Below are 288,358 nucleotides of genomic sequence, written 5' to 3' on the forward strand. Positions count from 1 at the left end.
ACCAGGCTGCTTGTTGTTTGCTGCAAGGAGGCAAATTGCTGGGAGGCAGAAGCAGATTTTTTTTCTTGTTTTCCTCCCCAAAATCTAGGTGCATCTTGTAATCCGGAGCATCTTATAGTCCGAAAAATACCTTATATAGGGACAGGGTAGAAATGCCTTATGTGAGGTTTTCAGATCTTTTGTCTGTGCAGCTATTTTCTGTTTTAAGCCCTTAAGCAACATTCCACAGTTCTCAGCCCCTGCTTAAAACATCAATGGAAGCTGTTTTATTAGATAGTGAATAAGGTATCAACTCAATTTTGGGGAACAACAATAAGATTTTTTCTTGTGTGTGTGTGGGAGACTGCTTGGGTCTTGTGTATTCTTGTAGAAGATACAATAGGCAGTACTATAATTACCTTTTAGAAAATTGCATAGCATTACTTTTCCCCTCCAACTATAAAATTGATGCAAAGCTGGAGAATAAACAATTTTGAATAGAGCTTTTGCACTTATTTGCAAAGTATAGATGGGAGAAAAACTAAGGTGTTTTCATTTTTCTCTCAGAGATCGGGTTCACTTTCGTTTCTTGAGCACCATTATCTTAATTTTAAGGTAGTTCAATAAATCCTGTAGCACGTGCTTAACCTAATAAAATATGCTGCTTAGAGTGTTCAATTTTTTTTAATATAAATTACTAGAGACTATTATGAAGATAGTCATTGTATCTAAACTTGTCCTTCAAGCTAAATATGGTCATGACATATTCTGATTTTCCTAATCTCGTTAAGTTTATTTTTAGCTATTCAGAGGTTATTGAAAGCTTTCATATATCTCCCCATCATTAAATGTCTGAACTTCAATATGCAAAGTTTGTAATTTGGGGAAACAGCAAGCACATTTGTTATACAGTCTTGATTTCATGACATTTAATGGCTCAAGCTTCTTTACCATATTCAATTCTGTTCAGTTATAAATACTACTGAGTATATATTATAGTAAATGCTGCACCATTATGGAAAATAATGAGTGTTTTTAGAATTAGTTATGGTTTGCCATACTCATTTACAGTAAGCTTAGCTGAATGGATTAAGAAAAAAGCCCAGTAGTCAGCAGAATAGAAGAATTTTAATTGTATAAACTAGCCTGAAAGACCAAGTTAAGAACAGATATACATGGAGAAAATCTATATCGTCACTAAGAGTGGACATCGACTTGATGGCACATAATTGTTTGGCACATAATCTTAATTAAGCAGTGTCTGCATGGCTCATTTGGTTGTCTCGGCATCACCACGGAATGAGACTTCCATTGTAGGGGATTTCATAAAATTTATTTGGCTGTAGAGTTCTTGGTGCTCTCTGAACTTGGTTGTTTGCTTACAGATGTTTAGGTAACATCTTTGTGAAGGTGTACATGGTGTACACGGAACAATACAATTGGAATAGAACTTAAATGCTGATAAATCTAGAATCTGCACTTTCCAATCAGAATCACAACTATTCAATATAATACTTTATGTCTGAAAGCCTTTGACTACTTCCTTTCCTCGGTCTTATTCAAAAATTCTGTTTGAGCAGTATGTAAAATTTATTTGGTTATATTTAAAAGAAATTAAAATGCACATTACTCGGGATATATGGGGTGTAAAAAGATTTAACTCACTAATTTTCTCCTTTATAGATTGCATCTTGAACTAATCACTTCTACATTTTAATGAGAAGTATATGCAATAAAATGGGATTTAATAAATGTTACGTTTTATTCCAAATCAAAATAGGAGAAAACGTTGTCACAATTAGTATGCAAAAATTCTACCATCTTCTTAAATTCAGAATCATTAAAAATACATTCAAAGACCATTTAAAATTATGTGTAAATTATTCTAATTTGTATATAAATTGTAAAAATTGAGATTATTAACTTCACAAGAGCTAGAAGAATAATAGCTATTCTGGAATAGTTGTAGTATTGCATCCTTAATTTATATATCAGACAATGGAAGTATCAGGAAAAATTGAAATACTATTTTTATATGTGGAAAAAATCCCAGTAATCTTGAGAAAGTTTTAATAAAATGCTATTTGCAGTCTTCTAGATGTTGAGACTTGAAAGAGTGCAGAGCAACAAAGATGATTAGGGGACTGGAGGCTAAAACATAAAGAACAGTTGCTGGAATTGGCTATGTCTAGTTTAATGAAAAGAAGGACTGGGATGACATGATAGCACTGTTCTGATGCTCGGGCTGCCACAAAGAAGGGGAAGTCTATTCTCCAAAGCACCTGAAGTCAGTATAAGGAAGCAATGGATGGAAACTATTCGAGAGAAGTAACCTAGAACTAAAGAAAAAATTCCTGACAGAATGGTTAATCAGTGGAATAATGTGCCTCTAGAAGTTGTGAATGCTCCAACACTGGAAGTTTTAAAGAAGAGATTAGATAACCATTTGTCTGAAATAGTATAACCATAAGCAGAGGGTTGGACTAGAAGACCTCCAAGGTCTCTTCCAACTCTGTTATTCTATTTATCTGGAAGATTAATTGTATGCATACGTTCCAGAAAATACTTGGAATATTAGATGGCAGTATGGGTTGACAATGTGAAGAAAGGGTATGATTTAGACTAAGGGTGAAATCCAACAGGTTCTGGAGTAGTGGAGATTTTGTAATATCCTCCCCCCCAGGAGTGGGGAGGGAATGGGGATTTTGCAGTATCTTTCCCCTGCCACGCCCACCAAGCCCACAGATTTGGATTTCACCACTGATTTAGACCTAATTCTTGATCCACTGATGTACTATACAAATTTGGCAAAAATGCATATAGTGGTACAAAGTCTATAGTTGAATATTTGTAAATGCAATTTAAAATTGCAGAGGTGGCAAAATTACACAGAAGAACTATACAAGAATGAGCTTAACATCCCTGATAACCACGATGGGGTGGTCACTGACCTTGAGCCAGACATCCTAGAATGTGAAGTCAAATGGGCCTTAGGAAATCTGAGCAACAACAAAGCTAGTGGAGGAGACAGTATTCCAGCTGAGCTATTCAAAATCTTAAAAGTGCTACACCCAATTTGCCAGCAAATTTGGAAAACTCAACAATGGCCACAGGATTGGAAAAGGTTTACATTCCAATTCCAAAGAAAGGCAATGCCAAAGACTGTTCAAACTATTGCACCATTGCACTCATTTCACATGCTAGTAAGGTTATGCTTAAAATCCTACAAGCTAGGCTCCAGCGGTATGTGGATCGAGAACTACCAGAAGTAGAGGCAGAGGAACTAGAGATCAAATTGCCAACAAACGCTGGATCATGGAGAAAGCTAGGGAGTTCCAGAAAAACATCTACTTCTGCTTCATTGACTATGCTAAAGCCTTTGTGTGGATCACAACAAATTGTGGCAAGTTCTTAAAGAGATGGGAGTACCAGACCATCTTATTTGTCTCTTGAGAAACCTGTATGCAGGTCAAGAAGCAACAGTGAGAACTGGACACCGAACCACTGTTTGGTTCAAAATTGGGAAAGGAGTCCGGCAAGGCTGTATATTATCACCCTGCCTATTTAACTTATATGCAGAGCACATCATGAGAAAGGCAGGGCTAGATGAATCAAAAATTGGAATTAAGATTGCCAGAAGAAATATCAACAACCTCAGATATGCAGGTGATACCACTCTAATGGCAGAAAGCGAAGAGGAACTAAAGAGCCTCTTGATGCGGGTGAAGGAGAAGAGTGCAAAAGTTGGCTTGAAACTCAACATTAAGAAAACTAAAATCATGGCATCTGGCCCTCTCAATTCCTGGCAGATAGATGGAGAAGAAATGGAGGTAGTGACAGATTTTATTTTCCTGTGCTGCAAGATCACCGCAGATGGGGACTGCAGCCAAGAAATTAAAAGACGCCTGCTCCTGGGGAGGAAAGCTATGGCAAATCTAGGCAGCGTACTAAAAAGCAGAGGCATCACCCTGCCAACAAAAGTGTGTATAGTCAAAGCTATGGTTTTCCCAGTTGCAATGTATGGCTGTGAAGTTTGGACCATAAGAAAGGCTGAGCACCAAAGAATTGAGGCCTTTGAACTATGGTGCTGGAGAAGACTCTTGCGAGTCCCTTGGACTGCAAGGCAAACAAACAAGTCAGTCCTAGAGGAGATCAACCCTGACTGCTCTTTAGAAGGCCAGATCCTGAAGATGAAACTGAAATACTTTGGCCACCTAATGAGAAGGAAGGAGTCACTGGAGAAGAGCCTAATGCTGGGAAAGATTGAGGCAAAAGAACAACGGGACGACACAGAACGAGGTGGCTAGATGGAGTCACTGAAGCAGTAGGCATGAGTTTAAATGGACTCCAGGGGATGGTAGAGGACAGGAAGGCCTGGAGGAATGTTGTCCATGGGGTCGCGATGGGTTGGACACGACTTCACAACTAACAATAACAACAAAATGCAATAGCATTAATCATTGATCTAATATAAAAATATTTCTTTAAAAGTAATTTAATTGGCTATTTTTACCCCTCAGCTTGAAAATGCTACCGGTAATTAAAATTTTAGTGTATTTGTGCATTCAAATTACTATCTGCAAATGTCTCCTCCATCCAAGCTGTTCACAACCACAGATTATTCTTCAGCTGAGCATGTATCTCCTTTAATATTTCATATCACAAAAGAAACTGGCATTAAAACAAAGAAACAACAGAAAAAGACTTGGTATATTCAACTTGAGTATACATTTATCCCACCACAAACGTATACTTCCAACAAAAAAAATGAAATAAAAAATAACATAATATTGCCTTTTTACTGTAATAGGGCTAGCTATCCGGTAAAATGCTTAGTATTATGGAGTCACCCTTTGGGTCAAACTTCATGATGATACATGGCTGACCAGGTCCTATCAGAATGCATGCAGTGGTACCTGCTACTGTTTCCACGGGCAATTGATTTCGTCATTAGGAAAAAAGCTGCTATGGAATTTAATTCTTGAACATTATTTTATGTCATGGCCCTCTTGTGTGGGATAATTCTTTAGACGTTTAAAGAATGGATTCATATCCTCCCTCTGTCTTCCCAAAATTAAACATACCCAATTCCTAAATATCTCTTCCTAAGGATGACCCTTTGACCTCCAAGTCTATACCACAGCAATATTTTTATTGGCCAGTTCAAATATTTCCTAAGGGATCCAGTCTTGAGTTTTGCAGAACATCCTTTTCAGCAGGTAAGATGTTTTAACATATTAAAATTAAACACAATAAGCTACGCTGCTACAACAGAATAAATGGAAAAGCTTTCATTGCTAACTACAGTTGTTAAAATACTACTGTATTCTGAGAAAGAGCCTCTGGGGCTAATTAATTTTAAGTAATTACACACATACTGTGTGGATAGTGCTCAGAAATATCAGCAGAGGTCCCTGTGCTTCCAGCAGTCTTCTGTTTGGATGCTGGCCTGGAGCATTTTAGAATGCAAATTGCTCAGACTTTTTCTTTCTTTTTTGCAGCCAATTCTTTTTCATGCTGCCAAGAAGTATATTGAAAAAGCAGAAGGTGTTTTTTTTTTTTTAAAGCCAGATCAAAGTCCTTGTACTTGTTCTAAATGGCAAAATCCTGGAATTCATTGGCAAAACTGAACTGGCTTCCTTTTGCTGCTGTACCTAGACTGCTGATTTTATTTTAAAACCACATTTATCCTCATTGAAAAAAGGTTGCTGGGCAAAGCTGTGGCATTTCTTTCATTTGCATTATTACAGTCCCAGGTTAGAAGTATTATTGGCTGAAATAGGTCTATCTTTTTGTGAAACTGGGAGAAAGGAATTCCACAGAGGGTGCTCATTTTAGTATTTTGAATACAAAATACTTAACTAGGCCCACTTAAATGCCATGGAAATCAACAGCACTTGGCTATTAAAAATTGAAATTCATTATATGTCAATTGGTTGTATTGTATTTCAATTGGTTGGCAAAAGGTTGGCAAAGTTTCATTGCAATCCTTAACTGGAGGTTTGATGAGAAATTCGGTGAAGGATGAAGCCCAATTCCTACCGTTTTTTCCTACAACAGAAATTAGCGAGATAGAGCTTCCTTTTCACATTTTTCCTGTTTTTCTTTCTACTGATCCCAGTGAGAGAATTGTAACTTCCCCAGGTCCGGCATGTGACAACTTTTAAGGGTTTCATCCAGGGGTGAAATGCTTCCGGTTCGGACTGGATTGCCCGATCTGGTAGCAATCTTGGCTGGTAGTTCGGAGAACCAGTAGCAATCGCGGGGCGAGGCTCTGCCCACCCGCCTGGCTGTCATTACTTCCTGGTTTTAACCGGGAAATATTGTGTTTTGTACCTCTGTGCATGCACAGAAAGGTTTTGCGCATGCGCAGGTGTACGCATGCATGTGATGTGAGCATGTGAGCGAAGTGAGCATGTGCACGCGGCACGGGCACTTCGAACCGGTTAGGAAGGTAAGTAGATTTCACCCCCGGTTTCATCCATGTAAAAGATTTGATGACTCTGGCGAGCCTCTTGATACAGTGCACTGTAATGGGGCTTTCTAAATCCTATTATTAGAGACATGTCATTCTGCATATGTTACATCATGCCCATGACTCCCTCCATAAAAGTCTAGGAAACAATAATTTCTGCCATATCATTCTTCTTAGTAAACTTTAGGAAACTTGTTAATCTTGATTGCGCTCAAATGAATTTATTCCTTATTTTAAAACTGAGCTGACTGACTTTCCCGTTTTATGTTTTACATTTTAATACTACCCAAATTGTAAGTCTAGGTGGCCACATCCTTAAAAATTAACAGCAGATTTCAATTTTTTTCCCATTGGGGTTTTTTAAAGAGTACTCTTTAGATCTGCTAAAATATGCACTTCAGACTAATTGCACTGAAGAGCCTGCCATACATAACTTCCTTCACAATTAAAAAAAAAACTAGGCAGGACAATGTATTTACAAGATATTCCTTCTTGATCCTGATTAAAATGTAAGAGCTGGTGCTTTACTGACATTAATCCGGTAATTTGTTTAATTTCTTCCAAGAGTTTAGCAAGATGCTTCTGAAAAATGGCAAGAATGCCAGGGTGGAGATTTGGTAAGCAAGAATGGAGCCATATGCAAAATAGCACTAAGTCTCTCAACGTTGATTTCAGGGATGCTTTGCGAGTTGACAACTAACTAACTAATTGCTAAACAACTCTGACAGGACACATTTTTCTAAAGGAGCCAGTCAAACTGGGCCTCTGGTGGCGCAACAGGCTAATGCAGCCTATTATTAACAGCAACTGCTTGCAATATTGCAGGTTCAAGTCCCACTAGGCCCAAGGTTGACTCAGCCTTCCATCCTTTATAAGGTAGGTAAAATGAGGACCCAGATTGTTGGGGGGCAATAACTTGACTTTGTATGTATATAGTATACAAATGGATGAAGACTATTGTTTGACATAGTGTAAGCCGCCCTGAGTCTTCGGAGAAGGGCGGGATATAAATGCAAAAAAAAACCAAAAACCAACATACCTGAGGGGCTGCATCTACAGTAACATCATTCAAACAGTCTGCTGTTTATCTGAAAGTTGCTCTTCCTGTCTTCCTCACATGCATGCAACAGACAAAGAATTTCTATCACACTTCATTGCATTTGGTACGATGTATTCCATAGCTTTATCTCTCTCCCCCCCCCCGCCATTTAAGTATGTGTGTGTGTAAAGATGATGATTATAGACAGCCAGCCAGCCAAATGATAGATAGATGATTTTTCAATGTAGTAAAATATAGAAAAAACCACAAAAATGAAAATAAGAAAAATGAAATGAAAGAAAATTTATAGTTATGCCTTCCACTCTTCTTTTTATCTTACTCTTTTCCCCATCCTCTTAATCCTCCAGTCCAGAAATAGAATAGAATAGAATAGAATTTTATTGGCCAAGTGTGATTGGACACACAAGGAATTTGTCTTGGTGCATATGCTCTCAGTGTTACATAAAAGAAAAGATACGTTCATCAAGGTACAACATTTACAACACAATTGATCATCAACATAACAAAAAGTCCATATCAGGTTTCCAATCTTTCAAAAAAGTCTAATTTTTTCCCTGACCAAACTGATCAACTTCGCCAATTCCACAAATTCAGTTAATTTTATAATCAAGTCCTCTGTAGATATTACATTGCTTTTCCATCTTTTTGTACACAATAAACCTGCCACAGTTATTATAAGCAATATTAATTTCCCACATCTACATATCCATAAAACCCAGTAGGAATCATTCTGGTTTCATGGTAATGTTTGCAGTATCCTTTGCCTCATTGACTACTATATACAGAGAGTACTTTTACGACCCTAATAGAGCCCCAAATTACAGTTACAAGTCATGGCAATTATTAAATTGGTCACTACAAATTTAATTTGCCTGATTTTTACAACTTTTTGTGTCAGTTTTGAAGCAACACCTCAGTCATTAAAAAAATCCTATTATACCCAGTTGGGTGGTTTTGGATTTTTTTTACCAGAAACCAGAAGTAAACATTGGAAACTGGCAAAAAAACATTGAAAATTGCGGTCATGTGACAATGGGAAGCAGCCCTAAACCCAAAAGCCAGTTGCCAAGCACTCAAGATGTGATCACATGTCCATGGGGTGGGGGCAGGTGTGGCCATAGGAACTTCAAAATTGGGTTGTAGGTGTCTTGGGAGATCCATTGTCACTTCAAATGGTCTTTAAAGAAAATGGCCATTAAGTTATATTTCACTTTTGCTGCCACCACTTCCTTTTGTAAGTCTACCAGGAACCCCATGCCCCCTGCATTCCCTGCTGCTCTTATCAGCAGTGTTATGTATCTTTAAATATTCTGGCGGGAAACAAGCACGTTGCTGATTGGTTGAAGCCGCCGGTTAAACAGTATATAAAGGGTTGTTTTTCCCCAGCCAGGTTGCTGGGTTCACCATATATTAAAGAGCTGTTGTCACTACCCTGGTCTCCAGCCTCGTTACTTCCCGAACTTAACACTGGCGACGAAGGTGGGATCTCGAGGCTAAGGAGCACCAGAACCGAGCTGAAGCACGGAAGAACCGAACCCAGCAAACACAGGGCAGAAAAGCGGAGATGGCCAGTTACACTCCGCCCGCACCGTTTGACCCAGCTAGAGAGAAATGGGGAACGTACATGACCCGTTTCGAAAGCTTTCTAGAAGCCAACGAACTGCAAGGAGTTCCAGACAACCGCAAAAGGGCATACTTCTTGAGCCACTGCGGTCCCGAGGTCATCGACATCGCGGAAGCCCTGGCAGAGCCAACGCCGATACAATCGGTATCGTGGCAAACTCTGCAAACCCTGCTAAAAAACCATTTCGCGCCAACGCCGTCCAAATACGTGCGGCGTTTGAATTTGGAGAGCGCCGGCAGCTGAGGCGAATCCATCGGCGACCATATGGCCGCCTCGGAAAGCCTCCAAAGACTGTGGGTACCGAGACCTGGACGAGGTGCTGCTGGAGCAACTCATCAGGGGGGTCCGAGACATGCGATTGCGGAGGCGGCTGCTATCGAAAAGCAATCTGATGCTGGCAAACGCCCTGGACGAAGCCAGAGCGCATGAAATGTCCACCCAAGCGGCGGAGACACTGCAAAAGCCTCTCACACCAAAGGCGAGCACAAAGTCAACCCCGGTGCACCAAGAAGAGATCCAGACCGAATCCGACGGTGAGGATGAGGAAGGGGTCTGCCGAACCGAAACGCGGAAAGAGGACCGGACGAATGCGGAAGTTGCGGAGGTCAACACCAGCGCCAACGCTGCAAGTTTAAGGACGCAACATGTCGGCGGTGCGAGAAGAAAGGGCACCTAGCTCAAGTCTGTCGAGCTCCCCAACCTTCCCGCCGAAAATTCAAATCGGCCAATCAGAGCGCGGGATCGGCAAGGCGACCCGCGATTGGCTCAAACAAAAAAGGCGCGGATTCGAACCAAACGACTGTGGTCATCAGGTCATACCAACCCGAGTGGAGAAGAAGATCTTCACCAAACCCAAAATAGAAGGAGTACGTGCCGACTGAAGTGGACACCGGGTCAGCGATCACCATCATGTCCTGGGACACTTTGGCGAAGTCACTGCCATCAGTCGCAAGCGCCACCTGCAACCACAACGGCTACGAGTCCACGACTACCAGGGGAATCGAATCCCTGTTCGAGGGACCACCTCTGTCCGAGTCGAGTACGGACCACACAAGAAGACCCTGCCCATCACGATCGTCGAAGGGACCCTGCCTAGTTTGTTGGGACTAGACTGGTTTCGTGCACTGGGCATGGGAGTGACTGGCATCTACAGAAGTGACTGTAACCTGAAAGACATACTCATGAACGAGTTCAAAGATGTCTTCAAGGACTGCCTGGGCAAGTACAAGGGGACCCCTATTTCCTTCAACCTAGACCCCCAGGTAGCCCCATTTAGGTTAAAGGCAAGGAGAGCCCCTTTTGCCCTTAAACCTAAAATTGACAAGGAGCTAGATAAGCTCATAAATCAGGGGATTTTGGTGCCAGTCGATCACGCAAAGTGGGAGACGCCAATCGTCACCCCAGTAAAACCAGATGGGTCAATTAGAATCTGCGCTGACTACAAGGCGACGCTAAACAAAGCCTTACAGAAAAGCGCTTACCGGTTCCGTGGTGCAACACTTGCTGCACTCTTTGGGGCAAGGGCAAGTCTTTGCAAAGTTAGACTTGGCCCAAGCCTACCAACAACTGCCCGTGAGACGCCAACACAGCCAAGCCCAAACGATTGTAACTCACAGGGTGCATTCAAGTGTACCCGATTACAATTTGGGGTGAGTGTGGCACCGGGCTGTTCCAAAACTTAATGGAACGACTTCTGCAAGGGCTCCCAGGGTAGTTCCTACTGATGATGTATTGATATCAGGGAAACATAGAGGAATTGGGGGAGCGTCTGAGAAAGGTTCTGGGCATTTTCCGGTCAGCCGGACTAAAGGTTAAAGTGAACAAATGCCAGATAGGGGTAGAATCCGTCGAATTCTTGGGCTACCGAATAGACAAGAAAGGAATTCACCCCACTGAGAGCAAGGTCAAGGCAATCAGAAAGGCTCCAGCGCCCAAAAACAAAACAGAGCTACAGGCATTCCTGGGGCTAGTGAATTTTTACGCGGTTTTTTTAAAAAACAAAGCGACCGTTGCTGAACCGCTGCATAAGCTTCTAGGGAAAAATACTGTTTGGTCTTGGGGAAAGTCGGAAAGTAGGGCTTTCGAAGCAGTAAAAAACCTGCTCTCGAGCGATAGCCTGCTCATCCAGTATCATAGCTCATTGCCCTTAGTGCTGGTTTGCGATGCCTCCCTTACGGGGTGGGGGCTGTGCTCAGCCACAGACTTCCAAACGGCACAGAAGCCCCTATAGCCTTCTACTCCAGAACGATGTCCTCCACAGAGAGGAACTATAGCCAGTTAGATAAGGAAGCGCTAGCAATTGTGTCAGGGGTAAAAAAATTTCACGAATATGTTTTTGGGCGAGACTTTGAAATTGTGACTGACCACAGACCGCTGTTAGGAATACTGGCTGGCGACCCAACGCCTGTGGCACTTTCGCCACGATTGACCCGATGGACTATTTTCTTAGCCGCTTATCTACAAGCTGCAGCATCGACCAGGAAAAGAAGTGGGGCATGCGGACGCGTTAAGCAGATGCCCACTACCAGGGGCGATCAAGACCCCACCGGGACGCCCATCCTGCTGATTGACTCTTGACTCTGGCCCAGTCACATCTAAGGAAGTGGCTCGGCATCATACCGACATTATGTTAAGGACTGTACTCGGTTGGGTACAAGAGGGTGGCCCGCTGCGCGGGCGAGCGTTTAAGGAATTTGTAAAAACGTGATGAGCTCTCGGCTCAAGGGGTGCCTGCTATGGGGTGATCGAGTGGTAATCCCGGAGAAATTGAGGGAAGGTATTGGACCTCCTCCACGAGGGTCACCCAGGGATCGTAAGGATGAAGGGCTAGCAAGAAGCTATGTGTGGTGGCCACTCATGGACTCAGAGATTGCTGAGAGGGTAGGAAATGCCAGGCTTGCCAAGAGTCCAGACCTCTACCCCAACGGCCCCAGTCAGGAATGGGAAAACCCCAAGGGCCCTGGTCAAGAATCCACATTGATTTTGCTGGCCCTTTCCACGGCCAAACCTTCCTAGTGGTTGTCGACGCTTCTCTAAATGGTTGGAGATCATACTCATGAAATCCACGACAGCCGAGGCAGTAATCGCAGCCCTGCGCCACCTATTCGCAACCCACGGGTTGCCTGACACTCTGGTGTCCGACAGGCCCGCAATTCACGGCAGCCCAGTTTGAGGAATACTTGGCAGAGGAGGGCATCCGACATGCCCTCTCTGCGCCTTTCCACCCTGCGTCGAATGGCCTTGCAGGCGTTCCGTCCGGGCGCTAAGGAGGCATTGTCCAGGCTCAAGCCAGGTGACTGGCAAACAAAGATAGATTTCTTTCTGGCCGTTCAGCACAGAACCCCAAGCACTGCTACAGGCAGAAGCCCAGCCGAACTATTGATGGGACGGAAGCTCCGGTGCCGACTTGACCGTATGGATACCCATTACACACCAGAGGGTTACAAGGGGGAACTAGGGAAAACGAGAGAAATGGGCATAGGCGATCGAGTGTGGGCCCGCAACTATGGGGACGGCCCAAATTGGCTAGCAGGGCAAATCATAAAAGCAACCGGTCCAAAATCATACTTGGTTGAGTTACAAGACAACCGAGTATGGAGGCGCCACATAGATCAGATAAGGAAACGAATAGCTGAACAACCCAAGCTAAATGAGACAGATAATGACCACTCATTATTTGATCCCACAGCTGACCATGACCCGGGGGAGGCGCAAGACTTAGCTGAGGTCCCGGAGGTCCAGCAACGCCATCAGGTTCCCGAGGGAAACGACAGGGAAAATTACAAAAGTAATCCAAGGCCGGATGGCCAAGAAAAGAGTCTGCAGTAATCCAGGGCCCGATGGCCTAGAGAAAGAGCTGGGAGGAGAAACAGCCCTCCGACCAGCTCAAAACACCACCCAGGACTGAACCGCAGCTCAGAAAGATTTAGTAGACGCCCAGGTTATTTGCGTGACTACGTCGAAAAATAACATGTAAATAATATGTAAATAGTGGTAAAGTGTTTTCTGGGAGGGGAGGAGTGTTATGTATCTTTAAATATTTTGGCGGGAAACAAGCACGTTGCTGATTGGTTGAAGCCGCCGGTTAAACAGTATATAAAGGGTTGTTTTTCCCCAGCTTAGTCGCTGGGTTCACCATATATTAAAGAGCTGTTGTCACTACCCTGGTCTCCAGCCTCGTTACTTCCCGAACTTAACAAGCAGGTTACCTCTCCATTGCTCTGCTGCTAAAAGATGAACAAATATGTGTGGGGGTATCTCTCAGGCGGCCTCATAAAGGGTCACATGTTCTGAATTTCAAACTTGCAGGATTAATAAAGGCTGCCTTCTTATGACATGTTTAACCATAGTTTAAAAAGCTATTTTTTTCCAACTCAGTCCCTGGTTTGCAGAACATGCTAGTTAAAAACAAACAGCTGACTAGTTTATGGTTCAGAAAAAAGAATGGTGAGGGAATAAGGAGAAAAAACACAGGTATCAGATCGAAATAAGAAGTTAAGAAGTACTTTCTTCTAGTCCACATCTAATCCCTGCTCTCCCTGTCAGAGCCTGGATCCTGGAGGGTGAGGAAAAAAACAACAGCCAGCTTCCAAACATGACCTCCACTCAGGCAGAAAGCTGCCTGGCAAATGAATAGTACTGTTCAATAGTACTTTTTAAAGGGATAGTACCTCAGCCTAAGGGGGCAAATGCAATTCTTTCCAAATAGCTCCCGTTCTATTGCCTCTTTCATGTATTTTCTGTAGTGAGAACAAAAGGTGGGGAAGAGGATAGAAAAACGTAGGATGATTAACCCTGGAAGACTTTATTGCTTGAACCCCACATTACGTGGTTTTTGAGGCGAAGTCAGGTGATTATCTACTAAAATTAAGTTTTATAGACACATTACAAGTGATAACACATAATGAGTTTGCACGTGAACTATAACTCTATTGGAGAAACTTATTATATACATAATAGAAGAAATGTAAGTAAAACTAATGGAAAAAGCTCCTGTCAGAGGTCATCTACAAATGCAATTAATACTACTTCAGTCCTGTACTCAGTTTGAAATTCAACTGGAAAGAGTCCAGATAATCCTCTTCCCTCAGAGTTCATTGAAACTGCAGTACAACCACCATTTTAACAAACTTCCCTAAAGGGAACAATTGGAGATAGGATGAAAATTATCCAGCATGGTTGGGTCCAGCAATGGCTTCTTGAGGAGAGAGCAAACCACTTCCTCCTTACCTCCTTAAGTGTCAGTGGGGCCACACCCAGTGGTGCTGCAGGTTCAGATCGGTTCAGGCGAACCGGTAGTTCCTATGATCAGCTGGTCCTGCCCCTGCCCTACCCTTTCCTATATTTCCTTCTTTCTGCCTCAGCTGATTCACACAGCACAGCCATTTCCACACCTCCGCTGTTCTACCTACTGGGGCTGCCTTAGAAAGTAAGCAGCTGAACTTCAAATTGCTGTATTTTGAATGCTGTGCGCTAGTGTGTTAGGCGAGCATGTGCACAAAGCGCGCACCCCCTGAACCGATTGCAGCCCAGCACTGGCCACACCTTCTCTCAAGGAAACATTCACTACTGTCAGACACCAGTAGTGTTGGTGTCTACACTACTGGTGTCCCACTACTAACCAGAAGCCACCTCCTAGGAAGCCTTAGCTAACCATGACAGGAATTTAACAAGTATATAGTCAACCTTAAAATTTCAAGAACCTGCCAACTTTGTTCATTCAAGATAATCAAGCCAGCCTCAGCTTCAGTCATTTCTATAGGACCTGCCTCAGGGCCTGAATCCTAAAATGGACTGAATTTGGGTAACTTTATCCAGCAGTTACCTAGCATTTTTCATAGGAACCTTACAAGTAACCACCAACTGCACCTTCTCCAGAAGTGCTGCTAATGGCTACCTATGGATGCAATAAAGGTGCAGAAATATTGCTTTCACCAACCTTACCACGATAAAGTATGTCGTAAGAGCAGCTCTGGTTGATTGCATTTATACTTTGTTGTCCCCCAGCTGTGCTCTATGTACTCTCTTCTTCCATTTCATCTCCATCACTTCCTCTGTAAACCAGAGAGAACCCCGGGTCCATATAGACCCAATCTGATATGATAACCCAGCCACTCTCTCTTTTCAAGGATTCAATCGGGCCACATATCAGACTTTCAGGAACACCCCAAGCTTTCTCTGGAAGTCAAATTTATTCCTTCAGTGAAATTATAAGTAACGGGAAACCTCAGACTATTGATCCATTTAGCACAGTGTTGTTTAAGACAGTGTTCTTTCTCACACTTGAAGGTATCCAGAAATAAACTACAGATTACTTGCATATACAATGCATGGTCTTTGAACATTGAGTTCAAATAAAGAATATAAAATATCTGCATGTCATTCAGGCTGGGACATGAGGTTCACTTATTTTATATGATTTAGTTATAGCATGCTCCAACTTTGAAATTTCTGCTGTTCTGTGCCTCAACAGTGAACTTTTTGTGACTGGCAGCTTTATATATTCACAGAATTGCCTTCAAAACACAGTCACTGGGTGCAATAATTGGACTGAGAATGGCTAGATCCAGGTTCTTCAGCCATGGAGCTCATGAAGAAATTTGGCTCTTTCAGGCCTAAACATAATGTTATTATGAAGATAATGATTAAATGAAAGGAATATCTTAAGTCCTGGAGAAAAAGTGGAATTTAAAATCTATCAAACAAAATCCAAAAATCAAAAAGGGCTTGCTGACATGTAAATATGGTTATAATATGATATACAATATAATATATTATAATAAAATATAATATATAAATATGAGAGTTAGTTTGGTGTAATGGTCAAGATGCAGGCTTAGAAACCAGGAGACCGTGAGTTCTAGTCCTGCCTCAGGCATGAAAGCTGACTGGGTGACTTTGGGCTAGTCACTTTCTCACAGCCCAGCCCGCCTCACAGAGTTGTTGTGGGAGGGAAATGGGAGACAGAACAAATATTAGGCATGTTTGCCACCTTTAGTTACTTATAAAGTAATAAACAGATAAAAAGAAATCTAACAATTTATAAATGATAAAATCTGAAAAAGGCAGGTGTAAGGGGAAAATAGGCCTCCAATGCCGGCTCTGGCCTGCCGAACTTTGAGCTGAGGCCTTGACAGGCAGTTGGAGTGTAATAAATGTGCTAGAGGTGGACAGGGCTGCACAGGGGTAATCCAAGAAGACACACTCCCTGGTGGGCAAACTCCTCCAAGCAGGTTTAAGGCTGCTGCCACTTTGTAAGGAAAACAGGAGGCGTCTACAGCTCCTGTTGCTTTCAGTGAGATTTGTGGTTGCCCTAAAAGTCAGGCAAACCGGGGATGAGGGAGTAGATTGTGCTTAAGACTTTCTAGGCGGCTAGATTAATGACTCCTGAAAAGAGCTTTTCAAAGCGTGCAAATTAAACTTGAACCAAAAGAAACCATGGGAGCAAGACAAAGCCAGGCCTTTGCAAACACAGCAATAGCCACCTCCCCCAGATTTCCTGAGGCAACATGTTCTGAGCACACTGAATGCTTCAGAGTTGGAGGAACCAATTTCCCTCCACTCTTGGGGCAAATCATAGGCCTGTTGATGCCCCAGAGTTTCTCTCTAAGTGTGCCTTTGATGGCTAGAGCACAAGGGGATGGCTCTGTGCATGTACCATTTTATTTGTCTGCATCCAGGGGACCGAGTTGTTATTAATCATGGAAATAAAATGAAGTAAAAACAGATTCTAAGGATTCTACAATGTATTACAAGAAGCAAGGCATTTATTCCAAGTAGGTAGGATTTTAAAAAAAACAAAAGGCGCTGTATGAATTTATCTAAATGTGGTAAAAACAAGGAATGTTTGCAAGAGAAAGATGGAAATGTATAATCAAACTAGATGAAGCTAAGTTTCCTTTTCTTTACACTTATTTGCAGCCTTTAATTTCTTTTGCCCACTATTTCTCACTCTCTTTGCTCTTTGTGTTATACAGCTTATTCCAAAAAGGAATATCTGGATGGGTCTGCATTAATGCACCTTTGTTCTAGTTTAACAAACATTCATGAACTTTGTTTTATTTAGAGTAGGTTTGCATTTATATGTATTTGTGACCTAGGGACAACAGAGTGGAAAATACAATTCTCTTATCCCTGGATACTACAATTATATTGTTTAATACAAACACAAGAGAAAAGATTCAGTTGAAGTTTAAGTGGCACCACTTCCTATGGAAACAAAACAAGTTTGTTTGCTTAAACCTGTTACAAATATATTGTCTTGTTCTTAATCAAGGAGAAAAAATACATTCTTCCTGTCAAGCTGTTCCTTGGAAGCAATTGAGATTTCTTTTCTGTACTGTATAGGAATAATTTTGCGTTTTCAACCTGAGGAAATGTTTCTTAATAGTTAATAATAACAATAATAAAACCTTGCTGAAGATGTTCCTATCTTGGTAATGAAACATCCGGAGCCAAGCAGGAAGCTCGGAAGACAAAACTCTATCTAAAGTTTAATAATATCTACAGTAATCCAGGAAATTTTCCTGTCCATTTGTTCAAATAGACTTCTGGTACAATTGAATGATTACCATGCTGTATCTCAGACTTGGCTGTGTCTGCTTATGTATTATGCCATAAACCGTGATTAAAAATCTTCATGGCAGATTTCATGCCAAATGCAACGTGCAGATTCATAGACTGCAGTTTGGTTAAATACGTTGTATGAAAACGTATTGTGAGATGTGATGAAACACATTAAAAATGGAGGGAGAGAGACAATACGTCCATTCCATCCCCCTCAATTTGCTTTGTTGGGGGGACGCAAACAAAATCTGAGGCGGAGAGCTGTTTTAGACAAATGGTGGGCATCTTCCGTATGGGTTACTTAAGTTTGCCAATTTCAAAACCATTATTTACAAAACACTATCGTTGTCATGGCCCAGAATTCAGACTCTGAATCTGAGTCTGAAGAAGCTGTTGGAGTGTGTAATTGAAACCTGAAGCAGGACAATTGTTCCATTATATCTTAATTAAAAACAACCACCGTTTGGGCTTTAGATGCTACATTGTGCCTGACTGAACATGAAAAGGAGTATTTCTCTCCCAGAGGCCAAACTAGTGGAGGAAGGGAACATTACCAAATATATGAGAATTAATTTCACCAAGCTCCCTCAGTCTACACTCCTGGTGAGTAGATCCAACATGTAGTTTTCTTGGCAATGTTAAGGAGTTGGTTTGCCATTTCCTTCTTCCGTCTTCTCTGTGTAGCTTATTGTTAGGTCTGAATGTAGCTATTATATGGCCTTCGACTATAGGAGTTAACAATTCAATATATGCTGCCAAGGAAATCTTTCTGATATGACAATATGGTTCTTGCGAATCAATATAGAATTAAGAGCAATTTAGTCCTTTGAAAACAATAAGCTTAAACCTGCTTAACTCTGTGGGATTTTCAGGAATAGCTTCTGAATTATATTGGCAGGCACAGTAGTGAGGGAGAAAAAAAAGAGAACGGCAGGTTTCCCCCCCCCATTCTTCAAAAAGTATCAGAGCTTAAGGGCTTTATTTATAATAATTTCAACAGAGTACATGTATACAGTAAGAATTTGAGGAGACAGGAATCTTGCTTAAAATAGCTGTGAGAAAGAAAATATAAGGATTTGTTATGAAGCTGATTTTTTTACACCATTGTAGCTTCAAACTGTTGTTAAAGAAGGCAGCAAGAACCTACCTGTCTTTATAACAATTCTATAGAAAACCTCAATGTTAAAAACTAACATTTTAGAATTTATTTGATCAAACCAACAATTTCCACACTAGAAAAAAAATTGAAGTATTTGCTGATATGATATGTTTATCCTATATAGAAAAGCTGTAGGTTGGAGAAATTAAATCACCTTTAGAATAAAATTATGTAGGATTTCCTATGACTCTGTCATGGTTGTTAAGCCATTTAGCTTCCAAGCTGTAGTCCAGGGATAAGTAATATTTTTTTGTCAAATGTTGGCCTGAAATTCTCCAACCCTGAATTTGCTCCCTGCTATGCCGGCTAATGGAATCCAGAGTCCAAAATACTGGAGGATAATAGAGAGTTTGTTTCTTGCATGATCCTTTGCACCATTCCCTCCCACCCGCCCCTTGACACTGGAATGGGTTTTCAAATATTCTTAGCACTCTATTAAAAAACAAAAGAAGTGAGAACTTCAATTTTATGCTGATCAGCACAACTATGTGATAATCAATAATTTTATTCTTAGATAGTGTCAGCAAAATACGAATAAAGGAGATATATTCAACAGTGTAACATGCTTCTATATTAGTGGAAGGTTTCTAGGGCTCATAAAAACATTTCAACTTTGTGCATTTGTCAAACAAATAAATAAAAATGTTGACAGATGCATTTTGTACAAGTCTTTGCATTTTAGGGACATTTGACAATTTTTTCCATTAGTTATTCTGATAGCATAATTACTGGTGAAATACCACCATTGTACTACTATTCCACTCAGGTTACATGGAATACAATCCAAAGAGTACAATCCAAATGAAAAGGGGAGGGGATATAAATTGAAATAATATGTAGGAGTAAGCAAGAACATTGACAAAAAGTGATGTGTCTCATCTTGGTCTCTATAAAGAGAGATTATTTTCTTGTGGAGGGCCTTTTCCAAGTCATCTAGAACTTACACAGTTCTTGGAAGGAACCAGTCCTTTCTCTGCATCACAACTACTGATGAATATCCTTAGTTTGTTTTCAACCTCCACAGCAATGGCACCTCCATTCTCTGACTTTGTAATTGTTCCAGCATATTTTTTCTTTCCTTTGTTTGATTTATTTTACATTATTTTTAATTTGCTTTATTCTAGTCTGTTTTATATATTCGTTTCTTCGCTGCTTCAAAAAGTTTGAGCAAGATATATAGCCCCTGTTCTTTGCTAGCTTCATGAACTTGAAAGCTCCCTGCTACAAATAGTAGCATTGTAGAAGCTAACTTCCCTTCTTGGATGTACACAGTTTTCACCTATTCTGCTGTGGGGAACAGTGTGCTCTAGAGCCGTGATGATGAACTTATGGCATGCATGCCACAGGTGGCACGCAGAGCCCTCTCTGCAGGCACATGAGCGGTCGCCCCAGTTCAGCTCTATTGCACATATGCGCATGCCTCCTGCTGGCCAACTGATTTTTAGGTCTCTGCCGTGCATGTTTGGGGGGTGGGGCGCATGCAAAAGATGTGCACACATGCATGGGGGTGGGGGGTTGCATGCGCATGCGTAGGGAGAATGCAGGGGGTGCGGCGTGCTCCCCGGTGGCCCATTTTTGGTCCCAGGAGGCTGCAGGGTGGCCTGCTAGGCCCTAAACGGCATTGGGGGTTCGCACACCCATGCATAGGGGGAGCATGGGGGGGCGCACATGCACAGGGGGCAGGGGAGCATGGGGGTGTTGCGTGCACATGCACGGGGATGGGGCACAGGGGCGGGAGGTCACACACGCATTGTATTATGGGTGCCGGCACACATGCAGGTGTGCCGTTGCGCGCGGGGGTGCTTTTGGCACACGATGACAAAAAGGTTACAATTGCAGCAATTTCAACTGCTGTTATTAAAAGAATCCTGTATCTTTGTCAGGAGTGTTTCCCGTTAGCTTCCCTATTGACTTTGTGTGTTGAAAACAGACAGTGAAGATCACAAATGGCAATGATATGACTGTGCGACACTGTGACCCTCATAATTGTGAGTTTTTTTTATTTTTTTTATTTACATTTATATCCCGCCCTTCTCCGAAGACTCAGGGCGGCTTACAGTGTATAAGGCAATAGTCTCATTCTATTTGTATATTTTACAAAGTCAACTTATTGCCCCCCCAACAATCTGGGTCCTCATTTTACCTACCTTATAAAGGATGGAAGGCTGAGTCAACCTCGGGCCGGGCTTGAACCTGCAGTAATTGCAGGCTGCTGTGTTCTAATAACAGGCTTCTAACAGCCTGAGCTATTACGGCCCCTTGCCAAATGCCCAAATCAGGATTATAAATAACTATTTGGGAGAATAGATTTCAGCTAAATATCAGGAAATCTACTAAGGGTTAGAGAAATTTAATAACAGAACAATTTAATGATAAAAATGGGGGCCCAGTTTTGTGGGGAAGCAAGTCATTTGTCAGGATGCTCCAGCTTTGCATTTTTTGTATCAAGCAGAATGTTTGCGTTAGTGGTTATTAAAAACCCCTTCAAGTATTACATCCAATTATTCTTTCTGACATTGTCATTCTCTTTGAAAGACGCAGATTTATTTTTTTACTGTGTGATTTTTCTCCTTTCAGTTTTTAGCATCCATATCACTCTGAAAAGTTTGCTTTTCTTTAACCACTGAAAGTATAATAGAGTCAGCTTCTCCTCCAAGGAAGAATGGTCTTTTTAAAAATAATACTGCCTTCTAAAGACATGAGTACAATTTTTGGTACTGCTGAGAAATGTTTATTGGTCCGGAACATATTTTTTGAGTTTCATATCTATCAAAGAGACCCGTAATTATTCATGAGGCTGAATCAGCAGATTCCATCTATGCTGTACTGATGCCAGGGCAATAACATTATCAAATGATTAAATGTCAGTCATTAGTTTGTATTGCTTCTAGTAAATCTTATTGCATTTAAATATAAAGGCTGAGATCCTCTGTATGTTTAACAACATGCCCCAATGCTTTCAATGGGCTTATTTCTAAACAGAGTTGTATAGAAGGGATTATCTTCATACAGGTCAGTTGATATGTTTTAATGATCTATTTTGGGTTAATATATTTTCCAGATTAAATGCAAGCCTTTATGTACTTTATTTGCTGAATATGAGAATAAGGGAAGTTTAATTGGAAAAAGATGAGCTTAGTTTTAAAACTGAAGGAAGAAATATGCTTGATAACACTGCCCTAATTTCTGAAAATGCAAAGGATATGTACGCCCTCATATTAAAAGTAAAAAAACAACAGTGAAAAATGTGGAACTAAACTAAAATTTAAAAAAAACCCAAATTAATAAACACAGGCAGAACCAGCAGTATTGGAACTGGCAATGAAGACATCAAGACTTCTGCCTTTTAGGATCAACTCTCAACAATAAAAGAACACATACTCAAGAAATATGCCAAAGTAGCACTTGATAGAGCAGGTCTCATTTTGTCCTTTACTAGATTAACTCCCAGAGTCCCTCAGCCAGCAAAGCTGGCTGAGGAACTCTGGGAGTTGAAGTCTACAAGTCTTAAAGGGACCAAAATTGGAGACCCCTGTGATAGAGCAATCATGAAGACCTTGGAAAAGATACTGAAATGCCATGAAAAGCCTACAAAGATCGAAATTGTGCAGGAGATGGTTTTTCCTGTGACACTCTATGGATATGAAAGTTGAAGAAGAAGCCAGATAAAAAGACTATTGAGGCCGTTGAACTTTGGTATTGGAGAAGACTCCTGACAACAATGTGGCCAACAAAACAAATCAATGAATCATTGAAAGAATCAATCCAGAGCTCTCACTCAAAACACGGATAACCAGGATCAAATTATCCTGCTTTGGACACATTATGCAAAGACCTGGCTCTCTGGAAAAGGTTCTAATGCTGGGAAAGATGGAAGGAAAGAGGAGAATAGGATGACTAGCAGCAAGATGGACAGAGTCAGTTGTGCACCTGAAAGACTGGTTGGAAGTCCTGAAAGACCAGTTTAAGGATAAATCATCATGGAGAAAATCTATTTAATTTGTTTAGCTATTTATAAACATTTATGTGGCTGTCCCAACTCAGTTGAAGTGACTCTGGGCAGCATACAATCAAACTAAGAACTGTGTAAACTCCTTAAAACAATAAACATAGATAAAACAACACTACAAGAAGGAAGATATTTACATACAGTATAAGCAGCATACAGGCTTCCTATTGCCTGGGGCTCCAATGTGGTCTCTAGGAATCAAAAACAACTTGATGGCATATAATCATCAGTTTATGCATTCAAAGATTAAAACACTCATGGCATATTTAGTGTTTTTAGGAGAGAGAGAAATGAAATGGCTAAGCATAGGATGAAGGAGACCTGGCTTGACAGTCGCATATTGAAAAGGATCTGAGTTCTAGTAGAGCATAAATTGAATTAGGCTATAGAACAAGGGTGTCAAACATTGTCGTCATGTGATGTATTGTGACTCCCTCCCTTTGCTAAATTGGGGGTGGGAGTGGCCAGCATGTGACGAATCTGGCCTGGGGGACGCAAGTTTGACACCCCTAGTATAGAAGGTAGGAGTGCTATTTGGCCTCCAGTTCACTCCATTTGCAAGTAATTATCTTTGAAAAGATATGTGCTTATAAAGCCTTATCAAATAGTAGAAAGTTAGAGGTTCACAGAGACAACTGAAAGATAACAAGAGGGAAGTTCATTTTCATGGCATGTTAGTTGCAATGTTGTTCATAAAGCTCCTGGTGAGCCTCATTGCTTGATTGTCTTTGAAGTATAGATTGGATATTTCCAGACCAGGAGTTCAGTAATGTGTCTAAGGTCTCTACTTGGCTGACTCTCTGCCCCAACTCCTGGTGTCATCTCTGCCAAACTTATTACACTGTTGAAAAAAAGATAAAGCAGCTGGTAGGTAACCCGATCTTACTGGAAGTGCTAAAAGCAAATGTGGATTGATGGACCTCAGTTTTGGCATCCCTGATTTGATCTAGACTGCAAAAATCCGGATGACTCCCGGACACTCTTGTTTTCTGTATCAATTTGTGGCTCAGAAACAATAATCCTAGCTGACACTCTGCATAGTAACTCCATGTTGAAGCCTAGCTGTAATGCAACTTTACTTAGTACAATATCCGATCAAATTAATAAATAAATTGGATAATGATGCTATGATTCAAAAGCTGTGGGCAACTGTTTTCCTATTTAACAGACATTATTTAATAATAAACACTCCTCTCCCCCCCCCCTTTATTTTGTCACTGTATTAGCAAAAATGGAGGAGCAATTATTATTTGCTTATTTCTTCTGTGCAAGCTATGGGGAAAAGTCTTTATAGTAGCTTGATAGCATCTCTTCATCCGAGAACAACCTCTGTTTATCTCTAGATTTCTGCCATCATTTGTGCAACCGCCTTTCTGCACAATAAGCACATTTTTTAAAACTCTCACCTTTTCCTACCCATCTCTACCTCCTGCATATCCCAGCTGAACCAGTCAGCCCTGTCCGATTCAGACAGGAAATACTACAGTGCACTACCAGGGTGGTCAAATCGAGAGTCCATCTCCAACAGCTTCCTAGCAAAGGTTGCTTGGAGGATATGATTCCCTGGCACAGGAAAACTTCTCAAGTAAACTGAGAAGGATCAGTAAAGTGAAATTGACCTTCTCATTTTGGCCCTATGTTTTGACAGCCACTTTCCTGGTAGTTGTACCAGGGACGAGGTGGCTCAGGGGCTAGGACATTGAGCTTGTCGATCGAAAGGTCGGCAGCTCAGCGGTTCAAATCCCTAGTGCTGCCGTGTAACGGTGTGAGCTCTCGTTATTTGTCCCAGCTTCTGCCAACCTAGCAGTTTCGAAAGCATGTAAAAATGCAAGTAGAAAAAATAGGGACCACCTTTGGTGGGAAGGTAACAGCATTCCGTGCGCCTTTGGCGTTGAGTCATGCCGGCCACATGACCACGGAGACGTCTTCGGACAGCGCTGGCTCTTCGGTTTGAAACGGAGATGAGCACCCCCCCCTAGAGTCGGCAATGACTAACACATATGTGCCAGGGGAACCTTTACCTTTACCTTTCCTGGTAGCTGTAGGATATGTGTGTGTGTGTGTAAAAAGTAAAACAAAAGAGCAAGAGTATTTTCAGGAAAGTGACAGAAAAAGGTGCTTGTATTTAGCACATGTCAAATTTTTCAACTTTCAATTTCCAAACAGCGCTACTTAAAAGTTGTGACATGCCTTGGGGATTGTAAAGTTATTTTGGTTACTTTAATATAATTTAGACGTGCTTGGTATGTAACTATATAAATATCATAACTTTTTAACACTTTGTGTATGTAAAAAGGGGTGGGGCTTTGAGTAGATGGTTATGGCTGCCATCTTGTCTTTTTTGCCCCTCTCCTATGGACAGAGTATTTAAAGCAATTTGGATCAGGGCTGAAATCCAGCAGGTTCTGGAGAACTGGTAGTGGAAATTTTGAGCAATTTGGAGAACCAGTAGAGAAAATTTTGAGTAGTTTGGAGAACCGGCAAATTCCACCTCTGGCTGGCCCCAGAGTGGGATGGGAATGAAGATTTGCAATATCCTTCCCCCAGGAGTGGGGAGGGAATGGGGATTTTGCAGTATCCTTTCCCTGAAGTGGGGTGGGAATAGAGATTTTTTAGTATCCTTCCCCTGCCACGCCCACCAAGCCACAGTTCGCTCACCAAGCCATGCCCACAGAACCAGTAGTAAAAAAATTTGGATTTCACCACTGATTTAGATGTTGCTAGGCTAATCTAGGACTTCATTTCTTTTCTTCTTCTTTTTTTGGGAATTTTTTTTTATTTTTTAAAACAAACCACATACAATATATTTTTGAACAAAATATCAGCCAGGTACATAATCAGATCCAATTCCATTTTCCCCCCACCTTCTTGTATATTTTATCAATATATTTCCCTTCCCCCCTTTTAATTTCACTATTTGCATATCTCTAAAAAAAAAATTCTAGTCTAACTCTCCGTCCTGAATTTAAATCTTTAATCAAATCTATCCCCTTTTTTTGCCCCCTTTTTTATCTCTTCCATCTATATTAGAACCCTATATTCCCATTTACTAATTTTTCTTTTCAATCTTGTAAAGAGAAAAAAAAAGAAAATAATACAAGCTAGCATTCGTTATTTCAAAAAATCTCTTACTCATTAACTCTCATCTCTTTAATATTTCAATCTTAATCTATATTGATTCCCTTTTTGTTTTTCTTTAAAATTCCTTGCTTTCTTTGCTTATCTTATATTTCTATCAATTCTCCAATCTCCATAACATCAATATCAATAATTTCTTTGCTTGTCAATGAAGGTTTTGAGGTTATTATTCTTAATCTTATAAAAGAAAGTAAAAAAGAGCAAACATTTATCTTATTTCAAAAAGTTTCATGCTTATATATTCTCATCTCTTTAAAGTTTTAACCTTAATCTATTTCAATTCTATTTTTATTTTCCCTTAAAATTCCATACTTTCTTTGCTTATCCTATATTTCTGTTGATTCTCCTTTTTCCCTCTTCCCCCCTTCTTTATTTCTGTCTAGTAACCTCTGTGTAATCCTTTAAATTTATATTTTAACATTATAAATTCTTTATTCGCTGTCAGTTCTAAAACAGCTCTTGTTTTTTCTGAGTCTTATTTTCCATCCAATCTTGTGGTTATTCCTTGCTTAAAAATCATATGCATGTTTCTCTTATTTTCAGTTATTCTCCCCATCATTCTTTTAAGTTGTAACTCTTATTCTTGTCAAGGTCGACCAGCTTGTTGACAGAGACCTCCCTTAAAATTCTCACCAGTCTTATCACAGCCATAAAAGGTTTTCAACAATGACCAGACTCCTTGTAGTTCCTCTTCTGCTTTTAGATGTCACTTTGCAGTCCACAGTTCCAATCCACAATTAGCAAAAGTATCTATTTTGTTTCCTTTACTTAGAGCCATGCCTTATTTTGTTTCAACTTATTTTTGCTTTTTCTAATTAGTCCCATTTAAGATCCATAGATTTAAATTTAAAGTTTACTTAATTCCAATCCATAGATGAAAAAGGAAGTTGGAGATATACCATCAAAGTCAAATTTTAAGTCCTTGTTCCCCCCCCTTTTTTTCCTTTTTATAATCTTTAATCAGTTACTAAAAGCTTCCAAATTATCCAAATTCCAGCTTTAGTTATGGGGTCCATTTTTCCCTTTTTATTTGAAGGATCTGAGCTTCAGTTTCAAAAGTCAAATTTTTGTCAGGTCTTTGGGTACTGCTTCCATTTCTTTTATTCTACTGTGTTAACAGCCCTTGTCAATTTAGTCGATATTCCAGGGTTTTAAAAATTCATTGTAAATATCAATTTTAAAATGCCTCTCCATGAGTTGGTGTTCACTCACCTGGCTTCAATATTTTTTTTTATTTTTTTTTGTCACAACAGTATACATAAACAATTGTCATAGATAAAACAACATATCTTGAAGAATATATATATATATATATATATATGTGTGTGTGTGTGTGTGTGTGTGTGTGTGTGTGTGTGTGTGTGTGTGTAGGTCTTTGGTTATTCGGGTTTTCTCCCGCGTAAAATTGGAAGTGTCTTGGCGACGTTTCGACAAAGTCTCATTCGTCATCTTCAGGCTTCAGCTTCGTGCTTCTGGGAGCAATGTGTGATTGCAGCTGTTTCTTCCTTTTAACTGCTAGTGGGGGTTTGAACTGATTGGGTGGGAGCTTGGCTGTGCTCTGATTGGATGAGGGGTTTTTTGTGCTCTGATTGGCTGGGGGTGTGTCCCGTTTGGGTGGGGCTTTGTATGTGCACAGATGAATCAGAGTTGCAGGGGGATTTGAGCTGGTGAGTTGCATTGCTGTTGTTTGGCTTCGTGTTTGTGGTCGTGCTACATCTTCATAGTGGATGTCTGTCTGCTGCATGTATGGATTGGAGGGGTTTGAAATGGCTAATGTTGCAGCTGCGGTCTGGCTTCTGGTCCTTGGTCATGCTTCCTGATCAGTGTCGGTTTGGGTCTGCTTTCTGGGTGGATGTGTGGTGGTGACATCCTGTGTGGACCTCGTGAGTGTGGGTCTGGTGTCATTCCTCGTGTTAGGGACTCGTTTGTCAATAAGGGCAGGTTTCCAAATGGCTGGTAGGTGGGAGGTATCATCTCGTTTGTTCATGCTGTGTGGGCGTTTTTCTATCTCGATGGCTTCTCTGATTATTCTGTTGTTAAAGTGTTCAGTTTTGGCGATAGTTCTGGTCTTTTTAAAGTCAATATCGTGTCCTGTGGCTTTAAGGTGTTGGACCAGGGAAGAAGTTGGTTCCTCTTTTTTGACTGAGTTCTTGTGTTCTTCAATGCGTGCACTTATTCTTCTGTTGGTTTGTCCAATGTATGTGGTGGGGCAGGCGGTGCATGGGATTTCATATACTCCTTGATTTTCTAACTCAATTTTGTCTTTGGGGTTTCTTAGGATGGTGGATATTTTTTGGTTTGTGCAGAATGCTGTCTTGATGTTATGTTTGTGGAGGATCTTGCTAATTCTGTCTGTGGTGCCTTTTATATATGGGAGGAGGGCTGTGCCGTTTTCTTGTTCTCTGTCTTGGATTTTAGTGGGGGGTTCTTTTTGGATTAGTTTGGTAATCTTATTTCTCTGGAATCCATTGGATGTTAGTACATTTGTGAGAGTGTGTAGTTCGGTTTTAGGTGTTGTTCGTCAGCTAAGCATTTTGTTCTAGAGATGAGTGTCTTGGCTACGGAGTTGATCTGTGCTGGGTGGTGGTGTGAGAGTGCGTGCAGATAGCGGTTTGTGTGTGTTTTCTTCTGGTAGATGGTGTGTCCTAGGGAGCCATTGGGTTTCTTGTAGACTAAGACATCTAGGAAGGGAAGTTGGTTGTTAACTTCTGTTTCCATGGTGAACTGTATTTTGGGGTGTAGGCTATTGAGGTGTGTGAGGAAGTTGTCAAGTTTTTCTTTCCCGTGTGGCCAGATTATGAAGGTGTCGTCTACGTATCTGAGCCAGAGTTTGGGTTTGTGATCAGATTTTTCTAGTGCTTGGGTTTCAAAGTGTTCCATGTAGAGGTTGGCAATGACAGGTGAGAGGGGTGATCCCATGGGTGCTCCTTCTATTTGTTTGTATTTTTGTCCGTTATAAATGAAATATGTGTTGGATAGGCAGTGGTTGGTCAGATCTAGGATGTGCTTTGGGGGGTTATATTTGTTTTGGATAGCTGTCAAGGCTTCTTTGATTGGCACTTGGGTGAAGAGGGATATGACATCAAAGCTCACGAGTAGGTCGCTGGGCTGTAAGTTTTGTTTCTTTATGATATCTATGAACTGAAATGAGTTTTTCACGTGTGAGGTGATGGATTCTGCATAGGGCTGTAGTTGTTTGGCGAGAAATTTGGCTAGGTTTTGTAGAGGTGAGCCTATGGAGCTGACTATGGGTCTGAGTGGGGTTCCTTCTTTGTGTATCTTGGGGAGGCCGTAAAGCTTAGGGCATCTGGATGATTTCTCTCTGGGAATGATTCTTTGTTGGATTTCTTCGCTGATGGGGGAGCACTGCCTATCCAACACATATTTCATTTATAACGGACAAAAATACAAAATAGCTTGAATCTATTTTTTGCTCTTGTAATATTGCGATTGAAGCTGAAGTAGTCTTTCACAGGAAGGACATTGCAATAGATGATTTTGTGTGTTAAACACAGGTCATGTCGAAGTCGACGGAGTTGTAAATTTTCTAATCCCAGGATTTCAAGTCTGTTGGTATAAGGTATTTTGTTGTTTCTGAAGGAGTGAAGAACTCTTCTAGTAAAATATTTCTGGACTCGTTCTATTGTATTTATGTCAGAGATGTGGTATGGGTTCCAGATGGATGAGCTGTATTCAAGAATAGGTCTGGCAAATGTTTTGTATGCTCTAGTTAGTAGTGTAGAGTTTTTAGAAAAGAAGCTGCGTAAAATTAGGTTTACAACTCTTAGAGCCTTTTTTGCTATGTAGTTGCAGTGGGCTTTGCCCAATTCACCACTTCAACTCTCCAGCACGATCTTATGTGGCTGTCCCGACTTTGGCAGCTTGTAATGGCTGTGGTCCTCATCATTGGGTCGAAGGCTAAAAGGCCGGTGCTGCAGAGAATTTGCAAATTCCCTATTCACTCCCGCGGTTCCTTCTTTCTTCACTGTCCCTGCGGAACAGCTATGGTCCATTGTGGACCCCCATAACGATGGGGATATCAGCACGCCCCCTGGAGCTCTCAGGGTTCATGACCATTTTGTCGCGACACTGGTCACGCCTCATCTAGGACTTCATTTCTATGCTAGCAATTGAATGAGAAGGTTAACTCTCTACTCACTCTCTGCTTTGTATTTGCAGGACAAAGGTGACTGAGACAAGTTAGCCCCTCTCTTTAACCTCATGTTGAGTGCATTTTTCAGGTCATATAACATGCCTTCATCCCTCTTCACATACTTCACATGTTGTACATGCAAACAGAATATTTATTTTTTCCAAGATGAGGGCTTCATCTTCCATCTCCTTCTCAATCATTTTGATTCAATTTGGCTCTTCCTTACAATCTATTGGAACCTATGTCAATCACAGGTTTGAAAGCTAATCAGCGTTAACTGCACATACCAAAGCATTTAGTATTTTTGTTCAGTTTTGGTATATGAAATACAATGTCATGAGAGCCAATTTGGTGCAGTGATTAAGTGATCCGCTGTTAGACCCCTTGCAATTTGCATACCGAGCAAATAGATTAACAGATGATGCTGTTAATATGGCTCTGCACTACATCCTACAACATCTTGAGTCTCCAAAGACCTATGCAAGGGTCCTTTTTGTAGACTTTAGTTCAGCATTCAATACCATCATTCCAGACATTCTTCTAACTAAGCTAAACCAGCTACAGGTACCGGAACAGGCTTGTAAGTGGATCATAAGCTTCCTAACAAACAGGAAGCAGCAGGTGAAGCTAAGCAAGATCACATCAAATACCTGTACAATTAGCACAGGGGCCCCCCAAGGCTGTGTGCTCTCCCCACTTCTCTTCTCTCTGTATACCAATGACTGCATCTCCAATGATCCATCTGTTAAGCTACTGAAGTTCGCAGATGACACAACAGTGATTGGTCTCATTCGAGACAATGACGAATCCGCATATAGACGAGAGGTCGAACGACTAGCCTTGTGGTGCAACCAAAACAATCTGGAACTGAACACACTCAAAACCGTAGAAATGGTGGTGGACTTTAGGAGAAACCCTCCCATACTTCCACCTCTCACAATACTTGACAACACAGTATCAACAGTAGAAACCTTCAAATTTCTGGGTTCTATCATATCGCAAGATCTCAAATGGACAGCTAACATCAAAAACATCATTAAAAAAGGACAACAAAGAATGTTCTTTCTGCGCCAACTCAGTAAGCTCAAACTGCCCAAGGAGCTGCTGATCCAATTCTACAGAGGAATTATTGAGTCTGTCATTTGCACCTCTATAACTGTCTGGTTCGGTTCTGCAACCCAACAAGAAAAACACAGACTTCAGAGGATAGAACTGCAGAAAAAATAATTGCTACCAACCTGCCTTCCATTGAGGACCTGTATACTGCACGAATCAAGAAGAGGGCTGTGAAAATATTTGCAGATCCCTAGCATCCTGGACATAAACTGTTTCAACTCCTACCCTCAAAACGACGCTATAGAGCACTGCACACCAGAACAACTAGACACAAGAACAGTTTTTTCCCGAAGGCCATCACTCTGCTAAACAAATAATTCCCTCAACACTGTCAGACTATTTACTGAATCTGCACTACTATTAATCGTTTCATAGTTCCCATCACCAATCTCTTTCCACTTATGACTGTATGACTATAACTTGTTGCTGGCAATCCTTATGATTTATATTGATATATTGATCATCAATTGTGTTGTAAATGTTGTACCTTGATGAACGTATCTTTTCTTTTATGTACACTGAGAGCATATGCACCAAGACAAATTCCTTGTGTGTCCAATCACACTTGGCCAATAAAAAAAAATTCTATTCTAAAGGCACCAAGCTAGAAATCAAGATACTATGAGTTCTAGAACTACCTCATGCACAAAACCAACTGGGTAATCTTGAGCCAGTTACTCTTCCCACCCCACCCCCCAAAAAAACACAACACACACACAGGCAAGCCACTTCCAAAATCTTACCAAAAAAATAACTTTAAAAAAACCTCAAAAGCAAAAGGAAGTTACGAGTGTATTTATCAACCTGCAGTAGTGAATAGAGAAGTATCAGACACAGACAGATTTGTATGAATGACTCCAGATTCCAGTTTAAGAAATCCCTGTAGCTAAAAACCCTGGAGCTGTTTATCCTCAACAGATGAAGTAAGCATGTCTCCTTTAGATAATTATCCACATATTATTTATTGCTGCAAACACTGAATGTATATTGATCCATTTTTACTTGCACTTGAATGGTTTTCAAAAGATATGTTCTCTCTTTCTTCAGTTATTGAAATCCATCATTCTGAAGAAGTTCATAGAAAATGCAGCTTGGGAGCATTGAAGAATTAGTACCTTTTTATTATTAGTTTCATGACTCAAAGCAGTCTTGCCAATTTTAAAATTTAAGATTCTGTCAGGTTTTTGCCATTACAATGGCTGAACTTTAAAATTGGCAAATCTGCTTCCTGTGTCCCCTCACTTATTAGGTGACTTTCTGCTATGATTTATTTGTGAATCACCTTGCAGACTATGAGCTGTTCTGTCATTAAGCTATATGCAGGAGGCACTTTATTATTTCAAGATTTTTGCCATTAGAGAGCATTATTGTTGGGGTACCTGCATAGCATAATTTCTTCACAGCTTTTTTTGTTATTGTAAGTGCACTTTTTAAAATGGATGTAATATTTAGTATTCTGGACAAACAATGAAAATAAATTTGAAAAGTTGGGCAATTTTGGGAGTGGGTGTCAGCCCTCTAAAGTAGACCCAACTAGGAAATACTATTAATGCTAATACTACTTTTATTATAAGATTACATTAACAGAATGTTACAAGTCTGAGCATGCTTCCCCACTTCCTCCTGCCTTCATGAGGACAATGGAGAGTCATGTTTGAGATGCTTTCTCAGATTACAGTTCTGCCCCAGGCTCAAATTTCTTTTATCCGACCATTACTTTGATTGTGGCTTCCTTGTGTCATCTTTTCTGCTCATTACAGTGGCTTAAACCAGTCTATTAAGCTCTTAGCTGGTTATTAGTCTCATTGCTTACACTTCCAGCATAAAAAATAAACACACAATCACCAGGACTAATTGCAGCAGCATGCAAATTTGATGAAGAGATACAGTGATGTGTCAAATAAACAGACCACTGACATAAACATACTCTAATGATTTGAATTTATAATTACTGTAAATATTGGATCACCATAAATGGTGCTAATATTGATCTTCAATAATGTAATTTTAAAGCTGTGGAATGAAAGAAATAAAGATTACCAATTGTCCTATTTTCTTCATGACAAGGAGAAAAGAGGATTGCATAAGCAATATTGACAGCTTAATAAAACCCATTATTGTGACTACAAAGAGCTACTAGATCTTTAATTTACTTGGCAATTCAGCCACAGGGATAATAGCCATCAGATGTGCCAATTCCAGTACGAAAGACACCTAGAGTATTTATATTCTTTAGCCCTCTTCAGGTTTTACAGAAAAAATGTGCAGGAAGAGCTATATTGCCTAAAATTGTCTTCTATACAACATCTCTGTTAAAGATGTCTAGAGTAAGATATGTCAGGAAATTAATGAATTGGAATGTATCTTGAAGATCATTTGGTCCAATGAAGGTATACTCTATTATAGCATATTTGGTAGATAGCCACCTATCCTTTTTTTAATGACCTTTGATCAAGGAGATTCCATTCCATTCCATATCACCTCCAAGGTTCCCTATGCTCTGTAATGAAGTTACTGGAAGATAAAATAAGGGATTTGGGATAAGAGACTGGGAATCTGCTAACAACAGTTTTATTTCTCAAGTAGAATTGTGCAAGAACTGAATCAATATGCAGCATTTAAGAAGATGAGTGCTAATACAATATAATTAGCCCAAGTGAGTCCTGGTGGCACAGTGGTTAGAATGCAGTATTGCAGGCTAATTCTGCTGACTGCCAGGAGTTTGATCCGGACCAGATCAAGGTTGACTCAACCTTCCATCCTTCCAAGATCAGTAAATGAGGAGCCAGATTGTTGGGGGCAATAAGCTGATTCTGTAAACTGCTTAGAGAGGGCTATAAAGCACAATGAAGTGTTTGTTTTCTGAGGTTTTCGCGGGTGTTTGTATGTAGGTCTTTGGTTATTCGGGTTTTCTCCCGCGTAAAATTGGCAGATTCAGTTGCTAGCTGATGCAACTGATGTAAAGCATGGCTTTGCCAGCCCGAAAGAAGTTGTAATGAGGTAAGTGAGGAGGGGGGGTTGGGTGGGCCAGAGGAAAAAAAGATTTTAAAAGGCTCCTCTGAGGATCCCAGCTGAAGTTGCCTAATCACAGCCCAGAACCTCTTAACTCAACTGGGATCACCAGAGGAGCCTTTTAAAACTTTTTTTTTACAACCTCTTCGGCCAAAGAGGTTGTTAAAAAAAAAACTTTTACAGGGTTCTGACAATCTCAGCTGAGCTGCGGGATCCTCAAAGGCTTTTTTTTTTTTACTTTTAAAGGCATGTTTTCGGCTGAAGAAAAACTGCTTTTAAAAGTAAAAAAAACCAAAACCTCTGATGATGGCACGGTTCAGCAGGGCCAGCGCGGTGGGGCCAGGGAATTTTGCTCGTGGTTCTCTGAACCACCCACCGCCATCGCTGCCGGATCGGGCGAGCCAGTCCGAACCAGGAGCATTTCACCCCTGAGTCTAAGTGTGCTTTTGCTATTGCTATTGCTATAATTCCCGCTTTCCATTTGTTCTAAATAGTTGTGAAACCAGGTATTAAAATTGAGAGAATAGTTAGGGAAGACTGTTCCCTAACTGAGCTGAATAATGCCCTTTACCTACCTTATTAACAAGAGAGCACAAAAGTATAATTTATTTTATTTATTTATTTATTATTTACATTTGTATACCGCCCTTCTCCCGAAGGACTCAGGGCGGTTCACAGCCAAATAAAAATACAATACTATAAATACAGATTAAAAATACAATTAAAAAACTTATTAAAATTGGCCAGAATTAAAATTTGGAACTAAAAACCCATTAAAACCCATTAAAACACTAACCCAGTCCAGCGCAGATGAATAAATAGGTTTTAAGCTCATGAAAGGTTGGAGGTCCGGAGGTTGACAAAGTCCTGGGGGGAGTTCGTTCCAGAGGGCGGGAGCCCCCACAGAGAAGGCCCTTCCCCTGGGTGTCGCCAGACGACACTGTCGCGCCGATGGCACCCTGAGGAGCCCCTCTCTGTGAGAGCGCACGGGTCGGTGAGAGGTATTCGGTAGCAGCAGGCGGTCCCGTAAGTATCGGCCCTATGCCATGGGCGCTTTAAAGACATTCACCAACACCTTGAAGCGCACCGAAGGCCACAGGTAGCCAGTGCAGCCGGCGCAGGATAGGTGTCACTGAGCCACGAGGCTCCCTCAATCACCCGCCGCTGCATTCTGGACTAACTGTAGCCTCGGATGCCCCTCAAGGGGAGCCCCATGTAGAGAGCATTGCAGTAGTCCAGACGAGGCGTCACAAGGGCGTGGTGACTGTGCACAAGGCATCCCGGTCTAGAAAGGGGCGCAATTGGCGCACCAGGCGAACCTGGTGGAAAGCTCTCCTGGAGACGGCCGTCAAATGGTCTTCAAAAGACAGCCGTTCATCCAGGAGAACGCCCAAATTGCGCACCCTCTCCATCGGGGCCAATGACTCGCTCCCGACAGTCAGCCGCGGACTCAGCTGGCTGTACCGGGATGCCGGCATCCACAGCCACTCCGTCTTGGAGGGATTGAGCTTGAGCCTGTTCCTCCCCATCCAGACCCGTACGGCCTCCAGACACCGGGACAGCACTTCGACGGCTTCATTGGGGTGGCCCGGTGTGGAAAAGTACAGCTGGGTGTCATCAGCGTACAGCTGGTACCTCACACCGAAGCCACTGATGATCTCACCCAGCGGCTTCATGTAGATGTTGAACAGAAGGGGCGAGAGAATCGACCCCTGCGGCACCCCACAAGTGAGGCGCCGCGGGGTCGACCTCTGCCCCCCCGTCAACACCGTCTGCGACCGGTCGGAGAGATAGGAGGAGAACCACCGATAAACGGTGCCTCCCACTCCCAATCCCCCCAACCGGCGCAGCAGGATACCATGGTCATTTAGTGTTTTACCACAAATTACTTCAGGCCCTGGAAATAAAATTTTCCCCATCTATATTTTACATGTTGGGTTAGACCAGTGCTTCTCAAATAGTGGGGCTCGCCCCCCAGGGGGGGCACGAAGCTCCGTAAAGGGGGGCCGCGTTTGACCTCGTTTTTTTTAATAATGATACTATTTACAGTCGCACGGGGGGCGCGAAAAATGTTTTCTTCTTCCTAGGGGGGCATGACAGAAAATAATTGAGAAGCACTGGGTTAGACTGTCTTATTCTTTGCAAAATAAGCAAGCAAGCTGTCATCTCCTACACAAGCAAGCTTTAAGTATTTGTAAGTGCTGGCTAACAGACTACCATTCCTGTTTTAGAGAAAATGTCTTTAACAGCCACATGACATGAATTTTGCAAGCATGTAATTTTCCAAAAGCTTCTAATGTTGGTTGCAGGCGAAACCAGCTAGTGACCTGGGGAAATAGGAGATGATAAATTCTGAACAACACTGCACAGAAACACCAGGAGCACATGTTAAAGCTTGCTTGGATATAAACAAAGAGAGAGATGTAACAACCAAAATTCTCTCATCCTGCTTCCTCCCTTTTTGCCCTTAAGGGAAAAAGAATTGCCCACCTATGAAGCAGTTGCTTAAAACTCTCCAACCAAGCAGTCTGATGAATTGCATATTTTCAATTTTTAAAAAAGGCTGAAAAAGGGCAAAAGAAAAAGAAAACCCTAAAGCAAATCTTGCTTTGTGATTAAAAAACAACAACCCAGACATATATAGTTATGTTGCATCCCATGCTTAAATTATTTACTGAAGTTATTCGTCTAAATAATAGAAAAATGGGAAATTACACACATCTGCTAGTATATGCTCTCATAATTTTAAAACAGCCTCCAGAATGGGACTCCTGGAGGTAAAATGTTTGTTCAACAATAGAAAATGATTTCTTGAGATCTAGTAGGATAGTAGGTTTTTATTTTTATAATAAAAATTGTGATTTTAAATGCATGGAATATCTATTTCCATTATCCACTTGTTACGTTACAAATTGATAGTATAAAATTCAAAATAACATGAATATCAACATAAGCCAAAGCATCTCCTAAAATGATTAATACAGAAATAATTTTGGCCCAAAAGGGAGTCACTATAGCATGTCCTTACACCATAAAAGAGTGCAGCTGTTTAAGTATCATCTTGTCAGTTAGTAGCTGAATCTACCATACTTCCTGCAAAGATGCACAGTTGTTCAATAGATGCAATATAACAATCTTTGAGAATGAATCACCAATTTGAAATGTAGTTGATAAAGGGCCAATGTTGTTTTCCATTCCATGCCGCCCACTTGAACTAATTTGGAGTAATAGCAACTATTTTTTATTCAAAAAAGGAAAAAAGGGCATGTTGAATTCTCCAATACCAGAGAGAGTTCAGAAACACTTAGAATATACTGTATGTGTGTGTGTATGTATGTATTTGTAGGTGTGTGTGTGTAATGATAAAGGTAAAGGTTCCCCTCGCACATACATGCTAGTTATTGCCGACTCTAGGTGGTGGTGCTCATCTCCGTTTCAAAGCCGAAGAGCCAGCGCTGTCCGAAGACGTCTCCGTGGTCATGTGGCCGGAATGACGAAACACCAAAGGCTCATGGAACGCTGTTACCTTCCCACCAAAGGTGGTCCCTATTTTTCTACTTGCATTTTTTATGTGTTTTCGAACTGCTATATTGGCAGAAGTGGGGACAAGTAACGGGAGCTCACCCTGTTACGCGGCACTAGGGATTTGAACCACTGAACTGCCGACCTTTCGATCGACAAGCTCAGCATCTTAGCCACTTAGTCACCGTGTCCCACCAGTGTGTTTGTGTGCTGTATTATAATTGCAATGCCTCATATAACAAAAGCAAAAGTAATTAATAGTTAACTCCATCTAGTCAAAATTATGTGATCTTGTTAAATTAGTACACTTGATACTGACACGAAAATAGACTTTCACATCTGTCCAAAATATTTTTCTTATCTATAACATGGAATATATATATAATCAAGGCCTTCAGTTTCCCTCTTGGTGCTGTGCAATGTAACACCATACATCGTACAATAAATATGGAAGGCATTTCAGGTTCAACTTTCTTTAATACTGATAATTTTTTGTTATAATCTTTTGTTAAATCATTAGTTTATCCATGTATACACTCTATAGAGATGTAGAAGAGATAGATGGAGAAAATAAAAACAAAAACCAATCTCCATAAAATGTAGTGTTCTGGAAGGCTAACCTCAGAATGAGCTGTCACTGGCAAAAGATACTAAAAATACTAATAAAACAAAACAAAACAAAAACAAAAAATGTTTCTTTGGGTAGGTTAGAATTAAAGGGAAAGTCAAAGAGGGCTTAGGTCCATTGTGAAGCCAACATGGTGAATTGGTAATGAGTGATGGTAAAAAGGCAGAACCTCCTCACTGTATTTTGTACATGTCTTCTTTCAAAAGAGAAACAAAGCTCTTCCTGATTATCCTCATGCTGCTGAGAGAGGAACTATTTACTTACGATAAACAAGAGGAAAAGAGAACTCAACTAACTGAATTTGAGTCTCCAGGGCCAGATGAATTACCTTCTAAAGCCCTGAAGAAAAAGCACAGGGGGATTGCTAGTACCCTTTGAGAAATCCTAGAGGTCTACTAAGGCTAGAAAACCAGAGGAGAGCAAATCTCTTCAAGAGGGGAAAGAAAGAGGACTGGGGGAACAACATACCTGTCAGCTTGATAACTACACCAAGCTGATTACCAAACAACATATTTGTCAGCATTTGGATAGACCTGCTGCGGTTAACAGGATCCAGCACAGGCTTGTTGCAAATAAATCATGCCAGATTATATTTATCTCCTTCGTTTATAGAGCAACTAGCTTAGTTGCAAAGGATATAGCTATGGACATAATGTACCTTGTCCTCAGCAAACCCTTCTATGGAGTGCCTACGATAGGCTCTTTATTAAAGTATTAAAATATGAGCTAGATAATACTATTCTTGGATGGATTCACAGTTCGCTGAATGACCTTGCATATAGGGTGCTCGTTAATGGTTCCTCTTCAGCTTGGCAGAAAAAGCTTGAGTGGAGTGACACATAGTTCTGTCATAGGCCCTTTGCTGTTGAGCTTTTTATCAGTGGCTTGGATGAGGGAGTTGAGGGGACACTTAAAATGTTTGCAGATGAAACAACGCTGGGAGGGGTGCCTAATATTTTAAATAAAAGAGAGGATTCTTAAAAATCTTAACAGACTTGAGCAGGGATGTCAAACTTGCGATCTGTGGGCTGGATGCATCACACGCTGGCCATGCCCATCTCGGTTTTAGCAAAGGGGAAAACATCACATGATGAAAAGGTGACGCTGCGAGTTTGACATGCCTGGACTTGAGCAATTTAATGAAAATAAAAACAGTGGAATTTAATAGGGACAAATGTGAATTTCTTCATCTTAGGAGGAAAATTAAGAAGCACAAATCCAGAATAAAAGAGGCCTGGCTTTGCAGCATTTTATGTTAAAGGGATTTGCATGTTTTGCTGAACACGGGTTAAACAAGATGCAGTGGAGTGATGTATATTGCAGAATTTGATCCATCAGGCTTTTTTTTTTTAAATTTTAGAATTGTTTGAACTTTATGGTATAGAATTATTGGCACATATTTATAAAATAGAACATAGAAAAGTACAAATAGCTGAATTGACCTGAACCTTAGATTTCCATAAACAAGATGCTACCAATCTAGTATTCTCATAAATATTTTATATTCACTTCTAATTTTTAGTCATTTTTTGTTCTCTCTGCATTCCCTTATATCTTATTCCCTATCCCAGTCAGTTTAATGGGGTTGGCAAAGGGCTTCATGGGCAAGAGAATTGCCTCCTCAGTAATTCTGCAAGAAGCTTTGTCCTGTTTATGTTTTCTTTTTATTTCCACATTAATTCATCAGATAAATGTGCAAATGTTATGACAGGTGTAGTTAAAAAATTAACCCACAAAATTTATATCTGTTTATCTAGCTATCAAAATGACTAACTAAAGAGGGTTATTTTTAATTTTGGCCATAACCAAGAATTAAAGACATTTTTTACCACATCCAGAGTACCCACCAATATTACTATTTAATTTCACCAGCATAATCATGATATGTTTTCTCACCATTTTATAGCCCTCAAATGAAAAAAAAAAGGAAAATCCCATCCCCATTAATATGCACCTCTTCCCACTTCTGATCACTGCATCATTCTCTGTGTACTTCAGATCACCCCAAACATTAAATGTGACTCCAAACTATAAAGCGTTTGCTGTGCCTGATCATTTGTCCATTCTGCATTCATTCTGTCAAAAGGTTAATCCATACTTTCTTCCTACAGAATTTTACTTTGTTTCCTGGAGTCATTCTAATTTCACTCTCACTTCTTTCTTTTTCTTCTATGTTCATTTCTCCCCAGGCACATTCTTGAAATTACCTCCCACCCATATGTAGCCTACATTTAGAATCCATGTAATATCAATCAGTAATCCACTCAATCTTTCATCATAAAAAAATCAAATGAGTTATATTTCAAGATGTGTATTCCTTCTCATTTATGTTAATATTTCCCATCACTGTCAGACAAAAATTTTTTCATTACATGCAATGTAATGCATATAGAATCTGACACAAGATAATAACTGAGTCACCTTCCTGAATTTGATTATTGACTGATCAGAGTTTAATTTTTATTTTCTCTGTTCTTGGAGTGGGTTAAAATTGAAGATATAACTGTGTGTAGCCTGTGTGTGTACAACTTGATTATGTAAGTATATTCTCTAATACAGGTTTACATGTTTTTATATTATTGCTTTGTGTTGTTAAGCCTTCTTTCTGGCTGGCTTTTGGCTGTAAATAACCTCCTTTTCTTACTTTCATATGCAGCTACAAAAGCCTAGAGGAAGATGATACCAATTCATATTTCCTGACATACCTTTTGGCACTTTCATTCATATAGTAATTAAAATTGTATCTTCATCAATCTTATAAGATTCAGGCCACCTTAATTCAGGCCTATTGCATTCTTCCCTGTTTTCTTGGTTTCAGATATAGAAATTTTCTCTTTATTTTTACTTAATAATTTGTGCTATTTTTATCTATCCCTCATATGTTCCAAATTACCATCTGCCATCTGCCATGGTCATCACCAGATGGACCTATAAATATTGACTGATGTTGCCCATCATGGTGAAGCTCAGTACAGGCTTTCACATTTTTAAAAACCAATTAAAGATCAGCCTAAATCATACTAGCATTCCCTGCTCAGAATAAAGAATAGTTATTATTCAATAGGTACATTTTACTTCACAGTATCTTCAAACAATTCTACCTCAGCTAGGCTTATTAATTTAGAGGCTAAATTGCAAGTCGACGTGATGTGGTTCAGTTCCCAACAGCTAAGAGATACATGTAGTATATTGACTTACATTAAGACTATGCCTTGTAGTAGCAATAAACACATGATAGAGAAGGTTGCAATTGAAAACATCTGAAGCTACCAAATTAGAGAAAGCTTTATTACCGGCATACTGTTTCTTACTCCGTTTCTGTATCCTGCATAGAGTTGCTTGGCTGATTGCCAATATCATGATAGGTATGTATAAAATTTTAGAATAATACCAAGACGATTAAGTCCAGAAGTATAGTCTCTCTTTCCTTGTGTTGAAAATCTTTTTGTTCCAACAAAGTAAAACAGCGAGAACAATTGATCAGTAATTCATACTGAACACAATTCTCTTTTTCAATTTCTGAGATCTAAATTATGATCTTAAAATTTCTGATGTACATACTCCAGCAGTCTGATTAAAAAGCTGACAGTGGAGTCATGTAATAATAACAAGGTAGAATGGAATTTTAACAGAATGCCAAATAGTTATCATGACCAACTAGCCTCTGGAGCAGGGGTGGGTTCTACTTACCTTTACTACTGGTTCACAACGGGAGCACATGAGCGCTCACACAGAAGCTTCTGTGCATGCGCAGATCTTCTATTATGACGTCTGGTCGGGTGGCTGGAGCCTCATGCCACTTTTACTACCAGTTCGCAAGAACCGGACAGAACCGGGAGCAACCCACCACTGCTCTGGACATACATTCCTTTGGGAAAAGTTCCACTGAATATGTACTATTAACCTGCAGAGCAGTGATATAGCCTTTTATTTTTTTCTTTAGGTAAGCAAATGGCATTTCTTATAAAAATGACGAGGCAGGAAGACAAGTAGAAAATTGGTTGATAAAGATAATAAATGTGCTGCTATCGAGTTCATTCTCTCTTCAACTTTTCTCAGAGTTAGGCCCAGGAGAACCATGTTTCATAAGAGCCGTTTTGAGTCTGTTATCAGAAATAATCATAATCCACTATTCAGACATCTGTGCTTATATGCACTTGTAGAATAATGGTTGGGAAACCAACATCTGCTAAGATTACTTTGGGAAATGATGTCTGCCTGACATATCTTGAAATGAGATATTTGGCCTGGTGTACCTGCAGGCAGATCACATTTGAACTGCAGAAATCCAAACTTATATAACAATCTAGATGGCAGCAAAGAGATACCAAAACCCTATGTCTGGTGCCATCTAGTGGTCATTTGGTTGTTTGCAGACCTGAAATGGTATATCTAGGTTTTTCTTTTTACCTCTTGTAATCTCAATTCTTGCTAGTCTTGAACTGTAAAATTTGAAAATGGGGGAAAGTGATCCTCTTTACAAGTCTGAAGCTGGAATAAACATCTTGAAAAAAGGAAGTAGAAACATATGGAAGTGTGAGAAATGGTGGAGGTATAAATAATTTGAAACCCTGAATGTATAGACACGTTTATTTTGACATTCATCCTTTGAAAAGCATGATGTCCTCTCCCACAGTGAACCCCCCCCCCCCGTTTAGTAATTCTAATGAAGAAAATAAAAGTTTTGATCTTCTGTGTTTAAATAGGATTGAGATGTGTGTTTTGGGAGATGGATGAATGGATATATCAGTATAATCCTAATCACTCATATGACAACCAATACTATAGTGCTTATCCTGGAATAACTAAATAATATTACAGTTGAGTGAGTGAGTTATATCTACCTAAGTGGGTGTTGGGTGGCAATCATCACCTTATGAAACCAGTTTACATATAAATATCAACTATGTGGTCAGAGACTTTTCTAGGCTTGCAACCAGTTTTTTTTTCTTTTTTGATGCTTGTCTTTTTCAAGTCTGTGACTAACATTCTTTAAAAAGGGTTGAATCTAACACTATCTAATTATTTTTTAAGGTGTATCATGAAAGGTGGTCAACCAGCTGACAAATTTTGTAATTGGTACAGAAGACAAACATTAGAGTCCTTGGCGCTCTCTGAATTTGGTTATTTACTTGAAGATGTTGGTGGAGGTTTTCTCTTCAGTAATTTCTTGAATATGATATTGTTTTCTGCTTGCTTGCTTGTTTGCCTGGCTATTGTCTGATTTTCTGAAACCAGCAACACTGTATATAAGCAGAGAGCAAACCTCACATTCACCAGCATAATGATGCTACCTAGATGAATAATGAAATGTCTTTAAGGCAACAACTAAGCTCAGAGAGAATCAAGGACTCCACGGATCAACCCTTAGATATTTTCTTCTATTAGAATTAGAATTCTGTTTCACAGTAAATGAAAGTCTTCACCTTGAATAAATAATCATTGGGAAGCACCCAGCTTGGTAGCGAAGAGGGATCAAGCATGGAGCTAGCCTACAGCCACTGCACAATCTCTAAGAGCTATGGCTCGTCTCCCTAAGTTCCTTGGAACCTTATCTAATTGTGCCCAGGAGTAGGCTGCCAAACTGGGGAGATATCAAAGGTAGAACATAACAATTATCTCAAATTCTGCACATGTGGGTCTGGTTGTTTGTGCCTGATAATAATGGATTTAATTAGCCAGCCGGGAAAGATACCCCTCTCTGAGGAAAAAACACCACAGACTAAAGATAAAATTGAATTGCCTTGTCCTCTTTTTCAGGCCTAGTTGAGAGGGGAATATTTCTATTGCTGATTGGTTCTTCCGAATTTCATTTCCATACATTCTGATAATCTCTGCCCACCATTTAGACTGAGTCTTAAATCACAGATCAGATTTAAGTTTTCCTTTAATTTTTTCATGTTGGGGCTTTAAAATTCCTCCCCATGTTAATGTAATAAAATATTGTTATTTAATCAACTGCTTTAGTGTGGAGTTTTATAACCATATAACCATTGAACCATGTAACCATTTATTTAAGAATGGAGGTTTTTAAAATAATTTCTTTAAATCTGTAGAAATCTTGCTTAATGCCACACCAAATGGGATAGATAGTGTTTATACTCTTTGCACTCTGTTTTTATAGTCGTAAGGACTTTGAACAAACAAGCAAACCAATATTGATTTTTCCAGAGTAATTTTCTGAGCCAAATATGTTATTTTTTTCATATTAAAAAGAGATTATGTGAATTTGTGTTTCCACCCAGGATGGTGCAATCATTAGGAGAAAAATCCTACTTCCCAAATCCCTGCTCAGCATAATGGTGGCCTCATTAATGTATACTTTCTCTGGGGAATTACATTCAGAAACTATTAAAACATGGAAGTTTTCTCAAAATTATTTTGATTATTTTATTTTATAGATAAAAATGATAAGATAGGAACAAAATGATAGGAGCAAATCAGTTGATTTAAATAAAATGCTTAATATGAAATGAACTTACCTTTTATTGATATAATCTATATATGTCTACATTTGTAATGATCACACACACATACATATATTAGTTTACAATTGTTATGATCATTTGTCAGATGGCGACGTTGCTGTTGGTAGTAGGAAGAAATCTAGTTCTACCCACCTCTTATATGGAGTATCTCAAGGCTTGATTCTCTTGCCACTTCTCTTTAACATGTACATGAAGTCACATGTAGTAGCAGGGGTTTAGAATTATCTGAATGTTGATAACACTCAGTTGTACGTCTTTACCCCAAGCAGGAAAAGTGTGGTATAATGTCTAGTTAGAGACTGTGAGGATTAGGATGGGGAGGAATCAGATATGAATCAACCCTAGTAAGACAAAGTGGCTGTGGGGTTGAGGTGAACTGGAAAGAATTGCCATCTTTAACTCTTGATGGTGAAGCACTCCCTCAAACAGTCACCAACCATTCAGTTTCATCAGATGATCTGAATTTCTAATGTTAGTGAAATATAAAAAATCTTTATCAATTCACTGTGCTTATCTATCATACACCTTTAGTCATGATAGCCTGAAAAACAATTCTCCCTAGATCTTTGGTGTATCACTGTGTCAACATGTAATTCTAATAGAAACAACCAAGTTTTCCTTTGAACACATAAGCTATACTGCAAACATCAACATTATTATAATATCCACTATTCTGATGTGAAGGTTGAAACTGACAAGGTGAAAATTATTAAGACACCACCTCTCAAGGTGGGTGTAAGAACAGCAAAAAGTCACTGACTTGAAAAGATCTTCTCCTATTTGACTTCTTTCTTTTTTTGCAATTGTTTGATTATGTAACATCAAGAAGTTGAATACATAGATAAAAGAACCTTATGTAGCCAAGTCATTTCTGTGAATTTTCTGCTATAAGGAAATTCTTGAGTCTGGGGCTGGGTATTTGAAATGTTGACATTTATTGATGGGCTTGGTATGACTCAGTCTAAGAAAACGACAGAATTTGAAAAGCTCATAAAGAATCAAGTTTACCTATTAGGGTGTATGTATACATTTTTACTTAGATATGACACAGAGGCTTATAAAAGAATGGACAATAAAATGGATTCAAATAAATTATCAAAACACAACAATGGGAAGAACAATGGAACAAAGCTATAAAATTTACCCCAAATTATAACCTAAGGGAACAATGGTATAAAAGGCTTACAGATAGGATACAAGTCCATTAACCAAGATAGAAAAATCCTATAGTAAATTCCATGACATGAAACAGAATGACATGAAACAGAAGAGATATTTTACCATATGTATACAAATCTCAAAAATACTGGAAAAAATGTAAAGCACTATTCAGAGAATTTAAGAAATCAAATTTGAAATGAAACCACTTTTTAAACTAAGCATAATTTCAAGATATATCAACAAAAATATACAGTCAAGTTTTCTTTTAGTCACAATTCTCCTTTGGTCAAGTTTTCCTTTAGTCACAAGATTGGAATTGCGTCTCAGCACCTTTCTGAGGTAAAACTAATGGCATAGTTCTTCTGAGACACTGTAACTCTACAATGGCATTAGAGTTATAAAAATACTATCAATAGTACTATCAATAGCAAATATTGTGTTCTTTTTCTTGCTAATTATAATCATCATTATTGGTAATACTTTAACTATAATCTGTGCCTTATGGTTTTTTTCCAGTAATGTAGACAATACAGCTAATAACTGATAAGAAAATATGGATAACTCTAGACAATATAACCCATTATACTTTCCATCTTTTATATTTCTTTAGTCATCAAATAGGATTATGCTTAAGTTTCTTGGCAACTTTTCTTGGGGGAGATGGTGATGATAATAATGTGCTGATGTCTTTGCATGTAATTATTATGTCTGCTGTCACTCAGAAACTGTATATAAGTCATTTCAAACAGTTTTGCTAATAAATGTTTATTCTAAATGGCATTCATTTCCTTCTGAAATTTCAAAATGATTTATCTGAATGATTCCCTTACTGTACCCTTTCATGTTAATTTCATGCAGCAGTCATTTGGCAGCAAAATGTTATTTATTTTGGTAGGACAATTTTATTAGATGAAAATGTCACCAGATGCAAATGCAAATATGTTATAGAACTACTTTAATAATGTAGCAACTAGCTTGATAAATAACTGTACATGGGAATGACCTTGGGAGATGAAGGTAAGAGATGCTGCCTAGGGCAGCGGTCACCAACTGGTGGTCCGCGAGAAAATTTTGGTGGTCCACAGAAAAATTATTTGCATTTTTTATATTGCACTAAATCAAGGGTCCTCAAACTATGGCCCTTGGGCCGAATGTGTGCAATAAACGATTGTGTTGCTGCAGAGAGTCTCCCCCTTCAGGATCCTTTTGTGTGCATCAGAGGGGGGCAAAAATTCTGACTTGGGGTCTGCTTCAGCCTCCTGGTACTTTGGTGAAGGCTGGAAGGAAGCATCGCTGGTGGCGAAGAGCCGGGGGGCCTTGTCCCAGTGGGTCTGCCTCATGGCCTGGAACTGGCTGACCATCTCAACCCACTGAGCCTCCAGGCACTGGTATCTGGCCTTACACTCCCACAGGTCTTCCCTCTGCTTGGAAAGCCTATGCCCATAGTTCTCAGTGAGGTGCCTCTGCTGAGCCTCCTTCTCGGCCAGATCCAATTTGAATTGAGACAACTCTTTCTTGTGGTGGCTGCTTAGCTCCAACAACTGCTTTCCGTTGGGGCCCTAAAGAGCCCGAGCAGGCAGGCAAGGAGTGGCTGGGAGGTAAGGCACCCCTCGATATGAGTGCCATCGAGTTGGCCATGCCCACCCAGTCACATGACCACCTAGCCATGCCCACACAGCCAGTCATTAGGCAGATCATATTAGTGGTCCGCGGGAATTAAAATTATGAATTTAGTGGTCCCTGAGGTCCAAAAAGTTGGTGACCCCTGTCCTAGGCAACTATCAAATAAGAGACAGCCTAGCCCACGGCTGCATAATGGACAGAGAAAGAAACTTCCCTCTCTTCTCAGGCTGCAAAGGAGATGGTGGGAGATCTGTACTATCAGATTCCATTAATATAGTCTTACAATAAATTAAAATTAGCTCATCTGGTCATACTTCCTGTCCTATCTTGGAAGGTTGACAATAATCCAGATTTTTTGCACTTGTGTTGCTGATATTTTGTTTCTATCTACCCAAGAAAATTGCACCTAATCCTTGTTTAGCAACCACAGTGATTATTAACAAATTGGTCATTAAGCAAAGTGGTTGCTAAATGAAAATCATGCAACTGCAACTGTGCTCATGATTTATTTTTCCTTGGCTTCTTGTTATTTTCATCAGCAGATTTGGACTCTTTCTTTTTCTCTTTGAGGACTTCTTGATGTGAGGTAAATAAGCAAGTGAAAATGAGCAGAGACCGGTTGCTAAGTTGTTTTTTAGCACTGTTGCAACTTCAAAGATCACTAAACCAGTTGCTTAGAAAGGACTACCTGTATTATCTTGTTCAATTGCTAAAAGGTAGGTGGTCTGCTCTCCCATTTACTAAAAGTTGCATTTAATCTTTTATGAAAAACCTTCCTCTGCTGGAATACATAAGCAATTTTATTATATGTCTCTCTTATCTGTTTCCATTTTTTATTATCCAGGATTAAAATGACGAAGTAACGATAAACATTGGGATGTTACATTTCAGACCTGCTACATCACAGATATTCTGGGCTTCTTGAAGATAGTTGTATGATTTCATCAATGTTCATCACCCATTAATCATAGAAATGCCTAAATAAAGCATTACATGTATTGTAGTTATTCATTCAATTATGAATAAAGCATTGCATATACAAAAAAGGTTCTTAAGATCTTGTGCAAAAGTACAGAAAAGTACAGATACTGTAGTCATAATTGTAGCTACTTTGGGGATAAATGTTATTTTGCATGCTAATTTTATTTTGGATGACTTAATAGTAGATGCTTATGTTCCCCTGAACATAACAAGATGCTTATGTTCCCCTGAATGAACAAGCTGTATGTTATATCTTTTATGGAGGAGGAGGAGGAGAGGGAGGGGACAGGGGGAGAGGAGGAGGAGGAGGAGACGGAAAAAAAAGAAAGATCTTTCAGAACTTGAAAGACACTATTTCTACCAATATATAAAATTATAAATTTTAGTTAAATGTAAGTGAAATCAAATTAAATTTAGTTTTAGTCATAGTCATAGCATACATACTTTAGAATCCATGTTATATAATTGAAAACAAAATGCAGCCTTCAATCTAAGAAAAGTGGCACACGTTTGCATTTTGTGCTTATTTTTCTTGTGCAGCAGAATCCTCATAATTTGCCCATGATGGGATACAGGCGATTTAATCTACCTACAGCTTAAATAATTGATTTGCTTTTCTTTAATATGAGGGAACAGAAAAACCCTTTTAGCAGACTGCCAAGAATATTTAATGATTCCTAATATATTGATTTAGTCTTTCATTTATATCTAATTTTTCGATATAAGGATGAGATATAAATGAGAGACACGGAATGATGAAAACAGATAGATATTCTGCAACATGTAACATATGAAATGTTTTTTGCCAACTCTAAAAACAAATGAAAGCATGAAACCAGCACAAAGCAAATTATACCTATTTTCATCACCTATTTCCTCTTCCAGGTTGCTTAGTGACAAATAGACCCCCTTCAGTTAGACTAGTATTAATTTAGTACATTTCATGCCCACTTACACTATACATCAATCCACTATAAATTTTTAACTATTGTAGCTACACATCTGCGTTCTAAAGTTATTTATATGAAGTAGTTTTCTTTGACTCCATAGCAATGCATAGAGGGAGGTGGATGGCTTGCCTATAGACTCTCTATCCCCAAGATAGTCTGTTTTATTTACCTTCATAGTATAATGTAGTGAAACTGGCTTGGAAAATGAGAAATATTTCAGTTTCAAAAAGGGCTGCCAAATGTTGCAGGTGAATTGTGTATATAAAGGAATTGCAATTCTGGATTTTAAGCCACATTTCCAATAAATTGCTTTGTAATGCTAGTCTTTAACTGTTGTCTGCTTTTGGGATATTCCCTGTATTAATATTATAAAGCATTATCACATAAGGCATAATAGTGTATTCCACATAATAATGGTTAATGGTGCAAATAAGTGTGCATACATTTTACTGGAGAAACAAATAATGTAAAACTCTTCAGCTGAGAGGACAGAGGAGTAATTATTGCTGCATAAATGGAATTAGCTTTATTAAGTTTTCACTTGATTATTATTACTGTAATTGAATGAGTCAATTGTTGTAGTTCATTCGCTAGGTCATGTCTGACTCTTTGTGACCCAGGAACCACAGCGTGTCAGCCCCCTTCCTTCAATATCTCCCAGAGTTTGCCCAAATTCATGTTCAATTGACTCAATAGGCCAAATATAATGAAAACTGGTGAAGTCACTGAAAGAAATATAATATTGTACAATATTTCTAAAAAAAATGCATAAAGTGTTGGGCAATTTGCCAAGTTTTAATGCCACCACAGAAGAAAAGTAAATATGTTGTAATTCACTTTTTTTAACCAGTAGTCCTTGACTTATGACCTATTGCTTTGTAACCGCATTTTGGAAGCTTGGAAACTGGCCTGCATTTATGGCCGTTTGCAGTGTCCCACAGTTATGTGACTGCAATTTACAATTTTTTTCCTGAAAGTTGACATTTACTTCCGTTTTTTAGTAAAAATGTTCCACAGTGAACAATGGATTTGCTTAACCACAATGGCAATCATTTAATGACTTTGGATTCACTTAATGTCCATGGTGATTTGCTTAATGACCACCACTAAAAAGATAGTAAAATGTGATTACCCATTTCTTGACCATCACAATTTACAACTTGGGCAATTCTGTTACAGTCATAATTTGAGGAGTACTGGTACTTACACATTTAAAATAAATGTCATTTTAGTTTTTTTTTTTTTTTTATTCAAAACGTTTTACAAAAATAAATCCCCCCCTTCCCCCCCCAACCCGCCTCCCTTCACTAAACCCTCCCCCTTCCCCCCTGACTTCCCGGATGAAGCACAAGGTATAGTTAAAAATAAAACAAACATATGCTAAGAAAATTTTCCCCCAAAACTATTATACCAATTTTCCCTTTCTAACTCTGACTTCCTCCTAACACAACCAAAATCCTTCAAGAAGAAAAAAATATATATAAAAAATAAGAAAATTAAGAATTAAGAATAACAAAATATATAAATCAATAAAACAAATTAATCCTAAAGTATTTAAAATCAACTAAAACATAAAAATCCAATCCAATTCATAAAATATCTCCCTTATAGCTTCTATAACCATATAATTTCCCCCCCCAGGTCTTCCTTACATAAACTCTTTCAAAAATATTCTATTCAAGATACAATACAACACATTATAAAATTTCAATACCAAGAGTTACAGTAGCTATTCAAATTTAATCCATCCTCGTCAAAATCCAGTATAAATCCAAATACCTAGTCTTTTATACTAGATATAAAACATATAATCAACCCATTTCTTCCAGGTCTTCGTCATTGTCTTTCAGGGACAATAATATTTTTGTCTATTAATAATTCAAAGAATAGTACTTTTGTCTCTTGCCATTTTTTTTGATGCATTAATCTCTGTCTTTGAAAAGTCAGTCACAATATTGCCTAGTAAATCCTTACGTTCAAAAATCCACAAAATACTACCATATATTCCATCAGTCCAAAGAGGGAATTCTTGATAAACATTAAGCCTATAAGTTTTTTCAGTTCGGGAGACAGCCTCCTGTAGCACTAATTCTGACATTTCATCCAAACTATTTAAAGGAAACTTCTTTACATCAACTTGTTTATTCACGATCATATCTTCATCCATTGCATTTAAGTCCTGTTTCAGTTCGTATTTTTGAGTAATTAAATACATTCTTTCTGTGTAATCCTGTATAAAGTCACGAATCCATTCTTCTGAAAGAACCTTCATAACAAAGTTCTTGCTGAAAATCCCCTTATGAAATACTTAAACAACGTAATATGATCCAACAAACCAGAATCCAACACAATAAGATGATGTCTCCATTCAGTTTCGATTTCGCAGCAAGCTATTTGCAGTTAGTCTAAAACACCATTTTAAGAGAAGGAAAAAAAAGAATAATTTTTCTCTTTAAAAAGAGGAGGAAGTCAGAAAATCAACAATACTTGCAAACCAATAATTATTCACTCATGCTTCTTCCGCCTGCTTATAAATCCACAAAAAGAAATCAATTGTTAGCAGAACTTGGACACCTTCCTCTTTTCCTGCTGTTGCAAGAGACACGCTGGATAATGGAGGTAGGAGGGATTCAAAGGGACTCACCCTCCAGGACTTTGCATAACAAAAACAAAGCCCCTAAGGGAACCTACCTCTCTCCCCCCTGCTCATTCCCCTGCTCTCTCAACCAGAGAGGGAAAATTAAGTCGGGAACAGCTGTTCGAAAGCTATTTACACCGGCTTTTACAGTTATCTAGCGCGGAGTGCCATAAATTAGCACCCAGCGAGAAAGGTGGAGCCAAGCGGAAGTAAATGTCATTTTAGTTTTTGATTTGATTTTTATCCCACCTTTGTTATTTTTATAAATAATTCAAAATGGAGAATATATCTGATATTCTTTCCTCCTCCTATTTTCCTCACAATAATCCGATAAGGTGAGTTGGGCTGAGAGAATGACTGACCCAAGCTCACCCAGCCAGCTTAGGATATCACAAGATAACTTTAGCAGTCAACTATCTAACCTGTAAGCAAACCACTGACAAGCTGAGTCGTAGATCCAAGATATTATGTTATGTATACCCCCGTTATTTGAAAAAGTATAAGTAGCAAAAGACTTCAGACATTTTGAATCTTGTCATAAAGGCAAAGACAGCAACCAGCAGCAGCAGCCAGCCAAATTAGTATCACTGGGGTGGGGGTGGGGGCAGGGATGGGTTCCAATTTTTTTACTACGGTTCTGTGGGAGTGGCTTATTTGGTGGGTGTGGCTTGGTGGTCATGTGACTGAGTGGGCGTGGCCAACTTGAAGTCACTCAGGGCAAGGTGCAGCGGCACCTTGCTGTGAGTGACATCAAGTTGGCCACGCCCACTCAGTCACATGACCAATGCTGCAGAAACAGGGCAATTTCTCCTGGGGGACAGCCAGAACTTCACCGCCTCCTCTTTTCCTCAGAGGAGCTGCCTCCAAGTCCTTGCGAAGGGACACACACACACACAACACAACACAACAGACTCACACACAATGTAAAAGCAGCTGCGCTTCACCCAAAATGGCCCCTGCAACAAGCAGGAACCTCACACAGCCACAAAAAGCTCAAAAACCAACTTTCACACTTTACACACACAATACAACACAAAACAACACAACATAACTGACTCACACACACACACAAATGCTACATACAGCTCTGTGAGATTTTGTGTGTTTGTGTAGTGAAACACTACAGAAACACACCAAATCTCAGAAAGCTGCACAAATATTTTATTTTATTATTTTATTTTATTTATATTTTTTAGATCAGGGGTCTCCAACCTTAGTAACTTTCAGGTTTGTGGACTTCAATTCCCAGAGTTCCTCAGCCAGTAAAGCATTTGCTGACTGAGGAGATGGATTCCAGGCAGGCAGATTCAGTTGCTAGCTGATGCAAAGCATGGCTTTGCCAGCCCGAAAGAAGCTGTAATGAGGTAAGTGAGGAGGGGGTGTTGGGTGGGCCAGAGGAAAAAAAGATTTTAAAAGGCTCCTCTGAGGATCCCAGCTGAAGTTGCCTAATCACAGCCCAGAACCTCTTAACTCAGCTGGGATTGCCAGAGGAGCCTTTTAAAACCTTTTGTTTTAACAACCTCTTCGACCGAAGAGGTTGTTAAAAAAAAAACTTTTAAAGGGTTCTGATGATCCCCGCTCAGTTGCGCGATCATTAGAGGTTTTTTTTTTTTTTCTTTTAAAAGCCTTTTTTTGGTTGAAGAAAAGAGGCTTTTAAAAGTAAAAAAAAAACAACACCTCTGATGATTGGGGAACCGGTTCAGGGGCGTGAACAGCCAGTCGGGGGCGTGAACAGCCAGCCATTACTGTACTGAGTCAATACTGGTTCTCCGAACGCCCGCAGATTTTTACTACCGGCTCTTCAGAACCGGAGCAAACCGGGAGCAACCCACCACTGGGTGGGGGGATTCTTGACAACATAGCCTGTCATAATTTTTTTGTTTCTGTAACTCTTCATATTCAATACATTGGCATTCACCCTGGATTGTGCCTATTGTCTCTGCATTCTAGAATCTATACGCTGATGACTGGCCACCAATGCTAACAGACAGATATTTCTTTTTTCATCCACCTCAGAATAATTATTAATGAACTTTAACTATGTTGCTAAGACAAGTTATTGTTTTTATATATGTATATGACTACAGTATATTAATAATCAAAAGAATTTGCTACAACTAGTTTTGAAACAATGCAAATGCACACATATAAAATAGGTGGTACCTGGTTCAACAGCAGTGACCATAAGAGGGATCTAGATGTCTTAGTGCAAGGGGTCTCCAACCTTGGCAAAGCTGGTTGAGGAATTCTGGGAGTTGAAGTCCACAAGTCTTAAAGTTGCCAAGGTTGGAGACCCTGTCCTAGTGGACCACACTTAAGTATGAACCAGCAGTATGCTGCAGCTGCCAAAAAGATTCGAGCTGCCATTACTGCAGGCTCGAATCCCACCAGGCCCAAAGTTGACTCAGCCTTCCATCCTTTATAAGGTAGGTAAAATGAGGACCCAGATTGTTGGGGGGGCAATAAGTTGACTTTGTAAATATACAAATAGAATGAGACTATTGCCTTACATACTGTAAGCCGCCCTGAGTCTTCGGAGAAGGGCGGGATATAAACGTAAAAAAAAAAAGCCAATGCAGTCCTAGTAACATCAACAGAGGGATTGCATCAAGATCACAAGAACGTGATAGTACTGCTTTATAGTGCACTAATGAGACCACACTTGCAATACTGAATCCAGTTCTGGTCAACATGCTACAAAAAAGATGCCATAAGTGTGCAGAGAAGAGCAACTAAGATGATAAAGAGGCTTGGGGGTAAACCATACGATGAACAGTTAAGGGAACTGGATATGTCTAACCTATAAAAGAGAATTGGGATGACATGATATCTATCTTCCAATACTTGAGAGATGGTCACAGAAAAAAGTGGGTTGACTTATTCTCTGAAGCACCCAAGGGCAAGACAAGAAACAATGATTCATTGATTCAATCAATCAATCAATCAATCAATCAATCAGAATAGAGCTAGAAGGGACCTTGGAGGTTTTCTAGTCCAACCCCCTGCTCAGTCAGGAGACCCTAAACCATTTCAGACAATTGATTGTCCAGTCTCTTCTTAAAAACTTCCAGTGATGAAGCACCCACAACACCTGAAGGCAAGCTGTTCCATTGGTTAATTGTCCTCACAGTTAAGAAGTTTCTCAATTCCAAGTTGCTTCTCTCCTTGATTAGTTTCCATCCATTGTTTCTGGTGCTTTGGAAAATAAATTGACCCCCTCTTCTTTGTAGCAACCCTTCAAATACTGGAATACTGCAATCATGTCACACCTTGGCCTTCTTTTTTCTAGTCTGGCCATACCCAATTCCTGCAACCGTTCTTCATACGTTTGTTTCCAGGCCCTTAATCATCTTAGTTGATTTCCCCCCCCAAAGTCTCAGCATTTTTTTTGTAATGTGGTGACCAAAACTGAATACAGTATTCCAGATGTGACCTTACTAAGGCTTTATAAAGCAGTACTAATACTTCATGTGATTTTGATTCTGTGCCTCTATTTAAACAACCATTACTATTGGCTTTTTTGGCTGCTGCCACACACTATCCCTTTCACAGTTTCTGTTTTTGAGCCAGGTTTTGCCTAATCTGTACTTGTACCTTTGGTTTTTCCTGCTAGGAAAATATTCACCTCTGGAAGGGCGAAAATGGCCTCCCCTGGGCTCTGGAGGCCAGAAATGGGCCCATTTCGGGACTTCCGGTAGGCCTGTTTTTCACCCTCCCCAGGCTCCGGAGGGTCTTCGGAGTCTGGAAATGGGCCCATTTCCAGACTTCTGGAAGGCCCGTTTTTCGCCCTCCCAGAGCCTCTGCGTGGGCCCTACACTTACCTGGCATCCAAAATGGGCCACATAGAGACTCCTGGGGAGGGAGGGGCAGGGTGGGCGGGGCCAGCCAGTCCTTGCAACTATTGGTTTGGCAAACCAGGTATAAAATTAGCATCTGGTTTGCCTGAACCAGTCTGAAGCGGCTGAATCCCACCCCCGGATAGGAACCCATTGTTCAAGTATGTCAAGATCTTTTTGGCTTGTCTTTCTTCTGGTGTGTTGGCTATTCCTGCCAGCTTAGTGTCTTCTGCAAATTTGATGAGTTTCCCTTCTATTCCTTATCTAAGTCATTTATGAAGATATTGAAAAGTACTGAGTGGAAGCTTGTTAAAGACAGGTCCAACTTAGAACTAAGGAGAAATTTTCTGATATGAGAACAATTAATCAATGGAGTAACTTGCTTCCTGGAGTTGTAGGTATTCCATCACTGGAGATTTTCAGGAAATGATTGGACAACCGTTTATCCGGGATGATGTAAGATTTCCTGCTTTGATCGAGGGGTTGGAGTAGAAGATCTCCAAAGTCCCTTCAAGCTCGATGGTTATATGACAAATATACAGGTAAGAAATACAGGTAGTTCTTGACTTAAATAGTTTTATTTAGTGACTGTTCAAAGTTAGATCACTGAAAAAATTGACTTATGACCATTTTTCACACTTATGACCATTGCAGCATCCTCATGGTCACATATTTATGATGGTTGCAGTATCCCAGGGTTGTGCGATCCACTTTTGTAACCTTCTATCAATAGGGAAACCACATTCACTTTACAACCATCCTACTAACTTAACAACTACAGTGTTTCTCTTAATAAACAAAAAAGCTCATAAAGTGGGACAAAATTCACTTAACAAATGTCTCACTTAGCAACATAAATTTTAGGCTCAATTATGGTTGTAAGTCAAGGACTACCTGTATATAAAATTTCTATGTCTCAATTCACTGTACATTTTCCTTACAAATAAAATGTATTTTGTCCTTTTGAATAGATGGAACATCCCATGCATACAATCATTCAAACTTGTGTTAAGAATCTATTAATATAAGGCCCTTAGAATTAATTGCTAGGCAGAACGCAACACAAACTACAGCTATTCTAATGAATTTATACCCATAGATGGTAGTCTTTGTATGTGTGTATGTCTGTGTGTACATGTGTGTGTGTGTATATATATATAGCATGTGTATTATGTTCCGCATAGTCAACAAACTGATAGCATTCCTTTAAAAGGTACAGTTACTCATATAAATAAATACTGGTTAATTGAATATATGATATTCATGTCATCTATAGCATATAAATAAGTAAGGGTATATTTTAATAAAGCAGTTCAATTTAAGCAGAGAAATATTTTAATTAAAATAATCCAAATCCATTTGAGTACTTAGTGTCAGTATTAATAAACACATTTATTATTATGTAGGTAACAGTTACTTTTTTAAATACATTTTATTAAAAGTTTTAAAGAGAAATGTAGTCTATACTTTCAATCAGTTTGACATACCTATTTTTACAATCTACTTGTAATTGACAGGTGAAATATGTACGCAAGTGTTCTAAAATACAGAATTTTGCACCATGCTGATTTATTTCATTATACAGAAGGCTCATGCACAGAATTTACTTTTGACCTTTTACATGGAAAAAAAATTCAAAGGGAAAATTCTTATAGCTAAACTTTTATTATAACTGATTCTGTAGTATAAAAAAAAACATAAAGATAACTTGACTTACAATCGCAGTTGAGCTCAAAATTTCATTGCTAAGCAAGTCAGTTGTTATGTGTGTTTTGCTCACACATAATTTTTTTTGGCCACAGTTGTTAAGTGAATCATATGATTTTTAAGCAAATCCACCTTCCCCCAGACTTTGCTTGTTGAAAGCTGGCTGGAAGGTTAAAAACAGTGATCACATGACCCCAGGGCAGTGCAACTGTCATAAATACATGCCAGTTGCCAAGCAACCCAATTTTGATCACATGACCATGGGATGCTTCAACAGTCATAAGCAACTGATCATAAGTTACTTTTTCAGTGCTGTTGTAACTTTGAATGGTCACTAAATGAATGGTTGCATTTTGAGGACTACCAGTATAATTAGTAAATCAAACATGTGTTTCATTGTCTACTTTAACTCGTGTTGATTTCACAGCAAAAAAAAACCTTATATGAACAGCCATTGCAAATAGTCAAAACATTAGTGGAAGTAGTATTAAACTATATATTCAATCATCTTCAACATTCTTTCCGCCCCACCCTCCTTTTTAAAGGTACATTCACAGCTGTTCCTCATAAAATAAATGCTGTTTGTTTATCTGTGATCTTGAAAAGTTGAAGAAACAATGAGGTAGTTGACAGGTCATAAAACACAAACTGATTTGCAAGTGTATAAACATGGCCTATTTCTCAGGCAGGTTTCAGCACCTAGCTGACCTTGGAAATCTGAGAAATCTAAGCAGGGCTGGCCTTCTTAGGAGAGTGCCTGGAATTACAGGTATGCAAAACAAGCAAGGAAGTTTTTTTTAAAGCCTGCTAAAGGGGGCTATTGAGAAACTTCTTCCCATGGGTGTGGTCACCAGTCATTGAGCACAACCTGAGTACATATTTATCTTTTAATTCATCAGATATGGGATCTCTGGAAAGCATGACTACTGCTATTATAAAATTAACTTAATATTAAATACCCATTGAAAAATCACTAATGCTCTGTCCAATTAAAATATAGCTTTTAACTTAAAAAAAAAGCTGCTGCAAAGCACTGGCACAGATTTTCTTCTGGTTTTGGAAAGAAATTTAGTATTCTAGAGAATAGCTTTCTAAACACATTCTCTCTTTTTCATTCTCCCAGAGTTTGTGTCTTTTTAAAATCCTCCATCCTAATCTGCTGAAATTCTTGTTTCTTTTTTCCAAATGTTTATGCTCCTACTTAATATCCAACTTGTATACCAATATTTTCCCTTCTCATGCGAAAACAGAAATACTACTTTTGTTTTGTTTAAAATGTAACTGTGGTTTGGTATATCACTTCAATAAAATCTTTGGACATTTTTTACTTTTTTTCCATTGCTGGGTATTCTGTAAGGAATTCCTTTACACACTTTTAGCCATCAGTTATTTACATGTACTTTTTTTTTGCTCTTGAGTCAACTATTGACTCTTGGTGACTACTTGGGCTACTTCCTGTATTCTAGCTTTCTTGGCAAGTTTTTGGGAAGTGGCTTGCCACTGCCTTCTTCCTACAACACAGAGAATGAGTGCCAAAGGCCATCCAAATAGCTTTGTGCCAAAGGCAGGATTAAAATCCCCAGTGCTTTAACCACTACACCAAAATGGCTCTTGGATACACTTGGTCAATATGTATTTTGACTGGATAGAGCTAGTGTTATATGAAAAAAGTTTCCTTATTTGAGGAAAACTTGAACCAAACTTCCACAAGCATTCAGGCTTCTGAAAGGTTTATTTTTTTGTTTTGAAGTGTCATTTACAGACATATTTAACCGTATCCCATATTAATGTGGTTATATAAAAATATGATCTTGCTGTTACATGTCTTTTTGTCCAGTGATTATCCTGTTTTTCCCCCTCTGTGTTACCATTACTTTGTTTTAAAATAGCTAATTTTCTGCATCTCTTCCCATCCGTCGACTTTATTCAGTTGTTTAAAGTATATCCCAGAGAATTTGACAGGGCTTATTCCTTAATACCAAGACTGAGAGTGCTTGAAATTTCAGGGCTGCAAACCAAACAAGGTTCATACATAGTGTTATAATTACATAGTATTACATAGTACATACAAAGTACATACATAGAATTATTTTCTACTTATATTTAAATATCTTATTAATAGTAGCTTCATCTGGTCCTTTTTAAACTGTGGTTCATAATTGAAAGAAACAGGCAAAGGAAAACTGCACAAAGGTGAGGAAAATAAGAGATTTAAAAGAAGAATTGTAAAAAAAAAGTTTTGAAGACACAATTGAGATCAAGTGGGATATGAGCAACATATAAATTTGATGAATAAATTCGATGAATATAAATAAATGAATATGGGTACACTAAAGTATTTTGAGAATTGATCAGATTCATAAGGCCAAAAAAATAGCAATCATTTCATATAATTTTATCTTTAGTTAAGTGAGTAATGAAACTAAGCAAGGAAAGTTCATAAGAAGTGGAAAAAAATAGAAGAACTGACAGGTAAAGTTTATGGAAGTTAAGATGATGGATTGTTTTAAAGGGAAAGACAAAAATCTACAGGAGTGGAAGGCATTCTGTACTATACAGGACTTTAAAATATTGTCTGAATTTTAAAGTTCAAACATAGTTTACATATTCCAGGAATATGTAATTCAAAATGAAAAAATAAAAATGTGTTCATTTGAATAGAAAAAGTAAGATATCTTTATTCAAGACTTCAATATTTGAAGGATTATCTATAATAGTAAAATTATATCCACAAAAATATTGAGATCCAATTAATGTAACCTAGCCACCAGTTTAGAAACTGGGAGACCATGAGTTCTAGTCCTGCCTTAGGTATGAAAGCCGGTTGGTGTGACTTTGGGGCATTCTCTCTCAGATGCAACAATAACTAGGCTGTGGAAAAAATAGGAGGAAGGAATATTAGGCATGTTTGCGTCCTTGAGATATTTATTAAAATAAAATAAAGGCGGGATATAAAAATAAATAAATGATCCTATACGTGGTGGATAAAGAGCTTATCTTCTAAATAAATATATTTGTTGCAAAAATTACTGAATTGCCAATCATAAGAAATCTATGGGATGTTGCATGTTGCTTGAACTCTGATTTTATCAATCAACAAAATGCATTTTTCTTTTCTTTTTAAACATTAAGCAATTTAAATTTTAAATGGGCTTTTTGGAACAAAGATAAAACAGGAAGTGAAGAGTCTTCTTGAGTCATATTCTAAAGCAATAAAAAATTTCAACAAAACTAAACAACTAGAAACATGCTTAATTACTAATGAATGTATGCTAAGCATATCTTAAATGCTATGATATACATCAAAATTATATCTGATAAAACGTGTTCGTCTCATGTTTCTGGTAATTTGTAATGTATAGTACTCCAAGTCTGCAGGCAAGATGATAATTCAACTTTCCTATATTTTAAGAAAGAAAGAAACAAAGTTACATTCACTCCCCATTTCTCTAACTCTAATTTTGGTGTTTTCCCCTTTTATTTATGACATTTTTATCAAGAACAGAAGCAGCAAAAGAAAAATAATTTATAGTGAGCAAGAACAAGTCACTGTCCAGAGAGAAGCTTGTGCAGATCTGGATCAACTCATATTAAGCAAACAAGTGTGTATCATCTTGTCTCTATGTTAGGAATTCATGCTTGACAGGTTGGAACAGAAGTCCACCGAAATATCTGAAGGGCCAGAAAAAACTTACTTCATAACTTTTACCACTTGGTCCATACTACAGGCAATGAAGCATAACATTATTCTGAGTCTGAACTTCAAATTTTAAAATTTTGCATGCTCAGCAGGTTTACAGTATAAAATTCAGGGCCATATTTTCCCTCTTGGAAAGCTCAGGTGAATTTTAGTTAAAACAGAGAGTAATCTTGTATGCAAGATACACTCACGTTTTGTTCAAATAAACTGACGCTTATGCGTAAGTGTTCTACAGTAGAGAAAGAAGCGACTCAAGAAATGGAATATAGGCTTTCTTCTCTCAAAATCTGTTAAAGCACGATTATCCAATTTAGTCAATTTTCTGGCTTTTCCTGATATAAAGTCTAAACCCCATGTAAGGTAGGGTTTCAGCAAAACGAGAGAGCCCTGGGGCTGGCTTTCTTATTTCGAAGCACGGCAAGTATGAAATCCCTCCTTTCTCTTTAAATTACGCGACCTGTGTGGAATTTCGACCCAGCATACTTTCGCACCCAACTTAGTGTTTGCTGTCCGACGGTAGGTAGAAGGTAAAAAGGCAGCTGGATACTAGAGACTCCCAAGCCGAAAAGGACGATAACCGCGAAACCTCGGGGCTTTAAGCGTTTGGTTTCTTAGAAAAGTTCTCCGGTGTTCAGAGAGGAAGCTTTCCCTCCGCTCAGTCATAAGGAGCAACCCCCCCGCCCCGGACTTCATACACGGGAGCCTCAAAACTTTGAAGATGAAAGAACACAACAAAGGGGGAGGGGCGGTAGAACCTGTTGCCCGGATCGCCATGGGCGACCGAACGCCCTGCGCCTCCAGCAGCTGCCTGCCTGGCTTGCAACACGGGCAATGAACCGTCCGTCCGGGGAAAGCTGCGTGTCCTCTTCCCCTCCTCGCCCAAGGGCAGCGGGCGGCCAGACACGTCGCGCGGATTTCGGGGCGTGTGTGTGTGTGTTGCTTGCGCCTTCCGCTAACCGCTGCCCGGTGGCGCTGCTGAGCGGCACAGGGGCAGCGGGTAGCCCGCCTGGCCTGGCCTGCCCTCCCGTTCCCCCGCAGCCGTCCGTCCCCCCCCACCCCTCCCTCTCCGGCGGGCAGTCGGGCAGGGCGCGCGGCGAACATGGCGGCGGCCAAGGCGGTGGGGCGGGACACTCTACCTGAGCACTGGTCCTATGGCGTCTGCAGGGACGGCCGGGTCTTCTTCATCGAGTAAGACACCGGGCGGGAAAAGAAAAAGAAAAGAGAGAGAGAGGGGAAAAAAATCCAGGCAGGCAGGCAGGCGGGAGGGAGGGAGGGAGGGGGGGGCGGGGTTGCCGCTTCAGCGCGTCCCTTTCTCTCTCCCCCCCCCTCCGCTTCCCTTTCCTTCCCCGCCGACTTCTCTTTCCACGGGCTGGACTAACAGGTGCATGTTTGCCGCTTCTCCCTCTTTAGCGACCTGACCCGCGCAACTACTTGGCTGCATCCTCGCACCGGGGAGCCCGTCAACTCAGGCCACATGATCCGCTCAGGTGGGTGCCCTAAGCCCGGGCTCCTCGCGGAGAAAGAGCCGGCGGGGAGACGCTTCGGGGCGGGAGGTGGGGTGGAGAGGGTGGAGGGGGTGGGAGAGACCCCCCCTCCCCACGCGCGTTTCTTCCCCCTGGCGCGCCCCACGCGGGGTGTTTGTGTTTGCCTTTCTTTTTCTCCCTCTCCCTGGGGAAGGGGTGCGGGGGAGGATAACGACCTTTGTGTGGCTGGGAATTATGCTCGCCTGTCTCCAGGGCACAAACATCTCACTTCCCTCCTCTTGGCCACTTTCTTTCCCGGCTCTCTTTCTCTCCCCACCTCCCTCTCCGGCGGGCAGTCGGGCAGGGCGCGGGGCGAACATGGCGGCGGCGGCGGCGGCGGCCAAGGCGGTGGGGCGGGACACTCTACCTGAGCACTGGTCCTATGGCGTCTGCAGGGACGGCCGGGTCTTCTTCATCGAGTAAGACACCGGGCGGGAAAAGAAAAAGAAAAGAGAGAGAGGGGGAAAAAAAATCCAGGCAGGCAGGCAGGCGGGAGGGAGGGGGGGGCGGGGTTGCCGCTTCAGCGCGTCCCTTTCTCTCTCCCCCCCCCCCTCCGCTTCCCTTTCCTTCCCCGCCGACTTCTCTTTCCACGGGCTGGACTAACAGGTGCATGTTTGCCGCTTCTCCCTCTTTAGCGACCTGACCCGCGCAACTACTTGGCTGCATCCTCGCACCGGGGAGCCCGTCAACTCAGGCCACATGATCCGCTCAGGTGGGTGCCCTAAGCCCGGGCTCCTCGCCGAGAAAGAGCCGGCGGGGAGACGCTTCGGGGCGGGAGGTGGGGTGGAGAGGGTGGAGGGGGTGGGAGAGACCCCCCCCTCCCCACGCGCGTTTCTTCCCCCTGGCGCGCCCCACGCGGGGTGTTTGTGTTTGCCTTTCTTTCTCTCCCTCTCCCTGGGGAAGGGGTGCGGGGGAGGATAACGACCTTTGTGTGGCTGGGAATTATGCTCGCCTGTCTCCAGGGCACAAACATCTCACTTCCCTCCTCTTGGCCACTTTCTTTCCCGGCTCTCTTTCTCTCTCCCCCACCTCCCCCCCCATCCCGTCTTTCTCCTTTCTTTTTTCTTGTAGATCTGCCCCGTGGCTGGGAGGAGGGATTCTCGGAAGAGGGAGCCAGCTATTTCATTGAGTGAGTATTTCTCACTTTCCAGGCATTTCGTTTTCACCCGGGACTAAAGCCGACAGTCGTAGGAATTTAAAAAAGAAAGAAAGAAAAAAGGACGATTTGTTCGGTTTGCAGACATCTGACTTTCGTTCAATTGTCTCCACGTCACGGGTGGGGAGGAGGGGAGGGAAGGGCCCTGTGTGACCGAAGTGAAAGAAATACTGCTTTTGTTAATGTATACGAGAGCGTGGGATACCTTTTGTTTTGTTTTGTTTTTAATCTTAGCACCTCAGGTGTGCGTGTCCGTTCATTCGAAACTTCCTTTTGTGTTCTCCCACACACGCAACAGGTTTCACCTGTGTGGTTGTTTCTATTGCTTGGAGGTTTCAGGCTGTTGAAGTGACTTGTAGACAAAACGTCAGCTATACTTGGCCAAATAACTTCGTAATAGAACCTGTTGCCTATGGTTGAGTTGAATGAAGTGTTACAGGGACCTTGGCAGAAGGCAGGGTTTTCCAACATGTGGATTGTCCCTTTTTTAAGAGGCTTAGAGCAATTAAAGATAGAAGCTATTAAATAATAAAAGGCCATTCTGATATAGTGCAAGATGCTTGCTGAAGATTTGAGAGGGGATTACAAAACTCAGTGACAGCAGAACAATAAAAACATTGAGGAAAAAACATAATGAAATCCAAGCAGTAGCTTGTTTAGGAAAAAAACAAAGAGATTTAACAATTTTGTAGCTTCTCTACTGCAGAAAGGGAAGCAGTTGTTTTCTTGGAGAATAACAATTTACAAGGCATGTTGTCTTTGTATTTATATCCGTTCAGGCATTTCAATTTCTGAATAAAGCAAAAATATTGCTGTTTCCTGTACTTATTCTGCTGATAGATAGAGTTGAAGCTCTGAAACGGTTTTTCTTTGTGATTTCCTCGTGGCACTCCAACTAGCTTCCTTGGTGTGCTGCAATTAAAATTTTTCGTTTTTCCTAGTGATGGAGACAAGGCTTGGTTTCTATATGGTACTAGTCTAAAAAAAGTTGAGTGAGTAACACATTGTCTCCGTCATGTCACTCTCTTTGTCATAAAAGAAGTATTCTTCCCATGATTCTTTTTTAGATGGAATGTCATTTTGCAAAAGCTTGCATTCATCTTGGCAGGTATATGTGCAGGATTATATTTTGCATCTATTCAGTACATGATACTGTTTTAAAATTATTGAATTGCCATGAGCTGTACTGGGCTACCTTATGAATAAACTGATGCCTATGAAGGCTGTCTCAGTTGAAAAACAATAGGGGTTGGAGGTGCTTGGCATTGATTTTAGAAATTGTATTATGTGGGTTTAAAAAAAAGGATTTGAAATGTATTTGTCATGATGGCTTGCTGTTATTCATAAATTAGCTTGCTAGTTTATACAGCATAAATGGAAACTTGGGGGTTGAAAATGATTGGCATACTTGACTTTAGAAGCTGTATTTGTCGCTTTGTCTTGCTGCTATTCATAAATTAGCAGGACCTTTCCATTTAGCAAGTATTGTAGGTTCACCTATTGCAACTGTTTTTGTATTAAGGTTACATTTATAGTTATTTTGAGTATTGATTTTGTCCCTTCATTGTCCCTTTGTCTCAAACTAGAATGTTATATTTCATACCTAAGGAGATATACAGTAAAATTCTATAATATTTAAGTGGTTTAGAAAATGTTATGAGTTGAAGAATCTGTTAAGACATGTATTGGAGTTGCAAACTTTTATTAATTGAGGAAGACCAGTCTGAGATGTACATCTCTGTATCTAAATGTATACAAGGATATATACATAAATTTGTCAAATTTTATATAAATGTCAATGTACAATGATTCAAGGGTGGACTCTTCAGAAATTTCATCCTTTTTCATGTTTACTTTTCTTTCACATTGTGTATAGAATTTGAACAATTTTTTTCTTTTTTTTTAGCTAGCTAATTAGAGATAGAGTTTCTAGCCAGTATAATTTGTTTTAAGGGAAGTTTAGCCAAGATTTGCCTGGCAGAATAGTGAGAAGTTACAGGGATGTAAGCAAAGGAAAGTGGAGAGGGTTTTAGATAAAATTGTTGAAAGTGTATTGGAGGAACTGAAGGGATCTTTAGGATGGACAAAGTGTATCAAAAGAATTATAAATGAGAGAAGAGGCATCAAGTAAGATTTGGACTCAGTCTTAGAAATACACAGTACTCTCAGAATCCTAAGATTGTGGTGGGGTTAAAAGGTTAATGAAGTATTTATACATTTCAAGGGATGGATTTGTAATACGAAAAGATTTATTTGATTGGAAGATTGTGTTTCTCACTTTTCTTGGATTGCTGTGAGCTGGGTATGAGAACTAGGCTTGGTCTACAGAGGTCCCTGATGCAGAGCAACTATGTGAACTGTCGGAGCCATAAAGGAATTGGATGAATAGTCAATGTCAGATGCTAAAGTTGTTACAGTGGGATCTCATATTGGGATTCTGTTGGGAGAGAAAAATATGGTGAGTTACTGAATAGGCTGTTGAACAGAATGGGGATAATAGAGCACATTTCTTGCTCTAAACCAGTTCCCTCTACCCTGAATCTAGATGTCTGAATTGTCAGGGATCTGTGGTCTCTGGCTGCAGTTGGTAATTAGACAAACCTGGTGGATGGATGTGATGTGCTTTGCAAAATGTGGTGGCTTAGCCCTCTCTTGAAGAAGCCATCTCTCAATCCAACTGTATTTATATAACCTTTTGTTTGGGGAAAGATTGTTGAGAAGGTGATGGGTTATATCAGCTACAGCCCAGAATAAATAGGTTGTCTTGATTCTTTCAGTCAGGGTTCAGGCATGCTGATAAATCTCACTGGGACCTGGAATGAATGAATGTGACTTTCCTGGTCCTATTAAACTGTCTGTGCCATTGATACTATTAACTGCCTGTTAGAATGGAAAGGGAGGCAGTTTTATGGTGGTTCCTTTCCTGCCTGAGTGAGTAGTGTCAGATAGGAGAGGAAGCACAGCTGTAGTTTTGGGTGATGAGTACTCAAACATTTGTTGCCACACAAAGTGGGGTGTGGCAAAGCTTGGTCTTCCCTCCTATGCTGTTCAGCATCTTTGTGAAACTACTGTGAAATGTCATCCATCTGTTTGGAATATGTCTCATCAATACGTTGAGTGATGACACTCAACTTTACATCAATACCTTGACCTAAGCTGGAGATGCTGTGGAAAACTAGAATCGGTGTCTGGAGGCTGAAAGACATTGGATGGGGAGAAGTAAGTTTGGGTTAACCTTGCTAAGGTTGTACATTAATAAGCATCCAAGAATGTTAGTCACAGCCAGATGGGCTTTTGCCTAGCTGCATCTAATGCACCAAATAACTCTACCTGGACTAGGAAGCTTCAAAACAATGACTCTTGCACTGACCACCAGCTAACTGGACTACTGCAATGCATTCTTCATGTTGATGTTGTTTGGGATGAGTTTGATTCTGTGGCTCCCGAGGACGTGGACAGGCTGCTGAGGAGGTTACATGCCACTACATGTTTACTGGACCGGTGTCCCTCCTGGCTGGTGCTGGCCACTCAGGAGGTGACATGAGGCTGGCTCCAGGGAATTATAAATGCTTCTTTGTTGGAAGGGATTTTCCCCGCTGCCTTGAAAGAGGCGGTGGTGAGACCCCTCCTCAAGAAGCCTTCCCTGGACCCAGCTATTTTGGGTAATTACCGTCCAGTCTCCAACCTTCGCTTTGTGGCAAAGGTTGTAGAGAGTGTAGTGGCATGGCAGCTTCCCCAGTACCTGGATGAAGCCGTCTATCTAGACCCGTTCCAGTCCGGCTTCCGGTCCGGGTACAGCACGGAGACAGCTTTGGTCGCGTTGGTGGATGACCTCTGGAGGGCCAGGGATAGGGGTTGTTCCTCTGCCCTGGTCCTGTTGGATCTTTCATCGGCTTTTGATACCATCGACCATGGTATCCTGCTGCGCCGGTTGGAGGGGTTGGGAGTGGGAGGCACCGTTTATCGGTGGTTCTCCTCCTATCTCTCTGACCGGTCGCAGACGGTGTTGACAGGGGGGCAGAGATCGACCGCGAGGCGCCTTACTTGTGGGGTGCCGCAGGGGTCGATTCTCTCGCCTCTCCTGTTCAACATCTACATGAAGCCGTTGTGCGAGGTCATCAGTGGCTTCGGGGTGAGTTATCAGCTGTACGCTGATGACACTCAGCTGTACTTTTCCACCCCGGGCCACCCCAACGAAGCTGTCGAACTGCTGTCTCGTTGCCTGGAGGCCGTACGGGTCTGGATGGGGAGAAACAGACTCAGACTCAATCCATCCAAGACGGAGTGGCTGTGGATGCCGGCACCCCGGTACAGTCAGCTGCAACCGCGGCTGTCTATTGGGGGCAAGTCACTGGCCCCAACAGAGAGGGTACGCAACTTAGGCGTTCTCCTGGATGGACGGCTGTCGTTTAAAGATCATTTGGCGGCCGTCTCCAGGAGAGCCTTTTACCAGGTTCGCCTGGTCCGTCAGTTGCGTCCCTTTCTGGACCGGGATGCCTTATGCACGGTCACTCATGCTCTCGTCACTTCCCGTCTGGATTATTGCAATGCTCTCTACATGGGGCTACCCCTGAAGTGCACCCGGGGACTCTAGTTAGTCCAGAATGCAGCTGCGCGGGTGATCGAGGGAGCTCCTCGTTGCTCCCGGGTAATACCGCTCCTGCGCAGTGTGCACTGGCTACCTGTGGTCTTTCGGGTGCGCTTCAAGGTTTTGGTTACCACCTTTAAAGCGCTCCATGGCTTAGGGCCTGGGTACTTACGGGACCGCCTGCTGTTACCGTATGCCTCCCATCAACCCGTACGCTCTCACAGAGAGGGTCTCCTCAGGGTGCCGTCCGTCAAGAATGCCGGCTGGCGGCCCCCAGGGGTAGGGCCTTCTCTGTTGGAGCACCTACTCTCTGGAACGACCTTCCCCCCGGTTTGCGTTTAATATCTGACCTTCGGACCTTCCGCCGGGAATTAAAAACTCATTTATTTGTTCAAGCGGGACTGGACTGATTTTTAAATTTTTAAATTTTAAATTTTAAATTTTAAATTTTTTAATCTTTTGTAATTTTATATGGGGTATTTTAGGTTGGTCAATCTGACGGTTTTAATTCGGCCACTATTGAATAGGTATTTTAAATTGATATTTTTAACTTTGTATATTTACTGTTTTTTATCCTGGCTGTACACCGCCCTGAGTCCTTCGGGAGAAGGGCGGTATAAAAATTTAAATAATAAATAATAAATAAAATGGGACTGCCTTTGAATACAACTTTGGAGCTGCAGCTGGTGTAAAATGAAATGGTTAGGCTTTTTGCTGGATAAACCCATGACAGCAGAAGTGCATGCATTTTAAAGCCATTGTACTAACTGCCAGTAAGTTTCAAGGGTGAAAGGGAAGTGCTGCTTATTATGAGGCCCTGTAAAATATATATGACAAGGAACAATTTTCTAAATATGGTTTTGCCCCAACTAACCAAAATGATAATTAAAAGAAGGCCTCTCCTCCGCAGGAGGTACAACAGAATGTCCCCAATTGGGGAATTTTTGCCAAAAAAAAACAAGTAAATGACAGTTTTCAGCAAAAGCGTAATAAATTGCAGTCACATGACTGTGGGATGCTGCAAATGACTGCAAATGAGTGCTCAAAATACAGTCATGTGACTGCAGGGTGTGTGTGCAGCAGTCAGAACTTTGGAACTGGGTCATAAGTACCTTTGGAAGGGGTTGTAAGTTTGAATGGTCACCAAGCAACTAGTCATAAGTTGAGTACTACTTGTACTGCCCCTGGACGTAGAATAAGATTGCCCAGATTCTTTTCAACATTGAGAAATGCCCTGAAGATTGTTTAATTTCAGCTGACTTTTGGCCTATAATGAGGCTATGAGGGCATATCATTAATTAGTCACCATTTATTAGTTATTAGTCACTTAATTTGTTATGTGTTTTATTGGATTTTTTTTAATATATTTTTTTCATTTTGCCACAGAATACCCAGAATTGTAAGCTTAGTGACATGAAAAATTGTGAAACACAGAAAAAAATAATTTTCAGTCATTGTAAAGTCATACTGAGTCATAGTTAGTATACACTTATTTTACATCATAAATTTTGATTCCAGTTTATGATTTATTGGAAACAGTGAACTATTAGTCATCTGGACAAATCATATTTTAATAATGACTTAACATAGTGATGGAACTCAGCTTACAGCTCAACTGTCTTTTACATTTCCACAAACATTCATTGCAGGTAACAGTAATTTACAGTCATGCAGTTACACTATACTGTATTTATGTCTTTGTCTAAATGTTTAGACATGAAAGCTGAAATTCTAGAAGTTGGGACTATTTTATTTCTATATTTTATTAAAATAATCATTTGGCTGTTGAAGCAACCAGGAATTGTCAATATTGCTAGTGATGAAAGGCTGTTTGGTTTTGCTTCTTTTGTTTGTTTCATAAGATAAAAGAATAACATTAAATTTTATGAATTTATTTTAGAAGATATAAGTAATTCCAATCAAAATAGTGCTAAATGATATATAATTTCCATATTCATAATTCAGATTATTATTAATAGATAATAACAGTCCAAAGAACCAGTTTGGTGTAGTGGTTAGAGAGTCAGGCTAGGAACTGGGAGTCTGGGAGTTCTAGTCCGGCTTGAGGCACAAAGCCAGCTGAGTGATCATGGACTAGTCACTTTCTCTCAGCCCTAGTAAGGAGGCAATGGCAACCCACTTTTGAAAGCAGGCCAAGAAAACTGCAGGGATTTGTTCAGGCAGTAACCAGGCGTCAACATGGCCCAAAGTACCTAAATAAATAATGAAGTAGCAATCCAAATAATCCATAGAAGAAATAAGATGTAAAAAATAGGATATACAACATTCCACAGCCAATGTGAAAAAAACCATCTGAGGAAACAGTTATAACATTCTGCCAAGTCCTGAAAAAAAATATCTGGATTTTCTAAAAACCAGGAGAAAAGAGGCCATTCAGTTATCTTTGTTGTTCCACAGGAGAAATGCTATGACTAAAAAGCTGTTTTTCCACAATCCCTATGTAGATGGCAATCTCTAAAAGAAGGGAGATGAATATGCACATTCAATTTTAGTGGACAGACAAAAGGGACTCTGAGATGGCCATCCCGCAGATCCTGAACCATACCAGGCTTCAAAGCACTTGCACAATATTTTGAACTCTACTGGATATCCAGTGCAGCTCCTGAAGTGTTACCTGGGTGTCATGAGGATGTCCATTACTACTAGATCTGTTGCAGAAAAGTGAACATAATTGATTAAACATAGCAGCAGGGTTCACCTCCCACCATTCAGTTCTCTCCTGAAAATTAACAGAGAAGAAGTTGTCATTTCATTGACAGGCAGACTGGGTAGGTTATGATGCTATATAGGTATTTCATGCCTATTTTCCACTGCAGAGTACATTCACCTGTTTCTCTGTCAATATAAATTAAAAATCTTGCACACCCTCCCCCAAGGCAAGTGAATCCTAACTTTTATACATATTACTCTCTGCGTGTATAGATTGCAATTAACAACATTGCTGTATACTGTGTATATTGAGATTTTTTTTTTGTCTAGGTGATGAAAATATTTATAATCATTCTTGGATATTGCATCATACATAGCTTTAAATGAAAAAAAATTCAGCCCTTCACAATGGAACATGGGAAAGTGAAGGAAGAAGGAGTGCCTGGAGGATTTTTTTTCTAAATCAGAAACCTCTTTGTCCCCCAGAGGAAGTCTGACTGTGAGAGATTTACATTACGGCCACACCCAAAGTCTTAATAAGAAGGACAAACTCTTTGGGGTTTGCTAGGGCAAAATATAACATAATGCTTTAAGAGCTTTCTGCATCTTTCCAAGCACATCAAATATTGATAAAACATATTTTGATTGTTTAAAAAAAGGTAAAGATTTCCCCTGTCCAGCCATGACTGACTTGGAGGAGTGGGGTGGGAGTGGTTGCTCATCTCCATTTCTGAGCCAACGGAAAATAGAATAGAATAGAATAGAATTTTTTTATTGGCCAAGTGTGATTGGACACACAAGGAATTTGTCTTGGTGCATATGCTCTCAGTGTACATAAAAGAAAAGATACGTTCATCAAGGTACAACATTTACAACACAATTGATGGTCAATATATCAATATAAATCATAAGGATTGCCAGCAACAAGTTATAGTCATACAGTCATAAATGGAAAGAGATTGGTGATGGGAACTATGAGAAGATTAATAGTAGTGCAGATTCAGTAAATAGTTTGACAGTGTTGATGGAATTATTTGTTTAGCAGAGTGATGGCCTTCAGGAAAAAACTGTTCTTGTGTCTAGTTGTTCTGATGTGCAGTGCTCTATAGCGTCGTTTTGAGGGCAGGAGTTGAAACAGTTTATGTCCAGGATGCGAGGGGTCTGTAAATATTTTCACGGCCCTCTTCTTGATTCGTGCAGTATACAGGTCCTCAATGGGAGGCAGGTTGGTAGCAATTATTTTTTCTGCAGTTCTAATAATCCTCTGAAGTCTGTGTTTTTCTTATTGGGTTGCAGAACTGAACCAGACAGTTATAGAGGTGCAAATGACAGACTCAATAATTCCTCTGTAGAACTGAATCAGCAGCTCCTTGGGCAGTTTGAGCTTACTGAGTTGGTGCAGAAAGAACATTCTTTGCTGTCCTTTTTTAATGATGTTTTTGATGTTAGCTGTCCATTTTAGATCTTGCGATATGATAGAACCTAGAAATTTGAAGGTTTCTACTGTTGATACTGTGTTGTCTAGTATTGTGAGAGGTGGAAGTATGGAAGGGTTTCTCCTAAAGTCTACCACCATTTCTACGGTTTTGAGTGTGTTCAGTTCCAGACTGTTTTGGTTGCACCACAAGGCTAGTCGTTCGACCTCTCGTCTATATAATTAGAACTGCAGAAAAAATAATTGCTACCAACTTGCCTTCCATTGAGGACCTGTATACTGCACGAATCAAGAAGAGGGCCATGAAAATATTTGCAGATCCCTCGCATCCTGGACATAAACTGTTTCAACTCCTACCCTCAAAACGACGCTATAGAGCACTGCACACCAGAACAACTAGACACAAGAACAGTTTTTTCCCAAAGGCCATCACTCTGCTAAACAAATAATTCCCTCAACACTGTCAGACTATTTACTGAATCTGCACTACTATTAATCGTTTCATAGTTCCCATCACCAATCTCTTTCCACTTATGACTGTATGACTATAACTTGTTGCTGGCAATCCTTATGATTTACATTGATATATTGATCATCAATTGTGTTGTAAATGTTGTACCTTGATGAACGTATCTTTTCTTTTCTGTACACTGAGAGCATATGCACCAAGACAAATTCCTTGTGTGTCCAATCACACTTGGCCAATAAAAATTCTATTCTATTCTATTCTATATGCGGATTCGTCATTGTCTCGAATGAGACCGATCACTGTTGTGTCATCTGCGAACTTCAGTAGTTTAACAGATGGATCATTGGAGATGCAGTCATTGGTATACAGAGAGAAGAGAAGTGGGGAGAGCACACAGCCTTGAGGGGCCCCTGTGCTAATTGTACAGGTATTTGATGTGATCTTGCTTAGCTTCACCTCTGCAGTCACATGGCTGGCATCACTATATGTTGAGGTGCATGAACACTGTTACCTCCCCCGCAAACACTGTTACCTTCCTCCTCTGTTATCTACCTGCTTTTGCATATTTTTGAATTGCTAAGTTGGCAGGAGCTGGGGCAGGAACGGGAGCTCATCCTGTCTTGCAGTAATTGGGTCTCGAACTGCCAACCTTTTGTTCGACAAGCCCAGCATCTTAACCACTAGGCCACTGTGTTCCATTTTGATTGTTTACCATCTATTTGTAGCTTTTCAAATGTTTTAGAAACTTGCAGCTGCAAATTAATTAAAATACCCAGGCTCTGGAGATATAAAGCTTGAGTATGTGCTGCCATAACACAAAACAAACAAACAAAAATTCAGCTTTTTCCACATGATAAAAGTAAATAGATCCTAGTAAACAGATCTGAAATTCTGTGATTTATGGCTGAAGGCATTATCACCAATGTTTTTAAAGTGTTTTTAAACGTGTATTTAAAAAATAAGAATTATTATGTATCATTTTTTCTCTATTCAAGAAGATAAGAAAGGATTCTGTGGTTAATAATAATGAAATCCAGGAAACCAAACAGTTGAACTTGATTCTCTTCATCTTAAGAAAGGCCTCAAAGGGAAATGGCTTTTCATATTTAGTTCACACCATAGATAATCTTCCAGGATAATCAAAACCAGGCTTGTAAACACTTCCTAAGAATCAGCATGTTAGCGATCAAGGGATAGCCAGTCAAATCTCCATAGTATAGCAGAGATGTTTGAACAGAAGCCACAACTTTCTACTCTGGTGCAATTTTGTATGCTGAGTCATTAATGGTTTTGGTTAATGAATATCTCTAAACCTCCTTCGTCTGCTTTCACCAGTTAGAAAGAACAAGAGATTAGCACACAAATTGGACTTTTCTCTTCCAGTGACTCTGTTTATGTCCCCAGGCTACACAAACTGAAAAGTAGCCATCAGTAAAAAATTGCCCCATGGTATCATCCTTACCTTTATACAGGAATTTATTTGAATCTATTTATTTGTTTGTTTAAACAACTATATGTGTATCACTCAAATTCAAAACCTTTATGAATGATTTCAAAATGGAGGGAGGGGGTAGTATTAAATCAGGGGTGTCAAACTCACAGCCCGCGGGCTGGATGGTTTAGCGAAGAGGAACAAAGTCCCGATACGTCATGTGACGCCGCTGTGACAATGCAAGTTTGACACCCCTGTACTAAATGGTCTCTGTTACCCTACCTTCTTTTTTTTTATCATACACACCCTGAAATGTGAAACTGTTTTTGTCCAACATAGTTTTTGATTTATTATAGTTCAGAAGGTCTCCTACATTCTGCAATGTTATTCTGGTTGCCAGACTCTACCTAAGCTGTTCTTCTTTTCTATACTTATATATGGTTCCATAGTTTGCAAACCTATCACTCCTCCATAGCATGATAATGATCAGTGGATACTAATAATTATGTAATTTTGCCAGTACAGAATGCAATCTGGCTTTTCCAAGCTGGTTAATTGGTACAGCAAGAAGTAAATAAATATTAATCCTTTTAAAATGGAATGTACTGCCATGTTTCCCTGAAAAATAAGACCGAGTATTATATTTCTTTTGGCTCCAAAAGACACATTAGGGCTTATTTTCGAGGAAACACGGTATCAGGGTTATGGTTAGGGACTGGCCTTCGCCACCCTGGAGCCCGACCACTGACATATGCACAAGAAGCGGTGAGTGTGTGGGGGCCGACGGTGTCAGGCAGCAGCCACAGCCCATCAGCCCCTTAGCTGGAGCACTTGGGCTGAACAGCCCACACAGCGCAGGTGAGTCTGTTGCTGTGACTGCTGGACCAGCCCTCCAAGCAGCAAGCAGAGACAGAGGCATGGGAGGAGGAATGCGATTTGGTCTGCCAGACATCCCGCATGGCTGCATGCCCCATCATGGTTGCGGGCAAGCAAAGACAGAGGCATGGAGTAGGCGGGTGGCTGTGTGGTGCATCCAGCAGGCTGGATCGTGTGCTTCCCCCCCATGCCTCTGCTTCCACCTGCTGATGGCCTGGTGTTTGCAGTGCTCGGACATTGCACGGGCTACACAGCCCCAGAGTGCACCGGCTGTGTGGCCACCTGCCTTCTCCTTCCCACTGTTTGTCTTTGCTTGCCTATGGCTGCACTGGGGCAGGTGGCCATGCAGCGGATCTGGTGGGCCAGATTGTGTGCCTCCCTTCAGCGCCTCTGCCTCCTTGGAGGGCCAGCCCAGCAGTTGCAGCGCTCTGACCCATTTCCACTACACGGGCTACACAACCCCAGAGTGTGCTGGTCAAGACGCTGGTGGGTTGCTAGACGCTGGTGGGTCAGGACGCTGGTCTGTTGCTAGACACTGTTGGCTTCCACATGCTCACCGCCTCCTTTGCTGGCCATGCTCTCTTCCCCCTCGAGAGCTGATGATAATGGGGTCTTATTTTGGAGGTAGGACTTATATCATGAGCCTCCTGAAAAATAATGCTAGGGCTTATTTTCTGGTTGGGTCTTATTTTCGGGGAAAAACGGTGTATTTCTCATTGGTCAAATGTCTTATTGACTTTCCTTTGTTTAGGAAATGTATTTCCCCTTTCAGTTGGATTTGTAGAGTAGGAAAATATTAAATATGGCAAAAAAGTTTAATTTTACTAATTAAACTTTTTTAATAGTAAACTTAAAGTGAGTCACTTCACTTTTGTTCATTTTATCTGTTTATGTTTTGCATTTTTGGAACTTTGTTTTTATATTTGCTCATTTATGTAAACGTTATAATACATTCAGATTTGACTTTTTGCTTATGATGCAATGCTAATTATTATTCTGCAGAGATTTTGGGTTTTTACACCTCAGTAAATTTTAAATATTAAAACTATTCAAAATATTGTATTATAAATTGTAATTTAATTACTGTAAGCATGTTATAGAATTGGTAATACCCCATAGAATCAAACGGTAGTTTACTGAAGATTACTTTAGAGTGTTATTAGGTGTAGGGTATTTTTGATACAAGTGCTAATTTGGCAAAGTAATTGGTGGACATGGTTAATCAACAAAAAAGTATGATTTGTTCCATATAAATTCATTAACTAATACTTTAAAGATTTGTAATAGATAAAGATTGATATGATGAAAAATAAAAATATATATAGTTTCAATTTATGAGGAAATTATTCTTCATTACTCAGATATTCCAAATCTGCTATTCAGATTCTGCTATATATTACTGAGTTACCAAATATTAAGCTACATTATCATAATATTGGCAAATATCATGGTATTTGCATTCACATGCCATTTAGAAATACCAAATTGTTGTCTATATTGTTTCCTATTTTTACAATTTTTTTCAAATTTCCTATTTTTACTAGCCTAGCTAGTGTAGTGTTTTTTAAAAAGAGATAGCTTGGCAGATAGATTTAAAGAGATTTTGATATCAGTAGAAATGCAGGAGCATGTTTTCTCACTGAATAATGCATTATTTTAAGAGGATATTCATGTTTACGTTTCCTAGATGTTACTTTATTTGCTAAATAGAAAATAAATAGTTTAGTGTGCTTGCTGCTCAGGAATTATAAACCTGGATTTAGCAAAAATATTTAAAATTCCTGGCTTCCTTAAGGATTCCTAAAGGAGTGTGATAAGCTGCTTGAGCAACCAAAACAAAAACAATCAGCCTCTACTAAGAACTTTCAGTCCATTGAGGTCATCATTATATTTAACCTTCTGTACGTCTTGTTTTTTTTTTAGAGCTCCATTGAAACCATAAATGTTACCAGTAATGTTACAACTAGTTCAGAGGTGGGCTTCAGCAGGTTCTGACTAGTTCTAGAGAACCGGTAGCGAAAATTTTGAGTAGTTCGGAAAACCGGCAGTAAAAATTATGACTGCCCCCACCCCCATCTATTCTCTGCCTCCCAAGTCCCAGCTGATTGGGAGGAAACGAAAATTTTGAAGTAACCTTCCCCTGGATTGGGGTGGGAATGACATTTTACGGTATCCTTTCCCTGCTATGCCCACCAAGCCACACCCACCAAGCCATGCCATGCCCACCAAGCCATACCCACAGAACCGGTAGTAAAAATTTTTGAAACCCACCACTGAATTAGTGTATTAAGAAGTGAATGATTGAAAGGACTTGGAAATGTTTACGTTCCAGTTCATAATTCTTTTCTCTTTCTCATTTTTGGTCTCCGATGGTATTTTTTTTAGCATTAATTATATTAGATATTCCTAATTATGTTTACAAATTTTGTTCATAATGCATCTGCAAATGCTATTATTATCTGAATTGTTTTAATATTACAAAAATCTTCCTGTATTGTACATCATTATAACTAGGCCACCCATTGAGAGCTGTTATCTTTACAATGCTTCTTGTACTTTGTGAGGTAGCATCTTCTCCATTCCCTAAATTGCCCATCAGCTGCACAGAATCTTAAAATGATATTCTTTAAAAATAGCTTTGTTGTGTTTTCCTTGGTCAGCTGTTTTATGAATTTCATATATGATGGAGAACCCAAAATTGAAGTTGTAAGTCTTCATGTGCAGCACAAAGGTTATTGTATCAAACTAATACGACAGCCCACAGCTTCAGAAATTATAGTTCATTTTTCATCTCTCTTTTAATGGCATTGTTGATTTTTTCAGTGATGGTTTGATCCATCATTTGATAATATGACAACATATGGCCATATAAGCAAGCATATTTGTCATCAAAATATAACAGAGCAAGGCATTATTTCTTAAATGATTTTTATTTATAGATAAGATATTTGTTCTATTGATTCCTTGTGTGTGTATGTGTTTGTTGATACAAAACTTTGCTAAAATTCTTGGTTGAGTGCCTTTTTAGAGCCATTGTTCCAATCCCAGAAGAGTTTTTTTAGTTTCAGGATCTCATCTCGTCTTTATTGACGAAGAATAGAAAAGAGCTATTTTTATGGGCAGACGAATAAATACAGTTCATGTACCAAGCTATATCCAATAGCCTATTCCAGTGATGGCTAACCTTTTTGCCGTCGCGTGCCAAAAGCAGGGGTTGCGCGAGGGAATCGCACATATGTGTGCCCATACCCATAATTCAATGCCCCCCTGCACCCTACCCTCTGTGCTCCCCCACGCATATGTGCACAACCCCCCCGTGCCCCATTTTGGGCCTAGCAGGCCGACCTGAAGCCTCCAGAGGGTGAAAACTGCCTCCCACACCCATCTGCAGGCCCTCTGGAGGCCAAAAATGGCCCATTTCCTGACTTCCGGTGGGCCCAGTAGGCCCGTTTTTCACCCTCCCGAGGCTCCAGAGGTTTTCCTGGAGGCTGGGGAGGGTGAAAATGGCCTTCCCCACCCTCCCGGAGACACTCTGGAGGCTGAAAATACCCTCCCAGAGCCTCCACGCAAGCCCTGTACTTACCTGGTATCCAAAACGGGATGTGTGGAGACTTCTGGGAGGGGAGGGGTGGTGTGAGCGAGGCCAGCTGAAAATCAGCTGGCCAGTGCATGCATGCGAGCTGGAGCTGAGCTAGGGCAACAGCGCATATGCCCGCAGATATTGCTCCGTGTGCCACCTGTGGCACATGTGCCATAGGTTCACCATCACAGGCCTATGCCCTACCATTTAGCTTTAAATTACATAAAAACTAAATATAGCAGGTGTATGTTTTCTGTATCTGCTGGATTCATATAATCAAGGAAAATTTTACTGTAATAGATTTACAGTATCAATTACTTGTCTTAGTTATGTAGATCAGCTGAGATCTAAACAGTATTTTGACCCACATTGTTGTGGCTTTGTATAAGGCTAAGGTAATAGGAGAAAAACTCAAAGTATACAAAGGTCCTTATTTTTCTGTTTTATAATCTGAAGTGTTTGCCAAATGTTTTGTGTCTCAACTGAAATAAAGACTCCAGATTCCTCAAATTAAGTGATCCCAACAGGTTTGGCTACTTCAGCTGAATAATTTGGATGCCTACTTTTAAGAACATTCTTGTCAGTTTTGGCATGACTCAGTGTGAAAATATGTTTTCCTCCCTGAAGACATATGCTTTTTGCTTTGTTATGTTATGTGAACCTGATACATTTTTGTCCCACAATCAATTAATTTTTATGATTTGCAGATTATGTCCAGGTAACCTATTGCTTGTATGATTCTTGTAAACATCAAATTAAGTTTTTAAATATGCAAATAAATGTAATGAAATTCAAAGATTTAACATAAAATAAGGAAAATGTTAAAATAAAATGAACTTTTAAAAATATTATTTTTAATATGTGTGTGTGTGTGTGTGTGTGTGTTTAAATGAATATTTTGAATGTTCAAATAATTTTGAAACATAATGAATTTGCTTTCAATGGTATTTCAATTCATTATTACTAAATAAAATAACTGAAAATAAATGGAAGGCTTTTATTTCTCACAGGAAAAATGACTGAAATATCTGATGTTTTAGTATTACATTCAGTAAACAGTAAATTCACAGTGCAGTTTCTGTGAGTAGTCTCTCTTTTGCCTTATTTTCCTCCATCTCTCTGCATAGCACAGAGGGATTGGAGAGGGATTTCAAGAGAGTAAGTTATTTGCTCTTCTACACATTGAGAGCACTGCAGTCACCCCAGCAGTGGAAAGACAATCCCTTTCTCTCCAATTAATCTACTCAGGAAGGGGGACAGAGAGTAAAAATTAAAAAGAGCATGCATAGGACAATATGTACTGATTATAATGTCAATCATGGTCATAAATGGGCTGTAAAGCTATTTTTTTCAGCACCTCAGTAACTTTAAATGGTTGCTGAACAAAATGTCGGTATGTGTTATTAAAATTTACAAATAAACTTTTGTCTCACTCAATGAGCATGCCTTAGATTGGGGGTGTCAAATTGCGGCCTGTGGGCCACATGCGTCATGCGCAGGCCATGCCCATCCCCATTTTAGTGAAGAGGGAAAAAGTCACGATATGTCAAGTGACAACAACATGACACCGCAAGTTTGACACCCCTACCTTTGATGAAACTTGAAGAATATACAGCTCAGAGTAACCCATTTAAAATTGTGTCATCCCCGCATTACATCCAGATAAAATGTAGCTGAATCCCAAACTACTGTACGTAGCTTCCATTATATTTTTCACCTAGTGAAGCAGGATCCCTATGATTCCATATTGGTGGCATTTGTGAGCTATTAAATGTCTTAAACTGCAATAGAAAAACAAAAGCTCTGTCTGTAACAACAACTATCAGTTTTTAACTATGCAGCTTGGGAAAAGTTGGAAAGAAGTTGGGAAGAAAAGGGTTGAGGAATAGGTCTACCTTCTAAATCCAGAGAACGATTCATCAGAAGCTGTCTAATCACTTTGATTAGACTTTGCTTTGATTGTTGAAAGTTTGGCTTGCAAATGCTGCATGCTGTGTTCAAAAAGAAAGGTGGTAGGTATCTCTGTTGTTTTTAAAACATCAGAATGTAAAGTTATTTAGTTCCCAAACTCCGGAACCACTCCTTTTGTAATTTGCCAGATATCTTTCCTAACAGTATATCTCTACACAATTTGTAGTTTTCATGGGCATTTCCCATTAAGCAATAGGTTGAGAAAAGTTTAGAAAAGCTAGACTGTTTTTCTTCCAATTAAGGAGCCTGTAAATGTCATGATTCAGACCAAATTATTTTTTTAAAAAAATGTATATATCATTTTTTAAAAATTCAACTTTTAAAAGTTTTTGCTGCTAAACTCACTGCAATTGTTTTTGCATGCAAATTTCATCTTATTCTGAAGATAAAAACAGCTCAGTTATTCATTCATTAATAAGACATAATTTTATATTGACATCTATGACCCATGAATGACAAATTGAAGGAGGGTTACGAACCCTTTTTAATATACAGTTAAGAACCATCAAAGATGTAAAATTAGAAATTATAAACAACGGTAAATCATTGAATTTTACAGGCTGTTGGAATAAGAACATTTTCCTTTCAATATTTTTAGAAGTAAAATTGCAGCTTAAATAGTTCATCTATGCCAGTGAAAGACTGAAATTTTGAGATTTTGGGATGGTAGTAGTACTGGTAACTCCCCAGGGGGCAGTTGAAAGCCGTTTTCCATTCATCCCCCTGCTTCATTCTGACCCGTAGTAGGCCTCCCTCCAGTGTAGTTTTGTAAAGATCCTACCCTTCGTTAAATGGGACAACATGTCCTTCATCAGCGGAAGGGGGTACATATTTTCCACGCAAACCCCTTTAATGCAGCAGAAATCCACACATATTCCTGCCGCCGCGCTCTCCAATTCCTCCCTCCCTCCAGGTATGGCAAGCCAGTCAGAGCTTGATGTATCCAATGCACATTGGATAACTCAAGCACTTACTATTTTTGGCATGATCTGTTTCACTCTCTCTACTCTAACTCCTCTTGAACTATTCCCCATCATCATATTCTTTTTTGTTAGCAATCATATTATGAACCATTATTATAAAGCTTCATCTTTTGAACCAAATTAATGTTATGAAGTAATGAAGTAATTTAAGTATGATTTGTTAACTCAAATTTATACCCAAACTTGACAGAGCAAAACTGAAATCAATGTACAGATAATCCTCAATTTACCATTTTATCGGAGTCTGTCTATTACAGTTGTAAATTATGATTGTAATTAAGTGAGTTATTACATGACCAACCAGATTTTTTGACCTTTGGTCATAAATGATTATTAAATGAATCACCATGGTCATTAAGTGAACCCTCAGTTGTTAAGTGATGCTCCATTGTTCGCTATGGGGTGTCTTTGCCAAAAATCAGAAGTAAATGCTAGTTGTTGGCAATGCTGTAAATGATGGTTTATGACCTCATAAGTCATGGTTATATGACCATAAGTTGCTGCAAATGGCCGAAAGTACGGTCCAGCTGCTGACTGCACAAAATGCTGTCACATGACTGCAACAGGGCATCTGTTGGAACTTTGGAACCAGGTTGTAAGTATCTTTCAGATGGTTTGTTGTAACTTTGAATGGGTGATTTATGTAACTGGTTGTAAGTTGAGGTCTACCTGACTTAAAAGGCTATAAAAACTTGGTTTTGTGATTTACCACTGCAGAGGACTAGAACAGGGCTCTCCAACCTTGGCAACTTTAAGAGTTGTGGACTTCAGCTCCCAGAGTTCCTCAGCCAGCTTTGCTGGACTTCAACTCCCAGCAATCCTGGGAGTTAAAGTCCACAAGTCTTAAAGTTGCAAAGGTCAGAGACCCCAAAATACACTATATGGCCTTTGGGTAGGAAAGACAATGTTCCTGAAGTTAAGGTTGTTGTTTTTGTAAAAGTGAGGCAATGCCAGGGTTGCAGTATTCTGATTTATCTAAAGCACTTGTTTTGACAATATAGTTAATAGTCTACCAACAAGCTAGCAAGTTTTCTTTAAACCACAAGTGCTTCTTAGTCTTTAAAACAAAACCTTTTTTGTTAATTTAGAGGCTACCATAGTTTTAAAAATATGGTTATATTACTGTACAATAAAACAGAGTGATAAAGAAGAAGTGTATAGCTAATAAAGATTTTATTGCCAAGTATATTAAAAGAGATGGTAAAAATTACATTTCTTTGGGCAGAAAAAATATTTACATCTTTCAAATATTTACATCTTTCATTTCACTCGAAGAAGAATCTCTGGGGGTTTTTTAATAGGTTTTTTAATAAGGGGCTTTTAAAGGGGGGGAGGGGATTGACGGGTAGGGGGAGTGACCCGTCGGGGTGGGTATGTCCAGTCCCAACGCGGGCTCACGACACTATTTCAGTTGGTCCAAGACAGGGGAGGGATTGTACAGAGCGGAGAACATTATCCCATCTGTACGGTGAGTGGGAGGGGCAGATATGGCGGAGGCAGGGGGCCGTATCGCTCTTTGGGAGCACGTGTTCGATGTTTAAAAGCGATCACGTACTCCGGCCCCCCAGTCCTCACTCATTCCCCGGATGGTCAAGACCCTCAGAGCTTGGGTCTTCGGCTGATGCTTTGCAATGCCCGGTCCGTGGTTAACAAGGCTCCCCTGATTTGTGACCTTATTCAGAGGGAGTCCGCGGACCTTATGGGCATTACGGAGACCTGGTTGGGCACAGAAGGGGGTGTACCCCTGGTCGAACTGTGCCCGCCGGGTTTCCGTGCATTCCATCAGCCGAGGACCCAAGGTAGGGGTGGGGGGGTGGCGGTTGTGATTAAAGAAAGTCTGGAACCGAGGGAGTCCACTGTTCCTCAGATAGCTGGCTGTGAATCCCTCCTTGTGAAGTGGGGCCACCGGAATCAGCTGGGGCTGTTGATCACGTACCTGGCTCCTTGCTGCGTGACTACAGCCCTGCCTGAACTGCTAGAGGTGCTTGCTGGCGTGGCGGTTGAGATCCCCAGACTATTGGTCTTGGGGGATTTCAACCTGCCATCTGCCGGCTTGTCGTCGACGGTGGTTCAGGAGTTCCAGGCCTCCATGACGGCCTTGGACCTGATTCAAGTAACTGATGGCCCTACACACATTGGGAGAGGTGCACTAGACTTGATTTTTATCTCTGGTCAGTGGGTAAATGATCTGGATTTAGGAGATTTAGTGAAAGAACCAGTGTCATGGTCAGATCATTTTCTTCTTCGCCTAGACTTTCAGACCGCCGCTCCCCACCGCAGGGAGACGGAGCCAATGCGTTGGTTCCGTCCCAGGCGCCTGATGGACCCGGAGAGGTTCCTGACGGAGCTTGGGCCGCTTCCTGAGGATCTTACCCACGGCACGACTGAAGAACTGGTTGCGGCCTGGGAACGGGCCGCGGCTGGGGCTTTGGACCGTGTCGCGCCTTTGCGGCCTCTGACCCGGTGTAGATCTCAATTGGCTCCCTGGTTTTCCGAGGAGCTGAGAGAGATGAAACGCCGGAGAAGACGCCTGGAGAGTGTTTGGAGGTCTAGCCGTTCCGAGGCTGATCGGACACTAGTGAGGTCCTTTACTAGGACCTACCTAGTGGCAATGAGGGAGGCGAAGCGTTCCTACGTTTCCACCCTCATTGCATCGGCAGATAACCGCCCGGCCGCCCTGTTTTGGGTGACCCGTTCCCTCCTCCATCAAGAGGGACGGGATGACCCCTTACAGGGACGAGCTGAGGAGTTTAACGGTTATCTATACGATAAAATCGTTCAGCTTCGGGATAGTTTGGACCAAGATTGCGATGATCCAGCCGAGATGACAGAGACACGTCTTGTTGAGGTTATCTGGGATGAGTTTGATTCTGTGGCTCCCGAGGACATGGACAGGTTGCTGGGGAGATTACATGCAACTACATGTTTACTGGACCCGTGCCCTTCCTGGTTAGTGCTGGCTGCTCAGGAAGTGACACGAGGCTGGCTCCAGGGGATTATAAATGCTTCTTTGATGGAAGGGGTTTTCCCCGCCGCCTTGAAGGAGGCGGTGGTGAGACCTCTCCTCAAGAAGCCTTCCCTGGACCCAGCTATTTTGGGTAATTATCGTCCAGTCTCCAACCTTCGCTTTGTGGCGAAGGTTGTAGAGAGTGTAGTTGCATGGCAGCTCCCCCGGCACCTGGAGGAAACTGTCTATCTGGACCCGTTCCAGTCCGGCTTCCGACCCGGTTATAGCACGGAGACGGCTTTGGTCGCGTTGGTGGATGACCTCTGGAGGGCCAGGGACAGGGGTTGCTCCTCTGCCTTGGTCCTATTAGATCTCTCAGATACCATCGACCATGGTATCCTGCTGCGCCGGTTGGAGGGATTGGGAGTGGGGGGCACCGTTTATCGGTGGTTCTCCTCCTATCTCTCTGACCGGTCGCAGACGGTGTTGACAGGGGGGCAGAGATCGTCCTCGAGGCGCCTCACTTGTGGGGTGCCTCAGGGGTCGATTCTCTCGCCTACCCTGTTCAACATCTATATGAAGCCGCTGGGTGAGGTCATCAGTGGTTTCGGGGTGAGTTTTCATCTGTATGCTGATGATACTCAGCTGTACTTCTCCACCCCGGACCACCCCAACAAAGCGGTCGAAGTGCTGTCCCGGTGCCTGGAAGCTGTACGGGTCTGGATGGGGAGAAACAGACTCAAGCTCAATCCCTCCAAGACGGAGTGGCTGTGGATGCCGGCATCCCGGTACAGTCAGCTGAGTCCGCGGCTGACTGTCGGGAGCGAGTCATTGGCCCCAAAGGAGGTGGTTCGCAACTTGGGCGTCCTCCTGGATGGACGGCTGTCTTTTGATGAACACCTGGCGGCCGTCGCCAGGAGGGCCTTTTACCAGGTTCGCCTGGTTCGCCAGTTGCGTCCCTTCCTTGATCGGGATGCCTTATGCACGGTCACTCACGCTCTGGTTACGTCTAGGCTGGATTATTGCAATGCTCTCTACATGGGGCTGCCCTTGAGGTGCACCCGGAGGCTGCAGTTAGTCCAGAATGCGGCTGCGCGAGTAGTAACGGGAGCCGCTCGTGGCTCCCACGTGACATCGCTGCGTAGCTTCCATTATATTTTCACCTAGTGAAGCAGGATCCCTATGATTCCATATTGGTGGCATTTGTGAGCTATTAAATGTCTTAAACTGCAATAGAAAACAAAAGCTCTGTCTGTAACAACAACTATCAGTTTTTAACTATGCAGCTTGGGAAAAGTTGGAAAGAAGTTGGGAAGAAAAGGGTTGAGGAATAGGTCTACCTTCTAAATCCAGAGAACGATTCATCAGAAGCTGTCTAATCACTTTGATTAGACTTTGCTTTGATTGTTGAAAGTTTGGCTTGCAAATGCTGCATGCTGTGTTCAAAAAGAAAGGTGGTAGGTATCTCTGTTGTTTTTAGTTAGCTCCTGTTTTACCTTACTTGATCTCAGTGTGTTGAATTACTACTTTACACTTCATGGATGCTGTAAATGATGGTTTATGACCTCATAAGTCATGGTTATATGACCATAAGTTGCTGCAAATGGCCGAAAGTACGGTCCAGCTGCTGACTGCACAAAATGCTGTCACATGACTGCAACAGGGCATCTGTTGGAACTTTGGAACCAGGTTGTAAGTATCTTTCAGATGGTTTGTTGTAACTTTGAATGGGTGATTTATGTAACTGGTTGTAAGTTGAGGTCTACCTGACTTAAAAGGCTATAAAAACTTGGTTTTGTGATTTACCACTGCAGAGGACTAGAACAGGGCTCTCCAACCTTGGCAACTTTAAGAGTTGTGGACTTCAGCTCCCAGAGTTCCTCAGCCAGCTTTGCTGGACTTCAACTCCCAGCAATCCTGGGAGTTAAAGTCCACAAGTCTTAAAGTTGCAAAGGTCAGAGACCCCAAAATACACTATATGGCCTTTGGGTAGGAAAGACACTGTAGAGAGAATATTTCCTCGAGATATGAATTTATGTAGAAACTAAACACTATATGTGGGCCAGATAAGAACTATCTAATAAGAAAAATCCCAGTAGTGAATTTATAAAACATTAGATCAGTTATATTGCAGACTGAAGTTAGAAGGGATGGAAAGATCTACTTCTGGAAGACTGAAAAAGAAATGAAATGCTTTAAAGACAAACCATTCATTCATTAATAAGACATAATTTTATATTGACATCTATGACCCATGAATGACAAATTGAAGGAGGTTACGAACCCTTTTAATATACAGTTAAGAACCATCAAAGATGTAAAATTAGAAATTATAAACAACGGTAAATCATTGAATTTTACAGGCTGTTGGAATAAGAACATTTTCCTTTCAATATTTTTAGAAGTAAAATTGCAGCTTAAATAGTTCATCTATGCCAGTGAAAGACTGAAATTTTGAGATTTTGGGATGGTAGTAGTACTGGTAACTCCCAGGGGCAGTTGAAAGCCGTTTTCCATTCATCCCCTGCTTCATTCTGACCCGTAGTAGGCCTCCCTCCAGGTATGGCAAGCCAGTCAGAGCTTGATGTATCCAATGCACATTGGATAACTCAAGCACTTACTATTTTTGGCATGATCTGTTTCACTCTCTCTACTCTAACTCCTCTTGAACTATTCCCCATCATCATATTCTTTTTTGTTAGCAATCATATTATGAACCATTATTATAAAGCTTCATCTTTTGAACCAAATTAATGTTATGAAGTAATGAAGTAATTTAAGTATGATTTGTTAACTCAAATTTATACCCAAACTTGACAGAGCAAAACTGAAATCAATGTACAGATAATCCTCAATTTACCATTTTATCGGAGTCTGTCTATTACAGTTGTAAATTATGATTGTAATTAAGTGAGTTATTACATGACCAACCAGATTTTTTGACCTTTGGTCATAAATGATTATTAAATGAATCACCATGGTCATTAAGTGAACCCTCAGTTGTTAAGTGATGCTCCATTGTTCGCTATGGGGTGTCTTTGCCAAAAATCAGAAGTAAATGCTAGTTGTTGGCAATGCTGTAAATGATGGTTTATGACCTCATAAGTCATGGTTATATGACCATAAGTTGCTGCAAATGGCCGAAAGTACGGTCCAGCTGCTGACTGCACAAAATGCTGTCACATGACTGCAACAGGGCATCTGTTGGAACTTTGGAACCAGGTTGTAAGTATCTTTCAGATGGTTTGTTGTAACTTTGAATGGGTGATTTATGTAACTGGTTGTAAGTTGAGGTCTACCTGACTTAAAAGGCTATAAAAACTTGGTTTTGTGATTTACCACTGCAGAGGACTAGAACAGGGCTCTCCAACCTTGGCAACTTTAAGAGTTGTGGACTTCAGCTCCCAGAGTTCCTCAGCCAGCTTTGCTGGACTTCAACTCCCAGCAATCCTGGGAGTTAAAGTCCACAAGTCTTAAAGTTGCAAAGGTCAGAGACCCCAAAATACACTATATGGCCTTTGGGTAGGAAAGACAATGTTCCTGAAGTTAAGGTTGTTTTTTTTTTGTAAAAGTGAGGCAATGCCAGGGTTGCAGTATTCTGATTTATCTAAAGCACTTGTTTTGACAATATAGTTAATAGTCTACCAACAAGCTAGCAAGTTTTCTTTAAACCACAAGTGCTTCTTAGTCTTTAAAACAAAACCTTTTTTGTTAATTTAGAGGCTACCATAGTTTTTAAAAATATGGTTATATTACTGTACAATAAAACAGAGTGATAAAGAAGAAGTGTATAGCTAATAAAGATTTTATTGCCAAGTATATTAAAAAGAGATGGTAAAAAATTACATTTCTTTGGGCAGAAAAAATATTTACATCTTTCAAATATTTACATCTTTCATTTCACTCGAAGAAGAATCTCTGGGGGTTTTTTAATAGGTTTTTTAATAAGGGGCTTTTAAAGGGGGGGAGGGGATTGACGGGTAGGGGGAGTGACCCGTCGGGGAGGGTATGTCCAGTCCCAACGCGGGCTCACGACACTATTTCAGTTGGTCCGAAGACAGGGGGGGAGGGGATTGTACAGAGCGGAGAACATTATCCCATCTGTACGGTGAGTGGGAGGGGCAGATATGGCGGAGGCAGGGGTCAGATCGCTCTTTGGGAGCACGTGTTCGATGTTTAAAAGCGATCACGCATCCGCCCCCAGTCCTCACTCATTCCCCGGATGGTCAAGACCCTCAGAGCTTGGGTCTTCGGCTGATGCTTTGCAATGCCCGGTCCGTGGTTAACAAGGCTCCCCTGATTTGTGACCTTATTCAGAGGGAGTCCGCGGACCTTATGGGCATTACGGAGACCTGGTTGGGCACAGAAGGGGGTGTACCCCTGGTCGAACTGTGCCCGCCGGGTTTCCGTGCATTCCATCAGCCGAGGACCCAAGGTAGGGGTGGGGGGGTGGCGGTTGTGATTAAAGAAAGTCTGGAACCGAGGGAGTCCACTGTTCCTCAGATAGCTGGCTGTGAATCCCTCCTTGTGAAGTGGGGCCACCGGAATCAGCTGGGGCTGTTGATCACGTACCTGGCTCCTTGCTGCGTGACTACAGCCCTACCTGAACTGCTAGAGGTGCTTGCTGGCGTGGCGGTTGAGATCCCCAGACTACTGGTCTTGGGGGATTTCAACCTGCCATCTGCCGGCTTGTCGTCGACGGTGGTTCAGGAGTTCCAGGCCTCCATGACGGCCTTGGACCTGATTCAAGTAACTGATGGCCCTACACACATTGGGGGAGGCGCGCTAGACTTGATTTTTATCTCTGGTCAGTGGGTAAATGATCTGGATTTAGGAGATTTAGTGAAAGAACCGGTGTCATGGTCAGATCATTTTCTTCTTCGCCTAGACTTTCAGACCGCCGCTCACCACCGCAGGGAGACGGAGCCAATGCGTTGGTTCCGCCCCAGGCGCCTGATGGACCCGGAGAGGTTCCTGACGGAGCTTGGGCCGCTTCCTGAGGATCTTACCCACGGCACGACTGAAGAACTGGTTGCGGCCTGGGAACGGGCCGCGGCTGGGGCTTTGGACCGTGTCGCGCCTTTATGCGGCCTCTGACCCGGTGTAGATCTCAATTGGCTCCTGGTTTTCCGAGGAGCTGAGAGAGATGAAACGCCGGAGAAGACGCCTGAGAGTGTTTGGAGGTCTAGCTGTTCCGAGGCTGATCGGACACTAGTGAGGTCCTTTACTAGGACCTACCTAGTGGCAATGAGGGAGGCGGTTGCCCCACGCTTCCACCCTCATTGCATCGGCAGATAACCGCCCGCCGCCCTGTTTGGGTGACCCGCCTCCTCCATCAAGAGGACGGGATGACCTACAGGGACGAGCTGAGGAGTTTAACGGTTATCTATACGATAAAATCGCTCAGCTTCGGGATAGTTTGGACCAAGATTGCGATGATCCAGCCGAGATGACAGAGACACGCCTTGTTGAGGTTATTTGGGATGAGTTTGATTCTGTGGCTCCGAGGACATGGACAGGTTGCTGGGAGGTTACATGCAACTACATGTTTACTGGACCCGTGCCCTTCCTGGTTAGTGCTGGCTGCTCAGGAAGTGACACGAGGCTGGCTCCAGGGATTATAAATGCTTCTTTGATGGAAGGGTTTTCCTCACGCCTTGAAGGAGGCGGTGGTGAGACCTCTCCTCAAGAAGCCTTCCCTGGACCCAGCTATTTTGGGTAACTATCGTCCAGTCTCCAACCTTCGCCAGGCGAAGGTTGTAGAGAGTGTGGTTGCATGGCAGCTCCCCGGCACCTGGAGGAAACTGTCTATCTGGACCTGCTCCAGTCCGGCTTCCGACCCGGTTATAGCACGGAGACGGCTTTGGTCGCGTTGGTGGATGACCTCTGAGGGCCAGGGACAGGTTGCTCCTCTGCCTTGGTCCTATTAGATCTCTCAGCGGCTTTCGATACCATCGACCATGGTATCCTGCTGCGCCGGTTGGAGGGATTGGGAGTGGGGGGCACCGTTTATCGGTGGTTCTCCTCCTATCTCTCTGACCGGTCGCAGACGGTGTTGACAGGGGGGCAGAGGGCGGCCCCCAGGCGCCTCTCTTGTGGGGTGCCTCAGGGTCGATTCTCTCGCCTACCCTGTTCAACATCTATATGAAGCCGCTGGGTGAGGTCATCAGTGGTTTCGGGGTGAGTTTCCATCTGTACGCTGATGATACTCAGCTGTACTTTTCCACCCCGGACCACCCCAACGAAGCGGTCGAAGTGCTGTCCCGGTGCCTGGAAGCTGTACGGGTCTGGATGGGGAGAAACAGACTCAAGCTCAATCCCTCCAAGACGGAGTGGCTGTGGATGCCGGCATCCCGGTACAGTCAGCTGAGTCCGCGGCTGACTGTCGGGGGCGAGGCATTGGCCCCAAAGGAGGTGGTTCGCAACTTGGGCGTCCTCCTGGGTGGACGGCCGTCTTTTGATGGACACCTGGCGGCCGCCGCCAGGAGGGCCTTTTACCAGGTTCGCCTGGTTCGCCAGTTGCGCCCCTTCCTTGATCGGGATGCCTTATGCACGGTCACTCACGCCTGGTTACGTCTAGGCTGGATTATTGCAATGCTCTCTACATGGGCTGCCCTTGAGGTGCACCCGGAGGCTGCAGTTAGTCCAGAATGCGGCTGCGCGAGTAATAACGGGAGCCACCCGTGGCTCCCACGTGACATCGCTGCCCCGTAGCTTGCACTGGCTTCCTGTGGTCTTCGGTGCGCTTCAAGATTTTGGTAACTATCTTTAAAGCGCTCCATGGCTTAGGACCCGGTACTTACGAGACCGCCTGCTGTTACCTTTGCCTCCCACCGACCCCACGCTCGCACAGAGAGGGTCTCCCCAGGGTGCCGTCCCCCAAACAGTGTCGGCTGGCGGCCCCAGGAGTAGGGCCTTCTCTGTGGGGGCAGTGACGCCTGGAACGAACTTCCCCCCGGCCTGCGTCAAGTGCCTGATCTTCGGACCTTTCGTCGTGAGCTCAAAACATATTTATTCATTAAAGCGGGACTGGCATAATTAGTGATGTATTTTAATTGGGTTTTTTAATATTTTTTAACTTCTTAATTTAAATTTTAATAATCAGCCTTTAAAATTTGCTCTTTTTAATTGTTGTTTTAAATTGTATACATTTTTGTTTTATTTTGGCTGTACACCGCCCTGAGTCCTTCGGGAGAAGGGCGGTATAAAAATTTAATAAATAAATAAATAAATAAATAAATAAATTTGGACCATGTAATAATTGATTCTCAGGATTTAACAATGTTGTCTTTATGGATCAAGATGTGGGTTGGAGTAGACTGCTGTGGGTGTTGAGCACTAAAAACTTGAATGCAGACTGTTGTTTTTAGTTAGCTCCCTGTTTTACCTTACTTGATCTCAGTGTGTTGAATTACTACTTTACACTTCATGGATGCTGTAAATTCTGAACCTATTGCAATTAACATAGTTTGTGCATAAATTGAAGAACAGATCTTGTATGAGACAAATTAAGATCATTATGTGTGCTTCACAGACTCTATTCATGCAGCTGCATTATAATAATAAGGGCAGGGGGGACAGATAGGAAAGACACTGTAGAGAGAATATTTCCTCGAGATATGAATTTATGTAGAAACTAAACACTATATGTGGGCCAGATAAGAACTATCTAATAAGAAAAATCCCAGTAGTGAATTTATAAAACATTAGATCAGTTATATTGCAGACTGAAGTTAGAAGGGATGGAAAGATCTACTTCTGGAAGACTGAAAAAGAAATGAAATGCTTTAAAGACAAACCATTCATTCATTCAGTAGGATCTGGTAGGACTTTAATTGGAAATCTTCTGAATCACATCTGTAGATCCAGACATAGATACCAAAAATCACATAGGGTTCCTTAAAATTAACTTACGCTCACACGATTTTCTTTCTTTTTTGCCTTTGAGTCAGATTTGATTCCTGGTAAGTACATGGACCAGTCCCTGTGGGCAATTTGCCAGTGTTTCCTTCCTAGGACTATGGGTGAGTAACTAGCCCAAAGTCAGTCATTTGGCTTCCTTGCCTAAGGCCAGTCTAGAACTCAGGTTTTCCGTTGTAAATCTCTTGAAGAACACAAAACATTTGTCACAAAACAATAAAATGAATCCCCATCCCATTCTGAAAAGGAGTATTAATTGCAATATTTGCTGCTTTGTTACTAAATTGAGTATTTGTGTTTTAATAATTCAATACATTTAAGAGGCTTTAACAGGGTAATACATTTAGGCATTGCTTGTTTTGAGCCTGCACCTCATCAATGGCATCTTGAATACTACGGATTTATCTTTTCAGTAATATACAGTCATGGCCAAAATTGTTGGCACCCCAGAAATTTTTCCAGAAAATCAAGTATTTCTCACAGAAAAGTATTGCATTAACACATGTTTTGCTATACACATGTTTATTCCCTTTGTGTGTATTGGAACAAAACAAAAGGAGGAAAAGAAGCAAATTGGACATAATGTCACACAAAACTCCAAAAATGGGCTGGACAAAATTATTGGCACCCTTTCAAAATTGTGAATAAATAAGATTGTTTCAAGCATGTGATGCTCCTTTAAACTCACCTGGGGCAAGTAACAGGTGTGGGCAATATAAAAATCACACCTGAAAGCAGATAAAAAGGAGAGAGGTTCACTTAGTCTTTGCATTGTGTGTCTGTGTGTGTCACACTAAGCACGGACAACAGAAAAAGGAGAAGAGAACTGTCTGAGGACTTGAGAACCAAAATTGTGGAAAAATATCAACAATCTCAAGGTTACAAGTCCATTTCCAGAGATCTAAATTTGCCTTTGTCCACAGTGTGCAACATTATCAAGAAGTTTGCAACCCATGGCACTTTAGCTAATCTCCCGGGCTGTGGACGGAAGAGAAAAATTGATGCAACGCAGGATAGTCCGGATGGTGGATAAGCAGCCCCAAACAAGTTCCAAAGAAATTCAAGCTGTCCTGCAGGCTCAGGGAGCATCAGTGTCAGCGCGACCTATCCGTTGACATGTAAATGAAATAAAACGCTATGGCAGGAGACTCAGGAGGACCCCACTGCTGACACAGAGACATAAAAAAGCAAGACTACAGTTTGTCAAAATGTACTTGAGTAAGCCAAAATCCTCCTAGGAAAACATCTTGTGGACAGATGAGACCAAGATAGAACTTTTTGGTAAAGCACATCATTCTACTGTTTACCGAAAACGGAATGAGGCCTACAAAGAAAAGAACACAGTAGCTACAGTGAAATATGGTGGAGGTTCAATGATGTTTTGGGGTTGTTTTGCTGCCTCTGGCACTGGGTGCCTTGACTGTGTGCAAGGCATCATGAAATCTGAGGATTACCAAAGGATTTTGGGTCGCACTGTAGAGCCCAGTGTCAGAAAGCTGGATTTGCATCCGAGATCTTGGGTCTTCCAGCAGGACAATGACCCCAAACATACGTCAAAAAGCACCCAGAAATAGATGGCAACAAAGTGCTGGAGAGTTCTGAAGTGGCCAGCAATGAGTCCAGATTCCTATTAAACACCTGTGGAGAGATCTTAAAATTGCTGTTGGGAAAAGGCACCTTTCCAATAAGAGAGACCTGGAGCAGTTTGCAAAGGAAGAGTGGTCCAAAATTCCAGGTGAGAGGTGTAAGAAGCTTATTGATGGTTATAAGAAGCGACTGATTTCAGTCATTTTTTCCAAAGGGTGTGCAACCAAATATTAAGTTAAGGGTGCCAATAATTTTGTCCAGTCCATTTTTGGAGTTTTGTGTGACATTATGTCTAATTTGGGACGCGGTGGCTCAGGGGCTAGGACGTTGAGCTTGTCGATCGAAAGGTCGGCAGCTCAGCAGTTCGAATCCCTAGTGCTGCCATGTAACGGGGTGAGCTCCCGTTACTTGTCCCAGCTTCTGCCAACCTAGCAGTTCGAAGCACGAAAATGCAAGTAGAAAAAATAGGGACCGCCTTTGGTGGGAAGGTAACAGCGTTCCGTGCGCCTTTGGCGTTGAGTCATGCCGGCCACATGACCACGGAGACGTCTTCGGACAGCGCTGGCTCTTCGGCTTTGAAACGGAGATGAGCACCGCCCCCTAGAGTCGGCAATGACTAGCATGTATGTGCGAGGGGAACCTTTACCTTTACCTTTATGTCCAATTTGCTTTTTTACCTCCCTTTTTTTGTTTTGCTCTAATACACACAAAGGGAATAAACTAGTGTATAGCAAAACATGTGTTACTGCAATATTTTTCTGTGAGAAATACTTGATTTTCTGGAAAAAATTCTGGGGTGCCAACAATTTCGGCACGACTGTAGCTACGGTTCTAATCCAGCTGGGTTTGTTCAGTGTAGATCAAGGAATATCACCTTTAATCTCTGCTAGAATGAACTAGATCCAGGTTTGGGGACCTTGTTGGTATACTCTTGTCTGATAAGCTGCTTTCTACATTAGAACTCCCATTATCTGCTCTGACTGATTTGGGTAGCAGCAGGTGTAATACGATCAATATCTGTAACCACTATTGGAATTAGATTGAATCAGATCTAAGAAGATCTAAATTCAGATCTTCACTGAATGATGATGAAGGAGATCACTGTGTGACATTGTACCAGTCATTGTCTCTCAGCCCAATCTGTCCAAAAGAGTTTTTGGGACATAAAGTGAAGGGCAATCTTCTTGTATACTACATTAAGCTCTGAGATAAAACTTGGAATATAAATGCAACAAACAAATACATTACACCTCAATCCTGGATCATAATGTTTTGATTACTGTATGATGTGGCACAAAGAATCTGCACTAACTCTGTGCTGTCTTGTTAAACTCTGTCTAGAATGACAGGGATTAGACCCAGGTTTTATATTTGCAAAGCAGAAGCTCTACCCTTTAGCTCCAGCATTTCTCTTCATCTTGAGAACTTTAGGAAGCATTCTGTGGACAGGAAACATAATCTTCAGAACCTGTTTTTTTCCACCACAGGTAGGGAGAAATAGATATCCTAGGTGAGGGCTCTCATATTTTTACAATGTCGGTCAGCATTTTTCTTCAATTCTGTCATTACAGTTTTATACTGTGCACTTTTGGAACTACATGTTTATCACTTTTATGCATGATTGCCAGAGGTGGGTTTCAGCAGGTTCTGACTAGTTCTGGATAACTGGTAGCGGAAATTTTGAATAGTTTGGAGAACCAGTAGTAAAAATTCTGCCTGGCCCTGCCCCCAGCTGATTGGGACGAAATGGGAATTTTGCAATAACCTTCCCTGGATTGGAGAGGGAATGGAGATTTTACAATATCCTTCCCCTCCCATGCCTAGTAAGTCACACCCACCAAGCCATGCCATGCCACGAAGCTACACCCACAGAACCGGTAGTAAAAAAATTTGAAACCCACCACTGATGATTGCCCTTTTAATAAAGAAAAATACTGAGAGAATAGATATACAGTTTTGGGTAGTTTTGATACTGAGCACTCTAAGCAGCAGGTCTACTAAAATAAGTAAGCTCGAGTTACAAAAAAATGGTATTCTACCCTGGTTTTTTGGTACACAATCCTGACTTACTGAATATTGTTTTTCATGTAACATGTTTTCTGGCAGCATTTTTTAAAACTACATCGCTTTCCAGTAACATTCTTTTGTTGGTAGGTAGCTTTCCACAGTGATGGAGTGTCCTTACAGAGAAAAGATAACATTAGAAAAAATATGTTTGTAGAAGGAATCCTGCAGACTCAGTGTTTGAATGAAAGAAAATAGTAGCAAGATAACCTTTATGTAGGAAGTGGCATTATGATAGTAGAGTTCAAATTGCTTGGCCTATCAGTATCTTAGTAGGAGGGTGATGTTTCTAAATTAATGGAAAGAAAGGGAGCAGAGAATGTTGAAGACAGAGGGAAGTGATGACAGCCTTGAGAATGTCAGTCTGACCAATAAGATAAATGGAGACAAGAGAAGAATTTTTGTGCAGGGAAAGGACGTAACATGTCAACTTCTTCTGCTACCTGTTATTTCATCTGCTGCCCCCAAAGGTCACTAGGTTTATAATCTGCAGAATTCTGTGGCATTCATGGTTGAATCTTTGAATACCTTATTCAGAAAGTGTCTCTGTCATTTGAAGAACACTGAAAAGCAGGAACAAACTGTTCTTACAGTGCAAACGTGTCAGAAAAGGTAATTATGTGTTTATCACTTTCCTTGACTTTATAGAAGGGACAGCGATTAGAAAGGCATTGAGAAGAACAGCTGCCCTGTCTTCTCATGGAAGTGAAAGTTCTGTGTTTGTAATAATGATAGTTAGTTGTAAAAAAAATTGATGGTGCTTCTTCTATGCCGTAAGTTCCAAATTCACTTACAATAGCATTACACTTGCAGAAATGTGGATTGCTAAAATAGTGACAGCTCCAAACTGCGCAAGATCCAAAGCTCACATCAGAATTAAACCTGCCAGCTTTCTATATCAACTCAAAAATGTCAAGTACTGATGATGACTCTCACTTCATATTAGAACTGAAATAAGTAATTACCATATTACACTGTGTTTTTCTGGAGCAACACTAATGAGCTGGGTGACTAACAGGAGAGATTATCTCAAAGTTGTTAAGTTGGTCATCATTGACATATTCAAACATTTTTATTCAGGCCAGACTGTTTTTGTATTGAATTCAATATCCATTTTCAATTAGCTATTATAAACCAGAGTGTTATATCAGTCTTGCATGTATTAGTACGTAGCATAATTTTCAGCAGTGTGCTATATAACCAAAGAAGATTCTTCCAGAATGTTTATTTGACCTTTTGTTGTAATTAGAGCCCTACAATTCAAAAAGTCTCCCATTCTAGTATTAAATCCAACCAACCAGCTTAGCTTCTGAGCCCAGAGTCTTTGAAATCAGTGGCAATTACTGATTTTTGCTTGCATTTTGAAAGTATTAAAAATTCTATTACATTTTTATAGCAAAGAGAACGTTTCCAAACAAACAGTGTTACATAAATAGTATACTATCATTCAAAAAGAAGTTAAGTGAAACTTCTGGGAAAGCAATTATAGATTGAAGATGGCACCACAAGAGCAGAGGCGATACCTGTAGTAGATAAAGGAGTTGGCAAATGAAACTCCTCTCCAGAGGAAGGAGAGGACTAGAATCACCCACAGTTTATTCCATGCAAAGTCTCCCTATGAAGAGGTCATAGATTAATGATGTCCAGCAGGTTTGGAAGTCTGGGAACTTAAGGTGGGAGGGGGGGAAGTAACTTGCTGAAACTGTGGTTCGGTGCTTTCAATTGGACACTGGGTTCACCCACTTTCTTTCTTAACCACCTTAGAAAATCTCTTGGAATTTATTGTTCTGAGGTTAATAGCCTTTAGAAGAACAAGAAGAACAAGTTGACTATGCTGGGAATTTCCTTTTATCTTTGATGAATGAAGCTTCTTGTAAATTTCAAGGATTTAAAAGAAAAAAAATACTCTTGGAAAACAGCAAAAGAGAATCTAGATGTGGATTTTAGAACGTTAAGGAGCCAGGTGGATATGAAACAATATTTCTTGTAGGTTGTTTAAACTTTTATTAATATATAACAAAGAACTTGAAATTAATTATCAAAAATCCATTGGAAAGGTTTTGTTTGGAAAATAAACATATGATTAGAGCAATGGTGGGATTCAACCAGTTCACACCACTTCGGGAGAACTGGTTGTTAACTTTCTGAGCAGTTTGGTGAACTGGTTGTTGGAAGAAGTCATTAGGGCAGAGAACCGGTTGTTAAATTATTTGAATCCCACCACTGGATTAGAGGGGACTTTGAAGGTTGACTAGAAGGAACCAGAGAGAAGTACAGATTACAATTAATGGAGAAGTGGCCCATTAATGCAATTAAGCAATATTACCTTACTATAGAAGAAATCAAGAATATTTGGGAACGGAACCCAGAAACTACTCTTGAGATAGTCTGCCACAATAGAAATGGATTTAACAGATGCTACATAAAAGGAGCAGATTTTATTGGACGAAATAGACATTGAGGTTTATCAGAATGTGGATTTGAAAATGGATTTGAAAATGTCAGACTGCAAGAGTGATATGGAAAAAGATGCCATAATGGATTTACAAATGTCTTAATAATTAAATGGGACATACACAGCGGTGGGATTCAAATTTTTTTACTACTGGTTTTGTGGGCGTGGCTTGATGGGCATGGTGTGGCTTGATGGGCATGGCTTAGTGGGCATGGCAGGGAAAGAATACTGTAAAACCTCCATTTCCACCCCACTCTAGGGGAAGGATACTGTAAAAACTCCATTCCCCTGCCCCCCACTCCAGAGTAAGGTTACTTGGGAGGCAGAGAATAGATGGGGGCAGGGCCAGTCAGAGGTGGTATTTACCGGTTCTCCGAACTACTCAAAATTTCCACTACTGGTCCTCCAGAACTGGTCAGAACCTGCTGTATACCACCTCTGGACATAGAAATAATAAATTAGATGAGTGACTTGGAAAGATCTTCAATATGTACATATAGACATACTGAAATAAACACATTTTACAGTACTATGAATCATAAAAGTGTCTATGAGTCATAACTTAGTCATACTGATGGCCACTGTAATTTATTCAGCAATTTCAAATTTAATTTACATATATAAAGAAAAAGTAGAAATCTTTATTGCAGTTAATGAGCATTACATAATTAAAATTGATAATCAAGTGATAGAGAGAGAGAGAAATACTAATTGTAAAACTAAACATTTCAATACATTTCATATCTGACTAAGCAAAATCTGACTACCCTTAAAATAAGGAATACATGCATCAGGGAAAAAAGTTGTAAATAAAACTGGTGATGAGATCAGAGAATTTATTTAAAATTATGTACTAACGCTACATAAAACAAGCAATATATTAAAAATTGTAGGGTCCTTGGTGTTCCCTGAGCTTGGTTGTTTTCTTACAGACATTTTATCACTGAGTTAGGTAACATCATCAGTGCTAGAAGATAGCGGGCTTTCCTCTGTGTTTATATAGTACCGTAGTAGCTTTCCCTGTCAGTGTTAATGAAAGGGATTTCGGTAGCTTCTTGATTAGGCTGTTGTTTACTGTTAGCGTATGTGTCTAAGTTCGTAGTTCTCTGATTGGGGTATTGTTTACTGCTTGATTGTTGGTCAAGTATTAATCTTGATGTTAAGGAGGGTAAAGGTCAGGAAATTTCCTTAGGAAGAGGTATCAAATGTAGTTTAATATCATTATGCTTAATCCATTGCTTCAGAGCTACAATTATACATAATAATACATAGCCATTCTGCCTAATTTCTTTTCATTCATATTTTAAATTTACTTTCCCTTTAAAGTCAAATCATTTGTAGTTCTTGAATCTCCCCAAATGGAAAGTATAAAATGTTTTAACCTTGAAAACTATTCCTTCATTTGAATTGCTATCTTATCTCTGTATGGTTTTTTTTTTTAGATTTCCTGTCTAAATCTATAAATTGAGCAATGAAAAGAGCCGATCAGTTTACATAAATTGATCTATGCTTACTTTACAAATGCGGCATGTTCTTAAAAAATAATTTCACTAGAAGCTCTTTTAGTTTTTATTAGCTTCTATGAGATATCTAAAAATTGTTCTTGGAAATGAACTATACCAGTTCAACAGAAATGACATGAACCCAAACAAGCACATCCAGGAAAGGCATCTGTAATATCTAAACAGCCTAAATGCTTGTCCTGCCCTAATTAGAAGAAAACTATACGTAGATAATCCAAGTCCAATGACTATGCTTACTAATATAATATAATATAATATAATATAATATAATATAATATAATATAATATAATATAATATAATATAATATAATATAATATAATATAATATAATATAATATAATATAATATAATATAATATAATATAATTAATATAATATAATATAATATAATATAATATAATATAATATAATATAATATAATATAATAATATAATATAATATAATATAATATAATATAACAACAGAGTTGGAAGGGATCTTGGAGGCCTTCTAGTCCAACCCCCTGCCCAGGCAGGAAACCCTACACCATCTCAGTCAGATGGTTATCCAACATTTTCTTAAAAATTTCCAGTGTTGGAGCATTCACAACTTCTGAAGGCAAGTCGTTCCACTTATTTAATTGTTCTAATTGTCAGGAAATTTCTCCTTAGTTCTAAGTTGCTTCTTTCCTTGATCAGTTTCCACCCATTGCTTCTTGTTCTACCCTCAGGTGCTTTGGAGAACAGCCCGACTCCCTCTTCTTTGTGGCAACCCCACAATTTGAGTAGATTCAATTTGAGTAGATTCAATTAGCGTCAGTTACCATCTATTTTAGCAATAGCAGTAAGACTCATATACTGCTCCATAATGCTTTACAGCACTCTCTGAGTGGTTTAAAGTGTCAGCATGTTGCCCCCAACAATCTGGGCTCTTGCTTTACCAACCTTGGAAGGATGGAAAGCTGAGTCAACCTTCAGTCAGTCAGAATCGAACTCCTGGCAAAGTTTACCTGAAATACCGCACTTTAACCACTGTGCCACCACAGCTCCTGTAAATGAGAATTCCCCAACCTTTCCTACTTCGCAGACCAATGAGAGGGGACAGGGGTTCATTCTGTGCGAGCAACCAGTAAGCGTGCGTTCAGCTCCATTTGTGCTAGTGGTGTGCACATGGGCCCGCTGCTCACTCAAATGGAGCACATGTGCATGCGCTTGCTTGCTGATCATGCATGTGGGGATGTGCGCACATGCTTGCCCACCATTTCTGCAACCCAGTTGCAAACAGCTCACTGCCCAGAGGTTGTGGACCCCTGCTGTAGACAACATAATGAAAGGTACTGTCCTAAATATAGGATAAGCAAAGCTTATTCTTCAGAATTTACATTAACATAGGGTTGTGGTGGCGCAGTGGTTAGAATGCAGTATTGCAGGCTACTTCTGCTGATTGCCGGCTGCCTGCAATTTGGCAGTTCGAATCTCACCAGGCTCAAGGTTGACTCAGCCTTCTATCCTTCCGAGGTCAGTAAAATGAGGACCCAGATTGTTGGGGGCAATATGCTGACTCTGTAAACTGCTTAGAGAGGGCTGTAAAAGCACTGTGAAGTGGTATATAAGTTGCTATTTGTCACTGATAATAAATATAGTAAGGAATATAATTACATATATGTATATCTATAGTATTATCTTACTGGATCTATAATTCTAGAATACCGGCATTTGATCACCATCTTTTATGTGACAATGTTCTGTACATCTGACAACATATTAATATTTTCAGCCATTAACAGAAACTTCTGTAAGTCTCTAAACCTAAGACTTAACTGAGCAGTTTTCACATACTCAGACAGAGAGTTATGCAGGTTACTTTGAAAGAGTGTGAAGAGGACTTGTATTTATCAGTTGAGAGACTTTGGATTAAACCCTCTTCTGTAGTCACAGAGAACTGCAAGCAAAACCAAAAGTCATGTCAGCAGAGTGATTTAAAAAAGGATGTAAAGTGAACAGGATATGAGAAGGGAAGACCAGTTGCTCCATAGCCAAATGCAGCCAGATAGAATCTCCTATAGTCAAATCTGTGAATTCAGACTCACATATGTAATCCTCATATAGCTGCAGATGCACATTTAACTATCCCTACACTTTTTGCTGTTCTTCATGATAATTCAGCTTTGCAGCGGGGTGAGAAGCTCATCAAACAGTACAGTAACAGATTGGAAAGGAACAGCACTGTAAAGAGAATATCATTTACTCTCTCCTATCTTGAGATTTCTTTTCTGCATGTGAATTACATTTGAAAAAAAAAAGTAAAATAATGTAATTTCACTATTTTGAGTATGTGTTGGCCTGCTGCGTGAAAAAAAATGTATTTTTCAGTTTTGCGCTAAAAAAATTTTTTTTTATATTCATAGTAGTTCAGATCTGAAAAATGTTACATATTCCTATTCAAATCTATTCATAATCTTAGCCACATAAAGTTGCCAATATTAAAACTGTAGAATTTGTAGTCTCTCTATAATTTATTCTAGTTTATTGTCTATTTCAGATAAAATATAGCTTCAATGTAATATGCAGGAAAGCTTTTCAATTCAAGATATTTTTCATATTCCTACTATCCTAATTCTTCAATAAACCATTCTATAGTGAACTGGTAAACCAACTATAATTAAAGAATTTAAAAGTCATCAAAATAATTCTGTATATAAAATAATTTTAGTTCCCCGCTATGGTATGTAAATTATTTGGCTTAGAGTTCTGTAATTAAATATGCTGATTGTTAATGACTAAGAAATAGAGAAAATATCTATTGCTTATAGCTTTTTTAGATTTTTGTGTACGCTGAGGCTGTGCAAAGCTTTAAATGGTGTTTTGCCCTCCCTCTAGTCAGATCACATTGCTTTGCTTCATATTAATTCTGTGGTTTCCTTGGGTACGTCTAAGAACCAGAAGAGATTTGCACAAGCTTACTGGACAGTAAAAGAGGCATTTCAGATATCAAATTATTCTATAGAATAAAAATCTACCTGGACTCATTGTTACCACAGATACGTCAACTTTGATTTTTCCAATTTATCCAGCAATATTGCTGATGATTGGATATGTTGACTTTTTGAAACAATTTGAGACTTAGAAAACAAAGACTCCTTCATCTGCATTAAATATCAAATATAAGATTCTATGTACTATTTGCAAAATTAAGAATACATATAATATATAAATATCATTGTATTGAAATAAGATATTTCAAGACAGATCAATAGATGGTCTAAATGGCTAGAATTAAGACCTGTAGTAAGTTAAAGGACTGAGCTAATTCTTTATTAACATATTGTGGATATATATTTAGTTTCTACAAATGTTACTTATTTAATCACTATTCTGTATGAATTTTTATTTTATTAACACTGTTATAATTTTGGTTATACTTCAGCATACCTTCTGGTTTTTATATTTACCAATTTATGTATATAAAACCAATCCTAGTTCTTCAAAGAGAGTTTGATGGTTGTATGTTCAGTTTCTCTACAAATAGCTACTCTTAAGTGTAGGCTCTTCTACAAAAAATGGTGCTTGAAGCATAAATTGAAATCTAGAATAAAATAAGGATGGAAGGGGCAGAAAGCATGGCAACTAGGAAAGGAAACAATTTCCAGGCACATTTCCACTAATTTGGGGACAGTAGGTAGTATGGTATTCATATTTGTTTTCATAATACAGCATAGTGCAAAATATTATGTAAAATGAAATGTTCTACATACTCTACCACCTCTCACAATATTGGATGACATAACATCAACAATAGAAACCTACACTTTTCTGGGTTCTATTATCTCCCAGGACTTGAAATAGACACTTAACATTAGAGCCATCACTAAAAAGGCACAAAAAATGCTCTTCCTGTATCAACTCAGAAAGCTCAGATTGTCCAAGGATCTGCTGACACAGTTTTACAAAAAAAAGATTGAGCCTTCATTTGTACCTCAATAACTGGTTTGGCACAGCATCCAAACAGCACAGGTACAGACTTCAACAGATAGTTAGGACTGCAGAAAAAAAATAATTGCAACTAGCCTGCCTTCTATTGAGGATCTGTATACTGCCTGAACCAGAAACAGGGCTGAGAAAATATCTACAGACCCCTCACATCCTGAACACAAACTGTTTCAACTTCTCCCCTCAGGACAATGCTATAGGGCATTGTATACCAAAACAGCAAGGTACAAAGATAGTTTTCCCCGCCATACCATCACTCTTCTAAACACCTAATTCCCACAGCACTGTCTTAGGCCTAAAGGTATTTGCCCATATTGTAGGCTTTATTGCTATTATCTTTCTCATCTTTTCTCATCTTCTCATCTTTCCTACTACTTTCTCCTATTGTTATCTTACAATTTACCACTTCCTGTTTGTATCTTATGATTAATGATTGTAACTATGGTTTATGATCTGTGATGTAACTATGGTTTATGATCTGTGACCTTGTTGTTTGAATGAACACTGAGACTTATGCACCAGAGACAAATCCTTGTGTGTCCACTTGACCAATAAATAATTCTATTCTATTCTATTCTATTCTATTCTATTCTATTCTATTCTATTCTATTCTATTCTATTCTATTCCATATTTTAAAGATATTATTGTAAAAAAATGCCTTTAGTTACTTTCTGATAAACAGATAGTCCTCACTTAAGAACCATTCATTTAGCAACTGTTCAAAGTTGCAACAGTGCTGAAAAAATGGATTTTCAGCCAGCCATGTGATTACAATTTGGAGACTTGGCAGACATTGTCTGTTTACAATGATTGCAGCATCCCTCAGTCATGTGATAGCCAGGTGTGATCTTCCAGGTTGGTCGCGACAAACAAAATCAATGAGGTGGCAGGAGGTGACAAGTCACGGTCATGTGATGTCTCAATATTTGTAGGTGATTTGTTTAACAACTTGCAACCGGGACTGCAGAAACTGCTATTGTAAGTCGGTATGGCTATGTGATGTTTTCTTAACAATCATTTCATTTAAAAATGGAGTTATTGATCCAAATTAGGGTCAATAAATGAGGACTGCCTACCTCCACGATATTTTATTTTCCTGTGGACTAAAATGACCTTCAATATGCTTTTGAAGGTTGAAGCCAAGAAGTATAAGTATTTCAAATATTTTATCAGGAGTATTTTGGATTGTTTGTGGAACTGATGGTAGTTGAATGTCAGCCAATAGTTTCCTAAGCCTTAATAAGGAACACTAATTTTGGAAGCTCTTGTGTTATCGGGCTATTATGTCCAGGAGTTTTTCAGAGTTGTATCAGTTCTTGTCAACACTTTGGTGAGGTTTTAAACTCAGTTTTAAATTGTAAACACTTGTTGACATCTGTGAATTTAACTTACAAAATGTTTAAAAAAATTCCATTAAAGATACATGATTTGAAAATTGGAAGTATGCATGTGGTTTTGTAAGGATTAATATTAATATCTGACTTGAGCTTTTTTGATCTTTTGTTTTTAATTCTTAAACTAACTTAAGGATTTGGCATTTTAATATCTTCATTTCATTTGCTGCTATGCAGAATCCATAATTGCCTGTCTGGCTAACTGTTTGCTTAATTTGTAATTAAATAAATAAAAGCACTTTAAACACATGACCAGAAAGAAATATAACAAACAGAAAGCTTTGCAAATTTTACTGGCAGCAGACATAAGGATCCACAAATGAGTAGGGTTTCTGACCTTTTTGGAATAGAGGACTTTCTGTCTAACACAAAACAAATTCCTTGAATTTAGTTCAAGCTCCATTTCACGTTAAGCTTAGTTTCTACAGTAGTATCATCATCTGAGTCTTCAAAATGTTCACAATCTTTTTCAGCATGTAAGTTATAGCAGTATAGCTATATACAATTTATGACATAATAATAGATTCAGACATCGGAGCATTTATTTGTTCCCTAAAATCAATGTGATAAAACATTCTTTTGGCTGAGTTAGGACAAAAGGAGAAAGAAAAGAAAATTTTTCATACTGCATTAAAGAGGAATGCATTTCTGAATACTTCTATGCAGTATATTGTCTTATGTGATTGTATTGCTAACAACTAGGTATCTTTTTAATCCCTTAGTCAGAGTGACAGCTATTTTGATTTCTTGTAGAACTGTCATCTGTGAGTGTCTAGATGCAAGTCAGTGGAGCAAATAAGATTAAATGCACTGTTTGCATCTGCATCTTAATGAAAGAATTTGATGTTTCCTTTGAAATAAATGGCAGATTTCTCTTTAAAGTCACTACTTGTCATGCAAAACTAGTTTTATATCACCAGAGTTGAACTGGGCCCTTTTTTCAGGGTAATTTTTTAGAGAAGAAAATAATCATATATTCACAGGGTTGGGAAGAGCCTTTGAGTCAATCGAATCTAATCTTTTTAATGCCTCATCAGCAAATTCTTTTGTTGTTTTCCAAGCTTTGCATGAACACATTCATCTCACTAATTAATTAATTCAACTGGCAAATTGCCTTTACCATTATAAAATTGTTCCTATCTTACAATTGGAATCTGGCTTACTATAACTGAAAATCAACATTCCTTGTCCTCTATTTTGGAATAGACAAGAAGAAATTGTTGCCTTTAGTGTCTGAGGTCTTCAAATTCTTTCAGTCTGAGGAACCTATTAGTTAAAAATATTTCAGATCCATGACTCAAGAGCCAAAGTTCTAGTAACAGAAATTTGGCTGTATTTGAATGAATTGTTTTTTTGGGGGGGCTTTTAAAGTTCTCATGGAATCTCATCAAGTTCTCATGAAATCTAGGAAGCCACGTATTGTGAAAAAATCCATTTTCTTTGGGACACCATCTCATGTACTGAGAGAACAGTAAAAGTTATCTTTTCTTAATGCTAACCATAACTAGGTCTATTCATTCTCCTCGTGGGACCATTTCTCATCACGTTATTATCCTTTCTATTGTACCAGTTTCAACTTGCTTGAATCCTTCTTAAAGGACACATTATTCAACACGTGTTTGCATCCAAATACATCCTAAACCATTGTGGTTTTTTACAGCAATTTTACACTGCTGATTTATATTCAGTATGTGATTGACTACTGTTCCAATAAAATGCTAAAGGGTCATTTTTACACAGATTATTATAATACCCCAGCATATTAACACAGTAAAATGAAATGTATGCAGTGGTGGGATTCAAATAATTTAATAACCGGTTCTCTGTCCTAATGATTTCTTCCAACAACAAGTTCAGCAAACTGCTCAGAAAGTTAACAACCGGTTCTCCTGAAGTGGTGCGAACTGGCTGAATCCCACCCCTGAATGTATGTTAAAATCACAAATAACTTGGGTTTCATACTGCTATATTTTTGATGATGTTAGACCAGGGGTGGGCAATTAATTTTTATCAGGGGCCGCATGAGAAGCCTGAATTGTGTCAGAGGGCCACCAACTTTCTTTCATTGTAAAATACTTAAATTAAATATTTTGAATAGCTGGTACTGATAATCAGAAGAATAAAGCACTCTGTAAATATGTATATTAGGTTATGTGAAACTGTGGTCTATTGGTTAAATAAGAAAAACAATTATTGAACCAGTGCAATTTATTTTTTAATTTGTTAATCTCCACAAACAATAACTTGTAATGCTTTCCACCTCATGTTACCTCTTCAGCGAGAATAATCCAGTCTGTTCTGGGCTTGAACAAGGGCATTGAAATCTGGCGGAATGTCTGAAGTGGCTATGCGAAGGACAGCTGAGAGGTGGTCATCAGTCATAGAGGATCTGTGTTTGGATTTGTTGAACTTCATAACTGAGAATGTCTGTTCACATTGATAGGTAGATCCAAAGAGGACTAGGATCCTCTGAGCATGCCTCCTCAGGTGTGGAAAGTTCTCCTCTTTGAGGGCGGAGTAAAAGTCCAGCAGTGAGACTGACTTGAAGTGATCTGCCAGATGTGTGTCAGACTGCAGATCAATGAGTTCCATCTGAACTTCACTTGGTGCATCATCCACACTGCAGTTGAAGGGAGAAGAAACCATGTGCATTTCACTCTCAAGAGTTTTGAAATCTTGAAATCGCCTTGAAAACTCTGCATGCAATGCTTCTAACATGGTTGAGTACTTTTGAGGTGATCACCTGATCTTTTGGCTTCCTTAAGTGTTGGCAAGTGGGTCAGAATGTTGTCCTTCACTTGGCTTGAGAGAAGCTGTAGTTTTCTCATGAAAGCCTTCACTGCACTGTACATCTCATGCACAAAAAGGCCCTTGCTCTGCATTTTGACATTTAGTTCGTTCATTAGTGCAGTCACATCCACAGCGAATCCGAGGTCTGCCAACCAGTTGTTATCTGAAAGTTCTGGGATGTCATGACCTTTCTGAATACAGAACTCCTGAATCTGGTCTCTCAGGTCCCAGACACTTTTCAGAACCTTGCCAAGGCTGAGCCACCTAACAGTGCAGTGATAGCTTATGTCACCATGTTCAGCCTCAGTTTCCTCCAACAAAGCAACAAACTGTCTGTGATTTAAAGCTCTTGCTCTGATGAAATTAACTATTTTAGTGACAGCATCAACGACATGTTTCATTTTTAACACTGTCTTACACAACACTTCCTGATGTATGATACAATGCAAAAATGTCAATTTCTGATCAGGGTTAATTTCTGTCACTTTATCCTGCATTCTCTTTAAAAGTCCAACATTTTTCCCTGTCAGATTTGGACAACCATCTGTTGTCACACCTGCAAGCTTGTCCCATTTCAGTCCTAAAATGTCCATACATGCATTTACCTCTCTGAACAAGTCATTACCGGTGGTTGTCCCTTTAATTGACTGCATGGCTGCCAACTCCTCCGTGATTTGAAAGTCTGCGGTTATCCCACGTAAGAAGATGAGCAGCTGGGCAGTGTCACGTACATCGCAGCTCTCATCCAAAGCCAGAGAAAAAAAGTCAAAGTCGGCCGCTCTGTTCTTCAGCTGAAGTTCTAAGTTCCCCGCGATGTCCTCAATCCGCCTCGTTACAGTGCGTCGGGAGAGTGAAACGTTCTCAAATGCGCCTTTTTTCTCTGGGCACATCAGCGCAGCAGAGTCCAATAAACACTCCTTAATAAACTCTCCGTCGGAAAACGCCTTACTTTTTCTGGCGATTTTGTGAGAAATGACATAACTTGTCCTGACGGCTGCATCTCTGGGAGTGTGAAGTTTAGTGAAAAATCCTTGTTGGGTTTGTAGTTTTGCAAGCAATGCATCAGACTCCCTTGCACGCTCTTCACCAGACAGATTTCTGTATTTATCTTCATGCTTGGTGGTGTAGTGGCGATTCAAATTATATTCTTTAAACACAGCAACCTGTGTACCACAGACTAAGCACACTGCTTTGCCTTTAATTTCTGTAAAGAAATATTTGGAAGTCCATGTTTTGTTGAAAATACGGCATTCGTTATCAACTTTTCTTTTCTTGGGGTGTGCCGACATCTTGGGGATAACCTGGCGAACAGCATCACCTTCACTCACACACGTGTATACGCGAGTGAAGGTGCTACGTCTACGACATGCATACGTAGCGACGTAACGCTTTTCAAAATAAAATTTCAAAATAAAAGTTAAAAAAAAAGTTTAATTTATGGTGTTTATGATTGGCCTCACGCGGGCCGGACAGGGACGTACAAAGGGCCGGATGTGGCCCGCGGGCCTTAATTTGCCCAGGTCTGTGTTAGACCTTGTTCAGAACATTATAGAATCATAAAGTTAGAAGGACCATTTAGATGTTATCTAACCTCTTCTATTTGATAACCTTCCAGATATTTTAAGACTGCTACTAATTCTGCTTTGGCATGAAGCCAGCTGGGTGACCTTAGCCCATCCACTTTCTCTCAGCCCTGAGAAGGAGACAATGGCAAACCACTTCTGAAAAACCTTGCCAAGAAAACTGGAGGGACTTGCTTGGGTGGTGTCAGAGAATGACCTAAACCTGATTCTCCCCTAGTTACTCTTCTTGCTTAAGCCATTAGTTCTTAGAGCGTTCTCTTTGGATGAAGACTAACTTGAACTGAAGGAAGAATGAAAAAAAAAAAGGAAAGGGCAAATAAAAGCTGATAAAAGGGCAAATAAAAGTCGAACTGCAGCTTCTCTTTAGTAGTTCTGTATCCTGCAGAATTGGAGGAGCAGGTCATCAAGAGCAGCATCCCCAATCAGACACCATGGTCAATCATTCAGGAAACTCTAAGCAGCAGTTAGCAGTCAAACAGAAAGCTCCAGCAAACAATTTGCAATCTGTTCTCTCTCTCTTTTGTCTTGCAACTCATTGTCCAACTCCTGTTTGCACTCCCTGTTCACTCACTCATAGAACAGTTATTTACATAGGAATAAGGCAATGTTTACTCATTTGTTTTATAAACTTCTGTATGCTTGTGTCCTTCGATTGGAGGTTGAGGCAAAGGCACAAATGTTTTATGTGTGGTTCCAAGAACAACATTTGGGCTGAATAATCTCCCTAATGTCACTGTCGGTTAAACCTAGCTTTCATTCCTTATAGAGGTAGAAAAATATTATTTTAAAAATTAGAGATGAAATAGAGTGGGTTTCATATATGCTATTCTGGGTACATGAAATTACAAGATACGTCACTGAGGTAATTGCATACTATCTTGCTCTCTGCTTCCCCTTTCATATATTAGAATATATAACTAGATTAAATAGTAGAAAATATTGGTGAAAATGAATTCCCTTTGTACAATCGCACTTAGCAGCAAAGAATGCAATATTCTTTACTAGACGTGGATTATTTACGGAAACAATTACGTTGCCTTTTCATTCTCAAAACTGATGAGAAAGATTTAAAATAAACCAGGAAACTAAAGGCCTTATATACCTTTTAGACAACATTCCTAAATCTAATATGAAATTAGAAAGAACATAGGAATCATAAAATTGGATCAGATCCAATGTATATTTCTAGAGTTTTATATTCATTTTTTATTAATTTTATTAGAGGTTACAATGAGAAAAAATAAAATTAATACAAACTCCAAAAATTATAAGACTAAAATGAAAACATAGAACATGTGGAAAAGAAAAAATATAATATAGAATAGAATAGAATAGAATAGAATTATTTATTGGCCAAGTGTGATTGGACACACAAGGAATTTGTCTTAATGCATATGCTCTCAGTGTACATAAAAGAAAAGATACATTTGTCAAGAATCATAAGGTACAACACTTAATGATAGTCACAGGGAAAAAATAAACAAACGGGAACAAACAAACAAATATATTTCAAATTATTCTGTCTCTGCTTTTAAATTGGAGTGCTTGCCAGAATAAAAGTTTTAATAGGTAGGTGGGTAGGTAGGTAGGTAGATAGATGTGTGTGTGTATGTTCTGGCATTTTCTTAAGAGACTAACTTTCAATACAGAAATAGAAGGGAAAGATACTATTTAACCCCTTTTCATTGATTTTCTTGCTGACCTTTGGAACAGATACTAAATACATGCGGGCAGCACAATGTCTCTTCTATTGCTGTTTGCCAAGTTAAATTTTAAACTTTTGACTATGAACAAGAAAATCTAGGATAGGAAATACTCATGACTGAACTATCCAGTTTTGGTTCTTCAAACCCATAAAAGGAGATTTCAGGAAATTTCTGTATGTAGAGTTTACAATGAAGAAGACATTTCTATAGAAATTTCTCATTATAGCTAACGAGAAGCATCTGAGAAGAATAATGTTCTGAATATCCTAAATTCTGAATGAATTTAGCATGCAGTGGTATTGGTTTTATATAGCAAAAATAAAATAGTAAAGCCATTGTAGGTGAGATAGGTTGGAATCAGACTACATGATTTACAGTTCCTGAGTCTGTCTGTTGTGTGATTTCCATGGCAGCAATTGACAACGGAAGGCTTTCTATGTGTTTTCCAGGCTCTCGACACTTGTCCTTCCATTTCCTTTCTTCTACTTATTCTTCAAATAACAAGCAATCAGTGAGATATGGGCAATTATTCTCTGCTCATTGCATTGTTTAACATGTTTAAAATATACAAAAAAGAAAGCAAAGGAAGAAGATTCTTTTTAAAAAAAACAAAGAACAAAACACCTTATAATTTATTGTTATAGTAATCATTAAATCTTGACCATACAAAATAATACTAATCCTTCCATTATTTTGTTAAAAGATCCATCTCATAAATGGAAAGACTAAATCTGAGACAGCTCGTGTCACACTGATGGATTCACATCTTCCTACAACTGCCTAGTTACCAATGGAAAAAAAAATCCACAGTTCTCGTTTTTTACTTCTTTGGCAGCTTCATAAGGAAGTCTTATCTATGGTTTGATCTGTGATTCTTATTCATATTACCAGAACTTCGCACTCAAGGTCACCAAAATCAATTGCTGCAATCTGGAAGCAAGCATGAAGCACACAGCAAGCCACAGTGTTTCAGCGGACACCTTACTAAGGACTTAACGGTAGCTCCAAGTGCAGGGGTGGGATTCAGCCAGTTCGCACCACTTCGGGAGAACCGGTTGTTAACTTTCTGAGCAGTTTGCTGAACTTGTTGTTGGAAGAAATCATTAGGGCAGAGAACCGGTTGTTAAATTATTTGAATCCCACACTGTCCAAGTGACTTGTTGATCCAACTTCCTCCAGGTTTCTTAGAAAGACCACTTTATTTAAATCTGATTCATTTCCTGTTTCAAGAACAAATGCCATTACCAAAGCCACACTGAAGTCCTTTATCTCTCTGAACTTGAGGAGCCACTTTCACTAGTGGGCATAAGGTTAAATATTATGAAGAATATACACACACACATTCACAGCGATTCATCCTATCTCTGTCGTAATCTCATTTTGGATACCCTTGTTCCCTTTTCCACATCCTTGAAAATAACAGAAAGGTACATTATTTCCATCATGCAAGAAATTGATTCCATAGGATTCAGCCCCCTTTCTCCCTTCCTCTCCCCCCCCCCCCGCTCCCAACATTGGAGCACAGGTGTCCAACTGCATCACTTTTCTATTTCACAGTTGCAAAGAGGACAGAAATGCTTTCTGCTTTAGCCTGGTTACCTAAGTTTTACCCCTCCTTCGTTTTGAAGACTGATTTGCTTCATGTTCTTTAAAATTCGCAACTTTAACATTTTCATGTGGAAAAGCTCTGATGTGTCTTTGTATTCCGATTTGGAAACTGCTTCCTGTTGCATCATTATGATTGCCTTTAATGAGATATTTATCCCATCTGTTGAGATTTTCTTCTTGAATCCCTGAGTTTTTTTTGTGAATCAGAAAAAATTACCATTCCATCTGTAACAAGTACAGCTACAGAGGTATTTGGGGAATGTCTTAGATCGCACAGTTAGAAGAACCTTTCTCCTAATTGATCAGATTCAGACTGTAATCAATGTCTTTTCATTACCTTATTTGGGACTGCATTGGTGGACACTTTCTTTCACTGGTAGATGTAATGTACATTGTGACCGCTATTGTGCCTTGCTTGATTTACTGATCCTAAACCTGGCTAAGGAGTGCTTCATCTAGATTACAGCTGGATTTGCTATTGCAGGGGTGTCAAACTCAAGGGCCTGGGGCCTGGGTCCAGCCCACAGGGTGCTTAGATCCGGCTTGCAGGGCCACCCTGGAAACAGCAAAGGACTGGCCTGCAGTGCTTCTGCCAGCAAAAACAGAACTCAGGGAGGCCGTGCAAGACCTGCCCGGGCTCCGTTTTTGGCTGCAATGACCTCCTGCAGCCCTCTGCCAGCGAAAATGGTGGCCCGGGAGGCTGCACACACTGTTTTCGCTAGCAGAGAGCTGCAGGATGCCTTCGCGGTAAAAAAGGGAGCTTCAACAAATGGCATTGAGCTGGTCATGTGCCCCCTGAGATCAAATACAACCCTGATGCGACCCTCAATGAAATCAGGTTTGACATCCTTTTGTGCTATTGTAATGAGCTGTGAAAAATAAGCTTGAGGGAGAGGAGGAAGAGCCATAGTCAAGGCAAGTCAGATAAATATCAACCCCAAAAAGAAACAGAATTTGATAAAGCATCTCAGACTTGACCTCTCTAGTTCTTCTTATGATAAAGGCAAGGGAGATGGGGGAGACATATCAAGAGCTAAAAATTGATGTCAGCGCTTTCAGGTAGACCAGACCCTCTAAAAAAAATAGGTTTAGCATTCATGACTCTGGTATTTGAGTCACGAATACTAAAACTACTTTTATTATTACAGCAATAGAATCTGCTAAGCAAGGCAATAGTTGTGCCCAGTTTTACAACCTTTTTTGCCATGATTGTTAAGTAAATCACTGCAGTTGCTAAGTGAATCACATAGTTGATAAGCAAACCCAGCTTCCCTCATTGATTTTGCTTGTCAGAAGCCAGCTAGGAAGGTCACAAATGGTAGGACCAGAGGTGAAATCCAGCAGGTTCTGACAGGTTTTGGAGAACCAGTAGCGGAAATTTTGAGTAGTTTGGAGAACTGGCAAATACCACCTCTGGCTGGCCCCAGAGTGGGGTGGGAATGGAGAGTTTGCAGTATTCTTCCCCTGGAGTGGGGTGGGAATGGAGAGTTTGCAGTAGCCTTACCCTGCTACGCCCACCAAGCCACACCCACAGAACCATTAGTAAAAAAAAATTTCACCACGGCCTTGGACCCTGCAACTATTGTAAATAAATTCCTGTTGCCAAGGGTCTGAATTTTAATCAGGTGACCATGGGTTGTTGTGGAAGGTCATAAGTGCGTAAACTAGTTATAAGTCACTTTTTCAGTGGTTGTAATTTGAACAGTTGCTAAACAAATGGTTGTAAGTTGAAAACTACCTATATTTGCTTTTTTTGTAAAAGAAATACACTTAATAGAAATCTATTTGTAGACAAATTGTCATACATTTCTTAATTATATAATTGTTCAGAAAGAATATTGTCCTTGATTACAGCAATTACAAGACTGGCTGACTAGCTCTAAAGATAATGTTTTTGCAGTAATGTAAATGGAGAGAAGGGAATCCATAAAGAAAATTATAGTCTTATAGTTCTATCTTTCTTCTTTAGTCATGCCTTCTGAATAACTGTCTTCCCATTAGCACAGTATGCCTTCGTGTTAGGAAAGTGATTATTAGGTAGTTTTGGATCACCAAATAATACCTTCAAAAGAATGTCAACATATTGCAACGAATTGAGTTAAATTAATTTATTTCTGTGGCTGGATGCATTTTCAAGAGGAAACACAGAACACAAACATACATTATATATTATGAGCCAGACCAATTGCAGATTAATTTCAATATAAATATCTCTGCATAAATCTTGAAATATTTCCAATTATAGCTGCAACATATGCATCATTTTAAGACTCTGATCAAAATTGAAATCTATAGTTCCAGTATAGGTAGTCCTTGACTTACAACCACAGTGGAGCCCAAAATTTCTGTTTCTGAATGAGACATAAATTCTGTCCATTTTACAACCTTTCTTGCCATAGGTGTTAAGTGAAGACTGCAGTTGTTAAGATAGATAGATAGATAAATGTTAGGTAAGTGAATCTGGCTTCCCCATTGACTTTGCTTGTCAGAAGGTTGCAAAAGGTGTTCACATGACATCAGGACACTGCGACCATCATAAATATGAGCCGCAGCCAAGTGTCTGAATTTTGATCCTGTGACCATGGGGATGCTGCAACAGTCATGAGTGTGAAAAAAGGTCATAAGTCACTTTTTTCAGTGCCATTATAACTTTGAATGGTCACTAAATGAACTGTTGTAAGTTGAGGACTACCTGTATGAGTTTTGCCTTCCTTCACTTCTTGGTCAGTTACCTAAAACAGTAGCTGCATTTTCCTCTCTATGAACAGTCATCATATTCATAAGTCAGTAATATTAATAAATATTATTATATGAATACTTTTTTCTTCTTGATAACCAGATATCTTTATTAAGGTTTTCTAAGTGTGCCTGTTCTGTAACCATTACGTTTTCTTGTTCCTTTATTGCATCAATTTGTTGGGGTGGGGAGGAACAAACTTAAGCACCATTAGCAATAGCATTTAGACTTATATACCGCTGCCCAGTGCTTTACAGCCCTCTTTAAGCAGTTTACAGAGTCAGCATATTGCCCCCAATAATCTGGGTCCTCATTTTACCGACCTAGGAAGGATGGAAGGGTGAGTCAACCTTGATCCTGGTGAGATTCAATCTGCCAAATTGCAGACAGCCGGCAGTCAGCAGAAGTAGCTTGCAGTACTGCATTCTAACCACTGCGCCACCATGGCTCCCGAGCAAGATTAAATGTCTGTGATTATATGGACCACCAGGGACCAGGGAATTTCCATTTTACATTTTGAATGGGATTGCACACCCTCGGATGGAATTGATGTGCAGTTTGGGGTTCTTCCTGGAGTCCTGCTCAAAGAGCCAGAAATACGTTTGCATAGATTTGTCTTGGGTACCAATTATGTCCATTCCTGGACTCAGTTGCCCTTTTCTCCATCACTCCTGATTCAATTAGCTCACATGTGGAGTACTGCAGTACGGTGCATTTGGAGCTGCCCTTGAAGACCACTTAGAACTTCACTTGTTTTGAAGGTGGAGATATGATTCTGTTGGAGCATGCTATAGTACATTCATATGACATCTTTGCTCTGTGAGCTGCACTGGTTACCTGGTGCTTCTGAATACTCTTCAGAGTGCTGTTTGCCACCTACAAAGTCCTACATGGCATAGGATGGATTTATTTGAGGGCCCATGTGTCTCTTATTGTTTCCGCCCAAAATGTAGCAATAGCAATAGCACTTAGACTTATATACCCCTTAACAGTGCTTTACAGCCCTCTCTAAGCAGTTTACAGAGTCAGTCTATTGCCCCCAACAGTCTCGGTCCTCATTTTACCAACCTCAGAAGGATGGAAGACTGAGTCTATCTTGAGCTGTTCAGAATCGAACACCTGCGCAGTGAGTTAGCCTGCAATACTCCATTCTAACACTGCACCACCACAGTTCATGTAATCAGGCAGATTGGCACGCTCTAAGTCCCTTCCATTAAGCAATGTTATTTGATGGGACCTAGGAGTGTATTTTTGCCTATCTTCCAGAACAGCATCCCCCAAAGAGGACAAAATGTGGTCTCCTTTAAACATGCTCTGAAGATCTGGATTTCCCCAAAACTCTGGATTGGACTGGGATGTGGGCTTCCTCTGTGAGAGGTTTTGCAGCCCTTTAGTGGATGCTTGTTCCACTGGGATGACCATCATTCTTTTCTTGTCTAGTTTGATGTTTTATACCTTTGCTATTGATTTTTTATGCTCTTGAATGGTAGATCAATTGAGTAGATTTAGAATTTTAAAAAATCGCTTGCCCTAAATTTTCTTCCTTTTCTATCTTGGATAATTTTAAATAATATGACCCTCTCAGAGAAGTTGTTGTTGAAGTTGTGAAGTTGTGTCCGACCCATTGTGACCCCATGGACAAGGTTCCTCCAGGCCTTCCTGTCTCTACCATCTTCTGGAGTCCATTTAAGCTCACACCTACTGCTTCAGTGACTCCATCCAGCCACCTCATTCTCTGTTGTCCCATTCTTTTGCCCTCAACCTTTCCCAGCTTTAGGCTCTTCTCCAGTGAGTCCTTCCTTCTCATTAGATGGCCGAAGTATTTGATCAGAGAAGTTATTGCTTGTCAAAAGACCATATGAAAATTGTGTAAGAACAGAGAGACAGACCATATAGTGAAATCTCAAGAGAGAAAGAAAACTAAGGCCAGATCCTTAATGATATTAGGCCTCTTCGATATTTTCAGAAAACTGAAATGTTGTGAGCACAATAGGTCACAATATAGTTGTAACTACAAATACTGTATTGAGAGTAGCTTCTCCTTATCTATTTCTCTGTGGAAACTATGCGTATTTGTCGCTTTTTCCCTGACACAAACATTTTCAAACAGATCATAGACGGAGAGTAGGCAAACAACAAAAGCAAATTTCCATTACAGACATTTTTTTCTTATGGAAGTTTCTATTCACTGGCATGGGAAGGATCTTATACTTCTGAAAAATAATGTGAAGGTGAAGTCATTCCTGCCAAAGGGATTACTCTTGGATATGCCAAATATTTTTCAGCAATGCAGTCCCCTCCTCCCCTCTCTGCAAATAAATGGACACCACAATATGACCTTGTTGGCTCAGTGGCATATATTGGGTACAGGGAATATGTGAAGGCCATGCATGCCAGTTTCTACCAAATTCTTTCTTTGTGACAACTCAGTGCTGTACTTCATAGTCTTCATTGTACCATTGCTCTTCTGAGTTGCAGGTATATGCTATTATACAAATCATTATACATGGCACCTACTGTCATCTCAATTGATAGAATGTGCTGTTTTCAAGCCACAGACCACCTCGCAATAAATCTTCCTGCTTGTATTCTGTATAATTTTATAAGGAATGTTTTGATAATGTTTTTCTACTTAGCATATTAAATTCGGCCACTTTTTATAGAATGCAATCATGTGCAATGTAACCCACCATTTCCATGATGCCAAAGTTTTACTGGCAGTGGATAATGCAGAAAAGATTGAGGGAGAGGGATAAGTGGTTATTGTTCAGACTTTCTGTTGATTGTTCAATTTATTTTTATTTTTCTCTGAAGAGATACAAAACAGAGACATTTCAAAGAAGGCAAACCTTAATTTTGCACTTAATTTTACTTTCATTACAAAACAAAAAAATAGATGAAACAAATAACACGAATTTGACACAAATAAATAACACAAATTTGACACAGATTTACATAAAAACTGTAAAAAATTCATGCATTGATTTATATGACCAAAGACCTGATGTTTTAAACATACTTGGCTTAGCCGAAGGAATCCTTGTATTATGAGTATGTAGAAACAATAGATCGGCAACAACAGCATACATAGTACCATTAGGTGCTATTTATTTATTTTGTTTACAAACTATTTCCTTTCCAAAATTCAAGGTCATATGTCTTTCTATTGCCAAGGGAATTCTTGTCCTGGAGATAAAATCATATTTCACCTGCAGTCTTGATCTTCATTAGCTGATAGGGGGGATTTGCAGCATTGACAATAAGTTATGCTGGTGGTTGGCTGACTGCCAAATCAGGCTGCTGTTTAAGATACTGGGTCTCTCTCGCTCTTTTTCTCTCGCCCTTGTTCTCTCCCGACAGCATTCTGTGTCCCGTCTTTGTAAAAAGAATACCATATAAGGTTTTTTGTTTTTTGTTTATCCTCTTGGAAATGAGATGCTGCTTGTTTCTGCTTGAGAAATTAGACATATCTGATTTTGTGATGGGTGCTATTTAGGAGGGATTTGGTTGTGGGAAATTTTGCTGCTCAGGAAGAAGCAATCAGAAATGCAGCAGAATCCTAAGACCAGCTCAGAATGCACTTGGGTTTTCTTTGGCTGGTTGCTGAGTGATTTCTCTACCGATGGATGCCCATGTTAATACCTCACCTCTAATATTTGGATTATGAAAGAAATGTGACTCCAATGTAAGTGGAAATGGGAAGTAAGTCTGGATTTTCAAATTCTGTTTCTCAGCCAGAACATCCTTTCTTCCAGTTTTCCTGCAGGTATGTACATGTTTAGGTTTTTGTTTTTTTGATAAATTTAACCTCATAAAATTGTGCTGGGTGCCTAGTTTTGCCTGGAGCCATATGGATACTTGCCAGAAAACTCTCTGAATGAAGAACAAAGGCAGCATTTAACAGTAAATTTCTGATATCCTTTTTTGCACTAATTTTTAGTTGTTGTTTTTATAAAAAAACAATGATACATATTAAACGGGAAGCTGATCATGACTAGTTCTTCTAACCCATTGTTTTCTTTTGTTACAAATAGTATTGCTTCAAAATAAATCCTTTTAGTGCAGCATTTTCTAAATGGTATTTATTGCGTGTGTGATAGTTGTTTTGTTGTTTATTGCACTGAACCCTATTGCAAAAAAATATAATTATTTCATTATTCCACTAAAAACACTCCTCAGCCAAATTGTGTCCCCAGTAAATCAGCTCTGCAGTGACTAACTTAATTATACTTTCAAAGGTTAGAGCAAGATGGGGTTTGAATATTTTATGTGGAAAAATAATGAAGGTTGATATAAACAATCATTGTTAAGTCCCTTTGTATAAAGAAAGAAAGAAATACTATATTTAAAATAGTTTCAGATCTACCTTTTATAGACGTGTTGTGACAAGGCTAATAGGTTTCAAGACTTAAAGAAATTACTTTTTCTTGTATTGATATCTAAAGAGTAATGAAGAACAAAAAAGGAGCTAAGCAAGTCATATTCTCAGCTTTCACCAGCTATCTTGGGTTTCTGGCACACCTTTCTGAAGGAATGCAGTCTTTGTTTACTATCTATTTCATGCCTGTGTCTCCTTCTAGTGCAAGAGTGAAGAGTGAAATAAGAAGTAAGAGTTGGAGTTTAGCTGGAGTTTCTGTATAATTACTCATGCATTCAAAATGTGTTTGAGGAAGAAGAAGAAAAAAATCAAGTTAATCATTAATGCATCCAAGGCACAAAAACATATCTGGCAATAGAATTGAGAATGTTTGCAGTTATGCTGGTTTCTATTAAGTGTTATAAAGCAATCATTAAAAAGTATCATGAGTGGAGTGCTTTATTATCTATAGGCCAGTTGTACAGTTTGAAAAACATTGACCATTCCTCCCCAATGTGAGCTTCTACCAGTTTAGAAGACTCCAAAACTAAGATAATGGTAAATAATTGGTGTATCCTCATTTCATGGCTTGCATAGATTTATAAAAAAAGAAATAATTTTTGAAGAAATCCCAGAAGTCTATATCCTTCCAGATATATAAAATGTGACCACACTGTCAGAGACTAATCTTCCTACTTCACATTGGATGGCAGGAACAGGAATACCTGACTATTCTGCTACATTTGCTTTGGGATGTTGAAGGACTTAATTAGCAGTTACATCTATGTTGAAGTCACTTGGACAATGAAAAGATTTACATTGTGTCTCATTCATTTTTTGAGGTAGATGATGGTAGTAGCTGTCATAGGTCTTTTCCAGGCTGGTTTGGATATGGCTTGCAAATCACTTCAGCAAGATGCCTATTCAATATTGATTATGGAGGCAGAGCATAGCTGATAAATGGTCCCTTATAATAATCAGTGAATATGTGGCTACTTAAATCTTTAAAAATTTATTTCTTATTCATTTTTATCTGCATAATTTCAAATAATAAGCAATTTGAGACTTTAGTGCCATGTATTGCTTCTATTTGGGTGGAAGTTTGTGTGTGTGTGTGTGTATTTAATTACAATTGCCAAAAATTAATGGTACAGTTTGGCATCATGCTGAAGTGGGAAAAAGTCACTATTGCTATGAAAGCCTTAAATGTGTTTTACATAATAACACATTTTTAAAATAAAATTCCAGACTCTTCCTCCCAAGCTCAAGAAAATAGGAACAATCTTGGACACAAAACCTCCATGACACAATCCCATCTACTTTCCATTATTGCACAGTCCATTGTTGCCATTGTCTTCCCAAAATGTTGCATCGTTCTTGGCCACCAAAACTCATCCAGAGCTTTCCTCTTACTCATCCTTGCAGATTCAGGCTACCTGCTGGTATTCTGTTTTAGTTATGTGTGTCTCTTTCCATTTTTCATATTTATTGTTTTTCCCACTTAGTTTATCAGAGAACTTTTTATGGAACTATGCTGGTTTCGTCAGGGGTGTGTTATTATTTCTTTTTCAGTGGTATTGTGCTAGACGGGCTTTTATAATCTCTCTTTTCAGAGTTTCCAAACATCTTGAGTTGTTTTCTCTTTTAAGATTCCATCCATGAAAATACTCCCTAAGCCCTCTCTAGAGAACTATTGAATCAGTTCTGTTACAGTCTAAGATGCTAGTGTGACTTTTTTCAATTACTTGTGCATGTATTATGTTGAATTCCCATATGACATGGTCACATAGTTCCCACAACTTCAACCATTTCTATCATTTCATTCCTGTTAGTAAGAATTAAGTCCAGTATAGTTGACCCTCTCATCTTCCTTTCGGATGACAAAGTTGTCTGCTAGGTTAGTCATGAACCTATTTGATCTCCCACTTGGTGCATAGTTTGTCTCCCACCTGATGACAGGATAGTTAAAGTTTCCCCCCTCTCTCTTTTTTAAATTAATGTTTAAATAGTTAAACATTAGTTAAACATTGTTGGATATGACTCTAGTGCAGGGGTGGGTTCTACTTACCTTTACTACCAGTTTGCAAAGGGAGCGCGTGCTCTTCTGCGCATGTGCAGATCATAAATTATGATGTCCGGGCAGGTGGGCAGATCCTCCCGCCACTTTAACTACCGGTTCTAAAGAACCAGACAGAACCGGAACCAATCCACCACTGTTCTAGTGATCTAATGTCATAATTGTTGTAGACTAGGGGGTCAAACATGATTTCATTGAGGACCGCATCAGGGTTGTGTTTGACCTTGGGGAGTCGGGGTGGGCATGGCCAGAGTGGGCGTGGCCAGCATGATGTCACTTGTGTCGGGGAGTGCCTCTGGTGGCCCGAGTACTCTGCCAGTGAAAACAGGCTCCCAAGCTCCATTTTTGGCTGGGACGCCCTCCTGCAGTCCTCTGCCAGTGAAAATAGGGCTTGGGAGGGCCGCATGCAGCCCTTGTGAGCTGTTTTCGCTGGCAGAGGCACCTCAGGCTGGTCCTTTGCTGTTTCCAAGGCAGCCCTGTGGGCCTGATTTAAGCACTCCGTGGGCCAGATCTGGCCCCTGGGCCTTCAGTTTGATATCCCTGTTTTAGACTTTAATTGGGGAAATATTCTGTGATTCTTTTTACTGTAAGGCTCAGTATGCCTCCTCTTAAATATTCTAGTTTAGAAAAACAAGTAAAACAGACTTTTAAACAGCAACTTTACAATTCATTAAGAGTAGGAAATATTCATTTTGAAAGAAAAAGTCTGAAATCAATTTTCAAGTACCAGTATGCAACAGGACTCTATCCAAATGTATATCCATATCTGCTTTAGGATGGGTTAAGCAGCCCTGAAGGCAAGGTATAACTTAATAACTTTAAAATTGCAAAGCAGTTCATGGTGGTTTTTCTCTATAAGGCATTAAACAAGATTATATATTATATCAAAAGCTATTGAATTTGGCAACTACTGCATTTCTATCTGGATACCTGGTTGAGAATGGCGGAACATTTCTTTGCAGTTTTCTGCTGTTTCTTTGTAGCTTACACGGGTTGTTTGTAGATCTGGCATTTCACTATTATATTTGTCAGATTTTTTTCATCAAATTCAAGCATCAGTGCCTGAGCATAAAAATGTACTAGAGAAACAAGGTAATAATCTAAAGCTCAGCCTAGACAAGACAGATGAAATATTAAGTGTTATCTATTTGGGGCTATACTGGAAAGTGCTATATTCAACTAAAGTATGAGAAAATCTGCTAAAATTTGGAAATCTTGCTGATCCAGCAATGCCATTGAAGTTGGCTTTGTTGGCTAGGGAATTCTGAGTGCTTTTATATGCCACATATGGCCATATCAAATTCATGCACAGTTTCAATCTTTAATAGCTTAGTGGTTGGAGCCCTGCATATCAGAACGATTACATTTCTCCATGTATATTTAACTAAGTCTGTGTGATCTGTACCAGAAATTATTTTCCTGTGTATCTATTAATGTAATAAAATAGATGCTGCCAAACTTTCTTGACAGTGACATTCTAGTTGCATAATTTCATCTACCAGAGACATTTGTCTACATTCATGTAACTTCTAATGTTGCAAAACACTACTTACCCATTGCATATTTTTAGTAGTTCATTTATATTTGTCTCTTTTGTTTTTACTTTGGAAATTTTTGCATTTTAATCATATAATTGTATTTTATTACATATTATACATTTGATAACAAGGTGGTTTCATGTAGTAAGTAGGGCTTTTGTCTAATCCATGCTTTAATAGCAAAAACAATAATTATGTGATGGGTACCATCCCTACATAAAAATGTTTTTGGATCTAGCTAGGGTTATTTAAGGGATGAAATGGGTGCCTTAAATTAAAAACTGGTTGCATAATAGAAAACCAATCAAGACATACTGGAAGAGAGCATAATTACTCTCATGATAACTGGTTGAAACCCTACATAAGACATATTGAACAACATTTTTTGTTTTGGAACCATTTATGTTGATTGCTTGGACTCTCACACAGCGCCTCTAGAAAGAACGTTCAGGTAAGTCCAACGTTCCTTCTAATCAACCCAAAAAGAGATAAGCAGAGTGTACATGGTTGAAATTTCAGCAGTATTTTAGCTAGGTAATTAGTAGGTGGAAACATTTTCGATTGGAGCAGTGAGGAAAGAATTCATACTAAAAGGGTAACAATGTGAACAACAATATTAATTATTAAATATTAAATCACCAGAGAAAATTATGTATTAATTAATAGATTAGGGGGAGTTCAGATTTAAATTAGTTAGAGCATGATTTCTACTGCTGTTAACCAACTGGTAATGCTAATTCCATTTCTTAATAATTGGCATAGTAGATGGCATGGTAGATGGCATAATTGGCATGGTAGATTTTTTTTAAAAAAATGAAATGTAACATTTGTTACAACACAAGAGACTATAAAATATAATCTCTCATATACTCTCTATAAACTAGTCTCTTGTGTCCCAACAGAAGCAAAAATATTTCTTCATGGGCTGAAATGTTAGGCTGAGAGGATTTGGATATCTTAATTATAAACCAATATTAAAATAATGGTGTGATAATTAAAATCTAATATAATTCTGGAAGATGTGTGACCATATAAACTATTAAAATAAATGATATTAGATTATATTGATATAGGCTTACTCAGCTCTTTCTGACTAAAGACCTTACTTGAACTTTGTGTGTATGAGAGACTACATGCCAAAAAGTAAAAAGCCAAGGCAGTCTTTGAATTCAGTTATATTTTAAATATTATTAATGATGTTGTCCTCTTTCATAGTACAATTAGGTAACGACTTTTGATGGTCTTTGGGGTATACAATTTTTTTAACCTCTGCATTAAATGGTGCATAGTTCCAGGTTTTAGAAGCAAGAATTTCTGTACTGTTTTGCATTAGGCTATTTTGGGAAATAAATCCCACAAAGAATAGTTTAACTTATGTTTGGCTTAGAGAAGAAAAAAATTAAGATTAGACATAATAGCAGTTTTTATATATCTCAAAGAGTGGCATGCAATAGATGATAGATAGATAGATAGATAGATAGATAGATAGATAGATAGATAGATAGATAGATAGATAGATAGATAATATTTAATAATATAAGCATATAGGAGTTTAACTATGTAAACACAATGATAAAATAGCAGTATGTCAATAGTACAATGCAATATTATGAGACTATTTTTCAGTAGTGTTCGGTTTCAGTTCTTACTGGAAATAAATAAAATACCAAAACATACAATGTATACTTTGCTTTTTTTTTTAATTGAAAAAGTTTTACAACAAACAATTTTTTTAAAAAAAATTTCCCCCTTCCCCCCCGCCCTCTTCCCTCCCCGTCCCGCTTCCCCCCTCCCCCCCAGAGACTTCCCAGAGCAAAATACAGGGTATAGCATCTAACAAACATATGCTAAAAAACCCATATCCCATAATCCCTTCTCTCCCATTGATCTCCTAACTCCCCATTCCCCTTTTAAGCAAATACACAGATACAATATATTCCCTACCATCACTCATAAACTATTTGATACTTTTTGGTCTGATACTTATTTTGAATATAATCAATCCATTTTCTCCATTCTACTATATATCGTTCTTGTGAGTAGTCTTTCAAATACGCAGAAATTTTTGCCATTTCTGCTAAATTCGAAACTTTAAGTGTCCATTCTTCAATTGTAGGTAATGCTTCTTTCTTCCAATATTGCGCCACCAAAAGTCTCGCTGCTGATATTAAGTTCAATATTAATTTAGTCTCTATTACTGTACAATCCATGATTATATCTAATAAAAACAGTTGTGGCGTAAATTTTATCTTCTTTTTCAAAATATTCTGCATAATCCACCATATTTTAATCCAGAACGGTTTGATTTTTTTACACGTCCACCATATATGATAATAAGTAGCATCTTCACAATCACATCTCCAACATTTAGGTTGTATATTTGGATACATACATGCCAACTTCTTAGGGTCTAAATGCCATCTATAAAACATTTTATAAAAATTTTCTCTTAAATTTTGTGCGTGAGTAAATTTAACATTCCTAACCCAAATTTTCTCCCATGTTTCCAACATTATAGGTGTCCAATATTTTGTGTCCAATTTCGTTTCTGAGTCTATTTCTATCAAAGCATTGTATAACCTTTTAAGTGTACTTTGTTTTTAATGTGTTAATATATTAATATCTAAAACAAATTCTTGCAAACCATCAAATTGTTAATGCACATTTATTTTCCTTTACACATATAGATGATTAAAAAGTAACGGTTTTAGAGTATAAAAATATTACTTGACGATTGCTTAAGATTTATCGAGAATTCAAACTTACACTTATTTGTTATGTGCATAATTTAATCCATTTTTGTTGGCATTTCAGTTTTAGCAGTATTAACAGCCAAAAGTGGTGATGAAATATGCTTTTCACACATTCATTGAAGCAACTGGTTATTCTAGTATTCTCAAATAATATACTGCAATCTGGATGGAAAATTGGATTCATGTTCTCTGTAGGAATTTAAGGGCATGATATTAAGAAAAGCTTTCTTTCTCCCAGTCGGGGAAAACGGCCGTCAGGACTGGGTAATTTCTCCTCGTTGCTGATTGGACCGAGTCTTTTAAATTGTAGTTTGTGGTCCCCGCCTCCTCCTATTTCCCTCCAGCTTTTTCGACTCGGTTTTTGCTAGGACCGGATCGTTTTTCAGGTACCTCAGGCTAGATTGTTCTAGTTAGAAAGGTCCTGGTTTGTGGTTAGTTAATTCTTAGTTGAAGTTTAATTTTTTCTTTTTTCCGGGTTTTTCCGGTGCCTCCTTAGAATTTTTATTATTTTTTAATTTTAATTTTAATTTTTATTTTTATTGTTTTTGGATTGGTGGAGAGCGGTGAGCAGGGATCTGCTCCCGAGCCCACAGTGGGCCGCCCGGGCGACTTTGACAGCTAGCCAGAGCCGATACCGCCCACGGGTTTCGTCCCCGCGGCGCGAAGAGCGGCCGAAAAATATCTTTAAAAACGCGAGCGGCTCACGGGCTTCATCCCAGAGCGCCCCGTGTCATTCCGGCTCCCATCGGCCTTCCTCTCTCTCTCTCACCTTCCCCGTCTCGCTCGCAACCGCGGCAGGACTCAGAAGCCGCGAGGCGAGTCAAATCACCCGGCCTTGCTTGAGGAAATTTTTTTTTTTTTTTTCCTTCTTCTCTCTCACGTTCAAGGCCGCGGGCAGACGGGGGACATTAGCGAACGGCCTTTTCAGGCGTTCGGGCTAGCAACCGGGCGGCGGCCGCCGGATTCCGCGGCCAGAAAAGAGAGAGAGAGAGAGAGAGAGAGAGAGAGAAAGAGAGAGAAAAGAACTGAAGAAACAGAAGAAAATCTGAGGGAGCGTCGACGTCGCGAGCAGCAGCAGGCCCCTCAAGCACTCCAAGGGAACTGTGAGTAGGCCGCAGCAGCATTAAATTGGCGGGAAAGGCCGTTTTTCAAAATGGCGGACGCCAGTAATTCTCGGCCTACTTCGCCGGCTCCCACCCTGGGGGAGATGATTCCGGAGGACCCAGGAGGCCCATCCTCAGCCCTTCAAGTTTCTTCCAGGGGCGAAAAGTGTTAACAGCAAAGACTAAGAAGGGGCAAGAGCTGAGGAAAGGCGTCACAGGGCCCTAGAAAGGGTTTTCTAAGGCCTCAAAGAGAGTTCACGTTCCCTTCACCTAAACAAGGGGAAGGCAAAATGCGGGACCCTTCCCGAACCTCAAGGGCCGGATGTCTTATCCCAACCTATTCAGGGTCTGGATCCTGGTCTCCAGATAGATTTTCCCCTTGCCCTTAAATCAGGCTGCAACTGCCCTTTGTTCCGCACTCTTTCTGAGATGGAACTCACAACTTCCCAGGTTCCTTGCAGGCTCAGCCAGCTAGAGAGTCCCAAGAAATTGGGGTGCCCCAGGAGTGGGTGTTCCCTTGGCCCAACCTGACACCAGATTGCCCCAGATACCAGTTTTTCAACTGCCTGACTCATTTAGTCTAATGATACAACAGGCCATACGTCAGGAGCTAGCTCAATCCTTTCAACAGCAAACTACGTCCTCTTATCATTCCAAGTCCAGTAAGAGGGACAAGAAGAGAGAATCCTCTAATTTGGCACCTGCTTTGTTCAACTCTCAACGAGAGAAATCACCTGAGGAGGTCAGCCAGGCCTCAGTATCAGAGGATGAAGATGCTGGGGACGCGTTATCAGAAGATGAGGGGCTGGGGCCTGACCAGCCTTCTTTTGTGGGGCTCTTTAAGCCCCACTTGTTTCGTTCACTCCTGTTCAAGGCCCTAGCTACCACGGGTCTAGGTGGGGTCCCGGTCTCCCCAGCTAACCCTCCATCCCTGCCCAGCACTTCATCTAACCTGTTTGTAGAGCCCACGGTGCCGGCAGAGGTGATTCCCGCTCCCAAAATGTTTGTTGACGTGGTCCAGCGTCAGTGGTCAAATCCGGGTTCGGGTTCAAATCCCAATGCCACAGACAAAAAATTTTATAATTGTGCACCAGATCTTGAAAATATCCTGCAAATCCCCACTGTGGATGCACCAGTAGTAGCATTAACGGCATCCTCTCACGTCACGGGCCCAGAGAACGAGGCTCTTCGTCCGGAGGACAAAAGGGCTGACCAATCGTTGGTCAAATCCCATCAGGCCTCAGCCTGGTCGGTCAGGTCCTCCATGGCTTCCTCATTTTTTAATAGAGCATCTATCATGTGGCTCAGGCAACTTCAGGGCCGTTTACCATCCTCTGACGTGAGAGCCCATCAGGACCTTAACAAGGTCATCGCGGCCTTAGAGTTTTCCGCTGATTCAACGCTGAACGCAGCCCGTTTTTCGGCCAAGGCCATCGGGTCTACGGTTACATCGCGCAGGCTTCTATGGCTCCGTCACTGGCGAGCGGACACCAGAAACAAATGGCGCCTAGCCTCTTCCCCCTATGCGGGCAAGCACTTATTCGGCGCATCTCTAGACCCTATCTTAATAGAGACCAAGGACAAGAAGAAGATTTTGCCCTCTCTATCCCGACGGGGAGAACTTCGACACCAGCCTTATTTTCGTCCTTCACCATCAACATCTTCGTCGGCCGCTTCCTTTCGTGGCCAGGAATCCGGAGGGTCGGGGTTTCGACGAAGGTTTACACCGTACAGAGGAAACTCCCAGCGGGCCGATCAGGTCAGATCAGGGGCCAAATTCTCGGGCCGTAGGCCATTCCGAGGGGGGCGGGGCAAACAGTACAACCGTTTCAAATAGTCCCGCAGCAGAATTTCCCATTGGGGGCCGGCTGGCTCTTTTTGCTTCCCAATGGGACCTTTCCACCTCAGACCGGTGGGTCAAGGATACCATTAGACACGGTTTGGCCCTAGAGTTCCTTTCCAACCCCCCGACGGTTTTCGTTCCTGTCCTGTCTCCTGTCGCAGCTCTAACTCTTCCTGGTGGGGTCTGCGTTCAATCATCTGTTAGCCATTCGAGCCATCCAATTGGTTCCTATCGATCAACTCAAACAGGGCTTCTATTCCAGGCTCTTTGTCGTACGCAAACCGTCGGGGGGCTGGAGAGCTATTCTGGACCTCAAGGCCCTTAATAAGTACATAGCATACCACCGGTTTAAAATGCACTCGTTACGTTCCATATTGGAGTGCATTAGGCAGGGAGATTACATGGCCTCTATTGATTTGACGGAAGCTTACTTACATATTCCCATTAGACGAGATCACCGTAAATTCTTAAGGTTCTGCTTCAATGGCTCTCACTATCAATACCGGGCCTTACCCTTTGGGTTGTCTTCGGCCTCCAGGGTCTTCACAAAAGTCATGGCAGTACTCATGGCCCACATTCGGAGGTTTCCGGTTAGACTCCAAGCCTACCTAGATGATATTCTCATTCTGTCATCTACCCAGGATACGGCCTATAGAGATATATCTTTAACCATTGAAGCACTGCAGTCTCACGGGTTCTCGATTAACTGGGAAAAGAGCCATCTTACCCCGTCTACCTCCATAGTACACTTGGGTGCACAGATCGATTCACTAAGTTCAATGGTATTTCTGTCGCCCGAACGTCAGGTCAGCTTAGCCGAATTAGCTAGCAGCTCTAGACTCTCACGGTCGGTCCCTTTGGACCGACTCTCCCAACTCCTGGGGAAGATGGTGTCGTCATACGATATTGTTCCATGGTCTCGCCTCCACAGTCGGCCGCTTCAGTGGTTCCTCTTACCACATCAGAGGAAACGATGCAGTTCATCCAAGCGGCGGGTGAGTCTTCCACAGGAGGTGGCCGACTCCTTAGACTGGTGGAATCCAGAAGTGATGGCCAGAGGTTCGGTCTTCAGGGAACCGGTGAGGGACGTGATTACCACAGATGCCAGCCTCTCGGGCTGGGGAGCACATTTAAATCAACACCTAGCACAAGGCAAGTGGTCTCTCTCAGAAGTCCATCACGGCATCAATTTTCTAGAACTGCGCGCCATCCGTCTGGCTCTACTAGCCTTCGAGGATGTCATCCGGGACAGGGATGTTCTTATCCTCACGGACAATGTGACGGCAAAGGCGCATAAACAGGTGGGGGCACTCACTCGCACTGATGACGGAAACCCTCTCCCTTGGACATTGGGCCGAATCCCACCTGCGCCGGTGAAGGCAGAACACATTGCAGGGACGGACAATTGTACAGCGGACTCCCTCAGCCGCCAAACTATCGACCAATCGGAATGGTCCTTGTCCCCAGCGAATTTCCAAGAGCTGTGTTCCCGCTTCGGACTCCCTCAGGTGGACTTATTCGCCTCCGAGACCAACAATCAAGTGCCTCGGTTTTTTTCGAGGTTTCCCTCTCGGGGAGCGGAATCAGTGGATGCTCTGCGCAGCAGATGGCCTCAGGGCCTTCTCTATGCCTTTCCACCTATCCCACTGATTCCCAGAGTAGTTCGCAAGCTTATCTTGGAAAAATCAGAACTGATTCTGGTCGCCCCATTCTGGCCCAGGAGACCCTGGTTTGCAGACCTTTTGACCCTGTCAGTTCGGGAACCGTGGAGGATCCCGGACAGCCAGGTGTCTCTTCTTCAGGGACCAGTTCGACACCCCGAGCCGCAATGGCTACGCCTAGCCGTGTGGAGATTGAGCGGAGCGTCTTGATTAGGGCTAAGGTTCCAGGTCAAGTCATCCCCACTATGCTAGCTTCCCGCAGAGACTCTACCAAACGGATTTACGAGGCCACGTGGCGCGCATTCGAAAGGTGGTGCGCACCTCAAGGTATAGTGACTTCCTCAGCTTCTGTCTTAGACATTTTGGCTTTTCTGCAGCGAGGTCTAGATTCGGGATTGGCGACCAATACGCTCAAGAGACAAGTAGCGGCGATTTCGACAGTCTTGAGATGCGGTTCGCTCGTATCCCTTTCCAAGGAACCGCTCATTCAACAGTTTTTCAGGGGGGCTAACAACGTCAACCCGCCTGTGGTTCACCGATTTCCATCCTGGCGCTTAAATGCTGTACTCAATGCTCTCACTAAGGCACCGTTCGAACCTCTTAGAGACTCATCTCTACGTATTCTGTCACTGAAGGTGGCTTTTCTGATAGCCATCACCTCAGCCCGCAGAATTTCGGAATTATCGGCTTTATCAATTAGGCAGGATCTTTGCACCTTCCTCAACGACAGAGTGGTGCTACGTCTAGACCCGACCTTCCTTCCGAAGGTTAACAGCCAATTCCATAGGTCGCAGGAGGTCGTTCTGCCTAATTTCTGTCCATCTCCCAGACATAACTTAGAGAGACTATGGCATACTCTGGACGTGAGAAGAGCACTGAAGATATACATTGAGCGGACATCATCCTTCCGTAAAACGGAGGCCCTTTTCGTGTCGTTTCAACCACTGTCGCTGGGTCAGAAGGTGACCAAGTCGGTGCTGGCCAGATGGATTAGGGCCGCAATTGCCACAGCATATGAGAGTCAATCGCTACCGATCCCGAGAAGGATTACAGCGCACTCTACCAGAAGTGCAGCCTCTTCTGCCGCTTGGGGAGCCCAGGCCTCTATCGAAGAGATCTGCAGAGCGGCGACGTGGTCCAACCCTTCTTCGTTCATTCGACACTATCGGGTGGACTCCTATGCCTCGGCTGACGCGGCGTTTGGCAGACGGGTCCTGCAAACGGTTCTTTCTCAACAATGACTAGCCGCCTTCGACCCTCCCGGTAAGACATGGGGGCTTTGGTATATCCCAGTCCTGACGGCCGTTTTCCCCGACTGGGAGAAGGGAACGTTGTCTTACCTGAACGTCCCTTCTTGGAGAGGGGAAAACGGCCGTCAGCCCCACCCAAGGCGTCTGTCTATTAGGGGTTCTGGGGCGGGAGGGCACTAATTCTCTATCATTTCAGCAAGACTTGCCGGCCTACAGTTGAATCCTCGCCGAAAAAGCTGGAGGGAAATAGGAGGAGGCGGGGACCACAAACTACAATTTAAAAGACTCGGTCCAATCAGCAACGAGGAGAAATTACCCAGTCCTGACGGCCGTTTTCCCCTCTCCAAGAAGGGACGTTCAGGTAAGACAACGTTCCCTTCCTCACCTTTGCCACCACCCCGGACTCAGAATAAGCTCTACAGCAAGCAGCAGAAACCTGCTGCTCAGCTTCAGAACTTCCTTACTTTGATCTGCTGTTGAGATTTGATAATATTTCAAATGCTGCTCTCCCTGAAACCTATTTAGATGAAATGCTTTCGTGTTCTTTTTGTCAAAAAGAACGTTTGACTCTTATAGAATGTTTTGTTTCATTTATTTTCCCCCAGTTGCCATGTTTTTATTTATCAGCAGGAGTCTGGAAGTGTTGTGGAAAGATGAGACACAAGCCAGCTCTTCTGGGAAGGAAAGGTTTATTTATGCGCAGGTTCAGGATACAGAACAAAGCTGAGGGTCTGAACGAAGTCAGGGGGTTTCCAACGGGGCTTTATATACTGTTCTGCCACGTATAAGCTGCGTATACATTTCTTAGCATGTTACACTCCATATATGGCTATAATTCCAAGAACTAAATATTGGGGAACCGATACCAGACATGGGGGAGGCAACACAATATGTTCGTAGCGATACCAGGATGCAGTTATTGCTTGACAGTAGGATATGGTTATCTGAGCTCAGCACATCTATGGGTGTAGCTTGGCCTTGATATGGTCATACATCAAGCTGAGAAAGCAGTTTCCTTAATATAGCTGACAAGGCATTTCCTCAGGCGGGGAAGCCATGCTTAACCAAAGTCTTTCCCCGGGCTTGGGGCCTGTATGAGTACCTTTGTTCTTGAGCAGGGTTTCGTAGGCCACCTTAGTCCCCCCTTTGTTACTCATCCCAACTTCCGAGAAGAGTAACACATTCAGGCTCCTCGGTGACCGTACGCTCCAACTGCCACATAGCCATGACCTGGGCCGTAGCTTTTCTCTCAGCTAACAAGGATACACTGCTAGAAATAGTTCGCACAAAGAAATAGTTCGCACATTTACAATATTAGAGCATTTGATGAAGTGAACTCACAAAATCTCATGTCTTTTAATAAAACGTGTTGATCATAAAAGGTGCTATCAGATCTTCCCAATTTTTGGTTACTGTAGACTAACCCCACTCTCATTCCTCAGTGCTTTTATTTAGCATGTCTTCTGATGTGTCTATCAAACACATCCTCTTAGGATAAATGTTTGGGTAGGCTGACTTTACTTTTTCTTCTATTTCCCCTATCATCTCATCTGTTTTATTCCTTTCAACTTTTTGGGAAACTAAGGAATAATTTCTCCAGAAAGCAGGGGTATTTCGACAAATGATGTCTACTTTATATCAGAATGTCAAAATCAGATGAAATCCACAGGAACGTTATCATCAGTGTAAAGTAGTAACTGCAGGAATTTAGCTGTTCCATCAATTTAGTTAAATTTCTTATTTAATTAAAGATCTGTCCTATTGTCAATCCTCTAAACCTATACACATACACACACACACACACACACACACACACACCCTGCAATAAATATACTGCAGTTCCCTCACTTTGTAGAAAACGTGAATTAGAAGAAAGAAGCTTGAAAAGCTATTTTTTTAGAGAAACAGAGAAGAAAAGGCTCTTACAACAGTAACATTGTTTTTCTTTTATGCTGAAAAAACAAACTATTCTGATAACCTGACAGTGTATTTTATTTTTCCGCTTAATCTAGGAAATGTGTGATTTCAATCTTTTTAGTACCAGCTGCTTGCAAGTTTGTGATCAGAAATGGGGGAGGAGGAGCTGTCCAAGCAACCATAACAATTTATCTCCCTAATATCTAGTTTTATTAAATTAGAAACCAGGGATCTGCATCCTACCCAACAACTACAGTATCATAAACTTCAAAGGTGTTTGTGCTCCTAAACTCCACACAGTATTCAATTGACAAGGGCCTTCACCCCTCCACATGCTTTGCTGTCTTCTACTGCCTAATCTCTCTTTCTGGAAAAAAATAGGCTTCACTGCTTCCTTGTCTCATCTCACAGTCACTGTTGGTTAGGGATTGGCTGGGCTTGGAGAGGGGATGCTTTCAGCTGACTATCCTTGAGCATCTTTTCACACTTAGATGGCTCTTTGTTTCACTGCCTTTTCAACTGAAAGAGTCATGCAGAGTGAAATGGAAATGGTTCCTTTCTATTGGTATGCTACAGCTGCCCATAATAAAATTACCTGCTCTCTTTTCAGCTTCAGGAGTTCCAGTTCTACGGGTAGTCTTTTGAGTTGTAGCTGTTCATTTAACGACTGAAGTTATAACAGCACTGAAAAAAGTGACTTATGACCAATATTCACATGACAGTTGCAACAGCCCCATGATCAAAATTTGAGGGCTTGGGAATTAGCATGTATAGATGGCTGCAGCATCTTGGGGTCATGTCAATGGGGGAGACCAGATTTACTTAGCAACCAATTCAATTCAATTCAGTTCAAACTTTTATTGTCAGAGCACAACATGTTTATAATGAGATTGACTGAGCCTCCCTTCATGCAGCCCCCCCCCCAACACTATACAACTCACAGTGAAAGACAAAAAAAAAATCCCTAGCCCAATGACTCCAACTAACAAACACTTAGTCCTGTTGCATCATGTGAACTTATTGCATGTTGTGCCGGCTCTGCAAGTCAACCACATGATTCACTTAACACAGATTTGAGCATTTTACAGCCTCTGGCCCCATACTGCTCTTTGGTTGTCTCTGTTCAACCCATGTGAAGTTAATCAAAAATTAGAAAGTTAATGTAAATAAGCATGCCACAGGGGGCAAGAAAAGAAACTGGGTTGGATCTAGCTCTGTGTAATCCTGGTGAACTTCTTCAGTCAGCCGGTGGCCGCAGGAGGGCAAGGAGACAAAGTCCTTTTCTACGCCTGTGCAGTGTTCACTTCTTACTTGAAGCAGTCTGAGGAGCTGACATGACAGAGTTTGAGGATATCAAACCAGGTTTCATTGATCAGGTTACTTTGGTTCAGTCCTCCACTACATTCCCAGTTTCTCATGTGGCCCCCTTGGAAAAAGTAATTGCCCAACCTTGACTTAACCGCAGTGATTTGCTTAACAACCATGGCAAAAAGTTTATAAAATCAAGCATGACTCACATAACAAGTGCCTTATTTAGCACAGAAATTCTGGACCCAATTGTGGCCGTAAATTGAAAATTACCTGTATATTTATTATACACCAGAGAGGTATGAGTTGGAACAGGAAATAATATAGCAGTTGAAAATTGGCTTTCCTACCTACAGTTAAAATTACATTCTCTATTGCACTATCAGACTTTTGTAGTAATTCAAAGCATTTACATCTAGATTTTATTTGTACCTAATCTCAGAAAATTGGGATGAACTTCTTTTTTAAACGTTCATGTACAAAGACTATCCCCTTCTACACAGTACTTGAAAACAAAAAAGTTTTCAAAAATTTCATGAAGGCTATGAACTAAGACATCAGGTCTATCTCTGAGAACTATACATTTTCCTGATAGGGGGACTCGAGACTCCAGGCATGGGATTCACTCTGTATTCTAGCTCTACAGACTGCAATTTAAAGAGACACCCCCTCTGCTGCCTTTCCCAGTTTCAACTCAGTCTTGAGCTCATTAAGACTTGTTGAGAGTTCTCTGTTTGGAATAGGGTAGAGTTTTCTTTTCGGAAGGCGTTTTGCTGACTTCTCTAGCAGCGGGAGAGCCATAGGTTTGAGCTTGCTGCGATTTCGCTGCATCGCCAACCACCGCACAACATCTGTTGAGCGCTTCAGTGGGGCTGATTGTGGCTGCCATTAGGCGAGTCTTTGGGCCGCAGCTGCCATTATCAAAGACCGGGCAGCAGAAGAACCCAACGCCTGAAACCACTGTGGACTATGATTGTGTGAGTCTGGTGCGCTGAGCACTTGAGACTGTGGAGCGACGAGCAGCGAGCATTATTATGGGTGATTAGTCCCTTTCTCTCTCTCCTTTCAGAGCTGGGCTGGTGTGAGTGCAATGAACGTGACGATTTGGGCGCCAAGCAATTTGGCGCACAACGGCAGTCTTAGCAGTTGGCGGTTAATGGCAGTGGCAGCCATTTTGTGCTGCCTGACATATTCCGGCAGCTTTCCTAGTGATTTGAGATGCGGCTTGTAAAAGGGCTTGGTTTCCAGCCCTCAGCTATGAAGGCTGTCCTCGGAGGCAGTGTGAAGAGCCCTGAGTCCAACCCCACCATAGGCCTCTGAGGTGAACAGTATTGCAACAACCACAGGGGACTTGGCACAGCAGGAATAGTCACCTAATTGACAGTCACCTAATTTTGTTCCAGAGTGTGAAGGGCCGGAGGCCTGATACCACTCGTGACTTGGAAGGCTTACTCAGGGCAGCTTGCCAGAAGGCCTCGAATTCAGGGCTGGCATTGAGTAGGACTGCAGACCTAGCACAGTGTGGGTTCACAACAGCTGCACAAGGCTGGCAACATATACTGACCTTCCAGCAGGATTGCTGGTTGGGGTGTTCCTTGAGTGAGGCCCATTTGGTGATAATTATATCTATTGGTATGGCCTCGGACACCTTGTTTACTGACCCTATGGAGAGGGGTGAAGGCTCTCATTCCCTTGGGACACCTAGGCACGGTTCCAAGCATCATTATCATAAGGCTAAGAGTGGGAATGAGGCTGTGGCTAAGCTGAAGGCCAAGGCACTATCCATCAGGAGGCCTTCCAAAGCCCAGGAAAGGGCAGAACAGCAGTTACAAAAAGCACTAGAAAAACAAGTTGAGAAAGGAGTTCAAGCCACTGAGAAGCTGAGACATCTTAGTCCGCAGGAGGATTTCGGGCCTAGAGCCAGCACAGGCCTTGCCCAGTTGGTTGACCCAGTTGTTTTAGATCTTGAGTTATTGACAGAACCAGGCAAATCCACTGGCCTTAGGCTCTCAGGGTCATTGTCTCCATTGCCCCTAGGAGGGGAATTGAGCAGGGGGGTTGAGACTTTCCCCAGCGGCCTCTCTCATCCAGACGGTGGCGATGGAATGTCAGCCAGGGGGCAGTGAGGTGGAGATGTCATCTATGGCCCAGAAATGGATCTCGGAGGCAATACAGCACCACTTTGAAGCCGGCAGACACTACAATAGACAAACATCAGTGTGTTCTGTCCCCTCCCGGCCTCAGCCACGCGAGCTGGCTAAATGAGCCAGTAATTAAATTCACAGTTGCTATCAGTCCTGGCAGGGAATCTGCAGCTGCCTGCCAAAGTCTCCCTTTTATCTTGGGATTGCCAGGCAACCAGGAAGTCAGCAGTCCAGGCCGAATGTTCAGCTCATGTTGTGTCTCGCCCGCTCCCCCTGCCGCAGCCGGGCCCCTCTTATCTCCTGCCAGACGCTGATAGTTCGGAAGAATGTCCTGGCATGCCCCCAGCCCCCAGCCCTGACACCATGCCCGGACAGGCCGAGCAAGACGAAGGGCCTGACGTGCCTTCAGCCCTCAGTCCTGGCACCATGTCCAGGCAAATGGAGCAACTAAACCCCTCCCCCACAGCATGTGAGCCTGAAGAATGTGAAGCCAGATTACCAACAGCTGGAGGCTGGAGAGATCCTCGCTTCCGGAGAATTGAGAGGCGATGTCAGCAAAAGGAAGGGAGGGGCAGGCCTGGATAAGTGCTGAGTCATGGAGCCACACCCCATGGCCTATATAAAGGATCTGCTTTCTGGCATTCTCTGAGTCAGGCAAAGTCTAACTTGGATTGCTGAAGTCACTTCCTGGTCTCCTGCCTGCCTTGAGAACTCTGATAGGACTTTGGCAGAGCTGCAGAGGCACGCTTGATACGGACTTCCCCGACCTGGCCGTCAGCGGAGGAGTGAGACACGACAGCTCAATTCTCCACGAGTCAAAGAGTTCAGCTCACTTCTCCACGAGTCAAAAAGTTCAGCTCAATTTTTGCTCGTCACAGAGCAGAAGAGCAGCAAGGGCTGTTTTTATACTCTGTGGGGTATGGCTCCGTGACTCAGCACTTCCTAGGCCTGCCCCACCCCTGCTTCTGTTGTTCCCGCCTCTCCTGCCTACGAAACCTAGGGTCCAGCCAGGCCTGATTGCCATCAGCTGGGTCTGGAGGCGTGACCTGGGGGGGAAAGAGTCAGGGGACGGAGGCCTCATTATCTCCTCCACCTGCCCTGCCTCTGGCTCGGGGGGCGCAGACACAACACAGTGAGGTCTGAGGGGCCCATTCAGGACAGATACCATCCGTTTACAAAACAGAGATGGTCAGTGTCCCAGAAAAGTTCTTGCTCCTCGGACTCAGCTTCTGAGACCGGAGACTCCTTGTCCATGCAGGGGTCCCAATTGGATCAGGAGTTGTTGGATGAGGAGGGCCTGATGCCGGAACAGCCGTGTTCAAGGGGCTGGTCAGGCCTCACTTGTTCAAAGCCCTGCTATTTAAGGCAAATTCCTACAAGGTTGGGAATGACTACTACTGGTCTGGAAGTAACATGAGCAGCTCAGGATCTGGCTGAGTTGCTCTTTGCTGAACCCACTATCGAAGTGGAAATTATTCCGGCGCCCCAATTATTTTTAGATATGTTCCACAAGCAGTGGTCCTCCACTGGGGGCATATCCAAACATGACCTCATACGAGAGAAAATTTTATAACACGGCTCCTGATCTCACTGAGCTCTTAAAGGTTCCAGTGGTTAATGAGCCAGTGATTGCTTTAGCATCCCCATCAGTGGCATTTGCAAAGGCTGAGGAGGTGTTGAAGCCAGAAGAGCACAGGCTGGAGCTTGCACTCTGTAAGGCACACCAGATGGCAGCCTGGGGGATCAAGGCAGCAACAGCCGCATCTTTCTTTACCAGGGCATCCTTGCTTTGGCTAAAACATATGGAAGAGAGGGTGCTGGCCACGGATGTGAGGACATATCAAGATTTTAATAAAGTAGTGGTGGTCGCAGAATTTATGGCAGATGCTACTCTCAATGGAGCCCGGGCCATTGCATCTGCTGTTACAGCCAGATGCCTGCTTTGGCTCGGGCACTGGCAGGCAGACTCCAGGCAAAAGTGGAGACTCACGCCTGCTCCATTCAAAGGGTCCAGGTTATTCGGCGAGTCTTTGGACCCAATATTGATAGAAGCCTGGGACAAGAGGAACATTTTGCTGACTTTATCGTGGCGTTTTGATAGCCATTCCGTGGCACCATTTAGAAGACCTTATTTTCGTCCCTATGGGGCGGGGGGTCGAATTTTGCCAGGTCCCAGAGGGGGTTCGCACAGGGACAGGGCTATCAGCCAGGATAGTATCAGTTCCCAGATAGAAACAGATTGTGTCCCTCAAATAAGCAGCCATTTTGTGGGGGGAGCAATTGCTCTTTTCACCACCCTTTCTGACTCCAGGGACAGGGCTCCCATAGATGGCTGACTAGATCTATTTGCAGACCAATGGGAGCATACCACCACCAAAGTGTGGGTATGGGAGACCATAACATCTGATCTCTCCATGGAATCTCTCCCCCCAAGGTTTTTCATCCGTTGTCCCACATCACAGGATGTGGCCAAATGAAGGCTCCTGGATACCGCCATCCAGCATTTGCTAGAGATAAGGGTGGTGGAACCCGTTCCAACAGAACAGCGGGGACACAGGTATTATTCCATGTTATTCATCATCCAAAAGACCTCGAGGTGGTGTGTGTGACCAATTCTAAACCTCAAGGGCCTGAACAAATATCTGAGGTATCGGAGGTTCAAGATGCATTCTCTACATTCTCTTGGAGAATGTTCTGAAGGGAGACATCTTGACCTCCATCAACCTCACAGAGGTGTACTTACACGTCCTGATTGCCCCACACCGCAGGCAGTACCTGAGATTTTGCTACAAGGGCAAACATCTCCAGTATTGAGCCCTCCTGTTTGGTCTAGCATCAGCGCCCAGAGTATTTACAAAGATCTTGGCAGTGCTGGTGGCTTCACTCAGGGCCAGACCTGTCCGGAAACAAACCTATCTGAACAACATTCTGGTCCAATCAACATTACACGCACGAGTGGAGGAGGACTTAGGGGTCACATTACGCTGTCTACAGGCCCATGGCTTCTCCCTCAATGTGGGAAAAAACCATCCCACGCCAACAAATCACCTGTTACATCTGGGGGACGATAATCAATATTGTAAGCTGTCAGGTTTTCCTGTCCCCAGAGAGACTGGAAAGCATCAGGAGCATGATAGCATTAGTTCACTCAACCAGAGTAGTGTCACTGGCCATACTGTCAATCTTATTAGGCAAGATGATTTCTTGCATAAATGTAGTGCCTTAGGCAAGGCTCCATGCACAACCTCTGCAGTGGTTTTTACTGCCATTTCAGAGGTCGGGCTGGGGCAATTCCCCTGCCAGAGTCCGGGTTCCGTTGGCAGTGTTGACATACTTCTGTTGGTGGGTGTCCAGTCACATGGAAAAGGGTTGTTATTTCAGGGACCAGAACTGTCTGCTGGTCACATCGAACACCAGTCTGGAGGGCTGGGGTGCCCATTGCCAAAATTTAGCGGCCCAGGGGACGTGGTCAAGAACAGAGTCACCACGGAGCATAAATTGACTAAAACTGAGGGCAGCATGCTTGGCTCTCAGGAAATTCAAGGACCAGATTGCGGGCTATCACATGCTCCTGTTGACTGACAACGTAGCCGCCAAGGCTCACGTAAACCAACAAGGTCCAGGCTTGGAGAGGCGAGGCTTCTCTGTTGCTGGGCAGAGAAGCACTTAATATCTATCAAAGCAGAGCACATTTTGGGCTCAAACAATGTGCAGGCAGATTGGTTGAGCAGGGCCACCATAGACCATTCGGAATGGTACTTGCTGCCAGAATTGTTCAAGGAGATTGTGGTTCGATTCGGTCAGCTTATCATAGACTTTTTCACATCACCGGCAAATAGTCAACTGCCTCGCTTCTTCTCCAGATTCCCAGCACAGGGGTCGGAGGGAGTCAATGCCCATGGCGTTGATACCACGGGTGGTCAGTCAGATTTTGAGACAAGGCAGAAGTGATTCTCATAGCCCCACATTGGGTCTATGGTTCATAGATCCATGGTCAGCCTGTCGATTGCCACACTGTGGAGGATTCCGCCCGACAGGGTCTCCGTCAGCCAGAGTCCCATCTACCATCTGGATCCACAATGGTTGCATTTGACTGAGCAGAGACTTCTGAAGGAGCGGAACTTTTCCTCCGGCGTTATTTGGATGATACAGGCTGTGAGGCGACCGTCACAACACAAACGATGATGCCACCTGGCAGGCTTTTTGTGAGTGGTGCACCAGATGGACCATTGAGACCACCTGAGTCTCAGTTCCACAACTGTTAGACTTTCTTCAAGATAGTGTAGAGAAGGGGTTGGCCCCGTTGGTTCTCCATAGGCAGGTAGCAGCTTTGGCTTCAGTTTTGTCCTGTGGAGCAAGTGACTCGATAGCACAGCACCCGGAGGTGTGGAGGTTTCTAAGGGGGGGGCACCAGTTTAAGATCTATGGTGGTTCACTGGTATCCTACTTAGGATCTCTCTAAAGTGTTATAGGCGCTCACCAAAGCTCCTTTCGAACCACTCAGGACTGTCCACCTGACTTTTTTTAACATAAAAGGTGATTTTTATCTCGTGGCCATAATATCGACCAGGAAAATATTGGAGCTGGCCGTGCTCTCCGTGAGGGAAGAATTATGTATTTTTCACACAGATTGAGTTGTATTGCGGCTGGATCCTGCCTTTATGCCCAAGATCAACTCCTGATTTCATTGGGCACAGGAATTGATTTTGCTGGATTTCTGCCCCAATTCGCCTCACTCCAGAGAAGTGAGTGTATGTATGGCACACTCTGAATGTGCAGAGGGCCTTGCATATCTATATAAAAAGAACGAAGGTCTTCCGGAAAACGGAAACACTTTTTGTGTCTTATTTACCAGCCACGATGGAACAGAAACTTTCGGCTTCCATAGTAGGCAGGTTGCTGCAGGCGACTATTGCCAGAGCTTATGACATACAATCCTTGCCAAGACCTAGGGTGATTAGCGCCCACTCCACCAGAAGTGCAGCTACCACGGCAGCCTGGGTGACACAGGCTTCGGTGGAAGAGATCTGCCAGGTGGTGACCTGGACAACTCCGTCACCATTTATATGCCACTACCGGCTGGTTTCTTATGCCTCGGCAGAGACCACATTTGGCAGGAGAGTCCTACAGCATGTACTGGAGACGCCCAGCAACCGGGACCAGACAGGTACCCACCCGTGAGGACGACCTGCTTTGGTAAGTCCCATGCCTGGAGTCTTGAGTCCCCTATCAGGAAAACGGGTGTTGGTCCTACCTGACACACCCCTTTTCTGGAGGGGAGGAGAGACTCCAGCCCCACCCTAAGAGGAGTCTGGTCTGGGATATCCTTGCCATAACTGAGAAGGCCTGCCTTCCTATTCACATCTTCTGCATTTCATGTGGGTGTAGGATCTTAAGAAGGACCTCTCTGTTTGATCTGGCAAGGAGGGCAAAGCAGTCTCTGAGATGCAAAGTATAAATGGTTCCTATCTTCATATTGCATTGATTAACTTCTTATTATAGATACACCCTTGCAATCTAAGGCAAAGGAACTTTCCATCAAGACTGCATTTTTAAAACTTTGATAACGTAAAAAAGAAATCAACCTGATCCTTAAACATGAATTCTGTAGAACACAAGTAGTCCTTGCTTAACTACTAAAAGTGACCTGGGAGTTTTCGTTGTCATTACTGTCATCATGTGACCTCACTCAATTTTACAACTGTTTTTCTGATGGTTTTAAAGTGAATAACTGCAGTCGTTAAGCAAATCCAATGGGTGTAACTTGCTATTTTCTGCCAGAATGGGATTAAGTAACTGGTCCTTAAGTAAGGACTACTCTCAAAGCACCTGATGGAAGCAGGATAAGAAGTAATGAATGGAAACTCATCAAAGAGAGAGCCAACCTAGAAATGAGAAATTTCCTTACAGTTAGAATTGGAAGGGCTTGCGGTCAGAAGTTGTGGCTGCCCCATCAATGGAGGTTTTTAAGAAGAGATTGGACAGCCATATGTCTAAAATGAGTTGCCAGAGTCTCCTACTTTAGCAGGTGGTTGGACTAGAAGACCTCCAAGATCCTTTCCAACTTTGTTATTCTATTCTAAGAGGCTACGTCAAATCCACTATCACCTTGTTCCAATTTTCCTGCTTTTTCCCCAGTTAAGTTTTTCACATTCCTTATATACTTTAAAACAACACATTCAAAGAAGCATTTGAGTGCTTTCCTACTATATAATTGACTCTGAAGTATAGGTTTTTTTTTTCTTTTTACTAGGAGCACTTGGGATAACTTAGCTTAAGTACTTTGGCCCTCATATGTTAATAAGCAATAAATCATCTTAATAAAAATTCAGTGGGTAAATAGATAGACATAAATTGCACAAAATGTAAAAGTAAATTTGTATAAAGCAATTTTATTCATGATGCAGTTTCACTGAAATCTTAATTACATTGGCTATATCTTTACTGTTGGCAACATTTTAAAACATTTTCATTTGAACTGCAAAATGAATTGCAGTAATTAAATTTCTGTTGTCTTCCTAGTTAACGGAAGATTTTTATAGTTGCCATGGTGATATTTGATGACAGCATGAAGGTAAATACTTTTTTAAAAAGAATGATTATAATCTATTGAACAAAATTTTCTGAATGAAAATGTGGATGTTTGTTATTATTGAGTCTTGTCATCTGCACCTCTATAATTGTCTGGTTTGGTTCTGCAACCCAACAAGACAGACACAGACTTCAGAATTAGAACTGCAGAAAAAACAGTTACTACCAACCTGCCCTCCATTGAGGACCTGTATACTGCACGAGTCAAAAAGAGGGCTTTGAAAATATTTACAGACCCCTCGCATCCTGGACATAAACTGTTTCAACTCTACCCTCAAAACAACGCTATAGAGCACTGCACATCAGAACAACTAGACACAAGAACAGTTTCTTCCAGAACGCCATCATTCTGCTAAACAAATAATTTCCCTCAACACTGTCAAACTAGTTACTAAGTCTGCATTAGTATTCATCTTCTCATTGTTCCTATCACTCATCTCCTCCCACTTATAACTGTATGACTGTAACCGTGTTGCTGGTATCCTTAAGATTTATATTGAATGTTTCCCTGTGACTATCATTAAGTGTTGTACCTTATGATTCTTGATGAACGTATCTTTTCTTTTATGTACACTGAGAGCGTATGCACCAAGGCAAATTCCTTGTGTGTCCAATCACACTTGGCCAATAAAAAATTCTATTCTATTATTCTATTCTATATATGAGATTTTTATATTCCCATGTGCGAATAGGTGGCAATATAAATTTCCTAAAATAAATAAAGTAAATTTCCAACCTTCCCAGCTAGCTTCTGACAAGCAAAGTCAATGGGGGAAGACAGATTTGCTTAACTACTGCATGTTTCACTTACAACTGCAGTGATTTGTTTAATAACTGTGGCAAAAAGGGTCAGAAAATGTGGCACAACTCAATTAGCAACTATCTTGCTTAGCAGTGAAAATGTTGGGCTCAGTTGTGGTTATAAGTCGAGGTCTACCTATTCTTCTGAAAATGTAAGTGTGATTCAGATGTTACAAATAAGTACTCTATAGCTCAGTGATGGGTTGCTACCGGTTTGCCCTGCATCAGGTGAACCAGTAGCAGCAACGGTGGTAGGCTTCGCCCACCTGCGCGGAGGTCTCTGCGCATGCGCAGAAGTGTCATGCACATGTCAGTGTGCCCACGAGCAAACTGGTAGCAACTGAAATTGAAACCCACTACTGTTACAGCTGGATAGTTTATATGCATTTGAAACAAGATAGCACCAATTGTTACTTTTTGCCATAATTGCCAGATATTTGAAAAATAATTGTCATGTTTTTGTCTTACATTGTCTTATTTTTGACTTTCAAAAAATTGTAATCATCAATATGCTTGTGAAATGTTTGGCTTGAGATTTACTGCTACAGTAAATTGGTTTTGAGAAAACTCAATCAGATCATTGAAAGTATTTGATGCCCAATAGGCAGAACTATAAATAGATTTCAGATACCGGTAGGTAGTGTGTTCAGCAGGAAAAATAGTTATGTTCACAGGAAATAAAAATATTTTATTCATTAGTAGTTAGACACTATCTTGCTGACTCATATTTCTGCCAACATATGTAATTATTCATATTCAAAGACGTTCCAGTAATGTCTTTAATACCAACTCTCTAAAAATTTTTTTTCAGTTGACCATCATTTTTTCTCAATGCTCAGCTTTAACACTTTTCCTTGTGGCCTTCTCTAAGTTTGTCATTGATTTCTCTGCAGGAGAAAATCTCTTTAGCACACTTTTCTTCTCTTGTTATTTTTCTCTATTTGTTGACATTCTTGGCAGGAATATGGGTTGGTTTTTTTTGCTTGCTTGATGTTAGAAATATGTATACAGTCATTGTACATATTTCTTAGCTTTCATCCTCCATCTTCCTTTGCATATTACAATAGCACGTCCTAAAAGCTACTTGGATCTTTACCCCTTTGAAATTTCTGTTTCAATTTTTGTGATGTAACTTATCTCTTTTCATAGTTCTTTGGGTTCTCATTTGTATATATTAAACCTGTTGACTCTGTTCTTGTTCTGACCTAGGCTTCCTGATACAGTAACAGCACACAAGGAGTCCCAAAAACTCTCCTTTTATTTCAATGGTTGTGAATTCTGCTCATTCAGAGCCTGTTCATTCTCAATCTGTTCATTCACAGATGATAGTTGTATAGAGTCCGACAGAAGCCTGCCACAGTTCTTTGGGGTAAGGCTGATAAACACCCACCTTTATCTCCCTTGACACCCTGCCAAAACCTAATTGGCAATTAACTTTGCAAAGCCACATGGAACACAGAGTCAACATGGAGCTGGAGTCTTGAAACCGGCCAGCACGAACAACAGTTGCTTCCTGCAGAGGTCCTCGTGCTTTTGCTCCTCCTTTATGTCTTATGGGAGGGGCCAATTATCTCCAAGCCCTATTCCCGAGTTGACACTTTTGTTTTAACTGTTCTTGCCTTCTGGCAGCTCTGCGCATGCACGCACTGGGAACAGGCTGCTCCTGTTCCTCTGCCTCACTGATGTCCGACTCTGGAGGCTCCGCAGTCCGAACATAACTCCCAGATGGCCCAGGCCCCATCTCTGCCTCTGATGCAGAGCCCTCATCCGAACCTTCCTCAAACTCCAGGATTGGCCCATGTTCCTCCCCAGCTTCCTCACTGTCCAACTCTGCTGCCAGCTTTGCAGGCCGGCGGCAGACCACAACAGTTCCTTGCGCTGATACTATATCCTGACCATGGGCATCCATGACAGAGGTTAAGGGAGAGAAGTGAAGAAATACATATTACATCATTACAACATAAATTCTGCACCCTATGCACTTTTATATGATAGAAAAACAGACGCTTGGATTGTAATGTCATGACATGTATTTCCTAGAGTTTGAGGATTTAACTTGATCTAGGATTTGCTCACAGTTTTCTAGTTGAAACTATGTCTGAATCTGTCCTTAGTCAACAGGGAAGGTTTGAGCATCCTAGACAAGGTAAATCCAAAAATGGTAGGAATTCCTAGAAGCCGAGCATTCATTGTGATTTCAAACATCAGATATCTGGCATATCTGTGCTTTTGGTTTGTATAATATTATCTAGTTATGACATCTATAATCATTTGGATCATAAAATACTCTTGATGCTTTTAGAAATTATCATTTGATATAGTCAGTGTGGCACTACTAATATAATGTATGGAGTTTTTAAAGGTTGAAATTATTGCAGATATTACAGACATTCATAACTCTGTTTTTAGGAATGGTGAATACAAAGGTCCTTTCATAATCCATTAACAATCAGCCTAAATCACTCTGGGAATCTTATTTTTATTATGCTATATTTTTCCCAATTGTATACCTGTAGTAAGTGTTGAGAAGGCTTTACCTCAATTTCTGAAGCATAATTTGATAAGGGGAATTTCATGTCCCATGTGGTTGATTGTACATCAGATATGCACATGTGCATGAGATAAATGCATCATAGATACCAGAACTTATACTTACATTATTCCACACACGAGTTAAATATTTCAGCTTTCTATGCCAGCTGTCTGTTCTTAGATCCATTTTATTCTTCATTGTCTTTGTTCACCTGCCATAGGATATTGTGCTTCTACAATTATTACTTCAGCTGTTAAATATATTGGAATTAGACAATCACTCACTTCTATTCTGTCCTGACTTCACACAATTTATTTGTAAGAGACATTGTGAATGTTGCTCAGGATCTCACTGTCTTTCCTATATGTTTTAGCACAAAATATATTTTACAAATATTTTCTGTTATGTAAGAGCTATAAAGGCCATGGGTACTTCTACAGCAGCTGTTGCACATGTATATGGATCCTATAAAAGATAATACTATGGTCCCAAGTGCCCAGTTTTGTGCAAAATTATCATTTGGATGTTGCAACTTTTAGATGAACACTACTTTCTTGAATACTGTCTTGAGACGCCTATGCAATGATCTGTTGATAAAATTACTATTTTTCTGCATATGTAATACACAAATGTAATAAAGAGCACAGATTTAAGAGTAATCATTTCACACCACCCATTTCTTATTTTGCTATGAATGTTGTGGGATTGATTGGGGTAGATTGTAGGGGTGACACCAAAATATAATTTTATTGTATTTTATGTATTTATATATTAAATTATTGTATTTTATTCGAATTTCATTTTAAATCTTATTTTATCCAATTCTATTTTAAATTGTTTTTATCAGATTTTAGTAATTTGTGTCTGGAACTCTGCACTTTGATATGGCCCAGTGCTAATAAATAAAGTAAACTCAACTATTTGTATATAATATACAAATGGATGAAGACTATTGCTTGACATAGTGTAAGCCACCCTGAGTCTTCGGAGAAGGGCGGGATATAAATGCAAATAAAACAACAACAATTATAAATGTTGGGGGATCTAGGGGTTGTAGTTGACAGTTTGCAGCAATAGTACAAGAAGGTTGTAATAAAAGTCTCAATTACCAAAACCTCTGGTATAATGTTTTATTCTAATCACCTTGTATTTGTAAATATATAGATGTCCATTTGGCAAACAATGGCTATAGCTGATGAATCTGGTAGTTAGCAAATTAAGGTGGTCTTCCTCTCCTCCTCCTCCTCCTCCTTCTTCCTCTTCTTCTCCTCCCCCCTCCCCCCTCTTCCTCCTTTTCCTCCTCGGGCACACTACATTCATTTAGGAGAGATACTTTTTTTTTTAATGAATCATAGATTCTTCCATTTAACAGTTACAAAGCCCTTCAAAACTAACCCACCTCATTTCTAGAGGTTTTTTTTAATGTTGAGCTACAAATCAGTAACATTATATTGACTAGGTATTAATTCTTAATCAATTTGCCATGGAAAACTGATAGCAAAAAGTATAACCTTTCTAAATATCATTCATTTTTCTGAATAATGTAATTGAAATTTTCATCTGCTGCAATAATAGTCCTGATAATTTAATTTAGGATATTCTTTTAAAATCTAGTTACTCTTCCATTCTGTTAAGCATTAATCCCAGTACTTTCACCTCAAGGGGGAAACGTGACCTGTTCATTGATCCCCAAGGATACTTCAGTATGATTCCTTTCCATGCAGCAATGCACCAAAATAATGGGTGCAAAATGTAAATCATTCTGGAAACAAAGCTAGAAGAATGAATATCTTTTCAGAGCAGAACTCTAAAAATGCCAGTGGATTTCCCAAAATAATATTGAGTTCCTATTTCTTGTTGTTTTTTAAATCCTTTGCAAACATATTTGAGAATATCTTTTGAGTAACCACTGTGCATACCTGAAGTAAAAAAAAAATTGCAGAGTGTAAAAAAGATAAAACATTAAAAAGAGAACAATGAAAATAAGTTATTTAAGATTGAAGGCACAAAATGATACCATCATACCAAATGATACTAAATTCCTTTCACAAAAGAATTGAGAATACAGAGGTGAAGTTTTAAACATATGTTCTTAAGCTGATATTTTACCATATTAATGTAACTCTAGAACACGGGTGTCAAACTCGCTGTGTCACACTGCTGTCACATGACGTATCACAATGTTTTTCCCTTTGTGGAGCTGGAGTGGGCATGGCCTGTGCATGACGCATCTAGCCCGTGGGCCGCTAGTTTGACAATCCTGCTCTAGAACATTCATGAATAACACTTTAAGCCAGACTCCTTGAAGTAACGAAATTAATGGCATGCAACCTATTGTTATGAAAGATAAAGACACAAATCTGTAGCTGCAGTAGAAAGGCTACAAGCAGGCAGGCATCAGCTGCTAATACCAATACCCATAGTTACTGTCTTTAAAATATTCAAAACCTAGCAACATTGTTAGCTTTCAGCTGCCACTATCCCAAATGGGTCTTAAAAATGAATTTTTAATAAATTTCTGTCAGGCATGGTTAGATGGTCTTGAATTCCAATCCCAAAATATATCTGTTTGCTAGCAGTTCTAGCTTTTCCTGTATTTTAGCATGAATAGGCATACATAAAGTATTTAAAATAATGGTTACAAAAATATGATAAGATGTAAATATCGGATAGTATTTTTGTAATTACTACTGCATGCAAATGTAGAAGCAATATTTCAGAAATGGGTATGCAGTAGGCTTTTGGGTGAGGTTTATTACTTTATGACAGTAAAACATAATAAATAATTGCTTTTAAATTATATGAGACGTTAGAGGCTGATTTTAGAAAGCTAAATCCAAAATGATGTGGCAGTTCTGCCAGAGTGTATTTTATTAATAGAAATGAAGACAGTGAAGAGTTTTGTGACACCAGATGATCTCTGGAGGGCCAGGGATAGGGGTTGTTCCTCTGCCCTGGTCCTATTAGACCTCTCAGCGGCTTTTGATACCATCGACCATGGTATCCTGCTGCGCCGGTTGGAGGGATTGGGAGTGGGAGGCACCGTTTATCGGTGGTTCTCCTCCTATCTCTCCGACCGGTCGCAGGGGGGCAGAGGTCGGCCCCGAGGCGCCTCACTTGTGGGGTGCCGCAGGGCCGATTCTCGCCCTCCTGTTCAACACCTAGATGAAGCCGCTGGGTGAGATCATCAGTGGCTTCGGTGTGAGGTACCAGCTGTACGCTGATGACACCCAGCTGTACGTTTCCACACCGGGCCACCCCAATGAAGCTATCGAAGTGCTGTCCCGGTGTTTGGAAGCCGTACGGGTCTGGATGGGGAGAAACAGGCTCAAGCTCAATCCCTCCAAGACAGAGTGGCTGTGGATGCCGGCATCCCGGTACAGTCAGCTGAGTCCACGGCTGACTGTTGGGGGCGAGTCATTGGCCCCGATGGAGAGGGTGCGCAACTTGGGCGTCCTCCTGGATGAACGGCTGTCTTTTGAAGATCATTTGACGGCCGTCTCCAGGAGAGCTTTCCACCAGATTCGCCTGGTACGCCAGTTGCGCCCCTTTCTAGACCGGGGTGCCTTATGCACGGTCACTCACGCCCTCGTGACGTATCGTCTGGATTACTGCAATGCTCTCTACATGGGGCTCCCCTTGAGGGGCATCCGGAGGCTTCAGTTAGTCCAGAACGCGGCTGCGCGGGTGATAGAGGGAGCCCCTCGTGGCTCCCGCGTGACACCTATCCTGCGCAGACTGCACTGGCTACCTGTGGCCTTCCGGGTGCGCTTCAAGGTTTTGGTGACAATCTTTAAAGCGCTCCATGGCATAGGGCCGGGCTATTTACGGGACCGCCTACTGCTACCGAATACCTCTCACCGACCCGTGCGCTCTCACAGAGAGGGACTCCTCAGGGTGCCGTCAGCTAGGCAGTGCCGTCTGGCGACACCCAGGGGAAGGGCCTTCTCTGTGGGGGCTCCCACCCTCTGGAACGAACTCCCTCCAGGACTTCGTCAACTTCCGGACCTCCGAACCTTCCGTCACGAGTTTAAAACACACTTATTTATCTGCGCGGGACTGGATTAGATTTTAAATTTACTGGTTTTAAATGGGTTTTTATTATTTATACTGTTTTTTAACAATTCGGCTATGGAATAAGTTTTTTACGTGTCATTTTAGTTTGTATTTATATGTATTTTTAATTGCCTGTGAACCGCCCTGAGTCCCTAGGGAGATAGGGCGGTATATAAATGTGAAAAATAAATAATAAATAAATAAATAAATAAAGACAAATATATTTGGAAGTTTAAACCCATAATACATTTTGGCTTTCTTTACTGATTCGTCAGCATTTGTGGTGAAGGGAAGATTAAAAAACTGGCCGAATGGATTCTAAATATGCTCTTGGTGCAAATAGCTAAAAATCCAAGAATGCTGATCATTATTTATACACTGTATATAACATAGGTGTTTGTTGTTGGAAGAAAGAAATGTCAAAAGAAAGAAAATTTTCATTCAAACAATTGAACCTGCTTAAAATGTTAGACTTGACTCTAGAAAATTGTTATGTGTAATTCAGAACCATTTTATTATTAGAATATTGTTATATAAAATATCCATTATTAGAATAGAATTAATCTATTCTGAATAACCAACCTATATTACAGTACTTTAAATGGATACAGTACTTTTGGAGCACTTTGCTTTTAATTATGTGAATGAATCTAATTTCATATTTATATATACATTTTTATAAATCATTTTAGATGGGTATCAAATTTTAGTTAAGAGATAAAAGGGATGTGGAATATATATAAAAAACAAACAAGCAGTTTATGTTCACATAGGAATTAACCTGTCAAACATGGATATGCACAGCCGGCTGTAAACCTTTTTCTCTGAATAGTTGTACTCCAACTGATTAGATCCTAGTCTTTAACAATGCGCAGTTAACCTTGAGCCTTGCATGAATAATTAACCAGCTAGGAAATAAAGAATGTGAAGGCATCTTACTGGCAGAAAAGATCAGCTGACCTCTATAAGCAAGTATGTCTTGTTCAAGTGAACTTCAGCCAGTTTAAATATTTGTCCGAATTCCGTGATGCAGTTGTGTGTGCCTGTGGTATACATGGACACGGGTGTGGATGTATTTTTCTATAAAGTTGTAGAAGCTAGTGTTCTGTTCCCCACACCTCAAATACGGTAGCAAAGTAAACTTATTCAATTAAACATAAATGCAGCAACAGTGGCAACTTGCTGTACATAGCAACTGTCCAGTTATCTCGGAAGCCTCCCAAAAAATACACACAAAAGAACTAATAAGCATGCTGTGGCCAGTGATATGGAATTGTGACAAGATTTTAAATCAACAAAGAAAATGTGAAGTGGAACTGCAACAATTTTCAAAGAAGTGAGCGGTGGCAGACCTTCTGTAGGATTTCAGGATAACAGCAGCGAGTATCTGTAGCTCAGAATTGAATTGCAGAGTTCTTGATGCTTTCTGAGCTTGATTGCTTGATTGTAGATAACTAGTTAATATCATCAATGCCTTAAACACCTGCAGGCAAACAGCCTAGCTCAGAGAACAGAAAAAATTCCACACTGCAGGACAATCCAATAATCTACCAGTCTTATTATGTTATTTATTGTATGCAACAATTAGAAAAACGAGTCCAAATTCAAGAAGACCCCTCTTTGCAGAGGGCTAGACCCCACCCCCCCAAAAATGGTTTTAAAATACAACTCTGCACTCCTTCGTGTTCTTCTTGTAAGCGACACTAAAATCAGTTTGAAACTTAATTTTCCCAGTTAAGCATGTGCAAGTATTGTGAATTTAAATGAATGGTGTGCAGGTTTCCTTGCTTTTTAAAGGAGCCCTGGAACTGTAGTTGTCATTGTTTATTTAAATCTGCTTTATGAAGTCTAGTAATGAAGTCTGCCCAACAATGAAGTCCAGTAGATAATCCTGCGTCCCTACAGTGCCCTGGCACTTCCATTGGTCCTGATCCAATTAGTTTTGAAAGTTAATCAGCTCAATTGCTGCTCCTGAAGAAACACCCAAAAATCAGAGAATTTTGCAGGGTTTCCACTGGAACTGTGGAAGAAGTGGCAGGAATTCAGCCCACCTTGTGGCTTTTGTCATATGCCCCCCTTCTTTCTCCAGAATTCAAAGTACAGATAGTCCTTGACTTACCACCACAATTGAGCCCAAAATTTATGTTGTTAAGTGAGACATTTGTTAAGTTTCGACCCATTTGATAACTTTTCTTGCCTCAGTTGTTAAGTGGATCACAACAGTTGCTAAGTTAGTAGCCCGGCTGTTAAGTGAATTTAGTTTCCCCATTGACTTCCCTTGTCACAAAAGGTGACTCCAGGACACTGCAACCATCATAAACATGAGTCATATTTACGCTATTGCCAAGCGTCTGAATTTTGATCACATGACCATGAAAATGCAATGGTCATAAGTGTGAAAAATGGTCATAAGTCATTTTTTTCGGTGCCATTGTAACTTTGAATGGTCACTAAACGAACTGTTGTTAAGCTGAGGACTACCTATACTGTGATCCTGGGTGCTGCTCCTTCCCCGCCATCAGTCTCTTCTATTCCACAGGATGATGTCCTTTGCCTTTTTTTTTTTGCTATTGAACCATCTAGCACTCCAGGTCTTGCCATTATTTACTGACCAATCATAGATTTCCTGAAGCCATAGGGTGAGAACACACTGCACTGTGTAGCAAGTGCAACGCCAAAGATTTAGGAGAAACAAAAGTTAATAACTTAATCTTTCAAAAACAAAAACAATATTTTTGAAAGCAAGTATAGAAACATGCATTGCTTATTTTTCTTAAATATCAGAAGTTGGAGCATAATAATTGGATCCTTGTTACAGGTTGAAAATAACTGGTAGATCTATAATACGTTCAGAAAACTATTGGTATCTCATCTCTCCAGCTTAGTGCAAGAAACTTACATGTTCAAAGCAGAAGCCATTCAGGTGTAATAAGATTTTTGTAAAATGTTATTTTACGTTATTTGTGCTTATTTTGGTATTGAACTAGTTTTTGATTTTCCTTTCAGCCACAACCACCAAACTACCACATTTAAACATCCAGTGACTGGCCAGTTTTCCCCAGAAAACGTGGAGTTCATTTTACAAGAGGAGTAAGTACTGTAGATTGATTTGCCTTACACATCTAATAACTATTCTTAACCTTTAATTAGTAGTTGAAATTCTACAATCTTACTCTATAACTGTCTATTAGTGTCTACTGTTGTTTCATTCCAATTGCTTATGAATGAATGATGGAACAATTTTTTCCATTATATTACTCTTTCATCCCAGGCTCCAAAAATAAAAATACTTTCTTCCATTAAAAAACTGAGGCTGAATTACATTTTGTATTGTGGCAAGGGGAAAATTATTAGATACATATGAATAATAATACACATATCATTTAATTAATTGAATGACAATGAACCTCATTTTAGTTTTTGTTCTAGTCCTTTTCAGTTCTCTGTCTTGGCAGTCTCCCACCACATTTCTCATCAAGCTGTTCAAAGGCCCAGTAAACCCTCAGCTTGAAAAGAGTTGTATATTCCTTTTCAAAAAATGCACAAGTTAGCAAGAAAAAAAAGGGCAGTCTTCCCAATATTGATTTGTGCTAAAACAAAGATAGAAGTAAAGAAAATGCAACTCTTTATGTATTTTCCTCATATACAAACATAAGAAAACAAAAGATCATCTGTTTGAAAATGCTATGAACATATTTCATCCTTGCTTTAATATTGTTCGTGTACAGTATTATATTTGCGATATTTAAAAAGGTTTTATACCTTTAACAAACATATGTTTTGTAATTGTGGAAAAATAAATTTCTCATTAAAAAACCCCCTCCATATCCTTAAAATATACTATCAGTTTAAATGGTTGTATTGAAGAATTAAATTGAAGATAGATGGCAGTTAATCTTCTCTTGGCTTGAGTGAAGCCATGAAATTCATTGTCATGGTTTCACTAGCTGCTTTCTCCTGATAGTTTGGTCTTTTATAAGAGAAATAATAAACAATGACCCAGTAACTGTTTTAGTTTGCCTGTTTTTATGTATTCCTTGATTGAATATCAGTGACAACAATGGAAACATTCTGGACATCATGTTTGTCAGACCTTTTATTTGGCTGTGTTAAGCTAGATAAGAGTAGTGAGATTTCAGTGCAGCAATATGTTATACCCCATGACTTCATTTAGCCATAACCCTTGATGGAAAATTGTCATGTTGCTAATTTAAGTCTCATCTTTTCTTTTGCGACCTGTGCTGTTGCTTGAATATTTAAAATGCAATATGGTAGGGGTCTCAAAGTCACGGCTGGTAGGCCGGATGTGTCACACTGGCCATGCCCACACCTGGTTTAGTGAAGGGAAAAGTCACGATATGTCATGTGCCGATGCTGTGACTACGCGAGTTTTATACCCCAGCAATATGGCATGAGCATTTTAATTTGGCAAAACAACAACAGAGGTTGAGACATATGTTCCATATTACAATTACATTTATAAGCTGCAGGAAAAGAGAATAAATTCAAACTAAAAAAAGAACTAGGTTCCTAATTATACTCTTAAAACACAATGTTATTCAGCATAGGTTCAAAAGGTTTTTTTAAAAGTAAAAAACAAAGAAGGTGCTGGGCTAGAAAACAGGAGAGTTCTAGTCCCATTTTAGACATGAGAAACCAACTGGATGACTTTGGGCCAGTCAATCTCTTTTAGCCCAAATTACATCACAAGGTTATCATTAGGGTGAAAAATAGGAGGAAGAAGGGGTATTAGGTATGTTCGCAATTGAGCTGTAAATGAGGGGGGTGGAAGGAGTGGTATGAAAATATTTTAAAAAGTAAACTTTTAAATTAACATTATTTCAATAAATAAGAATATTTTCATTCAGGAAGATTTATTCTAATATTGTGTAATGTCCAATTTATGTTTATGAAATAAATATAATGTAATTAGTTAAATATGATTTTGTTAAGATTTGATTCTGCAGGAAATAATTAATTTTATGTAGCAATATTTTCTGTTAGTAAGGTAGAACATCCTTGTTATTCACCAGTTATTGTTCTTTTAATCTATTTTAGTTCCGAAAACATTTAAGACCAAAACACACAGCTAGTGCTCGATTTACAACTGCAATTAGGACTGGAGTTTTGATCACTAAACGATGCGGTCATTAAGCAAGTCTTCATATGACCAAACTCAATTTTATGACCATTTCTATCACAATTATTAAGCAAATCACATGGTTTTTAAACAAATCATGTGGTTGTTAAGCAAATCTGGCTTCTCCAATTGATTTTGCTTGTGAGATGTCAACTGGGAGATCGCAAATCACGATCACATGATTATGCAAGATGCTGTAACCATTGTAAATGCAAGCCACTTACCAAGTGCCCAAAATGGCAACCACATGACCATGCACATGACTTCAAGGATAGGTCATAGATTCCTTTTTCCAAAACCATCACAACTTTGAACCATTGTTCAATGAACAGTTGTAAGTTGAGGACTATATTTATTGCGTTAATTTTAAAAAATGTTTTAGGAAGTAAATTGGAGAGTGCGGACTTCAGTTTAGATTTAGAGTTTGGTGGGAAAGTTGCAATCTTTGCTCCTATGGCAGGCCTAATCTGGATTACATTCCCAGGACTATACTTTCGTCTTTCAAAGCCAATTATGCAATTACCCAGCACCACCTGACTGAGCCTTTTTGGACCTTGGAAGGGCCAGGCCTGATTAGGATGTAAATATTAAAGAGAATTAAGAGACTTTCAAAGGATTCCAGGGTCTGTAAAATAAACTGGGAAGTTAAAAAAACATGCTGGAGAAACACAATAGCAAACCACTGTATTGCTGCTAAGAAAACTATACGGGTTGTAAGCCATCAGGAATAACATTTTATTTGAAGGTTTTACCATTTTTAATGATATGAATGATGTTTCATCTAGCTTAAGCTGTTTATTGAACTGGTGAGCTAGAAACATGGAAACATTTGCAGAGTTAGTTCATCCTCGTATCACAGTTTAAAAAAAAGATTAACAATCAATTAAATTGTGAGTTCTTTCTTTCAGGCATAATTCACATATGTCCAAACATCAGATAAACCAAAGACCTTCAAGTATGGTCAGTGAAACATCTACTGCTGTAACTACATCCACTACAGATACAAAACTTGGATCCAAGGTAAATTTGAGTTTTTAATGAAATTTGTGAAATGTAGCATAATAAGAGAATGAGCTGTATTTGGGGGCATTGTGCTAACTCTACTATATTAATTCCGTAGAAATTCATGGATGGGTAGACATATGCCTCTTACCTATTTTCTGTGTTCTTAAAGGTGTGTAGAGGATTGATCCCAAGAGTGCATTGCTCTTGTGCTCTTGAACTAAGCATTTGTTTAAAATATATTTTGGTGCTTGGATTTACAGTTGATTCTTCTGGGCAAAAAAAAATCCAAATTATTAGTCTTATAGGCATCTCTTATGTGGATGGAAGGTTGATGTAAACACTTCTAGGAAAACACTGTTTTATATCCCAGAGAGCAAATATTTTAATGAAAACCGTTAATACAAAAATAAGAATAACTGTCCTATTATGCAAGACAAATAGATATATAAAAATAATAAATTGGGTATTTTTATATTTTATTCTTGCAAGCTCAATTATAAATCCCAAAATAACTTGAAAATGTTCCCAAGAAAATTGTACGATAGCATCAAATGGCCAGTTATGGCACTTTAATATTTTGCTTGTTCTTTTTTCATTTATGAATGAAAATTTATATTAGGGCTTTTTTCAAATGCAGGAAATCAGTAGAAAAGGCAGTTCAAATGAGTACAGGTGTATTGCATACTAAGACTCCTTGCAAGGATCTGAATTACTGAAAAGTCAAAGCAAATTGGCAGTAAATAAGAGTCAACAAAATTCAAGGTGGTTTGGACTTAGATCTTTTCTGAGCACGAAGGGATTCGAGACTGATGACGTTTGATCCCTCCCTCAAGCTCAGTCTGGTCATCCTGTACAGCTTTTGTATCCAAAGTATCTTTGTTCTGATCTTATTGAAACATTATTCAGTAGGTTCACATGAATATTAAAACAGAAAACTAGCAGTCAGAGTATAAATATATAAATATGTGTATATGTGCATATTCACTTAACAACTGCAGTGATTCACTTAGCAACTGTGTCAAAAAAGGTCGTAAAACAGGACAAAATTCCCTTAGCTGTCTTGCTTACGAATAGAAAATTTGTGCTGAATTGTGATTGTAAATCAAATACTACCTGTATTTCACTTTTCTTTTTACTACCTCAAAGCAATAAGATTTGAAGGACTGAAAAGTTGTGAATTTGTCATTCAATAGTTCATTATTATGATGTTGTCAAGTGTTTGCTTCTGCTATTTTGTTAATACTTAATCAATTAGTAGTGTGAATTACACTATCAAAAGTAGAATATCAGTCCTTGTATTATTCCACTGTTTCTTTCGAGTTAATCCTAAATATAGTTCTTTCGTACTTACTTAATTTGTATATGCTTTTTTTTTTTTAGTTAGTAAAATCTAGCAATAAAGTTCATAGCTTTGGGAAAAGGGATCAAGCTATAAGGAGAAACCCTAATATTCCTGTTGTGGTCAGAGGCTGGCTTCACAAACAAGTGAGTATTATATATTTTTTAAAAAGTTGCTTTAATTTATAAAGAAGGGGGGATAAAAGAAGAAATGAACTAAAATAGAAAAGATAAAATGAGAAAAGCATACTATAATAACTATGAGGAAAGTCATTCAACCCATTTTTAAACACATCATTAATCTTTAATCATACTGAATCTTTCTGATCAATCTTTCTTTTACACCAGTAGAGTCAGTTCACATACATCATCAATCCAAAATTGTAAATCTGGGGTCATGTACCCTTTTTTTTTATTACACCTCATGTTGGTAAACCCAAAATTCTTCATAGTAATAAAGTCTACTTTTGGGATGTAGTATATACTGTAATTAAGAAGTATATTCCTGCTGTTAAACCATGCTGATATTCATAATGATATATTAACAAATTTATGTATATAAAATTACAGTGGAACAAAAGTGGGACAAAGCATATTGTATGAGGTTCTTGTCCATGTCTATTACATGTGCATTAATCATTTCTAACAAAATACAGGCTCTTCTTCCAGTGTGCTAATTTCTTTATGCTAATTTCTAACTTTCCCTGTCTTCTAGGAGAGCTGTAAAACATTCAGAAGTAGGCTTGATTATGATATGCTATGATAGCTGGCTCTTTTTAAGCAGATTTTCATACATTAAAGAGGCACATAGTCATTCCAAATTTTATTTAGTATATTTCTGTGTTATTTTATTCTAACTTTTTGCTACCCTGTTTTCCCCAAAATAAGACATTCCCTGATAATAAGCCCAATTGGGCTTTTGAGCGCATGGCAATAAGGCCTAGTGCTTATTTCAGGGTTTAAAAAATATAAGACAGGGTCTTATTTTCGGGGAAACATAATAGATACCTATTGTCATTTGTTTTTCAGGATAGCTCTGGAATGAGATTATGGAAAAGAAGGTGGTTTGTGCTGGCAGATTACTGTTTATTTTATTACAAAGGTTAGTGAATATAAATTTTTGTTTAAAAATATTTCTGCAACTGTGACCTAACTGCATATTGCTTCTGTTGCTTAAAATAAATAAAAAAATAATCGTCTCTGGAGAATATAGAAATCAGCTTTTTATTTCCCACTTACCATATTTACCATATATGAGGAGGATGCTTTCCCCTCAAATAGGCAACTAGACTTTCTGGTTTTTCTTTGAAGAGGTTTCACTTCTCATCCAAGAAGCTTCTTTACATCTGACTGGATGGTGGGGAAGAAGAAGCTTCTTGGATGAGAAGTGAAACGTCTTCAAAGAAAAACTAGCAAGTCCAGTTGCCTGTTGAAAATGCACTTTTGGGACAACCATGACCTGGATGACTGAGAATCTCCATAGACATTTCCCTCAAATACTTACCAATTAATTTAGGAAGCTGTGCTGCATTCCTTAAGAATAAAAGACAGCTATTAAAAATAGTAGAGATACAATGACTATACCATATTTTTCAGAGTAGAAGACACTCCAGAGTATAAGATGCACATTAGTTTTTGGGGAGGAAAACAAGAAAAAAAAATTCTGCCTCTGCCTACCAGCATTCAGATATTCAGATATGAATATGTACAATATATTTTTCAGACAATTCATTTTAATTAGTCATTAATTAATTAATTAATTAATTAAATTTGTATACCGCCCTTCTCCCAAAGGACTCAGGGCGGTTAACAGCCAGTTAAAAGACACATATAATACAAATTTAAAAACAATATAAAAAACTAATTCAATTAATGGCAAAAAAACTAAAATAAAAATAAAAAGCCCCATTAAAAACTGCAGTTAAGCTAGCCCTGCACGATGGAACAAGAAAGTCTTCAGCTCGCGGTGAAAGGTCCGGAGGTCGGGGAGTTGACAAAGCCCCGGAGACAGCTCATTCCAGAGGGCAGGAGCCCCCACAGAGAAGGCCCTCCCCCTGGGGGCCGCCAGTCGACATTATTTGACCGACGGCACCCTGAGGAGGCCCTCCCTGTGGGAGTGCACAGGTCGATGGGAGGTTATTGGTGGCATTAGGCGGTCCCGTAAGTAACCCGGTCCTATGCCATGGAGCGCTTTTAAGGTGGTAACCAACACCTTGAATTGCACCCGAAAGACCACCGGAAGCCAGTGCAGACCACGCAGGAGAGGTGTCACATGGGAACCACGAGGCGCTCCCTCTATCACCCGCGCGGCCGCATTCTGGACCAGTTGGAGCTTCCGGGCGCCCTTCAAGGGGAGCCCTTCCGGGTGCCCTTCAAGGGGAGCCCCATGTAGAGAGTATTGCAGTAGTCCAGGTGGACTACTTTATTTAATACTTGTTTTATTCTGGCCTTTCCCCTTTTTGGGACTGAGACTTTTAACAGTTATAGATAAATGCTTGCTTATGTGGATACATATACACTGATGTGTAGATATGATATGTACATATACATTGGTGTGTCATATATCCACATTTATTGTGGAAGGAATCTCCAAGATTGGCTTCTAGTTGGCAAGCCTGGGTTAACAAAGTGGGCACAAGATTTTTGCACAAGCAACATACAAGACCTGCTTATATATATTTTTTAATCCACTCCTTATTTGGGCTTAGCCATTTGGAATTTAACTTATCTTTTGTTTGGGTGAATATGATATTTGAGGAAGGTTATCCTCAATGGCTGTTGTATTTTATATATGTGCATTTCTGATATTACACTGACAGATCAAGTATTGTATGTATTCTTCATGTAGAGAAAGCGAAAAAAAAAATTATTTATTTATTCAGGTGCCGCATACATCTTCACTCTTTTTCTTTTGAATACTTTTAACCTTGTGAACAATGTTGCATGATTACATTAAAGAATGAATAATTAGAGCAAACTGAAATGTACAAAGGCCTTGATCTTCTTATTTAAATGTGAAGTGGACACTTAATGCTTCAGTTTGCGTTCTTCATACATACTTCATTTCTATCATATGTTAGCTGTGCAGTTTTGTCTGAAAAATGGATGACAGTAGTTTAATAGAATGTATAAATGAATTAGAAGAGTAATCATTTGGTTATTGTCATGATCAAGGACCTTGAATTGGTATGAAACTTAATAGGAGAGGGGAGACAATTCCAAGCTGAAAAATTACTATTCCATTCTCTGCTTTAAGCTTTGCAAGGATGAACTGAAGACTGTTAGAAACAGAACATTGGACTATATTTTTTTATATTGTTGGGAAGTAATTTACAACAAATTACATACTACAGTGTATTTGCAGTATATTTAGTAATATGGGCAGAAATTGGAATCTTCTTTATAGAGGGTTAGATAACATTTTATTCTAACCCTCAATTCACTATTCTTTTTATTGGAAATGCAAAAGATTAAACCTAGGGCCTTCCTTAGTTTTTAAAGTACTTACTTTCTCAACTGGAAAGTAGCATTTGAATCTAGTGAACATTTAGTAGCTCCTGTGCTATTGATCATGTGGTGGAACTATCATGTATGTCTATTTTTGCTCAATCACGTCAATCCCAAATGAACAAGGTAAGTCCTTCACTTACTATATTTAAATTTTTGGAGCACACCAGTTAATTTTGCTGTAAGTATATTGTGTTTTAATTTTTTTAAAAATTGAAATTTGATTATTTATTTCATTTAAAAGATAGCAGAGAAGAATCTGTCCTTGGAAGTATACCATTACCTAGTTATGTAATTTCACCTGTGGGACCTGAAGATCATATAAATCGCAAATATTCCTTTAAGGTAAATTTACTATTTGCAAACTATATGGTTTATTTTAAGCAACCAGATTTTTTTCAATATAGCCTTGATATTTCCTTGAAAAGATGTCATAAAAGAAGCTAGTTGACTTTCTGATGCATTTGGATAACTTGCAACTGAAACAATATCTAAAATGATTTTGGGTAGATTTTGCAAAACAATAGGTTTTGGACTTTTATTTTCCTTGACTGGGCCCTAAATTGAGTCTATCTGGAATGATTCCAACTGACAAATTACATGATAAATTCTAATTCTGTAGTTAATGTATTTATAAACAATTATGTATCATGTTTTTAAACAACCAACTCATTAGATAAAGAAGACGGCTTCTGATAGTAGCAATAGTAGTCTATGAAACTCCAAAGTTTTACCCTAGTTGCATATGCAATATTTTATTTTTTGCTTGTCATCAGGAATGGGATTAGTTTTAACACACTAGCATTAGTTTGACTGTATTTGGAAAACCATTTCAAACCATAGTTAAATTTAGGCTTTGTTGATATTATTTAGTATACAATACTTAGTACTCTGGTTTAACATTAAAACCCAGAAACATATAAGGCTGAGTTTTATAAGTATTGTACATATGAATTTATTAAGTCTGAACTTATCCAATTCAGTCTTCTTATCTTATTTGGTGTTCTTCAATACAAAAAGATTTAAGTCCAAAAATGATTGTAAAAAGTGGGTTGAAGTATCAATTTCTTTTGCATTAGGATTTTTTTCACTAAAAAAAACTCATATCAGAAAAAAAAATAACTTTGGGGATATAATACATTTTGCCTATTTGAAATAAATTAATAATTCACATACAAGATGGTATATTGTGGTTGAAAGTATATTTAACTAAAAAAAAATCTAAGTCAAATTAAAAATACATGTTATCCATATTTGTACTCTGCTTTCCAAAAATAATTAGATGTTTCATTATATATAATGCTAAAGATTTTGGCTAGGTGCTTTACAAAGGACAAGTGATTTAAGACAGCTATATGGCTATCTTCCTTCATTTTGTTTCAGGACCTGTAATTAGCACTGAATGTGCTAATTTTATGTTACATAAACAATCATAAACTTAAACCACAGTTCTTCCAATTGCAAAGTAGTTTGTTACTTTCATTATGTGTGTGCTAACCCCCAAACTGCATCCAAGTGGAAAGTAAGGCAGCAGTGCTTCCAGAAGAGATACCGGTAATAGATTTATTTATCTATAATATAGTCCCAAAAGTTTAATTACTATGGAGGGTTAATTAGGTGGTATTACATTTTATGAGTGTACATATTTTAATAGATGGAAGAAAGTGCCATTGAACTACCTGTGATGAATACATAATTCTAACTTCCTCATAAAATATGTATGCTAAATTATACTCTAGAAAATTGTACATTATTGATTAGTAAAATAAATTACATGCTCCATTTTTCACAGATATAAATGTTCAAATCATTCCTGATTCTGAAGATAAAAATAGAGATAGATGAATTAGCCTCCCTGACAGTTTGCCCAGTGATATATACTGTGAACCTTGAAACTAACAGTTTACAACAGTAAAATATAAAAATAAATACATAATAAAATAAAGGCATATTGCAAGCACCTTAAAACCTATTTATTTCGTATTGCTGGACTGGCTTGATTTTTAAAATTTTAATTTGATTTAATGGGTTTTAAATTTTTGTAATTTTATAGGGTGTAATTGTATTTTAAATTTTTGGCCAATTGAATAAGTTTTTTAAGGGTTGTTCTTAATATTGTATGTGTTTGTTTTTTTGTATTTTATTTGGTTGTTCACCGCCCTGAGTCCTTCGGGAGAAGGGCGGTATACAAATTAAAATATTATTATTATCAACAAAGCAATGTATCTGATGGGAGACTGGAAGGCAGCATTTTCTGCCACAGTACCTATCCTCTAGAAGATTATTGTTTCTGAGGTTGGGTTAACCCTCATCTTGTTGGTCTTCCAGAAAAGCCTGAAAACTTGGCTTTGTCATATGGTCTGGAGATCTCATGACATGGGAATGGGACTTGCTAAGAGGCTGTATTGCTAGGGAAATGGAATGCGCTCTCCTGCTGGTGTAGGGTGGTTTTTTTTGTAATGGTTTTAAATTTTTTAAAAAATTGTTATGGTTTGGGTTACAGGTAGTCCTTGTTTTACAATCACAATTGAGCCCAAAATTTATGCTGCTAAATGAGACATTTATTAAGTACATTTCGCCCCCTTTTAAGACCTTTCTTGCCACAATTGTTAAGTGAATGATTGTAGTTGTTACCTTAGTAACCCAGTTTGTTAAGTGAATCAGGCTTCCCCATTGATTTTTCTGGTCAGACGGTTGCAAAAGCTGATTGCATGATCCCAGGACACTGCAACTGTCGTAAGTATGAATTAGTTGTCAAGCCTCTGAATTTTGATCATGTGACCTCAGGGATGCAATGGTCGTAAGTGTGAAAAACAGTCATAAGTCACTTTTTTCAGTGCCGTTGCAACTTTGAACAGTTGCTAAATGAACTGTGATAAGGCGAGGACTATCAGTATTTTGTTGTATTGTTTTGGTGTATTTAACTTTGTACGTCACTCAGAGTTATTTATGTGAGTAGCATGGCTAAATTTACGAAATAAAATAAAAACTAGATTGAATAAAAACAGAGCAGTCAATGAAAATAAAAACAGTATAATATAACAATATAATATCATTCAAGTTCAAACCTCACCTTCATTGGTCTCTGTGAACGCTATATAGCTGCAATGCCCTACAAAATAATTCACTTTTCACTACTTTATGGAAGTTTGTCCCTGTTGAAATAAGTCTCATTTCCAACAGGACATGGGAGGCCTTAACCTTTAGACTCCCACTGAGGTAAATTCTCATAAAGTGGATACAGATAATATCTCTACCTAGGGTGAATTCTTTATTTTATAAAAAATTACACAAGATGACTGGAGAATTGGAATATGACAATATCTGTATAGTTGGGGAATAGCTGATAGGGAATTGGACCATAAGAGTGATAAAAAGAGGAAAAGTACTAAAAGGAAAAAGCATTCCTGCAGATACGTAGGAGCCAAGCCGTTGAGGCCATTTTGAATTGTATATGGAAACCGTAGATAACCCATGCAGCACCTGCGATATATGGATAACCTAGCTGTAGCAGCTTGCATTCTCCATCGTTCTAGGGGCTGTATTCTACGGTGGTGCAATGGTTAGAGTGCAGTACTGCAGGCTTCTTCTGGTGACTGCAATTTGGCAGTTCAAATCTCACCAGGCTCAAGGTTGACTCAACCTTCCATCCTTCCAAAATGAGTAAAATTAGGACCCAGATTGTTGGAGGCAATATGCTGACAATGTAAACTGCTTAGAGAGGGCTGTAAAAGCACTGTAAAGCGGTATATACGTCTGAGTGCTATTGCTATTCTGTGCCAACTGCAGTTTTGAAATAGTCTCTCAAGGTGACCTAGTGGAGATTACATTGTCGTAGTCTATCTTAGGGGTCATATCAGCATGAATTTCCATTGCTAATGTTTATAACAGTAGCTTACTCATGCATTATAATTTGCTATTCTCATTTCTTTGGTGGAAAATGTAGTGTCTGAATGAATCCGTAAAAGCAGTCTTTCAGATTGGTTGTAATTATGCAGTGCTTTTCTTTTTCCTATGTCCCAAGTCCTGAGCCCAGTGTAGTTTATTTTCCATCGTTGCATCCAAATCAGTTTATGTACAGTATTAATCTATATTATTCCATCTTTAAAGTCAAATACTTCTGTCTAATACTTTGCATTGTTCATAAAAAATGTAGGCAGTATTTTTTCCCAAATATTTTTTATCACTACTACTACTTTCAGAATTATTTATCCTTGTGTATTTGGGCTTTATTTCATTAATAATATTCAAATGCATAGATTGATATTAAATATTAGTAGTGCAAACTCATATATTTACTTAGAAGTAAAACACAACAGGATTTATTCCAGGGGTGGTATTCATTTACCTTCGCTACCGGTTTGCAAATGGGAGCGCACGGGCAACCTCTGCACATGCGCAGGACCTTCTGCGCATGCATAGAGCGTCAGAAACGGAATGTGATGATGTCCGGGTAGGTGGGCAGAGCTCCCGCAGCTGCCGCTACCGGTTTCCCCAACCCAGATAGAACCGGCTGAATAGTACCACTGATAGCAACAGTTCTTATTCCCAATGGCTTTCCATTTTAAAATTAGATATTTTTTTAAATCGCAGATTTAATGTAAGCTAGCATGTCTGAAACATGTTGGTAGTTTGAAAAATACCCCACTATTAATCCATCCATGCTTCCTTCCTTCCTTCCTTCCTTCCTTCCTTCCTTCCTTCCTTCCTTCCTTCCTTCCTTCCTTCCTCCCTCCCTCCCTCCCTCCCTCCCTCCCTCTCTCCCTCCCTCCCTGAAATAAACTTTTTTTTGTCTGCAAGAATCTATAGAATCCAATATTTATTCTTTATTCTAGGCCAGAAAGCCTAGAGCCTATATTACATAGGCTAATTTGTGTGAGATTGGTTGGTGTCCTGTATTATGTATGAGCACAATTAAAATAATATGTTGGACATTTCTTATCTTAGGAGACTGTGCACTGATTTTTCTTGGATTGATGGAAATCTTAAAAGCACATTGCTAGTAATTACATAGTCTTTCTGTGTTTTCTATTTAAGTGTCTTCTCAACTGATTCCTTACTGTTTCCAACCAGGACTATCAACTTGATTATAATTAGCAATCCTGCTGTTTTTTAGCTCCAAGTGTTTGCATGAGAAAAATTGTGGAGGGTAGTATCTTAAATGAATTTCAGAAGCATTAAGATTCTGTATAGTCATTTTATAAAAAGAGTGAATGGCTGTTTCTAAGGGTCGGAACTTACACCAAATTCCTATTAATGATTTAGGCTTCCATCTTTTTAACTTTTTCAACTTTGTTCTTGTTCTGTTCTTATTGATGTGTGCTTTGGGTTTGTTCTCCATTCCTTCTTCTGTGCAAAATGGGAAAGAGACTGCCTTTCCTTCTCCCTCTTTCCAGAATAAGGGCATCTGAATGCATGAATAGGTACCAAATATCACTTTTTCATCCCTGTTGTGAATGTGTATGTGATGTATTTAAAAATGGTTGTAAATTAGAACTATGTGTCCCAATTTATGGCTCACAAAATTCTTGTGTGTTTTGCTGTTACTGATTGTCTCTGCACTTACAATCATAGCTTTTTATGTTGCTTTATTTGGTGTGCTGCTAAGAGATAACTGGCTTATATTTAGACATTGCTGTTTTATGCTATCAGTTACACGTGGTGGAGATAGTCATTCTAGTGGCAGGGTTTGCTGATAACATGACATGTGTTGCTTACTCTAATTGTGTAAGCTTGCTTTCCTTTACCACCAAATGTGGATATTGGCAATATTCTGCTTTTTTAACTAGACTATCTATGAAAAAGCTGTTTGTACTGCATTAGGAACCAGTCAATCTTTATTAGGATTGGGTAACCCATCTTAAAATTCAGAAAGCCCATAACCAAAACCAAGCATAATTTATTTATTGTTCCTTTGGTCATTCTCACCGTTACTTGGATAACTATGTTAATTCTAGGATAACCTGACCAGTTTGACCACGTTGTTGTCGCTAATTGCATAAAAAAATGAAGAGGCTCACATACAATGTCTATACTTAAGGAAAGCAGTATTTTTTTTATAATTTCATCTAAATGAAAAGTAACTGACATTCTGACATTTTCAGTACTAATCTCTAAAAGTAGCATTCACCAAATACTGTATGGCATGTAGTGGGAGATTTGATTCTAGTCAATAAATCTGCTCTTATTATTTATTTATTTATTTATTTATTTATTTATTTATTTATTTATTTATTTATTTATTTATTTATTTATTTATTTATTTATTTATTTATCTAATTTTGAAACTGCCTCCCTCCCTCACAGAAGGACTCTTTATCTCTATGATTTGGGATAGTTGTCTTTTAAGAGGTTTTGTGGTCTGCTAATGGCTAGACATTTTAATCTCAGCCATCAATAAACATATAAAGATAAACCACATTTACACACCATTCAAAAGAGACAATAAAAAAGCTAAGAAGGAAACAAAAAGACCAGAATACATATCTCCCACAGACACACCCAGATAAGCAGGGATTAACACCAGACAAACAATCTAGCAGAAAACAATAACCTAATCAAAGAATCAAGGAGAAGAACACACCTCAACATAAGTAGAGCAAGCTACTGTATATAAACAGAGTGTAAAACTTACCCTCACAAGCACTGACAATATTACATAGTTTGGTAATAAAACATCTGCAAGCAAATAACCAAGCACAGAGAGAACTCAGGAGCTCACAACAAAATAGATTAGAATCACCAACATCTATTTTGATGAGCATTTCAAAAAAATGAGGTACTTTCAGTTCTTTGTTTTCATGTATATCTGACCAATTTGAAAGTTGTGTTATATTTGCCAAAAAGATAAAAGTATTTCCTTTTGTCATAGATTTTAACTGAATTCTGCCAACTTATAAGTGCTACTTGCTAGCTTTATTTATTTATCCACACCATATTTATTCTTCTCATGGTAAAGCTCTGTGTTGGATATTGTGTTTCTATATGCCTCTATAACAAAACAGATTTAGTTGTGGCATTAAGTTCTCTTCCTTGTCTTTGCTAATGTGGCATGTATGTAGTAGCATCATAATTTGAACTAATTTGTACGATGTTCACTCTTGCACTGATTTCCCCAAAATACTCTGTACTCCGCCCTGTGTTTCACTGAATGTTGTGGCATGGCATGTAAATCAACTGTAAAAAGAAACAAATCTTTATACTTAGGTTGCCCCAAATGTAATGTGATCCAGAGGGTGTTGATTATCATTTTTAAAAACTGTATTGCACAGTAACATAGTATATTCAAAGCGGTCATAACCAATCTCAATAACAGTTTTATAACCGTTTTATATTTTAATAAAAACAGAAAATAACTCTTTAAAAATATTCATTCTAATAAAAATTGATAGTATTAAAGATTTTTAATTTTCTTCTTCTCAATATATTCTTTACACAGCAATCTAATATTTATAATTTCAGCCAAAGAATAAGAAAACATAAACTCTGCTGGCCTATCAGTGTAATTTTTGGTATCCATTTCCTTGAGATAAGGGGAATGTTATAAAATGTTAAGTTGCTGATACACAGGCCTGAAACAAGCTATGCGTCATTGGAATTGTATGGGAAAAAAACCCCAACATGTTTATTCTATTACACAGAAACATTACTATAGTGATTTTGATGGTCCACCTCCTATTTTGTAACACAGGCCATATTGATTATTTAAAACATCTTGCAATTTAAATAGCTGCTGTACTTTCAAAAGCATGGAATTTTCTCCTTCGACATTGCCTATAAATGCCTCTTGTCTCTTTCTCTTTCTGTTTACAGGCTGTCCATACTGGCATGAGGGCTTATATATATAATAAGAGTTCTGTTATTGGCTCTCAGGCAGAGCATTCAGGGATGCGCACATACTACTTTAGTGCAGATACTCAAGAAGATATGAATGACTGGATCCATGCTATGAATCAAGCTGCTCTTATGCAAATCCCTTTTTCACCAAAGAGGCAAGTTCACTGTGTATGTGCGTGCACGCATGCGTATGTGTGTACACGTGTATATGTATATGTAACTGGAGTGGTGCATTGGCCTAGAGATGGAGCTCTCGCCTCACAATCAGGAGGCTGTGAGTTCGATCCTAGGTAGAGGCACATTTTTCTCTCTCTGGGCACAGTGAGAATATATCTGCTGAACAAATCTCCTCATTGGCATCAGGAAGGGCATCCGGCCAGTAAACATTCTGCTAGCTCCATTCAGTTGCCCAGACTCCACCCCGCAAGGAATTATGCGATTGTTAAATGATAATGATGATGATATATATATATATTCATAACAAACGATATAGTTTCAATCATACTTAAAAAACATTGTCTTTTTTTTACGCTCTCTTTGACTTTTAATATTAGGGTATTAGATGTCACTGTCACCTGCAGAAGCTCATTTATTTACAATAATGAGCAATAATAATTTTCTTCTGAAAATCTTGCCAAAAAAACTGCAAGGACTAGTTCAGGATCTCGCTGGGGTCAATATTGACTTGTAGCCAAAATATAAATTAAATATAAATATTTATAACTTCACACAAGTCTGCCTATAATTAAAAATTTCTCCCATAGTTCTTTCTCTAAGGTTGCATTATTATTATTATTATTATTTTGTAATTTCTGTATCTGAAAGGATTTATGCAGGGGTGAAATGTAAAATTTGTCACTACCGGTTCTGTGGGCATGGCTTGGTGGGGGGGTACTGTAACTGGGTGGGTGTGGCCAACTTTTTTTTTTTTAAGCATTTTTTCTATAACCTCTTCGGCCAAAGAGGTTGTAAAAAAATGCCTTTAAAAGCCTGTGATGATCAGGCAACTCAGCTGAGATCGCCAGAGGAAAAAAAGCTTTTAAACGGTTCTGATGATCCCCGCTGAGTTGCCTGATCGCCAGAACCTTTTAAAAGCATTTTTTTTTACAAACTCTTGGGCCGAAGAGCTTGTAGAAAACATCCTTTTAAAGCAGGGGTGTCCAAACTTGGTCCCTTTAAGACTTGTGGACTTCAACTCCCAGAGTCCCTCAGCCAGCAAAGCTGGCTGAGGAACTCTGGGAGTTGAAGTCCACAAGTCTTAAAGGGACCAAGTTTGGACACCCCTGTTTTAAAGGGTTCTGACGATCCCAGCTGAGCCGCGTGATCATCAGAGGCTTTTTTTTTACTTTTAAAAGCATTTTTTCGATCAAAGAAAAAATGCTTTTAAAAGTAAAAAAAACCACAACAACCCTCTAATGATCGCGCAGCTCAGCCGGGGTGGGGTGGGGGCAGGAATTTTTGCTACCGATTCTCCGAACCACCTGCTGCCATCGCTACTGGATCAGGCGATCCGGTCCGAACTGGGAGCATTTCACCCCTGGATTTATGTAATAATGTGAGATAATTATTAAATTGTAAACATTGTAAAAATAAATAATTATCAGCAAAGATTGAGTTTGGAATAAATGGGAGAACAGCAGAAAACTTGAGTAAATGTTTATTGAATTAATTGTATTGTCAAGGTGAATTTCACATCAAAAGTTTCTTCTTAGAATCTTTCATAATCAGAAACATATTTGAATGGGACTATTTGTACAAAGCATTTAACAGATGTTTTAAGTAATATGTATTTGAGGAGTCCTTGGTGCTCTCTGAGCTTGCTTGTTTTCTTGCAGACGTTTGATTACTCAAACTAGGTAATATCAGCGGTGCTAGTGGACTGATGGACTAGCACTGATGATGTTGCCTAGTTTGGGCAATGAAACATCTGCAAGAAAACAAGTAACTCAGAGAGTACCAAGGACCCCTCGTGTCAACCCTGAGCTACAAATGTTCTCCTTTATTAGTATATATGTATTTTCAGTCATTTAAAATGCTCTCTCATGCCATTTACAAATTGTTTAAAATAGATGTTTTAAGTTGTTGTAGTTCAGATACTACAATACTAACAATGTGAATGCCAGAGACTGCAGGACTCTAAGTTCTGTGAATTAGTAAGAATCATGTTCAAATAAAATACTACAGGCAGAGGGAGTATTTTAGTTTTTCTTATTGTTTAAAAACCCTTTATCTGAAATTTTTATAGGATCGTAGATAAATGATAGGCTGCAGAAAGATAAGACCTTTTATTTACTGGGAGGAAAACAAGCTCTCTGTACATTCACAAGTTACTTTTTGACTACCTAAACGTTCTCCTTTTGCTAAAATAAAATATAAAAAAGGATATTCTACAGATGTATGTTTATTCATGCTAACCCTCCCAATCCTTGAAATGACTATTTTGGGATGGAGTGAGGCAGATTTTTTTAGATAGGTTTCTCCTTAATGAAGTACAGATAGTCATCATGCAAATTCCAGAGCTTCAGATACATAGAGTGGACAGAATTGCAGAATCATCAGGTAAAAAGAAGGGAGGAGGCTTATGCTTATATATCCACAACAGCTGGTCTCATAACTATAATATATAAATTCTGTTATGAAAACTTAGAGTCTTTTCTTTTCTTATCAACTGTAAACCATTTTACTCTCCATGCGAGTTTCTACTAATTGCTGTTTATGTCCCTCCACAAGCCTGTATAAACAAGGCATTACAAACTCTGGCTGACCAGATTATGGAGGCTGAAGCCAAATACCCCAATTCACTGGCCATTATTTTGGGAGATCTAAACAAAGCAAACTTAAGGAAAGAACTACCAAAATACTTTCAGCATGTCAATTGTCCCATAAGAGTCAAGAATACTTTAGATCATTGCTACACAACACTAAAAGATGCTTATCGGTCTTCACTACAAACAGCTGTGGGACACTCTGATCATTGCATGATTCACCTTGTACCTGCTTACAGGCAAAGACTTAAACCAACAAAGCCAACAATTAAATCAGTGAGGGCCTGGACTGAGGAGGCAAAGTTAAAGTTACAGGCCTGCCTTGGCTGCACTGATTGGAATGTTTTCAAAAATTCCAATGCAGATTTACATGAACTCACAGGTACTGTAACATCATAAGTCAGCTTCTGTGAAGACCTAAGTGTACCGACCAGGAACTTGCGAATATACAGTAACAATAAACCTTGGTTCACAGCCAAATTTAAGCAGCTACATTGTTCCAAAGAGGAAGCCTACAATAAAATGCTGTACAATCAGGCCAGAAATGTATTAACAAGGGAGATCAGAGCAGCAAAAAGAAGCTACTCTGAAAACCTAAAGAATCAGTTTTTAACAAATGAACCAGCAAACATGTGGAAAACTCTTAAAAATATCACCGGTTATGGCAAACCTCTTTCCCAGGCTGAAGGAAATCAATAATTGGCAGGTGACCTGAATGTGTTTTACTGCAGGTTTGAAAGGAAACTACAGCCACCTATCTCCACAACCCACATCTCAGTCAGCCAAGCTTCCTACAACTGACCCATCCCATTGGGTTCACAACCCCTAGTGATCACAGAAAAGGAAGTGCAAGATCTATTTCACAGACAAAAGCCAGGAAAAGCTCAAGGCCCAGACAAGATAACTCCTTCTTGCTTAAAAGTCTGTGCTGACCAATTGGCCCCCATCTTCACCTGAATCTTCAATAAGTTGCTAGAGATGTGCTATGTTCCTTCTTGCTTCAAACACTTTACTATCATCCCAGTGCCAAAGAAGCCCACCATCAAGGAACTGAACGACTACAGACCAGTTGCTCTAACATCTGTAGTCATGAAAACCTTTGAAAGGCTAGTGCTGTCCCACTTGAAAACCATCACAGATCTGCTGCTAGATTCCCTGCAATTTGCATAACGAGCAAATAGATCAACAGATGATGCAGTTAATATGATTCTGCACTACATTCTACAACATCTTGAATCTCCAAAGACCTACACAAGGGTCCTCTTTGTAGACCCTTTGTTCACATTCAACACCATCATTCCAGACATTCTTCTAATTAAGCTAAACCAGTTAGTGGTACCTGAACACACTCGTAAGTGGATCAAAAGCTTCCTAACAGACAGGAAGCAGCAGGTGAAGTTAAGCAGAATCACATCAGATACCTGTACAATTAGCACGGCTGTGTGCTCTCTCCACTTCTCTCTATTTACCAATGACTGCATCTCAAACGATCCATTTGTTAAACTACTGAAGTTCACAGATGGCACAACAATGATTGGTCTCATTTGAGACAATGATGAATCCGCATACAGATGGGAGGTTGAACAACTAGCCTCGTGGTGCGACCAGAACAATCTGGAACTGAACACACTCAAAACCGTAGGAATGGTGGTGGACGTTAGGAGAAACCCTCCCATACTACCACCTCTTACAATACTAGACAACACAGTATCAACAGTAGAGACCTTCAAATTTCTAGGTTCTACCATATCTCAAGACCTAAAATGGACACCTAACATCAAAAATGTCATCAAAAAAGCACAACAAAGAATGTTCTTTCTGCACCAACTCAGAAAATTCAAACTGCCCAAGGAGTTGCTGATTCAGTTCTACAGAGGAATTATTAAGTCTGTCATCTATACCTCTATAACTTTCTGGTTTGGTTCTGCAACCCAACAAGACAGACACAGACTTCAGAAGATAATTACAACTGCAGAAAAAACAATTGCTACCAACCTGCCTTTCATTGAGGACCTGTATACTGCATGAGTCAAAAACAGGGCACAGACATAAACTGTTTCAACTTGTACCCTCAAAACGATGCTATAGAGCACTGCACACCAGAACAACTAGACACAAGAACAGTTTCTTCCTGAACGCCATCACTCTGCTAAACAAATAATTCCCTCAACACTGTCAAACTAGTTACTAAGTCTGCACTACTATTAATCCTGTCATCGTTCCTATCATTCATCTCCTCCCACTTACGACTGTATGATTGTAACCTTGTTGCTGGTATCCTTATGATTTATAATGACTGTTTCCTAATACGATTTGATTGCTTATTTGTACCCTATGACTATCATTGTGTTGAACCTTATGATTCTTGATGAATGTATCTTTTCTTTTATGTACACTGAGAGCATATGCACCAAAGACGAATTCCTTGTGTGTCCAATCACATTTGCCCAATACAGAATTCTGTCCTGTCCTGTCCTGTTCTGTTATGTTCTGTTCTATTCATTTTATGGGTCTTTAAAATGGTTTGTTTTACTTGACATTATATTAAAGTTCCATGCAAGCAATACCTTAGGAACACAGATTCTATAGTTGTGATTGCTTGTTCTGCAATATTATTCCTTGAGTTGCTTTTAAAATAATCAGTCAAAAAGTAGGCAGTAACAGGAGCTATCTTGAATATAGCGGTGATAGGACAACACTGAGTAACTTTACCCACTTTCCCTCCTTCCTTGTCAAATAAATAATTGCATGGGCCAGTGGAAAGCAGATTTCCTGTTCAGAGATTAAAGGCACTGGGTAGAAATTGGGAGACTGTGAGTTCTAATCCCAACTGGACATAAAGTCAGCTGGGTGACCTTGGGCCGATCATACTCAGCCCTAGGAAGGAGGCAAGGCCATTGCACATCTAAAAAACCTTGCCAAGAAAACTGCAGGGATTAATTTATTCAAAAAATACTCAAAAGAAAAAAAGAGAAAGAGAGATATTTTAATAATTGAGGGGAAAGGCTACATTTTATAATATTCTAGACCAGGGGTGTCAAACTGGGTGGCACGTGTGCCAGATGCATCACATGCAGCCATGCTCACCCCAGCTTCGCAAAAGGAAAAAAATGTTGCGAAATGTCACGTGACAACAATGTGATGCCACAAGTTTGACACCCATGTTCTATATGCATCTCTCACTTCTGATCCCACCTCTGGTCCCCAAATGTTAGACTTGTATACAGTGGTGGGATTCAGCCAGTTCGCACCTATTCGGGAGAACTGGTTGTTAACTTTCTAAGCAGTTCAGAGAACCGGGTGTTGGAAGAAATCTTATTTTGTTTTTTTCCACTTTACAGGGCTAATCCTGTAAGGAAGGCAGGAAGGAAACATTCTGGTGTTGTTTCTAGCCTAATGTTTATTGCTCTGCTTACAGAAACTGCCTCTCTGGTTAACCCTTATTACATTGTAACAGCTAAGGCGAAGCACGCATCGACGTGAGTGATGTTGAGTTGGCCATGCCCACATGGTCACATGACCACCAAGCCACACCTACTCAGCTGGTCATTAGGGCAGAGAACTGGTTGTTAAATTATTTGAATCCCACCACTGCTTGTATATCATGCTAATACCCTGTGCTACTCTTCTACATATTGATTCTTTTAGCCATTGCATTGCAACTGGCAAAGTTACAAGGAAATTTGAGACTTTTAGAACTTATATAAAACTAAAATAATTGTAAACATTTTAAAAACTCTATTTTGATACAAAATTGTCAATTTCATGAGATTTTGAGGGGGTTTAAAAGTGAGGAATTAAAAGGCCTGGGGTCAGAAAGTATTAGCACCCTCTGCAATAAAACAAAAACTGTTCATTTCAACTATAAAATCTGAGCAATCGTAAGTGATTAAAAATACTGTGCTGACTTCAGTGTCTGTGGATTTCTTTTTTCCTTAGAGGAACAGAAAAAACAGATCAGCAAGCTGTCCCTCAAGCTAATCATATTGATGCCTACAAAGAAGTTACTAAGTTAGAACCAGCTGATGCAAAAAGAGGCTACAGAAAATCACCCAAAATGCCTGCATATGGCAAACATGAAGAAATGAAAAAAGTAAGAGATGATGAACACTACACTGCAAGGAAGAAGGCTGTGGATTCCAAATGGGAGAAACCTAAAAAACTATTAGAACCTGGTGGAACACTGAATCCCACATCAAGTTTCTCTCGGCCTCAAGCAACTCAAACTCTTGAGAAGAATGGAATGCCTCCAAATTCATTAAATGCAGGTCCAGTAGAGCAGAATGGTATCAGTGTCTATAAAAGAGGCTTTATTCCCAGATCAACACAAAATAAGGAGACACAAAGGAAAAGTAATATGACTCACATAGAACATTGGGTAAAAGTCCAGAAAGGAGACACAAAAAGGTTAGTAAGCTAGGACTGTTTGTTCTATATTTCACTATTTTAAAGTAGAGGTTTGGTACTTTTCTTGATTCCCATAGTTAATATTCCTGACTTCCTAATTCTCTTCTCTAGCACAATTATATAGGAGCAGCAGCAACATAGAGCCTTTCTTGAAAAAAAAAAACTTTCTTGGAATTTAGGAATTAGAATGTGCAGACCAGTGTATCTTCAGTCTATCTGAGTATGATATATATTCATACAACATTTAATTTGTTTTTTTTTTCACCAAATAGTTTTAAAAAGAACAATTCAGAGTGGTGTTATATAGAATTCTTCAAAAAGGAAAGTGGTAGTGATAGGAAATATCTATAAAACTAGATTGGGCATCATATATAGAGAAAGTGATTTTTTGTATTATGAAGTCTAGAAAATTGGATGGGAGAAAGAAGTTTCTAAAGGTCAGGCTGAAGAATCAGAACTATGGAAGTTTCCAATCTCCTATCTAACTGTTTATCAAGGATCTCACAGATTGAGAATTAATGAGAAAAGATTATCTTTTACCTTTTCAATCCATTTCGGGCTTGTATAGACCATAACTTTAGTCTAAAATATAGATTTGTGTTTATTGAGGCAGTCGATAATTTTTGTCCATTCTCATTTGTATTCTTCTGTAACTTCATTTTGGGTAAGAGGTCATCATGCTTTTCCCTCTTAATCACTGTATAGTGTTGATTGCAGTTAGGTTTTACAAGGCCTTTCTTGGCTTCTTGAGACATAAAGTCAAGATTTTTCTCTGAAAACATGACAGAAAGTTAACCATCTATTAATTGTGCAAAAGGTTAGACTATATAAATTTATGATTTGTCATATTTTTTAATTTTTTGTCTTGAACTATAAACAATAACTCACATGAATCCAGGTAATGAAATTATATATTTACAATTCAACAGCAACTTCAATTACTTTCTTTGTTTTTGGTGAACATCATATTTTAGAAATAGTTTCTGCAAGATAAGATCAATGTAAATAAATAATTATATATACGTAAGAGGCCTTTCTCCACACTTAAATTCAGTGTATTTATACTGATTGGGTATTAAGCTCTGAAATTTCTTTTTTCAACTTGAGTTGATGAAATATTTTGTTGAATGGTATATTCCACCACCTAGTGGTAAGTTTTCTTGGTGAATGAGTACAAAATTGTAATGACATCTAACAATTTTATTGTAGTTACATTTTTAAAAAAATAATGGAGGGACTTCTTATAAATATTGTTTTTCATGGATTATACACTCTGGCCCATTGTTATCTATATTTCAAAATTTGCAAAAATTTGTCCACCAAAATCTCTTCTAAATTTCAATCTTGCCAATATTTTTAATAAGAGTTGCTTTTTGCTTAATCCCTAACAAAGCTGCTTTCTTACAGTCTTGCATCTGACCAGACTCTTACTCGCCAAGTGCCAAGCCATTCTGTATCCTTTCCTGAAAATTATCATACTTTGCCAAAGAACACTAGGCAACCTTCTGGAAGCTCCCCTCCCTCAAATCGTGATTTGCCAAGTGACTACAAATATGCTCAAGATCGGGTAAGCCACCTGAAGATGTCCCATGATGAGAGAAAAGCTAACAAAGATGGTACCGTTTGGCAGCTGTATGAATGGCAACAAAGAAGGCAGTTTAAACACGGGAGCCCAACTGCACCTCTTTATATTAGTTCTCCAGACTTTACAGATAGTAGTAAAGGAAGAAGTTCATTAGAAGTTCCACGTTCAGTTTCGGTTCCCCCTTCCCCATCTGAAATACCTCCACCAGGGCCACCTAAAGTTTTTATATCACGAAGACCGCATACACCTGCAGAAAGGGTTACCATCAAACCATCTGAGGAGAGGCAAACAATAGACGTTCCTTTTGTTGGCTCACCAAGGAAGATTCGAAACCAGACTGTAAAAGTGAGTAAATAGGAAAAAAAAACCTGTTTTTTTCTAGTTTACTAATCAGTTAATTTAAATTAAATTACTTTGCTATGTAATCCTCAGATTATCTTGATAATTGGGTACTGTAAAGTTGTATGTTATCTACTGCCACTTTCTTATTAAGGTCAGATCATGTAGCATGTAGTTAATTTTAGGTTTAGAGAAACTAGAGTCATGGGATATGGGCTTTAATTGCTCATTAATCTAAAGTTATCTAACAGAAGGGTGAGCACACTGCATGATTATAAGAATGTTGCATTTAACCTCATTGATTTCAATAAATTGTCCTGTGTCAACTTTTGAAAATATAGCTCATTGAATCAAGCTTTTAGAACAAAAGTATTTGTTGTTAAGCAAAAAGTTTCCACTGATAGTTCTTTACAATGTAAAAAAAATTGTGACTATGCCACTTTGTAAAAAGATATAATACTGATATACAAAGATAGAAAAAGCGCATACATTGTAAAAAAATATGTTAATTAACAAAGTAATATTTTCTTGTTTAGGAAGAAAGTTGTATAAATCAGTTCAGGACACAGAAGCTAGGAACTCTAAAGTGTAAAAGAATAGAAAAATATTTCCCCACTTGAAATGTCTCTTTAATGCTGCCTTTCAATTTATACAGAACTCTCTACACATAGATAGACGTTCCATGCCTACAATGGGATATATGACCCATACTGTAAGTGCTCCAAGTTTGCATGGGAAATCGGTAAGCATTGCCTATATGTTTCCTTGACTATGTACTAGTAGATTTGGATAGAACTTCTAAGGTTGTCTGAATCTTTATTGAGTTTTCATGTCATGTTTATGGAATGAAGTAATTTGAACATCCTGTCACTAATGTTGACCTTTTTCATTGCTACTGGATTATTAAGCAGAACTGTAAATAAAATTCCAGTAGAGGGATTGGCCCTATTTTGTGACATACACTTTTAGCCTTCAAGCAAAAGTAGAAAAATATAGCTGCTCGGTCATGTCAGATAAACATTTTTATTGGCATGTTAAGTAAAGATTTTTAACTATGGTGACTCTCCCTGAAAACTGCTAATTTCCTCTTTGCAATGTGTCCAAATACCTGCAGCCTGAAGAGCTAACATTGCTTCTCATTCGATTAAGGAGACATCAGGCTAAGTTGGCTCATATACGAAATTACACAATCGCCCAATTACTACAGCACTTGCCAACCAATTCCACTTATCAGGTCAGCTGCTGATTGGCTCATCTGTGCTGCATATGATGTTCTGTGACTCTGCAAGTGCTTCACTGGTGCCATGCTTGAGTCCGTGCTTCCTTGCCCATTCTTCCGTCTGTTCAAGTCCCTGGATCATTCATAATTTTACTTTGCTCCTGCGTGCAAATAATTATCAGCATTTTTATACTATAGGGGCTGTGGCATATGAGTAACTGCATTTTGGCTGTTATTTTGCTTCGGTGTTACTTTTGTGAATGCTGCGTTATGTTCTAAAACAAAACATATTTAAAAAGCAAGTTATTGTTTTGTAGATTCATCTGTTTTGACTTAAAAAAAAGTAAGCCTTTCTGATAATTTACAGTGGAACCCGCATTTAGCACATCCTGCTTTTTTCTCTCTCTCCCTCAGTCATGTATTTTAACAATGAGGGAAGGTCTAAATACACAAGGATATTTATATATTGTACTTATCTGAAAGGTTGGTGGCCCTGAATTGTAGTCATTCCCACCAAAAGTGAGAGTGCAAGTTGTCCTTACAACCATTTATTTAGGCATTCAAAGTTGCAACAGCACTGAAAAAAGTGAGTTATGGCCAATCATCACAGTTATGACCGTCACAGTATCCCCATGATCACATGACTAAAATTCCAGCGCTTGGCAACCGGCATGTATTTACAACCATGGCTATGTCTTGGGGTTACCATGGGATTGCCTTTGGCAACCTTTCCAGCTGGCTTCAGACAAAATGGGGGAAGCCAGATTCTCATAATGACTGTGACAAAAAAGGTTGTAAAATTGGGCATGATTCACTTAACTGGTTTGTTTAGCAACACTTTGTTTGGTCCCAGTATGGTTATAAATCGAGGACTGCTTCTAGGCATACAGTATTATGCACCCAGGCGAAACCCTGCAGGGTATCCAACTTCTTCACTCTGTAAATCTGGGGTGGCCAGTGCTAGTTAAGGCTAATCTTACAGATTTCCCATTCCTGTTACCAATATATGGGTGGGTGGGACGTGTGTGTGTGTGTGTGTGTGTGTGTGTGTGTGTGTGTGAGAGAGAGAGAGAGAGAGAGAAGCCACACTCCAAAAAACATATTAGCTAAACTAATAACTTCTTATTAGAAATATTTGCCTGTAAGATAAGATACCAAATTTTCAAAATTAATTGATTGTCATTTTGCTGTTATCATTCATTTTTGCTCATACAGATTTTCTCCCTCATAATATTATATTACCCAGAAATATTCTATCAGAAGCCATATTCAAAAAAAAAAAAAAAAGCAGGGACAATATTTATTTATTTATCAAATTTCTATACAGTCCATCTTATCTAGTGATTCTGACATGTTTACAAACAACATAACAAAATAATATAAAAATGTAACTAAAAATACAAATGAAACCAAAATTAAAAGCGAGGTTAAAATTTGCAAGTTAAGAATAAGAGTCAAAGTTAAAAAATTCACAAAGCTAAAAGGTTAATAAGGCAGTGAGAGTGCCCTCATGCCACCAGCCATCCCCAGATGATCCCCATAACCGTCTTAGACACCCATGTTTATTGGCAGAATCAGAACTCAAGACTGGGGGTTCATCTCACCTCTGGGAGTAGAATTTGAATATTTGTAATAAGGCATATTTTTTTAAAAAAATATTATGATTTATCAGATTGTTGTAAACTGCTGTGGGCCAGTTTTCCTAGGATCATTACAATACACAAATACTATAAACAAATATGTATGCATATTAATTGAAATAAAAACTACATCTACATTTATAAAATATGCTTTGGCAAATGATAAAGTTTACATTTGCCTTTGAAAATTATATTTACAAAATTAAATGATCCACACCTGCATATAGAAGTAAAAACAATTATTGCTTGCACATATGTGCACATGAATGTACACATACAATCTTCTCTTCCCTTGCAGCTGATAGAGAAAATTAGGATGGCAATAGAATAGAAGCAAGTTAACTGTTCAGGGAAAGGGAAAGGGAAGGGAAGGGAAGCGAAAATGGTGGAACAAAACTAAGCAGAGATAAGGCAAGTAAAGAGATAACTGGATAGTGAAGGGAAAAAAAGGGAAGCCTGTTATTTAGGTTTCACAAAGGATTTGAATTCAGTAGGGAAGTGTTCAAACCAATCATTAAAGATCACCTGGTGGTTACTGATATTTGCATCTTTTTCCTTTCTTTGATTTCAACACTTCAAGAATTTGAAATTGTTGAAACCAACTCAGCAAATATAAGATGACTGATTTATAATATTTGGAGAGAAAAACTTTCCTTTTCCTCTTGGATACATACAGTATATTTCAGAATTATGTCATTTTTTTCATGTATACATTGGTGGTTCTTTTGCATCAGAAACAAACTGCAATTTAACACAGAGAAGTTTTCATAAGAGTTTCACATAGTTGCTATTTATATAAAGCAAGGAACGTCAGTTTGAAGTTTGACCTAAATAAATTATACAGAAATTGTCATTCAACTTTTATAATTACTTTTAGAACTGTACAATACTTCGGACTCATTTTAGATATGGCTTCACTAAATATTTCCCACTGAAAATGCCCAAGAAAATTCTGCTTCCTATCTTATTATTTACTATTATTATTTACTATTATTTATTATTATTTACTTTCTGTTGGGAACTATGCAGAATATAATTTGGGTATTTTCTATGTTGGCATTATTATGAAAGACATCTTCCCTCCTTTTGCCTTTTCACTTGTCTATGGAATTTTTTTTTTCCTATCAGAAACTAAGCTAACTCCTAGTCTCAATTTCTACTTATCAGCTAATTAGAACAAAATGTCCATTTGGCTTGCAGGGTGGTTCTGTTTCAGGATGTTCATGAGCAACAGTGGTTGTCACCAGACTGTCCATTTTTAATATGCTCAGACAGTCACTCGGTTCTTTAGGTTTCATGTTATAAAATTAACCTGAGGGAAACATGCTTTAAATAATGAACATGACTATGGTGTCACTTGATGAATTTAAGTAGTCTAACATTAAGTCTTAACTCCTAAAAGTAACGTTTTTAAAATAATTTCAGATGGGTGGATTTATGTAATACTGCATGTTAACCAATTTGGTAGCTAACAAGTCTTTATTTTTGAGTGTTTGCTTCCATTGATTGACTTGTTCACCTCATTCAACTATGACTATCACTTGGGAAAACTAAGAACAAACTGTTCTTCCTTGCTTTCATTTGTGTTTTCATTTATGTTCAATCAGATCTGAGCTGCAAAACTTCAAATGATCATAAACAGCAGCAAAGAGAAACAGAAAACTCAATATTCTTTGCTACTCTATAGTGATCATCAATATTTTTTCACACCAGATCTACCAGTTGAATATTTAGATTTTTGCAGAAACTTCTAGACATATTTGATAAACAGAGTCTTATTATGCCGTAAATTATATTTGTTGTATCTTTTTATTTGCAGGCTGATGATACCTACATCCAGCTGAAGAAAGACCTTGAATATTTGGATCTGAAGGTAAAACATTTCCACCTAAAATGTCATTTTAGTAATATTACTTTATTCGTTTTTTTACAGATATACTTCCCTAGTGGTTTATGTAATATGGGTTGCCTTGTTAATTAGTTTTCTTTTGTGCATAGCTAGAATAAATCACAAATAAAATATACATGGTAAAATGAAAATAAATCTCAGTCTGTTTCTTTCAGTGAGATCCAGGAACTTCCACGCAAAAATTTGAAGGTCCTTCCTCTTAATACCAAGAGGATAGCTTTCTGAAGGTTTTGTTGTTGTTTTGTCACTCCCCTCTTCAGTTTTTCCCTCCCTTCCCTTTGAACTAGCATTTAGATAGAAATGCTACAAAGGAAAGTAAGAAAGCATTCCACCTCCAGTTGTCTAAATCCAATCCACAGTAATTTTCTTTACAAATTAAATCTGTAATTTTCTAAGAGGGCAAAATAGTTACAATTCAATTCAATTAAAATTAAAATTAAAATTTAATGTTGGCGTACAATCTTAAACAAATGTGCTGTAAATATAAAAGCATCGTTCTTTACTTACCAGGCATGTAGAAAAAGGAGCAGCTGTTCTCTGCTACTTTATGTTAGATGTGAAAGTCATGTCTAAAGATGGCTAGTGATTGCTGGATGCCTTCTAGCAGTAGAATGTCTAAACAAAACAGGAATCTTCCCCCATCCCCTGGTCAGTATTTCTAGGGGCAGGAAGACAAATTAGAAAAAGTGTGATAACATCACATAGTGGCTGCAATTTAGATATATATATATATATATTGGCATTAGGATGCAATTACCGGTATATAATCACAGCATTTTTGTGGCGATGTAACAAGATACTGGGAATTCCATCTGTGGTTTATTCAGTGTTATTTGCATAACAGAACCTTTGCTTTGCTTTTCCCAAGCAAGCCAATAATTGGAAGTTAAAAACAAAACCCTAACTTCTGGGTTTGATTTATTAGAATAGAATAAAGTGATCCTGGGACATATATAATGTTAAATAAAGCATAGAAAAGAACACCTGTTGGTTTTTCACTTAGTTCAAAAATTAAAAACTTATTTTTTGGGGAAGAATTCTATTTTTTCCTCCCTCTTCCAAGTGCCATGGGGAAGAGAAGATAGCAAAGCAGTCAGTTTCTTGATCCCTCTATCCATTGCGGAATCCTGGTATTAATTTAAAGGAAAATAAAATCTGCAGAGCTTTGATGCATTTTTTTTGCCAAGTGCTACCACATTTTTATGTTTTGCTGCTGAAATTCAAAAGTATGATTTATGGGGTTCTGGGGTCATAGGAGTAAAGGATAAACTAAACATCACACGAATCTTAACTATAGTAAGGTATGCAAAATACCTTACTATACAGTGAATAACCTACTATTAGAATCTCAGCATAATGACCTTCTTTCATATATGAAAAAAAAGCCTATATTGGTTTTAGGATATTTTGGGTTTCATCTCTGTTTTTTATTATGCCCAGCAGTATTCAGAAAGGTAATAAAACTTTTTAAGCATTAGAATGGTATATTAAGAAAAAAAAGGATTCCATTAAGAATCTACTACCACATTTGAAGTTTCTGAACGTGTCTCAGATAAAAAACTTGCAATAAATCATTCTGGAGGTTGCCAAGGCATAGGTTACATTTAAAAGATCATCTTTCCCCAAGAGGAAATAATATGACAAATATTTTAAATAAAAAGTGTTAGCTAACCAGAGACTCTATTTAGGTATCAATTTCAGGGTCAAATTTAATTGTGCACTCAGGCTGTGAATCTGGTCTCTTAAAGGAATTTCTGTCCCACAGCATTCAGACTAAATGCCATCTTAATTTATCATTTTAGATAAAATAAGGTCTCTACATCGTGTGGATTTTTAAAATGGAATCAGTGAGTACAGATTTTTGTTCCAGATTTTAAGATCTCATTTTTACCAAGATGAAATTAGGAAGTGTCTCTGAGAAGTTAAGTTCAACTTCCAGTTGTTTCAGGGAAGCATCCATGTATTTTTCTTGGCAACCAGGTCTGATCTTTTCGACAGAATCCAGAGTTGGCTGGCTGCTGCATTAAAGCTACCACACTTCATTATCTTGATAAATATTTCTAAAACGATACAACCTCATGACTCTGTTTGGTTTTCATACAGGAAACAGAAAACTAAAGTAAAGACCAAAAAAAAAAAAGCCTTCCCTTGCCAGTCCAGATTTTATTAAAATGTTTTGTATGTATTTTTATATAGGAATGGTATTCTATTTTACATTGAACTTTTTTGCTTTCTGTATGATTTTAGTACATTTCTAAATTCTAAGAGTGTAGTAGCTTGGGAATCTAGGGGATAGAGGAGTATCTGAATAATAATGTTGGATGACTAAGTGAATCTACTCATCCTATTCAGAGGTTATATAAAAATGAAAAATAGATTTTAGAGTCTTATCTGTGATATTCTAAAAGATTCTGTTAGATGTTAAATATCTTGTAGTATCCTTACACCACATCAAGTAGTGGAGTGGAAGTTCAAATATTTATTTCTAGGATATGCCTTGGATGGAATGCTTTAGGTTAGATTTCTGTCTTATTCTGCATAGTTTCAGTTTACCTTGGATATTCATAGGAAAAATTGGGTAAGGTTGCCCCGAATATCATTTATTTTTGGGTGGATAATCCGGGGCTCCATTTGCAGATATATTACCTAGGTTTACTTGTATCATCCTAGTATTTTCAAAGTCTAAAACAAGTACAGTTCGTAGAAATTGAACAAGTTTAAAACTTTTTAGAATTCAATAGATCACTCTGCTTGCACTTACAATAGAATTTTCATGTAGTTATTATAAATCTTTCATGTAAGTCTTATCATATAAGTTTAGGATTTGAGCATTGTTTTTATTCAGAGAACAGCACAGGATAAGAAAACAAGCCTTTGTCCGCCTCCTTTCTTTCTGCCACCTCAATTTATGATTATTATTATTATTATCACGTCCTATTCTAAGCACATTGGGCTCACACATTCTCCACAGTTCTCAGTCCGCAGCTACAGTGTCTGCATCCTTTCGTTCAAGGTTGATGTTTTTTATGATATGCATCATGAAACTGCAGCAAGGAAAAAAAAAATGATGCTAAAAAAAATCATACCATATTCTGATTTCTCTGTTTTCATAGACTTCTGATGCCAGCTTTACCTCTGTAACAAGATATCTATATGTAAATTTTGTTTGAAACAGATAAAAAATAATGGACCTCTGATCAACCTGATTTACAAAGTGCTAAAGAGCTCAGCGCAAGGGTTACTATCCAGTATAAATGTAAGAATGCTTGTAACAGAAATATAATCATTCCATTGCTTTTCGAGTGGCCGTCAGTGTTGAAATAGCTAAGCATTCACAGGTGTCCCGTGACACATATATAACACCAGAGCTTTTTGCAAGTTGTGTGATTTGGGGAGGCTTTCTGCAATATTATTGGCTGGCCTGATAGCGCTTCGTTTCATTTTCTCATGTGTTGGGAACTAGTGTTGGTGATTCCATTTCTACCTTTACAGAAATACAAAGCATGCCCTTGTGCTTTAATTTTGTTGCCTTCACAACGATGTAATTTTACATGTCTCACTATCGGATATAATTGCATTTTTCCCCCTTCGGTTTAATGTGTACCCTAGGTTTGAGAAAGGTTTTGTTGCCTGCACATTTGTTGTATTGTTGTATCAATTATATTCTGTTATGTCAATATGTATATTTCAATTTTTTGCTTAATTTAGAAAGTCTTAAAAGTACAAAATGTTTTAAGCAAGAGTTTTAAAAACTGCACTTTATCACAATGAAAAGCATTCGGTCTAGTTATTTACAAAAGGCAATAAGCCTTCCTGTATTTGATAATCTGGCTTCCGTTTTATCAGTTTACAATGATGGAAATTTGAAGATGGAGCTGGGACAGATAGTCATGAATGGTAAATAGAAATAATAGTATTAATACTAGTATTTAAATAACAATTTCTGAATGTCCAAAGCATTTTACATACATTATCTCAGTAGTTTCAACAGACTTCTAAGGTGAGTTTAGCATTATTATATTAGCTATATCACTGCAATCCACAGATAGTAATTAATGAATGGGATTAATTTTGAACTGATGATTTTCCAGCTTCCCACTCATGTATTTCTTTTCTGCTTTCTGAAGAATGAATAGAATTTTAAAATCCTTTGTTTAGAATAGAATAGAATAGAATAGAATAGAATAGAATAGAATAGAATAGAATAGAATAGAATAGAATAGAATAGAATTTTTTATTGGCCAAGTGTGATTGGACACACAAGGAATTTGTCTTGGTGCATATGCTCTCAGTGTACATAAAAGAAAAGATACGTTCATCAAGATACAACATTTACAACACAATTGATGGTCAATATAAATCATAAGGATTGCCAGCAACAAAGTTACAGTCATACAGTCATAAGTTTACCACATGATGGTTAGTTCCTTGAATGAGTTTATGTGATTCTGTATAATTTTAATTGAGTTATGGAAAAAATGTTAGCTACAGTTTTAAAATAAAATAAAAAACATTAAAATTATCAGAATGAAATACTCTGCAAAATAGTATAATATCTATATCTGTATTCTGTATAGAAAAATGCAGGTAAGTTTTGCCTGACTGCACGTGTTTAAGAACTGAGAAGCATTTCCAACAGAGGCACCAGTTTTATTATAAGCCCCTTGGCTTATAAACTGATATAAAATAACATTACATGATAATATGGTTATCCCTTCGCCAATGATTTTATTTTTCTGTAAGTCAAATAAATTCTCAGGAAAATGTAATGATAATAAGAACGTATTTCAACTTGTATCACTACCCATCTCAAATATATGATTATTAAAAGCAATATTAGAACTATGTAAAAACACAATTCATAACTAATGTATAAAACCACTCAACAACACTCAACATAATCACTGTACAAGTTCGATTGCGCATTCAGATAGCAAAGCCTAGTGACAAAACCATGTCTTTAAGATCATGTCTAATCTCATCTCTGAGAAGATGATGTTTCAAAGGACGGGTACCACCACAGAAAAGGATCATTACCTGAACCCCACCCGTTGGTATTCCCTAACAGACAGAACCTGGAGCATATAAGTGCATATTGTAAATACAAGTTGTATGATATGAAAATTTGCCATATTGAATGCAACCAAATTTAAAGGAACCACTTAGATCTAGCATTTGCCCATAACATACATTTGGATCAGGACTGATAAGGAAATATATATATATATACCTTGTAAAAGTCTTTTGCAAATCCAGAAAAACATGCCAAATCATTCCTAGAAGGAGAAAAACATTTTTTTGCAGAGAAAAGGATGGTTTTTTTTTTTGCTATTAACATTTTATGGCTTCCAGATTTTTACTTTTAAAACTTTATATTTTAGATGACGGGGCGTGATACAATCAAAGAACGACATGCAAAACCCATCAAAATTGGAGAAAGCGATATTGATGTAAGTATAAGGTTTCTTCTTTCTGATCCTTGCAAAATCTCATTTTGTTTTATTGATTTGACCTTGTGTGCATATATATTTTTATTTCTAGGTAAAGCTGAGTGTCTTCTGTGAGCAAGACAGGATTCTGCAAGATCTAGAAGACAAAATAAGAGCTCTTAAAGAAAATAAAGTAATCATCTTTGCCATTAATTGCACCATCTTATTTTCGTAATATTCTGTTTTGGGGTTTCGATGTCTGAAGGCCCATTTTGATTTTTGAGTATGTACTAAATAAAACTAGAATTAGATCTTTGTAACTGCACAGTTGATGATATAATTTATTCTAATAAATTATTCCAATTTATTCCAAGCCAAAAATAAGTAATTGTAGGAGATGACCAGACTGAGTCCGAGACAGGGGTCAAATGCATCATCAGTCATGAGTCTCTGAGTGCCCACAAGACATCTGAGTCCAGCCCACCTTGAATTCCTTTCTATTCTTAACTGCCGCTAATTTCCCTAGACTGTTAGTCATTCAGATTCTTGTAGAGAGCTTAAGCTTGCAATAAATCTTTATACTCTTTTGAACTTCCTGAATCTCCTGATTTCCCTGGTGCTTGACAACAACATGATTACATTCAAGATACTTATTTCATAACTATTTCTATAAGAAAGTAATTTCTTATAGAGTCTATATTAAATTCTTATACAGTCTACATGCAATTCTTGTTTGTTTTAAATAACTTCCTAACTGGAAGGACACATTTTTAAAGAGTGTAGGAAAATACCTGAATGATGCCAGTATATCTATCCTCATTTTCATCTTCCTAGCTTACAGAGAGCTGAATTTCAGACAAGTTGAGAGTATCATCTCTGGAAGGGATTTTCAAAGCTGGGTTGCATTTACTGAAAAACTTTATTCATGGTCTCAGTTAAACATATTTGGGGTTGTTAAAGTCCACAAAACAGCTTCAGAAGACTCCTGTAGAAAGAGGAAAGATTTGTACTAGTTGTTTTTGTATTAAATTGTTCACACGTATATTAAATGGCACCCAGAAACTGTATTCTCCATCACCTTTAACAAATTCATTAATATATTCTTAACCGATACTCTTTGGGAAGTCTCCCTAAATAAAATTAATTGCAGTCATTGGAGATGTGATGTATATTATGCAGACTAGGTCTTTTTTTTCCAGAGATATAGTAGTTGAACAAATTTTCCTCATCTTCAGTATCCAAATCCAAGACTGGGTTTGAAGAATACAAGATTTTTGGACCTTGAGATAGATGTGTGGGTGGAGAGAGGGAGACATAAGCAGGCAGGTAGGCAGACACATTTATATTTGGGGTAGAAAATTAATATTTTTAAAACACTAAATTAAAGGAAGGTCTTCTAAAATGTTCTCAAATTTTTCTTGTACACAGTTTATTTTTTTAAATGTTTAAAATATTTTCTTTAGGATCAGCTGGAATCTGTCTTGGAAGTATTACATAGACAGATGGAACAATATAAAGACCAACCACAGCACACGGAAAAAATTACATACCAGCAGAAACTTTTGCAAGAAGATCTCATACGTATTCGGGCTGAAATATCCAAAGTATCTACAGTAAGTAGAAGGTGCTTTAAGAATTAATTTAATATATAAACCTATTTTCCGTATCAAGCCTACTGAAACTGCATGGCAATATAGTTTGGTGGTTGATGAAGTAGGTTTAGTGAACTATGAAAAACCATTTTGTCACCCTTCCCTTGCCAAAAACCTGGGTGAAGAGCCAGGTCTTTACTGCTTTTCTGTAAAACAGTAGAGTGGGGGCGGGGGCCATCTGGATTTTAGGAGAACCTCGTTTCAGAGGCAGGCACCTCTAAAGAGAGGATATACTTCCAGAGTACAAATAGGTGACATTGTTTCATTGAAAGAATTTGAAGTATGCTAACTGGGGTGAAGTTCACCAGGTTCTAATAGGTTCTGGAGAACCGGTAGCGGAAATTTTGAGTGGTTTGGAGAACTGGCAAATACCACCTCTGGCTGGCCCCAGAGTGGGGTGAGAATGGAGATTTTGCAGTATCCTTCCCCTGCCACACCCACCAAGCCACGCCCACAGAACCCATAGGGAAAAATTTTGAATTTCACCCCTGACGCTAACCTGCAAAATTGGCTGGACAGATATGTGGGAGATAGGCATACCAGGTCCTATACCACATTGGGCTTTATAGGTAATAACCAATATCTTAAATTACAACCAGAAACAAACTGGCCAACAGTGGATCTTACAAAGAATAGATATTACATGGACATACTGAGACATGCCCATCACTACTTATGCTGCTGCATTCTGGATCAGTTGAAACTTCTGGGTGCTCTTCAAGGACAGCCCCATATTGAGCGTATAGCAGTATTCAAGCCCCAAAATGACTAAGCATGAGTGTTTGTCTGAAGGGCTCCCTGATCTAGGAAAGGACAAAACTGGTACAACAGATTAAGCTGTGCAAAGACTATCTGGCTATAGCTCCACTCCAAGTTGAGCGCGAGTCCAGAAAGATTCCTAGATTGCACACTAACCTTAAGGGGGTAAGTGCTATCCCATCCAAGGTCAAAGATAGTCTATCCCCAGCTCTGGGGGATCCACTCAGAGCCCTTCTGTCTTGCTAGCATTGAGTTGGAGATGTTTTCTCTCTGTCCAATCCTACTCAGCCTCCAGGCAACAGGACAGAACTCGACAGCCTCACAGTCTGAATTTGAAAGATATCGTCAGCATGCTAATGAACTGGAACTCCAAAACAGTGGAAGATTTCACCCAGTGCTATTATGTAGATGTGGAAACGAAAGGAAACGAAAGCTATGCATTTATGTCATGTGCCATTTTTTTTATATGGTCCAATTTTACATATACACAAGAGTTGTGTGCGTGTAGCCTAAAGTACTTTTAATTGTGTTTACACTTGCATAAAGTACTTGCTTAAATAGGTTCATTAACAACAGCTTCATAGCTTTTTATTGCTTATGAAAAGGCAAAGTGAGCTTGTTGTCTTTGTCAATAGGAAATGGAAAATGCCTGGAATGAATATCTGAAATTGGAAAAAGATGTGAACCAGCTGAGACAAAGTCTGCAAGAACAGATGAACAAATCATGTTTTTCTCAGGTGGGGCTATTTTCAATTTTTTGCATTTTGCAGTTCCCTAAATAGTTTGAAGCTTTTAGTTAAATCTCATCTCACTGGGAGATCTAATTTTGATGGGAAATAGAGCCTTTTTTTTTCTCCAGAGGAAAAAAAAAAGCTTCACGTGCATATTATATCACAGTATGCCAGAACTACAGTATGTGTACATGCAAATATACCAAATCCTTATAAGCATCTGATGTCTCACTCTGGCCAGTTGCTCAATGCTATGACAAAATAACCAATAAGACCTTTTTTTCTGGGATGACTAGACATCTTTAGTTTGCCAAGGAAATTTTCTTAGAAATATGAGTGTTTTCCTTTGTTCAATGTATATTATATTAATTTATTGCTATCAAATAAATTGTTATCTGCTGGTGGCACCTCATTTGGGGAGTTTTTAGTGATGTTTATGTTGAATACTGTTTAATTTTATAATTTGGTTGCTTATTTTATATTTTAAAATATGTTGTGATAGATTCTTGGGGATTTTATCCTGTAAACAGCCCTATTCTGTTCTCTCCCTTTAAGCAACCAACAAAGAACCTCAATCCAGCAAGCATGATAGACTTCCCATTCATTTCACTTATCTGTACCTTTTCAGAGACAAATTATACAAATTTTATGTAAATATTTTTTTTTGTTAGAATGCTGAACAATGTAAGAATTGTTATATTGTATGCTACTTTCTAGCAAAGAAAATGTCCTGAATTTCTATTTGTATATTGGTTTAGTTCTCCTTCCCCCACTTTTTCATTAGGAGAAAACTCAAATGCAAAAAGATTTATGGAGAATTGAAGATGTTACAGCTGGCCTAAGTACAAATAAAGCCAACTACAAAGTCATCATTGAATCTATCAAGAATCCAGGTAAGAAAGCTTAATGCTGATATCTAGCTACAGTATCAAATCAATATATGTGTGCTTCCATCTTATATGTTAGGCTAATGATACCTGAATCACAGAAGGAACAACTTGGCACACTTTTTGCAATCTATAATGTTTCCAACATAAAAGCTAAGCTACCTTTCCCTGATGAGGTTTCTGGTATATTAACACTCTCACATAATAATTTACTGATGCCTTTTGTTTTCAGAGATGGTTTCCTAAATGTGTGTACTTGGGTATCTCTAAAAACACAGTTCAATAAATCTTAAGATAGTTTCCCAAACACTAGTTTTACTTTCATACTGTTTATTATGGATTAATAAATGGGTTATTCATTTTTCTGAGCTACATCTGAATGTAATGTGTATTTTTCCAGAAAGAAAAACAGTGCCTTCATTTTCAAAGCCTCTAGTGCCTTCATCATCATCTACTCTCATGTCAACAGACAGCAAACTTTCTACTCAGCAAAGTCCACCAACTAGTCCTATCAAGCCCTCGTTGGAAGTCAGACTTTTTCCTCAGCCTTATACACAGCCCAGAATGTTTTCTCCCTCCCTACAAGTGAAAAAAGTTGAACCTCCAGTCCAGTCACCAGTGAAATTAAAACCAAAGGTTGTGAGTGTTATTATTCCACCTTCTTGTAGTTAATGGGATAAAATGCACAGAGAATGTTATTGGATTTCCTTGTATGTAGTACATGGGATAATGAACATTGATAATCAGATGTAGGTTTTTTTATAATGTTCTTGATTGCAATTAATGCTTTGAGTTAATCTGCTTATAAATGACTTGTGACTGAGGAATTTCCAGGAAAAAAAACCTCTTAAAGGAATGTGATATTAAATTCATATATATTATTTGCTGTGATTTAAGCAGGAGAATTGGTTTATTTTCCACATGGAGCAATGAACACATTTCTTTTTTTTAAAATGCAATATTAGGAAGATGAAGCACCACCAAGACCTCCTCTCCCACAGCTGTATAGCACTGATGATAACCCACCAGCTGTTCCACCTCTTCCTAAAGAAGCTACAGTAATAAGGCACACATCAGTGCGTGGTCTCAAACGTCAATCTGATGAAAGAAAACGTGACCGTGAACTAGGACAGTACATAAATGGGGATTACAGGGTAAGCATTCCATCCCAGGTTGAATACTGTAGTTCAAACTTTACTGTAGTTCTAGTACAATCTTCCAATATGCTGTAATTGAAGGGAGGCAGTATATGAAAAATGTTGCAATGTAGTTTAATTGTATATTTATCCATGTAGGTAGAACTCCGCTCATATGTGAGCGAACCTGAATTGGTAACAATAGGCGGTGATCTGAGCCAACCTTCCATTGGGTTTCGTGGTACTGACAATAGATACCAAACATTACCTACCAGAGGTGAGTGAAGAGACTGAAATTTCTGTATTTTAGAAAGTCATGTTTATTATGGTTTTACATTTCCAAATGATAATACCATTTGACACATGGCTGGGTTGAAACTCCAGATAAACTTTAAAAGGGCAAGGTTTTAAGAATCAATTATATGTATATAAATAAATATATGCATAAATTCTGCTCCTGAAACACTAAACTATGAAATTCAGATTGCAGCATCTAGGAAATAAAGAACTATCATAAGAATAGTAATTCCTATTAAACCCTTAATGAATATAGTCCAATAAAGAATTGAGTAAGATATTTAGATGTCTCAATTATAGGACATAGTATATTATGGAAGGAAGGAAGGAAAGAAATGCAGCAATAGAAATGTCCACATCCCTTCTCCAACTTTTGGCTTTAAAGACTCTCCACATTTGAACTGATTATTTTTAAAAAGTTATCACAAAACATAGGCTTAACAAATACCAGCTGGACTTTTTTTCTAAGTAGAGATTTTTTGCCTTTTTTAAAGGATTATCTGGTTCAACTTCTAGACTCCATCAGTCATCAACAATTTCATCATATTCAACGCTTCGAAGGGATGCTTCCAAGGTAAAATATGTTTAATTAGGATGCTGTTTGCTTTGAACAACACTTTAGTAGTGTCATTTTGCTTTAGCATTTGATAATCCTTTGGAGTTTAAAATTATTCACCTACAAGGATCATTCAGATGATGAGTGCTTTGAGATTGTTGGCCTATCACATTTATGGATTTTTATAGGGCTGGGGATCTAGACACTGTTGCTTCCCATTTGAAATTTCCCCATATTTTCCCATTGTTTCTTCCCTTTTTATTAGAAAAGTTAAGGAGGGAAAGACAGAATTTCTATCTATTATCATTTGGAATTGTAGTGCTACGTAGTAGTAACCATCTGTCTGGAAGCACCTTAAATCTGGGTTTATTTACAGCTCAAGATAAGCTTGTGGATACAGATCTCACTTTAGATTAGTTGTTACAGTTTCTGTAACATAATTCTTAATTATGTGTTCTCCTTCTGAAAAATTAGGTACTTGCACATCATCCAAAGTATGTCCATTGTCTTGAAGAAAATTATAGTCAATTTTTTCTATGTTATTTGCTTTCTCCTAGAAATTTAATCAGATATTTTTCCAAACTATACACTTTCCAAACAAAAGTTTAGAAAATTTACATACTGGTTTTTTAGACAGTTTGCATTGAAAGAAAACAGTGAAAAGATAATTCTGTCATCTTCAGCCTTTTAAACTAACATAATATTGCCCATAATAAGTTAATTAAAAAAGTAAGTAGTTTGGAGTTATACTAAAACTTTTTTTAAAAATTGTCATTAAAAACATGTTCTGTGTCATTTTCAAGGAGAGACCAAAGAGTGCCTTGGAACGTTTATACTCTGGAGATCCCCAAAGAGGAAAAATGAGTGCTGAAGAACAATTAGAAAGAATGAAGCGACATCAAAAAGCAATAGTTCGTGAACGCAAAAGAACTCTTGGTCAAGGAGAAAGACATTCGGTTTCATCACGACCATTCATCCAGCCTGGTTCTGCAGACATAGGCTCAGTATGTTAGACATGCCTTAACAGGACTAGATAAAACGATATGTAGCTTCTCTAGTAAGCACTTTTATTTGAGAGTGCATGTCGCCTTGTATTATTTAATTATATAATGGTGGTATTTCAGTAGGTAGGGCACGCATAACAGGAAATGGCTTCTGGCTATAAATATTGACAATTTAACATAGGAAGTAGGAAATAAATTGGCATAAGAAAAGTACAGTGAGAAAGAAAATATATATATTTCAATGTAGATAATAAGTTGGTTTACTCATTTTTTTTCTTACAAGGTTATGAAAGTAGAATACTTTTTTTCTGATTGCACCATAAATGAATGAGCCCAGTAGACAATATTAGCACAATTAAAAAATACAGTATCTATGGTTATGTTAAATAAGGACTTCATAGGTTATCATTTTAGGTTTTCAGAAATTTTATATATTAATATTAAACTTAGGAACAAATCTAATGATTTCATATAGTTGCTAATGATCATTTATGTCTAAGGTGTGAACAATATTCTAGAAAGGCTCTCCATCGGATTAGGAGAAATAATTCCAAGTTAAATATAAACTGAAAATTAATTATTCATCATTGTCAATTAAGCAAATAATCATTCCCACTGCAATCATTGATATTTTACATACCCAATAAATATATTTATAAAAAGGAATATTCCATCAATACTAAATAACTCATTTGCAAGAAATAGCTGTAATCCATAGACATTATCTATTCAGAAGAGACAATTCAATTTAAAATTACTGAGGCTGCTTGTTTTAATTGCCATATAAAGGGTATGTTGTTGGCCTTAAAAATGGCCACTGTCAGTGACAGACACAGTGAACGAAGGTGCCAGTTTCACTTAGTTATCAAACTTTGGATAGATAGCAAAATTTAGGATTAAGTTACCAAGATGTTTTCCTAAATAAAGGAATGATCTCAGATAAATTCAGCAGGACTGGTTTCCTATACTGTCCTCAAATCACAGCACGTCTCCAAATAAAGCAATCCAGTTATAACCGTAAATGAAAAATTACTGCAAAATGTAAGTTTTATTTTTTAAGATAGCCCTAGGAGTCTAAAATGTAGACTCCTACATTTAGGATTATGAAAACAATTGGAGGTAGCTTATGTTAGATTGTTACTGCAAAAGCAACACAAACTTGCAGATTTATTATGATAAGCTTTGGGGGGGTTAAAGGAGGGTCCATTCAATACATAATCAAGCTAAGTAATGAGAATGTATTCAATGATTAAGTATAAGAATGTATCCAGTATTTCAGATTTTGATTATTTACGTAAGAGATGCATGACAGAAAGAAATCAGGATCTGATCATTCCAATAGTGCCCTGTCATAACACATCTAATTCTTTGTATGGGCACACATGCATGCATACACACACATATATAATTGAGGTTAGTTTGGCACTAATAAATAACTCTTCTGAACATATTTTTTAAAGAAATCGAATGAGTCTGTGGGAGTGCAGATCACCTATCTTCTGCCCTTCTGATATAGTTATATGGATAAATAATGACTCACATTGTATGTCTCCATGCTATTAGGAATATTATCTATGATAATTTCAGAATCTCTATTGTGCCCCATCTTCAAAGAAAACCTTTCCTTTTGGTAATAGTAAAGTCATTTTATATCCTTGGTTCTTGTTTGTAAGATATTTCCATTTCCTGTTTTAAGTAAGAACAAACTCTGAATGTTATACCACGAACAACAGAGTTTCAATGTCTCCCACTTTTAATTGTTACATAATCAGCCTAAATAAAACCACTGCAGATGAAAACCTTTTCATTGAATGTTGTAAACCTCTTGCAACTTTAAGACTTGTGGACTTCAACTCCCGGAATTGGCTGGGAGATTTCTGGGAGTTGAAGTCCACAAGTCTTATAGTTGCCAAGGTTGTAGACATAGTCTGCCCTGCTGGTCCAATAGGGAATTAGATGTCCCTATGGTAGATAGATGTCCATTTCCCAAATAGTCATTTTGACAACTTTCCCCTTATGTGCGGGTGGGGGAGGGGGATAGACAATATACAATTTTAATAATAAATAAATAAATAAAATGCCTATGAGGGTAGGCTAGAATCTGAGTCTGCTCAATTCTAGTCTAGCCCCTTAACCCCAATACTGGCTCCCATTAATTCATAGCCTACTTAAAAGTCAGACACTTTGAACAGGGGAGAAACTTATTGGTCTTATCCTTTTTTAAAAGTAAGCAAATAATGTTATTCTTTTTCCACACTGTTTGTAAGATACGTCAAGATCTGTGAAAGTTAGTCTTCAAAGTGCCACAGGACTTTTTCTTATTTAGGGTTTTCAAAACTGAAATCATGCAATCACTGTTTTGTCTTTTTCTTTTGGCACACTAGAATGATTTATGCTCATCACCTGCCTAATTCATTGCACAAGATCTCTTGCTTTTAAAGTCACTCATCCTACATAATGGGTTTGGTTTTTTTTAGTTTCTAATTATTTAAAACTATTTCTAACTAAACTCAATTTCTGCCAGGCTTAATTGCATTTTGGTATCCTTTTTGTTAAATTTCTAATTTTGTTGGTGGTTATTGACTTTTCACCTTTGTGTTCCCATTTTAAATAGCTGTTTGGTTGCATTAATTTATAAGGCGTTCATGAGCCATTAAGGTAATAAGTAATTATGTAAAACACTTAAAGGAAACCGGTGCATTCAGATATTTACCTTTGCAGTTATATTTTTTTAAAAAATAGTGTTAAAACATAAGGAAAAAATAAAGCCCTGCCATATCACTTATTTAAGTAGCAGAATCTGAAGCTGATTTTTTTTAAAAAAAAACATGGCTCTCAAATTTATAATGATTTCTAATGCAAACATTTCATAATATTTTAACAATTGAAACAATGTAGCATATTTTCATACCATGTTGGTCTTCATTTTTGCTGTAAAAATAAAAAAAAATAGCACAGCCCAGGAAGAAATAAATCATTTAGTCAAAGGGCTCCAGTGCACAAAACATAATGTTTGAAAGCACAATTTACAGCACTACAATAACTTAGCAACCAAAATGGTAAAAATGAAATATGTAATTAGATTGCACAGTTTGTAATGTTACATAAATTGTATGTGTAAATCTACTTTTAATACAGTGCACTATTTTTTTAAAAGATCAATTTTTAAATGTAGTATGACATTAAAATATTGAGCAGAATACTTGGATTGTCATTTGATTTTGATGTAAAGGACTCCGTATCAACAACAATAAAAATGCTTCCTAATATTGAATTCATGTATTTCTTCTAGTATAACATGTAGATTAATATTGCCTTATATTACATTTATGGATGCAATCAGGCCTGGCTTGAACATTGGGTATGCATTTGGTTACAGTGTGCGCTTTAATTGTGAAAATGATAAAACTTTTCTCGCAGAAATCCCTCCATTTTTAAAGTCTGCGATTTTTATTTGTGCAGTTACCTTCAAATTAACTAGCTGCTCCTATTGCTAACAAATATTAAACATAACTATATTTTGAGTGAAAAATCAAGAGCTTGTGCATGAATAATATATTTTTTTACCAAAATACCTTAGACTGGATCTACAAAGTTGCGGCCCAGAGTAAATGGGAGAAGGTAACCACCACTGGATCTCCTGTGTTTTCTACACTGTTCTAAAATAAAATCTCAGTACCCTATCAGATTTATGTGAGTAACAGAAGAAAGGAGGAAACAGTCAAAATAAATTCTTCCCTTTTCAGCCAGTGGAGAAATCCTGAGTGGAATTCTGTCCTTGGGTATTCAAGATACAAACTGTGTTGAACCCAAAGGTTGAGAGCTGGGGTCTGGGACCTGGTCTTCTGTTGTGCAAATTAACACTTTATACAGTAACAAGTTTTAATGTGATCACTAAAATAGGAATGTTCATGCAGTTTGATTGCTACATCCTTTATGACAAGTGGGAAAGAACATCCAAGTAAGATAAGATAACCTTTATTGTCATTTTTTTTACTGTGATCACACTGCCCACATTAAAAATGAAATTCTGTTGCCTGCTCTCAAAAGAAAATCTATATTTACCCATATCCTTACATAACACACATACACACACATCTACACCCATACATATCTGTACACATAAATAATATGCTACTGAATGAGAAGATAAGTGTTGTACCTTGATGAAGGTATCTTTTCTTTTATGTAAACTGAGAGCATATGCATCAAGACAAATTCCTTGTGCGTCCAATCACAATTGGCCAATAAAAAATTCTATTCTATTCTATTCTAAATGATCCAATTATAACAGGCTGCGATCCCCAGAGCTACTAGTGCATGCAGACCTTTACAAGATTATATTTTCTTTTTCTTTGGAACAAAAGGGGTCTATTTGTTGTCTTATAAGAATTCTGAAACATACCTCTTTCAGAAGTTCTCATGATAAAAGCCTTGTTTGAACAATACTGTGTCCAGACATCCAGCCTCATAGGGCATATTTTCTGTGGCCTATGGATTGAATAATGCGGCTGAATGGAAAAATATATTTATCACATGTGCACATTTATATGTCACAAATCCTCATATTTCATTCAGGCTTTTGTTTATATTATGGTCAAAGATACCCATGAAATACTTGTAAATAAATGAAATACTTTATTACTTATTATACTGTTATACAGTTAGCATATCTTAGTTGGAGGATGGCTTGAAAGTTAGGCAATTCTGATAAAAAGGTGGAAGTAATTAATACATTTAATGTATATTATTTATGGTAATTCTGAACATTATTTCTATCATATTTTGAAAGTATTCAGTGACTCTGAAAGCAAGTTTACTTTGTGTTAAAGTTCTGCCTCTCTTGGAAAAGCTAAAAAAATATTCCTATATTAGCATGGAGTGCTTGTAAATAGTAAGAAACATAAAAGTGATCTATATTATTTGATTTTCTAAATCGCATCATATCTGAAGTAAAAATACAATCTAAAATCCTGGTTTGAAATGTTCATGAGCTTCATAATTTTTGCAAGTCATTTAACAGAATAGCAACAGTTCTGAGATGGTTAGCTTGCATGAGTTACAAGCTTTCTCCAACCAGCAGTTATTTAATTAGTCCTTTTTAAATGAGTCTTTGCAAGAAAGCTCTTCCTAGTTTTAACTGGAAACTTTCCAATTCAAATTTCATTAGAACTTAGTTTCAGTTAATTTTGTTTTGTTGCCCAGAAGAAGTTGAGTCTAATTTTGTTATTTGTAGACTCTTGATTCATTCCCTTCTATCAATAGGAAACTAGATCATTTTTCTTCCTTTTGATCACAACTTATTAATTCTCAGGATGAATTCTCTCTTTTTATTATTTTATGTATTTAAGTACCTTGTTTATTTCAAAGATCTCTTTTTTAATTATGTGGTTTTGCTTGTCTGCTATCACCTTTTACTGCAGGCTTGCAGTAAAAGGTGATAGCAGACAAGACATCATGCAAAAATAACATCTAGCCATGACTGACACAAAAGTAAGATTGCTTTTACTGTGATTGGTAAGACGTCATTATGTGAACAAATCAATCCACCTTTAGAAGCAGATGTAGCATTTTACTGCTTTCTATGTACTTGTATTTGGTATGATACACATTTATGCCAATTTAAAACAAATTCTTAAAAGGGATTCCACAGCATTTCTTTATCACTTTTTGGCTTGTTCCACAATTTTCAGTAATTTAGGTAGGGTATTTTGTACTTAGAGTAAGAATACGTACCTTCAATTTTCTCTCCCAATTTCTTTAAGTTCCCTCCAAAAAAATTATGAACAGGTCAAGACAAAAAAAAACCACCATATATATGTTCCAGAAAAAACCTAAGGCTTTCTTTTTTTCTTCTTTTCTTATGTCCTTATCTCTTTAGCTCCATTCAGCACATCTTAGTTCTATGGTCACATGATCTTTTACAATTTTCTCTTATTGTCTTCGTTTAAGACTAACCAGTCATCCCTCTTACGGAATTTAAGGAGTCTTTGTTGGAATGGAATATGCATTAATTAATTAACTCAAAAGTGATTTAAAACAATCTATCAAATTCAGATGTCCCCTTAATCTGTTTTAAACTTCTGTAGTTTAAACTCTTGGCAAGCTTTTTGCTTTTAATTGTTTTTAAATCCTTAAAATTGTTTCTCTACTTTTTATTTTAATCTTGTCCCAGGCAAAAGGAACACTCACCAGGTAGTTAAGTTCCTCTGCTGTTTAAAGACCTCTGTAGCTTTAAATTTTTATATAATCCAGATGTAAGTGAAATTTTAAGGAAACCCAGTGACTTTAAAATACGATCTGCATGAGACTGTCAGTTTGATATGTCTTCCTCTGCTCCTGGTGCTCTACTTGAAGTTTCCCACAGGTTCCTTCCAGTTCTTGCAGGTTTCCTTGCATGGAGATGATTTTGGAAGCACAAATGAGTGATCCTCAAGCCGTTTAGTTGTCCAAAGAAGCTCTATTGGCCCAGGCAGACCATCTGGCTGCCAATGTCTGCATTAGCTGTGTCTGTGCTATTCAGACATATGTTAGTTTGCCAGCTGAAGAGCCCAGGTGGCACATTGGTTAGAATGCAGTACTGCAGGCTAACTCATCCCACAGTCTGGAGTTTGATCCTCATGGGCTTGAGGTTGACTCGGCCTTCCACCCTTCTGAAGGTGGTAAAATGAGGGTCTGAATTGTTGGGGGTAATATGCTGACTCTGTAACTGCTCAGAGAGGGCTGTAAAGCACTATGGAGTGGTATATAATTCTAAGTACTCTTGCTCTTGCTGGTTTTTCCACTTGGAAATCTCAAAAATGCATTTGTTTCCTTAACTATAGTCCAATGTAATTAATATGGTTACTTTCTGTTTCATTCACTTAAAGAATTACATGACAATAACTTTTGGTGACCTTGAGACTACATCTGATCCAAATGTGGGTTGTGTGTTTCTCATAGGCAAAGGCCTACTTCATTTCCCTTATATATCACATTTTGGAAGAGCTGTCCCCAAGGATTACATTTTTGTTCCTGGTCCAATAGATTATAGATAAATCTAGTTACCTCTGACTCCTAACATGTAAAGTCAGAATCTAGAATCTGCTATCAACTTTGATCTGACATTAGATTCATCTCTGCTAGTTGGAAATATAGCAGAGTTCATCAGGGCAGCCATCAAGTGAGAATCCAGGAATAAAGACTATGGTAGCCATTGGTTTCCATTTTAGCTATTCAAAGGCTGAGGTAATGATAAACATTTGCTAATTTATTACTCACAATGGTCAAACATGTCATTGTTTCCTGTCTGTTAATAGTGGAAGCGGGAGCAAGAATTTGACTTGCAGTTATTGGAAAGAGCAATGTGTACAGAACAAAAAATGGGAGATAATTGGTTAAAAATTGACCCTGTGGCAGTAACAGAGACAGATCTAGAGCCCGAAGACTATAAGTTGGATATTAGCAAAGAGGTAAGGCTAATTATTGGCATTGCCTTTTATTCTTGCACTTGTAAATAAATAAATTCACTATTTCCCAAGCTTGACATACTATTTTTCTCTCCATTTGTTTTCTTCAGTGTTAATCAACAGTTTTCAGCAAGTTTTTAAAATAGGATTGTTTTCTGAGGCATGTGACCGGGCCCTTTCTTTTTAACATGTGTCTAGTAGCAAGAAAACCATGTTAGAAAAGTGATTAAAATATTTGAATCCACAAAGGAAAAATGCATAATTCTATAGAAAGTTAGCCCATACATCCTGTAGAGTTACAAGGATCTCCCAGCTCTCATCAGAAGGACATAATCAGCATCACCTCACAAGCTCAACCCCTTTTCACATCATTCTCACAGGCAAAAATTATTTTGTACACCATGATATTGTTTGCATTGCTCTGATCCTCCCTTCCTCTGCTGTGAATGCCAATATTTACCACAATATTAAAGGACTGATAAAATAGAGCGGATAAGTTAAAAAAAATCATTAAAATGTAGTACTTTTACAGAATAGTATTAGAAAAGGTTGTACTGTTTTCTCCAATAATGGGAAGAAACAGGCCGAAGTAGATCCCAATCAAAATTTTATTTATTTTTATTTATTTATTTGATTTTTATACCGCCCTTCTCCCGAAGGACTCAGGGCGGTGTACAGGCAGAATAAAACGAACAATACAAAATACAATTAAAACGGAATTTAAAAAACTTATTTAAATTAGCCTGAAAATTTAAAAATTTACCATACACTAAAAAACCCCATTTAAAATTAATAAAATTTAACATTTAAAATTCAATTTAAGCCAGCCCCGCGCGGATAAAAAGGTGTGTCTTCAGTTCGCGGCGGAAAGTCCGAAGGTCAGGTATTTGGCGTAAACCTGGGGGAAGCTCGTTCCAGAGTGTGGGAGCCCCCACAGAGAAGGCCCTTCCCCTGGGGGCCGCCAGCCGACATTGTTTGGCGGACGGCACCCTGAGAAGTCCCTCTCTGTGAGAGCGTACGGGTCGGTGGGAGGCATGTGGTAACAGCAGGCGGTCCCGTAAGTACCCAGGCCCTAAGCCATGGAGCGCTTTAAAGGTTGTAACCAACACCTTAAAGTGCACTTGAAAGGCCACAGGTAGCCAGTGCAGTCTGCGCAGGAGCGGTGTTACATGGGAGCTAAGCGTAGCTCCCTCTATCACCCGCGCAGCTGCATTCTGGACTAACTGAAGCCTCCGAGTGCACTTCAGGGGGAGCCCCATGTAGAGAGCATTACAATAATCCAAGCGAGAGGTAACGAGCGCATGAGTGACTGTGCACAAGACAAAATCATTCATTAAGGTTCTTTACAGTGTTGTCCATCAAAGGATTAGCATAGCTCCTGAGGAATCCTTTTTAGATTCATGGCTACTGCAACATGGGTCGGTGGAGGCTCTTGCCAGGAGCAACTTTGCCCAATTGGTTGGTGTGTGGTGGCTTTACAAGGAGGAGGGGGGAGAGGAAGAGGAGGATCCACCGATGGTAACTTTTGCTCTTTTCGTTTCGCAGGTGGACAGCCGTAATTACTCTTTAGAAGCTAACTTTAAATACTACTCAGAAACTGCACTTGGTACAAAATGCAGGAGTCCACCTAATTAGCATTAAATGCTAACAGCATATTGTACGTAAACTTGAGACCTTGCACTGGTTGCCAGTAGGCTTCTGAGTATAATTTAAAATACTCTAAAGCAGCATATGATTTTATTCCATGGTACATTCAGAATTCTGCCCTCCAACCAAAATCAGCCTGCCCGATTAGAATATATCAGGAAAAATTGCTTGTAATTTTCCTACTCCCCTGAAATTAGGGGAGTTAAGAATGTTTCTTCAGTATGAAACAACTTTATTATGGAGCTTTTTTGGAGGTTTTAAATGTTACTCTGAGATAATACCATCACATAATTTTTTAGGAGTCAGTCAGATTTAAGACTGGATTCTGATTATTTTGATTATTATTTCCTGTTCCATGTTTGTTTTAATGTTGCATAATGCTGAGAATCTTAGAAACTGAAGGAAGGAAATCACCACAGGCAGAATATCATCAGTTTGGGGGGTCCCCCCCCCCCGCTCCTTAACAATATATTTCAAAACCTACAGAGCCATCTTGTGGCCCAAAAGAATATTTTATTTCACTGAAAGATTAAAGAACAGAATAAACCGTCAGATTAAGAGAAACTAACAAATAAAATTACTTCATTAATTCTAGATATGCCAGCTTGGGTTTGGAATTGTTATCTATATCTGAAGTCTAACTCCTGAAGATTTAAAAAGTAACCTGAAAAGGTATCCTGATAACAAGAGAGAAATTGCTTCTTAAATTGAATTCTCAAAATCTCATTATATAGCAACTACACCTAAGCATGTCCTTGAGATTTTTCTCACTGGTATTGTTTGTACATTCCTTTTAAAAAAAAAACCTAATTGTGATTAAAAAGAAGGCATCAGAGAAATCTGACCATATATTCTTTTTTTCCCGCTTTTGTGTATTTGAACATACAAATGTTTTAATGTAGCACAGTAAATATTTATAATTATTTTTGTTTTTGTTTTTGTTTTTGTTTTAAAAAATCCTCTACCCAGTTGTCAAAACCAGACAAGGTTGCAATTCCAGAACGGTACATTGAGATGGATCCTGAAGACCCCCTCACTCCTGAAGAATTGGAAGCAAGACATCGTAAGGCAGAAAAAATTAGGCATATTCTTACCAGATCAAGGTAAGGCTTTGTGTATAATTCCTCTTTATTTATAATATCAGGAAACATGAAAAGCCATTCATACACATATAATCAACTTTATTGCTTCAGTACATCTTGTACTGAACAATAAATCTTGCTTGTTTCTGTATGTTATAAATATAGACCTGTAAAATCCTGGGTCTATCTCCACCTTTTGCAGTGAGATGTTTCATTCAGAATCCTTTACTGGCTCTAATCCAAATGGCAACTGCTTCTTAGAGGATGTTCCATTACTGTAAATCCCTGCCAAAGGTAGCATTTAGTTGTGAATTCCACCCCAGCAAGGTCCTTTAAGAGCCATTCTACTTTTTAAGGCATTTAAAACTTGTTTTAAGCTCCCCTGTATTTAAACTTTTTGCTTTGGTAATTTATTTATTTATTTTTTGCTGCTGATTAGCTAGCTTACTTATTTATCTATTAGATTTTTAACCTCCCTTTATTACTTTATAAGTAATTCAAGGTGCAAACATGCATAATACTCCTTCCTTCCTCCTCCTATTTCTCCCACAAAACCATCCTGTGAGGCAGGCTGGGCTGAGAGAGAATTATTGGCTCAAATTCACCCAGCGGGCTTTCATTCCTAAGGCAGGTCTAGAATTCCCAGTCTCCTGGTTTCTAGGCCAGCAACTTAACTACTAGGGTAAACTGACTTTCATTTGTTGATTGTGTTATTTTTCTATTAGCTGTATTGTCTGTATTTTTAATACTCTCAATAATTGGTAATACACCAATTGTATAAATATGTTATAAGAAGTGATTATAATTCCCAGATTCATAATTTCAAGATAATCCTGAAGTCTTTTTATTTCCATATATTTCCATATATTGGAAAGTGGTGGGGACTGAGACTACATCACATTTTTATTTCTTTTCTTTTTATGTTTACCCTAGTGTGCACAACCTCCAGCCTCCAATTCAGGACAAATACATCTCTTCAAATTTAGATTCTCAGCTACATGAGCAGGAACGCATCATTACCATATCATACGCACTGGCTTCTGAAGCCTCTCAGCGGAGCAAAGAGGTAGCAGGTACTGCTCTATTTATAAAGCAGTGGCTGTGACAATGCATTGTTTTAGTTACACTGCTACATAATGTGCATTAATACCTTTCTTCTGGGCTACCATACATATCGGGGCATTAAGACCATGACTTTTTGTGTTATTTAGATGTCCTAATTGGATAGTTTTCCTCACGGAGCTGAACCACTGGATTTAAACCATGCATTGTATTAATCAGTATTCAATGCTGGGTATAGTTTCCTCCTACTTGCGTGGAGATGCGACACAAAATTTTCTTTACAGCAAGTCTTCATCTGCTAAGGCAATGTATAGATCGCGAGATCACACCTTAAGATTAAATGGGCATGCCCACAGTTTAGAAAGATTTGCAGTCATCAACATGAGATTCCAATTTAAACAAAATATTTGGTAGACGTTTGAAGATGGCAAATGTGTTTTCAACAATGTGTTCCTCTTAGTGCTCTGTGAACTGTTGTGGTGGTGGGTTGTCTTCATATTGAAGGCAATCCTTGGCTCAGTGAAGGAGCCCTTTACTAACCTACGTCTTTGGTGAGGCTCCTTCCAAAAAAATCAGCATGGTATTGGATGATTGTTACTTGGGGCGGGGCATGTACTGAGACCTTTGTTTTATCTTTGTATAACACCTCATCTTTTTTCTGTTCACATGTTCAGGCTTTTTCATCAAAATACTGTAAAACTTATAAAAATAAAACAGTGAAATTTGACTGATTGATTGCACTATTCTAAGATTTAGAATTGGATTTGGCAAATTATTTTTGAAAATTTAGTCACTTAATCCTCCTAAAGCTTCATGGGTTTCAGCTAAAGTTTTTTTTAATCTTTTTGGAAACTAAGTACATACATAAATAGCAAATGAAGTTGTTCTTGCTAAGTGGTGCTTCCTTTATACTTCAATCTTTCAATGTGTTACTAATACAGCATGATATTTTCATTGTATATAGCAGGGCCAGTATTATCTATTGCCTTAATTTTATATTTTATTAATTGATTTTAATTTCATCTTGATTTCTGTTGTGAGCTGCAGCACAAAATCACATCTACGTTTATTTTGTGACGTCAGCAAATACTCTCTGATTCCTTTGATTTTTTAAAAATATAACAAATTTATTATTGCAAAAGAGAATTGATTATTTGAGAATTGATTATTCTCAAAAAATAAGACAGCACTCCAAGATAATATCCATGGCAGATTCTAGTTCATTTTTAAAGAAAACAGGTTCTACATTTATCTTAGAGAAAGACATTTTTGCTAGAATTATTTCCACTGTGATATATATCTTTTGATTCAGATAAGTAGAAAGTCAAGCAAGAAATCTAGGAGAAACAAAATATCTTAGTGAAAGTGAACATATAAATTTGTTTATTCATTAGATTTACAACCCACCTTTCCTTCCAAGCTATAACAACTCTTGAACTAAACCAAGCCGAGAGACAATTCTTGGCTCAAAATCACCCAGCAAATTTGTACGACTGATAGATTGAAGCTGGCTCTGATCACTACAGAACACAGATTCTCAAGAAATTCCATAATCTCATAATATCCTTTAATAGAATCTCTGTTTACAACAGTTTTCTAATGTGCTTGTTAGCACTCAGCCACACTCCGATGGATCAGACAGTATACTTTTTTCTTCCTTTTTGAGGAAAACACAACAAATAAAATAAAAATGACTCGGTGATTTTCCATATTGTAGAACTAAAATTTCTTGATACAGAAAGTACATGTTGATTTTTAAAAAGTATTACAATTCATACCAATGGCTGGCTCTGTTATCTTGTATCGAGCCCATTTAGCTGTGTATATCTGTGTGTGTGAAAGAGGAAAAACACAAAGAGCAAGTGTGGTGCCTAATTCCTTTGTATGATCCCTTCTAGCTCCGCAATTGATTTACCCAACTAAAGCACCCTCACCTTCTGTACCTCAGCCACTCCCTTTAAGCAATGGATTTCACTACACATTTGTCTAAACACCTTGAAAGTAAGAACTAACTGCTCTTGCTGCCTATATTTGCCATTAATGATATGCTTTGCCGATGTTGGATCTCTCTGTAAATGTAATAATAACTGCATGCAAACTTTAGTGATCTAAAGAATCTTTGCTCTTTCAGTTAAGAAAAGTAAAAATTCTTACAAGGTATTTGCAGAAATTGTCAAGAACTGCTGTGAGGCTGCAAATTGTTTTAACTTCCTTATCATTATGATGTTATTATAAATGAAATTCATACATGTGGTTTTGTAATAGCAGCACCGCATATTGAAAATGGGAATTGCCACAAGCCCTGTCTCGTGGAAACTGGAAAATCCTAAAATATTAAATAAAATCTGAATAAATATTAAATATGTAAAATAGATGTTACATAATAAAATACATACTATTATTGATAGCAGAAATAAAAAGAACCTTCATCTCCTTATGCTAGGCCATAAATTGAAGAATAGTTATGGCAATCATTATCACTGAAACAAATCCTGCCATACCTTTGGTGGCTTGCCCTGGCAATAAACCAAGTTTGTATATAGTTTCATAGAGTTATTTTTTTCTTTAAAATATATTGCCTTTTTTTTTTTTGAAAAGAAAATTAAGCTTTTTTTTTCCCTAGGTCTTTTTTGAGTGCTATAGTAGAATTGAGTGAATTACACATGCTTGGGAGATTTCTTTTTTAATTAAGACTGGTTAACAAAACAATGTTATTTTGTTTCCTGGGTTTTCTCTGTAATATATCAAGTATAAAAAATATCAGAAGAGAGAGCACAATATGCTTTACCACTATATGTTGATCTAATCTAACTACCCCATCACAAGCCAGTTCCCAGTCCAAAATTACCTATGTGCACTATTAGCTATTAACAGCAATTGGGAAATTTATGCTTTTTAGTAAATTTGCTTCATTGATATCTAATTGCATTGTGTTTTTCTTTATGCTAGCCAAAGCAGTAACTGAACAGTGATTCCTGGAATGTAACAATCGCCTAATGAACAAATGCAACCAGAAAGAAGGAAGAGGCACCCCCAGGCTAGCCTTCACTCATAATTACTCTTATCTGAACACCTTTTATAAATAAGTATGGAGAACGTTCATACAACAAAAAATAAAACAACTTTGAATAATAAATAAAAACCCAATAAGTTAACAGCATTTTTAACATACTATATAAAACGGTGTTTCTCAACCTTGGTAATGTTAGGAAGATGGACTTTACTCTGGATATTTGTTCATTCTGGTGGGGGAATTCTGGAAGTTGAAGTTCACCCATCATAAAATTGCCAAGACTGAAAAACACTGATATAAAATATGTGCAACAGCCATAATTCAAGCCTATGCAGGTCCTGCTGATCAGTTCATTGATTTTTAAAGATTTGATGTGCTACACTGAATGACAATATTTTTTTTAAGAAACAAAGTATGTATTAGATTTGTTGTTGAAAAAGGGCTGCTTACATTTAAAAGATTGGATGTATGCTATGAAGATGCAACATTATATTCTTTGGATATTTTGTGTTTAGAAAGGAAAATTTAAAAAACCATTATCCCGTTAGATAGATATATAGTGAGTTTATATATATAGTGGATAATGGTTTTGTGACCACAATCAGGTGCAATTTTATTGAAGTAATCAACATTTCAATAATTACAGATCTTGTACAAATACAAAAACTAGATATAAAATATACAAAAGATGGACCCCTTTAAATAAATTATATAGCCTATTATAATTGAGAATCATTATAGACCTCTGTCCAACATGACATCACTAATCTAGCAACACTTTCCACCTGTTGTAAAAAGAAATCCATTTTTTTAATATCATCTTTAAGTTTAGGGCTTAGGCAATGAAATACACTCAATTCAGTCCAGTCCCATCCCTTTCCCAACTTAAATGCAATTCTCATGTAATTTGTCCTCCAGCACTAATATACATATGCATACATTCTCTACATTTGTCACAAAGAGGGCATAAGTTACGCACAAAATCTAATGTTTTTTAATAAAAAAAAAGATTTGTCATGGTACATCTCTGCATTCAGCAGGAAGCTGTTCTTTATCGATCCCTCTACGAAGTGCTCCATCGAAAAGGTCCTACATCCACAGCGGGCTCAGATCACCCACTTCAAAACGAAATATTTAAAATAACTGACACAATTATTAATATGTCATTTTACTGAAATATTTATGTTGTTGATATCTGTATTTTCAAAAGCAGCGCAAATGATTTATTGTTAACTATTTATAATTTGCTATGTTGATTTAGCTCCTGGCCCAGACAATTAAAATCTAAAGTATAAGATTTCTCTTCTTGGGTCTTAGGCAAAAAAAAGCTAATAAAAGCAGTTAATGGTTGTTTTTTTAATGTGAAGGCTTGTGTGGTATATTAAAAATGTGGGCTGACAGCCGCCAGTATCTTGTTCATTCTCCTGCAGAAGTGAGTTCAGTGTATTACAGCTTTCTATTACAGTACTTTCTTTTTATACCAACTGTATAAAAAATAATCCTAATCATTTAGAGTAAAGTAAATATGGATTTAAGCCAAGATGGGCTCACATTTGGTTTGGAGACAAGATTCTGGAAGATTCTTCAGACTTGCACTAAATGTCAGGGCAGTGACACATTCACACCTTCTCCCATACACATATCTCACTCTTATTGGGAGAGGGATTTAATCCTGCTCCCCAACTGTGCTCTGAGGTGCTGTGTCCCTGCCAGTAATATCAGCAGGCAAAGAGCAGCTTTACGAGGACGACTATGGGGATATGAAGACGTTTTAAACTCTTCCATTCCTCCATTGCAGTAATTCTGGCATAAGGAAGATCCCAGAGGGAGATGGCAGAAACAAACAGCTGCCAAATCCTGGAATATTTCCTTGCTGTTAACAGGACAAATTGGGTTAATTTTGGAATGAAAATTAATTTCACCCCTTCATCCTCGTGAAGATTGCACAATAGGTCATACAAGGATTATTTTTCTGTGGCTCAACACAGTCCGTGCAATGGGATGTGGATTTAAATTAGTGAATTGGTGCAGAGAGAAATATGGCTGTTCACCACAAGATTACAGGGTAGTTTTCTAGAAGCCACAGGGTGCCCATGTGTAATAGAAATTGTTTCCTTAAAGCTGGTTTATAACATTACTACCCTTACATATAAGCCTGAGACTATTTTTATTACAAAATCCCAGTATAAATTATTGAGACATTCATACTGATAGCTGTTATAGAGGTGCAACTAAAGTTGTAGCATCTTTTACATAAAAAGTGAAACCTGTAGTTTTCAGCTGGTTACTGCATGGTTTAGTACAGGGGTCTCCAACCTTGGCAACTTTAAGCCTAGAGGACTTCAACTCCCAGAATCCTGGGAATTCTGGGAATTGAAGTCCTCCAGGCTTAAAGTTGCTAAGGTTGGAGACCCCTGGTTTAGTACAATGCACAATCTTAAAGATAAATGAATTTCCTAAAATTTACTGTTAAAATTTTGGAGATTTGAAAAAATGGAGAACAGAATTTCACAGGTAGCAAAGAGTCTGTATTCATGAGCCTTATTGAGCATGACTATTAATGATGTAGAGGGAATGTATGTAAAATAAGAGGAGTTCATGTGTGGGGAAAAAAGCTTCCATGCTGGCTTCCCAAACTAAGATTTGCAGAGAACTACATGTTGTCTTTCATTTGATGTTTGTTCTTTGAACAGGCACACACTTCATAGCAAACTAATTTTGAGAGTTTGAGGTACTTTAAAAATCTCTTTGTGATGTTGCCTTGCAGCTACCATTCAGTGAAGAAATCTTTCAAGAAGAATGAAATCCTTTCTGTATTACAGTCCATACCTTTTATGTATTAACTTGTAGAAGTGAGTGCCAATTATTTGTTTCAGAGTAGAATGGAATTATTAAAACAGATGTGGAAAATTCAGATACCCAAGAATAAATACTCATATAATAATACTCAATACCTTGAGAAGCACATACAGCTCCATGTGAAGAACAGGCTAATTTAATTTAAACCAGGTCGGAATGAAATAGCATTATCTCATTTTACATTTGTAAAAGTCAAATGATTGTTTTCTGTGTTTAAACAAAATTCTTCATCCATCCCAAATGATAACATAAAATAGTTTTTCTTACAGCAAAATTGACTCTGAAAAAATCATAAGAATGATTATGTTAATTTTTCCCTTAGGCTTTTATTAATAGTGTTTGTTGAAATCTAACACTGCATTGCTAATTCTTTCTTTAAAGTTGGTCAACAATATGTAATTGGACATATTTATTCTAGCAACTAAAGAAGAATTACATAAAGAGAAACACTTGTTTTTGTTTTCCTTTCCGTCATTAAGTTAAGAGATACAATTTCTACCTGACTGTGTCTTTTATCAAATAGTAACTGGATTGAAAATTATTTTTTGAACTTGTATTCTATTTTGGCTATATTTGAAAACTATTCTTGATAAATGTATTTAGAAAATACAATCTATTTTAATTGAATACTGCCAGTGTGAAGCATGTAACATTTTGTCAAAATGATATTCTTTTATTTTTTTCTTTATTAAAATGTTGAAATATTTTGCAAGAAATTTTTAATTTAAATGAAATGTAACAATTTGGAGACAATATATATGTACATATTAAACTATTAACATTATATTTGATCTGCCTTTGGATTTTTATCATTTGTTCTTCAAATTTTGACTGCAATTGAATCTGCGTTTGATTTTTACTGTCAAAATATTGTCCCTCGTTCTCAGATCCACATTGAACTACATCACAGTTTTTCTCTGCCTTCATCCCACAGGATCTGACTGCACGTCTTTTGTATCCCTAGCATAGAACTCAAATAAGTTGCTGAGTTCCTTGCCCAAACCATCCAGTGGGCCATTGATTCCTTACCTCTATGTTACAGACATTATACTTCTTAATGACAATGGTGATGTTGCAGTATCTACTAAAACTTCTTTATGAAATAAATACGGATTGGAAATAGCTTTTGCTTAATTTGTAAGGGCTTTGCAAACATCAGTTTATCTCTTGGGTTAGGAAAAGCCCCACAGGATTCAGAAACATACCCCAGTGCGGTCACTATTTTCTTATAGATCTCATTGATTCTAAATTGCACTCTTCCAGCAAAAGTTTTTCTGGTAAATGTTCACTTCCATCCCCAATCTGAATTTCCCAATTTTCAGGTAGCGTTTTCCTATCTGCATATAATCTGGGTTCAGATTATGGAACACTGTGTGAATGTATTGCTGCTTATCCCCATTTATAAGCAACAATTAAGTATATTTTACTTTATTTTTATTTTATTTAGGAGGTTTTCTGCCTGAGCAGGGGTTTGGAGTGGAAGACCTCAAAGATTCCTTCCAACTCTGTTATTCTGTTATTTTAAAATATATATACAGGCAGTCCTTGTTTTTTGCTTAATGACCTTTCAAAATTATGAAAAAGCATTGGAAAAACGTTTAAAAAAGGGACTTAGGACCGGTTCTCACACTTATGAACATTGCCACGTCCCAACAGTCACATGATCAAAATTTGGATGCTTGGCAACCCTCATTTTATGGTTGCCTCATCCTGGGGTCACGTGATCACCAGTTGCAACCTTCTCAGGGCGTTTCAACAAACGAAATCAGTGGGGCAAGCTGGATGTGATTTGCTTAATGTTTGTGTGATTTGCTGAACCACCGCAGCAAAAACATTGCAAAATCGGGTGCAACTCAGTGGTGGGATTCACGTAATTTAACAACCGGTTCTCTGCCCTAATGATTTCTTCCAACAACCAGTTTGCCAAACTGCTCAGAAAGTTAACAACCGGTTCTCCCGAAGTGGTGCGAACTGGCTGAATCCTACCACTGGTGCAACTCGCTTAACAACCATGCTGCTTAGTGATAGAAGTTTAAAGTCTCAATTATGGCCATAAGTCAAGATGACCTCTACTGTTTATACTCACTTTGGGACTGAGAACTCTTTAATTTACAGCTTTAATCATTATCAGGCTGCTTATGGCAAATGAGTTACCCCCTGTGCTAGTGCAGCTTTCTGTCCCACCAAAGATTTTTTTAAAGGGTGATGAACTGCATTTACATAGTTTCAGAATAAACAACGGCTAACAGAAAAGGTTTCCTCCAACTCTGTGAATTAATGTCACGCTTGTGAGAGAAGCACAGCTTCAGAGATCAGGAAAGCATATTTTTGAGGGTTCACTCTCCTTGATTTCTGTCTTTCTTCTTTTAAAGTATTTGCAAATGACACACACACAGACACACACGTGTGTGTGTGTGTGTGTGTGTGTGTGTGTGTATGTGATTACAGAGTTATCAGAAGCACAGAGAAGACACAAAAATATTGTGATGTGATTTTGCCTGATCAACCTTGCTATTGCTGAGGCGCGTTCAAAAGACGAAGACTTTTACTGCCTACTAGCTAAAGTAACCTTTCTTCATAGTGTTCAGTACAAAGGGAGAGCACAAAATGTACATACATCACAGTGACTGGAATTCTGTTTGAACAAGTCTATTGATTGGGCCTGACCTCTTTTTTACACTTTCTCCCCCCTTCCCCCCTATTATTTGAAAAGGTGCATCTAAGTCTGGCTGAATTGAACCAACTGCAATGAACTTTCTATGAAAACTTCTTGAGATATTTCTTTTACTTCAAAGCTGTGGGATTTTTAAAGGGCATTTTTAATACAGCCTGTTGAGGTATTCTGTGCCCAAGCCACACTTTGAATGTTTTAAACTACAGGTAAGTCTGAGAAGAAGGGGGAATGAAGGCATTACAGCAGAATCATGATCTGGGGAAGGGAAAAAAACCTTCTGACCTATGGAATAAATAAAAATGTCAGATAATGCTTTGAGAGAGAACTTTGTTCTAGCCTACGCGGCATTAGCGTGGGACTTCAGAACAATCATTTAGAAAGTACCAAAGAAATGTATCCCAATTCACTGAATTGCATTGTGACTCTTTAGTAAAGCATGATTCACATGCTTTTTTCAGGACTCTAGACTTCAGCTATTACTAACAAAGAGATCACATCTGCACATCTGAAATTTTGTTTCACATTTAAAGTACTGTAAACCACTGTGTTGCATCAAAACCACATGAACATATAGGCGGAGACACAGATTCTACCATGTTTGTTTAACTTCTGAAGTATCTTAAGATCTAATGATAAATTGAATCTTTAAAAAATGAACTTAATGGTGTCCTTAAATGTCAGTACAGATAATTTTGAAACAAAATTCTTATATGGAGAAATGGGAACATGAGTAAAGAGATTATTCTGTTAACAGAAAACAACACCGCGCAAATCATTTATAGATTTATCTGGAAGTAATGCTATTTGCTTATACCCAGAGAGAGAAGGAAAGAAGAAATGAAGGAAGGAGGGAAGGAGAAAGAAAGAAAGAAAGAAAGACAGAAAGAGAAAAGAAAAGAGAAAAGATAGATAGATAGTGTTAAGTTCGGGAAGTAACGAGGCTGGAGACCAGGGTAGTGACAACAGCTCTTTAATATAGGGTGAACCCAGCAACAGGCTGGGGGAAAAACCTCTCCTTTTATACAGTTCTACCAATCAGCAACGTGCTGATTTCCCGCCCAAATATTTAAAGGTACATACAAGAATACATAACAGATAGATAGATAGATAGATAGATAGATAGATAGATAGATAGATAGATAGATAGATAGATAGATAGATATGCTAGAGATAGATATATAGAGATAAGGATATGAGTATGTGGAAAAACATTTCTACAATACTGAAACCCAGTATCTGTAAACATAAAAACTTCAAATTGCTGGAAAGTTTGTCATATCCAGAAGGCTATGCTTTTGGCTGTTATGTATATTAGATTTGATAATGGGGGTATTTGGCTTTGATTTCAATGTTTAAAGGGAAACTTTACAGTTTTTAAACATTTTTCAAACCTTTGTCTTTAACAATTAGAGTGCTATATACTGTAGAGAGAAACTATTATCTCAGTTTAATTCATGTTAAATATGGAGAACTATACTATGATACTTCAAACTATAGTGAAATTGCTAGCATTGGAATCTATGAGCTTTATCCCCAATACTATTCTTTATGAGAGAGAGAGGTGGGGGTAGGTAGGTAGGTAGTAGGTAAAGGGAAACCACTTATGTATTCTTGTCAGGAAAAATACATGGATATGGTTACAAAGTTATCAGAAATAGATCCTGAGTCAAAGGAGATGCTATTTTTTAAATCAACATATTTAATCAAAAGATGTTTAAGACAGTTTAAGAAAAAGAAACCACTTGGGAGGTGGGTGAGAATTTTAATGAAGACAACCTTGGCCATTCTGATCTTTGCTAAATGAAATCCCTCTTGTTCGCCTTCGTTTGTCAGTTGCTTTTAATACAATCACCCATGGATACTTGAGTAAGACAGGAAAAGGTAACATAATATTTTTATTCAGTGAAGTTGGTTACAAAAAAAATATTTGGGAATCATGACTTTACACTGTTATATTTGTTGACAAAACCCCACAAGGATCTGTTCCTCTTTTATGCTTGTTAACATCTGAAGTAGCTGAATGAGGTAATCTGAGATGTAAATCTATATTAAAAAAGGGGAGAACACATCGGTGCCAATGTTATATTCATTGCAAATTATTCTTTAGTTTGCTCAGTCATTTTACTTTTAAATTTTGATATTTAAAACTGGCTGAAAATGTTTGAGCTCCTCTGTTTTATTGCAGTTATATTTGGTTTGTTTTGGTTTTCATTGCACTAAATATTTGATTTTTAAAATTTGCTGAATAAACATATTTTTACATGGTGTACTTTGTAGATTTGAGAAATATGAAGAACTAAGTTGGTAGTATCCTGCAATATCCATATTGTCCTAACCGCACTGTAGGAAGAAACTTTAGATCTGGTTTGGAGTTAGGCTGGTATGTGGTCAGGCTAATTACAACCAACACTGATTTTGTTTTGTCTCAGCATTTTGTTTTATAGAGTTTCGTTTTTTACAGTTCCTTACCCGTTGTATACTGGAATATATAATTCTAAAGATTCTTTAGAATCTGAAAAAATAAATAATAACTATATTGTAATTTAGTGCTGTGTGTGAATGCTGCCATTCTCTGATCACCTAACTCCAGATGCCATCTAGAAGCAAAAGAAGGCTTTGCAAAGATACAAGACAAAACAGAACAAAATGCAACAACTGCAAAATGTTTGATGGAGGGGGGGATGTGTACAAAAATATCAAAACCTGAATGGTATAATTCAGGGGTAGTCAACCTTTTTATACCTACCGCCCACTTTTGTATCTCTGTTAGTAGTAAAATTTTCTAACCACCCACCAGTCCGGGGGGAGATGCGGGAGCTATTCTGGGACGAGGCTCTTTTGTTTGCAGTCACACTATAGCACCATTTAGTTTCACTTACGTAACATGAACTAAACTTATGCGTGGGTGATACAAATAGTATATTTTCAGAAATTTAAATTGTCACGGGGAATTTTATGAAAACCTAATGAAAATGTTTTTAAATAATGCTATGAAATTTTTTTAAAAAGTCAATTAAATTAAAAAAAAGGAAAGTGCTTATTGGACAAAACCCCTACTGCCCACCATGAAAGCTGGAACGCCCACTAGTGGGCGGTAGGGACCAGGTTGACTACCACTGGTATAATTGGTAATTATCAAGACTGGAACCAGCCTATGGCACACTATTTCATTGCTGCTATATTTGTACAGTGCAAGTATTTTGGTATGTTCATTTGCTTTCTTATCATACATTGGCCACAGAAGCCTAAACTTCTACTAGTTTCTTAAGAAATAATAAAAAAAGTGATAAAAGGAGTATCATAACTTCTCTCTCGCTCTCTGGCATTTTTAAAAAAAATCCCATCAACTAACTTGAAGAGCAGACTTTATGCCTCTATATTCTTTTTAGAAATGTAAAGTATCTTTTCTCACAAGGCTGTCATGAAATGAGGAAAGCAGAATACTGTTTCTGATCTGTTTGGCTGCTGCAGTTCCAGGCCCGTTTGTCTTCTTTCGAATGAATCTTCATCATGATTATCAAGCCTATACAATACCAACAACCTTGTGGCGAAGGATGTGGCTCCTTTTTAGATGCCACATGCAAAGGCTTGAAGTTTCAGGTGAAAGTTTGATAAAAGGAGATTGCTTTCTTCAAACCAAACACATCTCCTGGCCCTTCCATCTTTGCTGAGGCACTTGCTTGTTCCGTTTCTCCCAATGCTTCATAAGGCCTCAAAGCAAATAAAGATGCCAAGCTTTGATTAGGAAACCCAGCCGGGGCATTGATTCTCTTTGTCTCCATGTTATAGAGGAGCTTCAGTGCATAATTTAATCTCTTCAGGGGACTGTAGTAAATCCACAAGAGATTTCCACCAGCAGCCCTCCTTGACATGAGAACTAGCATGCACATGATCTTTGATGTGAATTCCCTAACCATAGCCTTAGAAGGACCTGTGGCCTTTGATGCTGCCCTAAAAATTGGGCTTTCTGAAAGAAACTTTGAGCCTCCTTTCTTAAAAACACCTGATGAGATCCTATTTTCTGAGGCCATAGAAGGGTTTTTTCCCCCATAGTGCAGTGCAGCAAAACATGTTTTCCCCTGGCTATTAGACTCCTTTTATTTTATTCTTCTTTTTAACTGATATTTCTTCTTTTATTAAGAATCTTGAACAGTCTAGGCATATTGTGGCATTTCATACCATAGATGGACAGGACACGTTACTGTTCTATCATATTAAAGCATAGCCCTAACAATACATGAAAATGATTCTGGCAGGAAAAAAAATTGGGTGCCTAATCTCCCTGATAATTATTTATATGAAAAGATTTTCCTTCCTTCCTTCCTTCCTTCCTTCCTTCCTTCCTTCCTTCCTTCCTTCCTTCCTTCCTTCCTTCCTTCCTTCCTTCCTTCCTTCCTCTTATGAATACTTTCCTGAAGCAGGACACTCCAAACAGGATTGTTCAAAGAGAATATTTGTCATATTGCTAAAATGACAAATGTTGGATCAGACATCCAGGCGTTTTTCACCTCCGGAATACCTGTGGAAGCCATATCTTAAGAACCATCAGTTTGGAACATGCGTTTTTTTGTATCTTAATAATAATTAAGTTTAGGGTTTCAATTATTTCCAATTGATTGAATTCTTTGGTGTTGCTTCCACAGTATGAAATGCACTATCTTCAGCAGCTACATTTACCACTTTTTCCATCGTGATAAAGAAACCAGACTTCAGCCAGGCTGCCTTAAGTAGTCTTGATGGTGATTTTATTTAGTTGATCTAACTCCCACTTTTTCAAGACAATGTTCATAATGCTCCCCTCTGCCTGTTCATCCTCACAGCAATCCTGTGAGGTAGGTTGTGCTGAGACAGAGTGGCTGACTGAAATGCATGAAAAGATGGCTCTGCCTGTCACCATCTTAAGTATTGCAACTAGCACTGCTAATCAGGTGGCTCCTAATAGTTTGCTAAAGTACAATTTAAAATCGAAAGCATAGCCCATTTTTTTAAGGATGGCCAGCTAAGAATACCCCAAGAAGCAGCATAATGTAGAAATATTACAAGTGTTCTTTAATTTTAAACCAGGGTTTATCAATGAAAAAGCAACCACACATGGACTTTTGTTGAAACTAGCTTTACAATCCCTTGCATACTTCCCTGGGCAGGTAAGTTCCAAGATTTGGATGCCACAATGTTAAAATGACATGTCCTATTAAATTGCACTTTTAGGCAGGCTGAGAATGTAAGTATTTATTTTATTTATTTATTTATTTTGTCACAATAGTATATATATATGTACACTGAGAGCATATGCACCAAGACAAATTCCTTGTGTGTCCAATCACACTTGGCCAATAAATTCTATTCTATTCTATTCTATTCTATAAGCATAAGCATGAAAGTAACTATACTTATTATATAAGTATGTAATAACTATATTAATTGGATATAATGAAAGGAAACAATAGGACAGGAATGGTAGGCATGTTTGTGCTCTGATGCACGCCCCTTACAGACCTCTTAGGAATGGGGTGAGGTCAATAGTAGACAGTTTTTGGTTAAAGCTTTGGGGAAACTTTGAAGGTCAAGTTCCATCCTAGCCCAGCATTTTGTTTCTCATCAGCCCAAATGTTTCTGCGATGCTGACAACCAGATAACAGAAGAGGTCATCTCTCCCATTCATTGGTCTCCTTGCAATGTTATTTATTCAGAAATAAATTGGTGACTTGGGGACCAATAGCCTTTACTCATCTTGTCCTCCATTAATTTCTCCATTCCAGAGCCATTCAGGTTAGTGACTATCACATTGTGAAGGTATAGATGCCCTTATTGAGCCTTGAGCCAAGTTTCAAAATAAATGCAGTTATTTATTAGAAATGCTTTGCGAGTTGGCACACCTCACTGTAATAAATGCAACAGGATACCTATGTTCTATGTGATGTATTCTCCTTATTAGTTTCATTGGCTTACCAATGACCCTAGTGACTGCAGGGTTTTATATATCTTGATCATCTCCCCTTTCCTTTTTATTCTGTTCTAGCTTACTCTCAAAAAGTAAATGTTTGATAAATATTTTAGTTTCCTTTGCTTACATTTTTGCAGTCATAGTATTTTTTCAAACATTGTCACCAGAACTGTACAGCATTCCAGAACTGAACGTACAGTATGTAGGCATACTTTATTGGTGAGTTTATTTTCAATCCTTTTCTTAATGATTGCAAACATAACATTTGCTTTTCGATAGCTGCCAAACACAACTATTAAGCTAGTCATCATGATCCCCCAAATAATAGTTAATTTATTCCAGTGTGCATTATTTTACACCCACATGAACTGAACTGCAGGGTTTCTGTTTGGTTGACAGTTTCTCAGTCTAAAATATCCCTCTGGAGCTCTTCATAAATGAGTTTTCACTGTCCTGAATAATCCATAAACTTGCCTAGCTACCTGCTTACCCTGTGTCAAGATCAGTAACTTAAAAATAACCGGTCTCAGTAATTTTGGGTTCTTGAAAGACTTTATTTCGAATTTCCTTTCATTGAGAAAACTTAATACCAGTATTTTTTTTCCCTAACTAGTTAACAAAACACTCTAGAAGACTGGTGGACAGGATTTACCCTTGCAGAATCCATAGCGATTTTCTTTCAGCAAGGCTTATTGTTCCATAGACATTTTTAAAAATTATTTCTACAAATCCACACAGAAGACAGTAAGAATACCTGCCTGAAATTTTCTGGATCTTGCCTAACATCTGCTTTTAAAAATTGGTGTTGTGTTGGCTACCTTCCAGTGTTTTTCCAGGTCACTTTTTACTAAAATATTCAGTTGGAAGCCACCAAGACTATTTGGCATTTTAATTGTACGGTTTCTCAAGATATGCTAAAAGTATCTTTTCATTATCCTAGTTTATTTAGTTGTTCCAATTGCTTCCTTGAGAAAGTCTACCTATAGGTGACATCGTTTGTTGTGTGAAAATTGCAATCTTTGCTCCAGGCAGCCAAATCACCATAAAATCTATGCCCGATACCATTTTTTCTCAGCATTTCTAAAGATCACAGCTAAAAGATCTTTGCCCCCATGGAAGGAATATCTGCAAATGAAGATGATGTGGGTTCATTATTCAAAGTCTGGATTCTTCTTTGGGAACCTTTGATTCACCCTCAATATGCCCTTTCCCCAAAACTTTTATTCTGCCTGAAAGCAGTTGACATTCTGGACTTTGAACTAAACTATCACAACCTGCTACTTGCAGATATCTTAATTTGAAAAGAGTTGGGAGCTGAGTACAAACTCACAAGTTATGTCTAATAGCCAGATACTTGTACTTCAATATGCAACAACCGGTAACCCTCACTGGTCTTCTTTCATACCAATTATTAGTAACATTTAGCTTTCTTATTCTTTAGGAACTTTGTAATGTAAAAGATGGCCAATATTGCATGAGTCCGAAGCTCATACTTCTTTCAGTCAGTACTAGGTTTGCCTTGATTTTTTGTCTGTTTGCTCTTCCCCTTTTCACTTTTTGACAACACTCCACTTTAGTCAGCATTTTCTTGTAGCAAGCCTTGATTAGGAATGACAATTTCAAATAATAAGCCTCTTAAAAGAGTCAGTTCATGGAATTTCTTAGAAAGCACATTGAAGTAATATCACAAGAATTCCAGCAAGTCCTCTAATCTCAAATGAGGGAATCTATCCATAGCAAACGGATGCAGCAAGGTTTGGGGCTTTATTCCCATTTTTCCAATGTAAAGGGAAGAAACAGCTCAGCTCTTCTAGCAGTCTAAATCTGCAGTCGGGGTTAAGATTATATCAGCAATCTGATCTTGTTCCTATTTGACCTCCTTTTGCTGGCTCTGGTTGTGTGCCCAGCGCAGCCAGAGATATATAACGTCGTTCCATTAGTCACAATTCTTATTCACACTTGATCAGATCTACACTCCTCCCCTCAAAAACTATCCTGTTCCCATTTGCCCTCTTGTTCACTCCCTCTAAATTAGCTGCCAATTACTTCTCCTCTTTCAATTCTTTCTAAAGAATAGCCTGTACAACTTAGATCTTAACACAGAAACCAAATACAGGTGGGTTTCCTGCACCACGAAACTTGGAAAGCAAATCTTGGAAGAGCTGTCAATGCTACCGAGAGGATTATGAGAGACAAAATGAACAGAACAGCTACATTAGCACAGAGGGTATGAATAAGCATTAAGTGAACAATAAATTAGGGGTTCCTTTTGCGTCAAGTACAAATTTGTGACTTTTCCATAACATACTTTTTCACTAATAGAAGCCTTCATGTATCTAATTTTATTTGAAGCAGGATACTGACTGATGCTGAGAACTAGTACACTATATAAAATATTTTTTGATTCAGCTAGAACTATTATGCAAAAATATATTTACTATGTAAATTATAGTAAAAAGAATACAAATGCTATAGCCTAGCTTCTTCAACTGAATGTCTTCTAGATATATAACAGCCCCACAATATTTGAAGAGCATCAGTTTGGAGGAAATTGTTGTAATCAAACTAATCCACACACACAGGCACATATTTTAATACATATGCTTTGTTATGGTTTATTTGGATAAACCATATTAAACTCAATGGATTTCAATGAATGTGCTAATTAATGAATTCTGAGAAAACTGAGGTAACTTACAATAGTTAAGATTTTCTTTTTGAGAGTGAAAAGAAACCTTATTTTGTTAATTTTTTCTTTAGTAAGATCATACCTATTTAAGGTTTCTGTATAGGCGTAACGCAATTTACCCATAATGTCTCTTGAAGAGATTCCTCTCTTCATTAAAAGACTGCTCTGCCATTCCTTGCTTAGACATAATTTTGAAATCAGTTCATTCACACACGTGCATTCAACAGATGTACAGCATTGCAAAATGCAATGCAGCACATATCCTACAATACGGTTTCTTTTGGATGATAATCAGGACAAAAGAAGCTCCCGTTCTTACTTTTTAATAATTATACCATCCAAAACCCCAGCAAAAACTGCTTTAAAAAAATAAAGCACCCGTAAAGACATTAAATACCATTTCAATAAGTCATTTAACAAACTTAAGAAAAATTCAACGGCCTTCATGGCATACGAAGAGAGAAGAAGAATCTAAAGGCAGGTTGAGAACTAAGTACATCCCCCACTCAATTTTATTTTCATATCTTACAAAACAAAATGGGCAGTCATGCTGAGAAAAATAGCTTCTTGGTGTGGTGCTGCAAATGCAAACACTCCTCTTTCTCTAAAAGGCCTTATTAAAACCACCAAGGGAAGAGCTGTGCCGTAAGCAGTCCAAGACTTTGCACTGTAACCAGAAGGCTTACTCTGCCTAAACTCTGCAGCTAAGTGCCGCTGGATTTAACAAACATCATTTTATAGCTGCTTTTTGCATCTTTCTTGGCTTGCGGGTCCTCGGAGTTGCTGTGTTTTTCAGCAGGTGGTGGGTCTTCGGCAACTTCGTCTTGCTCAGAGTCGGAATCGCTTTCGGAGTCTTCTGAACTTTCTGACCCCGAGGAATCTTGCGTCTCCTCTGGCGCTTCTTCTTTATCCTCATCCAACTATAGAAAAGATTCAGATGCAGAGAAAAATTTCTATGAGCTTGTTTTGCTTTTCAGATCTTTTTCTTTTGTGGTTTGTTTCCAATATCAATACATACAGAAATAGCAGCCTGGCTGATATATTGTGGATGGTAATAGAAACATAATCACAGGCATTTAACTTTAATCACCTCCTAGTGCAGTACCCTTTTAGGCTACAGCAAAAGAAGCTTAATTTTCACCATCTACAGGTGGGGTGGGGGGGAATCCATGTTGGCTATGAGGGATGAAATCTGCTATGTAAAGTGATGAAAAATGAGCAGATTTGTAAAAGTTTGTCCTATTTAACCACTAGCCAATACAAAGTGAATTACATAATACATGTACTGTATAGAGTGAAATACGGCAAAGAAGGCCTCTTGGGCCACTGTCTCAGCCAAAGGAAAATTACCTCACTGAAACCAAGCCCACAATGCCGCCGGTTCCTTCCTGACATGGTGCTATCCATACTCTGCTGAAACTGAGTCTCCAGCTCGTCGTTCATTTTCTTATCTTCTTCCCCTATAGGGTTTACATAAGTTGATTACCATATAGTCAAATAACAAATCCTGAATTTCAACAAAAAAGGAGTGGCATTATATTTTATCCAACCCACAAGAACAGTTTATTTCTAATGGCATAAGGTCACTTCTCTCCCATCGTTTCTGTCCACTCAGCGCAGAATGGGCGCACAATATTTCTATTAAATGTTGCCATTTTGTAGGACCTAGAAAGATAATGAAGATGAAACTGAAATACTTTGGCCACCTAATGAGAAAAAAGGACTCACTGGAGAAGAGCCTAATGCTGAGAAAGATTGAGGGCAAAAGAAGAAGGGACGACAGAGAACGAGATGGCTGGATGGAGTCACTGAAGCAGTAGGCATGAGTTTAAATGGACTCCAGAGGATAGAGGATAGGAAGGCCTGGAGGAACCTTGTCCATGAGGTCGCGATGGGTCGGACACGACTTCGCAACTAACAAGGAAAATAATTTCTCTGGATGCTGGAACTGCATCTGCCCAGATATATGGATGATCTCCACCCACCTGGGGTTTCAAAAAGCCCTTAAATCTGAGCTTTGGTCTCAGGCCTGGGACCAAAGGTATGTCCATGGGGGACCTGATGTGTTGTGGGTTAATGTGTGGTGAAATGTAGTCTGGATTCCCAGGAGGGAGGGGCTGCATTCCAGAGTGCAAAGAGCAATTAAGCATAGAAAGTTTGATTGGGAAGAAGAGAGTTAAGAAGGCTCCTCCCTTGCTATTCCCAGGGTATATAGTGATGCAGATAGTTGCTTTAGTTTGGCAAAATTTCTGTCTACAGGTGAGGAACAATACAGGAACTGCTCAGAAGTAACTCCATGTCTTTCTTGGTTCTTGGGGCCAACAATGGGTGTTTTTAGTGCAGCTCTTTTGTCTAGGTTTTTAATTGTTTTAACTTAGGGGACAGATAATAATGTATTGAATGAAATAGTAATAAATAATATTGTTCGAGGACAAAACCCCACCCATAAACAGAACTTTCTGATACCTTTTGCACAAACAGTACCATGACACTTCAGGGTACAATAAGTCATGGACTATTTTGGTTTTATAGCACTACTTACACATGGGGGCAATATAGCACTTCAGAAGAATGATGGAGAGCCAGTAGCAGTTAGTGGCCAAAAAAATGGCTTTGAGCATGCAAAATATCAAATGTATATGGCATATGGGTAAATCAGTCAGAAAGGTAAAGTTCTCTAGAACAGGGATCTCCAACCTTGGTCCCTTTAAGACTTGTGGACTTCAACTCCCAGAGGAAGTTTACAAGACTTAAAGGGACCAAGGTTGGAGACCACTGCTCTAGAAAATATTTTTGTTTAATTCAAGTGTACGGACTCTTATTCCCCTTCAAAACTTTGGTTAAACTAACCTGTTCTAAAATGAGAAGTTGATCGATGATCTCCAATAACAAGGCGTCCAGTGTGTTCTTTCTAGAAGAAAGCATATATTATTATTGCAATACAATGATTCTATTTTTCTATTAAAGATTGGTTTATTATGGCCCGGACTTTCAAGGTTGCGGACCATTTTCCCCAAAGCATTATTTGTCAATATTACCAAGTTATGTTTCAAATAAGTATCACACAACTCTAAAGGGAGACTTACATATGCCATTAACCAACCATATCATACTCAAACGACACAACTCAGCTTTTTATTTTTGTGACCACTGATGTCCATCCACCTTGAAATGTGGTGCTGTTATCAGTTTGGCTGGCTTCAAAAAAACAAACAAACAAAAAACAGTTGGACCACTTGATGGAAATCACAGGGATCAACAGCTATTAACTTTCATGGCAGTGTGATGGTCTCTGAAGGTTGTCTGATGAGAGACTAGTGGATTTTCTTGTGTGCTTGGATGACCAACACAAGAAGAGACTGTTAGACCAGTGATCCAATCCATCAAGGCAACTACTTATGTTCTTATTTTGCACCACAATTTCCAGGGTTTGTATTTGGGGAATGACATAACACATTGAATAAGCAATTAAAATGATTCTGCCAAAGAAACAACAACAAAGATCATTTAATATAGCTTTCTAGATGCTACTTGCAGCAATGATAATAAACTGAAAGACAGGACAAATATTCTTGTTTGTTTGTTTTTAAAGAAAATCCATTTAAATGTACTTCCACAAATTCCTTTTGAAAATTATTTACATCCACTTTCATTTCAAATTTCAAATGACAGTGACCCTTACCAAAATTTTTTAAAAACAATTAATTAAAATAATTAACTCTGAACCCAAAGGTGCTTTTTCAAAAAAGGCAAGTGAACTTTCCTACTTTTTTTCTTTGAAAACATTTATTAACACCAAAATTGGAATTGTGATATTTTCTAGCTGATTTGGCTTACACCTCCCACAACATTTGTCCCAGATCCCACCAAGATATGCTTTAAATATTAATTGCTGGGAAACAAGAATAGACGAACATGTCAATTTCATGCTAGAAGTGTGAGGTTTCTTCCATAAATGAGCTTTTACTAGTGTTACTATTAGTAATATTCTATAGAATTGTAAGCAAGGTTATTAGGTATTGCATTGAAACTCTGTGAATTGTAACAATGAATGGGTGTAATAAGATTCATTCACTTCACCATACAATTAGTTAATATCTTTTTCCATTCAGCCATATGCACTGAAAAAAATGAATGAACTGTATACCGTAATTTTCGGAGACGCACCTTTTTACCCCCAAAAAGAGGGTGAAAATCTGGGTGCATCTTATAATCCAAATATAGCCCTGCTCAGCCTCTGAAACTGAGGTTCAGAGGAAAAAGCCTCTGAAACCTCCATTTGAGAGGCTGAAAAAAAGCTTCTGAAACGGGTTTCAGAGGCTGAAAAAAAAAGCAATGCACAGAGCTCACAACTAACGAACCTGTTGCTAAAGTTCACCTCTGGGAACAGCTGATTGGGGGTATTCCGGGAGGCCGATCCACCTGTCAATCAGTTTTTTTCTTATTTTCCTCCCCAAAAACTAAGGTGCGTCTTATAATCCGGTGCATCTTATAGTCTGAAAAATACGGTATATTAGAAGCCAATGTTCTTGTTTAAATGGAAAGCTACGGAGTAGTACTATTTAATGCTCTTTAAAAAATTAAGTTGTGCTAGCTGAGTTATGGTTCAGATGACTACTTGGGTTAGAAGTATGAGTACTTTACAATGACATCAAAATGAATGGAAATTGTATTATTGAGAAAGTGTAGAGGCCCTGACCTGAAAAGTTAATTCACATAAAGTTGATAGAGACAGCAATAAAATTCCATTTAGAAAGATAATTGAAAGATTCCATGGTCATACACAGTTATACAAAACATCTGACAAAACACCCAATAGGTAAATTTTAATTCATAAGCAAAAAGCATGAAATTCTGGCACAACTGTTCCATCATGTATTCTGATTCTGACACACAAAGATTTATGAAATAACTTTTCACTTACACTTCTCAAATTTTACTTATTAGATGGCGGTATTTTAAGAAGAACTTGTATTCTTAAAAAAAGAGAGAGAGAAAACCAAGCAAATCTGCTTTGAAAGTTGTGCACTAAAAATCCCTTCTATAATCATTATACTGCTAGGATGAAAGTTAAAAGCTTACCTTTCCAGCACCCATCAGCCTCAGGAACTTTTGTTTCCGTTCTTCATTACCCAAGTCAGCTGCCTCCCAGCTACCAGCTCCGAGCTGAAAAACAAAATATAGTTTTTAGACACATTAAAAGAAAAAAAGCAGTTTATACAGATACTATAAATATTTATAGTACAACTTTCATTGCAGCTATAAACATGTAATAAGCTCCATATGGCTGCACCATATTTGTCTATCTACTTCACATAAATGCCAGTTTAGAAAAAAATAGTGTTATGGGTTACAAGGAAAATATTCCAATTCTGGATAATATACTTTTAGCAGGCAGCATTAGAGCTCAAATCAACAAAGCTACGTAGTAACTGCCTGGCAACACTTTCCAATGACTAATACATATTATAGCTCCAAACACAAAATATGGAAATAATGCAAGAGATGGATAATTTCCGTTTTACAAAAGTGGAGGAATAGTGTGAGGGGGAGTAATGCTACTTAGCCAGATAATGAAACATCTGCACGAAAATAACCAAGTTCAAAAAATACCAAGAACCCAATAGTTCAACCCTGAGCTACCAATATTCTCTTCTATTGAAATAAAGATAAATCCATCTTAATGAAATTATTAAATGAAAAGCACTGCTTTAATTAATTGAAATACGCCATTTATTTTCAACCTTGCCAGGAACAGTTCTCTTCCCCTTTCAACAATGCTGCTATATGACATTACAAAAAATGACAGTGTTCCTGTCTCTGAAAGTCTGTTCCAAAAGTGTGTACTGTAGCTTTAGAAGTCATTCTGAAAATAAAAATCATAAGAGCGTAGCATTGCAATGTACAAACATGTACCATATTCAGTCCCTGGTAGAAAAAAAACGTTCTTGGTTATAGATCTCCAAGGTCCAGTAGAGAATAGAATAGAATAGAATAGAATTTTTTATTGGCCAAGTGTGATTGGACACACAAGGAATTTGTCTTGGTGCATATGCTCTCAGTGTACATAAAAGAAAAGATACGGAATAGAGGAAGCCTATTCCAGATCCACATTTATACTAAAATCTACTTGTAGCCATCCCATTAACTAATAACTGGGATGGTACCTCTAAGCTCCTCAAAGTCTGGAAAAGCACATTTCTATGATTCTATAGCAATAACCCGCTGCATGTTGCATCTCAGATTTTTCTGTTGAAAATCTGTAATCAACTCCTCCACAATATGCATACTAACCTATTCTGGCAAGTAGATATGCATTTCCACCATGTCCATCCCCCCACTTTTCTAGTTTGGCTTTCACTGTATCAACACATTGTTTTGACTACTTCTTAACCACAAATATTTTTATCCTGCAAGACTTAATGCCAATGCCTGTCTCCCAACTCTTATTCACACTGGGGGAAGAGGAGGCTGTCTGCAACACGCCAAGGCCTTGCTCCTGAAAGGCTGATTCTCAGAGAGCTTTTCAATGCCCAGATTAATCATGATAGATAATAAACTATCTTAAGAAGCCCAAGGGGGGGGGGTGCTCTGCCTCTCAATCAACAGGAAAAAAAAAACTCTTTAATTCTTCATTTCCCTGGCAGAAACGAGGCTTCCCCTCGAGCACAAATATGCAAGGGAAGGGCCACCTTCTTGAACCCACTCTTATCCAGATGCATCGCTTGACAACTGCCCCGCACACCATGGGAGTTGCAGTCCTTCCCTTTTGCCCAGCATGGGAGTTGTAGTCCTTCCCTCCTGCAGAAGGACAGGGTTGAAGGGTTGAACCAGCCTATGTATTATGGCAGGTGGTAAAAATCCTCCTACATAACCGGCAAGAGTGACCCAAGGAATCCCTGCCATCACCTCTTCCTTCGACCCAGAAGGGATGATGGGAAGAGGAACCCCTTTTCTTCCACCGCCGGCCCAAGAATCCTTCCTGCCCCGATCCCCCTTCCAACTCCCCGCCCCGCAGCGCCCAACTTCTCCCTGCCCTTATTCACATCAGGGGAGGCCGGCCGCTTCACGCCGTGGCCGTGCTCGGGTTTGGACTCCTTGGTGGCGCTCATCTTCCCGACGGCCGACCACCGTCCTGTGAACGGCCGCTTCCCGGCCCTTCCGCTCCTGCTGCTCCTGCCGCCAACCCTGCCTCTTCCTTCTCGCCTTCTTGCAAGCTTTTGCACAGCGCAAGCGCGAGAGAGGGAAAAAAAAAAAGAAAAAGAGCACAATTCGGCGGCGCAGGTCCACCGAGGGCTCTCGGGAGTTGTAGTTCTCTCGCGAAGACGCGGGGAAACGTTCGCGGTGGACCGTCTCGGAAAAGGCAGAAACTCCAATTCCCGGAAGCCTCTGTGGCAATGGAGCTGGGGAGGTCTTTCTTCGCCGTTCGTCGCGCTCCTCGGGTCACTTGTGGTTGGTTATAAAAGAATTAGGCGGGGAGGGAATTCGATCAGCGATTGGTCCCTGAATAAACATTTCGGGCTTCCCCTTCCTCCGCCTTTATTCAGGGGTTGAATTCATTTTTGACTCTCAATTCAAAGTGTAGCAAAAATGGGTGGCTAGAATTAGCTAGTAGCATTTTGCTTGGAAAAGAATAGCAGAATAACGGAGTTGGAAGGGACCTTTGGAGGTCTTCTAGTCCAACCCCCTGCTCACGCGGGAAACCCTCTACCATTTCAGACAAATGATTGTCCGATCTCTTCTTAAAAACTTCCAGTGTTGGAGCATTTATAACTTCTGGAAGCAAGTCTTTCCCTGATCAATTGTTCTGTCAGGAAATGTCTCCTTAGTTCTAGGTTGCTTCTCTCCTTGATTAGTTTACATCCATTGCTTCTTGTCCTGCTGTCAGATGCTTTGGACAATAGATTGTGCTATAAAATAATTTGCCTTTCTCTTCTAGTCCTGTCTGAGGCTTAAGAAGGAAAGCGCTTCCTCTTGATACTGCACGCGGCTGGTACAGAATAATTAAGATTATATATTTTCCCCTATAGTTCAGATTAGGAACTATTAGGAAACTGGTTGCTGTGGAAGATATATCCCAGCAATTAAATCTATTTTACACATTATAGTGGAAGTGACTTTAAATTCAAATCAAGTATTACACAATAATGTAAGAGTAAAGCTAAAGTTTCAAGCTGCAAAAATTCAAACAGCAACTTCATTTAGACGTTTATGCATCTAGAGCTCGACTGAATTTTTGCTCCCCAGGTCAAATGTCTGGCTCTATACAGGAGTTAATGTAGTGTGCAATCTCCTGAATAGCCCAAAGGTGCTTTTTCAAGAGGGAACTGGATTTTCTGGATTTTCTTTTACGACCTTTCGCTTCTCATCCAAGAAGCTTCTTCAGCTTCTTGTATTCTTCAGCTTCTTGGATGAGAAACGAAACGTCTTCAAAGAAAAACCAGAAAATCCAGTTCCCTCTTGAAAAAGCACCTTTGGGACAACCATGACCTGGATGACTCAGAATCTCTGTAGACAACCTTCTGAATAGATTGTGGATATAGTGTAATTTAACAGTTTTTCAGCATTTGTTAAAAGATCCAACAAAGGTTTGGAAGTCAGTATTGGCAAAGTATAGTACTGACCTGTAAAATGGTTTTATTACCTGATTGCTTTCCCTTTTTTCCTACACTGCACCTCCAATTTGCTTCAGTTTTTGACTATGACTAAGCCATGAATATGAAATTAAAGACAACTAGAAGCACACTTTTCCAATTTTGTGTTGTCTGGTTGATTGTTGAACTGTATGATTTAGCAGAAAGTTATTTGCAGTTTACAGAAATACGTATTTTCATAAAATAAAATCTTCTGGGTGACTTCTAATATATAAACCTAAAAACTAATCTAGAAAAAAAATATAAACTGGGAAAACCAGGAAAGCAGTGTAAAATGCAAGAGCAAAACCCACAGTCCCTGTTAAAAAAATATTTAAAACAGAAGTCCAACATTCACAAATCAATATGTCTACTTTTACAGTGTTATGGAGAGTTTTAAAACAAGGCTGCCTTATTCCTCAGAAAAAACTGAATAAAGTAGAACATAATCTCAGGATACATTGTTGTGAACTTGGAATTCTCGATCCTTAAAAATTTTGGCTGGTGTGTAGGAACATTTATTGATTGATTTATAGTTTAGATTTTTATACTGCCATAATTTCCAGCAGTTCCAGGAGAAAATCATACACAGGAATAGAAAGTGTTGTAAATGAAAACGAAGATGGGACTTTTCCCCACATATAGTGGATTTGTCAAAAAGCAATGGAATTTTAGGCACAAATTCATACAACAATGCAAAAGATAATACGGATTAATTTTATAATGGAGGCAGAATTATTTTTATTGGACTTTCCTGATGCTGAACTAGACAAAAAATATGGGAAACTAACATATATAGTAACACAAGATTATGTACAAAGATGAAAGAATAATGAGAGACTTGGATCATAAAACTGACAAAACTTGTGGAAATGGCAAAGCTGACCAATTAGGTTTTTTTAAAGTTTGGAAGCCTTATATGGACTTTTTGCTGAAAGAAGAAAATACAGAATTGAAGATTTATGGTGTAGGGCTCAGTAAAGGTTAAAAAGGGAAGGGAAAGGGTAAAGTGGCAATTACTCCATAGAAAGAAGAGCAGGAGTAAAAATATTCTGTTTTATTTATTTTTTTCACTTCGTTTTTCTTTTCATCTTTTATACTTTTATTGTATTATAAATTCTAATATATATACGTATGTATATAACATCAGCAGAGCAAGAAAAAGGTTTCTAAAAATTAGACATAAAAGCAAAAGATGGAAATAACTGTACCTATGACAAATTCTTTCTCCAAGTGCTACAAGGTTCTTAAGGAATTTCTGGAAGACCATCAGCTAGTCTGAGAAGAAGGTCATTTCAAGGAGTGGGTCCTTAGGCCTAGGGGATCACCAACAGCTTTCAATGGGACGTTCTTACTGGACAGAAATTCCTATAGATACTTAGGAACCAAGGCATACATGACTTTGAGATTAAAATAAGCACTTGGAACTGAAGTTAGAAACATATTGGTAAACAATGCTGTGACCATAAATCAATTGTTACATGGCTTTATTTATTTATCAAATTTCTGCTCCACCCATGTCACTTAAGTGACTTTGAATGGTTTGAAAAGAGATATAGTAAAAAACAATATTAAAACAGTTAAAGTGTTGAAAAATTACTCCCCCCCCCCCGCAAAAGCTGGACGGAATGCTCCCAAGCCACCAACCATCCCCAAGGTTTCATGTCATTCTTATATCCCCCATGCCAATTGGTATAGCCAGGTCTCACCTCTCTTCCGGAAGGCCAGAAGAATGGGGGATTCCCTCAACTCTGGGAACAAGATGCCCCCCAATCTTCAGGCATCACTGGATGCAATCTCTGGAGGCAGCAGCAGAAATGTTTCTCTTTATAGAACCTACTAATTGAAATTCTTAAACCAGTGGAGTCTGCACTACACCCTCTGTGTTTAATCAAGGAATGAAACTGGGACAAGACACTTCCCTCAGATAATCTTGCCGCATGCCATTAAAGACTTTAAAAGTGATAATCAACACCATGAATTGGACTTGGAAGCAAATTGGCACCCAATACAGTTCATGTGGCAGAGATGTTATATGTACCTATAAAGTCCTATGTGGCATAGGGCCTGGTATGCCTATCTCCCACATATCTGTCCAGCCAATTTTGCAGGGTTAGCATCAGGAGTGAAATTCAAAATTTTCCCCTACCGGTTCTGTGGGCGTGGCTTGGTGGGCGTGGCAGGGGAAGGATATTGCAAAATCTCCATTCCCTCCCCACTCCTGGGGAAAGGATATTGCAAAATCTCCATTCCCACCCCACTCTGGGGCCAGCCAGAGGTGGTATTTGCCGGTTCCCTGAACTACTCAAAACTTCCGCTACTGGTCTCCAGAACCTGTCAGAACCTGCTGAATTTCTTTGTACCTTTGCTCTATCATATTGACTTTTATCTAGGTGAGTTTTCATGCCCGTTTATCAAGACACCCAGTAAACCAAGAGTCATCCAAAAGAGAAAGTTGTACCAATAGAAGAGTATATATGTTGTTGCTCATTGTTAAACTGGGGAGTCCTTGATGCTTTCTGAGCTTTGTTATTTTCTTGCATGCATTTCAATACCCAACTAGGTAACGTCTTCAGTGCTGGTGAGCGTGGCATTTGCTGCCTGTTTATATACATTATACAGTAGCTTGCCCTGCCAATGTGGGTGGCGGTTTGATAGTTCTTAATCCTTATCCCAAGGTTACTTGGGAACAATCCTGTCAAACACACTGGCCATTTCCTGATTCCAGGAGTAAGCCAGATACAAAATAAAACTTCTGAAGACTCTCCCAGGGCCCTTTGGAATCCACCCAGATTAGGGGTGAAATGCTCCCGGTTCTGACCGGCTCTCGCGATCCGGTATTAATTGTGGCTGGTGGTCCGGCAATCTGGTAGTGATTGCCGAACCACCGGCAACACCCGCTGCCTGGATGTCATTACTTCCTGGTTTTATGCACAGAAGGTTTTTCGCATGCGCAGAAGATCTGCGCGTGCATGTGATGTGCACATGTGTGTGGACTTCCGAGCCAGTAAGGAAGGTAAGTAGATTTTATCCTTGACCCAGATCCATTTAGTTCCTGGTGTGGACCATCTTAATGGGTCTATACACAAGTGGAAGAAATAGTCTATACATAATGGAAGAAATGGGCAGCACTGAATCTCATCTGGAATGATCTGACCACAGCAAAAGACTCAATCTAGTGTACTTTATGTCCATATCGCACATACCTGCTCTTTTTAAAGTTAGTGGTGTACCAAAAGTATACAAAATGCAATGGGGAAAATAAACTTATCTGACCCTGCTCAATACTGAGTTTGTCCACCTAAATTGATTGGCTACAAATTCAAGATAAACATAATAAATGAGCCACGGTGGTACAATGATTAGAGTGCGGTACTGCAGGCTACTTCTGCTGACTGCTGGCTGCCTGCAATTTGGCAGTTCAAATCTTACCAGGCTCAAGGTTGACTCAGCCTTCCATCCTTCCGAGGTTGGTAAAATGAGGACCCGAATTGTTGGGGGCAATATGCTGACACTGCAAATCGCTTAGAGAGGGCTGTAAAGCACTGTAAAGGGCTATATAAGTCTGAGTGCTATTGCTATTGTGTGACATAACTTTAATTGATAAGGCTATAACCAAAGTTGTATGAAATGGCTTCTGTTTATGCAATGGGGGTCTCATTTGCTTTCCTTCCACTGCATCACATCATTGAATCTTTTGTAAACCTCAGTGGAAGAACCTGCTACAAAAAATTGATCCAAGAACGTATTCTAAGTAATGCAACCAATATGAGCCTCCCATATTGTAGGTCTGACATGTAGGTCTGTAGAACAGAGCAATGTCAAGTTGGATGTAAAAGGTGAATTTTGGTCACTATTTTGTAAACTTTCCAAATTAAAACCTTCCTTTTCTAATAAAACACACAGTCTATTTGCCAAGAGATCTGTTGTGGTCCTCCAGCAGCCTGCAGACCTGGCAGCGGAGTCAGAGAATGAGGAGGCTGGGGAGGATGATGGGCCAGTCCTGGAGTCAGGGGAAGGCCCGGATGAGGGCTCTGCATCGGAGGTAGAGATGGGGCCAAGGCCATCTGGGAGAGATGCGCGGACTCCGGAGCCTCCAGAGGCGGACAGCAGAGAGGCAGAGGAACAAGAGGAGCCTGTTCCTAGTGCACACATGAAAAGAGCTGCCAGAAGGCAAGAGCAGCTGAAGCAAAAAGGACGACTCGGGAGTAAGGCCAGAAGATGATTGGCCACTCCCATAAGGCATAAAAGAGCAGCAAAGAGCCTTTGGGTTCTTTGTGGAAAAGCAATGTTTATTCCATTGCTCCTTGTCAGCGTCTCTTGAACTTTGTGGGTTTTTTTGCCAAGAAAAGCCTTTGGCAGGTTGCCAAAGACAACGAAGGTTGATGATAAGGCCGCAGGACTGTTTATGAAGGATTTGTTTTGGACTAAACTGAGAATGTATTAATTCTGAGCTGTTTTAATAAAATAAGTTGTTCAGGCCTGAATTGTGTTTGGTAATCACTACTTGGGCCTCGGCCACAACAAGATCTTGCAAGGAACTCATATGCTGCATTTTCTCAGCCTTTCCTATCTTTTACAACTGTGAAGTCACAGTGGCACTCTGGACAGATGGAGCAGGACAGTGTTGTGCCAGGAAATATCATAGAGACCCCTCGTGTTCAAGAAATGTTGAACCATCCGCACAAGTACGTCTTGAGTAACTGACAACAATTGACAACAGCAACATTCCTTGCTGCCTGATATTGCATTTTCATTACTTGAGTGGCTATTGGTGTTATGTAAATGCAAAATCTTTGTTGCCATCACCACACTGTAACTATAAATAGAAAAGAAGATATATTTTGCAAAATAGACTTCTTAAATTACACGAAGAACTATTAAAATGCCATCGATATATCATGGACCACAACAATTTTTTAATTGGTTAATGGCTGGATTATTCTGGTCAGACGGCATTAAAAGCACTATGAAGCAGTATATAAGTCTAAGTGCTACAGCCATTGCTATTGGAAAGTGGTTTGACATTCAATGCAAATATCACTGCTCCATTTCTTTCTTCCATTGTGAACCTTTTAGAAAATACACCCACAGTTCCTTTTTCCTTTTCAAAATCTGAGAAATTTACTCGGTTCCTATTACCCATCAACCAGACTGAGAGAAGAAGAATTAAAAAAACAACTTTGGAGCATTTCTCTATTTTTGGTAAAAAAAAGAAAAAAAAGAAAGAAAAAGCCATTCTGCATCATTTATTTTAATCTATTTACTTTTTTTTCCACAGGAATTACAATAAAGGTTTTCTATTTTGCCCATTACAGCACAGTATTTTTTCACATCTGAATAGCTGCATCAATATGAATCCTTTATAAGAATCTCAAAAACAAACTTTGCCAAGTCCCAGAACACAGAAGCTAATTCACAAGCCAGTCTTCAGCTGCTTCATGAATAAGGGAGACTGTGTGCCTGACCCTTTGAAGTTGTAGCTGTTAAACCATACAGAATATTTACCTCAATAAATCATTATAAGAAACTAAGGTACAATTATACCCACCGAGAAATAAGATTCAAAACACTGATTTATGTGGTTCAGTTGCCTGTTCTCTTTTCCATCGTGTTTTGAATTTTATGCATGTTTGTCATCTTTGGCTGTTTCTGTGTGTCTTTAAACTAATAGAACCAGCCTATATTTTTTTTCCTAAGACCATTCATTAGAGTTGTTTTTTTTTCACTTTGACATCTAGGCAGGATTTGCACAACGTACAACTTTGGCATCTAAAATTAATAATACTTTATAGGTGTAACAACAAAAGTTTTTAAAAACAGGAAATAATTTAATTTCTTTCAAGTTCTAGGAAAATCTACGCACTTTGTTTGAGAAACCGTACCTTGTTGCTGTGATGCTTTCACAGTCCATTACAAAACCCAAGTAGCTATAATGACAAGAATGGCTTAAATCGGAAAGTTGTCCATTCAAATCACCTTTGAAGGGACAACTTAACAAAAAATAAATATATAATTTACATATAACTGAAGTGATGCCATCAAAATACTGAGAGAAAAAGACAGAGACAGAGGTAACAAACTATAGCTTAAAAATGAATACACATCTGCAAGATTTTATCTGCCTTGAAAAACCAAAAGATTTTCACCAGGCATCATGACAGAAATAAACAAGCATAAAACTTTCCTGGAAAAAGTAGCATCTTTGAAACTCTTTCAAAGGAATAGCTGGGAAAAATTTCATTAATATCATTGAGCCTAAATGCGCTGATACTTCTGGGCAAGGAAAATACAAAGGCTTTAAATTATTTCCAGAAGCACACAAAATAAAGTTTTCAAAATAAATTCTCCTATGAAAGCAGAGATTCTCTCTTCCATCTGCTCCTTGAGCTCCTTGTGAAGTAAGTTGTGATGGGTACAGAGAATTACTAAGGTAAAATCCTTGGTCCTCTAAAAGTTTGGTTGTTTGCTTGCAGACATTTTATTACCCAATTAAATAACAATGTTACATAGTCCGGTAACACGACAAGCAAACAAAGTTCAGAGACCACCTAGGACTCTGCAAGTCAACCATGAGCTATAGATGCTATAGATGCTCTCTTCTACTGGAACTACAAAGGTCACCTCACAGTTTTTTCTGTTCCTGGAGTTGTGATCTCCAAGCGACCTGAGAATCTGTGGGTGAGGAAAATTAGCCCACTTCTACTCACCTTCTTTAGTCGGGCTTGTAAATAAAATTGTTTATAAAAATTCAGGTTTTATTTTTTTAGGCAATGTGAGGAAAGGTCCTGTAAAGATGCTTTCAACTATCAACCAAATGTCAAGAAAAAGAAGTGACGAGAGAAAGTTAGGTGCACAAAGCTAAGTATAATCTTATAGCAGAAAGCTGATCTTACAGATGTTGATAGTTAATAGCTACTCTTTTTTCAATAAACTCAGTTTCCTGATTTCACAGCTTTCTATGCCCTGAGTTTTGGGTTTAGAATCTAGAGGCAGAATGGAAAGGAACATTAGGGCCATTGGAACAACAAAAAATAACTTTTGGCTAGTTAAGTAAAATGCCTCAGTGTAACAGTTAGCCTGTTTTGGCCAATAGACAGTGATGCATTCAGGCAAAAAATATTTTATCTCAGATTTCACCCAGACAAGTAACTAGAAGGGGGTATGGCTAGCTGACAAGAACTCTCAGCCAAGGTAGAAGAGATTATTGTTAAACCAGAATAGCTAACGTTGGCTTTGTCATAGCTGTAAAACAATCTCCCTTTTGAACCAGCAGCCTAATGAACTGGTTGAAGCTTCCAGGATGTCTTCAAATGCAGGGTTGAAACTTGTCCAGAAGCCATTGTAGTTGGAATAATTGAAGCTAAGTGGAAAAGCCATGGAAAACCAAATCTGTCAAGCCAAGCCTGCTGCCACACAAAGTAAAACTTCCAGTAAACTAAGTCCATTAAAAAAAAAGAATGTGCTCCAAGGCTTATGACGAAGCAACCCTAGTAGCAATCCTACTCACCACTTCTCAGATTCAGATTCAGATTCATGGTCTTGTAGAGTGTTGATGTTGCTTAAAAAGAGTGTATCTATTTTCAGTTTGAAAAACCTGGTAAGATGAAGCATATACCAAAGTGCTGGTGTGGTACATTTTATGCTGCACTTAATGTTGGAATTAAATGACTTGAGTGTCTTCTGCACATGGTAAATTCCGGACGATATCAGAACCAGAATAAATAGCAAAGCATAACCATTATATGGCTTTATGTACAATACAGATAGTAAAGAAAGAATAGTGGAAGAAATAGCTGATTCTTCATGTAACTAGCAAAAAGATTTGTTTCTGTGAATGAGTGTTAATGTTTTAATGGGGTTTTAAATATGTATGGAGACAGGTGGATTAGACATTAAGCAGTCCATTCTTTAAAAGGTCAATGTGTGCCATAAAAATTAGCCACTTCATCTGTCACAACTGGAGTTTCTTTACATAAGGAAAGAACTAGCTGATTTGTAATTCTATTGTGTAAGCAATTAACAAGCTGTGAATTCAAGGGCACTCACATCGATACACTTGTACTGAAACTGTTATAGCTGAAACCCAGTGGGATTAAGCTATCATTAATACAGGTCTAGAAATAGAATATCCTAAGTGTTTCCCAAATGCCCACGTTTTAAAATATTTTTTATTTTATAACAGGAATATCTTCAGGATCCTCCCACCGCCAGCTCCACATGGACACACATCTTTAAACATGTTGATTACTTAATTAGTTGCATTGTTTAAGCATCTGGCAAGACTTCAAAAGACCTGGTATCCTTTGTGAGATATACTAAAGAAACAAAGAGTAGCCGTGTGCAGACAGGGAGCCTGTTTCTTGCAATGTGCCATCTTATCTGTGAGCCTTGAATTAGTAAGCACTGAGAAACGCATTGAGCCGAAATGCTATCTTTGGATTGTGTGTGATATGAAGAAACCTCAAACTTTCAGTTGAAGAAGTTTTTCAAATAATAACAGATCTGCAAAAGGGACCTAAAGTCCCTGGGAATGGACATTAACAACTGGGAAACCTTGACCTCCGATGATCGTTCAGCTTGGAGGCTAAAGACGCAGCATGGCCTTCTCCAATTCGAAGAGACATTTGTTCAGCAGGCTGAGGCAAAGAGGCAGTCCCGGAACCAGCAAAATCTGGGGGCTGGGCAGGGGACAGAATGTATCTGCCCTCAGCATAGAAAGGATTGCCACTCTCAAATTGGCCTTTCTACTCACACTAGTTGCTGATTTAGGATCTCTTTCCAGAGCACGATACCATAGTCTTTTGAGACTGAAGGATGCCAATGACAACAGATCCTGATTGTACTGGCTTACTGTGAATTGTTTTTGTCTTGTAAATCAAGCACACACATACATATAATATAGAGAACCACTTCAAAACTTAGAGTTGTGTGGAGACCCTCAAGATATTTCAAGGCTGTGGAAGTTACCCAGTTTACCTCTAGAGGGGAATTCAGGAAAGGTTAATGTTTGCTGGGAGGTTTCTTCCTGTAATTTTTTTAAAACCGTCTCAAGCAATTGTGTTTTGATCCTCAATATTTGACCAGGCCGCTGTGAAACAGCCAAGTTTTTTTTTTAAAACCCTCTCTTCCAGGCAGGCATCTGATTAATAATAACTCACTTTAAAAGTAGTGCCATTAAAAAATGCCATTTCTGCTTGTGTGGAGCTCTGAAATGAGACATGGCAATCATGGTTTTGTGGATTGATTGATCGATTGATTTCATGTACTGCCAAAATTGTGCTCCCTTTGAATTGAAACAGAGCCAATTAGATCCCATCTAGGAAAAATCCTCCTAGACTAGATTCTGGCTTTGCTCCAAGTCCAAGAATGCTCCAAGAATGCAATCTTAAACTATTTATCTAAGCAACAGGCTTCCCTGTTGTAAGGAAGTATCAAACTTTTTCTCCCTTCCATCATCAGTTTTTCCCACTTGGGGAAGTTGTGTCACTCTGCATTAGGTTAAACTTGGTTACAATTCCCAAATAAGGCTGCCCTTTGGTCATAAGAAATTGTGGGACCTTTGTCAGCCTCCAGTAGCAGAGCTGAGGAAGGTTTCCTGAATAGTTGTGATTATGTGAGACGGCATCCAATTCATCCAAGCACAATGAAAATAATCCCTGTAATTTATATACTGTGTTGTAACGTCAAAGGAAATACCTTTGGGTTTTCAGAAATAATATATTTTGTGTTTGATGCCAACCAACTGGAGTCTGTCCTTGTGACTCTCAAATAATGCATATTTAATATATAGAACTAAATTGCAAAACCTAGGTATTTTTAATCTCCGAATTGGGAAAGGAGAAAATGTAGCCTCAGTAGTATAGAATAGAATAGAATTTTTATTGGCCAAGTGTGATTGGACACACAAGGAATTTGTCTTGGTGCATATGCTCTCAGTGTACATAAAAGAAAAGATACGTTCATCAAGGTACAACATTTACAACACAATTGATGATCAATATATCAATATAAATCATAAGGATTGCCAGCAACAAGTTATAGTCATACAGTCATAAGTGGAAAGAGATTGGTGATGGGAACTATGAAACGATTAATAGTAGTGCAGATTCAGTAAATAGTCTGACAGTGTTGAGGGAATTATTTGTTTAGCAGAGTGATGGCCTTCGGGAAAAAACTGTTCTTGTGTCTAGTTGTTCTGGTGTGCAGTGCTCTATAGCGTCGTTTTGAGGGTAGGAGTTGAAACAGTTTATGTCCAGGATGCGAGGGATCTGCAAATATTTTCACGGCTCTCTTCTTGAGTAGTGTGCATAATAGATACAAGGATGATAGATATCTCAACCAAAGCCAAATGTAATTGCCGGGTCTGATCGTCCAACCTGCGATGGCCTCAAGTAAAACACTTTCTCTGAACTGCATGTTTGCCATCCTCCCACCTTTATCTCACTGTAGGAGAAGACAAGATATTATCAAACTCTGATTTCTCCACCAGATAAAAGTGATTTCTTCTGGTGAATCCTGTGTGTGCTGTGAGATGCACAACATTCATTGGAATACAGTATGGGAAGCAGGAATGGCCTCTGAGTGGAGAAGGAAGGACTGAAACTGCAGATGTAAGCATCAGGTAACCAACAGTGTGCTAGGGGAAAAAAAGCAGTTCTACAGCTTGGCCTGTAGGAACCTATCACTACTTCCTCAGTGCAGGATAGATAATGATTCCTAGCTCATTCCCAAAGGTCATTGGGGAAGCTGGTAGGAAGTCAGAAGGCGCAGTCACAGGATATCCTTATTTAACAACCAGCGGGGGTCGTCTCTTAATGATGGCACCAAGGACTCTCAGAACAATGTAGTTATGTGATGTCGCAATTTATGATCGTGTTGCTTAATAATAATAATTCCTTTCCCAATTGCTGTTGTAACCCAATCACTATCTGTAGTTCATTACTTTCAAATAGCAGCCCCAATTCTCACCACTCCCTGAGTGCTGGAACAATACAATTCCAATTGGCTTCGATGCCTGACCTACCATTTCTTCTCCAGCAGCTGGTGCCAACTACCAACAGAGAAGCCCTGTTGTCCGTCCACTTCGATCTTGGACTGGCATTTCTGAAGTTGGCTTAAGAAAAATCTGGGAAAAGTGTGGAGGATAAGCAGCTTAGGCCTCAGTGTAGAATACCCCAAATCTGACCCTTTGACCAGATTTGGGGTATTTGGGGTAACTCCCTGATCAAGTGAATTTAGCGTAGAACAATTCAGGAAACTCCTGAACTGAGGTCTTTCTGATTTGTTGCTCATTATAGAGAGTGTGGGATGCCGTGGCTCAGTGGCTAAGAAGCTGAGCTTGTCGATCGAAAGGTCGTCAGTTCAGCAGTTCGAATCCCTAGTGCCGCGTAACAGGGTGAGCTCCAGTTACTTGTCCCAGCTTCTGCCACCCTAGCAGTTCGAAAGCATGTAAAAAATGCAAGTAGAAAAATAGGGACCACCTTTGGTGGGAAGGTAACAGCGTTCTGTGTGCCTTTGACGTTTAGTCATGACGTCCACATGACCAAGGAGAGGTCTTTGGACAGCACTGGCTCTTCGGCTTTGAAATAGAGATGAGCAGCGCCCCCTAGAGTCGGGAACAACTAGCACATATATGCGAGGGGAACCTTTACCTTTACCTTACAGAGTAAGGTACAGAGAGTATTTTTTCAGTTGTATCGTAATGGAAATGTTATGCATCTTTTTCCTCATTCCTCATCTATTATATTTTAAATCGATTTTGATTATGTCTCCAAAGCATGGATTTTCACATATCGAAAAGGTTGTCTGAGTTTGTATATTAGAAGTGTAAGTCAAAGGTGCAAAACTCACTGTATTAGCATATTTCTTTTCTACACATATTGCAATTACATAAAATACAATGTTTATTCGTTCATCTTTTAAGATGTTTAAAGTTTTTAAAATCCACTGGTCCTTGTGTGTGTCCCCCACCCATACTGCCATATCTTGCCCTTCCCACTGAAATAAAAAATAGCATATTTTCTGTTCTTCGTAGCTTACTCCATAAAAATATTATACATACATAATTATTTTAATGGGAAATTTAGAGACTGCAAAGTTTGGCTTCCCCAAAAGAATTTTCACACAGTAATATAAACATTTGAATACACTGTATTTTTAAGATTTCCACATAAAACCTAAAATGAAATGATGCCATTTATTTAACTGCTGCAATTTGGTAATATTCCAGGGATACATTTACAACTGTTTACTTTGTCCAGTAATGGTGCTTGAAAATCTAGTTAACTTTTCAAAATGAAGTGTAGCAAACAGAGACATACATTGCTTTGCTAAGGATAGGACAACACTTATATGGGCTGTCCCATAAATCATACAGAGAAAACTTTATTCTCAATAGTTCTTTCCTTTAAAAAGGTCTTCTCTTCAACCTTGGTTTGTTGGAATATTCTCTGGTGAATTATTTTTACTTAAATTTATTGGCCGTCCAACTCCAGTGAATTCTGGGTAGCATATAAAACTAGACAAAACATAAAAACTGCTAAAAACATTAAATCAAACAGACAGCCCAGCCTTCAATATCTGATAGGTATCAAAATCTACCAAACTAAAGAGGGAACATTGAACAAATAATATCAACTTCAGGCTTGTGGTCAAAGCCAGGTTTTCAAAGCTTTCTGGAGACCACCTGTCAGTGTGAAAGAAGAGGACTACACATTAAGTTCCAGGTAAGAAATTTTATTATTCAAGCTTATACACAGGAATCTAGTCAATTAATGGTCAGCACTAAATTAGCGCTAGATAAGAGTTAATGGAATTCAAGGCGGGCTGGACTTGGATTGCTTCTGGGAACATAACGATTCCAGACTGCTTCCTCTCTTGACTCCACCCCTTCTTCACCTGCTTCTTTTTCTCCTACAGTGCCATTCTTCTGGGGGTTGTGGTTCTGTTGTGTCTGCGCCCCCCAAGCCAGGCCCCCTGCCAGAAAGTGACTCGGAAAGTGAGGGGGAAGGGCCATCAGGACTTACCTCTGGAGCACCGGCTTCCCTGGCTCAGCTCTAGGAGCCAGAGGCAGGCCAGGTGGAGGAGATAACGAGGCCTCCGTCCCCTGACTCTTCCCCCCCAAGGCCACGCCTCCAGACCCGGCTGATGGCAATCGGGCCTGGCTGGATCCTAGGTTTCGTAGGCAGGAGAGGCGGGAACAACAGAAGCAGGGTCTAGGAAGTGCTGAGTCACGGAGCCACACCCCACAGAGTATAAAAGCAGCACTGGCTGCTCTTCTACTTCGTGACGAGCAAAAATTGAGCTGAACTCTTTGACTCGGAGAAGTGAGCTGAACATTCGGCCTGGACTGCTGACTTCCTGGTTGCCTGGCAACCCCAAGATAAAAGGGAGACTTTGGCAGGCAGCTGCAGATTCCCTGCCAGGACTGATAGCAGCCGTGAACTCAATTACTGGCTTGTTTAGCCAGCTCACGTGGTTGAGGCCGGGAGGGGACAGAACAAGTTCCGGAGGTTGGAGGTCAGAACAGAGAAGGCTTGCTTCCTAGATTCCACAAGATGGCAGTGTTTAGTTGAAGAGACTGGAGCTCACCTACTCCTCTGGATCATACTACATGGGTCCCATTCTACCGGTGCAGAATTCATTGCAATAATCCAATTGTAAGATGTCCAAGGCCTGAATGACTGTCTAAAGGGCCTCCTGTGATGAAAGGGTACAACTGGCACACAAGATGAACCTGTGCAAAGGCTCTCTTGGCTCCATTCACCACCACCTTTTCATCAAGTACCTCATACCAGTAGCTGCAACTTCAGAAGGTCCTCCAAGTTGCACATCAGCCTTGAATGGTAACTGAGTGGAACTGACCACTGAGGAAGGAGGTAAAGAAAAAAAATAACTGCTGCAGAGCAGGGACACAAACATACACCTCCCGAAGACTTAGATGACATACAAACTAAATACTACAGACACGATTCAAGCATCTTCCAAACCACACCCTAAACCACCACCCCCATCACAAGCACACTGTGATCACTCTCCCTGGCTGCCAACAGAAAGATGGTGGAGAGGCCTCTGTTGTTTACTTCATTCCAGTGAACCACTGGCATACAGGGCCTCCCACTCCTTCAACCAGTCCAGAAAGGATCATGTGCTTGACAGCATTGCTAATGCTATTCAGCAGATTCTGACAGGTTCTGGAGAACCGGTAGCAGAAATTTTGAGTAGTTTGGAGAACTGGCAAATGCCACCTCTGGCTGGCCCCAGAGTGGGGTGGGAATGGAGATTTTGCAATATCCTTCCCCTGCCATGCCCACCAAGCCACACCAAGCCCACCAAACCACATCCACAGAACCGGTAGTAAAAAAAAAATTGAATTCCACCACTGATTGAAAGCCAGTGAAAGATAAGGAGCACTAGAATGGAGGGAGCTCCCCCATCCTGATTCTGGCAAAGGTAATCAACAATGCGACCAGCACTGTCTTGTACCATATCCTGGCCTGCATTCAGAGTGAAATAGGTCCAGATAATCTGTTTCTTCCAAGATCTTCCATAGATGTTGTCCAACCACCTTTTCTATAACTTTCCTCAAAAAGGAAAAATTGGGAATGAGCTGGTAATTCTCTATCAGAGAAGGGTTGGAAGAGGGGTGTCAAAGATGGTGACCTCAGCTATGAAATATATATATACAAAATCAACATGGTAACCTGCCATCAAAAAAACCCGATACACACAACAGAGTGTAGGATTTCAGTTGCATGTTGTGGTCCCCTTCTTGACTCTTTTATGACATTCCCCGCCCCTACCACCACCACCACCCCGCCACCCCTGATCTAACAGAAAATTCCTGGGACAAAGATAAAATCATAAAAGATCCAAAAATGAAAAGATGAGAGAAAAGTTACCTGAACTAGCAATTTGATGCCTCTTCCATGCTGGTAACAAGACTACATATTCTATTGCCCCAGAGATACAGCAAACGATGGAGTCCACCATTCTGTCTGGTTAAACTGTCTCTTTCTTTAATAAATCTTAATTCAGACATGGATGAAATATATGCCTCAAGTGTATATCATGCAACCCGTTAAGATTTATTCCTCATGTTTTAAATGGCATGAAAACATGTTATTCAAACATGTTTTGTTCAATATTTCACTGTATTTTCTTTGTTTAAAAGAGATGATTTTTAAAAATAGCTTGGGGCTCTGCGGTCTCCAGACATTTAAGAAACACTGACAGAGTGCTTGGCCAATGAGATCATCATCCATGACAGATTGACAGCAACCCACGTGAAGTGCTAATGTTGCTGTTACAGCACAGCTTGAAGATGGCACCGTTAAACATGGCTGGGCTGTTTCAAATATCGTCTTGCAGCTTTCTGTCATTTGGTTGCTGCCTCATTCTGCTGTACTGTATGATAATAATTGGCCATGAGAGCTCTCTTATCTGATGGCAAAGGGGAAATGCACTTTGCGCCAGCTCAGGAGCACTTTAACAGAACCCTGAAATTGAAATTGAATGCCAATCTTCTGAGCTTTATAACACTAAATTAAAAATGGCAGTGTTCTGCTTCACAATGAAACCTCCAAGAGCTACCTGTAAAGATACTTTCTTCCTGCCACATAAACCAAGCAACTCCTACATTTTCACTGCCCTGCAGAGATCAATAATATAAATTAATGTAAAAATGTCAACAGCATCTTCCCTTAAACCATGTTGCAAAAACTCAGCCCTCTTGTCAAATCAGAATGATGCATATTTATTCATTTTGATGGAGGGAAGAACAGAAAGTCAAGCTCTTCATGAAACAGCCTTTGAAAAATGTTAGATCCCGATCTTTGAAAAGATGCATTATGTTAATCTGTCATAGGAATCTATTTCTAAGAAAGAAATGGACTCAAGAGCACCAGCAAAAGGCACTTGAAAGATGAGGCTATAAAACTGAAAATTGGCATGGCTACACTGTTTTGCTTACTATGCCCAAGTCATTAAATTGTGTAAGGCAGAAAAACAATTATTTACATCTTAATTATTTGAAACATCTTTATATTCCAAGGCACGGTCTAGATAAGTCGCACGTGTTTCTACATCTTTTGTAGCTAACCAAACTCATTGACAGTCTATTGGGGAAGAGTGACATCCTTCTGTACTCTGATGCTGCCCTTCTGTCCCTGCCATTTTCCACTCTGCGCCACTCTGCATGAGATCATGCTCAGCACTGTGATACAGTTGTTTGTCTCGGAAGCTGAACTTCTGCCAGGGATGGACAACTTTTGGGATCATGAAAGGACGCAGAAAGTTTTTTGGATGGAGAAAAACAGTAATGCAAAATGGAAGTGTGGGGGTTATAAATATGGGGTGGGGGGGGAAGTGAGGATTTGTTTTGTTGCTATTTGTTTAGTTTCATAAGGAGAGATTTGTGTTTTAAACTCTATATAGCCTATCTGAGGAAAGTTTTATAGCTGTCACACAGGATTAGCCTTTCTATTAGGGTGGAATCACCATCTCGCTATGCAGTTTAAGGGGTTCCAAAAATTATGAGAAAGGAAGTGTGGGCGATAACATGCATGCTTGAGGATGCAGATCACCTTACTTTATGCAAACAGCTTCATTGGAAATTGGGATTTATTTCCTTTTACCAGCAAGATTTAAAAGGTAATATACTAAAATACACATTAAAGCAATATTGAGAATTGAAGTGGGGCTTGGGTGTTGTTCAAGCCACATTATCCATATCACGTGACTTGAGGCCACTTAGAATCTTTCTCCTTAATCTAACTCGGTGTGAAGTTTTGGGAAAGAAATGAAATAATCCATTGTAGGCCCTCCTGTATTTTATAATGACAGATTTTTTCCTCATTTTTTTGCCCTTAAATTGAATATTGATAATGGGAACCCTTCCGCAAATTTGTTATAAAACAGGAGGCTATAGAAATGTTATAATTAAATAAATACACCTTAAGTAATTCTGTATTACGTATTTAGAATCTTAACACATGCAAAGCCTCTCAAACAAATAAGAGTGATTTCCCAGTAGATATGCATTTGCTGACAGAATTGCTCTTCAATCAACTGTTGAAGTTGCAGAATGTAACCAGTGATGTAGTTTTTAAATTAATATATTTCAATATAATTCGTTACATAACAAGTGTGTCAGCTATACAGTATATAATATAGATAACATTTTAGAAAAAATATCCATTAACGTAGTGATTTTTATAAAGGAGCTATCTGTTATCTATCTATCATCTATCTATCATCCATCCATCCAGAGGCCACTTGCTCAAAAAGTTAGAACATTTTTAAATTAAAATTTAGAACTTAGAAAAGTTGGCCAACTAATATTTGATAAATCTATTTCCTGCAGTAAGAATTTCAGACACGGCGGCAGGAGGTTGACCAGACCAAGCAGGGGTGACTTTCTTCAGATATTCAAGCAAACTTCAAATTTATATGTTCAACAAGACAAGGTGGCTAGTGGAGATTTTATTTGCAGTTCCCTAAATTGAAACATTTAAAAAACATTTATCTTATAGTAGGTTCAAACACAAATCAAATTCCACAAAATTTTATTGTGATTGGATGAGCAGACCAACTCAACTGTCATTTCATCTAAAATGAAAACTAAACAAACCATACAACTGCATTTGATTTCAATTTTATTATTTTCAGGAATATATTTTACAAAAACATTAGAAAATAGGTATTAGAAAAACACCCCACTTAGAGATGAGGGGCGTTATCCTCCCAATTTGTTATTGTGCCATGAATATTTAGGGATTTTTGTCATTCATGTGCACTCAAGATGCAATCTTTCTCAGATTGATCTGAGAGCTGAAAAGATAGTGACAGACAAGAATCTTTCCAAGATGTAACTTTCTCTTTGGGCTTCATTTCTATGGAAGCAGATTACCATGATTGAGTGTTGAGGACTGGATAATTTATTTCTTTTATCTCCACTCTCTGTCTTTGCAGATAGTATGGAACTATTGTAGATCATGTTTCTCCAATTTTCAACCAGTGAGTGTACATGGATAGTAAAGGATTGGGTATCTGATACTCTTTTCATAGTTTTGGATACCAGCTGCATGTATGTATTTACACATGCACATCTGAAATATGTGTCCACTTCAAAGGAAGAAGAATCGTGGGGAGGGTGAGTTTTGACCAGACCTTAGGCCACAGGAGAAAATGCAGTGGATCAGTAGTGGTACAAAAACTATGATGCAGATTTTAAGGTCTAACCCATCACATCTCAGTTCTAGCCCTCGCCTTATTGAATCACCCCACCCTGCCTTTTGCCAAGCCTTATCTGCCACAAAGCAATGCCTTTCCATACAGCAGTAAAAAACTAAGCTATTCTGTAGGGATTTGGAGACTTAGATTTCCTGTTACTGGTACCTAGAGGAGATGTGGCTGGATATTTTTTAACTGAACTAGTCTATAGTTCATTTTATTTTGGTTTATTATGATTTGATTATGTATGGGTCTGTTTTATTATGAGTTGCAAATATTTATTTGCTTATATGTTGAATAAATAATAAACCCTAACCCATATTAAATTATCTAGGCCAGGGGTGTCAAATTCAAGGTCCGGGGGCCAGACCTGGCCCACGGGGTGCTTAGATCTGGCCCACGGGGCCAACCTGGAAACTGTGAAGGACCAGCCTGTGGTGCCTCTGCCAGTGAAAATGGAGTTCAGGAGGGCCACCTGCGGCCCTCCCGAGCTCCATTTTTGCTGGCAGAGGGTTGCAGGAGCAGAAAATGGAGCTCGGGAGCCCGTTTCCTCCGGCAGAGCGCTCGTGCCACCACAGGCAATGACGTCAAACTGGCCACACCCACCCTGGCCCCTCAAGGTCAAACACAACCTTGATGCGGCCCTCAATGAAATCGAGTTTGACACATCTTGTCTAGGCAGATTGGGAAAATCACCACAGTCTACAAATATCTTCTGTGTGACACAAGGAGCTTCATGTGCTATCTCAATTAATCCCATTGCTTCGCTCTTCAAAAGTCAGGGGAGAACCATAGGCTTTAGAACCATAGGCTAATCATCCTATACATCCTTTTATCCCATCACAATTCTGTTTCTTGTAACTTGTCAAATAGCTGCTATATGAACTGAATATGTGTGATGTGCATAGGAACTATGTAAATTTACATACAGAGTTGTGAGAGTAACTAGGGTGAAGAGTGTATGCAATCTGAGCTGGGTTCACCTCTTGCATTATTGACTGAATTGATAGAGAGTCATAAATCAAACAAGCCACATTCGATTTTAATGAATATGAATGTTCTGTGTAAGTTGTGCAAGAGAGAATGCTACCCCTGGCTCCATGTAGTACAAAGCTCCTGCCATATCTGTGGCATTGGCAGTTGACCCAGTTCTATTGACTCTTCCTAAAAGTTCACTGAGTTACAAAATCCCTGGGTCTGATGAAAAGGAAGGGCAGCTACCTTTATAGGAACAGATGGAGGGGGGCAAAAAGGTGAAAATTAAAAGCTAGGTATAGGTAAGAGACACCAGTGAAAATCTCTTTTGAATTATGGCTAACTCTGCCCACTGGCTCAAGGTTGACTCAGCCTTCCATCCTTCCAAGGTCAGTAAAATGAGGACCCAGATTGTTGAGGGCAATAGGCTGACTCTGTAAACTGCAAAACACTGTCAAGCAGTATATGTCTAAATGCTATTGCTACAATCCTCTAGACTTCTTTATGCATTACATTTTTTAAAAAAATACTTAAAGATGCTATAAATGTAGATGTGGAAGTTGAGTCCCCTAAATCACAAAGAGTAATGATTCCGCGTTGTCCGTAGGGCTAAAAACCCACTGCACATTCTCCGTGCAGCTGTTTTGTGTTGATTCCTGCCTGTGCTGGAATCCGATAATGCAACGTGGCCCTCGGTGAAGCTCAATCAATGCCAATTTTAAGGCACTTTATCCTATGAAAAGTGCTCTCCGGATGTGACAATAATAATGCTTGGTAAACAATCAATGGGAATGACAATTTTCCACACACCCTCCCGGCACGCTGAATAAAAGAACGGCTCCCGTAATTGCTTTGCAGTGCAGCATGGAAGGCAGCATTATCATTCAGATTATCATGTGCAGCAAAGGTGTGGAGCTGAATGTGAGTTTTGTTTGTGCAGGCCCCCCGCACCTGGGATCTGGGCAGAAGGAGAAACATGCTCTCAGATTGCTTTCAACATGCTGCTCTCCGGCTGCCTTTGCCTTGCTAAGGATCCCTTGTCATTACGAGTGCATTGTGCACAGTCCCGGTATGCAAATGTGGAGCATTCAGAGAAGTGAAATTATTATTATCTTTGTAAATTACATCTTAAGAGTTGGCTGGGTGGGTGGCGTGCATATGTGTTGGTGTGTTTGAGGATTGCATGGCGGGAGTTTAGGCTCTGCCATGTAGCACAGTTTCTTTCATTAGTAACAATAACCGAGCCAATGGAAATGTTTTTTGAAACACACTAGGCAGGCAGTTTTCCAGTTCTTCCTCCTTGACATCCACAAACCAACCTTGAGCATATCTTGCAAACCAGCATATCAAACAGCTTTGTAAACATCTGCTTTTCCTTCTTGATATAAGCGAAAGGCCTCTATTGTAGCCTCCCAGAATCTTCCATGAAGAAAAGTGCCAGCTTGTCACAGGATTGCTGTTTAGGCCTGACACGGCATCCCAATCCTGCAGCTTCCCTTTTCCACGTTGGCCGTGATTGGCAGGGGCTTTTGGACAGATGCCCACCCAGTGTTGCTGGGAATTCAGTTTGACACTTTCTGCTTACAAGGCGTGAGTTCTCCCTCTGATTCTGGTTCTTCTCTTGTCTTTTCTAGCACAGGCATATATATTTTTTCTTGATTATGATGGACGTACTTCAGTTGATGCTGTGGAAACGTGTTTTCCATTAATTCTTACCTTTTTTTGTGGCAATCTTTACATCTACATCTATTTGGCCTTTTATAAGGAACTAATGAAGAAATTTACAGATATTTTGGTAGTTTTATCATACAGGAATGCCATCTATTTGACAAAAATAATCTTAGTAAAGTATTCATTAAAACGCAAAATCCTAAAAAAACCCACTATTATGTACTTGAATCTTCCCAAAAGCTGGGCACCGTTCTCTATAGTAAGCTCTCTACTGAAACCTATATGTTGTGAAAAGCAATCATGAATGATTACAATAAATCTTTCCTGTTTGTTTATGTTACAAAATATAACATCTTATTATAGTATGAAACATCTTATTGTTTCCTTTTTAAAAAAATCAAAATATTGATATTGAGCCTCAGTAATCTGTCTTAAAAAAATGCTACATTTATATAATTAGGTGGAAAAGTAATGTATTCATGAAAATGTTCTACCAGCCTAGAACCATATAATAATATTTCGAATTTTGTATCTATATTGGTTCACCTAGTATTAATTAGCTATTTAGAATCACACAATTCAATATTTTCTGTGTATTTATTTCAATAATAACCTTTTTGAAATATGAACAGATTGAATTTCTTGTTAATTTAACATTTTAATATTATGTTGTATCATTTTGTTAATTCATTGCTTCACAGACATTGAAAATTCACTATTCTCTTTTATTTCATGTTCCTCTTATACTTATTTATGCAAGTTTTTTTATGGAACTACTCTACGCATATTGCTGCTTACGAAGCCATGCAATTAAAATGCAATTTTAACAACATCCAGACAATAATGCCAACAATTCCTAAAATTTATTCAAAACAATAAGAAATAGAAAGATCAGAATTAACATTGTATGATTTAAGCTTTAAAAAAAAAAATTCAGGTCCTACCTAATTTGATTTTAAATAAATTGTCATAGCTAGTGAAATTTCACATGGTGGAATTAAATTTTAGAAAACACTGCTTGCAATATAGGTGATGCATACACTTTTATTTTAAATTTTATCTATCACCTATCTAACTAAATTTCAAAATAAAACATAAATTTTGTATCTTTGTAAATTTTACTTTATATGTTGATGCTATGGTATACTGACAAAATATTTCAGGATGGAAAAAAGGAAAAAGAGAAGGTAAGTATAAAAACTACCATATTGAGGTAAGAAAAACCACATTGTATATTTAATATATTACTGAAATGCCTACAAAGCTATAATTTCTGCTCTGATTTGCTGAACTATAGTGTCTGATCTATTGTGTCCCCTGCTAGACATACTTGCAAGTGGGGATGTTAACTGACAGTTGATATAGCCTTTAGAATAACTCTCATAACATCCTATGCCTTTTGTACATAAGTTTCCATATCACAAATACAATTCTCGACAATGAATATGCTTACAGAATGTCAAGTGACATTGCAAAGGTTGCATACTTACTGTACAAATAAAAATAACCCTGTGTGTCAAAAGCTATTTTGTATAAAGATTTTTTAAAAAAAACAAAAAGAAAACCCACTGCTGCCTGATTCAAGTTATTTGTCACTAAATCCTGAGAAGATTCTATCTGAAGATTTTATTTCAGATTTTATTTCAGATATTTCAGATTTTATTTACTGTTGCAGTAAAGTAACACCTTTCATTTGGAAAGTGCTAATGAGCACTTTTAATGTCTATTTCTTACACTTTCACTTATTAATTGTCTTTCTTCCATAAAAATTATGTTAGTTGTTCGTATTTATACAGTTAGGAACCACAGTGAAGAAGTTTGAAAGAAATGACAGTTTAAAAACACAATTATCTTTAAGCCCAACACTTTTTCCCATTAGTCAATAAGACATGTTTCAGTAGGAAGAAGCTGTATAGCCATCTTGCTTTGGACACTAATGATTTGCTTTATGTAGTAAGGCATAATGTTGAACCTTTTCTAGCATCTAGCTTTGCTGTTTACTCAGAAATAAATTGATTGATGTAACTGGGACTTATTTCTAGGTAAGTGGGAGAATCATGACAATTAGCTCATTTTAACAGTTCTGTAGCAATAACAATGCACATTATTATTTCAATGTCATTTAAAACTTCTGCTTTTTTAAAAAAAAAAATCACTAAAACCCTGCTTATAAATACTGGAAATATTTTCTTGAAAGTAAGTATGAATTCAAACTATATCAGCCAAAATGTGAAACTGAATAAATATGGGTTCTTGGACTGAAATAGCAGATCCATTTACATTAGTTCAAATAAAAGTTTGTTTTACTTATTTAAATAGATGTATATTTCAGCTTTGTCTTGGAATCTAGCTGAAATATGCCACAACAAGAAGTGGAAAACGAGAGTGTTCAGAATCAGGCTCATCTTGCAATAATTTTGCTACAATGCATTACTTTAAAATGATTATTATGGTAATTGTATGCAGATGGGATCAAAATGCAAGTAAAATAATGCACATATAACAATCATACAAAAGGAATATTGAAACCATCTTCATCTAGTACTGGTATCTATAAGAAAGTGGTGAAAGTACAATGCATCGAACACTATTGAGACATTAACACATTTTATTTATTCCAATGAGTTTTGAGCAGATAAACTTTCCAGGGCATTCTTGTTTTAATATTCTCACATGATTGTGTAGACAAGGTTTAATTCTCTTTCTCTATGTATTTCTAAACTTGTGGTTTTTTTAACCTACTGGATCTTTTTCCTTACAGATGGTGCAATATAGCTTAGTTTGATGAGTGGAACTGTTACCGTTAAAGCACAGATATAGTATCAATTGATTTAGGAGTCTCTTAACAGTGTTCAGATAAAGTAATAGCTTGATTTATTTGAACATAGGGTGAGCTGAGTGAAATGGTAAGCAAAGGAAAGCCCTTTGCTAGCAATCCAGATTTACATAAATCAATTAAACTCTGCCATTGATTTTCCCAGAGATGTGGGCATTAGCCTATGTTTTAGTCTTCCTAGAAGTGTTAAACGTCTATTTATTTTTTTAAATTTATACCTCACCTTTCCGTCCATCCCAACACTCAGGATAGCTTATGACAACAAAGATCCAGAGTATAAAACATGATAAAATTAATGCAATTATAAACAACATTAAAGTAAAACAATAAAAAAATAATTAAAAATTACAAGCTTGGCCAAAAAAAGGATGTCTTTTTACTCTCTTCCTGCCTACTGGAAGAATGAGAGCCAAAACTTTCTTTGGAACACTTTCTGTATCTCACAGAAGACACAAGAGAAACCTTTTCCTATGTAACTGGTAACTGGGCTTTGTGGGGGATTAGTCTCAAAGAGATTCTCTGCTTGACATAATTATCCAAGCAGTATTCTGTGAGTTACAGAAAGGAGAGGCACTTTTGCAGGCATTTGTAGCTGTTTAGAACAGTAACAATCACTCTCAGCCTCTTTAGTTGTGCCTGCTAAGTAAGGAGTAGTCAGTGTTGCTGTTTCACTATAGGCATCATAAGAATTCTGGACTTTGTATCAGTCAGTAGCTGGGTGCTGCAATTTGCCCTGTTGCCATTTCCAGGCACTTTTCAAGGTGAAAGCATGGAAGGCACGTTGCAGTAGTCAAGACAGCTTTTAATTAAGGTGTGGATGTTTGTCTTCAAGTCCAACCAGCTGAGGAAGAGTTGCAGTCAATATTTTTGCTGGTGCCTACCGTTCCTGTCCTATTGTTTCCTTTCGTTATATCCAATTAATATAGTTATTACATACTCATATATATGCTTATATATTGTTTAATTATTTCATGCTTATGCTTATATATACTGTGTGACAAAATAAATAAATAAAAATTGGGCAAAAATAGTTCTTCCCAAAGTCTCATCTTGCATTCAGAAAAGGCTCCATCTCTGCACCCCCAAGTCTGCGTCTCTGTTTACCAACAGTTTCATCTAGATTTTGGTTTGTCCTCCTTCATCCAACCCATGGTGCAGGGGGGCTTTGCTGGCTGAGGAATTCTGAGAGTTGAAGTCCACAAGTCTTAAAGTTGCCAAGGTTGGAGACCCCGGCCATGGTGGACATTAGGTAACATTCAAGAGTACTGACTTCTTCCTTGAAATTAGAACATGGGGAAGGAAGGGAAGAGGACTAAACTTTGGAATACATGTTTGCTTTTAGGCAGGACTAAAAGCTCAGTAATACCACAATGTGGCCGTGGTTTTATACGGATACTTCTATGACCTCCCGGTTATGTCTTTAGCTAGTGGAAAAACCAGTTGCTTTGACTCATGCTATGAAACCAAAAAGTAATTGCAATTCAGGCCTTCGTTAAATTCTTAACTCTGGAACATGGTTCTGTTTTCCTTATCATTCCTCCCCATTCCTCCTTTTGTGTAACTTTGAGTCAGTCTTGATTCCTAAACTACCACAGAACAGAGCATGCAGTTGCCTTGGCAATATTTTTGGAAGTGGTTTGCTATTGCCTTATTCCTAGGGATGGGAATGAAAGACTTGCCAAAACTTGGCTTCATGATTAAGGCAGGACTGGAACTCACTCACAATCTCCCAGGTTCTAGCCAAGATAAATAATATATCCATACTTTATGACTATTTATTCAGAAAGTGCCCTATCCTTTTCAGCATGTTCGACTCCTCAGGTAAATACACATAAAATTGTGGCCTTCTCTGTAGATAGGGACATATTAACATCTAAGAAGAAACATTTCGGTTTTTACTGTTCAGCAAGGCTATCTAGGAATAGAGATTCCTCGTGAATCTTCATGTTTAGCAGTATTAAGAAGGGAGGACTGTCCCAAAGACAATTTTCAAAACATTAAGATCAGTTTCAGAAATATTTACCGACATTTATTTTTATTTGTATCTCACTTTTATTATTTTTACAAACAACTGAAGGCAATAAACAAATCCAACACACCTTCCTCCTCCTATTTTTCCCCGCAACAGCAAAGCTGTGAGGTGGGCTGGGCTAATAGAGTGACTGGCCCAAAGTCACTCAGATCTCCAAATAGGAAATCAGACATGCAACTGACTTAATATTTCATTACTGAAAGGCTACCCTCATCATTCAGTTATTAGCTTTCCACTCTTGTGCCTGTTATTTTCCCTTTTGGAATTACTAGCTATTAATCAAGCATAGAAAAGAAATTCACATTTCTCCAGATAAAAATGTTGATCAGAGAGGCAATCAATTTGCCCTCCCTTAAATAAGAGAACCCCCGTTCTTGGTTTAGTGCAAACAATACTTCCTAATTTTAAGTTCTAGAGAGGATTTGTATTGCTTTCAAGTTTATTTAACAGCATTGTACAGTTGGAAATAATATTTCCAGACAAAACTGTAGTTCCCAGATTTCTGCTAGGTTTTATTAATACTATACACATTTCGCTGGAAATAAACCCCACTTTGTAGCTTCCTGGAACTTAGACTGAATTATACATGAATAAGATCCTGCTTTACAATATTACAAGGATGCATGGATACCAGGCTGATAGCAGTTGATTGCATAAACATTAGAGAGCAAATCCCACTAAACTCAATGGTACTTATTCCTGAACAAAATAGCTAGAGGGTTAGAATGCTTAGTGCAATCCAATGCCCAGTTCCTTGAGTTGAAGACAGGGGATTTTGGGACTAACTTCTGAATAGTGAGAAGCAGATCGACTGGCAAAACTAGATACCAGCTGAACCGATCTGAGGGTGTCCGTCCTGGCTCACCTGAAGGCGGATGGCAGAGACTCAGCAGTTTTGATCCCCCCCCCACTTCCGGCATCCACAATCCAGGGATAGGCAGCAGAAACCCACTAGATTTTTGAAGGTTTTCTCAACGCAGCAGGCTCAGGTTTGCAGCCTTCCATTTCCTCTTCCCCGTTCAACGGAGCGATCTGGTCGAGCGCTTCTGCTATTCCCCCTTCCAATCCTTTGTTAGCCTCCCTGTCATTATTTTAAAGCGCAGGTTGTTATTGTTGCTGCTGCTGCTGCTGCTGTCACGGATTGTGGTGGTCCTGCGAAGTATATTCCTCGCTCTGGTTCCTCCCGCCTCCCACCGTCCAACGGGCTGCTATTCGCGGACTGGCCTCCAGGTGGCGTTTTAGCCACACCAAGCCGATCGCTGCCCAGCAGGCGGCTGGAGTTTGGACAAGCCGGCGTCTTTCCCCGGCTTTAGCTCTCATTTGACTTAACGGCGCCGCTCCTGTTTTGGTTTTTCAGATCCGTCGCGTCCGCTCGCCGGCTTAGCAAAGGAAAAGGCTTCCAGAGGATCCTCTTAACTTTCCTTGCTCTGCACACACAGGAGCAGCGCAATTTCGCCCGAGCGCCGCCGCCGCCGCCGCAGTCACAACGCCCGAGCCCCGCTTAAAACACAACGGTGCTTCGCCGCCCGCCTTCCCGCTCCTTACCTGGCTCCTCTGTGCCATGCGGACTTTGCGCCGCCCTCCATAAGGGTCGGACCTCAATGCCCACCGTCGCGCCTGGGTCCTTGCCTGGGGACGATGGGGGCTGTAGTCCAACCCTGGGTCTGAAAAGGACCCAGTTTTAGGCCGGCGCAGTGATGCGGAGGATGCTCAGTGTTAGGCATGGGGCTAAGGGGCTCATAGACCGGCTCTATGTCAAAGATCCCCAAGGCGGAGAGTTCAGCTGACCTGCCCAAACGGAAGGGGCAATTGCAACTGGGGAGGAAGGGACAAGGGGCACTAAGGTGGGCGCTGCTGCCTCGCTCTCTTGGGCCGCCGTGGGGCATCTGAGCCGGTCGCTTCTCTCGCGCCCCTTCGCTCCCTCTCTCCCCTCCTCCTCTTCCCCCTCTTCCTCCCCCCCCAGCTCAACCAGAAGTCAATTGACAAACGCCCCCCGCGCTTCGCCGCCCCAGTTCGCGGCCGCAGTCTTCCCCGCCCCCACCGTGCCCCGTCCTCTCAGAGTGCGCGGACCAAATAGCCGAGGGCCGGGGGAGCCTTTCCGCCTGTCAGGCTTGCTTGTGAGATCCAGGAAGCGGTAAGGATGCCCAGGCGATCCCGCGAAGTGAAAAGAAGGAAACGCGAGTGGGGAGGACAGAGGGCGCGGAGGGAGCGTGAGTGGTCGGGCGGCGGGGAGGGGGGCGGGACTGCGAGCCCGGGAGGGTATTTTAAAACACTTTTCAGAAAGCCACCTCTCCTCCTTGGGCTGCTAAACACGGCCGCCCCTGCCTGGATTTGAAGCGCTTCTTGAAGTCACACAGAGCCTTCTGGGGACTTTCTACCTCTTCCATTCAGAGCAAGTGTACATCCTGCCCGTGTCGGGGTAGGTGTGGAGGAAATGTGTGGGTGAGTGGATGTTGCGGGTGAGGTGGGAAGGAAGATGAGGTGGCAGGTGACAAATGGCTTTTTTTGTTTTAAAAAAGGAAAGTTTGTTTTGAATTTCCCCTGGACGTGTGCAGAGGGCAGGCTCTCAGGACTATTACTAGGGACTGCCTGCTTGGAATGTCCCCATTATCCTCTGTTGCTTTAGGTGCAATACAATATATGTTTTTGCCTTAGAGACTATCTACTATTTGATTGAATTATTCATTTTTATCTCTCTCCCCCGCCCCCGCTTCTTTTGGTGTAGACTGCATCTGGGGACTCTGATGTGACGTGTAGACTTCTCCTTTTTTTTTTGGCAGGAACAAAGGGAATGTGGAAATGAAAGAGAGAGGGGAGCGAGGCTGGCAGATGTGATGAGCTGCGGTGAAGGTGTATCCAGTTTGGCACTCCCCCCACTCCCTCTCTCTCTCTCTCTCCTCTCTCTCCCTCTCTCTCCCTCCTCTCAGCTTCGGTGAATCACAGCCTTCTGCAGGCAGCCTGCCCTCTCGCACTGTAAGTACCCCCAGCCTTCTCTCAGTAGTAGTAGCAGCAGCAGCAACAGCAGCAGGAGACCCCCACGCCCCCCCCACTGCTGTCGCTTTTCCCTCAGCTTGCCTTTGAACTTCACATGTGGTTCCAGGAGGGATCTTCCCGAGCAACTTTCCCAGAGAGGGGAAAGCTGTCGCGCGCAACTTTTCTATGGAATTGCCTCTGGCGGAGGAGAGGGGTGGGTGGATGGGTGGGTGGGAGGAAACCAGATGATCTGACCGCTTTTGTTTGTTGGGGTGAGCCGGGGGGGGCAGGTAAAGGCGGAGATATGGTTGGGACTTGGGGTCGCATTGGTTGTTAATTGCTGCGGGTGCCACTTTCACTGCGGGGACAAAACTCGACTGGAGAGATAAAGGGTTCAGCAAGGTCTCTGTGTGCATAGGGATTGGGGAGGGGGAATGTTTTGGGGTGATTTACTCCCCCCCCAATCTCTTCGGGGAGGAAACAGTGGCGGGTGGATGGATTCTTGATCGACTGCCGGGATCCTCGCCCGGAAGATGAATCTGCTAGCTTTGCCTGACAAAACTTTTTGCTACTTTTGTAGCGGTTTTTGGTTTCCACTTTCACGCCTAGGAAATACATTTGGGTCTTACGGTTTATTCTGAAAGTTCTGTTTGAGTTGTTAAACCAGGTTTCAAGCGTTCTCCTTCCTCCTTCTCACATGTAAGTCCCTCCCCTATTCCCGAAGCACCAGTCAATATCCCAGGTAGGGAATAAGTTTCCCGCATCACCTCTTTAAACGTTTATTCCAACGTAAGCCCCGCTGATTTCCTTACAGGAACGTCTTCCCACTAGTCCTCCCTACTGAACGTCCCCAGGAGCGGGCTCTGGGACAAGGCGCAAGAGGCTTGGTCCTTTCGCCCTTCTCCTTGCTCTCAGCCAACCGTCTTGTACTCCCGCCCTTGGAAATATGCTCCAGGTTGCCCATGCATGTCCCTTCCAGAGAGACGGCTTCGGGACAGCATTTTCCGCCTTTGCCTGACTGAGAGCCCCCCGGGGCTTCCTTGGCGTGTTGGGGTGGAGGAGAGGCAGTGGCGGAGGAGTGGGACTTTATGGAGAAATCAACAAAACGAAGGTCAGGGACGTCGGGTTCGCCCACCTTGGGGGATGCTTTGGTCCTGCTGAGTTGCGCTCCCCAATGCTGCTGAAACTCGACGTGCCCTGATAGCTCGGCACTTCTGTCCTTGCTCTCTTGGTCCCCTCTGCCCCTCTCAGCCACGAAGCAACTCAGTGATGTTGGGTTTTTTTGGGGGGGAGGGATTAATGATGGCATGATAGATGCGCTCGGGCTTTCTCAACGCAGCATCTCACTTAGGAGCGGCGTCTCTTCCCTCCTGTCAGTTCAGTGTCCAGTCGCGGGTGGAAGGAGAATTAAAGGTCCAGCATACTGAGGCGTGCTTGAGGGTTTGAAACTTTTACCCGGACGAGACAGACACTCTTTTTAAATCCGTGGCTTCCTCCAGATCGGGAGGAGCAACGAGAAAGCGCCGCAACACTCGCTTCCCATACTCGCTTCCTCTCCGATCTGGAAAAGCCTCGGATTGGCGTTTTTCCGCTCAGATCGCCTCTAAAAACAAGTATCTTGGCGGGCGAAAGTCATATTACAGCTTGAAAAAAGCCTTCTTTTCAGTACGCTTTGCTGGAATCAAATTAAGCGGGCAGGCGTGGTAAATTCCCACTTGAGCCCCATGCAACAAGTTTGCATTTGTTGTGCAATTTAATCCTAATTTCTTTCTTCCCTCACTCCCCGCCTCCAGGTTAGCAAACTTCCTTCGCACTGTTTCTTCTAGATTTAGACGATGTTTCCAAATTGGCCCCTTTCTGCGTTGGAAATGCGTTTGGTTGCCAATAAATGTTTCCCACCTGATGCTTTGTTGGCGCCTTGGGTGGTTTCGCGCCTGGCAGTACGCGGCCAGACTGATGGAAGCGCATCAGATATGGTACTTTTGACTCTGGACCTGCTTTTACTCATCCAGATGTAAGAACAAGAAGTAGTACCTTGGTATCGCAAAGTAACGTATTCAAGAATTAGATATGTGAGCAACATCTATTAGACTCGCGGACAGCCAAAGGGATCTGCGGATTTGTGAATTACACAGGTCGCTTCATCATCTACCGATTTTCGTCGGACCTTAACCGTGCTTTGCACATTGTTGACATTCTCTTAATCTGTGTATCAACTTTTCCCTTTATTACAAAAAGGGGAAATGGTTCAAAGAACACCTGCGCACATTTTCTTTTTTTAAACTGTGCTACTCTTCTAACTCATGTGTTCTCTCTCTCGTTTTCAATACGAAGTGATAATGTGCAAACTAAAGAAAAATGTTAAAGAGAAACGTTGCACGGAAAAAAAACATTCAGGGCACAAGGCTCAAACTGTAGGTATACAAACCGTCTGTACTGAATGGGAAAAAAATAGCTGTAAATAAGTTTTGTTACAAAAACGGCATCAGTGGAATTACAAAATATCTACCCAAATTATATATATACTAAAAAGTTCTCCATTTTCAAAAGAAGCAGGAAAATTGTAGATTCAATATAATATTGGGGAAACTCCCTTTTGAGTTTGGGAGGAATATCAGATTTTAAATTTTCAAACCATCTATTTCTAAAATGATCTAGAATTTTAAACTACTGATTTTTCTAAATGTGGCATTCAGATGGATCAGAATATTTTGAAGAGCCTTAATCGCGTTTCAGAGAAGAAAAACATTTAATATATTTTAAAAATCAACACACACGCACACACTTCCTTCTCCCAACTGAATCGAAACACAGCCAGATCAGAGCAAGCTCCTACCATCTTTTTCTTTCCAATTAGGATAACATTGGAATTTTTAAAATTTCTTTAGGCTTTGTCTGGGGTCTTCCCAAATGGACTTCAGAAGATTTCGGTGGTGCGCTGAGGCTTGGCCTTTAGGGGGGGGGGAGTCTTTGAAACAAGAAAAGTTACCCTGTGACTTTCTGAACATTCGGTGGGAGGCGGGGCGGGTAAGGGGAGACCTTGTGGAAGGGGTGGGAGGTGGCCAAGGCGAAGCCCGAAATGCAAAGCCAAAGAAGCCACCCCCCACAACGGTCTCTACTTTTGTAAATTTGGCGCCTGTTGCATCCTACACTAAAAACCCTTGCGGCTCGGTGCAAAGGACGTAAAAAGGAAAAGTCACTTCTATTTCCTTGCATTAATTCTGGCGCCTCAGGGGACTGTGAGAAGCCTCCATTCGAGGACTGACTTTCGGGATGGGGAGGAGTAGAATTGCCAAAGAAAGAAAGAAAGAAAGAAAGAAAGAAAGAAAGAAAGAAAGAAAGAAAGAAAGAAAGAAAGAAAGAAAGAAAGCCTTTTGTTTTTCAAGCAACAGATTGTGTTTTAATCTCCTCTCCGTCTCTTTTCAGCTCTGCCTTCCCTTCCTTCCCCTCGGTTGTTAAGGAGAAAACCAAAGTTCCTAAAATGTCTAGAATTGCTTTGCGGCCCAGGAAAATGGGGTGTGGGAGTAATTGGCAATTCTTCCCAACTGTCCCCTTCACAACCTTCACGACCGGTCCAGGTTCTAGCTGTCCTCTGGGGTGTTTCACGGTGTCCCCCCCTCGCCACTTTCACAGGCCGGTGCAGACGGAAGTGATTACTTATCACGTAAATCCAATACTTTGTCTATTGGTCTCGTAGTAAACGTCCCCCTCACTTTCTTAACGCGCCACTCTCTCTTCACGCATTCCTTTCCGAGTTTTTCCGCAGTTAGGCGGAGATAAATAGCTGAGATTTCTGCAGAATCCAGACACTCGTCTGCCTGATCTGGCCTTAAAGTGCAGTCTGCTTACTCCGGAGTAGTTTCTGCGGCCTTCCAGCGTCTGCCTTCCGAGGACGTCGACTTGGGCGTCGTCGGTAGAAGTGAAACTTGGATCTTTACGGAATGGTCTACTTCACACCTTCTTGGGAGGGGGATAACGGGGCTTCTTCTGCCCTTGTTGGGCAGAGGGTAAAGCTCGGCCGGCTTAGCAAAGTTAACTAATTCCATCAGAGGATTAAAACCAAAGTGTCGTTTCTAACCTGGGCGGGATTCCCTCGAGTTTATTTCAATCCCCAGTCAGCGTCCTCTCTACCTCTTCCTGTTATCCTTCATTTGGATCTGTGCCGTTGCTCTCTAAGTCAATGATCTCAGGCTTTTTTTTCTCCCTTTCTGGCGCAATTCACAAGGCCTGCCTCTCCCTTCCTCCTCTCTTTCCCTTCTCTGCCCCCCCACCTCGCCTTGTCTCATCAACCACAATTGATCCCAAAACCACATCCCAACTTCAGGTGTGAGAGTGGGTAGTTCATTCGGGTTTTACTGTTCGGCGTCTAAAGGTCCCCAGCAAAGTTCCAGAAATCAGCAGCTAATTCTATACCCATCTAAGTGGGGGAAACCGCCTGCCCTCGAAGTGAGTGAGTCCCGCTGATTTCAAGGTGCCAGCAGGACAAACGCTGACTGAACGATCTAAGCGGGACGTCCAAATCAATCCACCCAACAAGGATCGTACGGAAGGTTTGTGAGTGTTCCCTTAACCACCATCCTGAGTCTCCGAATATTTTTTATTGGCATTTATTATATTGTAGTCGCTTTGCTTTGATTCCGAAGGGCGAAGGTGAATGGTTGGTGACCTGGTGGTGCAGCCTGAAGGAATGCCTCTGCGTAAAGAACTCCCTGGGTAGAATTGCGAAGTTGCAGGCGTCTGTTCACCTTTACTTTAGGGCTAAATCAACAAGGCTCAAAGAAAAGGATGCGATTGCGAAGCATCTAATTACGCACATAGGAATCCCTAGAAATCGGTCGGATTTCTGAAGGCAACCAGGCAAGGTTTGAGCCAGTCAGAAACGAAATATTGGCTCGACTGTGCCATTCATAAATAAACGGAGCTGGCGGGATGGGGAAAAAAGCGTTTAATTTAGAGTTGTACCCAGGAATTATTTCCATAGAATTGCGTTACTTCTAAATTATTTTTAAATGAACCGGTCTTACTTGTAACTAGGAATAACCTCACTGGAGTTACCGTAGCCCTCTTGCTTGTCCTAAATCAAGGGTTACTTCTGAGCAGACTTAGGGGGTCCGTTTACTGTTTTATCAAATCGGAAGAACGCTTATTTACGGATGAGCTTCAGCAAAAGGCATTTTCTGGGCAGTAAACCTTAAGAGACTACTATGCCGGTCGGTCGCATCGTAAGTGTGCATATGTTTGCAGCCCCATTGCCTCGTAATTCGCTTGCAGGTAAAATTCCCTCGGGATGGACCTTACTCTCAGGAAAGTGTGAGCTTAATAGCCCTCCGAGAGAGAGAGGTGGCGGAAAGCGAGCAAGCAGCGAGAGGAAGCGAGGGAGAGGTAGATGGCTTGTGGTTGAGAATGCGTGCGCGCTTGCGTTGGGCGGGGGAGAGGGGAAAGAGAGAATGAAATTTCACTTTCTCTTTGGCGCTCACTTTCTCTCCGGCCCTTCAATCTCACTCTCCCCTCTTCCCCGCTCCTCAGCGCGTGCTGCTGCCTTTGCCATTGGGGGCGGGCGCGCGACGGCAGCAGCCCTGCCTCCTTTCGCCGTTCTCCGATCGATGCCCCGGCCACTCTCTGATGTTGCGCGAAGGGAAATGCTTTGAATACTTACGACATGGCCGCTCGTATTGATTTGCGAGATTGACAGGAGTAAAGCGGCGCCTTCACTTGTGTGCCTTCTGTGTGTGCGCGCAGGAGGGGGGGGAGGGACGGCGCGCAGGGGCGGGAGGCGGCCAAAGGGGGGGGGGGAGAGAAAGAACCAAGCCCAACAACAAATAATAATGACTCTTCGATTGTAATTAAATCTCCAGGCAACCCGTCAGCAAACTTATACCGAAGGTCTGATTTTTTTGCAACATAACCATGGCCCGGAGAATCATCAGCCGCGGCCCATTGCGCTTGCTTATTTCGCTAGCATAGTAGATTATTTTGCCATTTATTCACGCTGTCCTAGAGTCAGTCGCGCTTCTCCTGTTTCCTTACCTCCCGTCACTACAGAATTTTTGTTTTTTAAAGGAAGATTCCAAGGCTTTCTTTTTTTAATCGACATACTGGATCTCGAAGAAGGTAACTTGGCAGGAAACCCAAGCAGCGCTTATTGTTTCGTTAATACCTGTTGTTGAGTGAAGTTGCGAGTGCGTGTTTGTGTGTGTGTATGGGACAGCTTGGCTTTGGTGTAGATCTCTCGGTCCTGCTGTAAGAGGGTCTTCCACGTTTCATTGGTGCCGACATATGCGAGAGAATACGGTACTCCTGGCGCTTGTCTTTAAGGGCTGGTTAGTTGCAATTGACCAAAGCAGCAGCCGCGACAACAGCCGCCGCGTCCGGAGGTAGCTTGTGAAGTTAAGAGATTTCTGAATGATTCCCCAGCACGGTTCCTTACTGCTAGGCTTTCTGGGGAGGGTTGCCTTGGTGGCGGCGATGGGGCTGGGAAGGGGAACAGCAGACTGGCGGAGAAAGTCCTTGCGCTGCTAATCTGGGGTGAGTTTTCAGAAAAGATCCCAAGTCTGCGTAAAGAGGAGAAATCACAACAATGCTGCTTCGTTTCTCCTCTCTCTTTCTCTCCTCCCTGCCTCTGTCTCTCCACCACCCTCCTCCCCGGTTCCTTTCCCTTCCGCCCTCCAAGTGGCGTCTATTTTAAAACGTAGTGACAGATCCATGTTGTATTTTAAGATCACCCGCTGCCTGCCTGCGAACACATGGCGCTCGAGAGAGAGATTGTGCGTAAGAGAGAGATACTAGCATAGGCATGGCGAGGGAACAAGAGAAGAAAAATAAAACCTTAAGCGTCAACTTTGGGGAACACAAAGCGGCTGCCATTCCTCCAAGGGGCGTCTGCCTTCGTCCGCAAAACTAGTAGGAGTGGGGGAGTGAGGAGGTGTGTTAGCGCTTTGAATCCCGTCCGCTAACTTTGAGGTGGGTAAACTTCTCAAGAAGTTCGGCGCTAGCGTGCTTTAATATATCTATCTCTATCGGCCGAGAGATCTTTAAGAAAGGAAGGGAGGGATCGAGGCAATGCTGCCTTTGGCCACAGAGGGGCAGTCTATCGAGGAGTTGCCGCGTCCGTGGCGCCTTATCTCTCTACAGGCAGAGGCTAGGATAAAGTTATACCGAAAACTTTAAAATTGATATCACACCCTAATTTGTGTTCTACAGGGAGGGGGAGAGAAAAAAAACAGAGCTCAAAACCACACCGGGCTCTGCTTACACCATGAGAAGGGGAGCTCTTGGCGGCGTTGTGGGCTCGCCCTACATTCAGCGGGGGAGTTCTCGCTGTGTCTTAGCTCTTGCCGGAGGTCATGCAAATCGACCTTAAAAGAATGCATAAGCCATAAATTAAAATAAACCCCGTAGCCACGGACTGATCCGTAAGTAGGCAATAATACCTAACCTGGACAAAACGGCTTTCCTTGCCAGCTGGAAGAAAAGGATAGCGCCTAAAGTAACCGTAAAGTAAGTTCCCAGGAAGTCTTTATTTTTTTCACTCTTTCTCCTTTCTGAGGCTTCGTGATTGTTGTTTTGTGTTTACCTTTATTGTGCAACCTTGGTCGGAGGCTGCCCGCGGAGCAGGAATTTTAAACGGGCGTGCAGAAGGGGGCGGGGGGGGAGTGCGGCAAGGTGTCTCCTCGCCCCCCCCTTTCCCCTCAAAAGTGCTTCTTGGAGAAGATCCCGTTTTAGTTGAGCGTTTGTTACGAAATTCCGATAGGAAGATAGTTGAGCGTTTGGCTGTTTTGTGGAATTCTGCCGGTTCTCAAGCAACCACACTTGCATGCTTGTTCTTCGGGGACTTGTCTGCCGAGTTTAAAGCGGCGATGTGCATAGTTTGAATTGCGCCCCCCCTCGCATTTTTCTAGGGAAAAAAAAAAACACATGAACGCGCCCGTGAATTTTAAAATTCTTTGCCGAAGTAGGGAAACCAAAGCTGTTCTAAGGCGGGGTAAACCAAGATTAAAGGTGCGCGTTTGTCTGCGAGCCGAGCGTGGGATTGAAGGCGGTCGGTCCACTCTGGCACAGCACACACAGGGCGCCCCCGCGGCTTGCACGTGAATAATTTAAGCCGCTTTCGATGGCGCGGAGCTCCCCAGCGCTTCGGCGTCCCCATTGCCGTTCCGGGGCCTCCGCTCTGCCTCGCCACCAGACTCGCTGGCTGGAGGCAGACCCGCCTGAGCCAAGCAGGCCCGTGGGCTCAACCGGAGGCACCGATGATCTCGATTTGATTCATCGCCGCTTGCCTTTGCGCGGTTTTGCTGGGTGTTTCTTAAGGACGGCGAGAAGAGAGGGGCAAATGTCGAAAAGGCAATGGAGCGTTGTTGTATCAGGGAGATTATGCCCGTACTTGGGAGCCTGCGGGTAGGAGATTAGTTGTAGCCTCCAGGGTGTTTCCCCCCAAAACACAGACACGGAAACTTTCCGAGATAAACAAGCCTCTTTCGGCTTGTTGTTATGCAGATTAGGAAAACGTTTTGCGTGTGTGGGTTTCTTTTTAATAGCCCACTGTGACGTAGGATAGGCAAGTTTGGACCTAATTTTAATTTTAAGGGGTGGGGGAGGAGGAGAAGGAAAAGAGATTTATTTAAAAATACTGCGAACTTTCACTGTGGTTTTTGCCTGAAAAGAATGGGACCTCAGGACAAAACAGAATATTTAATCTTTTGCTAAATCATAAAGAAGGAGTAGACAAGGGGGGGGGGGAGAGAGAAAAGGTAGCAACCACCCACACATATCCAAACATACACACATACATATATGCAGACAATCATACACACACTTTTTACAACGAGGCTGCACTTGTACTGAAACCTTTGCATGCTCACCCATTTTAACGTGGACACTGAATAGGATGTACAACTCAACTCAAACCTTTGTCATTCTAAAGGTATGGATTAGGCAGGATTTGTGTGTGTGTGTGTGCCTTTGTGTTTTGAATGTGCACCTCTCCTTGGATCTGTATCTTAATCTCCCTTAAAAATAAATTTGAATTGCCTACCCCCCCCCTTCAAATATATTTTTAGGGATGTACAGATACCAAGGAAAATAATTAGGTTACTTGGATTTCGTTGGCAGCTCAGAGTAGCTTGACACCTGGCAGAGAACTTCTGATGCGTTCTTTAAACTCTGCCTCCTTCTCCTTAACTGTGTTTCTTATAATACATTCTTGTGTTAAGTGAGAAAGACTATTTGTAAAACAATCTCTTGGCTAGTTCCAGTGTTGGATGAAGCTGATCCTGTAATGGCATTTTGTTTTGAACAGTTGCTGTAGTTGAAGTTCCCTCATAAGGTAAGGTGGCACTGGCTTGTAAGGAGGTCCAAATGCCACATTTATAATTAGACTGCCAATTCAGCACATTGTATCCCACTGCTATACAGGGATATATACTGCTGTGCCTGGCCTCTCTCAATAGTTCAGAATTAGCCAATTCAACTACCTCGACTTTGGAATCGAATTTAGAATGGGAGAAGGATCGCAGCCCCCTCTTTCTCAAGGTTGCTCAGCCAAAGAATAGCAGGATCCGTAACTGGAATTCACACATCAAATGCAAGTTGGGCAAGAGATTCCCCCTTTCCCCTTTGTGAAGTAAGGGGTCTCACAGAAAAACATCTATGTAGATTTTAGATTCCTCTGTGTGTGTGTGTGTGTGTGTGTTTAGGACAGCCAGAGAATTGGACAATTACACCTGCGCTTAGATCTGAACCCAGGTCTCTAGAGAAGGCTGGTGGGGGTGACCTTTAAGCCGTTCTTGGGGACGGGGTTAGCGCCTGCTTGCAGAGAGGAGCAGCCACCGCCGAGATCTCTCTGCTGCCACAATAGGAACGCTGCAGGGGAGACCCCCGCTGCCTCCTCTGCTTGGGGCTGGAGAGGGGGCGCAGCTGGTTTGACACCCTTCGGCTGAGCTAGAGAGAGAGAAAGAGAGAGAGGGAGAGATAGCGGGAGGGAGGGGGGAATGTCGGGGAGGCCAAGGTCATTTGCATTCGCAGGCCTTTCCCTCCAATCGGCGACTTTCTAATGCTTCGGGGGAGGAAGGAAGGTGCGGAGGGTTAGGGTTAGCCTTGCGCGCGAGGCAGGAGGGGAAAAAAAAAAGGCCAGAGGAAAGGGAGGGGGGGGCACTCGACTGAGCTCAAGTTCCGCTAGATTCTATATAAACTCAGCGGGCAATTTGCAACTTGTAAAGAGGCGTGGGGGGGGCAGCCTGCCTGCCTGCCTGCCTGCCTGCCTGCCTGCCTGCGGCTAAAGCAGGATCCCTGTAGAATTCTCTTCTCCCATTGAGAAAGTGAGAGTGTCTATGTGTGTTTATTGCGGTGTGTGTGTGAATGTCCAGAGAACCTCCCTACCCAGGAGGCTTTAGCGGCCTTTTTGCAAAGTTTTTTCCCACCCTGCCTCAGATGGTTCGGGGGCAGCCGGAGCAGAGCGCCTAAAGCGGGGCCCATCTAGCAAGGGAACGAGACCACGCGCCGGTTGCGCCCGCCTTCCCGCCAGCGTCCGCTGAGCGCGAGCAGCGGCTGACGAGAGTTGCTGCTCCAGCGGGGCCAGCCGCGCGTGATCCGCCTCTCGCGCTCATTCTTCCACCACCACCCCCCGAAAAAAAACAATCTTGTGGCTTGGCCGCAATTGGGTGGTTGCCTCCTTGCCCTGGCTCTTTTCTATACTTGCCACAACTCGTTTACGCAGCGGGTAGTCCCAGGAAGCTTATAACGCCACCACCCTGACGTAAAGGGTGACTTGGTAGTAGCTGATAGTCTGCACTGCAGGGAAATGGCACCTCGGCACGTTTCGGCTGAGTTTGTAGGCGAATCATAGCGAGGTGCAGGTGTCGTGGGTTGGTGGTGGTGTAACTAGGGTCATCCATACTGCAGACGTCAGTTCAGTAAGCTTTTTCCCCTACCAACAATTGGAGAAAGTATCGGCTATACAGACCATAATATTCTAGAAGAGTATTCTTCTTCTGTTGTGGATTTGATTCATCTTTGTAAGCTGGTTGGAGTACTTTCTTTTGAGTACCCGGCTATAAATGCTACCCAGGAAAGTAATTCCATGTGTTTTCTAAAATCCCATCCCTCTCATCTCTTGCATATCTTGACACAATAATTTAATGTGGCACTTAAATGTACTTCGACATCTACACATTGGCCAGTTAAGTAAAGGGAAAGACTATTTCCACGCGTGTTTAGGCGGAGTGATAAACATTGGGCAGAAGTTACTCTCCAAAGCCTGTCTGTTTTTAAGGTTCAGGTAGATTCCAACCTATTTTAGTGATTGCTGGGTGTATCCATGCAGGGTCCAATGTATTCCTCCTTAAAATAAGAGCAAACACTTTTTTACACACGCGCGCACACACACACACAGAGAGAGAGATAATTGCAGTACTTCATGCTGAGCTATTCACCTGAGGCAAAACATATATCTTTTTGGTTCAGACTTGCATACCTTCTATCCTAGTCCGGTTTTTTGACCATGTCTGTTTTAATGAGAGGTTAATGGGCCAAGCTGTTCCTGGAAAGAAAAATACATAAATAAATGCATTTTTTTCATCTTTGTGATGGGGAGTGTATTAAAAAGATGAAGAGCATGTTTCATAACAAAGTTAATGTTTTTTTTTCGGTGAACACCAAAATGCCTTTTCAGTCATAATCTTCTTCAAGTTCAGAAATGCTTTTACTACCTTAAGAAATACCCATTAGCCTTTTCAAAAATGCTCTTAGACTTCTAAAACATATATGGTCAAAAACTGAAAAATGACAACCTTCTTATATATGTAGTGTGTTTATGTAATGAGAACAATGCGTTGTTTAAATATTTTATCACTGTCTATATTATACATTCGTGTTGTGTTTCTGCCATGAATATAGTGTGCTTGGACGGTACTTTATATATACCGCATTTGTATATATACCCACTTGTGTGCATGCAAACATACATGCAAAGCATTGCTCCTCAGTAAAATTTTAATTTCTTAGAATGCTTTCTTATTAAATTGTTATTGTAAAAGTAAAATTTGGTTAAATGTACCTATCATTTTGTGAATATGCTGAGATTGGAATTCAGTTACAAAAACAGAATTTTCAAAATGGCACTGGGATACTGAGGTGTTTTCTCCAGTGTGGTAATTTGAGTGTAATTTATTGAAAGATTAGCAGTTCTTTAAAACATTTGTAAACTGTCATTTTTCAGACAATGTTTGGATCTTTCCCCCTTTTTATAGTATTGCAACAGGTTGCAGCCAAAGAATATGAGTAAATTTCACTCACTCACTCACACACCCCACAAAATATATAGGTGTTTCTCATTATACTCTTATTAACTGGTGCAAAAATTTTTCTTTTTTTAAAGGACTGCTCTCTGAATTTTCAGATTGGAATAGGTATTTTGTTGAGTAAACATATATATTTTGTGTAGTAGTTATTTGGTACAGCCTATTTTGTCTTATAGCTGTGCAATCATATCTGTATTTTCATAGATGAAAGCCACACTGACTTTGGAAGATTTACAGTACAATCCTATGAATGTTGTTCAGTCCTATTGCATTAAGTGGGTTTAATCCTCAATGGGTATAATAGGTTTGCAGGTCCTACTACAACACACATTTTGTAATACCGAACTGTGGACTACAAGACATAAGTATGCTAGCTACCAGAACATCTCTACCAATTAAGAAACTCCTTGTGTTAAGACTCGATGTTTCAGTTCTTCATATATTTCTTTTAGTAATTGTAAAATATCTCTTTAATAATTACATATAATTATTTTAAAGTTAGCCACTGTTTTTTGATGCCTACGTGAAAATATTTCAATTTCCAGTTTGCATTTTATTTGGGAAAGTTATGAGTTATTTGATATTAAAAAACTGTTACACATACCTGTCATATATTTATTCAAGTACGCAGTGAAATTTTAAATAATTTTCTTTCAGTTAATAGAACAGGAACTTGGACAATCTCGATGTATGTTAAGGAAATAGGAATTGATACATACTGATTGTTTTCCTTCCTTGTTTGACAACTCAGTAAATTTTAGTCTTATATGAATTCCTAAAGAAAGGATGTTTAAAGCTTAAAACTCAATTTATTGGTATTTATCTAATCAGAAAATATTGAGCTTATAAGAGTTACCAGTGACTCATAATACAAAGTAGATGAACTTTTGTTTTGAAATTAAGCAAAATTTTCCATTAGAAGCAGAGAGATAGGTACAATAAATTAGGAAGTACAATTAATCTAGAACCTTGCCAGTCACAGGTGTTTCAGTATCTAATGAATCTTATTTGTATATATAAAAAGAATATTGTAAGCAAGATTACATTTATTTATGCATGGATGTTTACTGAATATTCGGTAGAATTTGATTAAGAGATTGGCAAGCAAGCAGCAGTGCTGGGATTGTTATCCTTGAAGGTTATTTATAGGTTTATAAAAACAGCATGTTCTAGTTACTGTATCGGCATTCCAGAAGTTGTAATTATGAATAGTTTCATGTTGTGGTGAACAGATTAGACTTGTTGAAATTCTAAATTTTCATGTTAATATGTTTATAACAAAATGGAAATTATGTGCAGCCATGTTTTCAGCGTATCCGAACAGGGTAGGTGGTCCTGTTCTGTGTGCCACCAGGAAATCTGAGAGATTTGCTAGCTGACTTCTGGTAATGTCATGTTTTTAAAAAGTGTAAATTGATATAGAGAGAAGCTTCAAGTAAAACTGCATGAGAACAATTAAGGACCTAATTATATTGTAGGAGCATAACCTTTATTTTTAAAGCATCTTTGACTAAATTGGGAGATGGAATAATGTTGGGATGTTGTAGTTTGTCGTTTCTGTACAGAGGATGCAAATAGCCAGTTCCATCTGCAGTCAGAGAAGACTGTAAAACCTCAGAAACGCTATATGGACAGAATTCTTAACTGTAGGCCTTTCCCATCATTGTTTAGAATATCCAACTTTACCCCACTATTAGCCATTCTTTTTATAGTGACACTATGCTTAGTAAAAAAAAAACTTCTAAGCACTGAGGTCAGGTGTAGAGATTGGATTCTAGTTTATTTTTTATGAATCAGATAAAGATTTCTGTGCGTGAGACTGTATGTGAAGATGAGAGAACAAGAACATTTCCATATCAAAGGCAATATATCTGAGGCTGCATAGTAATTAAAATGTAGTGGTTTGGACTCTGTGCTTTCACTTAAGTAGAGTATTGTTAGGATCTTGTGCAGAACAGAACCAGCATCTCTGGAAATATAGTTGTAATCTTGCACATAACACTAGAAACTATATTTGGTTCATTAATTTGTATTAGAGCTAGGCACCAAATGGAAAATATATTTCTATTTGAACATGAACGATGCTGAGTTTCAGCTGTTTGCTCAATCATTCTGAATCTCTTGTGGCTTGGCAGAAAAAAAACCCCAACGCATTTTTTTTTCCAGATTTACACCAAAATCTGGATCCTGGAATGATTTGTATGGGTGAATAGGCAAAGCTGATTACCCATCTTTTGCATCTCAGCAGCTTAATATATTTTACGAACATACCTCTCCATTTTTTTGTTCAGCTGCTACTCATGGTGGATGGCCTTGAAAATGAGAGCTTAGGTACAGGAATGAAACAAAGATAATGTTATAAGAAAAAATGGTAAAAAGAGAGGTAGTTAAGAACAAGCAAACTATATTCTTAATGCTGAGCTTATGTGACAAACTTGCTAGGTCCTGATGCAAGGAAAAGAAAAGAGAAAATTGGTGCCAATTTTAAGGGCAACTAGAAGCTTTGAGACAGTGCTTAGGCATGACTCAATGGCCTTTTCTTTCTTCAGAAGGTCCAGAGAAATACACATGCTATGAAGTGCACCTTTAGTTCAGAAGGTATGCTGACCAATTTCATCTTTGGGACAGGATTTTCTCAAGATTGAATCATTTTATTGGTTAAATCTTTGGGATGGCCTATCTACTTGGATTAGCTGACCATATAATGAATTGGAGGGAAGTCATCAGAATACCCAGGGAGGGGGAATCCTTTCTTTTATTTAACTAATAATAATAGACAAAATTTATAAGCCAAGGCTGACTTTTTTTTTTTTTTGCATTAGCATCCAGAGCTTTGGAAGAAACTGTAAGGTTGTCACATAAAAACATGTGCACATATGGCTTGCCTGTGCCTTTGAGACTTTGCCATTATCTTTAGCATAATGGAGATAGCACTAGCTATAAAGATGCAAAGTATACTCTCTGGATAACATTCATGTAGTTTAATCACACAAAAATGAACTGGAGATATGGAGTATGTGCCCGGGAGCTGGGGTGGGGCAAAAATGAAGCTTGTGGATTATGCCTTATGCGGTAGATTAACAGACTGCATTGCTTCAGAAGAAAGAGATCCTTGCACTGGACACCCTTGCATTGAACAACAATCTTGGCACACAAATATTTTACAGCATATCAGTTTGTATTGTGATATTTTACTTAGTAACTACATTACAAAGATGTGTAAAATATTTTGAGTCTGAACTGTTTTCTGCTTGTCACAAGGCATTCTTACATCGTTAAAAATGTTCTAACTTCAAAACATTTCAAATTTGAAACATTTTGCGTATTTTTTTTTACTACACATACACAATGAAGGCTGCTATTATTTGGAAACAAGTTACAGTTGCTGCTTTAAAATGTATATACTAATTCTAAGAACTTTAAATTACATTACAAAGTAGTTCAGCATATCTACTTAAAATGTGCTGTTTGCTTAAATCTATGTCAAGACTTTAAAAGCCATCCAATTTTTTTTCCTAAAAATATTTTTGGTATTTGCTTTCTGTAATTGTATTGAGATATCGGGGATATCCTACTTTACTTGTCATTGCGTTTTTCTACTTAACCAAAATGATTTGTATTTTCATTTTGGAATTTACATAATCGAAGACATGCAGTTTTAGCTTTCTTGCAAGCCATGCCAAAGGAGCAAAATAAATTTGCTCAAATAATTCTAACAAACACTATTATTATTGGTAGAATGACTGTTGCTACCACTATCATTCCCATAAAAGAATTAGAAAGGTGAAAGTGAGGAGGGCCTATATCTCATATTTATAACATCAAAGTGAAAATCTGTGATAGTTGCAGCCTTTAAGCATTAAATCATGAGTGTAATCCCTAATTACACTACAAAACCTGGAGTGTTTGCATATACCAGGGCTCTGTGGATTGATGCCGTAAATTTTGGGAGATAAATAAGGTCTGCTCAATATAATTTGCCTTTCCAAATGCTTTGTATGATTTTGGATTGATTTATAAATAATCTTTTCCTTGGCTGATTATCTTTTTTAAAGAAAATAATATAGCAAAGATTAATATATATTAATATAGCAAAAGATTAGAGTGTGTAATCTTATATACACCTACCTGGAAGTAAGATCTAATGAACATTGGGACATTTGAGAAAGTTTGCGTAAGATGAAAAGCAAAATCCATGGTAAGTGAATGAACTGAGAGGGAACAAGAATGGGAAAATGTAATTTGTATTCTCATGACTCGTATTTAAGTGTGTTATGTTTTAGGATTGGAGAGCGCTTTATTTAAATCCATGAAATGTCCTTCTCAGTCCAAAATTTCTCATAGAACTCTTATTGTACGGATAAAAAGAAAGGAGATTCCATATAAATTCTTGTTGGAAAGGTTGGATATAAATAGAAAATAAAAATGTATGGTGTGTTTCTTGTCTGTGCGAACATACACTTTGCTCTAAACTTAGTTCTTTTTTATTTTCTTCAACGCTATATTATGCGTGTTTTTATTTCTAATGTATTATGGTCTTATGTTTATTTAAAGCCAAGCTCGTGTGGTTTCCTTTCAAGGAAGTTATGTGCAGCATTTCTTCCTTAAAGAATGTGCAGTGATAGAAAATATTGATTTGGTCAATGCTACACAAATTATTGCTAACTTTTGTGTTAGAGGTTAAACAAGAACAGTTAGTAAAAGCCAAGAACAAAAAAAAACAACATTTTGCTTCAGGCTGGACAGTGTGCATCTGAAGATTAAAAAAAAAAGAGACATTGTGAAAGATAAGGGATGGGCATGTTCAAAGAGAAGGAAAAGAAACAGAGAAGCTGGAGGCTAATAAATTTTTTCAAATATGCCTAAACTCAATCTTCAGCTGTATTCAGCAACAGGCCAACAGAGATTGTTCCTTACACATATATGCAAACTTTTTCAGGGCTATTCTCCTTCATTCTTCCATCACAGACATTAAAAGAATATAATCCCCCTTTGCCTGTGGAGGATCAAATAGAAGTATCCCCAAGGTTTCTCTTGTTCGTAATCATTTGCAACGTGTAAGCAGCTGCTGTAATGAATTATTTTCTATAGATATTGTAATCACCTTAATTTCCCCTCTGAGGATGATATCTTTAATATGCCTACTCCAAAGTAGAAATATTTTATCAGACAAAATAGTAAGCAAACCTTAGATGTAGTTTTAATGTTTTTACTATGCATTTTTTTTGGTGGCTCCTTCTTGCCTCCTGAAGAATTCTGGAAAACTCCCAAACCTGCATGCTATTTTGTGATCTTTGTGATGGATAGATAAAATTACCGAAAAATAAATTTTGGGTTTTTAATTTTTTTACCTTTTAATATTATTAATTTATTGTCTAGTCTTTGTGTTAAATTAATTCAGTTGCTACCATATCCACAGTATTCTCTTTGTGTATCAGATTTATGCCTACTTATTTTGCTTTTCGAATAGATAATTTTAGTAACAGTGATATGCCACCCAACTCTCAATGACTCTGGGTATTTATTTCTAGTATACAAAATACTGTATACAATATATAAAATATAAAAATAATTTGTCAGTATACCAAAGTGTATCAATAAAAATGTTCATAGTCAATAATACTTCTTATCTGTTAAGACATTTGAAAATTTGTTTATCAATTTAACACTGTTAGGGCATTATATGAAAAAATGGCTTCCGGTATTCTACTTACATAATACGTTTTAATTAACCAATTCCTCTTTTGATATATTAACATATCAAATTTTGGTCATGGTGTTTAGCATATGTACAGCCATGTAGAGTGTATGTAGCTAATTAGATTGATTACAGGTAGTCCTCAACTTACAACCATTCATTTATAGTGACCATTTGAAGTTGCAACAGCACTGAAAAAAGTGACTTATGACTGCTTTTCATACTTACGACCGGATACAGAATCAAAATTCAGACGCTTGGCAACTGGTTCATATTTATGATGGTTGCAGTGTCCTGGTATGAACACCTTTTGGGACCTTCTGACAAAGTCAATGGGGAAGCCAGATTCACTTAATAACTGAGGCAGGAAAGATCGTAAAATGGGACACTTTAAAACTGTCTTGGATAGCAGTGAAAATGTTGGGTTCAATTATGGTAGTACATCGAGGACTACGTGTATTTCTATTAAAAAACAGATTTATTTATGCATTTATAGGGCCACCCTGCTATGTGACTCGGCACCACTTAAAAAAAATAATAAAAGCTAGCATTACACATTAAAACATACCAAGCAATAAAATGGGGAAAAGTACTGAAAACCACTACCCTACAACTGTTCTCTTGGGGATATTCCTCAATCTGACCTCAAGGCCCTGCGGACATATATTAAAGGAACAGAGAAATAATTATGTTCTAGAGTTTCTAACAGCTTTCTAAATAAATTCCCTAAGCTAGTGAAGTTTGTCTCTTTGGAAAGCAATTTTCATAAGCTTTCGTTTAGAATATAGTGATCCTTGAAATAGTGTTTTCCAAAGAATTTGGCAAAACAAGGGCTCAAATACATACTTAAGTGAGGAATTTAGCACATAGATAAGGGTATGACAGGCTCGGAGAGAAAAGCTTATGGACAGTGGAATGAGCAGTAAACAGTTTGGTATTAGATGAGATCGCAAGATCACACCAGAATGAGAATAAAGAAAAGGGGCTCCAAGTGGAACGCTCAGGATACGTCAAGAAGAAAGAAGGAGCTGGTGAAATGTTATAGAAAGCAGGCCATAGTCACAGTGTCTGCAATCCATATGGGCCACCGTACATCTTTATTACGGAGGGCAGCCATTTATTTAAGAAAAATTCTTTTTAGAATTACTTACTTTCAAAAATTCATTTTTGTCCCTTATTTTGATTGTTTAACATTTAGCATACAAATGGTACCACTTAACATTAGCGAAGACTTTTGCATTCATGTGAAAAATATGGAAATTAATATATGCTCTAGTTTCCCCATTGACTTAGCTTGTCAGAAAGTTGTGAAAGGTGTTCACATGATCCCGGAATACTGATTTTTAGTTATTATTAAAATATGAATTTTTATAAAGTTTTCTTGGTTTTGCTCATGAATTTTCCTTTGGAAAGCTGAGTTAAAATAATAATAATTAAAAAAATGCTCCCTTTTCAGGTTAGTCCTGAAAGTTAGTCAGGTTAGAAAATATGGTCACATAGTTACACACAATTGCTGTGTGAAATTTAAAAAAAATCTAGGGAAAAGAAGGTATATTATTTTGTCAAGCCTGATACTTTTTAGATACCTTGTAGTATAAATCCTGCTTGTATATTTCACATATGTTTTTGTCTTTTCATCAGAAAAGAGTACAGAAACTAATGATTTGTTTTAGGAGATCTGTGTGGACAAGATTAGTATATTCAGTCAAGTTGTTTTACACATTTTTGTCTGTCAAGTATTGTCATGTTTCCCTTAGATTACTTACTTATTAGTTTGTATCCTGCCTTTATTATTTTTAAAAATAACTCAAGGTGGTGAACATATCGAACATATCTTCCTTCTATTTTCCTCACAACAACAACCTTGTGAGGTGGGCTGAGACAGAGTGACTGGCCCAAAGTCACCCAGATGGCTTTCATAGCTAAGGTGGGAATTGAACTCATGGCCTCCTGCTTTCTAGCCTTAGGTCTTAACTCTTAGACTAAACTGGCTGCAGTGCATTTGTGCAGGGAGGGCATGTATTGGCTTTGGCAGGACTGCACTGAACCTCTCACTGTGTCTATGAATACGTTTCCGAGCAGCTTGTGCGTGAAAATATGGAAGAAATCTGAAAATGCTTCAGTTTCTAACTATCAGTTATAATCCCTGTATAACTGATATACAGGGAAGTCCTCAATTTACAACCATAATTGGGACCAGAATTTCCATTGCTGAGCAGTGTCATTAAATGAGTTGCACCTGATGTTACGACTTTTTTTTTTCCTGTGGTCATTAAGAGAGTTCAGTTTCCTCCATTGACTTGCTTGTCGGAAGCCAGCTGGGAAGATTGCAAAGGGCAAATTGTGACCTTGGGACACTGCAATCATTGTAAATACATCCAAATCACCAGTCGTGGGGGTGCTTCAGTGTGTGCATCCATGCTGCAACACAACAGTCATAAGTGTGAAGGCTGATTGTGAGTTCCTTTTTTTCAGTTCTGTTATAACTTTGAACAGCTGTTAAATGAACAGATGTAAATCGAGGACTACCTATATTTTGGAGAATATAGAGGTAGTAGTAAGGTAGTAACTCATTTTAAGTTCTTCTCCTATTAGAGGGTATCCTTTCTTTTGGGATTAAGATTAGTAGTAACTGCAAGTGGGACTCTGTGAACAAAATACTCTAGTCTAAAAGACTTACGCTCACATTCTTGGCCGTATCTTCTGCCCAGTGTTCCTCTTTTGCTGCAACTGTCTGTTTTTCATGTATTTCTTAAGAGTTTGCATTCCTTCTTGTTTTGGCTTTTTCTCTCTCCCTGTCCCCCATTGAGACCGAACATATTTTGAATGGTATTATATTCATTTTTCCCTCCTCCAGATTTCTATGTGCAATTCTTTTTATTCCCGGAGACACCTTAAAATAGCTTTTCAATCTCAACATGGTTTATTCAGATAATGGAATAATTCTTGTAAACTTTTGTGCATTCAAGTGTTCTTTTGTTGCACCTAGCTGTCAATTTAGCCCCTCAAACCTATTTCACTTTTCATCTTATTGTCAAGGTTTCTTTTCCTCCACCCCTGCTTGCTTAGCACTCCTTGCTTTTGAGTTATTATGGATCGGTTCTTAAAAAATCCATTTAGAGTTTTATTCCCCAAAATAATTAGAATAAATTCTAATTTGGGATTATCTCACAATTGCTTATACCTCTTTTGTGCGTGTGGTGAGAATTTGGATTTAAGCTCTGCAAGCACAGAACGATTTAAGTTGATTCCAGTTAGTATATGAAGACAACTGCTATTTTCTCTGTGAATCGATATTTGCTTTATTTCTGTGTATTTTCATTGTGAGTCAGTGAGCTGTTTTAAATATTGTCTTATGTAAACAGACACCGCCCCCCCCCCTTTTCAGGCACTTGTGCTGCGATTTCTTGTAAAGAACTGGTATTCGAATACCCAAAGTTCAGTGCTGATTTCAAAATGAATTTGCTCTCCCTTTATCCTTAATTATGTCCAGAAGAAATATTTCTGAATATGCAGTCGTGCCTTCTGCATGGAAGATGCATATTGAGATATTTGAAAAAAATTAAGAATAAAAGTTTATTTTCCATCGAATGGGAATTGTGGAATTAGTTGCCATTTTTATTCTGGGCATACTGTCGGGCTTATATTTGTAGGATTATGGTTTATTTACTATTTATTTAAAACTTTATTTCTTAAGAATCAAGATAACCAGTGGTAAAAAGTATACAAAGTGAACAAATTAGCAACACAATACTGTAAAACAGGACTATCAAAACAGAGGAAGAAAAATGCCAGATACAGCTGCTGTATCTGGCTCCTTCTGTGTTTGTGTTCTTACTGTTCTCAATTTTATATGGGAACATTGCTTTATTTGAAGGACCCTTCAAACTGAATAGTGAGTTAGATCTCTTGCCATAAATAAGTACTCAGTAGAATCTGGAGCGTGTTTCTAAATACTTTTTAGCAATATTTGAATGATTTGCATTGCTTAATTCGATAAAGCTTTTAACATGCATTTAATTCTGCAAAGTTTTGGTGTTTGTTAGTAGAAATGTATTTTTTTTGGTCTTTTGCGATTGATTTTTAATGACTATTCCATAGGTATGTAAGGAGTTGCACTTACCTGGGAGTAACCCTTACTAAAGATAGTGGAATCTGGTGTAAATATACACATGACTGCCCTGCAAACCTTTTAAGATCCCTGTATTAAAGGCAGAACACAGAGATGTTGTAGAAGATAGGTTGCTGGCTGCATAGCTGTTGCTTAAGTCTGTGGTTGAAATATGCTAGGAATGTGGCTTATTGTGCCTTTGTGATAGAAAATAAGCTCTGTCTGCACAGGTATTGCAGCATACAACAAGTATGAATAGGAAGAAGTGTGGACAAGGGGTCAAAATCTGGGAAGGTAAAGGTCTTATCAATAACTCTGCTGCTGTTTTGAGAGTGTACTTCTACTCCGTGCACATTGTGAGTTAATTGTTGGTATGCGCTCCACAATTAGTGATAATGCACATTTTATTTTAATGGTATCTACCAGGCTATTTGTGCGAGGCATAAATAATTCCAATTTCTCTGCCCTGCTGGGAGAAACTGCAATACCAATCCTGCATTTGTTCCCATTGATAAAAACAGCTTGCTGCTATGCTGCCTTTTGATCAGAGGAATGAAGTTTCTGTTTTTACTGAGCCTTGTTTCTCTCAAAGATAAACTTTTTGACTGCCAGGCCCTCCATCCTGTACCTGCCCTTTTCCTCCTCTTAAGGAAAAAAAAGTCCATTTTTAAAATTGTTTAATTTAAAATAATTGTTTAATTGTTTACAGTATTTCCATTTGCTTTTGCTGATCACTGGTTGAAGTGACAAAACCATTAGAGCGGAATTACACGATGTACACTGAAACAAATATGCAAGGCTTGTGCAAATGAAGTGAAGTGTCCCTCAGGATCTGTGGCACAGAGGAGCAGAACGATCTTTGCAGGAGTGTCTTCTGGGCCCAGAAAACCTTGAGGACTGCCTTGAAACAGGCATGCTGTGTCTTCTAGTGATTGCAAGTGTTTTGCAGCTCTGGCATGTCTTTGGAATGATTTGCACAATGCTACTGAGCAGTCCATTTAAAACATTATTTTATTTATTTATTAAAGGCGACTCTAGGCAGTTTACAATCAATCAATTAATATGCCAATATAAAACAGTAAAACTGTAATGATAACATTAAATATGAATTAAAATTGACAAAGACGGAGAGGCAGGGAGCAAGAAGTACAAAGGGAGGAGATGGGGGTCTTATCTTAATCCATTAATCACGTCCAGAATGACACATTCCCATTGGGGCCCAAGGCCAGTTGGCAGCAGTCTTCAGGCCCTTTCATAAGGCCAAAAGGGTAGATCACACTTTAGGGGGCACAATGTTCTAGAAGGTGGGAACTGTGGCATAAAAAGTTCTTCTCCTGGACCCAACTGGCCAGAATTCCTTGACCCCGCAGCATGCCTTTTCTACCAGCATGGAAGGGGCAGGCTAATCCCTTCAGGATGAAATTGTTCAATAGATAACCAGGATCCATACTATGAAGGCCTTTGAAGATGATAATCAACACCTTGAATTGGACCCAGATTCAAACTGGCAATTACTGCTTGGGGAACTAGTGGTGTAACATGGACCATCCTTGGAGCTCAAAAACTGTCCATGCAGCTGCATTCTGTGTCAGCTCTAGCTTCCGGATACTCCGGATACTCTTCAAGGGTAGCCCCATGTAGTGCATATCACAATAATTCAAGTGTGAGATGACCGGGCTTGAGTGACTGAGCACTTTGACTCCGACCCAGGAAAGGGTGCAACTGGTGCAAAACACAAAGTTGCGCAAAGGCTGTCCTTGCCTTGATTGCCACCTGCTCTTTGAACAGGAGTTCTGAACTCAGAAAAACCCACAAATTGTGCACCGGCTCTGTCTAGGGCAGTGCAACCCCATCCAGAAAGATGTTAAAGTCCTGGATTAGGAAACTCCACACACCCAAAGCTACTCAGTCTTACCAGGGTTCAGCAAACGCCTTTTGTTCCCCATCCTCCAGGCACCATGAGAGGTCTGTGACAGCATTACTTGGGTCACCAGAGATGGAGATGTAAAATTGAGTATTATCAGTGTACTGATGGCACTTTATCTCGTGGTGATAGATGATGTCAACCAGTGGCTTATTACAGTGCCAACCCTTGTAAATGGAGTGGAAGAATGCCTGTGTTTTACACACGTATCATAATGGCTTATGGGAACTGAGGTCCTTACATCAGTTGTGAGTTAAACCAAGGTAGCCACAATTTTCATGCCTTCCTGCTGTAACAGTTGTAACTTCAAAGTATGCAAGAATTCTACATTTATTTATTGAAAAGATGAACCTTTTATATTTATGCTAGATCTCTAACATCTAGAAGAAAATAGGAATACTCTTATGTTTGAGCGGGTAAGCTAAAGATGAAATTACTCTGGCAGCATGACATGATGAACAGCATAATAGACATTCAAATGTGCCACCAGTAAGAAGTAAGAACTATCTAGTAAGGAGTTCCTAAGGATAGTAAAATACTAAAAGATACTAAATAGTAAAAGGTACTAAAAGTTCCACGGGGAACATTTTGGTAAAAAACCCAAGTGGAATACATTGTATGGAATACATTTTTATAATTCTCTGTTTGCATAAGTGAAATATATGAAGTGTACCTTACTACCAATACAGATTTCCCCCACAAAATGATTACTGTGTACATGTTAACTGGGGAGAGAACAAAAGAAGCTGTTGAAAGCAAAGTAGTAGGAGATCTAAATAAACATTGTGGTGCCAAGCGTGTGTTCCTTTGAAAATTAGTTCGAATATGTTGTAGCTTGGGAAGGTCTGTTTGCTTGATGAATTAATCTTTTGATATAATATCTAAATGGAGCATCTCTCTCTTTCCTTCCCTGTGAGCTACCTCTGCTCCTCCTCTTATCCCCATTTAGTTTCTCCTGCTTTATTTATTTTATTATTTATTAAACAAATTTATATGGC

The 288,358-nt window shown here is 39.3% G+C and overlaps 4 protein-coding genes and 1 long non-coding RNA gene across 33 annotated transcripts in view; 3 read left to right on the forward strand and 2 right to left on the reverse strand.

Annotated features, from left to right (window-relative positions):
• The first annotated feature begins 63,330 nt into the window (after window positions 1–63,330).
• Window positions 63,331–215,457, forward strand: PLEKHA7 (pleckstrin homology domain containing A7). 11 transcript variants are annotated; one of them, XR_009152237.1, is made up of 29 exons: window positions 63,331–63,466; window positions 63,683–63,759; window positions 64,119–64,176; window positions 155,428–155,511; window positions 158,470–158,581; window positions 159,947–160,051; window positions 160,934–161,006; window positions 163,656–163,756; window positions 171,224–171,402; window positions 177,952–178,419; window positions 179,827–180,349; window positions 180,999–181,085; window positions 185,022–185,075; window positions 188,287–188,367; window positions 190,493–190,561; window positions 190,653–190,733; window positions 192,004–192,153; window positions 193,587–193,688; window positions 194,467–194,575; window positions 194,970–195,208; window positions 195,535–195,723; window positions 195,865–195,982; window positions 196,497–196,576; window positions 197,362–197,562; window positions 204,861–205,013; window positions 207,627–207,760; window positions 208,673–208,805; window positions 210,700–210,802; window positions 211,751–215,457. XR_009152237.1 is itself a non-coding variant. In XM_058158766.1 (29 exons), the coding sequence occupies exons 1-28, from the start codon at window positions 63,366–63,368 to the stop codon at window positions 210,789–210,791; spliced, it is 3,960 nt and encodes a 1,319-aa protein (XP_058014749.1). In that variant the 5' UTR covers window positions 63,331–63,365; the 3' UTR covers window positions 210,792–210,802; window positions 211,751–215,457. The 11 variants fall into 11 exon arrangements, 10 of the variants coding, with proteins under 10 accessions (XP_058014749.1, XP_058014757.1, XP_058014763.1 ...); XM_058158766.1 differs by having other exon boundaries at window positions 208,673–208,812; XM_058158774.1 differs by having other exon boundaries at window positions 194,970–195,205; window positions 208,673–208,812.
• On the forward strand, window positions 131,544–133,426 carry LOC131185882 (uncharacterized). Its single transcript, XM_058158859.1, has 2 exons — window positions 131,544–133,084; window positions 133,268–133,426. Exon 1 carries the CDS (start codon window positions 131,611–131,613, stop codon window positions 133,060–133,062), a length of 1,452 nt encoding a protein of 483 aa, XP_058014842.1. The 5' UTR covers window positions 131,544–131,610; the 3' UTR covers window positions 133,063–133,084; window positions 133,268–133,426.
• Window positions 150,072–202,347, reverse strand: LOC131185887 (uncharacterized). 7 transcript variants are annotated; one of them, XR_009152248.1, is made up of 10 exons: window positions 193,108–193,485; window positions 192,091–192,148; window positions 191,332–191,525; window positions 190,342–190,697; window positions 188,198–188,246; window positions 185,619–185,769; window positions 179,308–179,402; window positions 178,960–179,191; window positions 158,715–158,835; window positions 150,072–150,284 (listed from the first exon to the last, which is right to left on the reverse strand). It is a non-coding gene; the product is annotated as an uncharacterized LOC131185887 (long non-coding RNA). The 7 variants fall into 7 exon arrangements; XR_009152246.1 differs by lacking the exon at window positions 150,072–150,284 and having other exon boundaries at window positions 158,591–158,835; window positions 193,108–193,483; XR_009152250.1 differs by lacking the exons at window positions 150,072–150,284; window positions 188,198–188,246 and having other exon boundaries at window positions 158,591–158,835; window positions 193,108–193,482.
• An 11,005-nt stretch (window positions 215,458–226,462) lies between the features above and the next one.
• C1H11orf58 (chromosome 1 C11orf58 homolog) lies at window positions 226,463–233,213 on the reverse strand. The gene is made up of 5 exons (XM_058158898.1): window positions 233,027–233,213; window positions 231,063–231,146; window positions 228,831–228,891; window positions 227,331–227,440; window positions 226,463–226,900 (listed from the first exon to the last, which is right to left on the reverse strand). The coding sequence occupies exons 1-5, from the start codon at window positions 233,090–233,092 to the stop codon at window positions 226,685–226,687; spliced, it is 537 nt and encodes a 178-aa protein (XP_058014881.1). The 5' UTR covers window positions 233,093–233,213; the 3' UTR covers window positions 226,463–226,684.
• Window positions 233,214–269,176: 35,963 nt separating this feature from the next.
• The window catches only part of SOX6 (SRY-box transcription factor 6), a 517,338-nt gene continuing 498,156 nt past the window's right edge, over window positions 269,177–288,358 (forward strand). For 12 of the 13 annotated variants that reach the window (XM_058158967.1, XM_058158946.1, XM_058158956.1 and 9 more), the window contains exon 1: window positions 270,330–270,831. The gene's annotated coding sequence lies outside the window, so the exon portion shown is untranslated. Of the gene's footprint in view, window positions 269,446–270,329; window positions 270,832–288,358 lie in introns of those variants that run through there. The other variant, XM_058159020.1, reaches the window with a different exon arrangement.

Source organism: Ahaetulla prasina, chromosome 1 (genome assembly GCF_028640845.1).
Source record: "Ahaetulla prasina isolate Xishuangbanna chromosome 1, ASM2864084v1, whole genome shotgun sequence".
NCBI lineage: Eukaryota > Metazoa > Chordata > Lepidosauria > Squamata > Colubridae > Ahaetulla > Ahaetulla prasina.

What these genes read in the sequence shown, in the direction of transcription:
- PLEKHA7 (XM_058158766.1), top strand. Translation starts at nt 63,366, where the DNA reads ATGGCGGCGGCGGCGGCGGCGGCCAAGGCGGTGGGGCGGGACACTCTA. An exon ending in CCAAACATTACCTACCAGAG is followed by an intron (nt 195,983 to 196,496) that starts GTGAGTGAAGAG and finishes CCTTTTTTAAAG; the next exon opens with GATTATCTGGTTCAACTTCT. An exon ending in GTTCTGCAGACATAGGCTCA is followed by an intron (nt 197,563 to 204,860) that starts GTATGTTAGACA and finishes GTCTGTTAATAG; the next exon opens with TGGAAGCGGGAGCAAGAATT.
- LOC131185882 (XM_058158859.1), top strand. Translation starts at nt 131,611, where the DNA reads ATGGTCCTTGTCCCCAGCGAATTTCCAAGAGCTGTGTTCCCGCTTCGG.
- C1H11orf58 (XM_058158898.1), bottom strand. Translation starts at nt 233,092, where the DNA reads ATGAGCGCCACCAAGGAGTCCAAACCCGAGCACGGCCACGGCGTGAAG. An exon ending in AGCGGCCGGCCTCCCCTGAT is followed by an intron (nt 231,147 to 233,026) that starts GTGAATAAGGGC and finishes TTTGTTTTTCAG; the next exon opens with CTCGGAGCTGGTAGCTGGGA. An exon ending in AACTTCTCATTTTAGAACAG is followed by an intron (nt 227,441 to 228,830) that starts GTTAGTTTAACC and finishes TAAACCCTATAG; the next exon opens with GGGAAGAAGATAAGAAAATG.